Here is a 220,962-nt window from a genome sequence, read left to right as displayed (position 1 = left end):
TGGAAAAAACAGACAAGCTTTAGAGCATGCAAGCTGAAAAAGCGTTTTGAGCCTGAATGCTTATTTCTTTTTACCAGTTTGTCCTTATGTGCAATAAAGATGTCACCTCTTCCCTCAAACCTTGTCTTGCTTGCATCCCAAGACCTTCATGTCCAAAATTATACTAGCAGGATTTGACTTTCTAACTTGCTTTCCCATACTTAATATCGATGTTTGCATTTACCCACCTTTAAGGCATGCTGTATGTCCTGGACACTTAGTAGAGGATAGGAGAGTAAGGGTTTATTTGCTGTCCTCATTGTTTTTACTGTTGAATGATTATTTATCCATCAAGTCAGAATAAGCAGTCTTTTGTACTGGATCTTAATTTAGATTATGGATGTCCTAAGTACTAGAGTAATAATGTCATCGTTTGTTATTAGGTTTTAAGTAATAGGCATGAGTAAATAGGTAAGACAATATAAATATACAACTGAGCCTTAAATACAAGGCAATAAAATGAAATCTAAAAAAAGAAAACCCTTGGAGTTACTAACATTGGAAAGACTTCAAAAAGAATTTGTCTCTATTATTAAAGTGGGCCAAATCCTTCAGCTCCTCAGTGCCGAGGAAAGGTTTGTCCAAGGATTATAATGGACTACGCCATGATAAACGATGGCAGAAGGTGGTGACAAATGCAAAGTGTTGCTTATTCGAACAGGCAGAGACAGGATGGTAAGTGATGGATAGTGATCTAATGATTTATTTGCAGAAGATTTGAAAAACCTTCAAGCTCTAACTTAAATAGATGTATTTAACGTAAGCTGTACGTTGGGATGTTACTAAATAAGTTTGTGCAAAAATGGAGTCTGAAGAGTACTGTTAGGCTTGCTGAAGCAACTGGGACCTTTGCAGGAGCTCTCTGTTCAACCCTCCTCCCAGTGCTTTGATTTTGTCTTTAGGTCCTGCCAAAGCTGTTGGTAGAACAGGATTAGGGCTGCACTGGGTAAATCAAGTTGCAAATGGAGAAACTGGCATTATTATCACATCTTTATCATCATGCAGAGTAACATAATGTATTCAAAGAACAAGTTTTTTCCTTCATCAGTTTCCTGATGGAAGACCTGAGTCTCATTAGAAGAGGAATGGGTCAGGCTAACCTTTTCTGGTACTTTAGGATCATGGCCCTTGACCTCCCTCCAGTTTCTCCTAAATCCTAAGCTTTATTCTAGTGGCCTCCCCAAGCACTTGCACTGAGGAATGCAGAAAGTATACGTATTTTCTTAGAGACAAGGTTGGCCATCTCCAATTTTGGCATAACTTCTGTTTCCTGTGACAAATTTATAGAATCTTCAGAAAGAATTTGTTATAAATAAAAACATAAATACAAGCAGTAAACACTACTGTCTTCATATGTTTATGCAGACCGCTGCCATTGCTGTGAGGCTTGCTGCTCCCAGTTAGATGCAACAGACAGACTAAAAGTTGGAGTTGTCACTGATCTCACTGTGTAAGCGATGGAGTAGTGTAAGCTGAAACCAAAAATAAATTCATATGCTATCAAGGACAATTGGCAGCTTTCATGGGGGATTTCAAAACAGATGGGCAAAAAGACAGTGAAGGAGATGCTGCTTTTTTTCTTTCAAGGAATAAGTAAGGAAAGAACGCAATTGCCTTCCCCCTCCCCCCTTTTCTTTTTCCTCTCCTTTCTCTCCTTTAAATGTTGTCCCTTAGCTGTATGGTTACTGTTAAGGCAGTAAATGTGTTTATTTGCTTTTTTCGTAGAGGATTGTCAGGCTAGGTAAGTTACGGGATGCTCACAAGGTTTAGGAGACCTGGGTTTAATTCCTTCTTGCAGAAGACATCCTGTCTAACCTTAGGCAACTAGCTTATGGTTGTAGAATATTCCTTCCTTCCTTCCTCCCCCCCCCCCCCCCCCCCAACCCCCAAAATAGATAAAATGTTCAGACTGGAAAGTGTTCATTGCCTGTCAGGTCCATTATGCAGGTCTCCTTTCCTGGAGCGTGAGGACACCAGTGCACTATCACTGCACTGGGGTTTCCTCCCTTTCTGTTTCAAATGGAAGGTATAACAACTATGCCAGAGTTGAACCCTTTTATAATGTTGCCTGTACTTCTGCAGTAACATGGGGAAAGAAGAGTTGGCTTTGAGCCAACCTTTTCTTGTTTCGTTTAAGCTCTTGAAGGGGTGATGGGTGCAGCTATGTCTACCTGGCGTCTTCCAGGACAAAACTGGATTAAGGCAACTGGAAAGAAAGAGACAGCAGCCATAGCTGGGTGGGAGATGGGACCGCTCTGCCAGCAGAGGAGGGGAAGCAGACGGGGTGGAAGGAAGGACGAACCAGGGTAGCAGGGGAGAGGACTGACCTGCCCAAGGAAACAAGCCTTCAGGGAGAAGAAGACTCTGCCCTTGAAATATCAGAAACAACTAAGTCCTGTTATGCAAAAAAAAAAGCAACTTCTCCAAGGCTTTGAGCATGCCAATGCTCCTCAAATCCTTTTACTTTCCTAGGGGCTTACCACCAACCGGTGACAATGACATGCTCTTTACCCCCCAGACACGTGAAGGGTAACTAATGTCTTCTGCTCCCTTCAGAGTGGGAATCTGGAGGGGGTGTCATGAATGAGAAATGGAGAGAAATGGGTAGCAGGACAGTTTCTAAAGATAAGCGAGCTGTGAGGACAGGAGTGGGAACTCTGCTGCGTGGGCCAAAGAGGGGTACCACCACATATGGCTGAGAGGAGAACTGATTTGCCGTTCTCTCGCTCTTTGCTAAGATTAAAATCTCGGAGTCTTTCAGGAAAGTACTGCAGACCTCAGAGCAATGTCGAAGCTGCGATTCGGCTGTTTCAATCGGCATGGATTACAGAAGCAGCCTTCTACCTAAGCAAGTATTTTGGTATTGAATTAATTAGCAGTTCTCTTACCACAGCACTTTCACAGGAACTGCATCCCACACCTGCACCTCTTCACCTTTTTTGGCTGCAGCCCCAGTCAGTTAGTCAGCCAGGCTTGGAGTGTGCCAATACTGCTTACACTGGACCCAAGTCATTCCTGATGTAATCCACCATCTTTACAGAGTTATACCCACAATGACCTTGCCTAATTATCTCGCTGTGTTGCATAAATTGGTGCTAAATCAGACTTTGCAAACCGACTGATGCTGCACTAACATTTGAGGTAGACTTTGGTTTTAGTGGGCAATTAGTGACGTTCTCACAGCATGCTCACGTACTGCATAATAATATGAGAAGACAACATTACAGCTGTCATTCCCCTTTTGGTTTCATCGTTCCCTCTGGCTGTGCAAATGTTTTTGGTTTTACAAGTCAAAATAAAAGTATGGCTAATGGCCACTGCCTTCAGTTATGGCATAAATTTATGTAACCAATGTAGCCTGGCTCCAAAAGAAGGCATGAAACTGCTGAGGTGGAGCAACATGCAAGTTAGGGTGTCTGCTGAGCCAATATTATTTCATGAACTGAGTAGGCAAAAACTGCAGGATGCATAAGGGGCAACAAATAGCTTTCCAAGATGATGGGCAGTGCAAATTGCTAGCTTTTGTTTAACCCTAGGGTTACTGGTAGCCTCTCATTTCCATACGCACCCTTCATTCCTAAAGTTCTGCCTTCTGGACCGTTGTCCCTTCCCCGTGCCACTCTCTTGGCCCCAGAGGCAGGATCAGGCCGCCTGTGGGTATCAGACAGGCTGTGAGGCTCAGCTTCTGTATTTGCGTTCACAGCGCTACAACCAAACAATTCTGCATTTCTCAGATAACATTGTTCTGAGTGAAAACAACATCTAAGTATTATAGATAGGCCAGAAAACAACATCTAAGTATTATAGATAGGCCAGAACGAGAACCGTATCATTAAAGATTTTGTCATTTGTGATTAATTGTTGCAAGAACAGTTTCTCAGCTTCAGAGGATAAAGGCCTCTTAAAGAGGAGCATCAGCTGATCTAAAACTAGATAAAATTCACAGCACTACATTACATTCATCAGCAGAAATAGAAAGGTGATGGATACCACCATCACATCCAGGAAGAGAAGTACAAGCAATATAAAATCCCACACCTCAAGGGTTTCTCCCAGAACTAAGCAAACTTCCAGAAGTTTTCCAACCAGAGATTCATTTCTGTTGTGATCCTGCTTTCCTGACACAACACAGTTACTCCCAGGGCTTTCAAACAGCGGTACTTCAGATCTTGAGGGCTATGTAAGCCATGCAACGCTTTCTTCAGGAGCAGTGGGGTTATGAGCGTGGTCTGTTTTGCATAAACCTCTTGAGAGGTGCAGTCCAAACAAGAAACCAATTTGTTGGAATTCTTCCATCCAAACTGGTGTTCTAGAACTCATTTATTCATGTGAGAAATCTAATGAAAGTCAGTGGAGATGCAGAATGAGATCTCCTCAAACGGAGTTAATTTTTAGCATCTTTTAGAGTTGTGCAACTTTGCAGTACAACAAAAGGCAGGAGAGAAGAGGAACATGCTGGAAATGCCGTAGTAATGGGAATTCTGATGAATGTAGTTCAGCTGCTATAAATATACAACTTACTGTAAAAGATCTGCGAGGGAAAGTAATAAACAGCCAATCTGAGGAATTATTTTTTTTTTTAACATCCTCCAGAGCAGTTATTTGTGAAAGATGTACTTGTTATGTTCCACTTACATAAAAAATGCACGTAGGCAGGTTTCTGAGCCTCATGTACTCCTCGGTAGTTTGTGCTGAGGGCTTCTTTTTTGGTTTGGGGTTGTGGGCTTTGGGGTGGGGGGAGTGGGGTGTGTGTCTGGGTTTTTTTTTGTTTAGGCGGGGGGTTTTTTTGGTTGGATGGCTTTTTGTTTGTTTGGTGTTTTTTTTTTTTCCTGAATAGCTTCCTATTAAATGGTGTTGAAAACAGGAGGAATATAGCCTTTCCTTTCCATGGCAGCAGGGAAACCAGCAGACCCTCCTATTATCTCGATATACTTAAGTGTAGCACTAAGAACTGAGTAAACTCTCTACAGGAAGAAGATGAGAACTTATGTGTTATCCTATGGCTGGGGGGAAACACAGACAGACTATACTATAAAATTATTAGGTATAAGCAGAAAGAGAAGACTTCTATTCCTCTGTCACTATTAATTTACACAGCCAGCTAGAATTTTTTCTTCCACTCATCTTTTCTTCTGATTGCCTTCATATTCAAATTTAAATTAAAAAAAAAAAAAAAAAAAGAAAATTGGTCAGAAGTTCTCACCTTTAACTTACATGATCTTTTACTATCAGCATCTAGCAGTGTGTCATACAGCAACGGTGCTTCTACCATAAAGAAGCCTGCTGGCTGAAAGGTTTTAGAATGAAGCTTCGGTGATACATGGCTCATAAATCTGAGAAATTCAGAGTTCTGATTTACGCTTTAATTAAAGTATGTTTCATACATACATCAAAATTTGAATGCTTAACTAATATAAAGGTCAATGGAATGCATAAGCTCCTCTCTTCCTACATTTTTAATTTCCACATTTTGGTTTGCTCAGGCAAATGTGCATACAGAGCAATCAAGAAACCTAATCCAACAGTTTATAAGGAAAGCTATAGTGATGTGTCTTAATCTAAATTCAAATTACTTTCTTCTGGGGAAAAAATTATAGCTGTCAAAAACATTGCTTTACTAACTATAAGTTTATCACTTTCGTTACATAATCTCTGGGGAAATTAGATTATAGAGCCTGTTTCTGATTCTTTAGGCCTAGACACCAAACAATAAAAAATGCCTTGATTCATAACCTGTTACACTTGATTAAAAAAAAAAAAAGTCTAGAGCTGTATAAATAACAGTGACATTGACATAGCTTCATTTGCAAAGAAATTACATCCATAGCCCTACATTTATCTGTAAATGCTTATGAATGAGAACTTACTTATTTATAAATGCTAGGAAAAAATATTTGTAAGATTTAGACGTGAGATATGATTTATCTTAGGGAGTTTATCATTTCAATTATATACGATTAATACCAGTCATTATTTAAGACTTCTGGTTCATGAAAGGTTGTGCATATTGATTAGTTCTCTCTTATTTTTCAGTTAGACATTAAGAATGTTGTGCTTTGAATAGTTTTTTAAGGACTGCAGGTTTCCATCATGTAATTGCAAGCAATGGCACAGATCTGTTTCATATGGTAACACTTGGCTCCTACTTAGCTAAATACAGAATTCAGGATTTGCAGCGGTGGAATATTAATGTGACGGCTAAAAACTTTGGTAGTGAAGGTGAAAATTTAATTTTATAACTGTAGATGTTGTCTATGTCTACCTGGTATCTCCTTTGAAGACTGTACTAATATCAGTGTGCAGTGTTATCCTTGCAGTAGCTGCTTGGTTCAAGGCACCGGTTAAGTATCTCTGGTACAGGGAAGTTGTGCTCAGCAGGGACAGTGAGGGAAGGACACCATCCAGCCACAGCTTTCTATATTCCACATCCCAAGGCTGCTGGGATAAGGCAGTTTCTTGCCCACTCTAGGTCAAGTTGCCTAGGTGCTATGGCTCCAGAGGTTTGTTTCCTGCAATAGGGATGACCACAGAACAGAGATTTTCTGTGGAAACCACCTTTACTCATTAAATCTTAGGTTCCAGAGACTGCAAGTGCCACAAGGATGCAGCTACTGTGCTGGCTCTGTATTCCCTAGGGAACTGGGTCCTATTTGCAGACAAATTTGGTTCTATTTGTGTTTTATACCTACTAAAGCACCAGGCTAGTTTCCCGTTCCAATACCTTTGACCTTGTGCCTATCTAAATCCTGAATTTGAAACAAGTAGGGATGTCCACACAGGAGTATTTCAGCAATCTCTGGGAAGACTGGACAATGATGTGAGAGCATGGGGGTTTCTTTTAAATGCATGATGTAGAAATGTAAATAACTATAGTGTCCATGAATGCTTCCAGGCTTGTATCAGAGGAGGAAGCTGTTCTTTAGTCCCAGAAAGTCTTCAGTACAAGTACTAACAATCCAAGTTTTCCCAGTTTGACAATGTCCCTCAGTTCTCTCAATGTCAAATCATTCAATGCATTGCTAAAAATACTTTCCTTATGCACAAAGCCAGCCTACATGAAAGGCCAGCATTCTTTGAAGAGGAAAGCGTCGTAGCTGTCTGCGCTGATTGACTAGTCCAAAAAAGCATTCTGCAGATAGCTGTTCAACTTTTTGAATGGATTAGCTTTGGCTATGTTCACACCCTCTTTGTATTTTCCCCTTGTATGAACATAGAAGCATTAGGGTTCTTTTTTTTTTTTCTGTGGGTATGCTTGCTGCAAGCTAAATTTAACTTCGAAGCATAGACACCAGCAAATGGTGACTTTTAATTTTGCTTTTGAGGTCTATTTTGATCAAGGATATAAAAAGTTATGCTGATCTTGTTAGGGAAGTGGAGCAATGTGTGTGTCTTGGGAATAATCAAAGCTCCTACCTATTTGGGTAGCTCATTAGTACAATAGTAAAACCTGGCAAATAAATTAATCATTCAAATGTTGTTAGCTGATGTCTACATTTGTATAGTATTTGATCTGAGGCTAATAAAGGTCTGAATTAAAGAGTGCTTAACCTTTGGAAGCTTCCATTTTTCACTTGTAGTGAAAATCCTGTGATCTTTGGTACAGACGTGGCATTTTAGAGCACTGTAATATTGGATGACGTGCAAATATGTGACAGGCTGTCCATTTGTGAAGCAGCTGGAGTATAGGTTATGACAAGATACACTAAGTGGATGAGACAGATTGAAAGAGGAACTGAGGAGGATGAAATGGGGAACTAAGCAAGTGATGCTGCAGTTGTTCGTAGTCTCAAATAGCTTTTTTCGGTAGCAATTGTCTTACTTGGATGCTGCCGTAGCACTGTAAGGAGGGTGACAGAGTTTGAAAATGTCATGTTTCAAACAACTGAAATGTCCTAGATGGATAGATGGATGGGTGGATGAAATTCTCCTGAAATTTGTTGAAGTTTTTTGGCTATTTTTGGAAAGGCACATAAGCAGTATCTCCAAATGGCAAATGTTTGAATGTGCCTTAATTTGACCATAATGTAAATTTTTTTTTTTTTCTTTTTCACATATAGGCCAGAGCTGGGATAGAGGGAGAAAGAGAGATCAAAGTAGACTGCAGCCAAATGCAGCTGAGCAAAATGTAAAACTAATTTGCAAAAACCCAACACATTTTATGATCTGAACAAGAGAGATCAGTGCAGTGCTGGAAACTGTAATATGGTTCCTACATGGCAATGCCAACAGTACTGAGAGATTTGGTTCAGCAAATGACTTACATATGAGCCAGTCTAGGCAGTATATAGTTCAACTGATGACTATCCGCTTCTTTAAACATTTAGCTGAGTTGGTCTTTGTGCTTTCATACTCACTGTCTTTATTTAGTGACACTTTCAAATCGCAGTATTAAATGACTTTGCAATATTGTCTTCCTAAGTGTCTGCTGAGGACAACTACCTCTTCAGAAGTCTGTGGTATTGTCAGTATTCCTAAAGATAATCCTTATAGTCTAGAAGCTTGGTTTGGCTTGTTCCTATTGATTCAGTATTATGACTTGCTATCTTGATGATGTTTTCAGGCATGGTCCCACAACAGCCCATGGCTGCAGTAATGTCACAGGAAGAATTGCTAGCGTAAGGGTCCCCTAAGGCCAAAGGCAGAAGCCAAAGTAAGGGGGAGCCTCCTTCTATCTTTTTTTAACTGGCAATGCCTAATACACAGACTTTTCTCACTTACATTAGCCAGGCCCTGAATCACACAGCTACCATCACGGTCAATCCTGAAGCCAAAATAGTTGGAGATGTACGTACGGAACAGTATAGAAACATGAGAGCACCCTATAAAGCGCCAGCTGATCCCATAGAGATGCCCTTTAGAGTGTCCACATACGTCCTCTGTTCAAGGCAGAGATTCAGAGTTAAGAATAAACTTTGAAGACACAGGCAAGACCCTGGTGTTTCGGTAGGTGCTGACAGCTGTCCTGCACTGGGGACTGACTGCTGCATCCTCAAGGGAACACCAGACAGCCATTTGCTTCAAAATCTCTAGCCAGGTTCTCAGCCAGACAAAGAAGAGTCTTCGATAGCTGAGATGCTGAACATGCTGAAACCCAGCTGTGTTACCAAAGACTTTTATTTCTTCTTTAAAGATCCTTTCAAAAAATGCTGATGAATTAAAATGCTTTTGAAATCACAGAAGAAACTGCATTTACATCTCTTACTTGTATCTCTCACAAAAGAAACTGAAGTCGTTACTACAAAAGCTAGCACTTGTCTGCTAGTGATGGATGTGTATGAATGAGAAGTGAAAGTTCGTTTTATTCTTAACAGCCCAGTGCCACAGCCAGAGTTTCAGCCTCTTAATCAATCAATGTCAGAGAGTGTCACAGTCACTAAGTGCCACAGTTAGCACTGCACTACCCTATTACTCCCATTACTACTCCTGCTGTTAAATGGGCTCTGCTTCAGAATTTCTTTCATCAGAAGATGGGGTAGGAGTGTGTGAAAAACTGTTTTGCTGAAAATACTTGATGGCTTTGAGACGTCCAGATGTCTGCTGTCTTCTCAGCTGGCTTCAGTGGGCAGATGGCTAGGAAGTGAAAGTTTCTGCAGAGGAGGACGCAGTCAATAAGGTTGAAAGACAATAGATGAATTATGTGTAGGGAAGGGAAGAAAAGAAAAAAAAAGAGTAGGCTGAACTACACCATTGTGGGTGACTCGGGATACTACCTGAATCTCCCATTCTGGTGTAGTTTCTGTCACTATTACTGGAATTACTAAAGCAGGCCAGCTGGTATAGGGATGGGTGGTGCGACTGCTGTACCACTTTGCTGTTCTAACACTGCAGGTGTGTCATGGACAGGGTACAGGTTGCCCTTCCACAGTGCTTATCAGCTCTTGACCTTCAGTTTTGTTGTAGTCTCTAATGTGAGGACTGAAATTTAAATCGAGCCAAACAGATGCTTTTGTCATTTAACTTCATGCTGCAGTCTCACTGCATTGTTCCCACCCATACCTTAATTTTTTTCATCTTGGACTGATTGCCCAAAGGAATTAGGGAGAAGTGTTTTTTTAAAAAACACATTGCTTCTAGAAATAAGAAGACAATATTTTTAAAGGGCTTGCTGTCAAGTATGGTCTAGAATTTTTTTCTTTGAAGAATGTAAGGTTTATACGGTAGTCTTAAAAAAAACAGTTCCAGTGTGAAAAAGTTAATGGTGGAAAAATAATTTTCTACCTGACAAAGAAGCATAGTTTGCTACTCTGAACGAAAGACCAAGGGATCCAGCGAAAATCTGAGTCTATTCCCTCCTACACCAGGGCCTCTAGGAAAACATTAACCTGAAGCTTATGTATGGTTGTTGTGGCAGATGAAGGGTTTTCACCCTGCATAACACCTTTTCAGATGCAGCCACCATGCCAGCATTTCTTCCATCATCATGTCCAGTAGACATATAGCCGTGAAGGGGTGAGGAGGCCTTGCCTTCCTCCCTTAACCCCCAACTGTCAGCGCTGCTGTGATGCTCAGAGAGGAGCTTCAAGCTGGTAGCTTAAAAGGGTTGCACAGAGCCTGTGCCTCCCCTTCTTCCAGACAGCGACTGCAGAGCGTGCCTGGGATCTCTCCTGGAGATCCAATTCACCTGAACAGCCCCCAGGGCTCCGGAGGCTGAGCCTGGTGTCTCTGGGCCACACTCCCTCCTGCACGGAAGGCAAGTGGGCACTAGCGAGTGTAGTATCTGCACAGGCGCGTGGGGAGGACGAACTCACCAGTATGTACAATGAATTCTGAAATAAAGCTTTACACGTACCAGCTAAATGTTATTACTTTAAATACTTGGCTTTTTTTTTTTTTTTTTTTTTTTTTTTGCCTCTCCACTGTGCTTTGGAACTCATCATTAACCAAGCATGTAGCTGTGCTGTTTTGTAGTGGTTCATGACCACCACCTAGTGAACAGTTTCGTTTCACTGCTGCGTTCAGAAAGGCACAGTATTTGCAGGGTCGTTCAGATGGTCTCCCTTTACTGTGGGACTTTTCAAAATTCCCAGTCCTCAGAACAGAATTGCTTTGTTTTGCTGCATATGATCGTGATGAATTGTAAAGAAAAAAAATTCAGTCCTCCATGCAGCAGCAGTCCTATGTGCAGCAGCATTTTAGACTTATGAACTGCAAGGGCATACGTGTTGGGGTTTTTCATAATGTATCGGTAGATCTGTACATATCTCTGTAGAAATGTACTCTAAATAATATTTCCATCACAGCTGGTTTTTGTTCACAAGTGTTATTTTTTGTGTTTATCAGTCCTTTAGCCATTTGAATACAGATGGTGCAAAACCTGTGAGTGTTACTACAACAGAAATAATAAATACCAAACATGAATACATACTGCACCTTCTTGCATGTTTGCACGGTACTTCTGTGACTATCAGCATAAAACCCTCGGGGAATATCTGTACAGGCAATGTCTTAGTCCTTGGGTTTGTTTTGAGGTCCTTATCCCTCTGTGCATGTATTCACTCTTGGGTGCTGCTTTTGTTGTGAACCATTTAGCTCTTTCTGAGAAGGACTCTCTGTGCGGGCCTGGGGATATCTCACTGCAGGAATCCTCCCCAGTGTGTGGAGTGTGGGAGACCAGGCCAGGTCCAGCCTTCTCTGTCCTGTACAGTCCTTGCTACCCCAGAAAGACTTGTACCTTCAAATGCAAGGCACACAGCACACTTGGATTCATTCCAAAAAAACCCCTATCATCACCCTCGTGGCCTCCAAGAAGGGTATCATGTTGTTTCAAATACTTTGGAAAAAAATCTTCACAACAGAAACCAAGTCCACAAACAAACAAATTACAGTAACGTCCTATGACCGCATGATCGTCTTGAGAAGCCCAGAGAAGACTTGAACAAACACCTGGCCTAAAGCAGACTAGCCCTGAGCAGTGTGCATGAAAACACTCTGACCACTTCATTTTGGGACTAGGGGCCACTTCCAGACTGGATGCATTTAGCACTAAACATATGCTCATATCTCCTGCTTACATGTTTGTAGTCATTTCCATAGCTCTAAGTAGTATCAGGCACTGAGGATGGCTTTTGACTTCAAGTGGTGTGTTAACACCAGAAGCAGGTTAGCAAGGACTCTCTGTCTAGTAATCCTATAGGTATTGTTAGTGTTGAAAAATGGGAAGGGAAAGAGAGGAAAGCTATGATTTATTGTAGTGCCCTGCTAAAACAGAATTGACTTCAGCTGCTGCAAAGCTGACAAATCGATATGAAAGGCTTCTGAAATCAGACTTCAGTGAAAATATTTTATTAAGGTACTTTAGAACAGTTTGGAAAGACTAATACCCGCCCACCCCACCCCCCCCACCCCCGGCCTTAGAAACAAGTAGAAGATTATTTTTTTATTGGGATTAAATCTTCATTAACTAGGCAAGGTTATTAACCATCTCTAAAAGATGGTTAGAGACTCTCCTGGTCCTAAAGACTTGCAGATCTGTTTAGATGAGTCTGATGGGAAACTACCACCGAGATGAAATGATTTGCACAGGGCCACAGTGAATCAGTAGCAAAACAAGATATGAAAGCACGGTTTGTGAATTTGAAATCTTTATCAATTTAACTATGTTTCAAGGTAAATTACCTAATGGATGTATGAATTGGGCGTGGTTTAACTGCAGACATGCATTCCTGGACATTTCTTTCCAATGAAAAGTTATGCTGAAAGTATATTTTAAAGAGTGAGGATGGGCTGAGATACATGCCCCTCTGAGACATGAGGAAGCACAAGGCATGCTTATTTTCATGCTTACATGATGAGGAATTTATATTAACTCATTAAACAAGAGCCACCTAAATAATCTCATTGCTGAAAGATTTTACTGAGGGGAGTTTGGTTTCCTTAGGCCTGGGAGAAGATCAGACCAATACAGAACGCAGCTCAGCACTTTCAGCTCTGCTTCATGGTTTAGGCAGTTTAATCATGCCTTGGGACATTAGCCAACCAATCTGATTATTAAGTTACTTATTTATTCAAGACTTATTTTTAAAAATCCCAGGCAGATTAAAATTTGGCAAACATTGGCTGCTAGAGTGAGTGATGCACAGAGGATCATAAATGGAGCAAAATTAATCCAACTTCCTCTTGGAAACTTTTCAAATATGCATATTAAAACACACTTAAATCACAATGACTATAAAGTTCATGTTCACGAAAACACAATGCCTATTTACAGCCTATGTTCCCCATAAATCCATAGTTTACAAGGTATGTAAATCTTATGCAGGCCCACCCCCAAAGTAATTAAAAACTAAGAGAATTTGCTGTATGCCAGAAGCTACTCCATATTGCTCTGCAGGCCATTTCGCTAAAAGAAATCCTCCAAGAGAATCTGCACTGTTGGGTAGGATATAGACTTGTTCAGCCCTTAAGGAAGGACTGCTTTCCAAATGCTTCATTCACATGAGAGAGGTCAGTTTTTACATTTAGTAACTGCAGCACAGCTCTGCCTTGCCTTGCCTTGTTCCTCATGGGCCTTGAGGTGCCTCCAGATCCCTACTCCCTCCTCTGACTGCACAGAGCCCTCCTCTTCCAGCTTTTAAAATTATTCCGAAGAGTAGCTATCGGTTCATACTAAACATCCTTCCCCCTAACTTCTAGCATTCTTTGAGGTGGAATATATTTGTAGGTTTGGGAAAGAAAATGGAGAACAATGCAGTAGGCAAAGCTGCCTTTCTGCCTTGGGAGATCAGCTGCCCGTGTTCAGAGTCCCGTGTGAGAGCAGCTCCTCAGAGACAAGCGTATGTGACTCAGGGAGTTGTTGGTTACTCGGCTGTTATTGTAAAGGAAAAAAAAAATGAAGAAAATTTTCTGAAGAAAGGCCTCTTAGATTTCCATTTTTATTTGTAAACGTCTGTATTTGTACATTCTTATAATGTACAGATTCAAGGGATGCTTGTTTTTAAACATTTTTAAAAGCTCCTGGGCTGAGATCCAGAATGTCAAGCTTCTACCTACATGATTATTATTTCAGTGTTAAAAAATAAATATACCTGCATCAATCCTGAAAAAAACATTTAGAATATATATGTTGAGGTAGTTTGGATTAGACTGGGAAAATGTCCCAAATTTTGTAGGGTATTCTTGCCTACAAAGAATTAACATGTCAAAAAAATAAATAAAGGGCATGGTAGTATGTCTGAAGGAAATATCTTAGTGCATTGTACCCCTTTAAAAAGTCACAAACACTTACATGCTCCTTGTGATATCATTTCTCGCTTCTGCTCTATTGTACTTGTTTTTTCCCCTAAGCCTTAAGTGGGTCACCTGTGCAATTAATCCTACTATCTGCTATGGTAATTGCCTGGGTTATTTTGGGTTATTCGTGGGGGTGTACTTTGTTTTTTGGGGGGAAGGGTGGGTTGTTTTGGTGTGTTTGGTTGGGGGTTTTTTTTGTTTTGTTTTGAGGTGGGGGTTTTTTGTTTGGTTTGGTTTTGGTGGGTGGATTTTGTTGTGCTGTTTTGTTGTTGTTGGGGTGGGTTTTTTGGGGGAGTGTGTGTGTGTGTGTGTGTGTGTGTGTGTGTGTGAAATGCCCCAGAGACTGATTTCCTTACTTGAGGCGAGGATTTCTGTTGGTGATATTGAGACAGAATCACTATTGTTGTCATGGCAAGGTTGTTCTGATACCCCTCGGAGTGCTTTTTAGTATCTTTATTTTTATTCTTCCAGGCACAAGAACTTAATGCAAGTATAAACTACCACCTCGTAGTAGTTTTAAACCAAGTATTGAAAGTAGCATGACCACGCTTTTTTGAAGCCAGAGTTTTTCAAGTCGGATTTTGCTTTGTACCAAGTTCAGTGCTTTTGCTGGAGGGTGAAAGCACTTTACTGTGCTTGTCTATCTTAGGTTAAAATCTGTGATTTTTCTATTTAGACCCCCTTTTTTCTCGTTGTAGAGGCAGGCTGTGAGACCAGGCCAGGTGCACTGGCCAGGTGGGGTTTTTTTGTTTAATTACTTTTGAATCTCTTCACATTAGGACAAACTCCAGGAAGAGCAAGAGGCCTTTCTCCAAGGGACTGATGTCACTAGTGGCATAAACTGAGAGTGGTGTTCTTCTTCCACAAGCAAAGGGCAGGAGTGAAAGTGTTAGAGTAAGGAGACGGGCAGGAACTGGGCTAGAGAAAGCACCGAGGCTGAGACAGTGAGTAGCTTTAAGAATAATGTTCTTTTCTTTATAACTGCTCATCCTCTTTCTTATTCTATGTGAAAGCAGGTTCTTGTTGGCAATGTTTTTATTTCAAGAGTCCAAACACTGGGGCTCTGTAATTTTAAACACTGTATGGGCAGTTCAGTTAATTTTAAATTGCAATCAAAAGTGTGACTGCCACATATGCACCTAATCCTAAGCCAGCTTCAAATTGGGCAGCTTGAGCAGTCAGAGCAGGATGGAGCTCCATGCAGGTCAATCACATGTGTGTCTATTCACAAAGTCCTGGAAGGATTTTGGAGCCTGCAGAGAACTTCATGCTGTTTTGTACAGAGAAATCAGCTTGTTTGCGTTCTGCTTGTCACCGTGTAGTAGCATTTGCTGTGGAGATGGTTAGTACTGCAGACAGTCTAGTCTCTTGCAGGTAGGTTGTATCCTGATGCCTCCAATGGATTTGTTAGGGATAAAGGGGTTGTGCTACCTCATGAACTTTTTTCCTTGATCAGATTCTGCAGTGCAGTAAAAAGTTGATGTTTGAATCTCACATTCTGCAGTCTCTCAGGGTCTGTTTGACTGTATAACCTCAGGTATATTTTGTCTGAAGATATTTTGTGTGGGGAAAACGAACCCCTAAATTGCACAGTACTCTGAGCAGCATGAAGCTTGTGGTGTTCTGTGCACTTTGCGTGTACAAGCACCAGGAGATGAGCTCATAGGATTTAGGAATCTATCTATTCTGCAGAAGAGGAAAACATAATTTAGGCAAGAATTAGGGATAGGGAGCAAGGTAAAATACAGTTCAGTTAGGATCTGAATGAAATTCAAATACAGATATGTCATTAAGGTAATTTCCATCTTTCTGGTTGTTGCCCTTGCCTTTATTTCACACATCTATATGAGGAATAAAAGCAGGAGAGAGCTAGTGTGGCCAGCATGTAACAAGGAATAGGGTTTCTGCTAGAAATGCCTTTTGGGGTACTTGCGCTGTAGGTGCCATGTTTTGAAGACTTCCCAGTTCACATTACATGGAAGTCTGCACACTGAGTCAGGAGTTTGTGTCTAACCAAGCTCTTTTTTTGTGGCTCATTACTGAGGAAAAGGTGGGGGAAAGGTGGTGTGCCCTTTATAGCTGCAGAGATTTATTTTTAATATTTTTTTCTCCCTATAAAGACACTGCTCACCTTCCTATCAGTTGCATGGAAAAATGACTGGGCTTAGTCTGCTGATGACCGGCAGTTCTTATCTGGTCAAAACTATACCTGCTGGCAGAACTGGATCTCAGGGAACCCCTGCCAGCTGTGTATTGCAAATAGACGCTATGGATTTTAATGAGCAGTTCCATGCCCACAGAAATCAGATGTCTGGAAGTAACATTGCTGCTGCTGCTGCTGCCTCCACACATCAGTTCAGAAGACAGTCATTGACAAGGTGGTGGGCTTCTTCCAGCCCATAAACACACTTAATCCTGCAAGAAACATGTCTCTCAGTACACATCTTGCCAACATCACTAACTGGTGATGTAAAAGGAGGTTCTTGTATGTTGGTGATAAATGAATAACCTGCCATATAAAGCAGTCTAGTTCAAACTCAGAACCCGCTTTAAAAAATAATGAATTCATCAGCCACTTTCCAATATCAGATTTTCTAATCTCTAAGCCAGTCCTTGAACCTCTCCCTCTATGCAACCAGGAGAATAATAAACGTAATTAAAGCCATCATCTTTCAGTGTTCCTTTCTGCATTTATGTCACTTCATTTTTTTATAAAATATCAGTTCCTTCCTCCTTATTTCTCAAGAGGCTGCCAACCAGAATATCACATTTTACTGTAGTCAGTTTTAAGTACAAAATAAAGCATCTGTAAAAACAGTATTACCAAGTATGTGGCAGATCATGTTGGGAGGGGTGGGTGTAAAATAAAACTAACCCCTACATTAGTAATCTTGCTGTTACCAACAGCAGAGTAGCATGTTTTGTCATCTGTGCTAGCTGAATTGTTGTGGTGGTTGTGGAGGAAAAGTAAGAAGGGGCACCATTGTGCTTGGTGCTGCCCCTAAAGGGTTTCTTTGCTGAAGAAAAAATGATCTTTGCATGTTCCTTTATTCTTTATTATGTGGAAGGATATCATGAAAGGAAAGGGCAAATGCTTGTAACATAGGGCATAGCCTTAACAGCAGCCATTTTATGTAGTGTCTCTTTAAGGTATTAAATATGCCAGTTCTTTTTAAAGCTCAGTTAATTTCCATGGCATGAAAGTTCAAGTCACTAATTATTTTCAGCATCCTTTTTCCAGTGAATTGTACTTGAGACGCTTTTAAAGGCACTGGCTCTTTTCATAGAGATGTTGAGCACAGCTCCCTTGCAAGCAAGGCCTAGTCAGGATGTCTCAGGCACTGCCGCCTGCACCGTCCAGCACCTGTAGTGTCTCAAAAACATTCTTACAGTCTCTGAAAAATATGAAGTCCTTCTAACCAAGCAGAGCCCAGACCGCATTCTTTCCTCTGACTGGCATATCTTACTGCTCTGACTTCCAACGTGCTTGGAAAGTGAGCAGCAGCGCACAGGGCCAGGTATAACCTGCACCCAAGAGAGGAGGAGGAGGTGGGTAGTGGGAGAGAATCGCAGTTTCTGTGTTTCATTAGGGGTAAAATCTTCTGTATTCTTCTGCTTTTCCAAATAACTAGGATCATACAGTAAAGGAGAAGCACATGGCAGGGTTGTTTCCCTGTGAGCTGGAGGCATTGCCAGTTTCCTCTCAGTCCTGCAGGTCTCCCCAGGTTTGTTACCTATCTGCCCATCTCAGAGAGTTGAGACTTTCATTCAGCTCATCCTTGCAAACGCTTTAGGATCCTCTGGATGAAAGCGGGTGTGCCAAATAAATAGTACAATAACAAATCCAAAGGCACACATGTGGCCTAGACTTTCTAGGCCACACATTTAAAGAGCCCTCAGCTCAGCTTACAGTTTTGCAAAATGGCGATTACAGGTCTAAAGACCAGCCTTCCCTATTCACAGAGGAATTACATGTACCTGGTAGCAGCAACATCAGTCAACTAATACCTGCAAAACATGGGTCTGTTTTTAGAAAAATGGTTCTCTAATCAGTGATGGACACAGGTCTGTCTTATCTCAGTGGGTTATTTTCACCCATTGCCTGTTTATAGCCCTGGGTGACTGCAGACAAATCTTAATTTCAGAAGCGTGATGACTGCTGAATAGCCAATTCAGCTTTTTTTCTCATGAACTTTATGGAGGGTGGTAGGTCAGCAGCCACGGGAAGTCCAGAAATAGCTGGAAGGTGACTATGAGAGTTGTTTCACTGAAGTCAGTTGTCTTGTAGAGGAGCATCCCTTTGGAGCTTCTTCCAGGAAGATATACAGCAGAACTGAACTCTGGCTAATGATGGTGCAGGTTGTCCAATTACTTCTTAAAGAATCTGAGTAAAAATGAAACACAGGCACTAACTTTAAAAATGGCTAACTCAGCTCTGGCAGCTTCCCAGCTTAATAGTTGACACTGGTGAGTACAACTAACTCTCCCAGTGAATCTTTCCTACTCCTAGAGTAGGTTTGAGCTGTGCAGATGGCTTATTTACATGTACAGGTATTAGAGCTTATCGAGTATCTTCTTTTGTGCATTAGCTTATAATTTAGTTCAAACCAGGCTTTCTGTGATCTACCATTGCATCTTCTTTTAATATATAAACATCCTTTAAGATTAAGATGATATGCCTAGTGCTGCCTTCTGAGCTGTGTCTGAAGGGTGTCTGCATCAGAGGGTTAAATGAAAGTGATGGTGCTGCCCTTCAACTAAGTCATGTGAGGTTTCTGTCAGTTGTGAGTCCTCTAATTTCATTACTCAGCAAGCTACTGAAATTGATTTTTGTTCTCCAGCTGTTAGCAAGGGTAAAATTACATTTTTACCAGCTTTCTAGCTTTCAGCAAATTAATGTGAAGCCAATCAGGATTTTTCAGGGGGGAATAGGAAGCAGAACAATTAGCCAAGCCATAAAAAACTAACTTAAAGAAAAAAAGTTGCCAAAATACAAGGCCAATTCTCTCTTTAAAAATTTTATATCACTGTAGTTCCACTAATGTGAATTATTGAGGTAAATGAATATAAAAAAGGTCTTTGCTCCCTTTCTGTAGCATGGATTTTAAAATATTTTCTCCAATTAATAGGAATATTTTGCTTTGGGTTCTTATTAGGTGCACATTGCTTTAACCACTCACAGAATCTCTTCCAGATGATGCCCATGGACTTTCATTGCTTCAGGGATGCCCCCCATGCTTGAGAACTAAAACCAGTTTGGGACCTTCTTATGTAGAAACTGCAGACCTGTTACCCCAAATGGTACTGTGCCTTTTGTTAGATGGAGTTATTCACAGTCAGTCACAGTTTAGCTTTTGGGGTTTGGGACACTTGTAACTGTGAACACTTTAGTTGTGTGGGAAAATGCCCCTTTTGTGGGCATAATCTCCTGTTTTCCACTCCTCTGTGTGAAGGAAACTCCTCTATGTGAAGGAAAGCACCTGCCTGCTTTTTTCATCATCATATTTTGACTCACACTTTTTTTCCTCTGTGTAGACAGTCCTGAGGTGACGTCCGCTTCCTTCAGCCTCTCTGTACTATGGTCTGTGCTTTGGTCTCCTGTGAGCTGCCCATCCCCACAAGCTCTGGCACTGCCCTTCACCATCACTGCTCCATTTCCTCACATTGTTCATCAGGAAGATAGAGGAGTCATCCTGTCCCTCTTCCTCTTTCTAAGCACATCTAGTTTCCAGATGCACGTCTCTCTCCCAGGTGGTAGATTCTTATCTTGCTCAGATGCCAATCTTAACCGTTACTACTTGGGTCATTTCACTGTCATGAAGTACTTCAAGTGCAATCTTATCCCTGCTTCCAACGTCAAAACATCAGAGGAGCTGCCAGCATGTATTACTTTGCTTTTGCTCCTTCACCTGCCTCCTCTGCTCAGCAGTATCCAAGTACCCATCTCATTTTATCCCTGAAATGCCCCCCCCCTTTTTTTTTAATTCCTGCCTCCCCACCCTGCCCCCCCCCCCCTTTTTTTTTTCCTTCTCTGCTCCTTGGGGGACAGATGGTGCCATTTAGTTTTGGGCTTTCTTTGAAAACTTGTTTCTGCAAGTGTCCCTTTCCTCAGCTGTACTCTAGCAAAGAAGAAATAAAAAATAATTTCCTCAGCATCCCTGATGTAGCATATATCCCTGGGGGGAAATGTGCTTACCCTCATTTAAACAAATGAAAAAAAATGTTTTATTAGGATGGCAGGAGGGGGAGGTTAGGTGTCACAGTGCCCCAGCTGGGGAAAGGGACGCAACCTGCTCTTGAGTACCTGATACTTGGGATTTCAAGGCCCAAGAAGACAAGTTTCTTTTTTACCTGATGACCAACTCCATCTAAAGTCTGAGTGACAATTTCAGTCTTGCCAGAACACATTCAGCTAAGCCAGTCCAGAAATACTGAAAAGTATTTTTTGCCTTTGCTCCCAGACCTCTGCAGAGTTCAGAGGTGGCAAAAACATTGGTGTGGTCAGGACTCCTGGATGGAGAAATGTCCTTGGTAAGCCACTCATATCTAATAATGTTGCCACGTATGGGCAGTAACTTTTTCTTAAAACAATAATGCGTTTACAGCTAAAATAGTAACTGGCAATTTTTTGCTTTTTATGTACCAACAATGACATCTAGTGGTTTCTACTGTTATGGCATATAGCTGATACTTTCTGTATCTTCTGCAAAAGTCATAAAGTCCTCGCAGGGTTTTCTCAGTAAATCCCTACCAGTGATGAGGACAGGTAGCCTGCCTGCCATTCACATGACTCACCTTTTGTAGATTTTTAAGGGGAAGGAACAGAATATCGTATTTATCCGAAGTCTGTGATTTTAAACATTCAAAACATGCATTTTGCTGTAATAGGTTTTTGGGGGGAGTTTTGGTGTTTGTTTTGGCTCTTTTGATTGATTTTTTTTGTTTTGTTTGTGGTTTTTTTGTCGGTTTTGTTGGACACTTTCTGGGGTTTTCAACTTTTTTTGTGAGGAAACTGAGGCAAAATAGCCCCCCAGGATGGGGTTGGAGTTTGAAGGGCTGAAGAACCAGCACAGAAAAATGGCGGCGGGGTGTGAGAGGAGGGGGGCCTGGCCATGGCCAGGCTTGGGCTGGGCCTGCAGTCCCTCACGGGGCGAGGAGGAGGGCTGAGGAAGGGGTGAGGCAGATCCAGTGGGTGGGATGCGCTGGGCCGGTTGGTATGTTCGGTACCGTCCCCTGAATCCTTCCCGAAAGGCATGCCGGCGGGCGGCCCTGTGGAGAGGGGCAGCTGGTGCGGAGCAGGCGAGGCCTGGGCCCTCGGGGCAGGGCCGTGCTTTCCCCCTCGGGGTGGTGTGCGGGGTCCCCTCCTCGGTGGGGGGTGTCCCCCTCGGTGTGGGGTGTCGTCTGCTCCCCCCAAGTGTGGGGCAGTGGGTCCCCATCAGCGGGGCACGTCCCCCTCGGTGTGGGACAGGCCTCCTCCGGGCTGTTCAGCAAAGGGTCCCTGCCCAGCATGGGGCTGGGGTGGGGGGTACGAGACGTGGCAGGGGCTGGTACGGAGCTGTGGAGAGCGACTGAGGGAAGCCGGGATGCGACGTGAGAGGCCCCATCTGGAAGCACGTGAGGTAACGGCCAAATGTTGGTGGGTTGAGGAGGGGAAACGGGGGCCAGCACTGTGTGACGGGCAGGCCATGCTGAGCAGCGGGAGAGAGAGGGCTCTGGGCAGCCGAGAGCTTAAAGAAAAGGTGCTAAAAATTTATCTTCTGAATGGTTAAAAGAGATTCTAGGCTAACAGATATGAGGGAAGGTATGCCAGGGCATACCATCCTGCCCTGAGGGGAGTGGGCAAAGCCAGTGGGAGTCATATGCTGTCGCACCACCAAGCGCCTCAAAACCCCACCAAAATTAGTTGGATCTCTTCCCCTTGGCTTGGGCAACATCTGCCACGACACATTGACTTGGATTGAGGCATTTGGTATTTCTGGAGCACTTTTCAACCTTAGCCATGCTTTTAATGCTGTAGTGTTGATTATAGGTAGTGTAAATTTAGCATAAATGATTCTGGCCATATTGATGCTTGACTCGGAGGAATATGGCTGCACAGGTCTTGTCAGAATTGGGCTGTAATCTGGTACTTTCCATGCTGCGAGGCTGCTTGTATAATTGCTTCATCCTTTTCCTTGGGACAAGCATGTGCCAAGTACACCGCTGACCCTAGCACATAATTTTTTTACCAACAAATGAAAATAGTGAGGGGAAAAAGGAGATATTTCTAAAGGAAACTTTCACTATAAACTTAAAAATGAAATCCGCTGATTTGGGATAACTGATACATCCTGCTTCCCTAAAACTGTCACCTTGTTTTATGCGCAAGATGTGACCTGTGAGCATGCGTCACCAGAACAAGCCAGATTACATCTAGTCACGTCAGAGGTTTCAAAGTCACTCTGAGACAGGCAAACCCAGACAAGCTGCACAGTCTCGGTGACACCCAGCCAATTGCATGTACCCAATTCCTTCAGCGTTTATGCAATCTTTACTCGCTCAGATTCATACCAAGTAAAAAATCTGTCTGTTCAAAATGATACAAGTTCAAAGCTATTCCAGGTTTCAAATGGTTCAGATCATCAGATTCAGCAATAACTACACAAACAGAAGCTTGCTGGTACTGTTCAGTTCATTAATGCCTGCTATCTTAGTCTTACGAGTAGCTTATTGACCTGGGAGAGGTGCTGGGCTCTGTTCCCGACTGCCAGTGCCCTGCTGCATGAACCCACCCTGCCAGTGCCTGCCCTTCCCACTTAGTGCTTATTTTACAAAATGGTATTGTTAAGCCTGGGTTGGAGTGGGTGAATGATGACAGCTCAGACTCTTCAGGCCTTTTTTTCTCTGGATCTTTGCGGGAGGCAGAACTGGACCTGCTTCAAACCTTTTTATTCCCAGTACACCTAGCAGGGCAACAAATTCAGTTGTGTGGGCCAAGATAAAGAACGACTTCCAGCATCCTGGAGTCCACCCAAAGAACACCCATTCCTTGCTTTTTTATAATCAGAGGGTTCAGCAACTCTGGCAAGAAGCTGTAAGGAGAAAAGCAGTACCTCAGGTGGGTCAGTCCCAGGCCATTTCAGGTTGGACTAGTCAAAAGCAGTACCTTACAATCTGGCAAAAAAAAAAAGAGGGAAGTTCTGGTCCACCTGCTCCCAGCAATTTGCTCATTCAGTCGCACTCTCTTGGTTTGTCAAAATATTACTGTCCTGTTGCCTTTTACCAGAGTGAGAGTTGCAGGACCTGTTACATAAGGCAAATGGTTATCTCTTATGGATAAATGCAAGCTGAGTACACGAGGAACAAAACTCTAGACAAATATGGAACAAAATAGTTATATGATATGTAGAAACAATAGATACCATATTGTATAGTTACCATATTCCATGGTACTATATTCCATGGTATATAGTACCATAATTTATTTTGTGGCTGCAGGAGAAAGGCAGATCTCAGAGGCTAGGAAAAAAAGTGAACAGATCCTTAGAGCTGTGTGTGAAAAAGGGAAGGTTAGGAATGTACACTCTCAAGGTCAATCTAGTTTTGTCATGTTTTCCAAGATGACGCTCATTTAGAGAATTAAAGCTACTCATCATGCGAGGAAGCAACCTTCCCACAGTGGCTGTGTTCTCATTCAGAAAAGTGTAGTCCTCAAAAAGACTTTAAGTAGTTACAAAATTTAGCATGCATTAAAAGCAGCAAAGAAAATTCTTCACACAGGTAAAAGATTCATTATCCAAGAAGTAAAATGAAAACAGATTGTAAAAAATTCGGGTTGCAAAGTCTTTGTACAAGGTTAAGAGATGAAAACAGAGAAGTTAATCATACCGTTTCTTATAATGACTTATAGTGACCCACAGCAGCAGTGACAGTGAAGTTTGGGTGCCACTATGGCAGCTTTAAAGTGCTTTAGAGTGTTTCAGTTAAATGACAATTTAGCCTTCTACCTACCTACACTGTGTACACAGCTGTGATAATTATGTGCATGCTCCACATTCAGATCTTGTTAATGAGGAGCCACGAGCTGTCAGAGGTTGCTCCTAGGTAAGTGCAGTTGTGTTTAGATCAGGTGGAGATTTGCATGCATACAGCATTCAGCCAGTTATTCTGCTGACCTCACTCAGGTCAGCATCAGGGCCAGTACTAATTTTTTATTTATATTTGAAGATGCTGTTCAACGCCTAAAGACTCTAATTTCATTAACATAAAGCCACCACTCTGTGTGGCCATACTCTTATTTTAGGATCTCTGCTTACGAAGGAACCAAAAACTGACACTATCTTTAAAAGCAACTTCACAGTACCTGTGTAAAAGCAGTTCATAGGAAACCCACCATCTTAAGTCACCTACTATTTATATGCTGTATGTTCATTACACATAAACATGGCTAATTTACACATGGATAATATGTCCAAAGAATTTCTCTCATTCTGTTCAGACCAACTGATGAATGTGACCTCTGATCATAATTCATTTTCCAGGAGGACTTGAAACTGCGTTTTAACTTACCTAAGTAATTTCTCATTCTTCCTGAGGCACGTCATCAGAAGACTTCCTTCTTAATTATAAATATAGGAAAGGGTGTGAAAAGGACTTGGACATTGATATATATATGGGATTGTATGCTCCATTCAAGATCATTGTCTTTTGTATCATTAAAAATAAATCATAACCAGTTGTAAACAATTAATTCAATTTCCTTTATTGCATTAGTGTAATTTAATTTCTCTTTGCCGTACATTTCCATAATATTATTGTTTTACTCTCTCTTCATAATACAGTGGTTTAGCCCCTCCCCCAAGATCCCCTTCTGTTTTTTTTTCTCAGTGGAAATAACACACTGCAGACCATCCCCTTGTAAGCAGTAGCACTGGTATCTGTTTATTGCCAAAGCCTGCTTTACAGATGGGGCTTGCCCATTGTCACATTGTCCCTGGGTAAAAATACCGTTTCATTCGTTCTAGTCTGTGCTGGTTTTAATTTTGACTGATTTACTCTCTCTTAAAGGTTTTCTGTTCTACAGCTCATTCAGCCTGTAAGATGTGTTTAACATGAGCTGGTAGACAGTATCATCAGAACAGCAAGCATTTATCCCCTTGCTGAGGCTAGTTCCAAATTCGGGACACTGGGAGGGACAGAAGTGCCAGCAGAAGGCAGGGTGTATTTGACTTCCCTGACTACTTGTCTTATGAAACCAGATCTACTGGACTGTTGGAGACCTGCTGTGTCATGAGTGCTTCCTCCCTTTGCCCAGGTCCCAGCCACCACCCTTGGAAGCACATTCACTCAGCAGTGGAAGCTGCTGTCAAACACTCCTGCTGTGAATTCTCATCAGTTTTTCAGGGTAGCCTAATCTTCACTGGGGAAAGCTTGCAGAAGGGCAAATGGCAGTTAGAGAGCTGGTCCAAGTGGCTCCATTTATGCTTTTCAGAATATCTTTTAAAATTATTTTAAGAGTAATCTTCATCCTTCCCTTTCTTGTCCATGAACTCAGACCCCAAGGAGCTCCCCAAATGTTACTGCTGGACATAAGTGTGAACAGGAAGGCATACCCCACATGTATTTTTGAGAGAAACGTTACCTATTAAAGCTACAGACATTTCTGAGAAAAGTTAGTATTCTGAGAAATTCCACAGTTGCACTGAAATGAGGGGAAAAGATAAAACCACTGGGTTCAGCTCCATCATGGGATGTAAATCTCTACTGGAGAAGAAAGCATCTGGCTCTATGTTAATCCAGGATAGCTTCATGTGAGACAAATGAGCCCTTTTCCAGCTGTTCATCTGTGCAGGTTCACCTGCAGCAGTTGCATCCAGAATCTTTCTTTAAGTTTCCCTGTCTTGGTGACTCCTTTCACGCAGTTATGTCTCAAGTTCTCCAGACTGGACATGCTTATTTGCTTAGGTAGTAACTTAATTGCAGACAAATTATGAGCTTTGGGCACTGCATATCTTGGCCCAGTTTGTCTCTCAGAGGCATTGTAGTCTTTCACCTTCCATGCTCTGAGGCTTCCTGATGAGTGTTCTGTGTTACTTGGGTATCCTGAAGAGCCTACTGGGTACGAGAGATGTAAACACTTAGGTAGCAGATGGAAAATACCACTAGGAAACAATGGGAACCAAATGCTCCTGGGGAAGCTGGGTATATTGTTGCTGGGATGTTGCCCATTCCTTTTACTTAACCCTGAGCCATTTTCAGGGCTCCAGAGACCTGGCTAGGGGTATGAATAACTGATTTCCTAAGAGTGCTCTACATTGTAGGATTATATCTGACAGCAAAGATAGCAACCCCCTGTGTCATAAGGTCCAGATCTCAGGTAAGAGCACTTTTTTCTCCTTTTTGCTAAAAACTAAGGTACACGCTTCCTGTTGTTATTAAGAAAACATTCCCTTTGGACAGGACCAAGACTTCTGTGTGCTCCTGCAAAAATGGCTATCACTAGCTGAAATAGCAGCAAACCAACTCTGTCAGCCGATTGCAAAAGAACAGGAAGGGAGTTTTCTTGCAGATGTGGGACTTTAACATAGCTTTGCAGAAGCAAGGCTAATTTGCTTTATTTTAGCAACAATTATATTTCCCTAATTCAGTCTCTCTGTGTATATAAATATATATGTTACTCTAGTCACACACACATACTTGTGTGAAATACTGTTCAAAGGAGTGATTACTTTTCATTTAAATAATTGCTTTTTGTTGCCTGCTTGTGCTGCTTTGGCAGGTATTCTGTAAGGCTATGCGGCAGAGGCTTGTGAGTCAAAGTTTTATAATCAGCCTGCACATGCTGTGCAACACCAGCTAGTCAATCTGGCCTTTTGTGTGCGTCATTTAGTCCTCTCTTGAATACATAAACTGGAGATGAAAAACGTCACCTGTTATTCCTCAGTGACTCTGGAACTGTGATGTGTCTTTGTGATCTATCTTGTGATTAAGGCAAAGGGCTGCATTACAGTGCTATGGGAAAAGAAACCTTGACTAGAGATGCAGATAAATTCTCTCACTTTATCAGATAGGAATGCAGTTGGCTGTGATTATGCTCAGCCGGAAATAATCTAATATCTGAAAGCATGAGAGACACCTTTAAGTTGCCTATTTTAAAAAAAAAAAAAAGAAGAAGAGAGAGAGAAGCCCAGATCTAGGGTTTCTGCCCAAGAATAGTTTCTCTTTGATTGTAACTGAATAGGAAAATATTGTATCTTTCACTTAGGTGATTAAGACTGCTGAATCCATTGACATTTTTTTACATCTTAGATATCATCTCTTCTCCGCTCCCTTCCTCTGCTCAGTATATTTCAACCCAGATGTACGTGTGTAGTGCAGATAATGTTGACAATCACACTGAGGACTATGTCTTAGCTTGCACTGCCAGAGCAAAGTTGTAGGAGCTGTTTTCTGTGTACCCTTCACACACTGGGCATGGGTGCATGAAGTGTGTTTCTACTTCCTGAATGCAAAGTAGGAGTGAAGAGGTCGAGTAGGCAGGAAAGAGGTGATTTATAGTTCTGAAGAGATATGATGAGCCATCCATGACTCTTACCCAATCCTCGTCTGGTATATGTGAATATGATACCTCCTGGCATACATTAATGCCCCCCCCAACCTCTTCTAATGTCATTTATTCTGCCGCTGTTGCAATCAGCAAGGCAATAGGCCTTCCTCCCACCAGAAGGAAAAATCTAATCTTGCAGCCTTCTCCTCCCAAGGCCATAGTCAATGTCTCTCAGTGAATCAGCTGCCAAAGGATGTTCCTGCAAAAGTCTGCTCACACCCTATAACTTTTTTGTCTGTTAGCTAAATATAACATGGGTAATAATTTTACTGAAACAAGGTAAATGGACATAATTTTTTCTTTACAGAGTCTCTGCTTGGGATGCTGTATTGTATATGGCTTCAGAAAGGAGACATTTTTGTAAGGTGTGTGTCTTGACGCCATATTACACTATGTTGTTATACATTGGTTAAATCAATACAGTGGTGCAGTAAGTACTTTCATATCTATTGATCTATTTTGTTTAAAAAATATATTTCTAGGTACTTATATCTGGTGCTGTCTAGATCCATGTCACTCATTCCTACTTCAACATAAAGCTTACCATTCTCATATCTTGGGAGGACTTGAACTTGGGGGAAAAGAATTACTGATCTGGAATACAAAAAGTTTGCATACAGTTGATATAGAATAAAGATGGTGAAAAAAACATTTAATGAACTGCTCTTACATATGGCTCTTTGGCAGCTTCATTTGCACTGTGCTCACTAAACCATTTCTCTTTCTCTTACCTTATAAAGTAAGTTTCAATGTTCAGTGTCTTTATGCAGCTCCAAACAGCCATTAGATGTCTCAGCATCACCTGCCAGACATTTCCACCAATGTGCAATGCTGCAACAGAAAGTTCCTTCGGCTCAAGACTGAAGGCAAGCAACATTTGTTCTCAGAGGTTAGCCTTGCGTAGCTGAAACTGAGTGGTTTTGTGTTCCAAAAAATAATTTTTAGCTATGATTTAAATGATTTTGCAAACTATTTCTGCCCTAGAAAACAGCATTTATGCCAAGTGTTACAGCCAGCATGATTGCTATGTTCAAGAAAATATCATCTTAAATAGGAAACATGGCCTGAACAATTTATATGTTCTGTGGCACAGACAGGATCAGTCTTCCTGCAGAAATTCAAGACCTATAGGAATTTTTTTTTAAAGTTTTTTGCTCTGCAACCTGCTATTCAATGTCCTAAGGGATTTATCATGAAGTGAGAGATAGAGAATTCCCTCTTCTGTCTGCTTGCATTAACATCCTCAACTCCCACCTCGGAGGAGAATGCTTAAACTGCCAGACTAGTCTGGGCATGGGCAATCCTCACCACTCCTGCTCAACTCTGTAGTAAATAATTTTCGTTAGGCCAAATAGAGGGGAAGGAGTGAGCTTGACTCTTAGAGAAGTCATTTAGGAGGAGAGATTTCAGTTCCCTTTTCCCAGGACTAGTTCTGTCCTTTTACAGTGCTAAGTTGTGTGTCAAATATAGCAGGAGCCTTGGAAACAGAGTTCAGATCACAGGAGTCTTCCCTCACAGGTAAGTGCTCTAATCCCTATGCTATGTACTCATACTCCCTCGCTGTCTCAGTAAAGTTGTTGTTGAATAATGCTCTGGTTCCACCAGAAGGGAGGTGAATGAGACCACTCAGAATAAGGTGCCAGGGGGTAGTTAGGACATGATGCTGTGTGTGAGAAGCAGAGACTGGAGCAGAAGCACTGTTGGCATGAGTGGTCTAATCACTTGCATTTCCACCTCCACTTTCAACAAGTGCCATGTTCAGGTTTTTGAGAATAAAGGGGTAGGTGGTTTTATTTATAGGATATTCTGGTCTGTGTTTCTAAGTGGATACCATCATTTCAGTGCAAATCTTAGTGTTGTGGGAGAGCTGGGATTTAAGACGTGCTGAGATGAGTTTTTATTGCAGTTATCAGTAACGGTAAACCTAGCCTTAGAGAGACTCATCTGCAGTCTCTTGTTCTCATAGTGGCTAGTAAGAAACAACTTAACACCTGAACAGGCATTTAATTTTCATGGTACCTGCAAGACAGCTGTTTTTCTGCTCTTCAAACAGACCAAAGATCAGCCATCTTGGGTGTAGAGCTGTGTAGATAGGGGACTTACTAGCTCAGTCTTCATGCCATACTAGTACGCTTATACACCTTCTAGATGGAAGCTCACATTCAGCCAGCTCCAAAGTATTGAGGTTCTTAAAGATTGCTGTATTTCACTTCCCTAATGTTCACTTTAAAAAGAACAAAACCATATGTCTCTGTTTCTTCTAATTATTTCATGCACTTTCTTCTAGAGAAAAAGTTGTTCAGGTTTTTTTCTTCTCTCAGAATACAAGTGTAAACATCCCAGAAAGGGAGAATTTCCTTAAGAAAGTGTTCCTTAGTGTGTTATTAACTCTGGAGTACTTGCTGTGATGGAGGAATGAGAATTAATTGGCTGGTTGTGAGCTGAGAATGCTGGCAGTAGGAGATTCTTTGTCATGTCAGAGGTGATAAGCTTTGATATATTGCACACTGCTGCAACAAAGGATTTGGGGCAAAGAAATGGTGGTTTGCACAGTATTTTTAACGTCTGAACCAGTGAAATGGTTTTTACACGTGGACACTGCTTTCCTGGCTTGTGTAAATGTTTTCAACATGTACTAAAAAATACAAACATGACACTGCTATTGCTGAAGCTTCAGGATAACAGAAGAGTCCACAAATGCGAAAATTAAAGGGCTTATGTTAATTTGGCATATTCTCAATGTTGAAAGATTGTGTAGATCCTGCATCTCCTGGATAAGCACTGTCTTGTTCAGGCAGGCTGCCCATTTCTAGTTACATAACCACGTCCGCGGAACCGGCTGTAGGCTGGGTGAACTAATGCAAAAGGAATATGAACCCACCTAATCCCGCTTCTATCTTTCAAAACGTATCTGCTGATATAAACCCCTGTGCTCTGCTGGGAATGGAGTCCTGGGAATGCAGCGTGCTGCCCTCAGCCAGACCGGGGCCAGCAGGAGTGTCTGGTGGCTGCTTTCCTACAACTTAGGAGCCAGCCCAAGATGAAAAGAAACAGGAGGGTAGCACTGAGTAGCTTAAGGGGAGGGAGGCAAACTCTCTGGAGCAGTTGAGAAATGAGCCTTTGGTATAAAGGTTAACCAATCACAAAGAGGAGACATGAGCATCTTAAATCTTTAGCCAGACAGAGGCCCTGTACACAGGATTTGTACATGCCTGGAAAGCATGAAAGCCATGTGAGATGTACAAAGTGGTTGAGCAAAATATATGCTGTTTTTCTCTGTAGGCCATCATCACACAAAAGAATGTACTTGCATTCCTTTTTGATAATAAGTATCAGCTCTGAGACATTGAAGGGAAGCAAAAGTGCATGAAAGTCACATTTCTTCACTGCATAGTTTTAAATGAAAAGAAATGTAGATACAACTGTCGTAACATTGCAATAGTCTTCTCAGTGTTAGTATTCCTAGAAGACATAAAATTGAACTCTTTGGGATAACTACTGACTTGCCAACAAACCTAAACATGTTGTGACAATCCGCTACTGACCAGGCTGCAAACGGCTTGCCTCCTTCACCGTCCTTTCAGAAAGATGAGAGCCCTCAGCATAGTCTTTGGGCATATTTTAATAGACCACTTCAACTTGGGGAGGTGAGTAAACATTCCAGGCTGTAGTGTTAGCACATAGGTTGGTTAAAGTTCAGATAGGCTAGACATTATAGTAACAGGTACAAATATTTTTTCACAAAAATAAAACAAACTTTTTGATGAATGACATTAGCAAAAATTTGGAGTCTTGAACGTTAATTTGGCAAACGGATTGTGTGCACGGTTTCAGTTTTTGTTTCCAAAAACACAGATGCCACAAAGTAATAGCCTTGTTGAATGATACCATGGAAAACAGATAAATGCAGCCAAAGGTATCACTGTGGATTTATATTTTCTTAGCCTATTTCTAGATGCTTTGATATGAAATTTAAGTTCACTGAGATTCGTTGATGAGAAACCATTGAATTCTACTTCATCTATCAGATGATATGCAGTTAGCTGTGTTGGCGTAAAGAAGGGGTGGGGGAGTGTTCACCTAAAGAAGGTGCAATTCAAGAAGTGCTTTCTTAATTCTCCTTTTCCCCCCCTTGAGTTTTACGCAGTATCTTGCACATTTCCTTTCTGGTAAGAAGTAGATACGATGGAGAATGCACTCTCACTCAATTAGAGTGGAGACAGTGAACATGGTGCTGCCCTTTCCTCTCTGCAGTCAGAATCAAACTGAGAACACTTCCGTGTATTGATTTGCAGTGCTCTTTATGTTTAGGAGTAGCAAGATTTGACAAATTATTTGCTTCCCCCACTGGCTTTATCAGTAAAGCTGTCCTAGTCTGACTAAATGCCAGGCTGTTTTTCGTAATACCAAGTGATGGGAAATGAACCAGAGACATTCTGATTGAATGGGTGAGAAGATTCACTAACAAACTAAGGAAGAATAATCAGTACAGTAACTGGCACTTGCAGAATACTTATGGTTTGTGAAATCTGCACAGATTATAGTTTTTTACCATTATATTAAAAAAAAATCATTAAAGATCAGCACAGCTTTTAGGAAGTTTGTAATAATAATAATAATGGAAATTATTATTAACAATTACTAAAAATTATTAAAGATGGCTGTGATCTCCCTCTCCATGTTGACTTATGGTAAATTAAAGGAATAATTTTGTGGGTGGTTTTAACTAATTTTAGTAACATAAACATTAATTCCCTTTTTTCCTTCCCCTTTTCTGCACATCTGTGATTAAACATTAAATAGAGAATGTTTAAACATTCCCTTTGGAAAAAAGTGTGTCATGTGGTGGGACAGGAATGGGCAGCTGGTGCCCTGTTCTCCATTTCTTATTGTATATTGTATAATCATGGTTCCGGGCACAACAGAAGTTTACCCAAAACAACAATTGTGTCGGTACACAGGTACTGATGGCATTTCCTAATGGCTCACAAGGATCAATCAAAATGTTTTAATGTTCTCAGCTAGAGCAAAATGCTACCCTCCCTTTATAGTTAGTTGTGTGAGATCAGAGAAACTCCCTTTACTATTTCTGTTACTCTGGTGACACTGAGAGGAAAACTTAGCTCATGGATTTCAAGTCTTTGTGAAGTGAGCCTAACCAAGACTTCAACTGGACCAGTTCAGTGTGCTCTCATGGAAGAAATCTTGAATAATTTAATTCAGTTAATTGGAAGTGAAGTATTCAGAAATAGGAGGAGAAACAAGGACAGATTTTCACCTTTTTTTTTTTTTTTTTTTTAGTACTGTCTATCACTGTGGTGTTGGAGTACCCTCCATGTATCAACGGTTATGCTCCAGACTGTAAAGGTATATAGGAGTCAGACTCCTTTTTGGGTATCTGTTGCCATGCCTCTGTCATGCTTCATGTGTGCTTTGTGCTTCCTTATTCATATTAGATCAATTACAATTATAACTGTGAAATCAGTCTTGCCTCAGGTATCTGTTGTCTGTGCAAAAATTCTATTTTCACTTGTGCAATTGTGAACATATTTCATTAAGTTGTGACTTCTTGGGCAGGCAGGGGTGGCTAAGGATTAGTCATTTCCTTTTGAAGGGAAAAGCTGCGTTACAAACCAGAAATATGGTTTGGGGATTATCTATACTGTCTATTCAAAACATTCATTTGGTGCATGTATGTTTTTCATACAAGGAGCAGTAATGACAGCCTGTTTCATTAGAACAAGCTCTGGGCACAAGAATTTTTGTGTCTGTTTGCTTCTCAATGTTATGCTCATAACTTCATCCCATCTCCTCTTGCTGCATTTGAGCTGCAGGCCTCCATCTTGGCCCTTTGTTGTAGTCAGTTCAGTTTTTACCAACTAACTTCTAAAATCCAAAATGTGCAAGCAAATGTGGGAGCTGGGACCAGAACTTAGTGTAGCAATGCTTAGTCAATGACCCTAACCTCTCCAAACTGAGTATGCTAAGAAGAGCTCGTCCACCTGTGAATCTTGAATTATGAGCCTCTCAGTGTATCTTCCACAGACTGGACAGTGGCCGAATAGCCAGTTCTGTTGGGAAGGTGAGGGATATGGCCTTCAACCCCTCTCTGGTTGACAACTGAGCTTATATCTCCCACTTCTCAAAATCAGGCTACTGTAAAAATAACACCCACCACTGCTTATCAGAACTTTTACAGAAATTGGTACTTATTCTGTAAGGAACGCAGACTTGTCTCTGTGTGTTATGCATTCTTTACTAATACCTACTATCACAAGTCTCTTGCAGGACACAGGCAGTGAAACAGCTGAGATTTAGATCTTGGTTAGGTGAAGGTCTCAATGCACAGTTGATTCTGGGTGTGTGCAAGAGGTATAAACCTCCAGGGAGCTTTTATGTAAAAAAGTGCAGTAGCTGTGGAATTGAGGCAGCTGATATGCAGGGAAAAGGGATGGTTCGTAACTTTAGCCTTAGATACTAAAACTCCACTATGATATTTGCTTAAGCTTTGAATGGAAAGTGAGTGGCAGAAGCTGGAAGGAAAACCAGGGCATGGAGTCTCCACACTAAATCAGTTTGTTTTGTGCACTAAGTAAGAACACACAGATGTGGAGGGTGTCAAATGCCACCTGGTCAGTATAGTAACAGTTTGTATCCACATCCTACTTAAGTATTGATGTGGGCTGAATGCTACTATGGCATTTTATTTTTCACAGTGATGCACAGTATGAGCAATAAGCTCATAAGCTTCCAATGAAAGAGGCTCTTTTCCACCCCCATTATTTTGCAGAACAAAATTAGTACTCTCCTAGGCTTTGTCAAAGTGGAACAAAGGCCCTGTACTACTGGTGTAGAAATAACTGCCATTCATCTGCTTGCTGTGGCTGAGGGAATTATGCAAGCTTTTTTCTTTTTTAAACCCCTTCTCAGCAGGTAAAGTATCCATAATGGCAAGGAACAAACTAACATGGACTGCTCTCTTTGCATGTGCATTTTTTTTAATCATAAGAAATTGGGTATTTTGAGAATTAGAGATTTCATGGTGTTATAAAGACTTGAAAATGTGAATTAGAGGTTTAAAAAAATGACAGAGTATTTTAAGTCACCTATTTTTATTATTTAGAAACCAACTCATGGATTTATGACACAGGTTAATGCTGGGGACAGGGGAAGAAGGTTTGACTCTGATTTTTAAGCTGGTGCTATGGGCAGAAGCACTCTCTCCATATCCTGATAGATTTCTGGACTCAGAGGGACCGAACACACTGACCGATTAAGGGTCATAGCAGAGCTATACAGCAAAGCAGTATGGTTGCTGATTAAATGCAAACTGTCCATGGCTTAGTAAGAAAAATCACAGGTCTGGCTGTGAAACACTCTAGATACTTTGTTTTCTGAGGATCATAACAAATGGATTCCCACTACTAAGAGAGGGTCTCAGTTTACACTTAGAAGACAGTGGCTTTTCTGGTTTTCAAGAAAAGTTTAAAGGCTCAAAACCAGGAGTGATGTAAAAAGGGTTGAAGAGGTATTATTTTAAAATCTCATTGATTGTAACCTATTGCCTGAATTGGGGAAGCAGGAGACTGCAGGGCTGTTCCTCAGCCCTGGGTTTCTGAAATGGTATTCTGCCACTCTGTGATTTGCTGCCAAATTGTGGTATTACAATGCCAAAGCTGCTACAGTGTTGAGCAGTTTCCTTGCATTTTAGCTGTGACTGCAACTACAATTCTGTGCACCACTCTGTGACTGGTCCTACACAGTGCCGTGTTCCCAGCTCTTTCACATAGAAATATTTCTTCAGCCAGTAACCAACAGTAAGGGAAGATGTGTAGTATGGGACATATCCTTCCACACAGTTAGGATATAGAAGCAGGGAGAGGGGTAGGTGTGTGTGACAGAGGGAGACAGAAAACAGGGAAGGTTGTAACAAGGTAGAATTAGAAAGAACATTGCTGCAGGGGGAAAAATACATCAGAAGGTCAAACCACAGGTTGAAAAACAGCATCTGGGAGTGACAGAAGAAATCCTGAACAAACCCCACCTATATCAGGTAGAGTAGCCTCAGAGAGAAGAAAACAAGCAAGTCTTGGCTCTGTATGGTTTTACATGGCCAACAGATAGTAGACTAAGGGTAAACTGGGGGGAAACCCAATGCCCATGCAGAGTTCAGGAGTGTGAGACACTTGTTTCTGAGGACAGCTCTGCAGATATAGCCCCAGTGCTAAGAGCCAGGAGAGGAGGGCTTCCTTCACTCATCCTGCTAGTCTCTTCGGCTGATGAGAGTATTTACCATCCATGTGCTTGCAGCATAAAATCCACCAGGCAGGCACCACACCATGCAGTGATAATGGTCAGGCACGGGCCTTCACACTGGCCACAAAAAACTGCACCTCGTTAAAATCTAAGCTCTGTTTCTTTTCTCCAAGCCATACTTCTTGCGGGGGAAAATGAGAATTTCAGAAGAGGACAAAAATTGAATTATCATTCTAAGTAAAAATGTGCCAGTAATGCTTTTGAAATGTATTTATAGGGTATGCATCATGCATACAGAATCCCTTGCCACCCTGTCATCTGTGTTCTATGGATCGTGATGCCATAGCAAATAATACCAAGCACGTTCCCAAATATAGACTACAAGACATAGCCACTTTGGGAAAATGCACTTTTGCAATCACTTTGAAAGGGTTTAGGTGAGAATAGAAATTTCTTCCAATAGGAAGAGGTTGTGTTTTATAAGAATAAACCAAGACCAAAGGCTGTAGTTCCTTTGGCATCAACAATTTATTTACCGTATTACTAGGCATGTACATCTCCGATATAATTCAGAAAGATTTCATTAAAATTGGCCTTCTACATGAGGCTTGAAAATTACATGTTCAAAGTGATTTTACTTCTTAATAAGCTTAATAGGGGTTCAGAAGCATTTATCTTGGGAACTCTGTTTTATTAACAGTTTATTTCTTTATCAGACAAAAAATGGTCGCATTTTGTTCTCTTTTTAAAAACATGATAATTTCAGCATTTGAACTTTCCTGTTTCTTGCACCCATCAGTACGTTAGCAAGATAGAGGAATAGGTTAGTATGTTTTGGTTGGTGCTTTTTGTTTTGATCTGTCTTGACCTGTCCCGCTGTTAAACCACTGGAGGGCAGAATAGAGACAAAGGAAACCTGTTTTGAAAACGGGACTTTTGCGTGTTGCAGAGATGTATGCATACAGGACATTTATTTTCAATATTCTGCAGCTCCATTTCTAGTCATTCTGATGAAGGCCTTATGCAGTGAAATCTTCACACAAATAATTAGAGGAAAACTCCAGCTGTTTTGAATAAAAGTCAAAACTTTTGCCAATATTTAGCAAATTCTTTTGGTAAGTCTGATGGAATAAGCCTCCTTGAGCACTCAGGTTACATTGCAAAACATGCTGCAGAAGAAACAACTCCAAAATTTAAAAAAAGAAGTATCCTGTTGACAGCAGTATATGCGTAAGCTTCAGCTGAATGGTGTCATCACAGACAACTTTTGGTAGTCAAAAATAGGTGTCTGATTTGGAAATTCACTTTATTTTGGGAAAACATATAAGCTGGACAGATTCATCAATTTCTTTGTTTGCATAAGTAAAATGCTATTGTATATCTTGCTATAAATATCAACTTTTTCATATCTTTGATGCAATTGTTCCAATACCGCTGCAGGAACTCTATAGTCTCAATGTATTTGGTAGATCTTCTGTCTTGTTGTTTGAGTTATTTAGAAGGAAAAAGAGTTAGGTGCTGTGTTGAAGTGATCTTTGTGGCGTGGTTTTTGGTTTAGTTTTGGTTTTTGTGGTTTTTGTTTTGTTTTGGTTTGGTTTTTTTAAGGGAAATATATTCTGCTCAGTAGCAGTGACGTGATTAACAGCATTCAGCAAAACCTTGCTAGCACTCTGTCTGGCAACATAACATGGCACAAATTAGTGAATGTTCATATCACTGCAACGAGTTGGTTGGTAGTATAAATGAATATCCCTAACATATGTTATTGATCCCCCTCAAAAAGCACTCATAGAAAGAATAGCCTTCGATGAGTATGTACTAAACTTAGAAGTCCTTGTGGTGGAACAGGCAGGAGCGGTGGAGATGAAGTGGGTTAGGATTCAGAGAGCATGTTTTAGACTAGCGAAGTGCCACTAATTCAGTATTGTGTTTGTCACTCCTCAGGAAGGAAAGGCCAGTGCCCTGCATCTTGCTTTGCACGGGTCACAGGGATATCTGCATTTCTTGTGATGCATTATAGCTTCTTTTTTTGTTTTGTTTTGTTTTAATGACACAAATGCAGTACCTTCCATCATGACATACAAAACAGTCGATGCCAGTGGGCCTACAATGTACAACAGTGAGTAGAAAAGCTGTTGATATTAATATGCAGTGCCTCACCATCTTCATAGCAATCAATAAAACAACTGGTACGAGCAAGCACAACTCAGTTTAAAGTCCAGCTTCTGTACTTGCTCCCACGTTATTTTGATTGAAGTAGAAACAAGCTTAGGGTCAGCTAAGCAGTAAAGTGTTTGGGTAACAATGAGTGCATAATTCACCTATTTAAAAAAAAAAAAAAAAAGGAAAGAAAAAGAAAAAGAAAACAGATTTGTCTAGACTGGGAAAAGGGAATATAAGTGGTGTTAGAAGGTGCCTCAGCTGATGAGTTAAATAACATCTATTTAAATAGCACATACACTAGCAACAAAGATGGTCCTATTGGTGAGTACTTCCCTTGCTCACAGTGAGTAGTAAGGCTGACTGTGACTTCTGGCAGTTTTTTAAGACCTTGCCTAATTTATGTTCTAGGCAGTGTTGAAAATATGTGAGTTAAGTTTTGTGAACTGACTGATTTTAAAGTCCTACCTATTTTTCTGCCAGTTCTTCATGCAGAATAGGAACCCAGCAACCTCCATGAGATGGTTCCACTATTTCGTCCCACTTTGATCTAGGGCTTAATGCAGGTGAGGTGTCAAGTGGCTGGAAGACAGGTCATTCCTAGTAAAAATACATATCCTACCTGTATTGTATGATTTACTTGCCTCATTTTGATTATCTACAAATAGAAGCACTCCTTTATGTCACAGGACAGCTCTTAGAAAGGGTCTTACAAGATCTGTTTCTGTCTTGTAAAGGGAATCTGGAGCACACATGCCAGCCAAAGAGATAACATGAGGATATGCTTGCCTGATAGCTCAAATCAGCTGCAGAAACACCACAGCTGCCTGCACCTGGCTCCACGTTCCAGGATCTCCCAGGTGAAGGCCTGAGGCCTGGTCTATCTGGGTGCTCTCCCCAGGCACAAAGCAGCAACAGAGAAAGACAGCAGAAGGAAGCGCACATATTTTTGACTGTGAGTCCTCATTTCACTGTTGACTAGTCTTAAATTTGCATGACTAACCCTGTGTTAGCAGTTTATATTTTTGCCGTTTATTTCACATAAGGTGAAAGCCTATTTTTGTCAGCCAACTAATTCTGTGTTTCTGGAAATCCTGCTTCCATTATTAGCAACCTGACTGCTTTTTACAAACTATGAATACCAAGTGAATATAACAATGTATTTTCCTTGTGGTGAAGACAGCATTTAAAGTACAGAACAGCTATTAAAGGCAGTAAAAAGTGCAATTTTTATGTTTTTCAATTTTTATTATGGTAGACAGGTAGTTTCATGTTAGAGATAAGCCTATCTGTAAGTGACATAATTACTCTTTAATTAAGATAATTATAAAAACAGGAATGTAAATACTCAAGGTATAGTATGCCTCAACATTTTTTCTTTCACTTTATCCACAAACTTATCTTGCATACCTAAACCCTGTTTTTACTTGATGATTACAACAGCATATGCTCAAAACTGAAAAAAGAGTAAGCAATTAAACTGTACGTAGACTGTTAGGTTTAATAGCTGAGAAAGACTTTTTGTTGTCATTTTCCTCATTTCTTCAACATGTAACCTTTTAGCTCATTTTCTAAGGAGCTAGTGGGATTTTTCCATCAGTCTCTGATACTGAACTTATTCCCAGCCAGATTTGTTCAAGGGGCAATACTTTCAAAGTTCCTTCATGTTTCATAAAAATATCTGGTCAAATGTAAGAGATTTTACTAGTATTGGAAAAGGCAGTAGCAGAGGGTGAATGACCCAGCTGCAAGAAAAGTTTTGTATTTTGAAACCACAGAAAGTCCAGCCACGAACCAGCAATCAGGGGCAAATCAAACTGTATTAGGTCTGCTGCTGGCAGAGTAGGTAATTTGTTTCATCTATTCTGATGTCATATCAAAATATGAATTTCTTGTGTGTCTTCTTAATATATAAATCTAGTGATTTGACTAGCACACACAAAATGCAACAGCAAATTCATCATTCTATTCTGATGAAGGAAAAATTAAGAGAATAACCAACTCTTTACAGTCAGAGAGCCCATTATTTCTAGGCTAGTTCCTGTATCTAGTCCTATATAGTAATGAGCAAAAGTTATTACAGACTGATGGCAGTTTTGTGATTATTTTTTATATGTATATAAAAAGGGGGGCATGCATATGGAATTAATGTTCTAGAGGAATACTTCTTATACTCAACTACTGCCTAGTAAATCTGTGTGCATGTTTCCCCTACTTTTTGTCTCTTTATGGAAAGTTCTTTCTCTGATGTGTCTGTGTTGCAAAGGGGCCCATGTTGTTCCTCTTTGAGTCTCACAGTGCTGTTCCCTTTTAATAATAGTGATTTTTCTAACTGGGTCAGTTGTTTAATTTTCTTTGGTCCCCTTTATTCAGCTGTCTATGACATTGCAGAATCTGACATGGAAGATCAATCCCATGAGTCCAAAAAGCAACATTTCTGGCACAGTTGCTGAGATGCTGTAGGAAAGCATTTCCAAATACTTGGAAGCTATATTGCACATTCATAATGTTCTATTATCACAGTTTGTTGTCTCTATGATCTGCCTGTGCTTGTTTTAGACAAATATAGTAGTAGTGTGGGAGTTGCATGCTCTAGTGCCAGAATCTCTATTATGCACAATGGGTGTAGGAAATCCCTGTATCTCCTGCGCAAATGTGGCACTGTAAATGAAAGCTCTTTGGCCCTAAGAAAAATAAAACATGTTAAAGACACACACAGAAGGAAAAAAAAAAGGCAAAAGCAGCACACCTGGATTACTTTTCAGAGTGTCAGTGTCAATACATATTGCTGCACGTTACCTATTATGGAACAGTAGTGGCTGTTTTCTGCTATGCTAATCTACATGAATCTGAATGATATCTTCTTGATTTTGTAAGACAACAAATGAATCTGGAAAGGATGCTGAGTACCCTCAATGCCCATTGAAAAGGGGGACTATATCAAATTAGGGGAAGATAAGAGCACTAAATACCTTAAAAATCCAAAGTTATCTGATGGCTTGTTCAAACTGGGAAACTCAAAGTTAAGTCATGTTCAAAGTGTAAATTCCATGAGCAGAATTGGCACATGTACAGAATTAACACCTTTTTACTACTGAAACAGAGAATCAACGGGGCATTTGTTGCACTTTAGCAAGTGTAAAAAATATATTCATACCCATTAATTCAGTTTAATGCAGCTTACTTCTCTGTGTGTCCTCTAGGAACTCAGTTCCACTGGGAAGACCACTAAAGTCTTGTGAAATGGAGGTGCCAACTTCTAGTTCTGCCTTTGCTTTGTGCAGAGCTCAGAATGACTCAAGTCTCCTGGACAATCACTTGACCTCTTTGTCTCATTTCAGCATAGAACAGTAATTTTGGCCACTTCACACAGGTTAGAGATTGTAGCTGCTGATGGCTGCAAATATTTTAAGTGTCTTTGATTGATGATACAATAACCCAGTGAAAAATTGTAATGTCCTTTCTTGGAAAAAATATCAATTCAAATCCAGCACACAGTGTGATAGGTCTGTCTGTACAAAAACTTCAGAAACTGGTGCATGGCCATCCTGAGTGCTGTCTGTCCAACATCACTTGCAACATGATTAAAATCAGTAAAGACTTCCCTTGACTTCAGGGGTATTTGGATGAGGTTTTAGGATTACATTAACTCTTTTGGTTATTGATATGTTGGTTTACTGGAAAATTTTAAAATTAAAAAAGTTTGTTTAGAAAACCATTCTAGTACTATGTTTTGTCGTTACCAAAATGAGGATGTATTCCATATCTCCAGAGGGTCTGACTTGAAGAAGTTTCCAGTCTAATTACTGCTTTGCTGAGGGTAGGATGTTCTTGAACAAGTTATGATGATGAATTCATACTCATTCTCTGAGGCTTCTGGAGGCTTTTAACTTACTAATTTAATAATAAAGATGATCAGAAGCCATTTCATTAGAACAGTCTTTGTTTAGACTCCACACTAAGCAAACTGTTCATCAGAGCGAACTGGTCATCCTAACCTTTGTAAAGAGAATGAAAGAAATGTACATGTTTTACTTAATTCACAATGATCCCCACTGGTCCATTATTTGAGTTTGTCAGTTGTTTATATTTAACTCTTACTGTCAAAGAATTGCTATCTTTTAAATGGGAAGCATGTGGACTATAATTATAACCCAGTAGAATTTTGAAAGTGTAATTTCCGACTGACCAGCTAGCTTCATAGCCTGTCTAAAGAAGCCTGATCTCAGCTGTGATCTTGCCACTGAACAACAGAACTTCTGAAGAGCTGCCTCTTAAAAACTGCCATCCAGAAATACGGTCTCAAATTTCAATAATTTGAATTGTACAGCGTCTTTAATTGTTTTGCCAAATCACACTGTACTACAGAACATACTGCTTTCTATTTTAAAGATGAGTTAGTTTATGAATGTAATCTGTTATAATTTCATCTGCTTATTAAAAATAGCTACTTAAGTTCCCTTAGTTGCAGCAAAAAGTTTGAAAATTTGAAAGTGAATCTGCAGTCCTCAAGATTCAATATCCCAAAGGCAAATAGTAATCCATATATGTGTTTATATATACCTATATTTATATATAAAGAGAGAGAGAGATCTCTTTTAAGCCTATGTGATGAGTTTTTGGGGATTGACTCATGACTTTTGAAAGTGTGAGGGGTTGGCAATACCGCAAAAACAGCAAATTAATCATACCTGTTGAAAAGAATTTTTAGGTTTATAGCTAGGACAGTGCAAATACTTGTTAGTGCTTTACTTTGTTGTGAAATGGCAGGTTCATTTTCTCATGAGATCATGAGTGTTAAAATTTTCTGTTGCCATTGTCTTCAGTTCAAGTTGAGTTGGTATAGGATGCCATGCATAATCATATGGCATATCAGTCTGGCCCACAAGATAACACGTCACCACTGTATGTCAGTACTCTATCAGCATGCTGCTAGCTGAGATTTGGTCTCTGACATTCATTAAATACCATGACTTGTTAGTACGTGCCCAAGGTATGAATGAAGGAAAAGGGAATCTTTTCCAGATCAAGATAATCCTTTCAAATTCCAGCGACAGAATTCTTGAAAACCAAGTGCTGTTGCAAAAATAAAACATAATCTTTTTCTGGAAAACCTTTTTTTTTTAAAAAAAAAAAAAAAGCATGGGTGGAAGAGAGAACAGACTGTAAAATTTAAATCAAAGGACAGAATCTGAATACAAAGTACAACATTCAAAATTTTGAACAATATCAATTATGCAGTGTCCTAACCTGTATATTCCAGACTTTTACAGAAGAATGGGTCATATATAAAAGCAGACAGCCAATTCAAAACAAGTCCAAGTTGGCAGTGACAGAAAATTTTTATGTTTCAAAAGACATTTTAGTGATTTCTCTAAGGAAGGTCATTCTGGATGCTGTTTGCAGATCACAGATGTCCTAATATAACCATTACTATTATTACTAAATGGCCCTTTTACTGACACTGTTAACAAAGCAGCCAAGTGGAGAATGATTCCTGAGGAGTGACTGGTGGCCTCTGCAGTGTGGCACTTGCAGTTCAGTGTCAGGACAGCGGAAACTCAGCTTGGTAAACTTTACCTCTGCTGTTGTCCTTGATGTCCCTTCTGAGGGTAGAAGCCAAAAAAGCTTCACATTTCAAGGCTCTTATTACACCTTCCAAAGAATGGGCATATTTTTTGTAAGGTAGCCATTGTTTTCCCCTAAATGCTCTAAATCTATAAGCTGATGGCTTAGGAAGGTCTTGTGCCCATGGCACCCTTCTTGATATTTTTAGGGCTTGTTAAAGAAGTAAGTAGTCTCTGAAAACTAACACTTCAATCCTTTTTAAAACTACTATAGTATTTAAACTTCACTACATTATGAGCCTTTTATTTAATGAAACAAAACAAATAGTCCATGTTAGACACCTGCTAAGCTGGACATTAGTATTAGTACCACTGTTCTTTCTTCTCTGGACAGTTTTATACGTCTTGTGTTCCATGCAATTGACTCTGTCACAGTGCAGCCACCTTAACCCTTTGCTGCAGGTTCACTTTCAGTTCAACAGGATAATTGATCAGCAAGGGTACAGCAGGCAGGTGGGAATAGTCTGGAATTTGCCTGAAAGGAAAAAGGATTAAAGAAACCTGGGTGCATATGTTGGACTGTAGCTCCTTTCCTGTTTGTGGTGGTGATGTGATTGGTATCTAATTGCTGCAGGGTTACCTTTAAACAAAAAACCAAAACAGCCCAGTAACTCACTTTCTAACAATCTGGTTGGGATAATTTATTTTACTTCAACTGAATGTCTCTCCAGGTGTTGGTGGTAAATGTACATAACATCCTGTTTCTTGGTCAGTTTTTGCTTATGCTTCTACTTCTTCCAACTTTTATCTGGAATTGATCCTGCAATATGTGGCACAGTTTTATGGTCCTTCACTGCATCTTCTTCACAGTAAATAATAAGAATGCTAATCAGGATGTTTCCCAATGCATATCTGAAATAGATTACATTTACCATTTGTTATTGATCACAAAGTTTACCAAATGTATCACATCTAATGGTGATTCTGTGACATGGACTCTTGGATTCTATTCCCTGAGGAGTCCTGGTTCCCTTTGTGAAGGCGTGCAAGTTGTTTTCCTCCATATGCCTCAATTTTCTTGTTTATAAATTGGGATTCCATATGGGTCTCCTTTTATAAAGCTGTTATTCCATTGTTGTCAGCAATAGTAATATCCTGCAGAATAAAATATTGATTGCTAATTTCTATCAAATCTCTCCATATTGTATTTGTGGGGTAATGCATTTGCCTTTGTATCTTTTGCAATAGCATAGGAGGTGAGAGCCAGATCATGCCCTATACAGGCAAAAATTGCATGGGCCAGGAAACTTTGGAAATTGATAAATCCAAGGAAATGCTTTGAATTTCCTTATCAGAGGAGTGGCTTTGCCTTTGTCTCTCTGTACAGGGTGTGGCCCTGCTAATCTCTGAGTGCCTCAAATCCTGGAGGGAAAATACATGAATTACAGGTATTGCAGAAGGGATGTGAGGTTTAGGTAGAATTCAGGTCCTCATTCTCCACTTTGTTACTCCGCTTTTATGCCAGTATTGATTCCAATAATGGTGCGTCGGCACTGTAATGCTGATATAATAGTTTCCTTTCTGACTGCTGCTCCAGCTCTCAGTCTCAGTGGCATTACAGCTGGCAGCCAGTGACAGCTAGCTCCAAGCACCACCGCTCAGTGGGGGGGGAACAAGGAATTAATGCCAAGAGGCAAACATTGATTAATGTACTTGAGAATTAATCCATTTTTTTATGCCTGGTTGGGAAATGATTCAAATTATAACCCTTGTAGGTTGCATATTTAGTAATATGATAGGAAATACATGGAATGTAAAACAAAATTTAGGAGTATAAGTAATAAGTAAATTGACATGTTCTGCCACCTTTATGTAATCCCCTAAATACCATATGGATTAACAGTTCACAAGTTACATTCAAATGTTATAGAAGTTGTGGATGTAGTAGTGTGCAGCTTAATGAGATGTGATATACTGTTTGTGTGCTAAACTGGAATGCAAAAAAATACACTGGTTGAATTAAGCTATCCTCACACGTTTTAGGTACATAAGGCAGAGGTGGACAAATTACAGATAGCAAGTTGCAGCTTAGCACGCCCCAGCCCTCTCTCATCTGATCTTATCTGATGTGTCAGGAGGTGACAGGCTACATCAGGCCATACAGAGGTCAGGGCCTCACAAGAAGTCTCATAAGGTGGAGGGAAGGATAGGGACACACAAGTTGTTTATCAGGGGTGAGGGAAGCAGGACGCAGCTGGGGTATTTGCCTGTTGAAGTAGAGGGTGATCACAGACACAGATCACAGGTAAAGGCTACAAGTTTAATGACGTTCAGGCCATAGAGCCCATGGAGGATGAGACCCTGGTGTACGTATGCCTTGCAGGATGTGGACAAGCCTGACTGGAGAAGCAGAAAATACAGAAACCTGGGCTGGGATCTTGGCTTGCAGAGAGCTTGGAGTCTTGGATAGGAGAGCAGGAGGTAGAGTGCTTAGGACTGGGCCACACAAAGGTGGCTCCAGACCACATTAAAGTTCTGGAAAAGGACTGGTAATTTTATCTTTTCCTCTAGCCTTTTCCCCCTACACTGATAGGGGAAAATAATAAGAAAAATCCCACTTTTGCTAAAAGGCAGGAACTGATTCTAAATGTAGTTTCAGACTCTGCATGCATTGGGATCTATAGTTTTGTGCGTCTTGGGGATGAAAGGCTATGACTGGTTGAAGGGGTAGAACTGTAAAACCATTGATCTCCCCATGCCTTTTCAAAACTCCAGAGATTGCATTAGTATGTGACCACGAAGAAAAGAATAAGTATGAAGTTCCTAGTGGAACAATACTCACAAAATCGTTTAGCTAGCCTGGGCTTTTGTGAAAGTCTTTTGTGACCTGAGGCAAGCTCAAGATCCCTTTTATGTAAGCAGTGACCAGTCAAGTCCTACCTGACCCTGTGGTTGGAATTAATACAAAAGTGATTAAAAGTCTCCATTGTTCATCTTTCTGTCTCTCCCACCATACTGCTGAGTACATTTCCATCTCTCTGGAGTAATTAGCCTTGAATTTTGTTGTTTTAAAATACCCTTTTGTTCATTTTTTGCAAAAAATAATTATTGGGAATTCTTTTACTGTTTCAGTGTGTCACGCATTACTCCAGTAAATAACTTTAAAAAATCAAATATTGATTTATATGTTTGGCTTCCCTTTGTTCTATACAAGAGCAATGATTTCACTTAGCTATTATGATGGATAAAACTTCAGAGATAATTAAATACATTAAATCCCTAAGGGAAGACTTACTTCAGGTCTGAACTATTCAGACTTAAAAGCATTTGGAAAGTGTTAAACCCACTATCATTTCAATATTGTGACTTTAAAAAAATCAACAAACCCTCACTGAACAGATACAGTGCAAGTAACTGTTATTTGTTAAAGGCATTTTCCTTTATTCTAACAAAAAAATCACTAGACCAAGGCTATTTCTTTGACTAATTATATGTTTTATGCAACCTTTTAATATAACCACGTTAGTTGAATAAGAAGTCTGACTTAAGATACTTTTAAAAATTATGTACAACTGTAGCCAGGTGTTTAAGAGTCTTGTTTATTCATATCATTGGCACTGCCAGATTGACACTGCTGTGCTAAGACTAGTAAAGCCTGTTCATGTGCCTTTTTTCCCCCTGCCTGAAACCAGCCTTTCCCTTTTCAAATACATGCTTAATTAACATGGGCAAGAACAGAAAAATTGTTTAAAATTGCCGTCTTACTGGAACATAACAAGTTAATACTTCAAGACTTGTTAGATATTCAGGATTATTCCTTTGACAGCAGTATATTTAGTACACAAATGCTGAGAGCAGCACATATCTCCTGCATCTTCTACATTTGTTCTGGATGGACTCAGGACTTGCTGATCATATTAATGCAATTGTCACCTGGTTGTCACCCGAGCTAGTCAGGAGATATTGAACCAAGCAGTCCTAACTAGGAAACCCTAGAAAATCATTAACTGAAATTATTTGTGCTGTGAGTTATGTTTAAGTCAAAATACGATTTTTCTACATTTCTTTTTATGTAAAAATGTGTTTTTTCAACTTTTGCAGAAAAGCTGAAGTTGGAATAAGGAACAAAGCATCAAATTACCTGAAAAAGCAATATTAACATTCCACGTCAAAATCTAAGTCATCTTAAAAACTGTCATGCATCAAAACTGAAATAAAGGAGGTAAGAATGTATCTATGGTGCAAATGTCTTCCCTCAATCAGGCATTGTTGCCATGCAGTAGTGCCATATCCTGAGGGTCCCTGTTAGATTAGAGTCCATGACAGCAGAGCCATATCAAGCAATGACTGACTTTTTGGTCAATTTCTCCAGTCCGTGTTGATCAAGACTAAGGGGTTTATGTAGAAAGCCCAGTTCTGCCTTCAGGCTGGAATAGTAAGCTACCATAGGAGCTGGTGCAGGCTGTATGTGTTTGTAGGGACAGAGTTTGGCCACGAGTTTCTTAGATGAGATGAATCTAAGCTTTCTGAATGTATTATTGCTGGTTTTGCATCTGACCAAATATAGGGAGTATCAGGGGTGTGTTATACTGGTCCTTAAATTTTTTGGCTAAGATACAGCTGTGAACAGAAAGATTAGACCCTAAAATAAACAAAATAAGATTGTCAAAGCTTTTTTTTTTTTTTTTTTTTCTTTTACAAGAAAAGCAAGTGTTCATGCTGACTAGATTGATCCAGGAGGACCCAACCTATTTTATCTTGCTTTTGACAACAGATCTTGACAACCATTGGTCTGAGACAACCATTAACCATTTTAAAGCAACCCTTCAAATCACTGTTTGCTTAGTTGTAATTATGGTACAGTGCCATACAGTGCCAGCAGTCAAGGCAATCTTTACCTATGATTCTGTAAAAAGAATATGTGAATCAGAAGATTTATTAGCTAGAGAATGAATCCAGTAGATGATAATGTGGGAGACGTGGCATCTCTGTTTTGCCTGCTTTATGAATAAAATTCAGTATTTGTAAGTGTAATGAAAAAAAAGAAACCTTTTTAATATTAAAAGGGTTAATTCTTAACTCATTTCTCTTTCACAGACAAGACATATTTTCTGTAAGTCATAAATAACACATTTTAATAAACTGAGACTTTGATTACTTCATGTGGTCCAGCTTGCATTGTAATTTTGCAGAGACTGTTTGACACTGTTCCAACATCCAGTTTCTGTTGTGCATATTAAAAGATCTACATATTTCAGATGTGTACAGGTCTTCATGGTCCACTAGTGAACAGTGTTATTACTGAAAATATATTTGACTTTCTAGCAAAATAATTGACTTTTAACAGAAAGTGATTTTATTTTTTTAAAAACACTTCATTGTTTTCATGATTTACCTTTAATTTATGTTCCTGTACTATACAGTCATTTTTCTCAAACTGCACTAATTTTATAGTTCAAACAAGGCTTCCATTTCACCCTTGAGCCAGGATCCCTGATTTTTCTTTCAACTGGGAGTGCACAAGCCAAATTTTTGGAATCGGTTCAAGGTCAAATTCAGTTCCTTGGAGTTTTGTCTTGAATGTGAACTTCAACAAGGAATTAGAAAGTGTTACTTTTTCTTGGTGACAAATACTAGCCAATATGTTGGTGGTGGCATTAAAAGAGTAAGAGGGCTAATGCTGGCATTTGCTACATTGCTGGAAGGAGCTTTACTTTAACTGTTCCTAGGGACTAGAAACTAATTCAAGCAGCATCTAATTTGTCCTCTTTTAATTTACTTTTATTGATTATATCACTGGAACACCCATTTGGTAGAGAACATTTTTATGTTATCACAGATCATTCCCCCCCTGATCCCCAGAAAAAGGAATAAGGAATTAATATACTTACAAGGAGTTCAGCAGGTGCATGTTAAATTACTTGAAATTTTGTGTTTATGTCTATCTTGGAAAAAAATGTGTCTTATGTAATTGGAAAACTGCTTATCTCTATCTAATTAGGAGTACAAGAAATAGTGGCTATAAAATATTATGTGTAATTAAGTAAACTGTTCTAGAAGGTCAAAACTATCCAGTACTGCATATGAGTCAGAATTACTTTAAGGCTTGGCAGGGGGGTACAATCTCTTTACTTTCAGTCCAATGGGTGAGGGTCAAAAATCACTGACCTCTGACAAGTGCTCACTTAAATGAGTTAGTGCTTCCAGTCTACTTCCTCACCAAACATGTCTACATAGTATGAACCCGTATCACAAATTGTCCTGAATGGATCTTTTGCCAGCAATTCTGGAGAACAGAAAGGCTTACTGTGACAGGTTTTTCACAAATATAGGAGATTTCATAAGAGAAATTTTAATGTTTTCACTCACTTTAGGGGAACCTTTCATTAGGTAGCTGTAAACGTGCAAAAATGTAGAAGGCAACTATTTACTAAACTTTAGTTTCTACAGTAAGCTGTTTGGGCAGCCCGGAGCAATAGATGAGACCCTGCCCCACGTTTCAGCAGAATGAGCAGAAGAGAACTTATTCCAGAAAGCCTGAATGGTTTTCTCTGTTCACAACAAAATATTATGAACTTTTCTCCATATGTCTACTATTTCACTATCTTTTCATTAAACCAGATGACATGAAGAAACTTTGCGTTTCTGTCATTGTAGGTTTCTTGTAGCACTGGACAGTTTTCACACGGGTGACCTGCTCTCCCTCCCTTGAAAATTATTTTGCTGTATGAACAAATAGCATGATCGACTTTGTTTTCTACAGCACATCTACTAGTAGCTGCAGCCACCAGGTAAGCAGCTATTCAGAGCACATATGATACAACTGTGCCACTATTTTGACAGTGAAGTTCTGAAGTCCTGCAAAGGTCCTCATTAAAAACCATCCATTGCTGCTAAGATTGTAGCCATGCTTTCCTGTCTGTGGAATTCCTTTGTTCAGATCTGACAGTTCATCTTTAACCTTGATTATTTATGGTTTACTTGATTTTGGCTGAGCTGAGTTCAGGTCTGAGCAATTTTCAAGCGACTTTGTACATGATGAACACTTCACTAAACTTGCTACCAATGCCTTTGATCAATGTTCTCTTATAAAACTAATTATTCAAAACAAAACAGCCTACTGATGTAGCTCTTAGCTTGCTTTTGAACTGTCAGACTGGTGGATAGTGCATATTTTCTAATTGTAAATGATAATGGTATTTATTGCTCCTTATTATTGCTTTTACTGAATGGTCTGCTGTAATTTGGGGCTTTTCTGTTAACTTACCCAGATGTATTACTCACTTGTGCAGTGTCAATGAAATAGCTCCTGCACAGCAGCATAAATGGATAAAAAGACTGCTGAAGAATTTCCTATGAAAAAAGAATAAGCCATTCATACGAGCAACATACAAAAGAGCAGACCAAGGATGAGAATCATTTCAGTGTGGTTGCAGGAGTTACAGTAAAGCATTCTTAGATAGCTTCAGGGAAGAAAGGTGTTTGAAGGAAGAATTTAAATGAAAAGTCAGAAATCATCTGAGGCTTCAAGACTGGGGAGGTTGTCTCTGGGATGAGTGGTAGGATAGAAGAAGTGAAGACAAGAATAGGAAGAGACTGTAAAAAGCAAGTTATGGAGAGAGTATCAGTCTAGAGGAAGTAAGCCTTGAGCAACAAATCACTTGAGGCTGTGACAGTATCCATGTACTTTATTTTTTTCTTTTTCAGCTGTTGAATAGAAGCTGATTTTGTATCAAGCTTTGTAGGTTTATAAAGAGATCAGTTACTTCTTGTTTAAGTTCCATCAGAAGTTTATTGTCACACTTCAGTCTTCCCAAATCACAGCACAGAACCAGAGCAGGTAGAATAATGCAAAGCACCTTAAAGCTTCTTTTTGAGCCTGTGTGAACTACCCATAACACTGCCCACAGTGATATGTTATAGCTGAGACTTTGTGATATAATTCATTTAAATTTTCATTTTTTTTGTGAACTGCTGTCTCTTTTGATCAGAAAAAAAGAAATGCCAGAAAAGAGAGTCGCCAGAAAAGAAATCTTCCTACCAGCTTTCAAGTTCTACATGTCATACTATTTTTTATTCTTTACTGGTCATGTGGAAAGAGCTGTTCTTCCTGAGGCTTCCTTATTTTACTGTGTTTGAGGATTATCCTCTTATAGGCATTTCCTACTCAGAGTTAATTTTGGCCATTGTGTATTCCCTCAGGTTACTGTCTGCTGTAATTGGTGCTCCTATTGATTTCACTGGAGTCAGAAATCCAAATGTTGAAGGTGTACTAAACGGTTTGAGCAGCAAATATTACTATTTGATATTTTTAATAATTTTGTCCATGTTGTGACTTAGTTGAAAAAGGCAATGATTATGATTACTTTGCATTTGAGTTGTGTTAAAAACCTGTAATATCTGTCTTTATGTAACTTGTGTAAAAGTATTTCCAAGAGGCTTCCAATTTTACAATAGAAAATAATTAATTGAGCTACTTTGGCCTATCATGCCCCAGTATGATTTCGTCTGTTGTCCAAAATGGCAGCATTGACCTTTGTGTATACTTCCTTTAGTAATGCAAGCTTCTTAATGTAAAATGTACACAAACCCTGGCTGGACTGATGAAATTATTTAGTGTTTGCACATGACTATGTCCATAAAAACACGAGGAGTCATGTATGAGTCCCTCCATAAAAAAAAAAAAAAAAAAAAAAAAAGTTGGTTTAGGCTTGTATGAAATGACTAACTAGACTTCTGATACTAGAAGATGCAGCCTTCCATATCTAACAAGACACCTTGCTAGACAAGGTTTTAATCTAGTGGTTCTTCAGGTTCTGCTGGGTCTTTTGTCCCTTCTTCAGTAAGCTCATGAGACAAATCTGACTGGGAAAGCATGGAAAGGGCATCAACTGGAAACTTTCCTATGGGACTGAAGCCAAATATAGTAGGAGAAAACAGTGGTTCATGCATTTGTCAGTAAAGACTGACATGCGCATCCGAGAATGGAGTTTGTGTACGTTCTTTGGGGAGTGACAAATGGTGATGCTTGGTAAAATCCAACTACAGATTTTATGAGACTGTAACTGGGCCTTTAATATCTACTTCTTCATGGATTTGCTTGTTTCTTTCTTTTTTCTGGGAGTACGTAAAAGTCTATTACAAAATACTACCAGGCTTGTTTCCTCTTGCTATTGCAAAATGTTCGTAAAAAAGAATAGTACTCTCATTTGTACTTCATCCAAATACAGACACCTCATTACTGTTCAGATCTAAGTTTTCATTGTCTTTACTGTGTATGAACTGAATTCATCTGGTCTATCATCAAATATTTCAATTAAATTCTCAAGCTAGGAGTTTAGCTGCCTGAATCTTATGTATAGTTTGCAGTCCTCTTCCCTCTCAAAGTGCCTCTCTCTTCATGGACTGTAGAAGATAGCTTTAAAGCTTAGGTATTTCATTTAACCCGAGTCAACTGAATCTGGGCCTGACACCCACTGTGAAGGCAGTAAAACCATAGGTGCGGTCTGTTTCTTTCATTCTGATATCCCTCACACTGGAATAAAATTTTCTTTTTGTTTCAATGGAATAACTTCTTATTAATCCCTCTACAAATAAGAGTAGGAGCTGGTCTGCAAATGTTGAATTATTCATTGTATCTCTCCAGCAGGGCTTTCTAAGATACCCAGTATCTTTGATCTATGACATCATTAGTTGTGAAAGCTAAGTGGAGACATTCTACAACTGAAATGTAAATTCCCAGCTATGACCTGAAACATAAATTCCAATAATATTCCTCCTTCAGGTGATCTCTTATTTCATATAAAACCTAGTTTAACAAATGTTCACCACCCCCACTGCAGTCAGATTTGTGCAATTTGAAAGCAATGATGCACAACTAATTGCTGGTGCATTGTGCTCAGTTATAGCAGCTGTGAATGATTTCCAGAAGTTGATTATTCTTGGATGAATGATTTTCTTACCTCTAGTACATCCAGGATTGCTGAAGTATGATTTACTTTTACTGCTATGATAGACAACTAACCAAATGTTATGCCTCAGTGATACATCAGTCTGTGGTGGTGAAATTCATTTCACACATTGCAGTGGATATGTTCTCTGATGTTTTTTGACATTGATGTTTTATGTCTGCATGGTGTACATATTCACCAGGCCACATGATTTGGAAAAGCAAAGGCTAAAATGGAATTTAATACCTTTAAATTTGATCCAAAGTCTTCAAAGGGTTTCCAAAAAAAGAATTATGCATACTGGCAGGAGACAGTGTTTGCAGATGTAATACTCATACTCTTTTCAGTTGTAGAATATGCAAAAAATAAACAACACCAAATTCATTCTTCATGGCAGCCAGATAACTTCAGTGGACTTCTCAGAAGAGTGAAATTAACCCTAACTGTTCAAAGCAAGGTAACTATCAACATATCTGTCTGTAGGCTGGTCAATAGGGTTATCTGCTAAGATGTTCAGAAAGTATTAGTTCATCCAGCAACTTTAAGCAGTCTCTTATAGTTTTGACAAATTAACTGAATCTTTTGCATTCAAAGCCACTCACAGATATGAAGGCCAATTCTCAACATCCAGTCCTCAATGCTGAAATAAACAGGAGGGAAATTATTAAAGAGGTTTAAATGAGTAGAAGCTTAAATTTCTATTTCAAAGAATTGGGGAATGGATTTTCAAAGGCATTTGGGTAACTAGACACAATGAATGGTATGTATGGCCTGCCACTCAGCAGAAGGCAGCATTCTTCAATGTTTTCTGATGCTCCCATGGGAATAGAAGTTCTTGGAGGGCATTGTTGCAGCAAGACGGTGGCTGTGGCCTAAAAAGCACTATCAGTCTGTCTTAAAAGATGATGCAGCCAGAGTGGGACTTTCACAGAAGCTGGATGAGGCAGATGCCCAGTGCTTATCAAAGTCATGCATTTGAGATCCTAGGAAATACTTAGTGCAGACAATCGGGTGTCTAAATGGCATCATAAAACAATGCACTAAGTTTTACTTTTGGTAAAAGTCAATGGGATTTAGCTCCTCCAGTCTCAATTTGTTTTTTTTAAAGCAAGTTACCAAATTTTTGAAAAGTTAGTCCAGGGTGTATTGTTATCCATTAAGGTTGGAACTGCCAAGACCAGATCCTAATATGATTACTTAGACAAAACTATCACTGAAGTTCTGGAGTTTTGCCCAAATCAGGACTTCAGTGTTCAGCCCTTCAGCTTTTATGTCATCAGCAATCATAATGAGGTTATTCGTTCTCAGCTAAATAGTATCTAGCAAAAAGTCATCACACTTGTTTGACAGAACAAAATATGTTTTTGTGTTAAAATTGTGCTTCAAGATTACAAGCACTGTTTACACCCAGGAAATTGCTTCATTTGTAGCAATTTCCTTTTCTTTAATTCCATTTCCAATTCCCATTATGAAACTCCCAGGCATGTGGTATGGTCCAATAAATAGGTGGAGTAGGACCAAAAAGGAGGAAATACCTGCCCTTTTGTACATTTTACTCCCATTTAGAGAAGGAAAGTAAAAGAAACATATGCAGAAATTCCAAATGTAAGCAGTTAAAATAATTAGCAACAAGATTAGTACTTGATTAACACTTTTTAAAAAATTTTTCCGTACCTCCCTTCACAACCAGATGTAAATGGAACATAGTAGCTGACGTACTAATAGCCCTTCTGTGGAAATTCCAGTGCAGATTATGAAACTACATCCCTCGACTCTGCTACAGACAGAGGTGAGTATCACTATACCTGGCTTACAGAAAAGCTGAATGGCTGCAAACTTCTCTCTAAGCCATATGCAAGGTCAGTCATAGAGCCATAAGTAAATGCAAACCAGCTGGATCCCACCCCTTGTTTTGTTCTATTTACCCACTTCCTACTTTACAACAGAAAATGTCCTCAGCTGGACTGTGGGAGGCAGTTTTGTGTATAAGTCTGAGAGGGCCCTGTGGTTATCCAGACCTTGCTCCAGTGGGACACTGCTGGTATTGGCTTCACTCCTCCTTTCCCAGGCTACGACGGCAAATCAAGGGTGTTTCCCTCCTGCTACCATTGGCACAATGCTGCTGGCAATCTGCATGTTCCCAGATCTGGTGTGAGTTTGTTTAAATACCAGGTAGGGGTGTCAGAGTGCTGCCCTTGCTTTGTTTGGAGTGTGATTACATTAGCACAAGTATTATTAGCACAAGTGCCAGCAGCAACTGAAAAGGTGGCAACAAAGAGCATTGCTGGGCAGGGAGGAGCAGCATGTTTAACACAGGAGACAGGCACTGGCATGGAAGTGCAAGCGCCAGAGCAAACAAAAGAAAAAAGAAGTTGGTATATATTTTTCTTCCTTGATAACAGAACTGGCTTAAACAGAGAGGGGAATCAGAATGCTAGGAATTACATTCCTGAAGACAGCAGTTTAACGTAGTGGCATGATATCCCACCTCTCCCATACTCCAGCCCTTTCTTTCCAGTCTGCAGCTATTCTTTTATACTAGACTCCAGCTTTGCTTGTCCTTAGGAAAGGCTCCTGTTTCTATTGACAAATGTCTTCTGATGCAATGTCACTGTGAGTTTCATGTCCATGTTTATAACAGGGTGTGTAGCTCTTCAGTTTCCTACAAATAAAATGAGATATGATTGCAAATCTGAATGTGCTGAAGGAATGGGAACCTCTTTTTCATAGGCATATCATCTTCAATGTGTTTCCTTCTCAGCCTTCTTCAACTGCCCATCAGCTTCCCCGCAGCCCCCGCTGCAATCAAAAGGGTGTTTTCCCTTTGAGATCTCTTAGCAACTGTTATTACTATTATGTGAGGTCTGAGGTGGATACTGCTCTCAAGCACTGATGCAAACACCACAGTTCTATTCAGCCTTATAAATTTGACACAGTGTTTGCAATTAAGAGGTAACTAATGAAATTAGAAAACAAAAAAATTAAAGCACAGTCACACTGAATTAGAGTCTGACAGGAGACCAGTCAGTTCGGAAATGACATTTCAACGCACAGTGTTTTCCATCAATTTTTCACTAAATGGAGCTGAGTATATCCACCTCCTGCAAATAGAAAATTCAAGTGTTTTTTCCCACTTCTTGAAATTCACATAGACACTGTCAAATCCTAGGATACTTGTAGGAGGTTGACTTCAGAGATGTAGTGACTTCAGACACCAGTTTCTGTGACCAATTTGCATGAAAGTTGTGTGCCCGATTGTAGTGACAGTCTGGCTTCAGCTGCTCACCCTGGTGCACTACAAGCCCTGCTTGTCCTGGCAATGTTGCTGAAGCAATACAAGTCGATGAGGCCAGTTTCAGGCTACTACAATTCTACTTGTTGAGGTTTTCTTGTTCTCTACTCCCCAATCTCTTTATGGTCTAAAGAGGATGGAGAAGGTTGAGAGAATACTGCCGCAGAAGTACTTATCATCCTCAGTGCAAATGAACAAGTCCTTAGATGGAGACTTTCTGTCCATGTCCTGAGCTTAATCCATCTGTCCTGGATATGTTACCAAGAATGTGTTCTGATTGGCACATTTCTTGTGAGAAAATTGCCCAAATGATGTAATTTGCATCATACCCATTGCTTTATGCTCTTCTTTTCCTCTGTGAAAGAAAAGTTTCCCAAAAAAAACCCCAAAACCTGAAGCATTTTCACTTCAAAAAATACCAAAGATTTCTGTTTGTGCTACAAAATACAGCAGAATTGTATCAGCTGAAAAGTTAACCATGCATTGTTAAACTCAGAGAAATGATGTTTTTGATCAGTGTCAAGCACCTGGTGGTCCACCAGGTTTAACTTGATTTAGAGACACCAGGTTTTTTAGGTACTTTAATGCAAGGAGCTAATGCAGCCTAAGGTGTATCTGGCAGCCTGGACTCCCCAACCTAATAGGACTATGCTCATAAGCATTGGACTTGCCTGGGTGTGACTTTCTGTACCAGTTTACTGCAAAGCTCAAACTTACACCTTTCACTCAGTAGCAAAACACCTTTGCTGTTTTTCTGCTGTACCCCAATGCAGGTTTTGCCAGTAAGAAGTAAATCACAGGCAAATGTGCCATCAGCAAGTGAAAAAAGTAAGGCAGCTCTTCAACAGAATGAAAAATATCATTCCGGGGAACTTATAGGGTGTTATAAACAAATTTGAAAAGGTATCTAGTTTGTAAAATGTTCCTTGACCATTGCAAAAGTATATGGATAATAATGGATTTCTCCAAAAACAGATTCAAGACTAAATAAGATGTAATCAACAGCCAACAATATATTTCAAATGCCATGATACATTATCAGTCAGCCTAATCCCGTTTTATTAGACATGAACATGAAAACATACACAGCCAAACTATATGACTGCTACTGTGGTAATCCTATCAAGGACTTCATTGGTGTCAGTCTTGCACTTTAGTAAAAACATTTATGGCACTGGATACTAAAGCTTTGGGTAAATGAGCCTTGTCTAATTAATCTCATGACTGAACTGACTTTTGGAAATAAAAGTATGTCATTTACATATTTTATGTAGATTACACACATAAAGTAATAAGACTTTCTTCAAGCATTTCACTGGGTATTTGCAACTACAATAAACATAGTACAGAGAGTAATGTAAGTTCCTGCTCCGTCTTGGGAGCCATAGCAAAATGCTAAAACCTGAGCATGATGTTATGCCTCAGGAGCAGTATTGTGTTGTACTGTGTAAGAATGCTACACAATACAACACTGCTCAGGTGCAATATTGTGTAAGAAAGGAGAGCACCTAGTTACACTCCATATTCTGTTGTTATCATATAACCATTATTCTCCTCCTCTCGCTGAATTTTACTCTGCAACTCATGCCCTGCTACAAGCTATGTATAAGTGACAATAAAATGATAGATCTGAACACATCTTTTCCTTTAGAAAACACCCATGCATATTAATTCCTATCAATGCTTCTTCCAAAAATAATTGGCTCACTTAAATGTTAGGCATTCCTTGTAAATGTCAGATCTGGTACATTTACAGATGCCAGAATTTGAGCAGAAGTATAAAAGCAAAATAATGAAAATCTATTTTAAAAATGGTCACTTTTATGTTCTTTCAATTTCTCACAAAAATATGTAGCCTCCAAGACATGTTGTAGGGCTTTGAGGCCAATAGTGAGCAGCCTTGAGCTATGTATCAGTTTTGGGTTTACGACTAAATATTTCTTAATGCTTTCAACAAGAACCCCAGTGCTCTCATGTTAAGCAAAGAGCAACTGTTAATGAAGCCACTAGCATAGGTATAGGGAAAGAAAAAAAATACGCCTCTACACATCACATTTTATTATGCTCCCTCACTTATTTCTGTTGTTGCAAGAAAAACATTTCTGTTGGCCTTCTTAAATGAAAGGCAAGAGGATGTAAATAAAGCACCTGGAGAGGCCTGAAGGTGTGGTGGGTTCTTGGCACAGGTGCTGCTGAGTGCAGGTGGAAATTAGTGCTTCTTCTTTGCCTCAGCTGTGGTTCAAAATGGGGGTTTCCAGGGCTAGGCAGGTACCTTCTGTGCTTAGGGCAGGTTCTGCTCAGCAGCTTCATGTCTTCCTGTAGTCTAGTCATTGTGGTGGAGTAAACATGTTCTGCAGTTAGTTTCTCTCTGGTTTTGAGCTGCTGATGTGTGTTTTAGAGAAAGAGCTTTGACTGTCAGATATTCTTTTGGGTTACAAATAGTTGCTCACTTTCTCTGTGGTCTAGTCTACCCATATTTACCCATGGCTGTGGGTAAACCCAACTGTTGATTGACACACCTGAGCCTGTTGAGAATGAAAATATAGTGGAGGTATTGGATTATCTGGTATTATGGTGCTATTTTTCTAATTTTGTTAGCTATCTGTAGTTCTGGGAAGCTTTCTGCTCTGATTATGTGGAAAGCTCTGATTATACAACATACAATTCCTGTCCTTCAAGACGAAAAACAGCAGTTGTGAATTCACGGCTAAGACTCCAAGCAGGAGTGTGTTATGGTATGTTACATTGTGTGGGAATGGAGGGATGTCTCTGGACTGAGCCTTTTCTTATGATTGTGGTCTTGTGTCAAATAATGATGCTTAGGAAATAAGTGATATGAAGACTATAGTATTGTTCTTTGTTCATCTGCTATACGGTTGTGGAGACCTGCATAACTTCTGAAGTGCTATAGCCATAGAAGAGTTGATTTTCCATACTACCTTGCTTCTTTTTTGAGTGGTTTCTTTTTTTTGTTTGGTTGTTGCTTTGGAACTCTGGTCCTGGGTAATGCTGCCTCTTTTCCTGGTTTCCAGATATGTACTGTGTTTTTGGTGTTTGGGAAGTGATAAATCTACGTATGTCATGTGTTGTTTGGGATTTTCCTTTATTTATTTCTTTCTCTCTGAAGCGTAATTACTCTTAATGAGTGATCAGAGTGGTAACTGTTAAAAGAAAACTGAGCAGCCTCCCAGCATGATAGGGTAGCTCAGATAATTTTATCCTGCTCCTGCTTTTTCTTCTTCAGCATGGTTTGTGTGTAACTAGAGCTAGTCTGCAGTAACACTCTACTGCCTTCCCTGTACTGTGCTTTTGCTTTGCTGTCAGCTTTCTTTAAGGCATTATTTGCTAGTAAGAACAAGGCCTGCACAGAATAAGCAGGAAAGCAGTTAAAAGTGCTGGGTTGGTTTGTTTTCCTGGTATTGCTTGCTTGCTGTCTTCTCTCTGGTCCAGCAGCCTCATCTTTGATGTATAAAGCTATGTCCTTTCCTTTGAATTAACAGGGGTCTGTCTGCAATGTTTTTGCAATATTGATGTTGAACAACCACGGAGCAATTAAGTTTGGGTAGCCCTACAGTGGCATATAATCAGCACTTTGATGTGTCAGTGCTGCCCATGATAAATGCATGTTCTGCTTTCTCTAAATAATAAAGCTGATGTGTGTTGGCACTCATACTTACGTTCTTGTGCTTTGGTGTTATTAGCAGATTGTAAAGCCAGAGACTTCATCAGGTGTTGTTCTGCATCAGTTAATCCTGAAGAAGTTTATCAATCTTTGTATATATTCTTGCTAGATGTTTAAGGTCGTACGGATTTCCTGTAGTCATTCCCAAAACTTTTTATAAGGTGGAGATCTGTACTTTTTTTTTTTTTTTGATCTGGCTCTTGTATATGTTATACAAACATATGAAAGATTTGTTGTTTTAAAAGGAATTTCAGTGGAAAGCAGGATCAGAATTAAAAAAAACAAAAAAAACCCAAAAAAAACCCCAAAACAAACCAAAAATATCACAAAACTGCTCCATAGAGACTAATTTGGTAACTTTTTAAATTGGTTTCAATATAGATTTGAGTAGAATCCAGTGAAATCAGTGCAAGTCCTGTTGATTCAGAATAGCCTTGAATTAGACTGCAGGCTTCCCTTTTGTGCCATGTAGAAGTCGAATTAGTCCCAGCTTTTCTCGTGTTGCAGTTCTTTACTAGCCAAACTAGTTGTTCTCCCTGGTTAAACTTGTGTGTCATGTGTTTCATGAGCAATGTAAAAGATCCTCATTGCTGTTCTAAAAATAAAATATATTCAACAATCTTAATCCAGAAGTGCAAGACAACACAGGTCTCTTTCAGTAGTGGATTGTGGTAGGTATTGCTGAATCTAGTTCAAACAATTACTATTCATTTTTATGTCTGCAGGCTATGTAATAAACTGGAATATAGTTTTCACTCTGATCAGACACATGAGAAATATCTGTTTACTGTTGCATACCCTTAAGCATCCTTATTAATCCACATATTCATTCTGGCAAGTGCTCCTTACTTTCCACCATTATATTATGTACAGAGCTAAACCATGGCTTGTTATTTTGGTAGTCAAGCAGCACCTTATCAATGTGCAATTGAAGATGCACCTGAAGCCAGACACTGAGCCCAAATTCTGAGACTAGGTCATAGCATTCAGCCTGGAGTGTGGTGATGGGAAGAGCTGTGTTGGTTCTTAATCTCTTCAGAATTTGGGGGTTTGTTGTTGTTTTACTTTGTCAGGTTTTTTTAAAATAATTTCATGAGGAATAGAAGGAAATGGTGAAAGGAAAGATTTAATAGACACTTCAAAAAAATGGATTTATATTCCTAGTCCAAAATAATATTCTAATGTGTTTTTTCCTAAAGCTTTTGTCTTATGGATACAGAAAATGCAGCATACGTTTGTCCACCAATGAGGATCAGAGCCTTCTGTGGAGCAATAACACTGCTGCATCTTGTAGTCTACCATAGTGGGTTTTAAAAAGAACAGTTGGACAAGGTCAGGTCAAGGAAGTTGTTGTATTAATGTGAGTCAAAAGATGAGAGGGAAAAAGTCTTCTAAACAAAAAATTTCAAGGTTTGTATAGTTCTTTGGGAATGTATAGAAAAAATTAACTCCTTGATGAAATCTCATTGCATTTTTATCTTCCTAGATTAGCTTTACTAGTTTTCATTATGTATAGATCAATACAGTACAAAACTTGGCATGAAATTGCCAAGAAACGTGAGAGGTGATAGGCAGGCAGAAAGAGTAAAGGAAGCTCAAATCTTGCTTGTGGAGCTTAATTGTGCTATGAAAATGTAGCATTTCCTGCAAAGGAGGCATTCCTAGTAGAGTGACTGCTGCTGTGTTAGCTTTGACTTCTGCTTGGAGAAATGGAGACTGTAACTTCTGGCAATGGGAAGGAACTATTTGTAGATCACAGGGAGTAGAGGATTATCTACATTAAGGTCAAGGAAGTAGAACATAATTAATAGGACAGTCTAACTTTGGATGTGTGGACATAGAATTAAATAATGCTAATGAATCATGTAAAAAAACCCCTATTTTAAGAGCTCAGGAAAATAAAACTAAATAAATGTCTGAGTACCTAACATCAGTGGCTGTATTAAGAGACGTAGTGTCACTCAGGCCTTGCGTGTTTAACTGAAGCTGAAGACCTGGTGTGGTTTCAAAATCTATCATGAGAGAATCTTTCCATGTGTCTGTGCTTTATGGGTTTGCTTAGCCATAAATGGGTATAGAAATGCTTAATTCCTCCTTTAAAATCTGTAGTCTTGAATGTAGAGTAGTCTCCAAACTGTTACTTTTTTTTTTTTTTAAAGTCCTTATTAAATGTATAACTTTTTGGAAACGCTTTCCATCTGGTGCTGTTGTGTGTTGACCTAAAGCTGCTTTGCTTCAATGCAGGTAATCTGCAATCTTCTGACACTTGGCTAATGAAGGCTGACCTGGTTTTTAATCCTTGGTTGATGCCAGTGATGACTGGTCATGCCTGGTCACTGGCTTAACTGCACAGTCACAAGCTCAACTCAAAGCTGCCCTCAGCTGGGAGAAGAGAGCCTTTTTTTTTTTTTTTTTTTTTCTAAACAGCTGTGAGACTTTAAGGCCTCATCAACTGAGCTAGGAAAACAGCTGGGTAAAAAAATTTGTGAAGGGCAACATACTACTGCTCAGACTGCTTTGCTTTGTTCTGTTGTACCAAACCCATGCAGACAAAACTAGCTTCCACAAAAAACTGGGGAAGACTGAGTATTTCTAAATAATGCTTTATGTGAGTGTTTGTATGAAAGCTTAACACAAAGGAAAGTATATGTATGTACCAGGTTATCACATGTGCTCAAATAAGCTACCTTTCCAAAGCTAATACCTGTTCAGAGGGCATGTAATAAAGGAAGAGAGCAGGTAGGCTCCAGAATAGATCTTGCTAATTAGCTCTTTTCTTTTTTTTAAATATGAACTGTGAAAATTGGCTGTAGCACTCCCTATGATTATACCTTTACCTACTACAAATTTTGCTGATGTTTGGTTGAGAGAGAAATAGCAATTACGCAACATGCAGGTGCCCCGATAGCACTTGAAGGTATGTTGATGAAGTAAACAGCCCTGCAGGATCAATTTTCCTGTATTTCAAAGCAGAGCATGTATTCTCTAAATCTGCTGATGCTGAAAGATGCGTCTCTTCACATGTCCAAATCTCAGTGCCAAACAAGTACAGAGAATACCACTAAAGGAGTGACCTTGATATATATTTCACGGAGGTTGGGCTCTAATGTGTCATGCAAAGGTAAACAAACACTACAGCTTGATATAAGAAGTGCTCCATGCTCCTCATTAGTACAAGGATTTATACTGTTGTTAAGGTGAATATGAAGAGTTCTCATTAATGTTTTATCTGTGGATCTATGTGGAAACTGTAACAAAAGAGAGTACAGCATGGGAATGGGGGAAGGTAATGATATTCTCTGTGCTTCTTCTGTACTACATTTTTAACAGAGAATGCAGAACCATTTCAGGTCCAGTTTGTACCATTTAAATATTACACTGACTACCACATACTCATATGAAATACTTGCATAGTGAAATATTCCCTCCCTACAGAAAATTCATCTCTGCATTTTCAAATGTGACCCAAAAAGAACAGGGAGGCTACCTTCTGTTGTTCTTCCCATATCCCCTGAAAAAGTCCTGATCTGTTTCCTTATAATGCAGACTTCATTGGTTTATATCTAAAATCTCAGACACATTGTTATAGCATGCCACTCAAGATCTTTATGAATCTCTTGTACTGTGTGGCTATGTCCGTAAGAATTTCCACTTCCGGACTATACTATTATCTTCCTTCTCTTTGGTGTTGAAAATGCTTCAGTCTTGAAGACCATAATCACACCTAGCAAGTAACAAAGGTGAAATTCTGGTGTGACCAGAACTAAATGAATGCCTAAGGGACACTTCAACACACGGACCACAGCTAGATTCAATAGTTTCAAGTAAATATTTCAAACAAGAACTGACACCAGCAAAACCTTTAGAAGGGTCAAAAAAGAATAATTCCAAAGCTTTTAAGTTGAATTGTTGTAGTTTCTGTTCTGAAATAACATAATTCTGATTATATTTTTAATGGAATGATTAACACCCCCCCAAAACAGAGATCTTTTATCTCAAACAAATTCATTTCAACTTATTTTCCACTCTGTTTTTTTGGCCAGAAAAATGAAAAATAAAGCTATAGTTGAAATCTGGAGGGGTGGGGAGTGGGTTGGTTGTTGGTTTTTTTTTTCAAGCAATGCAAGTTCTGTCTTTGGATGAGATTTTACTTTAAAGACAGAAATTCAATTCAGATTTCAATTTAAATACCTGAAGGGACAGCTCTTTATTGCATGAAAGCATTCATTGCTTTTCCCAGACCACTGTTTCATTGCAGGTGGCAGGTAAACTTTCTCTTTTTGTTCTGTCCATAAACTACCTTGATTAACTTGTCTTCCATATTCAAAGATGTACAAGCAGGGCCTTGCTGCAAGGTATCACACAGCTTGGAAGCTGTGACAGGCCCATGTGGTATGTGGTAGAGTTTGGCTTGATCTCACTGTTCTAAGTCAGGTAGAAAATGAAGGAGATTTCAGGCCAAATCCATTTGGGGTGACTTAAACTAGTAATTGCAGTGTGAGAAGGAAGGACAGTGCATCCATGAGGTTGGTGGTGTGCACTCACTGACTCTGTCCACTATACAGCACTAGTTAATGAATTTAAATTGAATTTAAAATAGCCAAATTTAGTTTCAAGACAACTAGATATATTTTATAGGTGAAAAACAACTTAGAGAGTGAATGAGAAAATCCCTTCTTATATCTTCATTCTAAACATTGAAGGGTACTTCTGTAACTTAGTTGTAACAGCCTTGGATGTATCTCTGTTAAATTTAGGTCTCCAGATAGACTCTAGCACACATTTTCTGCCAAAATTTCACTTTGTATACCCAAGATTTTGAGTAGTTGCAGGAAAATTGTACCACAAAGAGACTATCTAACTGCACAATGGCAGATTTCCTTGGACTGGTGATGATGCAGGGAGAACTTTGCAGGTGGGGGGACAGAACACACAAACCCCAAACACACACACACACAGACACCTCCTAAATAAAACCAAAACCAAACCCTCCTCTTCAGATGGAGAGCAAGCTCTTCAGGAGGCTTCTTGTAGGAAACATTGAGCAAAAAGTGTTGTGAAAGCCCAGGGTCTGGCACACAACTGGCTTTTACCTAAATTGAATAGGTGAAATAGGGAAGGTGGGGCAAAGCATGCCTGGGGCCAGGCAAGCATGACAAGAAGCCTTTCTACAAAGGGAGTTAAGAGGTATAGGTGAAGGACTTCTTTCAACTGGAATAGCTTTGAGAAGATAATGTAGGTGCATTTGGAAAGAAATGGTAACTATATTTACTCAAGATCCCAAGCTGGCACATTTTGTGGAGGGTGGAAGGTATTCCCCTTTCTACTGAGATTTGTTAACACGAAAAATGACTGAGCTTGTGGATGAGTTTCGCTTGTGGGTCTGGAAGAATATAAACCGGGGGAAAAAAATGGTGAGTTACTATTTGGTTAACTGTGGAAAGCTAAGGAAAATTAGTGGATGTTTGTTCATTGGATTTCTCCTTTAGAAGTGGGGAATGTCTCTGAAGTTAAACTGACTGTCATGGGGAAGCACACAGTCTGACTTCTGCTTTTTGTTGAGGAATAATTTTGTTTGCCATGCTTGATGCAGCAAATCTGTATGAAAGTCTCATTCAAGTGAATCTTCACAAATACTTTTTTGGAAAAGAAAGTCTCTATTTTGGCAAATACACCACAGCTATCACAAGATACTTCTAATTGACATGGAACTGCCACCTCTGCCCCATCAGCTGCTATCCAAGTGGAAGAATGGGAAATTGAAGTGTTGGGAAGCTTAGAGGCAGCATCTCCAGTTAGCATTCATGCTTTAATGAAATTTTTGCTTCATGAACCAGTAAGATTTGTTCTCAAGCCATTAATGTTCATTCCCAAGATGATACTTCTGGTTTGCTGGTTTCTTTTTCACTCTTTTTTTTTTTTTTTTTTTTTTTTTTTTTTTTGCTTGCTTGCCTCCTAGGAGGTAAGCACCTAATCTGGGCTCAAAACCATGCTAATGTGGATGTGTTACTTCTGGATTGGCCATGGCTCATACCTGGCTAGGTCCAAACACAGGTCATTGTGAGTGCTCTGCACAGGCACGCAACTTCTGCTCTGTCATATTAATTTATCTGAAAAGGAGCACTGCAACAAAGATCTCTGAGTTTGAAAAGCAGTTCTTATATGGTTGTTGGGGGATGTGAGAGGAGAATGGTATTTGGAGTCGTCATGGCTCAGGGAAGCCAGGACTAGATTATTATTGTTATTAGGTCATGTGTATTGCAAATCTGGTGCAGACAATTTTTTTATTTTTTTTTAAAGTAAAACAATGAGCTACCGTCAAGGGCATTGATTGTGGGTTTTTGTCTCTTCCACCACCTCCACCCCCAGTATGGACTATTAATGGTTATGAAAAGTTAGAGTTCCTCTGTGTTTTGTTTTGCTTTTCCTTAAATGGGGATGTTCCATCTACTCTCTTCTCAAGCCTGATCAAGCTTTACATTTGATTCCAAATAGTCCAGGTTTTTAGTTTATAGAATTATGAATAAAGGCTTCATATGCCATTTAAGATACAGGTTCCTTCTCATTCAGAAGTGTTTGGCATTTACACTTCTTATTTAAACATGTTAAAGCGCTTCCATTACTAAATACTGCTTGAGGGAACCAAAGAGGAGAAGAAATTTGGCATAAATCCCAGTGCAATTTGGAAGCAAAGGACTGAGGATGCTCACTATCCTATAGAATGACAGCAATTAAAATTAATGAAAATCACTGCGTAACACCCACCACTTGACATATTTCCTCAGGTGGTTTTTGCAAGTCTCAGAGAGACCTGTGGCTTGGAGCTTTGAAGTTCCCCTGCCCCTCCTCAGTCTCACCTCTGCTTTCATAAATATAGATAGATAGTTGAACAAATATTCTGAAAGAAGTTCATTACTTAAGACTCTTCTGTCTTAAGTTACTTAAGTTCTGTCTTAAGATGACTTGTAAAATTGCAGTTTTGCACAGGTAGAAGTATCAGCATTTGAGGAACTGCTAAGCCCCGTGGCAGGGTTAAAGCCTTGTAGAGTCTGCAGGCTCCTATGGCTCAGCTGTATGCACACCTGGAGAGTTAGCAAGAGGACACAGCAGGGCTGGTAGAGGGTTGTAGTGTGAAGGGGAAAGATTTTAAAAAAAAAAAAAAAAACAACAAATTTTTTTGCACAAAGATAAAGCCATTTGGTGGCTGAATAAAAACAGGCTCTTGGTACTTCAAATGCGAGAATCTGTAGACATGATGATTTGAGAGGAACTACCTTAAGGTGGCATTGTCTATGGATGAATCCTTTGCTAATTATTTATACAATTTTAAATGTTAACTAAGTTGCTCAGAGCCAACAACCAGGAGTGAAAGTTCATCCCATAATCAAAAAGCTGGTTTTGCTGTTTTGTGCATTAGATGAATAAATTTGGTTTCTTTCTGTTGTGCATAGATTTTTCCCTAGTTCATTTACCAAGCATACCTTATTTTGAGGATCTTTCTCCCATCTGCAGCAAAGAAGTGTTTGGTGATACACTTGTGACCTTTCTATCTCTTTTTTATGGCTAAATACTGTGGGATAAGGTGTGCTGGCTTAGGAGCCTGGCATGGAAGGAGTCTTCTGGAATCAGTATTATCTAAATGTAAAAGTCAAATGGTGCTGTGTTTCATATTTCCTTTTTTCTTATTGTTTGTGACCAATAGCAGAACTCTAGTAAGTGATGGGACAAGAACCATATAGAAACAGTTATTTCTTCTTGCACTTTTAATCTTTTGGTTATTTCCTTTTTTCCCCTTAGATGTTATGATCTTGTAACAGAACAGCAAAAGGCAAGCTCACTATTTGACAAAACTTTGAGGAAGCAAGCCATTTTTTATGGGTTTTTTTGCCAGGTGAAACACCTGAAGAAACAGTCCTGAAGGAACCCTAATAAATTGTCTCTTATTGCTACCACACAGTGCTACCTACCTGGGGGTATGGATTCTCTTTCAGATGAAGGAAATGTCTTAAACTACCCCCCCCCACCCCCCCACCCCCCCCCCCGAAACAATTAGGAGAGAAATTTCTGATCTATTTGTAAGGATATTTTTTTTTGTTCCTGGGAAAAAAAAATTAGAAATCTGTATACCAGACAGAAGAGTTTTCACTAAAAGAATCTTTTGAATCAGCAAAACATCTAACTTACAAAATCTTGATGCTTTACAGCCTCAGTGTTTAGTGAACAGTCAAGACACTTTATTACCCTAAGGAAAGAGACAGAAGTTGTTTCTGTCTTGGTACTTCTTATTCTGAGTTATTCTTTGTTTTTTGTCATGTTGCAAATCAGCAATGAAGAAAACTCACTCAGCAAGCAGTAAAAACAGCAACAAATGTTTACCCCTTGGGATATGTGCTCTGGAGAGAATTCCCCACCCAAACCGAGTAGACACTTCAAGGTCTATGCATACAAGTTTAGCTTGACTTGGAATACAGGCAGTCAGCCAATCAAGAAATCAGACAATCCAGTTTTTTATTTGAGGTTAAAAAATTTTCTATCTAGCAGGTTAATAAGTTATCCATGAAGCTCAAGAAGTGTCAGAACTGCAGTTTGGAATATCTGATATTAAATCTCTAAAATAAACATTGAGAACTAGAGAAAAGAAATTGCTCTGCAAAAGAATTGAGTAATATTATGATTTCCCTCTTCCTCACCCTTTGAACACATTGCTTAATCTATGGTAAGACTGTAATTGCTGTCCTGAAGAAGGATATGCATGTAGATGCCTCTGGGTTCCACTATGTATTTTCTTTCTTGTGGCAATGAGTGGCCTTTCTGTCTTTATTAGTTGTCAATGTTTATTAATAACGTGAATTTGGGGTAAGATTCTTATGCTATTTAGATGAGAATGAATCCTGGTTCTAGTGAAGTTGATAGGAACTTTGTCACTGATTTAATGAAGCAATGCTTTTAGCTTGGCAATGTATGTTTTCTTACTATATACAATGAAAAAATTATTTAAGTATAACCCATCCAGCACTTTTCCCCAAAAACATCTGAGTTACAGGTCAGTTCCTTTGTACCTTTTCAATAATGGTTTTACAATCTGCTTAGAACAGGTTGAATAAGAACTTCTTCCAGCAGTTGCACATGGTTTTGCAAATATGGAGTTTGTGTTATAATTAATTGGGTGATATTATCCTCATTCAGGAGTTTTTGGAGAATGGTTAATTATTTATGTGGATGTTGACTAATGAAATATTGTTTATTTAGAAGACAGAAGGCGTCACACCTATGACAGCACTGTGAACACACTCTTAGACTGTAAACTCTTCAAGTTATGGACTCCTAGTTTTCATAGAAGTGAACAAACCATAGCCTAAGACATATGAATATGCCTTTTTCAGGGGCATATGTATGACTGACAAGTGCTTCCAGGAAAATCTGTAAATTGCTTTCTTTCCCAGAACTATTCAATAGTAAGTTTGCTTTTTCTTTAGTTAGTTCTGGAATTAAATTTTTCAGCTTCTATTCTTGTTCGTTAGCTTTTGTTTCTTCCTGTCTTGTCTTCTAGGTTTTATGACTACTTATTTATAGGTTTGTTTCTTCCAGGCGGTTAAATTGATCTTTAATTTTATTTCATGACCACAGAGGAAAACAGCACAAGCTCAAGCAAGTTGGGAGGCAGGCAGGTATTGTATGCACTTTCCTGAGGCTAAACAGACCTTTTCTTTAGTGTCTTGGCTGCTGAAGTGTGCTCTTCTAAGGAAGAGGATGTTGAAGGAAATCTAAGGAATTTGTTCTTTTATTAGATTAAATGGAATAAAGATATGTGGTCACTCAACCATATGTGGCCAGTGCAGAGTCCAGATAACTGCTGTTACCAGTCTCAAATGAGTCAGCCTAAGACTGTATGTGTGGGTGTGGAAAGAGCAGAAAAAACAAAATCTCTTGGTAGCAGAACAAATTATCACTGTGAGTCAGGGCTCTGGCCTCTGAAGTTGGTTTGGGATTGGAAATTAAGGTAGTTATAAAGACATTTTATGTCAGGACCTTTTATTCAAAAGACCAGCAAATTATAGCAATGGTGTTCGCATTCTACAGTTTCAAGCTCTTGAAGAGAAAAGCAAGGCTGACAAGCACCTGAACAATGCTTGGTGCTAATGAAACAGGAGCTGTCTTTACTTGCCAGGCAGCTGTTTTGTAGGTGCAGAGACGCAACGTTACTTTGGTTTTGCTAGTGATCCCAGTACTTTGGGGAATACGATTTGCCACTTTGTTCCTATGCCTTGAGCAATTGTCATTTTTTTCAAAGGGAAATTGCTTTACTACAGTTCTAATTTCCACTTTTAAAATACTGTTTTTCATCTCCACTTTCTCTTTACTTTTATGGGATGGAGCAAATCATTACTTTGAAAAGATGCAGCAGTTTCTCCACAGACAAGTGGGGCAATGCGTTTGACAGTGTGACAAGTCCCTCCTTCAGGTTGCTTGATGTGCTGGCAAGTGCCACACTGAATGGCTAAGATATGCAGTTATCCATAACAGGGGTGTGGAAAAATCCTAGTGCTCAACTCTGTAGATTAACATTCATGGAAGGTATGTGTATTTTGCATGTAAGAGGATAGCCCTTCATACTGCATTACGGAGTTCAGTCTTGGTCAGAAACTGCTGCAGCAGTGCTAGACTTCATTTTCTTTAATACTAGAATATGTAAAACAATATGTTGAGCACTTCTTTTGGAACTGAAATTTTCTTGTTTTCAGTAAATCATCCTCAACTACATTGAATTTTGGGAACTGACCTCTTGGTCAAATATGCTTATACTGATGTGGAGATCACATATAAACAAAATGTTCTCCGACCATACACAGACATTCAGTTCTGAATCTCAGTGGAGCAGGTGACTGGCTTAATGTTCCCACCATCAATTTCTACCAACACCTGGGAGGCACCTTCCCATCGTTATGCTGACACAAGGGGCTGTGCAAACTGTTCCTGTTCTGCTTTGGCAAAATCAACCCAGTCAAATAAATCTGCCTTGCTGGTGGTTTGGAGCCAGCCTAGCTGACCTTGCCTGCGTGAAGAGTTCATATGATCCTCTCCAGCTGGCAAAGATGGTGGGGACAGCAAACTGCACCACAATGGCAATAACAAGCAGTTTGGGGACAGATATATATATACAGCCAAACCATGTTTGCTGTGTGAACATCTGTCTTACTAACTGTACTGGCAGCGATTTGCTATAATAAGAACATGCTTCACAAGCAAATACGCTCTTTAGACAAAAGCACTCCTGTCCATCTACACTAAAGCAGTTCTGGTACGGCCAGATGAGTCATGTGTTAGGTATTCACAAGACTTATAAAGAGATGTAATTATTTTTATCCTATTGCCTTTACCTTTCCCCCAATGTGGTTGGGGTATGGCTTGATAATGACACCACAGTGGTGGCACAATCCTTATGGTAAATATGGTCAAAATGGTACAGAGTATACAGATTCTCACACTATGGGACAAAGTCCTCCTTTGTAATCACTTGAAAACTGATTTAGTTCTGTGCGCCCTAGACCTATGCACATACAGCACTTCAGGCAATATGTGAAATCATAAAGACCACCCTTTGAAATTCAAAAAAACATTTCACTTGGAGAAACCTCTAGTCTGTCCTTTTTGAAGATTAGCATAACTTTTGTGATGTGGTTTGTGTTTCATGTATGTTGTGTGACAGAACTTTGCATGGTGTGGAATCCTTGTGTTCGACAGATATTTCATGTACTCGTATTAATTGAATATTTGATCTCATTTTGTATTTCAAGAATAACTTACATGTGTATATGCAAAAAAAAAATTGTACTGCTGTTGAGGCAGCATAATTTAGTTTGCTAGTTGCTGTGGACATTGGATAAGGTGCATATTACTGTTTGAATTACATTCCTTTCTAATCTTTCTAATTAACTTTCTCCTACATCAAAAAGGGGCATCTGACCAACTTTCTACCCATCAGGCAGTAACCACTGGATTCTGTTTCCTTCACTTAGATTCTGTAAGATTCTCTGAAGCTCCAAAAAAAAAGGCCCCATCCCACACTGCCTACTGCTTGGCATTTTAGCCAATATTCATCTGAATTTAATGTAGACATAGAACAGTATGGAACAAAGTGTATCACTTTTGAATGGCCCAGTTACAGTCCTCAGTTTCCTCATCCTTCAAATCAAGTTGGGGTAAAATACACACACAGGCAAGAACTCTCAACGGCATATTAAATCTTGTAGAAAATTGTATTTCTAGGGAAGTAATGTACCTTTCTGTGTCAGTACTGAGCCATCACTGTTCTGTATATTGCAAATAGTGATAGACCTGATGCTGGTCTGAGTTAGGTAGCAGTAAAGACCACTCTCTTGGTTTGGTTGTTCTCATTAGCTAGATCTGGGCAGTTTCTTTGGGTGTTTCTAACCTGCCCTGCATCTTGCCCTGCTGCTTCATGTATACAGCTGAGGGGGCTGTGTTGTTCCTGTGGCCACTGACAAGTATTTTACGTGGAGCGGGAGCAGTCTTGGCTACAGTGACCATGAAACAGTGGAGTTCAAGATCCTTAGGGCAGCAAGGAGGGTGCACAGCAAGCTCACTACCCTGAACTTCAGGAGAGCAGACTTTGGCCTCTTCAGGGATCTGCTTGGTAGAGTACCATGGGATAAAGACCTGGAGGGAAGAGGGGCCCAAGAAAGCTGGTTAATGTTCAAGGGTCACCTCCACAAGCTCAGGAGCGACGCATCCTAGCAAAGAGGAAGTCAGGCAAAAATGCCAGGAGGCCTGCATGGATGAACAAGGAGCTCATGGATGAACTCCACGAGGAAGGAAGCCTACAGAGCGTGGAAGCAAGGACAGGTAGCCTGGGAGGAATACAGAGAAATTGTCTGAGCAGCCAGGGATCAGGTTAGAAAAGCCAAAGCCCTGATTGAATTAAATCTGGCCAGGGATGTCAAGGGCAATAAGAAAAGCCTCTATAAGTACATTGGTGATAAAAGGAAGATTAGGGCAAATGTGGGCCCTCTCCAGAAGGAAGCCGGAGACCTGGTTACCCAGGACATGGAGAAGGCTGAGGTACTCAGTGACTTTTTTGCTTCAGCCTTCACCAGCAAGTGCTCCAGCCACACTGCCCAAGATGCAGAAGGCAAAGGCAGGGACTGGGACATGAAGAACCACCCATTGTAGGAGAAGATCAGGCCTAAGACTAGCTAAGGAATCTGAAGGTTCACAAGTCTATGGGACATGATGAGATGCATCCATGGGTTCTGAGGGAACTGGTAGATGAAGTGGCTAAGACACTATCCATCATATTTGAGAAGTCATGGCAGTCCAAGGAAGTTCCCACTGACTGGAAAAAGGGAAACATAACCCCCATTTTTAAAAAGGCAAAAAAGGAAGACCTGGGGAACTATAGGCCAAGTCTCACCTCTGTGCCTGGCAAGATCAAGAAGCAGACCCTCCTGGAAAGTATGCTAAGGCACCTGGAAAATAAGGAGGTCATTGGTGACAGCCAGCATGGCTTCACTAAGGGCAAATTGTGCCTGACAAATTTGGTGGCCTTTTACAACGGGGTTACAGCGTTGGTGGATAAGGGGAGAGCAACTGACATCATCTACCTGGACTACTTACATTTGACGCTGTCCAGCATGACATCCTTGGCTCTCTAAATTGGAGACCCATGGATCTGATGGATGGACCACTCCATGGATAAGGAATTGGCTGGATGGTCACACTCAGAGTTGCGGTCAACAGCTCAATGTCCAAGTAGAGACCAGTGACCAGTGGCATTCCTCAGGAGTCAGTATTGGGACCGGTACTGTTTAACATCTTTGTTGGCAACATGGACAGTGGGATTGAGTGCACCCTCAGCAAGTTTGCTGATGACACCAAGCTGTGTGGAGCAGCCAACATGCTGGTGGGAAAGAATGGAATCCAGACGGGCCTTGACAGACTTCAAAGGTGGGTCTGTGCGAACTTCATGAGGTTCAACAAGGATAAGTGCAAGGTCCTGCACATGGATTGGGGCAATCCCAAGCACAAATACAGGCTGGACAGAGAATGGATTGAGAGTAGTCCTGAGGAGAAGGACTTGGGGCTGTTGACAAGAAGCTCAACATGACCCAGCAATATGCATTTGCAGCCCAGAAAGCCAACTGTATCCTGGGCGGCATCAAAAGAAACGTGACCAGCAGGTCAAAGGAGGTGAGTCTCCCCCTCTACTCTGCTCTCATGTGACCCCACCTGGACTACTGCATTCAGCTCTGGGGCCCCCAACATAAGAAGGACATGGACCTGTTGGAGCAAGTCCAGAGGAGGGCCATGAAGATGATCAGAGGGCTGGAGCACCTCTCCTACGAAGACAGGCTGAGGCAGTTGGGGTTGTTCAACCCAGAGAAGAGAAGGCTCCAGGGAGACCTTGTAGCCTATCTAACCTTCCAGCACCTAAAGGGGGCCTACAAAAAAGCTGGAGAGGGACTTTTTACAAGGGCATGTTGTGATAGGACAAGGGGTAATGGCTTTGAAGTGAAAGAGGGTAGACTTAGATTAGGTGTAAGGAAGAAGTTCTCCACTGTGAGGGTGGTGAGGCACTGGAACAGGTTGCCTAGAGAGGTTGTGGATGCCCCATCCCTGGAAGGGTTCAAGGCCAGGTTGGATGGGGCTTTGAGCAGCCTGGTCCAGTGGAAGGTGTCCCTGGTGATCTTTAAGGTCCCTTCCAACCCAAGCTATTCTATGATTCTATATCAGTAGACTGTGATCACAGCTTCCATTACATATTACCAGACACAGGAAAACATAAATATGTTTATTTCCTGTGCTGGAATGTCTTGTGGAATTAATATTGTGTATGACTTGGGCAAGGATTGTAGGAGCTCCTGTCACTTGCACGTTCTGCTGTGCTTTCTGTGGATTCTTTTGGGAGGGATTTATCATCCCAGAAGGACATCCTGAATTGTGGTGGATGAACCAAGTATGGCACTGTTCACTGAATCTTGCAACACTAGTGCTAGGAAACACCTGAAGAAAATGCTGTAAGACCAACTTAAAACAACTGAAAGAGGGAATACTTCTCTACACAGCAGGTAGTGACCTTCTGGAACTGGCTGCCCCAAGCAATGGTGGAGACAAAAACCATCAGCTGTTTTACAAAGGCAAAGACAAATTCATGGACAAGCCACTGGGGACATGGCAGGGATGTCTCCTTTAACAGCCTCAGTACAACAGCTGTGGATGTCAGGGATGTTCAAGGGGAATGGCCTGTAGAAAGTGGCTGGGCTTGCACATGTTGTCTAAGTAACGCTTCCTTTTGCCACAACTGGGGAGATAATACCAAACTAAAAAGGACATTGGCTGGACTCACCAGGCATTTCACACCACCTTTTAGGGGCTCTGACTGCCAATGAGTCTGAATTTCTGTGGTTTTGCCTGCCAGAGAGTGAAACTCTGTGACTAACAAGCACTGCAATATTACTTACATATTACAGGATCAGTCAAGCATGTGGCTAAACAGGACTTGTCTATATGCCTAAACACCAGGTGTTAACAGGTGCCAAACAGGGAGTTCACATTTAATTGTATAAGCTATAATAGAAACTTGCAAGTCAAGGGACAAGAGTGTTCCTGCTAACCCAACAGAATGACATGAATTTGACCAACATGAATTTGACTGGCAGTGAGCTGATTTGCTCAGATATCCCCTAACATGTAACTCTTCAGCGTAGGTACTAAAAATGGAGCTTTTCTAGCAAAGCAAGTTATTGCTCCTTTGGCCAGTTCAGGAGTCCTTGTTTATTTCAATTTTGAAAGCAGTTTTTGAAGATTATCTTAATGGGATTCAAATTTATGCTGGGGAATCTCATAAGCATCCCCTTTCCCTTGCCATAATAGCAGGAAAATCATAAAGGGCAACTTCTACATATAAACCATCTGATTTCAATAAAATAATTGGATGCACAAACTTGGGACTTAATATCAGTCTTATCTGATGTTTTTCCAAGTTGTGTACAATAATGAAGCGTGGGATAAATTGTATAAAATAGTCTGGGTTTGTTTTTTTTATTAATATTGCCCAAGTTAGAGAAATAAAGCTTACATAGTATTGACTCTGTCTTTCTGTCTTTCTGTCTTTCTGTCTTTCTGTCTTTCTGTCTTTCTGTCTTTCTGTCTTTCTGTCTTTCTGTCTTTCTGTCTTTCTGTCTTTCTGTCTTTCTGTCTTTCTGTCTGTCTTATCAAGTTTCAAGCATTTTTGAGGGTTTGGCAGGAGTCCCTAATCCCTGAAGCTCTAAATGATTTATCACCTCCCTGTACATGCATTGAGGTAATCATGTGCCAGCTGCACTGTGTGCTCTCCTGTGGCATTCTCGCTCGTCAATCCAAAACAGTATGTGCACAGGCAGAGGCACACCAATGCCTCCCCAGTCAGGACACTTTTCTCTGGGAAGTTTATTGCTCTAAAACCTGTATTTTTAGATTAATGTATTCAGGAAGTGTGTTTGTAAACACAATTTTATCACTATTTTGCTGCTTCCAGAGGAGATGGCTATAGACTGTTTCCTCCCAGGTTCTCTGTCTGGACCTTGTGATCCTTTACTTACCAGTAGCAGCTTTCAGCCTTTTCTGTATCATCACTCCATTTTATAATTATGGCAAAATCAGACCTTTCTTTTCCATTTAGCCATAAATTATGGTTTCCTGGATTTGACTTATTTTTTTAATTAATCTTCCTCCCATCTTTCCCCCCTTTCCAGATAGTCTTTTATCTGGCAGCTCTCCAGTGGAGGCACTGCCCCAAGTTGAAATTCTGCCTCAGTATTTCCTGGTCATGCCTCAGCTTATTACATGTCCATGGAGTCATTGGAGTCATTCTGCAAACAAATTAATTTCTCCTTATGTAGAAATTGTAGAACTCTTTCATTCTGTTCTTCTCCAAAGGATGTCAAAACAAATTTGTTTGAGTGGCTTTCAGGGCACTGTGTACAGAAGTGCCAGGTGCACCTACAGATATAATAGGAGCAAAAGAGGTTTGAAAAAATGAGACAGGAGAAGCAAACTGTTGTGGTGAAAAAAAAAGTTGTTTGCTCTCCTTGTACAAGTTGATTGAACTAAAAGGATGCTGTCACCCATACAGACAAAAGCCATGCCCCTTCCCCTGCAACTTGTTTTGGAGAATACTTTAAAAACCGCTATGTTAAGGGCATCTATCTGCCCCCGCTCCTTCACCTGGATATGTTGAAAAGTTATACCGTGTTTTCTTCCACGCCTCTTCTGCAGGCTTTAACAGCATATCTCAGCATGCTATTGCCTACCAGCTTTGGAGAATCTGCTTCTTGCCCTACAAATCTTCCATTACAGATATTAAGAGAACTGTGTATTTGTTTGGCTTGAAGTCCAGTTCATCACAGGGGATTTGGATGGTTATGAAGAAAAGTGGCATCCTGAGCATCCCTGTTCTCCCATGCCAGCAGATGACAATCTGTCACCAGCTAAAAATCTTCCTCGGGCATCTAGGAATAAAGCAGCAGATTTAGTCAGTTGCCAAGCAAAGTGCTTGCTGCATTTGCGTGAGGTTTTGTACTCCTCTGAGCAGGTTTCTTGCTGAAGAACACGTTGAGGTTTTGCTGGGTTTTTGGAAATTTCTTGGGTTTGGGTTGGGGTTTTTTCCAATATCACCTTGTATGTAGCTAATATTTTCTGACTTCAGAAGTATTAGCCTATGTTACACGGTATCATTTTTTCATGCTGCTGAACTCTGACCACATACCCAGCTCTGCATAAGACAACTATAGTTGAATTGGTCTGAAAAAGAAGTAGATATAACCAACAGAAGGTTTACTGGCATGAGGGAATTTGATTTAAAAATTAAAAGTTCCTTCTAGCATTGGTAGTTAACTCAAGTCTTTTATCAGCTGGATTAATTTTCTAGTCCACAGGAACTGTGAAGAGATCAAAAGTTTAATGACCAGTGGGGCCTGGATTGTAATGCATTATCTTGCTTCTCTTAAAAATATTGCAAAACCAGAAAATGTTTTTAACGTTATATGATGTACCATTAGTCAAAATGCAGACCTTAATAAACTTGCACTCTGCAGGATTGAGTGGTAGTGGCAAAGGAAACATTACACTGCTCATGGCAATGCACCCCCAGACTAAAAGCTTGCAAGAAATCCTGAAGCTGATAGCATTAGGATCTGTGCCAGACTCATTCTAGTTTCTGCTCCTAGGTCGCTTATGTTAACTTATATTGTTTCATCCTTTGGATATTGTAAACTTTTTTAGAATAGAAAATGAAAGAAAAGCAAAGGTTTGTATTAAAGTAAGTGTTCCACAGCATGTTGTTGGTACCTAACCATAGTTGATTGGCGATAGTTTGCATGAAGTTACAGTTTAAATGAGATAGTTTGAATGTGTGCTTGTAAATTACAGTTGTACTAGGTGTGTTTCTTTCATGATATTGTATACTCATGGGACCATGATCAAGATGCTCTTTTGAAAGCAAGTGAAAGGCAGGCATCTACATATACAAAACAGCTCAGACCAAGGCTTCCACTTTCTGCTGGAGTGACATTGTCTATATTACATCCTTTAGGAGATCACAAGGCTAATACTGGGACATGGTAACCAAAATTGTTGGTTCTCTTCCGTGTTCTGCTAATCATACGCTCTATGTAAGTCTTTCATCTCTCTGTGTGTCAGTTAATTCTTCTCTAACTTGTCTTCCTATGACAGGGAAATGGAGCACATAAACTGAATGTTCATAGATACTGCTTGTGAAAGATCCTGTAAGTTAGCTCTTCGGGGCAGAGACTGGGTCTTGGTTTGACTTTTATAATGCTGGGTGAGTTTTGTACTTCATACATTTTTAATAAGCAAAAGTGCAGCTTGTGGGAAGGATGTGCTGCCAATGCTGCACTTCGTTTATTTTTAGGAAGACATTTGTCTGCTCATTTACAGCTGTTGCAATCAGGGACAAATATTCCCAGTCAATGCACAAATTTTAAAAATGTTAATGTGTTGGTCTTGATTCTGATGTCATCTGGGCAGGTGCTGCTCTGAAATAGCTCTATTGAAGTTAAGGAGTAAGTCTGATCAAAGATGACATCAAAAGCAGTATAATCTATAAAGCAATTCTGCCTGCATGTAGAACATACTGGTTTCCAATAGAAGAAGAGAGCTTTATTGAATTGCATTAAATTGTTGTCAGTTTGTTAGCAGTATAACAAAACCTCATTTCTGGATTTTCTAAAGTGATGATGGGAGGGAAATGGATTGTAGTTCTAACAAGAAGAGTTGGCTTTGAAATGTTTGACGCAGATTTTGCTACAGGAATGTCCCAAAATACGGCTGAGATTCTTGCATTGTTAAGAATCAAAGCTTGGTTATGAGTTTTATTGTGGCAATAGTCTTTATGGCTGACTCCCTCTGCAGCTGGCACATTGAGGCAAGTTTACATGTTTTGAGTGCAAGGAGATTAAAATACTGATATAAGGGGTAAGATAGTATTGATTTGGCATTCTCGGGGTATGCAAAATAGTTATCCCTGAGGCATTGCGTGATGAGTGTGAATATGGCAACCTTCACCTGGTGGATTTTCTTGCTCTGTGCCTACACCCACTCTTGCACAATTACCTACTTAATACATTAGTCTTTCTCATCCTTTTGACCATTTGCATGAGAGTTGAGTGAACGTCTGAGTCGAAGCAGAACTGCAGATCTGGAGCATGGTGAGATCAGAATACGATGCTTCAGGCAATGTTTTTAGTTGTGAAAAACACACAGTTAAATAAGTCTTTTATAGTTTAATCTAAAAGATCAATATTCATTTGACAGTAAGCAGAAGGGGGGAGGAAGTAAAAATGCCCAGTATTAGTGCTAAGGTAGGGGAATGCTAACACTGCATATTGCCATCTAGTGGAGCTAGTTAAGTTTCAGTATGCCTGCTAACATGTCTGATTCAAAAAGGCTGATATAAAACCTGTTTGCATTCATTTCATTTTCTTTTTTACTTTCTCCACCTTTTCAGTGCAATGCTAATTGACTTCAGTTCTAATACAAAATTTGTAAGACAATGGAGACATCTTAGTTGTGTATTTGCTAATTTTTATTTTAATTTACAGCACACTAATTATATTGTTCTGTAAAGATTTCTGGTCTCTGTGAAATAGTATGTAGGTCTGTGCTTTTTTGTTTCTATGAGGAGTGGGAATCAGGAACACGCAGCAGTATCTGGATTAGTGTCCTTATCAACTTTGAATAAGAAAGGTTAAATGCTCTGGCTTTGTCTTTTATTTCTTCACAAAAATAGAAAACTAATTTCCTAAGCTGGAAGATGCACTGGGTGAACAGAACTCTGTTTGGATGAGGCGTTTGGAGATTTTTTCTTTGAGTTTTGTGGTTTTTGCTTGGACTTGTTTCGGTTTGGGTGTTGGGTTTTTGTTGCTGGGGGGGGTTAAGACTAATGAAGCAGAAAGGAACTTGCTCGCAATTTCTATGTTGTGTTGTCACAGAAAAGCTGAGATATCTTGTATTGTTAATGCATATTTCTTTTGGTTACTTGTTGACATTTAAGAAAGCCAGTTCTGTAACAAAGGTGTGGTAATTCTTGGGATAAGCCCCTGTTTCAAGGAAAGCAGGGGAGTTACCAATGGATATACTAAATTAATTTAAATTTTTTCATCCAGAACATTTGGTATTTCAGATCCAAATTGGCTCTTCTCTGATCCTGTCTACATTAAGAGGAACAGAGCAGGCAGTGACTGGTATTCCTTCCTTTCCACTCTTGCAGAAAGAGAACTATTATAGACAGAATAAATATGCAGCTTTGGGCTTTCATCCTATGACAGCAATGGATAGACTTTAGGGAATCTCTTTTATTTCATATATGTTGTACATTTTCTGTGTTCCAAGGTATAGGATGACATTGAGATGGCCATATGTTTTTGAGGACAGCCTTTGGACCAGCTTCTCTGGCAAGGAATGCTTTAAATAATAATAAGACAGTGGGAATGCTTTAGATAGTAGTACGACGGTGAACCATCAAAAAATAATTCCTATTCAAAAGTGTATTTAAAAATAAAGCTTGCCTCTATGCTTGAAAAAGCATACTTGCTGGAGATGCAGTCTTTATAGAAAAAGCCAAATCCACTAAGTACTGGATATGGTTGAACTTAGCAGTTCTAAGTGAATACTCGAAACAATTAAAATGTAAAATCAAGGAATAGAAACAAAAGTGCTTAATTGTGCCATCTACAGCCATGACACATTTAGGATCTGGCCCTTCTCCCTGTGATGCTTATGACAAAACATTCATTAACATTTCAAAGCTAGTTTTAAATTCCTGAACGACTTTTGTTCTTTTAAGGGTAGCTGCCTGCACACACAAAATTCCCGGTGACTGGTGGCAATAGTAAATTTCATAAATTCTTTCCAGGCAAGAAGATGTAGAAAAATAAATGTTCCTTAGAATAGGCCTTACTCTAACTTCCTGTTCCCTGGAGACCCTTATGAAAGTTAGCTGAGAAGCCTTGGTAACTTGTTAAACAGCTGTAAGCCTCAGCCGCAAATGCATTTGGTTGTCAACCTCTTTCTCTGGCTGGCAGATACTGCTATTGAGACATCATTTTCAGTTCATGGATTTGACGTAACCATTGCAACTTCCTTCCAGTCTACTCTCTGTTTGCAGCAGCTTAGTTGTACTGTGAGAAGGCCCTGTGCCAGGTCCTTTGTTCCAAATGAAGGATCTAAATCATTTAACGTTTCAAAAACATGCCTAGAAATCAATAGAGGGGATTAGAAAATCAAATCTATTCAAGTTCAGTGCAGAGCCATAAAGGTTGAAAAAAGTGTCAGAGTATTCTCTGAGTTAAACCTGGTGATGAAGGCTCAGAACAAACCTTAGTAAAAGCACAAAGTATGAGCCGGAGCCCATGCTGGCGTGAACCTGTTTTGTTCCAAGCTAGCTGAAGAATGCAGACTAACACCGGCTAAAACTTGGACAGAAAGGCTTGGCTTTCCAGCATGAGAGCCATGTTCCATTTATTAAGCTACAAACCCCAAAGTTAACCAAAATTGCACTTCCATGAAGGAAATAAAACCAAAAACCTCTCTCTAGAACTTCTAAATCTCAGGTAGCTCTGGATTTCAGCTTTCTCTTTACTCTCTATCTATTCCTCCAACATAAGTTTCTCATACCAGAAAAACAGGAGGGATGGTATTGAGAAAAGCAGAAAGCAAGCTCTCCGAGCATAAATTGGGACAGCTTACCAAAGAGAACTTGACAAATACACAAATGAGCCTGTTAATTTCCAGAACAGCAACACTGAAAACAAGCCTGTGCTGTAAATAGAGACCATTGTAAAGGGACTGCATGAAGCTGGGCAAACCTGTTAGTAGTGATAGAACTGAGCAAGTGAGGAACTTCTCTTAACAAGTTGGAACAAGTTACTATCGGCGTCCTCAAAGGAAAAATCAAACTTTGTTTCCAAATCTGAGCTCAGGTTTCTAAAACTGGGCGGGAGACTACTGAGAGGTGGGAATCGGAAGAGGGGAACAAGGATGGTTTTCTTTACTTGTACAATCTCTCAATTTGGATATGAGTTGATCAAAATCTATATTTATTATATTGCAATTAAAGCTGGTCAGAAATAAGACTTTTTCTTGTCCCCTAAAAGAATTTCTGAACGGGAGTTTGAAACAACTTGCAGATTTAAAATGAAGGAAGATGGATGCTCAGTTGGGACTTCCATTGGAAAAGTTTTCAGGAGCAGTTCTGCAGAGCTTTTCCACTCTTATACTTGGAGCTTGAACCTTTGTCTCCCACCTTCCAGTGAAACGTGTAATAATAGGGATGTCCTTGGAGATGAAAGGATTCTGCCAAGAACCCCTCTGGTTTTTTGGGGGTAAGCAAAGTAGTGGTGGTGTATGCTGGGTACTTTCTCACTGTTTTGTCTTAGGTATACTTCCAGAATACTACTTCTATTTTAGATCAAAGAAAAATGCGAACGCACACTAGAAATCCTTTTTGAGTTTTTTGCTGTGGTTTGGTGTTTTTTTCCTTCCTCCCCTTCAGTTACTGTGTGGTCATCCTTGACAGGCTTTTAATGCTCTGCCAAGTTCTCTGGGAGCTGCTGAGACCATCCTTCTAATGGATATATGATGTAATTATATTTCAGCATCCTCTAAATCAGTACCTTCTACTACCATGGTGCTCACATGTATGTGCAGTTGAAAGTGTTGCTTTGTGCATATGTATTTAATGAGGATGTGGCCCTAAACTATCACAGAGGGCCAAGAGAGCCAGCTATACAAGAGCTTTTGGTACCCAGAGCTGACTGTGTGGAACTACAAATGTTTTTCATTTGTCTCGTTAAATAATTTCTCCAAGGTAGTAAACAAAACTTCTTGTTTTCATTATTCTGCTACAGTACTAAGTGACCAGAAATGTGAAGAAAAATCAGGGTGGAAAAAAACCCCGACCTTCAGGATTTTAAAAGTTGGCCTTTTAACCCATATTTTCAACACCTAGCTTTAGCAAGGCTTTGGTGCAACAAAGGCTGATGACTGATCCTTGTGCTGTCTCACTGTGTGGTGCTGATCTCCGCCTACTCATCAGAAAGCTACTGCTTATAGAAAAGCAAAAAAAGCTCTACAGACTAGTTTGGTTTTGAAACTAGAAACATGCTCTTTTGACTCTCAGTTTACAAACTGCAGCTCAGCATTAATCACAGAGTTAAAGGGGGTATGTGGAACACTTAACACTACAAATTGCAAGTAAGAACTGGAAGCTGTATTTCTGTTGGAAGCATTACTGCATTTTCCTCATCTGAACTCATGGAGGTTTTTATGCAGAGATTGGCTGGAAAGCAGGAGTCAGGGGCATATACTAACTTGGGTTTGGATGCTTTCTAGTAGTATTTTATGTTGCTACATGTGCTTGAATCGCAATGTTTGGATTCCTAAAACTTGGGGAATCGGTGTTCTGGGCCTAGACTCAGTCTGCTTTCCTAGTTCTAAGTCAATTTACAGTTCAAAATTTACCCTTGTTTAGAAGTGGTTTTTAGAACATACACATGGGCAGCTGACTCGGATGCAAGAATACAAATATGTTATTATGAACAAACAGGGCATTTTCTTTGAGGATGTATTATCTTCACTAAGTCGCATTACTGTAGGAAAGAAGAAATCAGCTGGATACATGCTTGTTCAATATCCCCTCTGGCTGTTACTGAATGTAAATGCTCACCTGTAACAGAGTTGGTTCCACCTTTTATAAAATCCCCTGCTAACTTAATGCTGTAATCTGCATGCCTAAATAAATGTCATTAAGGTCACTGGTGATTTTTCTTGGACAAAGATCATAGAATACCCAGGTCTTAAATGGTAGCTTTAAGGAAATCATTTAAATGTTAGATGATGATGCTCTCTTTTACTCTGTACTTCATTCTGCAGTTAGTATGCTCAGAATAGCTTGGATTAATTTTGACCAGTTTGGGGTTTTTTATAGTCAGTATTTCAAGTGGGAACTGAAAAAAAAAAAAAATAGGTGTGGGTTTGGGATAAAATAAAGAGAGGAGAATTGTTTAAGCTAGAGGAAGAACAGATTTTTAACAGCTTTTAAAAAAAAAATAATCCATTTCCTGGAGTAGCAATTATGGAATGGACCACTAGAACATGACTCCAGGTGGAGAGAGTGACAGTGGATAAAGGAACCCAGAAAATTTTTAGCTTGATCAGTCCCTGAGAAGGTTGTAAGAAGCTTCTCTGCAAGAGCAGCAAGCCAGATTCTGTAATGCTGGGGGGTCCTTTGTCTTATGGCTTCGAATAGAAAAGTAAGTTGCAAACACCCATGTGTTAAACTCAGAACAACACTGTCACCTGCAAAGAACTGTTACCTACTGTTGTGGGCTAACCTGAGTCGGCAGCTAAGCACCTATAGTCAGTTGCTCACAGTTCTGCTGTATGTTTTTGTTTTCTTTTCAAAGCAGTTTCCTGTATTTTGGTCATATAGAATTACACACAATTTAAAGTCTAGGTTGAGCTGTTTGGGTATGTCGCAGTTTAAAGAAACACAGGACTTTAAAATACTAACCAAATACGTATCGCTTCTATACACTGTTTCTACACTACCTTTCCAATTTTGTGCTAACTTAGTAGAAAAAGACTCTTAATGATGTGAATTTGCAGCGATTTAAAAAAAAAAAAAATCCTGAGAATTGTCTCTTGTGATTAAAGAGGCAATAAATCAAACATGTAGGTAACTTTCTAAATCTTGGCTTTCTGTGTAAGTTCTTTGATCTTTAAATGCAGATGTTCAGCCTGTGCCACAGTAGAGTCCAGCATCAGCTGCCACCTGAGCCCGTGTCACCTTTTTTACCTAAGTTCAGTGCCCTGCACCCTCTGTCCTGAGCACCAGGGTGCTGCACCCGCACCAGCCTCCTGCAGCCCCTTCCCAATCTGGCTTGAGAAAACTGTGTGTTTACAGGGTTAGGGTTCTGTGTGACTTCTGTGGCTTCTTACTCTCTTTGAGCTGGTTTTGCCTCTTGAGGTGTAATAGCCTCTTTGATCTTAGGAAATCTGATTAGACCAGGGAAGCAGTTGTTAAATTTCAGTGGCCTCTATAGCTGAAAAACCTGTAAGGCATTTTAATCAAATAGCTCCCACTGACTCAAGTGCCTATTGTTGCTTATAACAAAATAATAGGAACAGAGTAGTGCTGAACATACATATTATGTTTTGCGCTGCACCAAAGTAAAATAAATGACACGTACTGTGTAAGCAGGTAATAACATCTCCCAAACAGAAGAGTTCCTGTGTTAATCACATTTGACTTCTCTAACTGGCTTGCTTCCTTCTCCCAACCAAGAAAGCAGGTTGCTGAAATTGTGACAAATGCTTGCACACTTTATGAAATAAAAATTGTATTCAATCTTTTTCCCCACTCCACTGTGCCAAGAATGCTTCAAATTAATTGTATGGCCATGTTCGTAGGCTTCCTCAATCTAAACTTTGAAATGGAATTCCATTTAAACTCATCTCTAATATGCGTCTTGTTCATGCTCTTTCCTTTGCACAGTATAATGGATTCTTTAAGCTTTGAAAGTGAGTTGTTGTGGCCTAAAGTAACAAATCAGTTTTGGAATGCATGCTGTCTGTTGTAAATGATTTGGGGGTAATAAATTTTCTGGTACAAAGCAATAGGCAGAGTTTTCATAATGTTGAACAGTTTAGACTTGTCTTGAAGGGAACAATGTCGCTAAAGCAATGCACTGGTTCCAACTATTTGTTATTACAAAAGACAATTATTTTTTTTTTCCTTAAGGTAGAATCCTCATCAGATTTCATGCTTTGCTGTAACTTGTTTTATTTCATATGTTAGACAAATAAAAATATTTGAGCATAGTTGTGTATCTGTTACATCTTTTAATGTAAACTTTTTTTTAGGCTGCTTAGGAAAGCTTATATGTGTTACCCTTTATACTAAAGGCCCATTAAAGTGGATTTGATTACTCTTAGAACTTTTGATAGACTACACTTGAACCTTGAAAACTGAAAATTAAGGCAACACTGCAGAAGCTGTATGTGTTACCTTAAATTTAGCATGATGGTTTTTTTCAGCACTCATTAGGTTCTCTCCTTGAAAAATACAGAGATGGTGATTTCTAGAACTCTCCCTTCCACAGACAAATATGGTAAACTAGCTGCTGGGTGCTCCAGGTGGCTCTCAAGTTAGAACTGGATTTTGGTAAGACTAGATGTGCAATACCTATCAGTAGGTAAGACTCTTCCACTTCCCCATGCCAGTATCTGTCTCATTGGTTCTGGGTGTTATGCAAGCTACATGAAGCCTGGAGTCTTCATCTGAGTATCCAATTCTAGTGACTGCAGTGCAGGAAAAATGAACCTTCTTAATATCCAGCATCCCATGAGAGTGGGTAACTTTCCTTTACCAACACTTTCCCTTCCCACACCCCTTTTCTTGCTGCAATACCACAGGGTACCAGCCTAGAGGGAGACAGTCAAGGTGCCTCTTTTTTACAAACAAGACAAAATGAGTTTAAAGTTCTCTTGTGTTAGAGAACATTGTTCTAGTGTTATTTCAGTGTTACTCTCACTTATCTACAGTCTTGGTCTTCTATTTTCCCTTCTGCATAAAAAACCTTAATGGGGTCGATGCCACAAAATGAAAAGTAGTAACTGTAAGCCAAATCCACTGGGAGAAAGCAAGCACTTGACACAAAAAAAACCAATTAATAGTAAGGAGTTGTTTAATGATACTTTAACAGGTGTTTACAAAGCCACTAAATTGTTGTTGAGAGAAAAGACTGTGATGAGCTGGTTTTTCTCTTTAAAGTGAAGAGAAATCCTAAGCTGAAAGGAAAATGGAAGTGGCAGCAAAAGGAGGCAAGGAACAATATGGGGCTAGTGAAAATAAAGTCAACTCTCTTTTTCCTGAAACCAATAGGAACAAAATTAATTCTTATCTTACTTTAGTCTGATACTACAGTGCTATTATGGAATCATTGACAATCTAGACAGGTAGGTCATAATTCCCAGCAGGAAAAATAGATGATGTGTTCATGTAGTGGGACAGTGGAGTACCTGCTCTTCTAACAGGAAACAGCAATGGTGCTAACAAGCAGGTATAACATAGTGTCTTTAGATGCTCGATATCCAAAAGCTTTCAAAGAGTTAAGCAGGGAAGTCTGTGAACTGTTATTGCTGGGGAAAGGGATGTAGTTTCCTGATTTCCACACCCTTCCCTGGGAAAACTGGGAAGTTCTGGAGTTACATCAGGACTTTATATTAAAAATAGACAAACTGAATGACGAAAGAAACTGTAGACCTGCTAGATGGAGCGTGTCATGCACAAAATACATGGTTTACATATTTGAATAGATGAATGTTTCTGTCAGCCAATCAATGTGGCTTCAAGGAAAATAACACCTAGTTTTAAGCTTAGTATGTTGTAACAAGCTTGTTAACCAGGTATTTAGTAGGAAATACCAGTTTGTTTTGGGTAGGGTGTTCCTGGGTTAAACTGGAACAATGGAAGGAATTTGTGCATTCAAGATGGATTAAAATCTGCTCAGATGAGACCTTTTGCTATAAAGCAGGAAGTAATCATTGAGTGAATGGGTTTCTAAAGTAATCTTACAAACTAGCATGAGTCAAGTCTAGTATTTTATCATTAATCTAGAAAGAAAAGGAATGACATTGAGAAACATTTGATGCAGAGGGTAGAGCTGGTTGCTGAGAGCCATCTGAGCCAATCTGAGACCAAGCCTCTAACTGTGAAAGTAACTAACAGTTTGCTGGCAGTAGCATTAGGTTCTCTATTAGAGACAATTTTAAAGAAAATATTGTTGTCTTGACACAGTGTATCCTGAACACTGAACACGAAACTGAAATTTGTGTGGGAAACTTGCTGATGAAATGGAATAGCAAGACCTCTGTTAGTCATGGTAGCAGTCATGCAACTGATGTCTTCTTCCTGGTGATAGCTGTGTATGCAAGTATTGCACTCGGTTAGGAAGACAACAGCAATAGCATAGACACGTTGAAGACTGACAGTAAAAGCACTTCAGCTGTAAAAGCTTTTTGTACAGCCATTGCGATCTGTAATGCACGTAGGGCTGCCCTCCCCTGAGCCAAGAGGTCACTGAACAGATAGGCAGGAGGTGTTGGTGAGTTACACAAGAGATGTTGTTTTTTTCTGTTTGTGAACAGTACTGAGATCACAAGTGGGGATGTGCTGGCTGCTCTCTGAAGTTGGTCTTAGTCTAGTTCTCAGGTGAACGGGACCCAGCTGGAGCTTGTCATTTAAGGGTTGCATAAGCAGGTCCTTAGCTGAGGATGGAGAAGGGGAGCTGGTTTTGTAGAGGTGGGAAAGCTCAGGAATATCTTCGTTAAAAGGATTTGACAATCTTCCCCTTTCCTAGTGCACTTCCCGGTGTGCACCTGTTTGTGGTCTGAAATGAGGATAGCTGAGTGACTACTCACCAAAGTGATCTTTCCCTTTATGATTAGTTTTGTTTTCTCCATGGCCTGTTATTCCTAGAAGTGAAAATAAGTGTCCCTGAGGGCGGTAGTAGTCAGTCTGAACAGGAGGTATGTGGCTGCTGTATGGTGCAGGTGAGGTTGTGTTGCACTAGGCCATGCCATGGGGAGGTGGGAGGCAAAACCCTCACAGATGTCTCTTCCTCACTTGCTGCCCTTCTCTCTTCTTCCCCCTTTTCTCCACTGTAGCTCCCAAAAGATGCTACTTCAGGAATGGGACACCCACATCTCATTTCTGAGAGATACAGATATGTCTTAGTGTGAAGGGAGAAGGGACTCTACCTAGTAAGAACATCACAGGTGTCTATATTTGCAGGGAATCAGATTTGCTGCCGGAGTTCTCTCTCTCTGGGCCCATATTTCTGTGTCCTTTAGTCCTTTTCCTCTCTTACAAACCAGGAGCTGTATGGCCACTCAGGAAATTAACTTGCTTATTGATCTTTCTGAGGGCCTAGGGATGTAATTCTGTCTTTATTACATCAGATTTTAGAAGATATTTTTGAACAGTGGCAAAAGCATAAAAGTCACAGGGGGGGAGAAAGCTCACACAAAAAAAAAAAAGAGAGGAAAACAGCAGCAATCTCTTATATCTCAGACCCAGGTTTGTGGAGATAATCAAATCAGTATGCATGCATGAGGAAGAGAAGGAAGATTTTAGCAGCCTGTGTACTTTAGGAACTTTATATCAGCAAACCTAATACTAGAATCAATTTACAAGCTTCAACTTTTCCTTATTTTAGCTCATAGGAAGAAGTACAGGTTTTATTGTGCAGTTTTTTATTTCCACAGCATATTTTCAGAACTACTAATCTTTGTCATCCCCCTTTGTAGCCTAAAACTTGGCTTGGCAGCTCATGAGATTTTCCATGAAATTGCTTAAGGTGTTCCCATAACAGCCTGCGCTAATTTTCATACAGCAAATGTTATCCATTCCACACAGTGGAATGTGTGACTTCTACAAACAGCTTCAGCAAAAGTGTACATTGAATCTACAATGGTTAAATCTAAAACAATTAAGATAGACCAATTGTGTTATATCATGAGAAAAATGAGTAATGCTGATATGTTCATTGTAATTTATGCTCTTGACTTTTTTCCGAAGTTTCCAGTATCTTGTAGTGAGAATTTCTAATATTTAAAGCAAGTGTTCATATATACTATAGACATATGATTTTGTGGGGACAACTTTGCTAGTATGCCATTAGAAGTAGCTATTTGTCAATTAAACTGGATTTGGTGAGTTAAAAATGAGAGCAGCAGTTCATTAAAAAAAAGTGAATGAGCGTTCTACTTGGACTTCCTACTGATTTCTAGGTAAACTCAGGTAATTGTTTAATCAGATAAAAAAATCAAGAAGTTAACACTGAATTTTCTTGAGGATTTTGTTTTCAAAACTTGTTCCAGGCTTCTTATAGTATCTTCTTCTATGTACAGGAACTGAAGTTAGATCTGGCTCAAAAAAAGGTAGCATCATAAAAATTTTCATCCTGTAGCTATTGAAATGTACTTTGACAAGACAGAAAGTGTTGATGAGGCTCACAAGAAATGAAAGAACAAGATGCAGTGCTGGTGATGAGTTGGGGGTTTTTTGTTGTTGGTTTTTTTTTTTTTTCCTTATTAAAGCACCAGCAAATATATGTACTATATTCCCAGTAGGTAAAAGATTCCAACCTTATTATAATGTAGCTTCAATCCAAAGCTGTCAGGTCTCAAGAGTGAGAAAAAGCAGAAGACAGTCTGTCACACTGACATTTCTGTTTCCACATTTTTTTATCACCAAGTAAAGAATGTATTTTTTCCATTTACACCTACCTGTAACTTTATGTAGCACAACCAACCTTTCATTCATTTAAAAGGAGTAGAGGTGTCATGCTAATGATATGTTCCTTTTTCTGCCTTTTGAAGAGCAATTTAAATTGTCTTCCTGAAGCATGTTTTGCATTAGTGATGCTAAAATGTGTGCATGTAAGTATTGTAAATGGATACAGTGTAGGAGTGAAGGTATTTCTTTCCTCAAGACTGAACAGTGATTTTTTTTTTTTTAAATTGAAATACAAATTGCCATGTCTGTTTAAATCTGAAGTGTGGGGTGTTCTTATTAGCACCTCTAGCCTGAAGTCTTTTCATATTCAAATGAATGTTAAGTGTTACTAGGATTACACATTAGTCGCATTTTAAAAGAATAGGCTGAAGAACTTGTTTCAGCTGTTTATTGTTCGTTTGAGAGTATATTAAGTATGCTCATTTTTAAACCATATTTCATCATCTTCTGATATTTTGGAAGAGAAATAGGACAAGGCAGATAAAATTTTAGCCTTTTGTTAGCTTATATTGATTATCCTGCATTTTGATTTTGCCTTTTTTCTAAACCAGCCAAATATTTAAATAATAGTTGAGCAGGAATGGCTACTTCATTTAAGGATTTCTTTTTATTATTATATTTTTTTAATGATACCATCCACTTGGCTTTAGAAAAGAGACTCTCTGCAAATACATATTTGATGCCTGACTGGTGTCTTTATAGATTTTTCTAAGAGTATGTTCACATACTAAACAAGTTTTTCTCTTCTCAAAATACACACAGTGCAGCTTTAGAAGACAATATTTTTAAACTGCATTCACATGTGATTTTGGAGGCCATCAACAGTGCTTGGACTAGCTATTTGTTTAAATGTTTTCAAGAAAGCTTTCAAATGTGCAATAGCTTCATTCATTACATTGTCATGTAGTCTACATACAGTTCAGAGAATGTTGTGGCTACAGAAGCTCCTAAAAATGTCAGATTGCTTAAAATTTTTGGATGAAGCATAGCATCATGAGCCCGTTATTTAAGGATCTTTGAATACCAAAACCTCTTCAGAGGTTTTAGGATTTAGAGCATTGAATGCGCAACAGTACAACATGTGGGCGTCAGACTGCTTCCAGAGCTGACATGAAGATCAACGTGCCTGTGATACAGGATGAGCTTTCATCCTCCCATATTACTGAATTGTTTTGTGCATCTGTAAAGTATCTAAACTGCTTGTGGAGACTTTAGGTGGCCAAACAAATTCCTGTTAACACTATGTTCCACTCCCATTTAGTTCCTTAATCTTTCTGAGATCAGCAGCTAGTACATTTTTTCCAGAGGCATGCTTTACCATGCAGAGGGCTTCCAACTGTATTTTCTTCCTACCTAAATTTCTTTAACATTCATCCATCTTTAATCTTCATATTTCAAAACTTGTGTATGTGTTAGCAATGTTTTAAAGGAACTGCTCTTCTTGCATTAGTGCTGAACTTGTACTCCCCACACTTTTGAAAAAGTAGCTCTGGCTTGTTAGTAGTGTTAATTATAAAGTAGCTAAAGAAAACTAGGTGAATTAGAAGGCAAACTTCATCAAATACAGTGATTTTCTTTTTACATGCAAGGTGGTTTTTTTCCAAATAAAGCAATATTAGGGTGAGGTGGCTGCTGTTTTCCTGTAGATGTTAGACAAAATTATATTGGAAATTAATTTGCCTGGTAGCAGACTGTTTCTTTGCCAATGTTTGAAATATTTCACCAACTACCTCTCAAGAAACCATAAAACATCATTTTACCATAATGATTCTGAGCCAAGATGGAGAATAGGGATATAAACCTTTGAAAATCAGCACACGCTATTACTATTTTCCTATAATGAGTTCTCAGTATTCCTTTTGGCCTGGGAAAATGTTTATCATTCATGGTAACATCCCACCAATGACTCCTCACCGCTCCCATCAGCTTTATGAACTTAGGCAGGTAGTTTTAACAGCTGCTGCTTTTTTTGTCCCACAACCCTGCTTAAGTTGCATGGTAGTAGTGCCCGTGTCCTGTCTTGTCTGGCCAGGGGGATAAGGAGCAGGAGAATGCTGGGGAGCCTGTACAATGGACTTGCTTGCAAAATGGAAAATCTGAGATGATAAAGATACAATAGTATTTTTCTAACAACCAGGTAATGTGTCTTGGGAAGACTGGGAGCAGAGTTGAAAGAGTTGGTAGACAAACTCCTGAATGGTGTGTGCACTTCGGGTAGTTTAAACAGGGCAATATAGATGACACTTTTGACACAGGGCATCACAAAAATGTGAGTTCCAGAGATGAGAATCTATCAGATAATGATCTTAAACTAATTGTTTGTTCCTACTACATCCCCTCCTGAAACTACTTAACACCAGCTTCTGGCTACTTTCAGAGACTGAATATTGTGCTACATGGAGTTATAGTGTGACAAAGTACAATCAGAAAGTAATAAGAGTATGAGGGGAGACAGATCTCTGCGTTAACAGTGCATGAACTGAGGGAACAGATTTGCAGCACAAATACAATGCTTTTCTAAGTCATTGGGAAAAATATCCCAATGAATGTTTTTTGATATTCTGAGAACAAATAAATGGTTTAAGTACTGAAAAATATGTCATTATCACTTTGCCAAGAGCATGTGCTTTAATATCACAAAACTGGTGGTAGTTGGACTTTTCACGTATATAAACATTTTGCTTCTTAAAGGAAGGGCAGCTTGTACGGAACACTGGAAGGAGAGAGTTAAAAAAAAAAAAAAAAAGGCCTATGGCTGGCAACAGCAACTGTGTGGCAACAGGAAAAATTCCTCCCTTAGCTAGCTGGCTTGTCACAGTGCGCTGCCTATAGAGAGCAAGAGCAGTGGTGCTGTATGCATTGTACACACAGAGCAGGTGATGTCAGAATGACTTATCTGATATTGCCTGGATCTCCTCCTTAATATGTTTTGAAAACCTTCCTTTTCTTCCCACTTTTTATGTTACGTAATAATCTTATGCAAAGATAAAGTCTGATCACTTACTGGCTACAGAAGCAGCAGAAAATGAGATAGAGGTGGCATTGTGATTCAGGACCAGCAATTTCAAGTAATGTGACAGCTCTGTTCTCAGCTAAAACTCTCAAATATGGAAAATAAGGAGACTGGAAAGGAGCTACAGGATTTACAGGACTGTTAAATCGAATAAAAAGGCTCCTTGGGATGCGAGGTCCTAGCACATCTTCTGATTTCACCAGGAATTGCAAAGAGCAGGTTTTGGAGAAGAGGGAGCAAGGAAAAAAAAGGAAAGGAGAAAAACTACCTCCTAATAATGATTTTAAAAGCAAGCCTTGGGTTCAAACCTTGGGCAGAGGTTCAAGTCAGTTCTTTATCTAAACCAGTTCACCTAATACTAGTTATCAGCTTTCTCTTCTCTTGTAGGCATGAGTTGCTATATAGCCAAAGGGAAGAATCTTCCCAGTTAAGAAATACCAAGGAACTTGCCTCAGCTAGCTACAGTAGTTGAAAGAATTTTTTCCTCTATTTCAGATTTCACTGTCACTTTTCACTGAAGCTTTTTTTTTAATATGCCTCTCAGTTTTTACGGGACCCTTTAGTCTTTCAGTTTTGGTCCCCTGAGGCTTTCAACTTTCCTAGTTCCTTCTTTGCAAGCAGGAGTCCCACAGCTTGTGCTTAGTGCTATACATATTCTGTGGAAAGGCATGTATCTTGAATGTTTTAGTGACTTTGCCAGTTATCTGTGCGCTGTGGTAAACTCTTACTGATATAATTCATGGGAAGTACTAAATAAAAAGGTTGCTATAGATTATTTTTTTTCCAGTACAGCACCCTGCCCTGAAAAAAACAATAGGAGTAAAATGAAGCATTTATAGCTAAACTAGCCATCTGTCCAAACACTGCTCAGCTTTTTGTCCAAAGGCTATTTTATGGAATTTGGTGTTGAGTGTTTGTCTGTGCACCTGTGGTTGCACACAAGAACACTTTTTCTTCCTTAGATAAATATTTATACAGGAGATACTTGCACTTAATACTGCTTATTTTTATTCTGTTTTAGTGAAAAGATTACTATTAAAATAGACCAGGACAGAAATATGATGCAGCTCATCTACACGTAACAGGTCCATCTGCTTCTTGAGACTTAACATGTTTCACTGATTATTCGCTGTAGAACTTCCTAATAGCAACAATCTAGAGGAGCTTGTAGCTTTAGGCTACTGGCACAATGTTACTGTGGGAGAGGGTTGGCCTCAGGGGACCTATGAAACTGCAAGGATTTTACCTCTTTCCTTTCTGGGGAGGTCAGGCATGCAGCAGCCCTTGCTCTTAGCCCTCATTCAGCACATTTGTTGCACTTGAACTACTTGATGGATTTGAATGAGCTTGAATTCTTGGAAGTCAAACACATTTCAGTCCAGATACCTTGTGATGTCGCACACCTCTGCAATCGCTTACCTGCTGGGCAATCCAAAAAGTGTACTGAAGTGGTGGGGCTGGGTTTAGGCTCTTGGATCCTTGCTGCAATGAGCTCTGCTGGGGTTTGCTCATCATCTTTGCTGTTCGCTCCAGCCATGCTGCAGTGAGACTGTATTGCCAGCAGTATTCCCGAGCTCTGACTAGGTGACTGCTCCTCACTGGTAATTCCTTCAACAATGCCACAGTGTAGAAAATTAGAAATTAAAAAAAAAAAAAAAAAAATATCTTTATTCCTTTGATTGTTTTAATTACAGAACTCTTACTAGATCCCTTCTAGGGATACAGAACACATCCTTAAAGCAAACAAGTTGCAGATGGAGTTTGGCCCACTTTGTTATGAGAGATGATTTAACAACAAAGTGAAATTTGGATAAATTTCAGTTCAGTGTTTTAAAATTGAATTGTTGAACTAAAAGAAAAGCTGTACTAGAAGAAACTTTAAATTCTATGGTCTGGTTTTTCACAGTTTAGAAAGTTCTGCCTCATTTGCAATTTCTCTTTAATATGATTTATCGGAACATAGGTGAATTTTCTTGCACTGCTTGCTTTATGAATTTGGTGATTGCCTGGTTCTGCAGAATTATTGAGTGTATTGCAAATAATTTAAGTCCTTTTTATTGTAGTGCAGTGTTAATTCTTGGAAATGCAAAACAAATTGTGTATCTAACAGTGTAATAATTATACTGGGAATAAAGCAACCTCTGTAATGTCATAAAGTATCAGTGCTTAATGATTATTTCTTTTATGTTCCATGAATTTCTCATTTTTGTTGCTGCTCAAGCCTATATGCAGTTTACTCCAAATATGTAACCTGCTATTCCCGTATAGTAGCCTGCCTATAAGCAATTCTTAATCATTCCTTTTCTCTTGCTGTTGTCTCCGAGTGCTCTTCCTGCAATGATTAGAAACCTTCTTCACCCTTTAAGAATGGCATATGGTCACAAACAATATATTCAGATGAAAGGGAAATACTTGACCAGCATGTCTTAGCAGCTCTTTGATCTTCCTGCAGAAGGCTGGTGCATCTTCCAGCCATCCTTTTTGGAAGGTGAACAAGTGAAGCATTGTCTTGTTGGGGCAGAGAGGTCTGCATACTTCACATAGAAAGGAAAACACTGATCACCTTCTGTATGGTGTGCTGGCTGGAAAATTTAGAAAATAAGATGTGCTAGGGGAAGAAAAAAAAAAAAAAAAAAGGCATGTTAGCCAAGCAGCTTGAAATTAATTGGCCAGCCAGTCCTAGCGTATGCGTGTGAGTGTGTAGAGTATTTGCATGCATATGTGTGTGTGCAAAAGTTATATAGATTTCTTTGACAAGAAAAACATTTTTCTTGAACTAGACTATCAAGAAACAGAACAGAGTGTAACTTGAGATGGCAACAAACAGCAAAATGATGGAAAAGCTTCAGCTCGAGGTGATATTTGGCTTTATTTTGGAAACATGCTATATGTACAAATTTAGATTTAGGTAACTAATTGAGAAATGTCATTTGAAGACACAGCAGAAGCTCCTAGGGGTGAGCCTGCCCAAAAGGCAAACATCTATGGGTTCAGATAATGCAGAATTCATGCTGTGATAACTTGTGTATTAAGTGATTCCAAAGTATTTTATGAACATTTGGGTGGTTTGTACGTTTAATATGTGTGATGGGTCAAGAAGGACATAGACATTGTTTCACCTGACAGTTGGGTGGTGTCAGCACTAAGATCTGGGGTCTTGTCAAAGCCTTCCAAAATTGAAAACCTTCAAATTATTGGACTTCAAATTTAAGCCTGAATGGTATGGTCAAGGTCATAGGGAAAGCTCATGGTAAGTGGGACATGAAACCTGGTTCCAGGATCCTCATCTAAAACACCAGTTTATATTGCTTTGAGAGAGACTTATAATTGTCGTACTTTAAAATTGCAACTGGCCAAATGCATGAACCAAACAGACCTGTCAAAACCACTTGCAGGCAGTTTGCCAACTTGCCTTTCTGTTGTCTCCTATAATATTGGAAAAAACATAGTTGCATTCCCTGTACAGACCCTAGACTGCAAGCTTCTTGGTCTTGCCTTATGTTCAAGGGAGGCAGAATTCTTGGGTTTTTCCCTTAAACCTACCATGCCTGTTTGATAGAGGCTGTCTAGTTTCTATACGTTGTGAAGTGCTGGTTACGCTGATAGTGAGCAAATAATAATTTTAGTGTAATGAATACATGTTGATAGACAGATAAATCTTTTTCTTGGATTTTTGCATACTTAAGAATCTGGCCTCGCTCCCATTCCATTGAGAGCATATAAGATGCCTGTAAGATTAGTCCCATATTAATGACTATAGAACATTATGTCATATAGAAGTATTACAAAAGATTGTGTCATATAGGTACTAAAAAACCCCACAGTTACCTTCCTAAGGCAGTGTTCAGAAAACCTGTTGGTTCAGCAGATCTTACACTAGCATAAACAACTTTTTCTGCTCTTTAAAATGTTTGCATTACTGAAATGCTGATTGATTTCTGCTATGCTACTGTCCAATGTATGACCTTCTGAAAATATTGTGTGATATTTTTTTCCCTCTACTTCTTTTGAAGTAGTTACAAAATGTAGAGATGAAACAAGATATTGTAAAATGCAATTTAGACAGATTCTGCCTGATCCACGGGTAATGAAAGGGACGCAGTTTATGGTCTCAGGGGAGACAGAAACATTTGGGCAGTATGTCTGATACAGTTTGTAAGCAATATCCAAAGCATCAAATACCCAAAAGCTAGTCAAGAATGACTCAGCCGATCAGTGGTTATTCCAGCTCAACACACAACGGATGTCCTAAAGCAAAGTGTTTTTGTATAAATGTATATGTTAACATTTTATGTGCACTTAGGCACACAAAAGAGAAGATTGATTTCTAGAAAGGCTTCAATGTATAGTTATATATAAGATTAGTATTCATGATGGATGTCTTCAGAATATTGATATCATGTTACTCTCTCCATCAATCATATCATTTTTGCAACTACTTTGAAAATGAAGGTCTACCAATTAAAATGACAAATAGGGGGTAAACAAGTGTTAGGGGAAGTTGCTGTAAAGCTGATCAGGTAAGAGCAACCGCCATTAAGTTTGGATCCGTTGCGCTGCTCCAGAACCAGGGTTTCTGCTGTATTGGCACCGTCCTGACTGCAAACACTTCCAGCAGGAAACTGCAGCCAGCATGTGAACTGGAAGTACAGGGACTCTTCTGTCGAGTTTAAGATACAACATCCATGAACTAAGCATCAAACAGCAGAAGTGGGGGACTTCATTGGTTGTAAACCTTTAGGCCACTATTTAAAATTCTTCAGAACATGTTTCGAAATACTAAGCCATTTCATTTTTGCAATAAATTCTCTCAAATCAAATCCTGCTTACTTCCTTTGTTGTGGAAATGATCAGAGACTGCCTTATTGGAGTCATCCAAACAGCTGCTAGCAACTGCCTATCATCTCTTGCAAAGTTGATATTAGCAAGAAATAATTGAATTTCATATTTTTTTACTACATAATTGCAGCAAAAAAAAACCCCCAATACCCTACCTTAGAAAGTGGGGGAGGGCAGAGAAGGGTGCATAATTGAAGAGACAATCCCTGCCTCACACATGTAGTGACAAGCTTTACGTGATTTTTATTGCAATAATTACTGTATCCTGCTGATCAAGAATAATTATCATCACCATAGCAACTTCATATGGAAAGAGTGATTGGGGGTGGGACAGAGTAGGATGGTTCCTTGAGAGTAGTGTTCAACATGCTCACTTGGTGTGTTTTTGTGTGTCTGTGTGCATCTTGAAATATTAATGTTCATCCTCCATGTTTGTTTTGGCTTCCATATCAAGTAAGGAAATGGGGGATGTTGCATATGCATGAAAGTCCAACTGTTGTGAATGTACTTGTACTCTAAATCACAGAATGACCTGTATTAGAGTTTGGAAGCACAGAGTCTGAAGCATGTGGGTTCATGGAATAGCATCTTTGCACATGCTGCCCTTCATCTCATTGAGGTAGACAAAATGACATTCCATGCATATTACCAATTAAGTGCGTGGGGGAGACTTAGCCGACTTTTTGCTTGCTGTGCATCTATACTAGATGCCTTGGTAATGACACACATGTATTTGGCCAGTGTTTGTTTTTTTGAAACCTTCTGTCCTCATGATTTCTTTCAACATTTGGTGTATGCTGATTTTTGCAATTCTTCTTTCAATAGCATTTCACCTACGATACTGTTCCAAAAGCACTTTTCAGACTATTTTAAAACGAAAAATAACATTTTGAGGAATACCAGGTCATCTGGACGTTTGTGATCTATTTTCAAAAACTAGTCTTTAGTTCTCTATTCTTGTCATATAACAGACAAACTGGCCATTTTAATGGTTTAAATTGATGATGAAAATAACTCATAAAGTTAACATTATGCTATATGAGTTCCTAAAGAGGACTTATGATGTTCTAAAACATCAATATATCTTCACTGAAGTTTCCAAATTCCTCAAATCAAGAGTTAAGGTAACACAGACCCAACATTATTGAGAAACTAGAAAAATAGATTTAAGATTTTGCAGCAAGATGCTAAGTCTTTCCAGTTCTGAGGACATAGTTGGATTAGTTCACTTTGGGCATTGTCAAAATAAATCCTTGTGAGGAAGGACTGAGAGGAAGACATTGTTTGGCATTCTGAAAATCTGAATTCCAATATTTTGTCCATATTGGTTCCAGGTTTCTGATGCTTCCTTAGTGACACCATATTGCATGGTGGAACGATTTGTTGTTGGTGGTGAAGGAGCTTTTTCCCTCTTGCTCTCCCTTTTTGTACCAAGATATACCTTCTCTTGGTCCCAAATTAAATTGAGGCAGTTATGATGCCATGGATGGTAAGTCTTATGAGTAGGTAATGAATGGTATCATCTTGCCAGTCTGCAAATGTGGACCGTTTGTAGATAACTCTTGTTAAGTAGGTTTGTCACTGCAATCTACTATACTTAGAGGAGTGACAACCCTGTCCTTCAGGGCTTCTGAGTCCTCTTCAAAGCATCTATTTGCGATGGTAGAGTATGAACAATGTACCTGCTGTGTTGAGGCGTGCTTGAAGGGATGAATTAGGGCAGCACTGCAGGAATTGCTTTACTTTTCTTTTCTGCCTTGTTTCTTCACTCTCTCAATCTTGTAAAGAAAGATGTTGTTTGAGGTACATATCTGCCCTGAGAGATCAAGTGTATCTTGTTTCAGGACTGACTTTCATAGCCTGTGTGAGGAAAGGCAGGATAGAGTATGTAACTCTTAGCCCAATAACTGGTAAGTGAAGGGAAGGTTTTGGAAGGATTTTTGGAACCAGTCACTTCCAGTAAGTCTGCAGTAAGAACAGACCGTGTGTTGGTGGTCCTTCTTTATTATGCTGCCATGAACCTGACTCTGAGCTCCCACACCTTAAGTACGTGGAAGACAGAGTATTTTTAGTCAGCCCATTGGAACATTGTGTTAGGTATTGACTTTTTGCCTTGTCTTAATTTGTGTACATCTGTGTACATATGGCCCAGTATTCTCCTTCTGCTTCTTCCGGTTCCTTGGCAATGCCTGTATCTATCAAAGGAGGAGCTCAGTTTACAGTGTTCTTTCACTGCTTGCATCATTTCTGTCTCCAGTCTCTCTGCTTTTCTAAGGGGAAGGCCCCTTTTCCCACTAAAGAAAGGGGAGGCGTTAGTGAGGACTCCTACAAGCTGAGAGTTGGACAGAGGACACAGGCACTGAGAGGGACATCCCCAGGAGTGGGAATGTGGTAAAGCTCAGATAAAAGTGAAGGGGCAGAGCTTATGTATCCATCATTTCTCAGCTTTTCATTCCTTTCCCCCAGTACGTTCTCTCTTTTTCCTACCTTCAGTTCTGAAGAAGCAACAGTCTAGGCAGTGAAGATTGCCAAAAAGATGGCAACACTCAAACCATTAGCCCTTTGGCACCTTGGGTCCACATGCAGTTTTACCGCTGACCAGCCCACCTCCCCATGCTCTGCTTCCAGACATTTATTTGCAAATGCTAGGGGTCTGATGGACATTCAGGATTCAGGCTTCTGGTTCTTTTTCTGGCATTCAGTTCCCTGGCCAAGAAATGACTGGTATGACTGATTGAAAATTATACTGCTCTCAATGCTTATTAAAATCTTTCATCTCCCACTCATTTAATTTGCATTGTACTGCTTCCAAGTTTGTGTGTGGCCTTTAGGGCACTTTTAAAGTACTGTTCTTAATCTATAAGCTCGATTTTTGGGGGGTAGAGCTGCCACATGAGTCCCTAGTGCTGCTAGAGCAGACAGCAAGTTGCAGTGTGCACCTCGGTGTCATCTGCAAGCTGTCAAGAGGAGGAGTTGGGCTGCGATGCTCACATCCTGCTCAGAAATGCTGTTTGCAGCCTGGAGGTGCCATTGGTAGGAAAGCAGGCTGCCTGCACCCCTCCTGCTGGGCAGCAGGGTCCTGAGCATCCTAGTGATGGCATGCTGCTGCTCTCGGTTAGCTAACTGTAAAAACTGAGTATTTATGGTAGTGCTCTTTTTTCCCCATTTTAAGCAGTAAGAAAGCTCTCAGGTTTCATTGTGATACAGGTTGCTATGAGATGTAAGTTTTGCCAGCTTGAAAAACTTGAGACAAACACAGTTTTCATCAGAAAATTTGAAAGCAGTTACTTCTTCTAAGAGCTGTTTTCCTGTCAAAATATAAACATGTAGCTACTGGGGAGCGCAAGACGAGCCTAGGGCTATTTTTTTCACGTTAAGGCTCTTATTTGTATACGAAACACTGCCCTATGGAAATTTAGATGCCCTTAACATAAAGTTCCATAAAGCCAAACAAGTGCTCCCTTCAGTTTTGATAAAGCAGTAGTTCTTGTACGTAAGACTGTTCTCTCTCCAGTCCAGGAAAACATCCATGAGGACAAAGTTAGGATCACTTCGTTTCTCTATTACAGGAGCATCTACTCTTTAATACATCAAGTCTGATGTAAAAGCGTTTATGCTCACCAATGCTGATATTGCATCACTGGAGCAGTCTATCATGCTGGGCTGGAGTAGTTTCTATGGCAAGTGAAGTTACTTAATCAAGTTTGGATGGCTTTGAAATGACTTGCAAAAACGCAGCCAGAAGTCATGAGCTCCAGGCAGACGTGACAGGGTGGAGTTCAGGGCCCGGGGGGAGCGAGAGGTCGGGTTATGAGATCAGAACAGGCCCTCCTGCTCTTTGCCTCCTAATCACAGGAAGCAGTTTCTAGTTTTAGCTACTGTGTCTCTGACAAATCATTAATGATTTTGCTTCTGTTTTTTGCAAGTAACGTGGTTATGAACTGATAGTTTTGAATTGAAATAACTCTTGGTTTTGCACTTTGTCTTGGTTTTCTATTTGTTGTTATAACTACTGGGCACTAGAATGACAGCAAGAAACGTTTACAGAGTGTGACCAAATATCACATAATTAAGCAATTTGACATTGGAATGCAGAAAACAAAATGTAACAGTAAAAGACTGGTCTAGATTTCATCTGCTCAAAGTAATAATAAAGACATCAGCAGGGAAATCAGTCATGCACATATATTATTTGTGTGCACTTAAGTTGGACAGATAGGATAATGGATGTGGTATACACCAGATGTTACATTTCCTGAAAATAGATATGTTAAAGGAGCTCACAAGTGGTTGTCAATGCCCCTTTCATTACCCCATCAGTCTAAATTTATCCAGTTGAAATAAACATCTTAGTTTGTCTGAACTTGGGCTTCACCTTTAAATTTTCTGTGCTACTTTTTTGTGCACAATAGTTAATAAACTCTGCCATGCTATGTTACAGTGTTTCTTAAATCCCCTAACAGATTAAAAAAGCAACTTTCTTGATGTCTCATTCTAAAACAAAAGCAACAGACAGGTAGGCATAGTGGTGTTAAAACATAGTCAAGGCCTGCATTTTCATAATAATTTTATCTTGTGTAACACAACATGCAGAAATAGCATTCTCAACTGTGTTTATGCCCAGTTTGCATGTGTAGTTAAGTCACTGCACAGAAATGGCTGTTACAAGTCAGTCATTTGTAGAAATTCCTACTGTAAATATACACGTATCTGTAGCAGTTAGATTTTCATAGGGTGTTTTGTTTTTCAGTGGAGCTTACACTGGAAAAATTCACAACGTCTTTGATGCTGTGTATTAGAACAAATCTCCTGCCAAGTTGTTTTTTTAGGTACCTTTTATGTTTTGTAAATCAAGTGCAGGCTTCTTAATGGAGTAGGGATAGAAGAGCAGCTGAAATGGGCTTTAGCATTGTCTGGCATGGTGTGTCACATCGTGTTCATGAGACTAGGTAGTCCCTTCCCATTCCAACTAAATGGGGCTACATCTGCCTCATACAGTTCAGTATAGTCATCACAGAACATGACATGATGTTAATGTGTTACCTTCTCTGGCTCTTTATATAAAACTAGTTCCTACATAGATAAGTTCTTAGAGACAAATGGACAAAAGGAGATAATCCTCCTTCCTAGAAGGAAGTGTAGAAGGGAAGTTCCCAGAAGGGACCAAGTTGTAGAGTAACAGGGCATTCAGATAAGTAAATTTTTGAAGAAACTTTGTCTTTTAGAGTCAATTAATAAAGAATTTGGTTTTAGTATTCTGTAATGTAGCACTGTTCGAGCAGTTGAAAGAGGCTTCTTTATGAAACTATACATAGGTTAACACACAAACAAAAATTTGGAATTGGATTTAGAGATAATTTCTTAAAAAGAAGCTAATAAATTCTACTGAAAGGACAGCCAGTCTTAAAGGTAAAAAGCACTCTGTAATGTCTGTGATAGTTACCAAGGTAGTAGTTGGCCATGCTTTTGCAGGCAATTAAAAAAAAAGAAAAATCCATGTAATTGAAGAAGAAGTAACAAGGTGCGCATACCTTCAGCGTTGCATGAAAATGGCTGCTCAGCAACCTAGAGTGTAGAGTGCTAGAAGGACACACTGGTGTTTACACAGTGAGTTGCCAAAAAAGATGGGTCTTAAACTATGTAGTTGCTTCTTTATATAATTTATTCTGTGAAAGTGAGTTTCAAGCATTCACAACTGAATGTACTTATTTCCTATGGTGACTATTACACCACTGAACATAGTGGGACCATATTAATTTTGATGAACACAAGGTCCCACCTCTAATGTAGAGACCCTTCCAGTCTTATCTGGGGGAGGGAAGGAATTTGTGTTTCTGTTGACCATTGTTTTCAACACCAGGAATCCTTTATTAAAAATGCCAGCCAAGAGGGGCAATAAGCTTAGGTTATTTGACCTTCTGAGCAATCGTCTTCTCAACTTAGCATTTAATCTGATAAGGAATAGCCTGCTGTTGACATCAGATTGATAGGGGATGCAGTACTTGGACATTATTTCCATGTGTTTGATGTCTAGATGACATTCAAACCTAGTCCAAGGAAAAAGATGCCTTTAGCAGCTGAATACTATTGATGTTGGTGTATTAGGGTTTTTTAGGATGCTGAGAAGTACTTCACTGAAATAAGGAATAGGATCTGAATAAAAGAGGACTCTGAAAAAGGAAGTACATTTAGGCTAGACAGAGTCTTTGGAGTGCATGGAATGCACTTGTCAGCAGTCATTTTTGTGCCAATAGGTTAGACAGGTGTTACTGTTTACATACTGATTTGTTCTGTTATTGAATAATTTCTGTAGTAACCAGGGCAACAGTTCTATCATGTGATAAATTCATTACTCCAAAGATACACATCTTCATAAAGGAACCTCCTGTCATCAGGTTACATAGATGCTTGGAAAATTTACAGCACTTCTTAGACAGGAGATAGGTCCAGTAAATAAACAAAATCGTCCCAGACTTAAAGCTTGGCCACAACCTGTGTGTAGTATAAGAAATAAGAAGTCTTCCCCTTGACTAGGCTGGGGTTTGGATCTAGTTTTAAGATCTGCTTAATAAAACCAAGCTCCTGAATTTCTTTTCTGCAGCTCCGATTCATGTATATCTGAACAGAAGCACCCAGACAAGATAAAACTTTGCATGGGATGGGCAGGATGAATGAGATGAAGATTTTTCTTTTAATCCATTATAAAGTGTGTGGTACAGTATGAGGGGAAAGACGGAGGGACTGATTTCTGGACTTTGGCTTCTCATGCTGATTTTTCATGGAATAAATTAACTCCGATACCAGTAAAAGTAACTTTGGTTACTTGCCCTTGAAGGATCTGATTATATGGAAGAATGGTGGCTTCTAGAGATGCATATTCAAGAGATTACAATCTCCTGAAAGTGCTGGAGATTTTAACTGTGATTTATTTCTACAGCAAAACCCTGAAGTTTGGCAAAAAGCTTTTCCTTGCTATTTTGATTGTTTTTAGAAGGGAAAGGAAAGCCAAAAACATGGCAGGAGAGCAGATTTGAGTATTAATAAAGATCAGTGTCTGTAGTTGGAATAAAATGGTCTTTGCAAGTCAGGGTGAAAAGGGCTGCAGCTGGAGAAGTTTATATGTCAGGAGATTTAATTTATCTTAATTCAAGGTGGCAATAAATGGTGGAGGTAGAACTGTCAAGTTAGGCAGGAAAGACCTATCAAAAGGGGTTGCAGGTCTTCAGCACTGCTGGATCTTTCAGTCATGGTGCAATGTCTTTCTATAAGTTCTGTTTGAAAGGCAAATGCAAGCTACTGGGCTCAGTGCAAGAATCGGTAAAAATCTGTAAGTCCTGCCTATTAAAGGGCCTTATTATATTACTGTACGCTCCTATTTATATTTTGTTCTGTAGCTTTTGTGTTGATGTGGGACCTGCCTAAAAGTGTGTGCTATGGCAGCTATAGCTGTGTCTGCAGATTCTTGTTAAATAACTTGCTGAAATACCATAGATAGATATCTCCCAGACAATTAAAACTTGATTTCAGTATATCAAAGCCAATTAGCTAACTACTTATATTAAAGAGATAAGCCTAAACTTTTTTTTCCTTTTTGCTATGTGTGATAATTCTGGAAATCAAAAGCTTTTATAAAATTAGTTGAAGGTCTTCATAACAATCAAAAGCAAGGACTTTTTGTAGCATGTACAAAGCATAGTATGATGGGATGCTGAAATTTTTGCAATAGGTATTTTCGCATACAGTAATACAGACAATGTTCTCTCCAAGTGAGGAAAAGGTAGGAAAGAGGAACACAAAAGCCAAAATCAAGAGATTCAAGATGCTAAATTCTATGCAAACTGTGAAGAAATACATCTTCAAAATCTTCAGAGCAAAAGAGTATGGGGAACCAGCTCTATAATTACTCCAATCAGATAGTATGCCAACAAAAAAGGAACAATTAGTGATGTTTCCCAGTCAGTAGATATTTCTCCTTAACCGAGAGATCTATTGCAGAGATATGTAATTAGGACCACGTAATAATAGGTTTGGTAACTCTATCCCTGTCAAAAAGGGAAGAAAATCCATCCTATTGATAATTGCAGGTTTCTCTGTGTCTCACTTCTTTCCATCCTCCTTTTCCCCTCATCAGATTCTTTAAACATGCCTGGCTTTTGGCTCACTATATTTTAGTTTGAGTCAGTGAACACATTTATAGGTGGCATTCAATGAGTTAAGAAAAGAAAAAGAGTCTTAGCCATATAATTCAGAGAGAGAAGTTCCTACCTTGTAAGGTTGGAATGAGTAGAAGCTTAAAAAAAACCACCCTGTGATAATTTCAAAAGTCCTGTTTGCTGTCTTTTAATTTTCAAATTTTTTTCTTTTTTTTTTTTATATAGACATTACTTTTTGAGAAACCAACTGTCACTATAGGAAACAATGTGATCTGATTGAATAAACACCCCATCCTAGCTGTTTGCCTGTGTGCTGTATAGGGAATGTTACTAGGAAACAGTACAAGGATTCAGACAGCAAGTTTTCTTATATAAAGAAATAAGATATAAAAATCCACTCTCTGATCTCTTGCCATCTTACCAAATGCTTTGGTTGAAGATGCAATACTACCAGTGAAGTATTCCTTCTGCAAAAATATAACAAGCTTTCAAGTGGAAGGACACTGGACCCAGTTGATGCATAGCCAAAGACTCCCTAATTTGCATGTAAATTGATGACATGATGGCAGATATTTCATTGCTTAAAAAAAGAAATCCTGAATGACAGATGACATTGAACATACAAGAAGAGTCTTGATGCCTGCCGTGAACAAATACACACAGAAGGAACCCTGTATGTGATTTTTACAGGCTAAATATCATAAAACCTGACAATTTTAGCAATCAAATTTGCTAATAAATAACCTATAAATGCTGGGGTAAAAGTGATGCAGGTCTTTCAAGCTGTTGACTTCAGTAAAGTTTGAGCATTATATCTAGGACTCTGTAATGGGATTTCAAAATTAAATCTCCAGGTTAAAAACACAAAAAGATGATACCAGTTCCTGGGCGAAGACCTTAACTGCTGTTCCCAGGAAGCATAACCCTTTTGCTGCACTAGATCTGATGACAGGGGTGAACTGCATGGCATCTCAAGTCATTCTTGAGATCAGCCAGACACACTATTGAAAAAATTTAATTAAGAAAAAAAATTTTGCTTTCTCACTGCAAAAATACCCCCCACACACAAAAAGTTACACAGCCTGGCACTAACTCTTATTCTTTTGGAGGAAATTGCTGTTGCTGCAGGTTGCAGAGTACTTGATGGGCATCAATTATAAGTAGGTAGGCTTACTGCTTGCTTATGTTGGAGTTCTTGGCACTAACTTGGTGTTGGTTCTTGCTTCTTGTTGGAGGAATTCTTCTGATGTTGCCCATGAGACACGGGCTTGAAATGCACCAGCTTCACGCTTGAATTCATCCAGTATTGATAGCGTGCAAGAGATGAAGTGTGATGAGTTGCGCGTGCCTTTTAGTGACACCTCTGCATGCACGTTGCCTGCAATCTCCACCTCCCCCCTAACTGCTCTTTTGGTGGCACCTTGTTTTAGTAGTTTGCAATAGTTGCCATTTTATTTGTTTCAATAATCCTGATCTCGTTAGTTCTCAGCTGAGACCCATGTACAACCTAGGTAGATAGTGCCATAACCTGGGTGGCAGGAGGTGCTCCCAGGTGTGAACCTGCTGCCCTAGATAGTGTTAATGGTCAGGGTGGGCTACTGGCCAAACTGTCTACTCTAATACTGGTGAAACAATGACTGTGCGCTTCTCCTGGCATTCATGGAAAAAGATGTCAGAGGAAGCCATTTGTTGTGCACAGGTTGTATCAGTGCTACAAATCACCTGAGCTGTGCTGCGGATTCTTGAGCACCATCTACTGGTGCTATTATTGGAATATTAATAGGTATTTGTGACAGCGTATGTTGTTTGGCTGCATCTAAAACTTTAACCATATGACATCTGCAGCTTTCCTAAGTAAAGCCAGGTTAGTGAAACAGAAATCTGCAGCTGTTTACATTGTAAACTAGAAATCTGACTTCATTACTTGAAAGAAAGACAGACCTTCCCTTGGTATTACTCTTACTAGTAGTTCCTTCCTTTCGCAGAAATAACATCTCACTTCTTTATGAGGATGACATGAAGCTGCCTTTAAATAAACAAATAAAAACCTCAAGCAATGTCACATGTAGAGCAAAAGTCAATTTTCACCTTTGCAGATCCACAGACAACTGGTAATGCAAGGGACCTCAGGAGGCCGTGTCCTCCAGTCTCTTCTTCCAGAGTAGGATTGATCTTCATTTTCAGTCTGACTGCGAGATCATGAACAAAACAAGGAAGCAATTTCATGCATGACCTACTGTGATTAGGAGCCAAAGCCAGCTGTTATAGCACCTACCAGTTCTGCCAGGCTGGCAGCTGGTAGGGTTGCCTGTTAGGTGCTGTAACCACATCGCATGTTAGTGCTACTTCCATAAAAGTCTTTCTGTAGCACTGATTGCAACACGTTGTAGATTCTGCGTTCTCCATTGTATTTATTCACATCATCTAGTCTATTTTACATCTGTTGTGCAATCTTTTTACTAAAGAGTAACAACTGACATTACATTTCTGCATATAGAAAACAGGTATGAGAGATACAGGATGATTTATTTGAAGGATATTATTGGCCAGTTATGACTTGCTTCTCTTTTTTTTTAATGTGCAGGTAATAACAATATGTAATGAGAAGGAATAGATACTTTCAGTCTTCTAATTTGCCATTGACTTGGGTTTAACCCAATATGTTCTTTCAACTAGAAGGGTCATCTGTCAACATCTGAAGTATTTTTTCACTTTACAGAACAAGCAAATGAGCAAGTCTGTTTCTAATGCTAATATAGGAGAGCTTGTTAAACAAAATGCAAGGTTATACTGGCATTAAAACAAAAATCAGCTTTCCAAAAACATAAAGAACAAGATAGACTTCCAACTACATGAAATCTTTTTCCTGGAAAGATCTATTACCAATAAAAGATTTTTACAGTAGCTTCTGAAATAAATTACTCAAAGTTAACAAAAATTGTGTTCAAGTTACACAAAGTGGCAGATAAAAATAGAGAGAAGGGATTTTTATTCACAAATTAATTTGCAGTTTGATTCTCTTAGCTTACCTTTACATTAGGAAACAGACTGTTAGGAGTCCAAAGCATGTAGCTGCCAGCTGTTTCCAGGAGGAGTATTAGACCTCCTGTTATATGACCCAGTAGCAAGGATTTTCCTTTGAGGGGGGCTCCATTCCCAGAGAAGTACGTGGTTGTGCTGGGCATCTTAAAAATATGATTTCTTGTAAGTATAATAATAGAGACTCAACTGTACTCTAATATCCAATAGCATGGTGATCATAGCTGCCTGAAAGCAGTTTAGGACTTCCTAAATTTGTTCAAATAAGTAAGCATCATCTTTCAGAAAATTACCTACAGAATTCAATATAGATTATTAGAAGACAGATCATATAAACAGTATAATAGTATACCTTTCATCCCCATAATCTTTGTCCCTCCGGTGTTCTTAGATAACTGACTCAAAACAACCATAACCTGACTCAAATCTTTTCAGAGAGAACCAGGATCTTTGTTCCTAGGGCTATTTCTTCCTTTTTTTCTTTCGTCACTAAAAAAAACGTAAGCCAAGAATATTATTCTTCTGAATTCCCAAACTTCTTGTTATGAATGTAATTCCTTCCATTACTACAAAGATAACAATCTATACTTGCTTTCCTACTGTCAGCAGTAATGCTCACCTCTGAAGTACTGCAGCCTGCAGAGATAAAATTTTGCCGTCTTGCTCCACAACTCATACTTTGTTTCTCCAAACAGGGAAATGGCTCATTTGAACATGCTGCACTTTCAAGCGTGTTCATTTTGGTATAGAATTTTTTCCTTCTGAATTATTTGTGATCTAACAAAAACAATCAGACTAGTGATTCTACTTGAAACCTCAGTTAAAGAATGATATATTGATCTTTACGTTTCTGTGTATATCCACACATTTAACTCATCTAAAAATTGGCCCTTTCTGCCCTCTAACTTTGGGATTACAGTTAGTAGGTTAATTCCAGTGGTGATTCTTGACTGGAGGGTCTTGCACTGACTGTGTCTCCTAACAGCTAGTCAGCTTAACAATGAAATTCTGGGAGTAACATTTGGCAATGCATACAGCATGAAAGGGAGTGGAAAGATCCAGCAGAGTTCAAAGAAAGAATAAAGTGGTTACAGCTCATTCAAGTTCAGATTGAACTGTTTGTCAGCTTCTGGTTACTGTTTGCTGTGTACTATCTTTTTCTTTTTCTTTTTCTTTTTCTTTTTCTTTTTCTTTTTCTTTTTCTTTTTTTTTCCCCCCTGTTTTGATGTAAAAGATGCATTACATGCAGAAAATAATGTGGAGGTATTTATAGAGAAGATGCTCTGATAAGAATCTAATCAGCAGTTTATGTCGTAATTTCCTTCAGCTCTTTTTTAAGCCTTACAAGTACACTACTCCAAGTAAAACATGCTGTGGTAAAGTTCTTTTCTGATGTACCATTATAATGTTTTGTTAATTGTAACACAATAAGGAAATCTTTTAGAAATCTATAGGACAATATATTATCTTGGAGTACTGGGGAAACACTTTTTAACACCCAGTCGGAGGAAGGTGTTTTTAATCTGTTTTCACATCTGATGTACAAGCAGAAACTGAGCTGATGTTGCTCTTGAAAATGGAGCATATGCATCAAATCTTACCTTGGCGTGAGGAAAAGCATCTTCCAACTGAAACGGACACTTCATGCTTGCCCAACTGAGTTTAGTTGGGCTGTAGAGTGTTCATGTTCATTGAAACTTTCTAGGGAGAAATAGAGGAGAAAAATGCTAACTTTACAGATAGAGAATACAAAGCAATGCTGAAAGCCTCAAGGCAGACAGTAGCTGTCAAAAGCCTGTAACCATGCTGGCTTTGGGGGTTTTCTGCTATTGCTTTTATGTAGGGTCTTCCACTTCCAAGTATACGTTTTTACTATTGATATCCTGAGACAAACTGTGGAAGGATGCTGATCCTTTTGTGACTGGAACTGATTTTTTGTGTGTATCAATAACATGTATATGGAATGACTTGCTATGCAATAAGAAACCCATCAGTGTGGGTGAGAGCTGTAGAGAAAGCTGCTGAGATAAAAGAAGAGTTTCTAGCCTGCAAAGTGTCACAGTTCAGGCACTTTTGTACTGTTGCTTCTGGGTATCGCACACTGATATTCACACCAGAAATGGCAGCCTGCTCGGTGAAACAACCCCAGATACTCTTGTCTTCTCTGAACTGCAGAGTCAATGTGCTTGCATTCATTATGGTAGAGTTAATGTTGCACGTGCATTGAGGCTCAAGAATTAGGCGTACTCCCTACTACTTCTCTACAAAAGAGGACCTGTAGCTACTGATAGTCTTCCCTACCTATTGATAGGCATTAGAAGATGCTGTCTTCTTTCCTGATCTCTGCATTAGCATCTTTTAAACTAATCTGTGCAGCTCCCAGAGGAACAAGACGTGCTGCTTGGGATACATATACCCAGAAGCTGGATTCTTGTTAAAACCTAGGTACACCTTATGTTGCACCTTACCTTATGACAATGAGTGCTTTTGTGTCAGCTCACCTTAGGGGTAGCTTTATTAGTAGATGGCCTTTAGGCATAAAAGAACAGTTACTTATAAACATAGATATGCAAAGAAGCTATAACAAGAAATAAGTTGCTTAGATCATGTTGGAATCTCCTTATAACCTTAAGTTGGAGTTCTTGTCATATGTCTGTCTATTGCTCCCCTACTAAAAACCAAAAACTTTCTCGCTATCCCAAGTTCAGTCTAGTCTTAGTCACTGCAGTTCAGTGAGATAGGACTTATTATTTCTACGCGCTTATTCTTCTCTGGGCCTTTGATTAACAGTTCCATTGTGTTTCTTAATTAACACATTCTTGAGTTCAGCCTGTGCATCTCTGCTAGTCTTTCGATATTCTTCTTGCAAAGTCCTATGCAGCAAATTATGCATCTGCGTGCATTACATGTTCCTCTTGTGCATTTTTATTGGGTGTTTTTCCTGCCAGTTTTCTGTAAAGATCAGTGCTGCTGTTGCACATGGCAAATTGGAGAAAATTGAGAAATGTCTCATATAGCTTCATTCTTGGCCTGATTCACATTGCAGTTAGACCCAGTCAAGTGGGAAGAGTCACATCCTAGTGCAGAAGGCTGGAGCTGTACAGCAGGACTGGAATTATCAGCAGTGAGTATCGGAGTCCTCTGTGGGGATTAGGCATGCTGGCAACCCTTGAGCTTTAACCAGCACCACCTGCCAAAGTGGGTTACCTGGCCTGGGTTCAGAGCACCACTTCACTTGAGCTAGAAAATCCTGTCTGCAGACAGTGTCAGATTAAGGTAATGCCTGCATACTTCATGGGACTAAAGCTACCGTGAGACCTTTATGAGAAATAGTGACCCGTGATCTGCCTGCGTGCGAGGCAGGAATATGCAGGACCACTGTCTACAAGGTACTCCAGGCCACTGAAGTTTGTAGATCACAACCCTTGTTGTGTAGTGGGCATTAACTGTTTGTAACCCAGAGTGGGGTCAGGAAGTAAACCCCAACCATTTGGCACCCAACTTTCTCATTTTAGTCAGAAGATGGTAGTTGGAGTGAGTTTACAGCTCTTTTCAGTAATAGAAATCTCCAGCCCTCCCACAGAGGTGAAAAAGAAGATGACTGATACCACCCTTGCTGCCCCAACATTTCTTAAAGGTGAAAGCATTTACTGCAAAGTGAACATAATTTTAGGTCCTCTCCCACTGCCTATATGCAACTACAAACAAAATAGCTACAAGTGAAATAATTAGCCACTGGTGTACTGCAGGTAGTCAGGTGCTAGATATGAAGTTTCGTCAATGCCAAACTCTTTGTTTACACACACAAAAAAGAAGATAAATAAAGACATATTTGCATGAATTTTAAACTGAACCTCTGAAACAATTAAGTGGAACTGAACAAGTTCATAAAACAAAGACTAATGACATGTCCCCCACACTGCTTGGCTGTGTGCCCCCATTGATTGACTTGTAGAATGTTACAGGCGTTAAGTTGGTATTTTTCATTAGTTGCGATGAAATATGAGAATCTCTTACCATTCCCTCTGTTCAGTTCTGCCTTATTCTTGTAACTAAAGCTACCCATTCATTACAAGAAATCATTATTTATTTGTGTGCAGGAAAGAATCAAGGCTATTTCGCAAATTCTAGTCCTCCCATAATAGCTTGATTCCTTTTACCATTCACCTTTTCAGTATATATTACTGAAGTTTGTCTTAACCATACAGGAAAGCATAATCATATAATAATGCTCTTGTAGGCAAGAGGAAAATGCCAGCCTTGTTTTCAACAGAAGTGTTTCATGAATTGCTTCTCACTCTGATTTTCTTCTCTGTGTGAATCAAACGTAGATTGTGTGCATCTACCAGTTACAGAGCTAGGTTTTAGTAAAGCCTGTTCTAGTGACCACCTTAAAATTTATTTAGAATAACATGAAACGATGCTGTGGATATAACCCTGAAGGCAACTACATGTGAAGTCATTTATCACCAAAAAAAATGTGAGGAATGTTGAAAATAAAGTTAACATTCATAGTCATATTTTCATGTAGTGCTAAAGGCATTTTTCTTTGTTCTCTAAGCATTTTCCTTTCTTTTTACTCTTCATTTGTTTGATACCAAAACTGCTAATGTGTCAAAAAGCAACTCAAAATTATTCCTCAAAATGTGAAAAACGTGTAAACTTAAGAATATAAAGAACCAGCCATCTTCCCATTTTCCCCTCACCTTCCCCCAGCCGGAGCTTTTGTTGCTGCCTCATGATACCTCAAAAACAAGCACTTATGCCAAGGTCTAAATTGGCAGAGCCCACTCTTGTTACTTGTCATGGTATAAACGCAGACAGTGGTGTGTGTACACAGTTTTGGCAGTCCAGAGCAGAGACATGATGGGACAGTAATGTAGCCTTAGTCTCAATACTGCGATAGCAGTCTGGTATCCGCAGTTGGCAGCCAACTCAGCAGTCTGTAGGGTTTCTTGTGGTGGTATTATTATTAGCGCAAATAATGGGAGAAGCCCTCCAGGGCAAGGAGGGGTTTGGTTTGTTGGGTTGGTTTTTTTTTAATGTGGTTCTGCTTACAAGAATTGCTGCTGTAAGTGGCTAATTGTTAATATGAACTATATTCTCCAAGTGTGTGCATGTGCCTAGTTGTGCATCGTAGCTTACTGATAAAACACTTCCTTTCCTTTAACCTCCCAAACCCTCTTAGCTGAATGGAGAAGAACTACATTTGAATCTACTTTCTGTATATAATTGCCAAGTATATTCTCAACTGTGTGTGTAGAGGTAGCATGGATCCAAGTGAAATCACTGGTAGGAGGTGGTGTAATATCAAGCTGAGTGCAGCATGAAAGAGAAGGAGGATGAAAAAAGCTTGAAACCTTGTGAAACTGCAGTGATTTGATTTGGAATGAGTGTGAAGAGTAATCACAGGCACCGAGCAATGGCTCTTCCAGCCAGACATAAGGTTTTAAAGTGAAGTTTCTGTCATGTGTACCCTGCTTGCTGTGTGGCTGGTGTGGAAAGATACTGCAGCCTAAGGCTGTATTGCAGCGGCTGAAGAATAGAAAATTGGTTGTGCAGCCGTGAAGGTGGACTTACAAATCAGAAAGCCTCGGGATTAAGATTCCGAAGGAGTAGAGTTTAATTACAACAAGCTCTCTCAAGCATTACTACACAACTTGCAGCAATGTACACAATACTAATATATGCTAACAGGCTGCTATACAAGTTGTTCTACCATTTGGCAATACAATTTTAGAAACACGTTTTACTGACTGCACTATCTCTTAAAGGGCCAGCTGCGAACAAACTGTGTGGCTCAGAGGACCTGCCGAGCAGCCTGTGGTGGTGTCTTGTCTGCAACTAGGGCTTTTAATCATTATGGTAATAGAGCTCACTAACAGGAGACACTGAAAAATGTTTAATTGTTTCTGTTTAGGATTACCTGGTATATCTGAAGAGTGCAAAAGCAGTAGCTGAAAAACTAGTGGCTTCTAGAAAGCTTAAACTGACTGTGTTCCAAGTCAAACACAATGAGTGGTAAACCCAATGGAATGTGAAAGAAATTCATACCTTAGTGAACCATAAACAGAATCACTGATGATAAAATTTAATCAAAATGTAACATTGCCTTCGGGATTCAGATCCAGTGTCTTTTGATGATTAGCAGGATTATCAAATGTAGATGCTCTGTTGAATACCATAATGTTGTAACGTTGCACTCTATGGAACATCAATGCCAGAAATAATTTAACACCTGTACATAAATCATTTTGCAATTATCTTTTGGGAATTATTTTATCTTAATCTTTTTATTTTGTTCCAAATAGAATTAGAGAGGAACACTGAAAGATGACACTAGGTGAAACAGAGGAAGGATAGGAGCACTGTCAGGTTATATAAACTAAGCTAAATGTCTGTTTTCCATTATTTAATTTTTAGATTGACATGCAGCTTTGGCTAAGGATTGTAAAACAGAATTGGTTTGTGTGTGTATGTGCATATAGTTAATTAAATGAAACTTTTAGCAACAGCAATATTGAAAATATATGTTCTGCACTCTTCAGCATTAAGGAGGAGGATATTAAGGGTGGAAAACCTTGAGCCTGTTGATCCTCCTTTCCCTAAAGCAAAACAGCCATTTAAGTTTGGGACTTAGAAAATTATCAGTCAGAAGTTACAAAAAACTATTCTCTGATCAGGGAACAGAAAAGAGACAAACTTAATTCTTCCTAACATTAAGAGGAGCTGGGGGTATAAAAACCCTGTGCAATAAGAGAAGGATAACCGCCCCGGGTAACCTTTCAAAGTGGTGCTGAGTGAGTCATTGATGTTAATGGAAACTTTGTGGCTAAATCCCCTATGTAGTCCTTTGAAAGCCTAACCCCCGTTTTTGGAACGATATAATGATGGACTGTATTTACAGAACTATATAAGATAGAAATAATTTATTACATTTCAGTGCACTATGATTATGTTTTAGTATTTGATCAGCTTTGTTTCAGCAGTGTTTTGAAAGTGAATTCTTGAAACCCTATTGCAAACCACTTTATTTTCTGCTCTGAATAATCACTTTGTAGTAAAATCTACAAGTGTTTAATAGTCACATTAATGATAAGAAAGCAAACTGTAAAAGCAACAATGTAGATGTCACTTTATATTAGGCCAAAAGAATGACAAAATGCCTCACTCAGAAAGTGTCAATAAATAGCAGGCCAAACTCTGCCCCGACATATTTTCATGCATGCTCGTACAAACACATGAAATACCAGCAACTAGCTTTTATATTTATATAAATGCTCTGTAAATTTCTGTACCTGTTTTTCATAGCAAGTGCAGAAGGGAAAGTAAGCAGGCAAAGCAGTAAGTAAGCAAAGGGAAAATAGGAAGTAAAAACTAAGCCTTGGTGATGATGACTGCCCTTTTAAAAGAAAAGCAAAAAATTTCTCTGGCCTATTTACTAATTTTCAAATAGTGAATGGGGAAGTTAAATTAGTTTTCTAAGAAATGCTGTGAGTTCTTTGAATGAGACATTCTCTCTGGAGATGAAGAGGAACAATCCTCAGTGGCTAGCACAGCCTTTATCTTAAGACTGTGTTTTCAGTTGTCAAAATTTGACTAAACTTAGAAATTCTCTAAGGTGGAAATAACTATGCAATTCTTGTGCCATTCAGTGATTTATGTTATTATTATTTCTTCCTAGAATATTTCCATACAAATGCCTCAGTCTTGTCTGAGAAGAAATATTTAATTTCTGCCCATGTGAAAATCTTAAATTGAGACATTTCAGCATGTCTGAGCTTTGAAGAGAGATTTTTGAAAGTGAAGGGGAAGAAAACTTTTGGTGTAAACATGTGCCAGGCTTGACAATATTGTGTTTAGAAAACACGCACTTAACATGTCTCTGTTGGGTCTATACAGAGTTCTAGCAAAGCCACACACTGAGCAATCAAATTTATTAAAATGCAGAATAGTTTGTTGAGTAAATATAAGCTATGCTATGGACTAAACAAGAAAAAATTCTGGTGTTTTGGTTTGGATTGTTGTTTTTTTTTAAAGTATGTTTCTCTATTGTTAAAATTGTAATAATAGACGTGCACAGGAAAACTGTTACAAATTGTAGCATATTAAATCTTCATTTCTGATTAATTTTCTAATTAAGCAATCTTAAGTTATGTTCTGTTTAACTAAGTCTTTCAGTAATTATTATGTAGTGGGTTTTATATGGACTGTTCTCAAAAGTCTGGAGAAATACTGAAGTTGTCTTTGCTTTTCTTTTCTGGAGAGCCTTATGGCAGTCATGGCAATTACAGCACTACAAAACATCACTTCTTCTCAAGGGCCTCCTGATGCCCTATGATGGATGTGTGCTGAAATAGTCAGCTTGTTCTTGTTCACCAGCTCAGTACTGTGCAGGTTTCAGCTGCTTGCCTTTGCAGCAATTGCTTTCAACTTATGTTTAGATACAAAGAGCTTCTATATCTTCAAACTTGGAGAAGGGTTTCAGTGCTTTAGACTAGCTGAAAAAGTAAGTTTTAATGAAGACCATTATACCTCCCCGCAAACGTTGCCTCGCTCACTCTCTTCACTACTAGTCAATGTATATGTAATGAAACATTAAAATTCAACCAAAATAATCAGAAGTGCAAAAAAACCCATATCTTTTATTAAAAAAAAAAAAAGTGGTGTTTTTGTTTAGGTTTTTTTTGTAGTTTGTTTTTAAGTGATGCAATAAGAATGTCGTAATTGCCAGAGCAGACTGAACAAGCGATGATCAGCCCATCTGTTAGTTGTCCCACAGCGAGCCTTTCCACAGCCTGCACAGGATCAGGAAACTGTAGACTGAAGCCTCTATTGAGCACTTGTCCTGAACTCTGGACAACTGCAAGGCTTGGATGCCTCATAGAAATACTGTGCCACTGAGAACTACAGATAGGGTGACTTCCTTATATAGAAAATTTAATGTATGTCTAGTTTACTTACAAGCTCTTTGCCTTCACCAAATAATACAGCATATGTGGCAATAAAATTCAATGTAAAAAGAGGGGAGAACGTAATAATATAGCTCATAATAGTGATAATCTCTGGTCAATTTTAGATTTTAAAATGAAGAGTAGAAGATCAACCTAACTACTATTAACATCTATGATCAGTGATGGAAACATTATACCACAAAAAGTGTAAGGTAGGAGTAGAGAAAAGCCTTTTTAATTTGAAATGGAGATTAAACAGAATACTGCTGAAGAGGCAAATGCTCTATACCCATGGGATTTCTTCACAACACTAGTGCACGAGTTAAGAGGTTGCTTCAAATTTTTCTATATTCCACTAGGATTTTGACAATTTCTTAGTTTACTACAAAATTGCCTATACTCGACTTCTAGCATGGGTTTCATTGTCAAGATTTGGTTTCCCCATCATCATTTACATTTTCACTAAGCTTTAGAGGCACTGTAGTATGGAAAAATGGTGGTTTAAGTTTGAAGGATGTCTGACTGACCTCTGAAACATCTTTGAACAGTACTTGAGGAAGGCAGTGAAGGGAGTTAAGAATAGAACTGAAATTCCCTGAATTCCATTCTTTTGCCTCTTTCTCAGGTCAGCCACTTTCGATGTACGTTTTCTCCAAGTGTTTGCATGACTTCAGTTTTAGGTACACAATTTAGGGCTCTGACAGAGGGGTTATGGCAATTCTTGCATTGCAGCATAAGGCAGTACCAATCCCAGCTCTACCCCTGCCCTATCCAGGAGGGACTCTTCTACCACTTCAGTTCACGGTCCAATGACTTGGTTTGAATGGATGATGAAGTAGACTTGATTTTAAAATGCCAGGTGAAACTGGAACATTGGAGGCAGTAGTACAAGTTCTCTTAATTATGGCACAGCAATAGTCAGTTTTGATGAACAGGTAGCAACAAATAGCTGAGGGCTTCTGTTGAGCTCACAGTTTGCAGAATTGTAGGCTTGATTCAAATTTCCTGTTGTTAAGGGTTCAGACGCTTTTCATGATGACTGCGGCTAGAACCATGTATGCTCCACCCACTGGAAAGAATTAAAGAGGGAGCAGGGCAGAGAACAAAAAAGAAAAGAAACCCCTCTTTATAACATACGTGAAATTTTAAAATTTAAAGCCAAATCTGAAAATGTTGATCTAATTGCCTGTCTAAAAAGTGGTCATAATACAATAATTCATAATACCGCTTCATGAAATATTCTATAAGTGATCACATAGTCTCCCAGGTAGCCATTGATGAGATGTTTGGGGTTTTTTATTAGGCTGAGATTTTTTTTTGCTCTGTTATTAGAACAAATTAAATTGTACAGAAAAATCATGTGAAGTTGTGACTATCCTGTTCCTGCTTTTATGCAGTTCTTGAAAGAAGTTCTGGTCACATAATGTCTAAGTTAGTTGCCAGGACTCCAGACAAATAATAGATTTTCTCTGTTTGGGCTAGTATGTGTCTGTTTTATTGCTTAATTATTTTTTCCAATTAAATAGCAGACAAACTCATACTGAAATAATATTATGAATCAATGCAGAAGGGTTTCAGCTAGTTAAGCTTGCAAGGTTTCAGCACCCGTTAAATTCTGTTATCAGTTTAAGAGTGTTTGGATCAGTGGTAGGTCAGTAGTGGTAGCAACTTCTTAAAGTACTCAATGAGGTTTCAGATGCCTTAAGGTTTGTTGGAAATGATAAGATGTCACCTTAAAGCTTTTCATAGTGATGATATTCCTGTAGCTGGTGATCTTTTGTTGAAATTGGCAGATAGTGACAATCTGGGGCTGCCATCTGAGAGGTTGTTATTCAAGGTTGGATATTTCAGTGTACTTATAACTGCAGCAATACTTCTGACAAATATCGAAGTTCAGAGTTGGGGAAAGTTTCTCAGCACTTATTTAGATTTCATTGACCTTAATTTACAAATTATTTGTATATATTTATACTATATATATGTGTATGTATTTAATATACAAATTATTCTTATTCTATAGATGGAAATTAAGGCATAGGAATATCACTTAATATTATTCTTGGAAGTTACTCTTTCTGAACAGAAGGAAGAGGTCACCTACCAAACCAAAAGCAGAACTCCCTGTGTCTGCATTTAGGTGTGTGCCTGAATGTATGTTCATGTGATGCACTTGGATTCAGCCAGCTATGTGTAGTTCAAGCTCATAGGCTTATGAAATGCAACAGTTTGCTCTTACACCGCTTTCTGCAATGTGACAAAAGGCAGCAGTGCTCCTCTTGAAATACCAGCCCTTCAAAGTGATGTACTTGGGCAGCACTGGAGTATGTTTATACTGATTTAGCAAGTATGTGAGGCAGCAGCATAGCAGTGAAGAGCTCTACAGGGAGCTCAAGTGTTGTACAGAGAGGAGATGGAGCGACCTTACTTCACAGTTCACCTTTATAGCATGCTGAACACTGAGCTGTCTTTTTAGACTTCCTAGAAAACCTGTTGGGGGCTTACCACATAGGAGGGACTTGTTTTGTGGCTGTTACTCTGCCCCTTGAGACAACTCTCCAAATTCTTCCCTTCTTTATTATAGAATAGTGTCTTTTGCCAACTCATCCCAGGTCCTCCAGCCTAAGATTTTTGGTGGGGATCTAGAAGGGGAAAGGGAAAAGATCATGTAAAATATTCACTGTATGAATTGAAATCTTTAAAACTAGTAATGATCCTCTCCCTGTGATACCTGGTATCTAAACAAAGTTATACCAGCGTGTACACAGGCTATGAAAAGTAGCTAGAAAATATCGCTATCTGGGCTTTGCTTTTTTATATGTATTCTGTTTGAAGGAAGTGGGTACATTAAGAGAACCACAGAAAGTTATACATAGTAGATAGGATATGTTAGGTTCTTGAATCATTAACACTAAAGACATTTTAAAGTGTTAGCTTCCAACTTAAGGAAAAGTTTAAGTAAACTGCATGTAAAATATCCCCGTGTTTATTCTAGAGTGAAGTGTTGCCTCACTTGACTCTGTAAAAATGCACTTCTTGAAACTGAAAGCTAAACTGAACTGGTTTAATTTATCATATCTGTGAAAGTGTATCATATTTCCTTCTTTCTTTCTCTTTTCCTAGGAGAAAACAGAAGGAAAAGCCTTGATTGTGACTTAAATAGCATGTATCCTTTAACTGTTGCACCAAATTGTTTCTTATGTGCTTAATGCATTTACTTTGAATCCAAAGCCTGGAGGTTTAACTTTGGATGCCTTGAAATGAAAGTACACTTTGGTGATGAAGAAGGCATTTGCCTTCAGGTTGGGAAAAACTTAAACTAACGTCATCTCAGCATGATTAGAGCTCGTATGTACTACTGACCTAGGGGCATGCATCAACAGGCAAAAGTCAGCAAAGACAATAAATTCATTCTCTTGCTTTGGAGAATGCAGTTATAACAAGGTGAAAATCCCTCCAACAAGAATAATAAAGGTCATAATTATTTTAGAACCCAAAGGATAAAAATATTTGGGAGTGTCATTACAGTACTTACAATATTCAGAGTATGGGGTATGTGCAATGACATAAAAAGAAATGATTTTTAATCAATACAAAATTAAAGGTCAGTCTTAGAAGTGAGGCCCAGTTTAAGGAAATTATACCATGTTTACTGGCTTGCAGAGTTTGCACTTCAATTAGCCAGTGTAAGTCTGAAGAATCAGGCTTTTAAAGTGCAGAATGCCTATCCTTGTGCCATTTATTAAAGCCAGTCAGTTCAGACTTACCAGCTTTTCAAGACGGGACCAGGTTTTTGTCTTGTGGTTGTGTAGCGTTAACATCTTGGCCCTCTGTCTCGCTCTGCTAATTAGCGAAGTAGTAACACTGTGCTATTTCCACAGTAGAATTGAATCCTTGTAATAATTTCTAGGCTTGATTCCGTTATCATACTGAAAACATGTTGATGTACTACTCTCATTTTTTTCTGTTCCTTCCCCTTTCTTTCTTTCTCAGTAGTTTCTAGTGAGCATTGGAACAGCTGGAGGCGGATGTCAATGCATCTCTTTCCTATCAGTAGGGTGAAGGTGACTCCTTGACTTTCAAATATCTACTGTACCAGCTATGCAGACTAGTGAGCTCCCATAGAAATACTGCACTTCATATGTAAACATACTCTGATTTTCCTGTATCTAGTTTCTGTAGGTGTATGTTGGCATATTTCCGATTTGTGTGCATAGGATGTGTGTAGATGTCCATCACGAACACTGAAGTGAAATGCACTTGTGTCCACAGAGAGGTTTCTAAAGAGTGCCCCTAGCACAGAAGTGGCCAGGAAACTTTGAGAATGAGGAGGGGTGGAGCACAGAGACTGACTCTGGTGGAGTTCAGGCACTGCAGACTCTGGACGCTTGCTAAAAACCCATTGCAGAGTTTGCGTAATTCACAGCAGTTCCCTCCGTCGCTGGGTCTGGGGCCAATGGGAGGTGTCAGTGGGTTCAGTGGGACCTTTTTTTTGTAACATAGGCTGCTCCTGCTTTCCTGAACTTGGCAACTAACAGGCATCGCGTCTGCAAGGCCTCGGGCTGCCTCTCTTGGCAGCGTTCTTGCCCATCGGTTACTTGAAGGGAGCTCCACTTTTCTCAGCTTGTCTCCTGCAAAACTCCCTCTAACCAGGGACGGCAACACTTGTCCCTAGCCAAACAGCGTTTAATCTCTTTAGGCTCTTTTAAGGGCATGATGTGATACAAACTCCTTAAGTCATTATACCGAACACTTTTAGCATATGTTTTGGGATTGAGAAGTGCTATTCAGAAACAATGCAATTCTTGCTGTTGCAGCTAAGGAATGACTGAATGATTTTGTGTATTAATAAACTAAAAGTTCTGTATAATGCCTTCAACACATGTATGTTTTTATGATCGGTGATTAGGAATTGGCCTTTTAATTTTAGGTGCTTCTATAAATGAGAACATACAGTTTATAACTTCTAAAACTTCCTTAAACACAATTTAAGGATGTCTTATCAACATCTTTACAATTAAGAAAACACATCACTCGTGATCCACTATTTAAAAACTCAGGAGCTGGCCTCTCTACCAGAAGAATAATGGGGATAATTATTTTATTATTTTTTTTTAGAAATTAATGTTAATGCAATGGTGTACATCCCTACCTTTCAACAAATTGGAATAGGCCAGCCTTCAAGTACATTTGAGTAAAGCGAGTAAAGCAACTAAAGAACATAGTCTAATGCTTTTTATTGTAAAATAAATACTTCTACAGTTTGTACTTTGCATGTGGAAAACTGACAGTGAAACTATAACAGTGGCAGCTTGAATAATGAAGGAATGATGACTCAGCGGAAAACTTCACAAGAAGCAACAAATGAAAACAATAATGCTGTTCCTTTCTAATCCAGACTTAAAATTCGCAAAAAAAGTGAACATTTGAGGCTTGAAAGCCTTTTTAAACTATTGTACTATTGCCCTAGCAATGTTGCCTTAGTGAATTTCCATTGAAAATATCTTTATATACTTCACTATTGAGAGCTAGATGGGCTGCAGTAAAAGGTTTCACCATACTTTGTCCTGGAGGATCAATGTGGAAAAACTGCATAACCCTGTTAATGTTGCTGAACACAAATTGGAGTGAGGTTAGTTGGCAGTCTGTCTGCTTCTTCCTTATCAGGCTCCTCTTCTGTTAACTCCAGAAGCAGAGGTATGGGCAGACGTGGTGCAGAGGCATCTCAGTAGAGAAGCCACCTAAAGGCTCGTTAGCTCCAGCACCAAATGCAGATTATGTGCTTTGCTGTGCTGGGTCAGTCTATGGACATGGGGATCTCCAGAGACCTCGCCAAGCTCCATTTCAAAGGGGAAAAAAAAGAAATACCAATTAGATGCTCTACAAATATTTTGTCTGGGTGAAAGCTAGGGTGACCTGTGCATGTTTGCACTTGTGGATTGCCTAGTTAGTGTTTACAAAGGCATAAGTGAGCTGAAGTTAATTAGTAGTAATTTAACATGAGCTCAAACTCAAGCCTAGCAATACCTTTGAAGTGATGAAAAGGGAATAAGTCTTGAAGCTTCTGTGAGGAAAAATATCACAAAAGGAGGAGGATCCAGAAGTTTGAGAGCTTAAAAATTCTCTGTAGAAGAAATATCTTCACTGTAGCAAATAATGCTCCCTTCAGAGAAAAATGCAACAGTAGCTGTACCATCCCCCAGTAACTGATAGTCTTGGGGTTAACTTAGTACATTTATGTATTATACTGTGGACAATTTTGTCATTAAAATCTCTCTTTGTCTTGTTACACAGCCAGCCTTAGCAGGACCGTGTGCTGAGCTCTGTTCTCCTGTGTGCTACACCAGAAAGTGTTGGTTTTTACATCTTTAGATCAGCGCTGTGGAAGTAGTTAGCTGTGAGAGCATCTGCCAAGCTACAGAGCTGTTCAAATGTCAGCTGGCTTCTTATCTGGCTAGGCTTCAGACACACTTGCTTCCAGGGTATATTAATTTCTAAAGTCAGCTTTTTGCCCTCCGTTTTGAGGTTGTATCCTTTGGAATTCCTGAACCCTTTCCAAAAATTTCAACCCCACCCCAGCCAGACCTATCTTTTAGGCTCCTCTCTCCATAAGGGGTTGTGAAGACCTGTCATAAACCGGGAGTGGGTTTTGTTTCCTCCTCATTTTGCTATGACACTACACTGATGATAGCCAGCTCCGTAAGATGGTGGTTTCCTGGGCTTTCTTACCAATGCTGTTAGGCTTGCTGTTACTGCAGGTATCTCTTTCTGCAGATATAGAAGACAGTCTTTTTCTTGCAGGTGCAATAGGTTGTCTAAATTTATATTAAATAGCTGTCTTTGAAGGATGCCTAACCTCTGTAGGAGACCATTTCAATTAAATCAGTATACCTCACCAAAATCCTGGGTGATTTGGTATCCTTTTCTGATGATCAGCTGTCCGGTGCTGCAGCTCGTTTACCAGTAGTGCTGTGTCCATGCTCTGCACTGAGGAGTTGCGTTTGTTTCAATAGGATATGTTTAGCTTTTGGTCTTACTGGCTGAAGGAAACTGTGTACAATTAACTTTGGTTAGACATGTAAAAATAAAAATATGCTTCTACTTTGCATTCACTGGGACTGCACGAGTGACCTACATCAAAGGCAGCTTATAGTACGTTTATTGGAACAGATCAAATAAATGTTTTCTTCTGCTAGCAAGAATGACCTGATGCAGAGCTTTCTCTTTCAGACATTTCCTATGTTTATAACTTATCCAAGAGTCTTTAAAATGTCCCCTATTATTTTTCCTTCAGTTTAGTGTTACGAGGAGCTCCCTCACCCAGTAGTTGTTCTTGGTCCCATGTGATGCAGGACCATCCTGTGGCACAGACCGCCCCTGCTGAGGGGCCACATTTCCTTGGAGTAACACTAGTGCAAGGCACGGAAATAATGACAACTACCTGTAAAATCTAGGTTGAAAATAAATCCCATAAATATGGAAGCTTTCTGTTACCTTTAACTAATAAAAGTGCATTGGGTAGAACCTGAGGTATAAATCCTCTTGATATACAATAGTGTCTTCTGTATTTCTTCAGAGTTTTTATTTGTGCATGGGGAAGATTAATGGTGTGTCTCTGTGAGGGTTAGGAACTGTAAATGAGCTGAAGAAATAAAGAGGGGAGTTGTGGAGAAAAGGTAGTTTTTGGTGGCCTCTTCCTGGTTCTACTGGGATAGCCCAACGTGCTCGTACATGGGACTTCCACTGATTATTCTGCCAACCTCTGCCATAGTTAAGTGTTTCTTGTCGTGGAGAAAATTATGCTCTGCCCCCATCTTAGCCAAATACAAAAAATTGCCAGCAGGTGGCATGCAAAGGGTGCTATTTCCAATGGATTTTTGCTCTGGTGGGGTTTTCCCTTAAAAGTAAAATAAAATAGAAATAGGAGCTTAAAAGATGGTGAAGTGAAAAATGCCACCTCTGCTGAAAGACTGGTGATTACTGCTCCACTGTGAATCAGAAAACTAGGACTTCCTTACTTCTCCCTCCAAAATAGTATTACAAAACATTTTTGCATTTTGGGATCTCATCGCAGAGCTCTGGAGCCAGCGTCTGTCTGTCCGTGAGGGGTCTGAACTGCACCATGCTGTCAGGGTGCTGGCCCTCGCCTTTTCAGTGCTTTGGGTATTGACAGCAGTGCTTGATTTCTGCATGATGGCTGGCGAGAATGACAGAAAATACAAGGCACTTTGTTTTGTGGTGCCATTCCAAATTTTTCTGTGACAACAGGTCAACAGGCTGGCCCACTGCCATTGGGAAACTACATTTGGATGAAAGAAATACTATTTTTTGTTTGTAGCCTTATTACAAATGTCTGGGTTTAAGAAACTTCTGCTTCTCCCACATTAGCGCTCTAGACAAATCTTGAACTACCTTTGTGGCAAGGCCTAACAAACGCTGTCACTTTGACCTAATCCACTTTTCTGCACAGCTGTGCTAAAGTCACCTTTAGTTTTATCACATTTTAATGCAAACAAGGCCGGAAGGGTGCTTGTTTGGATTGAAGAAGCTGTGACAATTCATCTGAATAGGAACTTCAGTAACTGGGAAGAAAAATGTGACAGGGAGCTTTATCACTGCATTGTACACAACAATCTGAAAATTATTGCTTCTTTAGGGGCCTATTCTCTTCTTGAGGCCTAGCACAGTCTATGCTAAGCAGCTAGACAGAACTTTGAATGGTTTGCCAGTCCTAAAGACAGATTTTAATTCTATTGTTTGTGGGTATCCCTGACTTTCCTAAGAGGATTCAAAGACAGACTGCAGAACAAGGCAGCTGACATAAGACTTTGGCCAATCTTTAAAATTCAAATAGCAAAGAAAGCTTTCCTTGGCGCTCTGAAATTGGTCAAACTCCAATGATGTTTGCTTTCAAAATTTGTCAAGTTCATTCAAAACTAAATGAACTTGCAAAACATGCTTTGTTAAGCCTTTTAAAAAAGTTTGCTTAACCACTAATTTCCTGTAACAGTGTGAATAAAGCAGGGAGGAAAGATCTTTTTTTTCTTTTTAAAACCTTGAAATTCCCATAGTAAGAGGAGCTTTTCAGAAATTATATATATAAACATTTACCAAATATGGGCAAATATTTATATAGGCACAGGTCATGTTTGTACTAATTATTTTTTTATACTTCAAGTAAATTCCAAGTGAAACCGGACAAGTGCTTGAATGTTAAAAAGCTTTATCACAGACTTCGATAAAGCCATGGCGAACTGAATATTCAAAGTATTTGCAGAACAGCGTTGAACAAATCCTTCTTGAGGCTACAGAGTAAAACGTAGGTACTGGGAAATGAGGGATTCGATCTCCTAGGAGACAGCGAACTGGGGCTCAGTGGGATCACAGAAGCTCGGAGCTGCTTGACTGGCTGACTCTGCTATCCCATAGCTGTGAGCTGAACTGGCAAAGCGGCACACAGTGTGAGGAGCCTACTGCAGCAGCAAAAATTGCCTCTCCAGGAGCTCACGTACCTGCCTGTCCGGCTGGAAAATATTAAGTGAAATTTGTTCAGGAGCTGCGCATCTTCAGCTTGTGGTGTGAAACATTTTAGACAGATATTAAAATACCACTTTGGCACAAATATTAGCAATACAATTGTACTTACCTAATACTAACTTCTTGCAGTTGGAAACACATTGGGGATGCTTTATAACAGTGTGGACAAATACATATAGTTGAGGTGTACCTCCCTCTTAATGCAAGCACATACAAGTAGACAGGAGGTCAAGGACCAAAAAGTCCGCTGTCCCCATGACAGCTCAGCACTTGCTGTGGAAAAGATTACTGAAAGATAAGATTTGTGCAGTCTTTTCTCTCCTCCCTCCCGCCCTTGGTTGCTAAGAACACAAACCATGGTGGATAGTGGCAGCACCAAAAAAACAAAAGTAATCTGGGAATTCTGCTGTCAAACATAAAGGGTGGCAACTGCCCAAGCTGTTTTTGGTGACCACATCTGCTTGAAAATAAACAGCTATCAGAATCTGTCACTTTCTTTAAAGAGAATCTGCACATTATGCAGTGTCTGGAAAATATTTCACTGTGAAAAGGTGATTTTTGTGGGTTTTTTTTAAGGAAATACGTATTTTGAACTTTTATAGTCTTTAATAACAGCAACACTTTACAGCAGCGTGATTATGCTGGCTGTTTTCAGAAGCCACGTGCATTCTGGGGTGCACAAGAGACAGCGTGCTGGTACCGAAGACCTTGGAGGACAGCTTCTGTTCTCATTGGGAACTACAGAGTGAAACCCAGCGGCTTCTTTTCTAGCAGAAACCTGCGGGGTTTATCGTGTGAGCTTGAGGACACAGCAGGGTGTTGCTGGAGAAAGGAGCCAAGTCCGCAGCTCCTGTTGAGCAGCTCAAGGCGTGCGGGCAGGCCGGGACCGCCGCTCGCTGCCTCCGCTGTGGACAGCTCCTCGCCGCGCTCCCGGCACTGGCGGGACGATTTCTGGCCCCGGCAAAAACTCCTCCATGCGTCGAGACAGAGTGTCTCCTACAGCAAGTGGTGCCTGTGGAGGGGCCAAGATCTCTAAGCTGCCACCCTTGGGCCAACTGGCACCCTGGCTGGAGCGTATATAATTAGTTTTATTAAGTGGCGGTATCGCGACACAACCTTGCATTAGAAATGGGCCGCTTCTGCCTGGGTCCTTTGAATTTTGCCCCGGTGATAGCTAAGCATGTTTGCCAAAGGAACCTGCTGCCCTGCAGAGGTCGCCTCTTTTCTTCAGGGAATTTCATGCACTTCGGCCCTACCTAGTACGTATGTTAAACCGCAAGGCTGTTTTCAATATATTTGAAACGCAATTAGAATTATCTCTAATTGTTGTGACTTCTATGCCAAGACTTGTCTGCAAGTGTTGCAATTGCTGCTTCATAAATACCTTCCAATTCTTTCCATTCTATCCTTTGCATCTTCTTACCACTTTCCCTATTATTTTCTCATCATCTTTCCGAAACAGCACATCCTTAAATTTCCACCTCTTCCACAAAGCCCTAAAAATCGCTTAAGCTGTCCACTATTTACTTGCATGTTACCTCAGGTATTTACTGAGTCACAAACATGAAGGAGAAATTGAAGACTGGGAACCTACAAAACCCTATCTCCTTACACAGAAATTTCAGGTTGTTCTCACCTTAGCACTGCCATCCATTTACAATCAGACACTTTCCAGGGAAGGAAAAAAAATGATCCTTCTCTTCCTCCTTCCATACCTGCCTGCCTCATGCTGACAGTAATTATACTGAGTGAGCTGGTAAATTCTTAGGCTTAGGTCTGCTCCTGTACTCTGTGAAACTCTAATGGATCTGGTTATACCCACAATAGCTCTACAGTCAAACCACTGTCACGGACTCCAGTGCAAGATAATTAACCACAAAGTGAGTTATATGTCCCAGGCTGAAAACATAATAAAAATCAAGGTCAGTTACCCTGTTGTAGGAGACTAGGAGGAGTCTTCTGTGTGGGAGTCCATATTAGGCTACCCACTCTCTTTAAGACTGCAGTTTTTAATATTTAGTAGAATTATATCTTTAAAAAGAAAGTTTTAAATCTGTTGACTTGTGAAGTAATGAGTGGTCTTCACACTAATTTTTAATCCACTATTTTAAAAAAATTATTTAGAGCCCATTGGAGCTAGACTGCAGAAAAAGAAAGAAAATTCTTCTAATTCATTACTAAACAGTATTCCAGCAAGTGGGACTTATTCCCAGGATTCTAGGGATGTAGAGGGAATTCTGGCAAATCTCGCTATTTATAGGAATCAGTTTTGAAGGACTATATCTTTGGGCAGTGCCAGAGCTGCTATTCTAGAAGGTCTTCCTTTCATTTCTTATAGGTAAGGCCCATGGATTTTGGCGAAAAGCAGGATTATAACAAAAGTCATGTCCAATGATATTTGAGATTTGAGGTAGATCAGATAAGAGAGGCATCTGTAGGTGTTGTACCAATAAGAAAATTCCATTTAATTAGAGATTATGATCTTTTTCTTTGTGTTTTGTTAGGGATTATGTTTTAGATTTCATTGCTTTAATAAAGGAAAAAAATAGCCACTGTTTACATAGTTACAATCTAATATATATAAACACATTACTTTTCAAATTGCTAGTCCTGTCTATAGGTCAGGTCATTATGCTCATGAAGACAAGTGATGGGATCTAAAATTCCCACTGGAATACCAGAAGCAATTATCTTGCTTGGGGTTGGGCAAAATAAATTTTTTGTTTAGAGGATGAAATAATCTCTTAGTCCTATGCTCTGTGCAATTACAAATTGATGTCCCAGAAACTCATCCTCTGAGTGTCGAAGAAGACCATCACTAGTTCCTGTCAGAAAGACTGTGTCAGCCACTGCTGTTTTAACAAAGAAAAATTCAAAAGCAGAAAGGCAGGTAATTTGAAGAACTGTAGCAACACTGGTTCTTGAAACACCTCTGCAGTGCTGCCATAAAACAATTCTTTCACCATTCCACCATCAGGATTGAGAGTGGCTGAAACCTTGTTAGCTTTTGACAAAGCATACGTGGTGCCTTTGTAATGTCTGTTTTGTGCTAGCTGGTGTGCGAGGCTCTGGCAAAATATGCTTTTCTGAGATACTGGCAATTTTGTATCATACCATGCACACTGTTGCATGCCTAGGATGTGCTCCAATTATCTGAATAATCTTTCTTTGGAAGATAACTATATTCGATAGCCTCTCAGTCATTGAACTTCCTACACACGTCTGACTGTGTATAGCTCTTGCTTCTAAACTACATTTTAGTTACAGGTTTTCTTTCTTTTTGTAGTCTTTATGCTCTTTCCTTTGTCATAGCTCTTTCCTCCAGCAGATTAAAATGAGGTATATCTTAGCTTCACTGGCTGTGGCTGGAGAGGAGCATGAACGAAAATTTGTAATTTTTGGCCATCTCTCTCCAGAAGCGCAGTTCTTAAGGGAGTCCTCTCAAATGAACTGCAGAGGTTGGCCTGTTTGAGACCAGCCACCAATCCAAGAGGCTGCTTATCTGAAACACATGATTTAAAGTAGTTATTGCTTGAACAAGTCAATAAACCCACATTAAGATAGCCCTGCTTATTAAGAGAAGCTGTCCATTATTTTTTTTGTCTGCTGCCTCGGTATACACAACCTGTGCTCTGCAGTTTCTAATTGTTCCTGGATTTGTACATCACACTTGGTGATGAGTTCTGCCACCAGCTATGCTTGAGCTGCTCCAGTCTCCCCACCTGGTGCCCTTGTACAAGTACAAATGGGGGCAAAACTTGGTTCTCCTGTTCAAGCTTGCATAGCAATGTCATTGGTAAGTGCAAGCGAGAAATAAAATCCCACTTGCTTTCTTGATTTTGTGAGCTGCCTTGAGGGAAGTATGGGGTTTTTCATTAAAATGGGGTGTGAGTTTTCTGTGCACTGGAACGCAATGTTTTTCAAAATAAGCATTACTCTATAGTATCATTCTGTCTGCGTATCTGGGGGTCCATTAAGCTTTTGAAGTTATTGGTGGAAACTGCATTGCAGAGCAGAGTAGAGATGGAGAACACATAGATGGTGGCAGAACCCCCAAATTTATAGACAGGGCAGTAAGAGGAATGAACATCATCGGGGTCATTAATCCATTATGTACAAACTCTGCAAGGACTAGTGAGCAGCACCCTAAACCTAAGGGAATATGTACAGTTAAAATGTCTCATGTCATAGGTCTTGTATGCTTTTATGAGTGTGTTAAAGATGCTATGAACAAAATGAAGCAGCCTGAACATAATAAAGTGAGCTAAGGAATCTAATAGAATAGCAAATTAGGAGAGGTTAAGAGGGAAAGAAAGAGTCTACTTTGGATTGCAGAGCTCACTACTGTGCCTGTTACTTCATTTTCAACTTTCTTCCTTCCCAGCAGATGAAGAACATAAGCAGTTTCATGGCTTGTGGTTACGCTTCTCTTACTGTTATTGGAATTGCTCCACTGTGAGTTTTATGCCATTGTCTTTTCATTGCTCACAGCCTATCTATCTCACTAATTCTGCTTTATCTCCAGCATGTCATTCCTTCGCTGCTATACTACCAGAAAGAGTTAGCAAATTCGCTTTGCTGATTGCTTCCTTTCCTCTGTCCAAGGTAGGTAGGTGTCTTCCCCCTTAAACTTTCCCAGTTGTCTGCTGAGACAGTCCCACCCCCCAGTCAGCCAGATCACGTCTCTCACTCACAGTCTACATGCTGGCTCTTGTTAGTTTTCCACCAGCAGGATCCAACATTACAGCCTTACTGTGCTGGCTTATCTGTTAAGCCCATGCTTTTTACTGTCTGAACCTCCTTATTTCATATTCTCCATATCTCCAAATGTATCAGCTGATTCTGTCTCTTCCTGCCCACTTTTGCACTGTTCATATTTTATATTTCCCCTGCTCCCTATCTCCTTGTCACAGCAGGAGTATACACTTTGCTCTGTCATTGTAAAGCAACCTACCTTCGACTTCCTTTTGCTCTGAAGTGCTTCCATTATACCACAGTTTTCTCCAGTGCTTCAATTTCAAGTTAGTAATGTAACAACTGAAGCGATCAACAAAACTCATCCTTTTGACTAAGCATCACCGTTGCTTTCCATCCACAACTTGACTGTTTCTTCAGCAAGCCCCTCTGCACCTGTCTGCTCTTGATTTGGGAAACATACTACATGCACAAGTGGCACAGCTCGTCTTCTTCTAGGACCTTCTTTCCGGCCCCTTCTATGGAGAGATCCGTAATAAAATGCTAATTTGAAGATAGGTCGGCAGGTAGCTGACTAAGAATATTTACACTGTTAATCGTAAATGTGGCATAAACATGTCTCTAGCTATTCAATTCAATCCTTCCATGCTCTTACACCAGACTTTGAGATTTTAAACTGTCCTGAGTGGAAACTATGACCACGAGTGTTTAGAAAAATGGGGCTGTTGGCTTATTCTATGGAGTTTTATTGTATGAAAGCAGATGGAAATAGATGCTTTGGTCCACTTTACTTTCAGCTTTAGTTCAGTTTGGGGCCACTGTGCTAGTCTGTCAGCTGTAGGATCTCATACTAAATGAAACTTTCTCTATCCGTGCTATAGGTTTCTCCCTGGAGAGTAAGGAAATAAACTCAGTAGCTGTTGGACTGTAGGACGTATTTTGCTCGTCTCTTGCATAGCTGCAAACTTCAGGGAAACAAGGGAATATTTTGAATAGAAATGAAACTGTGACTATGCATATTGTCTTCATTCCCTGTTTGACTTTTACAGATGAAAGTATGAAGCTGTTGTAGTTGGGATGATCCTGGATATTATTAGTGACAAATACTGCACTGCGACCAGCCCTGACAGCTAAATGGTAATCAAGGAGGTTTTGGGAAACATCTTTGCAGAAGTATTTGAGAAACCAAACATAAACTCTTTACTGAATTGGCCAGGGGTTCTTGTGGGAAACTTCCTTTTAATGATCTCTCTTCTGATGCTATTCTATAGTTCTGATGCTATTATGCACTCGCTTACTTCAACTCTGTATGCTTATGTTGAAAATAAGCAGCATGCCTTTCCCACAGTTTGGAAATTTAGTTCCAGATAGTACTTCTTACTCTCACATCATTGATTCATGGCCTGGGATCCATGGGCAAAAACTTTTCCATTTAATAAATGATGTAATTTAGTTATCTCAAAAAAAATTACACTCACGAAAAAAATTGATAGGTGCAAGTCACAGAGGGATAAATATAAACATTCATGTTGTTTTCTTTTATTTAATTTGCTTAATACTTTTTAGCATGGTTAAATCTCCTTAGCATTAGTTGGACATAACTAAACCATAGGTGAAGTGACAAGGTTAGCTTTTAAAACTCCATGTTTAGTGGTTTAACAAGTGTTTTACTAGACATACAATAGTTCAATCTCAGAAGGTCCTCATTTGTTCTTCAATTATCTGTTAGTTTAATTTTTTAAAGTACAGTTGTGATACATATGCTTCATTTAAGGATTAAAAAGAAAAGAATAGCATGTCTGTGACTTTTCTGAAGAAAAATTGAAGTTTTTATGGATACCATAAAAATTAAGTTGAAATTTCAAATAAATTCTGATGTTTCCATGTTTACATCCTTTCATTATGTTTCTCCATGTACTAAGAAATTGGAATGAAGCTGTTTTGCTCAAAATATTCTATCTTAATAGGAGCCATATTGTAACTGTCATGCCCATTACAACAAGCGATTAGATTTGCATTTCAAATGAAGGATTATTGTAGAGTTATTTTTTCTATATAAAATCTAGCAAATAAATGGAAAATTAATCTGATAAAGCCTAGTAAATAGGGCATGAAGAACTGGATAATCTTCATCTCTTTTGGACTGAATTGCTATAGCTACACTGTCTACGTGAAGAGGGCAAGTGAAACTTGTCATATTAACTTGTTCTTACTTTGGTTTTTTTCTTTTTATTTTTAACTTTTGAAAGCTCAGAGTAAAGCAGTATCTGGGGGGAGGCGGTCTTGTTTGAGGGTTGTCAGAGGGGTTTTTTCCTAGGATCTGTCTGTCTTTGGGCTGCGCACTTGTGTGGTAGTTGCATAGCGTAACCGGAGATTAATATTCTGGAAACCACAATTTATGATAGCTGCGATCGCACAAGTATCAGCTGACGATACTGTGTCACGTTTTATTTCAAAGAAGTAGCGGTAACAATGGCTTATAGTAATAACAGTAATGCTCCTTCCCCTGGGGGAAAGGCAGAGAATGCTATCTTGCCACATGATCTCATTTCTTTTAAGCTTTGCACTAACCGCTGACATATCACATAAATGCCTCCTTTATTACCTGCCAGTGATTGTCTTCTGTGTTGGGAATAGCCTCCGGAACCCACGTCCACATGCCAGCAAAGTGCTTCGCTTGCTCCATGTGAATTTGTCTCTGTCTGGCGCTCCGTGAGGCCCCTCTATACACCTGAGCATCCTGACTAACTCGGGTAGCCTAAATTACACTGCCTCTGAAAGGCCTTTGTTCAGGTGCCTCGGTGGAGCTGGGACTGGGAGTTGGCACAAGCTGGGGCTATGTTTCTGTATTTGCCAAGTAAGTAATTTGCCATTTTAGTTAGGGGTTGGGTTTTTTAAGTCGTGTCCAGCTAGTAATGTAGCCTGGCCACACATCTCTGCAAGGATTCTGGTTCTTATCTTTTCGGTTGCTTTTAAACAAAAGCAGCATTCAGTCACATCACTTCCCTTATCAGCTTGCTAGCAGATAAAATAGTTATTTTTCAAATTGCCTCCCCCTTTCCAGTTTTAAATAGAGCTATATAGATACTTTTCAGTCATTTTAATCTGTAGATACTTGCTTCACATAAACAAGAATACACATTCTACTTTATATGATTATTCATTAAAACTCCCTTTCCATTTGGACAAAGCACATTCTCTGTCTTTCATTATATTATGCTTTAATCTGTTCTGTCCAGCCCTGCTTAAATTAAGTGCAGGGGAGAAAGCAGCACACAAGTCAGTGTCACCATTTTTCCCCAGTGGTGAATTACAGTCTACTACACACACACCTGCTCAGGCTAGTATGCCACTGATGAAATTGGTAGATGGTACCTTTTACCTTCAGGTTTTTTCCTTTATTTTTCTGCAATGTACTGTTTTGAAAAGGCTGGTAATTATTAGGTACTCTGAGTACAGCAAAGGACTAAGCTCTTCAATAAATTTGCACTTTGCAGATAAATATTTTGATCAACGGTAATAAATATAGCAACCATAATAGCAAACTGCCGTGCCTGTTAGCTGTTCCTGTTTGCTGAGCTCTGGGCCATGCAGGTCCACGGCTTCCTCCCTAACACCACTCTTCCAGGTATCTCAAGACCCACAAGTCCTTCTCTCTGATGGTGCTCTTCCAGCCAAGCCTGGACTCAGATTCGCCAGAGTCCCTTAGCACAGCTTTCCAGGCCCTGGGAGATAAGATGATCATTCACCACAGGGTCTCAATTTCCATCCCCTTGGGGCTCCTACCAGCTTTGCCTCTGGCTTGTGTGCCACCCGCACAGGACCACGTCGATGCCTGTTGGTGGTTCGGGGTAATGCCTGCCAGACCCCAAGTCCCAGAGCTGTCTTGCAGGTATGTGATTTACGCACAAATTCTCACAGCTTTGCCAATAGAAGAGTGCAAAAGTTTCCAAATGTCACCTTATTTCTTCTTGCCTCACACACATACACATTGTAACTAACAAATAGGCCCTTTGCAAGCTGATTGCAAAATACTCTGTTAGCAGGACCGGAGCTCCACAGTCTTTTCTCCAGGCTGTAATTTTGGGTAAGCTATTTGGGCTCCAGATGACAAACCATGCAACCTAAACAGTGAGGTACCACTAAGAGAATACATTGTTCAAATGCTACTTTTTAACATTTGGGGACAACTCTTTCAAGGACTCAGTTTTCCCTCAAGGTTAATCCATTTTAACTCTCTCCATATAATCCCTTCCTGCTGAAATTAGGACCAAAGATGCACTTGCATGCTATAGTTTCAACTGCATAAATATCTACTTCACTTCTGTTGCCACTGCTCAAGCTGTCTAAACAACGGCCGTGAATGATGGTAACAACTAACATGGAATAGCCCTGGGAAAGTATAATAATGCAAACTTAGAATGGGGGCGAGGGAAATTGTCTTATTTTCTTTTCTTCAGAAACATGAACTTACTTCCCACATTTGTTTGCTTTAGTTTGCTGATTTGCCAGGTGCACGGATCCAGTAGGCCAGGGCGCACCCAAGACATTTGCCTGGATGGTTTTCTTTCCTTTTACATTACTCTTCAGATCCTGTTGCATAAATTAACACGTCATTTTCCCACATTTGGTAATGTAGGGTTAGTGGTTAAACATGGTTTCATTCTCTTTTGCGCTTGTGTTGAATCAACAGTGCACAGTGTTGGGTAGGAAGCGGGTCTCAAGTAAGATGAGTTTCATCAGAGAGTAACTGTGTTTTCATGTTCTGTTGTGTGTGAAATGATCTCTCTTTCTTACTGTTTGCTCACTGTGATGGTAGAGAGTTCTTAAATCTGCAATTTGTACTCTTGTTTGCTAGTTTCATAAATGTTTAAATAAAATGTTTGTATGCTCTTTGCAAATCTCAGTTTTGCACTGACCAGCTAGTAAGCTTTTTATTTGGTCCGAGTCATGTGAAGAGACAATACTACTAATTATCTCCACAGTACGGGAAATTGTTTTATCCTTCAGTCTGTGCAGAAATAGAGGTGAGCATAAATGACGAAGAATGGTACTTCCAAAGCTACCATCAGCAGGGCCAGCCATAGCAGGGAATTTTTGGTTCCATGATTAAAGAGAAGAGCCAAAAGTCAGGACTTCTGACTGGCGCACTAAACCACAACTTTATTCTTGGAAAAGAGACTAAAGCTCTCTTTGCTTTATCTAAAATTCTGTTAATTTGCACTCTGAAGTGCACATAAGGGGTAGCTGATTTTTATGCAGCTGACTTTCATTGTTTCAGTCCTTATTGGTACTTTGCACTTACAAATACTGTTAACTGACATAAGCATTGTCAGCATAACCATTTTAAATGATTGCAAAGCAGTCCTCCCTTAGCTGAGGAACGCATTCCTTCCCTGAGCATTGCAAGTGCCTTTGGTTGGCTCGCAGTGGAGGATGAAGAGCTGGAAGATTAGAGTGTCTGTCCCTTTTGCTTTCAAAACGAATTTTCATTCAGTAGTGGCTAAAGCTGGTGGACAGATGGCTTCAAAAAGCCCTTTAACTAATACGTGTTGCCAGCCCTACATCCTCTCCTCTGTTAAACATTTCATTCATTATGCAGTTTCAAGAAATGGTGAGAGCCAACTCTTTCTGCCAGTGTCACCCCTGCACGTAACTCCCCCTTCATTCCAAAGAGCTGTCAAGAGGCATTTTTCTTCGAAAGGGGTAGCAATCTAAGTCTTGCTACAATCAGCTTCTGAAGAGGAAGGGCCTTGCATTCAGCCATAGCACTAGCCATTGCTGAGATGGAATTAAAAAAGAGAAGAAATAAGAGGAGTGAAAATCTCAAAGGGTGTCAGGCAGCTATTTACCTCAAACAGCTTCGTTAGATGGAGTGTGTTGTACAGACTTTGTTTTACAGATCCAGCTCAGTGTGCACAAAGAGAGTGCCTCAGATGCTGCGTAGGTTACCAACAAGGGAAAAGAGAAATGAAAATAACACTGCAGCTTTTCCATTCTACAAGACCTTCTTAATGGCTTCGAGTAATTAGAGGCTGCAGAGCAAAAGTGGCTATTTTTCATTCCAAGTCCCATTTTAATTCAGCTCAAAGTCACCTGTTGGTAGAAGAGAAGAGGAGAAACAACCAACTGTTGGTTCTGCTTCTGTTAAAAGTGTCAGAATTGCTTCCCTTAAAAATGCAAGGAATGAGCGCTCCTCTGGGGACTGAGATCTTGGCCTCAGCAAACAGCTCAGCTGCCGAACTGAGGGCATGGCCGTGCCTGGGGGAGAGCATGCTGTACTCCAGCACGCTGCTTCACCAGGGCAAGTTCACGTGTGCTGTGGTGCGAGGCTTTCTGGATGCTCTAAATAGCTTGGATGTACCTACATTATATTTCACTTGATTGCAAAGTATTCAGGGAAACGAATTTAAGCTGAGGTGCCAAAAGATTTTTCTGGTCTCTTCAACTCTCAATAAGCATGTGGGCGGGACAACAAGAGGAGCTGTGGAAGGACCAAGTTCAGGGGAGAATCACTGTGTTCACCAAGCCTTTGTGCTGTTACACATAGGAAAGGAAAAGTTCTTGGGTTTACCCCAAGGAGGAGTGAGAACCATATTTCGTCTCATATGTTCCTTCTCCTTTCCCATATGCATACACCTGCCAGACTGGTATGGTTTGGACTTTCTTCATAACATGATGGCCCCACTTCCTTTCTTTTAACTGGCAGAGAAGCAGCTGGGGTGGGAAGAAAAAAACATACTCTGAGTTCTGAAATTCTCTTTTTTTCATCTGTTTGCCACTGATTTTTCTGTTAAATATAAAACATTTTTAGAGTAACTTCAGCCATTCAGGCTAAATGGAAGTTGAGAGAGGAAGAGGAAATACATTTCTCATTTCAAAGCACATCTCAAACTCCTTTAAATTCAACGAATTTAAGACATCCTAGTTTTCTGACTGCCTAGTATGAAGAGAAAGGATAGGAATTTTCCCTAATAATAATAAGATTTCCTTAAGTTGCAAGGATTTTTTAAAGTGTTTACAAACCTGAGTCTGTTAACAACTGCTCACATGAAGAGCTCTGAACAGTTTGATATCACTAGTGCACAGATTGTGGATACATGTGAACAGTAGTTCAGCAGATTAATTTTGACTCCTGTCATGACTTGCAATTAACTTCAATGAAATTTTGACATGTGGGCCTCTGCAGACAGAATGATTGTATTTTGTGGGGGACTTCTTTGCTTTGCCAGGTGTGAGCACTTCCCTTCTAGTAATCAGCATTTGGTCCTTGAGCACCAAATTCATGCTTCTGTAGGTTTCACGAAACATAGAACTTAGAGGCTTCATACATCACTCATTTTAGAGGAGATGTATATATATATTCTTCATTGACAAAATAAATTTATTCATCTTACATGGATGTTTTAATGGAAGTATGCAAAATATGACCAACCCTTTGTCCAAACAGAATGAACATTGATTAGTGTTTGTACGCTCAAGGATATAAATAGCCAAACTATCCAAACAACCTGTCCATAATGAAGAAGTGCAAGCCTGTCCAGAAGTGTTCTGATCAAACAAACTGTGAACATCAACGACAGCAATAGCAGGTTAGAATATAGCAGTGTGATTTGAACTGATCGGTCACCAAAGAGGCATTCTCTGCCCAATGCTCTAAGTAGGGAATCTACAGAATTTTGGGGAGACTCTGGGGGGCAGGGATGCCAGGAGACAAAATTCAGAGGGAAGCCAGAAAGGAGGGAGAACCTGAGATACTCCAAGGCGACCCCAACATCTTGTACTGTGATTTGGGGTGTTCTTTCCAGCATCAAGAGAACAGGGAGAACTCGAGGTAACTGCACCAGGACTGCTGGTACCACTACAGTGACCTGCCAGACTCTTTTCCTGAACCACATCACCTCTCCAATGGGAAAGGGAAGTAGTGTAATTCATAAAATTGTATGTATCTGTGATTAGAGTGTTTGGGTATCCAAACCCATTTAGTCTTCACACTTTAATTTGGTCTTAAATACTGACAAGGCAGAAGTGACAAACCAACAGAGTAATTCCATGGAGACTGTAAGTAGCACCTTGGACATATCTCAGATGCTGCTGTGATTTGACAGAGTTACCGATTGCTGGTTAAAGACTAGCAAAACCCATGAGAATGTGCTGTGGGGAAAATTTGAAGATATTTAAGGAATTTTTTTAAAAAAGGTAGCAACACGTACAACCCATGAAATTCAAGAAAGACTACTCTGTTTTGTCACAAACTCATTTTTTCTCTCTGCTGGAACTCAAAATTGTTAGTGTGATCCATGAAGTCAGAATGTACCCATTCGTCCTGTCTCTGGGAATTTTCTGAACTGCAAACCGGCTTAAGTCCGGGTGTGAGATGCAATATGGGGAACAAGCAGAAGGAGGTCGCTGTTATTGAAATGCATGTGGCCAGTGAGATCAAAAGCCGTTTTTAATGGTTTCACAAGTGACAGAGTGAATAGGGAGTGATGTGGCAAAGAAGCCATCGGAAGGGGCAGTTCGAAAGGACCCAGTCATTCCCTGTTCCTGGATTAAATCACAACAAATGAAAGACAATGAAATCCAAGAAAAGGCTGAAATGTTTAAATGTTGGAAGATAATCTGTTCTGAGCCAAATCCTGCATTTCAAAACACCCTTACAGAATCTGAATTTACTTTAGTTCACAACAGCATTAGTCAAGGACTTTATCTGTGTTTCAAAGGACAGCCTCAAAATTTGTGCTGAAATGGCTCGGAGAGCTCAGTTTCAGGACAGATGATAACTGTGACGTGACTATCTGTGCCAATTTGCTCTGCAAAAAATTGGGTTGGAAAATTCAAAGAGTTTCTTATGTTGTTTGAATATTTTGGCTGCTGTACTCAAACTCACAAGCACAGAAGGAGAGTTAAATGAAAGTTTTTTAGGCTTCGTTATGAGACTGTATTAAATACATAGGTCTACATCATCCCAGAGCACAGTCCAGATCACTGTTCTTTAATTAGGAGATGAGACTATGGTACATCTCTATGACAGGAATTAAGCAGTCTAGTACGAGTCTCTTGCCAACAATTACTAAGCCATGTTTCAGTGAACACAAGGGTCTTGCAGAATGAAAGCCCTGCACTTAGTCTTGATGTAGTCATGGTTCGTCAGGGCTCATCAGGCACAACCTAAGCCATTGTAGAGAATACTAATAATTTTCCAATGCAGTCTTACATTAGAGGTGCATTTCACTGTGGAGGGTGGGTTTTGTTTGTTTGTTTGTTTGTTTTCAGGGAGTGTCTTTCTACTGAAGAATTCTGTAACCTGAGTAAGTAGTCTAATAGGAGTCAGCTGATCATGGTTATGCTGTACTTGTCTCCACTCTTTCCACCTAGATGTACAGATCTTAATTTTACTTGCTTTGTAGCAAATTTTTCATTTCAAAACTGAAACATCCACCCTGCAAATCCTATTTGTAATGCTTTATAGCTTAGAGAATGAGACAATGTGCTCTAAATCATGAAATAATAGGCCCCCCACCAAATACAGACCTTAGTAGTATAATTATAATGTAATGATATTTGACCATGTGAATTCAGCTGTCCTGAATAATACATGCTTTGATGTCTCACATTGCAATGTAGTTTTTAACGCCATGTGTTTTGTAGGGATCTGGGGTTTGGGGATTTATTTTTCCATCATTGCATCATTAAATGTAGTGGAGCGTCACTTGATTGCATTCCATAATTGTTCAAACTTGTGTGTGATTTCAGTCCACTTAGTTGAGTTGAACAACTTGTGCTTTAATAACCAATTGTAAGAATGGACTACAGAGTTATTCCAAATAACCCACAGAAGAAAGGAATAAAAGTGTTTTCTCTCCTATGTTGATATGAATACTACTCTTGAAGGAAGAAAATTATCTCATTACATTAGAATCTAATAGGAGGAAGTGCTCAATGTAATACAGCGAGGTACATTATAATAGTTACTCCTGAAAGCTGAGGAATAATTTAAAGTACAATATACCTGTAAATATTCAGTCATTCAGTAAACCTACCAATCTTTGACTTTGTTAGTTAATGCTTTTTAATTGCCAAAGCAATCACTGAAGAAAGAGGGCATCAATCTAACGTAATTACCTTAAAATACTATGCTACTAATATCAATCCAAGAAGGTACCTTTCATACTGAGACTGCTATGGAAAGGAAATGGAGCTAGTCTAGAAAGAGTTCAAGGTGTTTCAGCATTCAAGAAGGTGGAAAAGGGAAGCAATGTGCACAGGAGAAGGAGCTGTTGGGGTCTGCCAGCAATTATGAATGCCAAGGCAAGGCCAAGGCCTGTACCTCAAGGATTGCTTCAGGATGGTACATAGTTGCAATATTGCTTCCAGCTGCATAAAATACAAAGGTTAGTGACATTACCTACACCACATAACGGAGTGGGATGCCATTGAATGAGTCTTGTACTATATGCAGTTCATGGAAGCCAGCAGATCTCTCCCTCTCTCTTTCTCTCTCTTTGCTGTGGTCTAGAAATGGAGTGACACTTGGCACTGAGCATTTGGGAAGACCCTCTGATTTTCTATTAATTGTTAGTTTTTAAGACCTCTCTATCTTACTTGTTGCTGTATCCTGCTCGTCACCTTTAGTGACTGGGAGAAAAAGGAAAGTGAGTTGGACAACTCCTCCGCAGTGGATGGTTCCTGCATTCATAAACTGCCACAGTTCTGCTCTTCCCATGTACTGTAGCATAGGACTAAAGATAGACTTTACCCCTTCTGGATCTTACTGCGCTTGAGTACCCTGTTTACTGGCAGCATAATCTGACCTAGCATGTTTAAAAGCAGAATGCTTTCCTGAACTATACTGAGTTGATGATAGATATTTCCAGGAAGTACAAAAAGGAGGAAAATCTTTTCCAGGAGAATCACTTGTTTAAGAGTGCACATGCTGCAGTGTAGGTGCATTGCTGTGTGGGTTTATATGTTGTTCTAGACATGTCAGGTGCTGACATCTCTATCATATGCTAGTGCCTTATTTTAGTAACAAGGAGAAGATGCTATCGTTTGCATGATCATAAATCTCACTGAAAGGATTAAAAGATATTTGGATGCTCAGACTTATTATGACATAGTGAAGTTGTAGTATTTCTTTATTTGAGATGTATAGGAACAATTACACATGTCGTAGAAATTATCTTAATTAATTGTCTCATTTAAGCAAGTATGAAATGCTAATATATGAAATTACTCAAACCCCATTCATCATTTCATACCGTATAAATCCAGTTCATAACCTTTGACAAGAAGCAAGTCAGACAACAGAACAGAATTTCAGCAGTCTTGTCCCTGGCAAACCAAAGACAAATCTTGGTAACAAAAGCAAGCTGGTTAACGATAAGCTTCTAATAATTAACATTCTTGAACAAACTATTGAGGAATAAGATGAATGAGCAGATCTGTAGCCAATTCAGTAATGACTTTTTGTTTATTTAACTACATCAGGTTTTAGAACATCTAAGACAATTTTGGCACATAATTGACTCAGATGCAATATATTGGAAACAAGGAGCAGATTGCCTTTACTAGGGTGAATTTACCTGGTTCTGTATAATCAAGCAGTGAATGGGGAGATGATACCAGTGAGAATAAAGAAATAAGAGTAAGGGGAAAGGAACTGGTGCATGAAAGATGGAGGTACTGGGATGGGAGGTAGAAAGGAATGGATAAGAATTACAGATGTAAATGAAATCTGTCTGCATAGATTGGTACCCATTCATTTTGTTCTCTGTTTTTCAGAGGAGAACCTTCCTTTCAGTAGCTTTTTTGCTTGTTAGACTCTTCTATGTGTCTTTAAACAAGGTAAATTATCTAGTACTTGTTTATCTTGAGAAGGAGTGAGAAGGTGTCTGCACCTTCTTTCCCTTCGGTAGCAGCAGACCAGAGTAAAGGGCAGCTCAAAATTATGTGCCATGTCGACTGAACTGTAAAAGAAAAACCTTGTTTAAAAAAAAAAAAAAAAAAAAAAAAAAAGTTGAAGTTTGGAACCCCCTAGTTTTTTCCATACTTTTCCATTTTGGGACTTCTGACATTGCCTGTATATATGTGTTTACACAGATTGATGGTATCCTGAAACACTGTTGTAACCTGACAACTGTGCATACAACAGTGCATGCATTTGATGTAAACTTTATCACTACATACTGCAGGTCCTGCTGTGCTATATCTCTGAAGCATGATAACTTCCTGCGATCTAGAGCCATGGATTCAACTCTGATGTGGAATAGGGTTTCTGTGATGAAGATGATACCATTCTTAATGTACAAGCTAAAGGGTGTACGACATACAGGGCTAAATTTACTACGGCTGCACACCACCTCTAGTAGTAAGACAAAAGTTTCATTGTCTGCTGAAATCCTGCATAGATTTTTAGACAGTTGTAGGTAAAAGTAGCTATAGATATGATATAGCCATATGAAGTAAAATTTAAGAGTTACTGAATATTTTGTTCTGGTATTGAATGTCCTTCTGAGAAGCAGAAAAATCTGTATAACACTTTCAACTTTTGCTTTTGGTTGAAACTAACCCTCCTTCAAAGGTGACTAAAAGCCCATGCAGGTATAAAGGTCTGGTCAGAAGTACACTTTGTGGACTCTACAAGGTTTGTTCTTAAGAGTACCATTTTTGAGGCAATATCCATAGAAAAAGTTGACTGAAATGTGAACAGCAGCAAGAACTCACGTGGATTAACCCCTTCATCCAGTTTCACATCTAGGGCTGAAGCAGAAGCAGTATATACCACCTATGGTGGCTGCCTTGCTCCATTCGTGAAAGGAAGTCTGGGAAGGAAGTCTCTGTTGCTGGGAAGGAGAGGAGATGAAGAAATTATGATTTGTTTTTCTTGTGAAAACAATGTATTGTAGATGTCCTTGAGATAACAGGAAATGGGCTTTTGGGAGTAGTACCAAGGAATGGTGTGTCCTAGGCTTTTACAGTGGAAAGTATTGCAAGTTTTGGTTTGGTCATCCACGTGTCCAGTATCCAGAAGAAAGTGTGGTATATTTGGTTCTGCAGCTTATTAAAATAAATGGGACATGGCTTTCTTTCTAGTAACCCAAACTCTGCACCCTCATTGCTTGCTTATTTGATTAGATTAATATAAAAAGATCAATTTTTATTCAATAAGAAAGAAAATTATATTTCTCAATGGAGGGAAGTGTGTTGGCTTTAAGAGTGGAAGAGCTACCCAAGGACCCTGTCCAAGTCTTTCCAGAAAAGTTAGGAGTTTTATTTCCTTGTTGACTCTATTGCTGCTTCTAGACTCTCAGGCAGTTTGGTCTGCAGCTTTCCCCAGGAGCTGAAATGCTGACTGTCACCACCTTGTGTCAGGTCTCAGGGAGGCTTTGTCACCACTAGGCATTCATTCTCCCTTCAAACCAACACAGAAGTAATGCATATATAATGTGCTTCCTGACACATGGTTGCTGGTTACTGCTCCGTGATGGATGCATTCCTAAGGGTGTTACTGCAGAGAGCTACTGCATGTTCCACTAATGCAGCTAGGAGCAGCTAGCGTGTTCATGCTAATGATTGATATCAATGAGTTTTCAAGGGTTGTGGCAAAGATTTCTTGGTGTTAGGTACTGGGTGTTGAAATGCGTGTGTATATGTGTGTGAAAAAATTGGATTCTGACTACAAAATGCAACTCTACTCAACTCCCCCAAAATACAAAAAAGCTGGGTTTCACAGATTTTCTTAGCAAGTGTCCTGGTTTCAGCTGGGATAGAATTCATTTTCTTTCTAGTAGCCGGTATGGTTGTGGTTTGGGTTCAGTATGAGAAGAATGTTGATAACACACTGATGTTTTCTGTTGTTGCAGGGCAGTGTTTAGACTAAGTCAAGGATTTTTCAGCTTCTCATGCCCAGCCAGCAAGAAGGCTGGAGGGGCACAAGGAGTTGGGAGGGGACAGAGCCAGGGCAGCTGACCCCAACTGGCCAAAGGGTATTCCATACCATGGGACGTAATGCCCAGTATATAAACTGGGGGGGAGTTGGCTGTGGGGGGGATCGCTGCTTGGGAACTAACTGGGCATCGATCAGCAGGTGGTGAGCAATTCCACTGTGCATCACTTGTTTTGTATATTCTAATTCTTTTATTATTATTGTTGTCATTCTATTATTGTTGTTATTATCATTATTAGTTTCTTCGTTTCTGTTCTGTTAAACTGTTCTTATCTCAACCCACAAGTTTTACCTTTCTTTTTCAATCCTTTCCCCCATCCCACTGTGGGGGGGCACAGTGAGTGAACGGCTGCTTGGTGCTTGGCTGCTGGCTGGGGTTGAACCAAGACAGTGAGGTAGCTGGCTCTCTGTTTTTGAAGATAAAAATCATGTCCCAGTCCCATTCTCTTGTTAGTGGTATTTATTTATCCAATAGTCCCACTGGAGGTGGTGAGCCAGACCAGATTTTATGTGGTGATTCTGTCCACAAATCCTTTCAGAGGATTTGAAAGTGATAGCAGCAATAATAGTTACTACAGAGTGCATCTAATTTTGAAAGCATTTTGCCAGAATACCTGTACTAATGCGGTGTTAATGTCTTCGTTGCTGCTGGTGTTTCAGAGCATTTGTAATGCACGGCCTGGCTTAAACAGAAGCTCAGTGCAGAAAACTGCTCACAAGAAAGAGCTTGTTGGCTAGATTTCCCCACAAGAAACTCCAAGGTGCCTTTGTAATGTAACCCTTTATTAATGATAGAAATTGAGTCAAAGGACCGTATTGCAAGCCACTGAGGTTAACCAATATGCCACTTAAATATAACTGTAGTTTGTGTTATCTGTAACTGAAGAAGGTCATGGGATCTATCGTTTGCAGTGGGAGTTTGCAGTGCCAACAAATTAGCATCAAAAGCTCTGGCTCGGCATACAGAACAGGGCAATAACTGCAGCCTCTGAAAACTTCTCTAGAGAGCTGCGAATGGAGAGGAACAAGCTCCCTCAAGCTTGTGATCTTACTGTCATTTATTACAACAGCCCCGCTCTTGTTGCCAGCCTTAATGTGCTTGAGAAACTGTCAGCTGAGCCTTAGGAAGCAAATGGCAGAGATGACAACGCCAAGGCGGCCAGGGAGAAACTGAACCCACATGAAGCGCGCATCTCGGAGGAGCCGCGCTGCGGCCGCTTGCGGAGGGGATGCAGCGCTGGGGGTGAGCAGACATCTCACCTCTTTTTGCTTTAAGGATGAGGAAGGCAACAATGGCATAAGCCCAGAAGAAAAAGGACTTCTGAGAGGGTAGGAAAGAAAACCAATTTACTTTGAGAGCAATGAATTTAAGTGCTTTTGCCCTTTCTTAACAAGACTGGCTAAGAAGGAGAAAAAAGGAAGAAAGCAAAGTCTCCTTCTTCTTCCCCTCCCCCTTGCAAAATCCTACATGCCCTTTTGGCAGAGATCCATCATTCACTTAATGTGTCCTGCTCAAATCAATTCATGTGTCAGGATTTGGAGAGCTAGAACAAAATTTGTTTGCTGATCCCATCCACAGATCACTCAAGAGGATTCATAAAGGTTAGTAAAAAAGCCCAACAAACCCACATTCAATTTGCTATGTAGTGTAATACATTAGAAAATGACAGATTCCAACAGGGAGGAGAAAAAGTCTGACTGTACAAACCAGTTGGTGAAAGTCCACAAGCCCCTTGAAGCACATGCAATTACACAAAAGGGGATTTGCCTCATTTGGCAATTGAAAAAAACCTGCCCTCTTTATAGTGAAAAACTGTGCACTGTTGAGCAAGAAGGTCGGGGCTGGAGGAGGCACCTGCCCCAGGGGCAGCTCCGTGGGGTGCGCGGGGGCAGCGCCACGGCCTGCGGAGGAGCCGCACGGCAGGACGGCGAGCGTGAGATGGAGCACGCATCCGCGTGACGGGAGGGGTTCCCTCGGCCGCCAGAGCTAGCTCCATCCACTGCTGTCTGCGGGGTTTGGGAGTGTTCCTATCTCCAGATTTCTTCTGGGGCGTGCGTGGAGGAGCTCTGCCATTACATACCCCCATCGGGGCAGGTTGGGAATTTTCTCCTCCAGCTGCTTGTGTTCACAGACCTTAGGCAACCTATGAAACGACTCGTTTTAGGATTCCCTGGGTCTGTCTGCACTGACATGTTCAGCTAACCCAGAGTAAAACTAAGAAACAAAGATTCAGTCCGAGTGTCCATAACTGTCTGGTAACGAGCACTTCTCAGGATACAGGCACGAGCTGACTTGGCCACAGCATGCTATTTTGTCTGCTGATGCGCTGAGAGGGTTCACTTTATGCTGTTGCAACACATACAAGTAGGACCTTGCTTTTTGAAATTATTCTTAATTAAAATACAATTAAATGCTTTAAATAGAAAGCAGCTTTCTCTAATCTCGCATTTGAATAAAAGGCATTGCTATAGAATTTAGTCAGCAGAGCGTTCAGGAACGTGTAAGCTCGACTAACAACACCCTTCTTGCTTTCCTAGGTTCACACAGTTGCGACTTCATACAGAACATTAGATTGGGAGAGTAGAATCATTCTAGCTGAAGATCACACCAACTACATTAACCTACTCATGGACTGATGAGCTATTTTATAGCCTCACTGTATGTAGTTCCTCTGGTAAACAGTGTGGGGCATGATGTCACACTTGCTTAAAGCAATTTGTTGAGTTGTAAATATCACTAATCAATTCCTGTGACTGAATCCTGTGACCTTGGGTGTAATCCATGACAGTGCTGACTTTAATGTATTTTCTAGCCTTAGCAGAAGTACTTTTAGCTGCCCTTTCCCATTAACTTCCCATCTCACTAATAAAATACTAAGAGAATTATATTCACCACTTCTGCCAATTTTAACCGGAAACAATTCTGACTAAGGAATATTAAATGGTGCACGTTGACAAATTTGATCTCCTCCTAGCTGTTGCTAGGATTGGCAGCCACCTCCTTGGCCTTTTCTTAAAGCCAGACATATTTTGCAGCCCAGGAGCTGCAAAGCCATCTTGACCATAATTTCAAACTTAAATTTAAGGAGGTTTTATTTATGCCTAAAGCAGCACAGAGTACGTGATCTCTGTCTGTGTGAAAGGTTTTATTGTGAGACTCCTCCAAGCTGAGAACTTCTTTCTTTGAGTCCAGAGCCTCCTTCCTGCCTCTCCTCCACTCCACCAAACTTGCACGCAGACACTTTTGAAAATGATTGGTATTTGTTTCCAATTGATCATCTCCTAAAGCAGAAAAAATACTTTACAGACTGATTATTTTTTTTAATAGGTTTCTGAAGGGCAGTTTTGGGGAGGATGATTGAGGACAGGACACAACTATCTGACAGGAAGGATATTTGCACTCAGAAGGTTTTTTTCCTAATGTCTGAAATGATTCCAGTGATACAGGCCCACATCCTATTAACTGAATTGCCTTCACACTATAGATCACGGGTCAAAAATCTGTGCGGAGAGGCTGACCTGGCCAGGTTTCTCTGACTCAGGGCTGCTGAGCTCTGACACTGTTGCAATGCCATGTATGTGCACCCTGTGTTTGAAGTAAGGGTGAGAGCTCAGGAGCAGAATGTGATCTGCCAAAATCTCTCTTGCTGTCTTTCTATAAGGACATGAGAAATCTCTGCATATTTCGTTTTCTTCCAGGCTTGTGATAGGTGTATAGGCGTAGCCAGTAACAGATACAGCCTTGTGGGACTCTACATTTCTGTAGTCCCCATGGAGATTTTACACTTGTAATTCTCAGTTCTGGGCTTTGACTGTCTTGCTGGCTACAGCAAAAATCCTCATTGCTTCACAACGTCTTGGTGAGAACCTGATGTTGCAAACTTGTCTTTCATCTTATTCTGTGCTGCTGCACTACCTTCAGCACCTCCAGGCCTCCCAGAATTTTAATTTCAAGTGCCTTGGCACCGTAGGTTTCAGCAGATGCATCAGTCCCGTTTTTGTGTTGTGAATGTGATGGGCAAATCTGCAGCTCTGAGGCTCGCTGTGCTGAGTGACGTGGGCATGTGGGTGGCAAGGAACTGCAAGCAAAGGCTGGCAAAGTTGTTGGAAAGTTTGTTCCCTAGAATCTGAACTTCAGATAAATAGTACATGCTGGCTGTAATTTAAATTCAATCAATATTCAGTTAAAAAATAAATAGAAAGCTTTTTAGATCAGTGAGGTAAGGGAATGTTGGTTCAAGGAAGTAATTACATATTATGTAGAAAAAGTCAATTTAAGTTCTCAATAATTTACTTAAGTGATTTACTTGACTGATGTGTTGTCTTGACCCAATAGGGCAGAGTAACAGACACTAAGTTATGGCATAGTTCCAGCAAAAACAGCCGTTGTTACTGTCCGACATAAATCATTAGCTACTGTCTTGTTCCAGGTGTACACAGGTGCTATTTAAAAAAAAAAAAAAGTGATAAATTTTATGTTTGTAAACATAACTCTGTCAAAACTAATCCTGTTTCTGGCAGATGAAGATGTTATCCGTACCTCTTGGTAAGGCACTATACATTTTCAGGAAATAAAGTTCCTAGTATATAATTAGCTGAAATTGGCAGTCCATGGGGTGGGAGGGATATGTGCTGGTTTTTAACTGGATAGCTGTGAAAGAAACTGCCCTCTTTGCCAATCCTGCACATACACACGGGGGAACAGCCGAAAGAAGGGCCGTTGGTGTGGGCTGTTGGTGACTGGGTGAGGATGGCACCCGTCAGCGCTGCTTTGCTGAGCAGATTGGCTCCGGGGCTGAGCCGGCATAACCGCCTCCGCTTCTCACTCCAGGCTCTGGGCTGTGATCAGATGTTAGTGGCTTTTTAAGGATGCTCTTTGGACTTTTCCCAGATTACATACCGTACATGTGGAAGATAGAGATTTCAATTTGTAGTCATGACGACGACACTGGCCAATACTGCTTTTCTCTTTGCTTGCTGTAACTGTGATACACAGAGTCCTTTTAAAAATTACCTTTTGTGCTGTACTCTTTCTTTAAAGTTGAGAGTGAACTTTAGCCTCTGAAAAGACGAAACCCCCAGTGAATCACTGGTGCATTGGGTAGGTGTGCTGAGCTGCTGAACTTAGTCTTGAACTGCATTAAGTCTAAAAGAACAGCACTGAGTCCCATATGCTCATTGCTCATTCCAGATATACGTGAGACCAACTGAAATCTGAATTTAATCAATTGGTCAGCTACACTAGAATGTCTGCTGGTATTCCTGGATAAAGTTGGGAAGGTATGATCCAACATGTTAAAAAGCTTCAAGCAACCCATGAGTCACCTGTTACACACCTGTTTCCCTGTTTTATATTTACTCTCTTGAGCGCTTATAGCAGCAGTGCTAGAGGTATGTCTCCTCTCGTGCTTCAGAAGTGCCTTCCCTGGGCAGCCAGGATAGGCAGTGCTCAGAGAAGCAGGCTCAGATGTGCACAGCAGGTATGGATTCCTGCAGCCATCAGTTTCTGAACACAGTCTTCCACTGGCACTTCAGAAGCTCTGATTATACTATGGACTAAAACAAAAAAAAAAAAAAAAAAAAAAAAAAACAACCAAAATGCAAAAAAAAAAAAAAACCAACTAAAAAAAAGCCCCAAACCACTTCCCAGTTGTACTCCCTTGAAAATTAATATTGCATTGGAATATAATTCAACTGGTGCTAATTCAGCACTAGCACTAGTATTCATGATCTCTCTTTCATTCCCACGGACTGAAGATTAACAGTGCTAGAAAGGATCTCTGGAAGAAGCAGAAAGCTCGAGACTGAGGAGGGAAAACAGACATATGGTAGTTGGACAGTATGGTGGTGGGCAGCAAAATATAGGTGCATTCTTCATTTAAAAATATGGTTTTGCAATCTTAATGTGAAAATGTCTATTGAAAATAATCAGACTGGGAGCATATACAACCCAGTAAGCCACTTTGGGGAGGCAACTATACCAAGTGTTTAGAATGTAGCAAAAATGGTAACCATTTTTTTGATGATTTTCCACATACATTCTTCCAGTAATCAGTAGCTTCAAATTTCTGGAGCTTGGTTATGTAACCAGATAATCAGATTAATATTCGGGACCTATTTACAGAAAAACAATACACCTATGATCTATTGTGGGCTGGTTTTAGATTTTGAACTTCAGTGGTAAATACAGTTGATAAACTACAGTTAAATTAACGTGATAGCCCTGAAATACTAGTAGTATTTTGTCTTTTACAGATGAGAATAGGTGTTGAAATTAGTTCTCAAAGAATTAACCTGAACTTCAGTCCTTTCAAATCTTCAGTCCTTTCAAATCTTCAGTCTCTTGATAAAGCCTATAAATACCACAGACAGGGCTTATGTCATTAATCTCTTAATGTTATAAACATTTAATGAAGTTAAATTTGAAGTACAACACATTATAAAATCGATCTGATCTTGCTGGGGAGACAAAGGGAAGAAAATTGTTTCAGTCATTTGGAAAACAAATTAAGAATTATATTCACTTAACTTTGAGGTGGATGAAAAATTATGACCAAGACAGATAGACCCATTCAAAGGAAAGCAGGGATCGGGAGCAGGGGAAACCTCTCTCTGTGTTAGATGCGTCCAACATATATTAACACCACCGTCAGTGGCAGGCAGCCCGACATGAATCACTTGGGAGATGACAAGCAGCGCTTTCCTAGAAATTGGAGGAATTTCACTCTAAACACTGCAGCTCGGACGCCTCTTCCACAAAGTAGCTACTTTAGCAGCTGGAGATTTCAGTGCTTTTGACCATATGTCTTCACTATGCCATCCACAGTTAACTTATTAGGGGGACGTTCACCTGCTCCCAGCGTCGCTCCTGTTCCCTCAGGCATGGCATGCCCTGTTTGGCTCTCAAACGCGATGTTGCATTCTTTGGCTGGAGAACAAAGCTATTCCTCCTACAAATGCCTGCAAATGCTTTCCTATAATTCGCTTTCTAAGGAATACGTTGGAGCGTGAGGTTCTCTCACCTTCTGCTGAAGTGGGAGCAAGGGACTTTACTGGCAGCCAAATCAGTTTCCTAGCATGGTTTAACAGCACCTAGCGTCTCCTCACAGTGTTAAGTGGGAAGAAAATAAATAAATAAAAATAAATGCAACCCTATTAGCAAAGGATTACTGTGTAAAGATCTAAGACAATGAACAGGAAAAGTGAAGGGGCAACGGACATGTTAAAATGCTGCAGACAACAAGCTGCTCAGAGGAAAGTGTATTTGTTCGTTCTTTTTAAAACTCGTTATTTATTTTCTCTATTCTTCAGGTCTAATGTCTCACTAATGAATTCCAGGGGGATTTTTGAATCATGGTGATATCATGGGTTAAACCCCTTCTCTACTTTTTGAATGTAAATTCTTTTTGACATTCTTACTCATTGCGGAGCATTGACTTCTTTCCTACAACAAAACCAAACGCTATTTGGTTTTGCATAGTTAACATTTTGCTAATGGGTAGCCAAGATTCTCTCAGCAGCTCAACAACATTTTCTAAAGCACACTGGCGTTGTTGTAGCAACTGGTGGCTGATCTGTGAATAAAGCAGATGTCATTGTGGAGGGATAAAGGGAGAATAATCTATCACTCGGCCACTACCACGCCTGCCCAAACAAGTCATCAAGATGACAACTTTGGTGTGTAGTCACTAATTAATGTCTCTGTATCACCTTATCTCATCTTGTTATTATATAAACCAATCTTATGTTATAAACTCTAAGACTTAGCCCCTCACTGTTGTCTTTCTCATGGAGGAAGCGCAGCTAGGATGTGCTGAGGCACTGACAGTTTGCCAGCTTCCTTTTAGACTTTGATTGATTTTGTACTTTTGTCCAAGCTGGTCTGGCCTAAATAAACACATATATTCTGGGAAGTTTTTTTTCTTTACCGTTTAATCTGAATTCAGCTCATGAGGCTTGCAACTAAAGATGGGCAAGCATCAAAATATTCTGACTGGTACCCCAGCTGAGTACAAAAGCAGAGACAGAAGCAGATAAATTGCCTTTCTAACTTCTCAGAAAGGCTTTAATCCTTTTATTATTATTTTTTTTTAGCTTCTATTCTAAATCTCACAATTTATACTTATTTTGTACAACTCATTGACCCAAGTGAGTCACCTCACATCTCCCTCTTTTGGTGGCAGAAAATACGATGCGGTTTAGCACTGTCCTATTAAACACTTTCCATTAGAATTTTTGCTAACTTTTTTGTATGCTTTCAGTGATGAAGCATCACAGCAACTTGCCCCTGCTTTACGGAGACCCTCAGACTTTGCACTGAGTTTCAGCTTGCCAGAGGCTATTAGTTCCCTCTGTGGAACTGCTGTCCACATCTTCTGACTTAAAAAGCCTACTCTCTGCTACCTCCTTTGCCTCACATCTTTGTTATTCATTTGACTTAAGGAGACAAAACATGAGACCAGGTTTCTATGATTTCCCTGGTGCATGACTCATACTTAATGTGGAGGCTATATTAATTACTGTGTGCTTAGTATTTAATGAGGTTGAGAAGGAGTCTCCTCACTTCAGCTACACAGAACACGCAGTGAACCTACTACATGCAGTGAATACATTTCCAAAACACTAAAATCTGGATATGTATTTTATAAAAGGAGGCAAATCAGTCATTGCTTGAGTTCCTTAAAATAGGATGGCAAAAGCTGAGAAATCTGGGCCGTAGTCCTAATTCGTTCACAGACTGCCTTTGTGCCCACTGGCCAACTCTCTTGTGCTTTGTGTCTCCTGATTTCCTGTCTGTTTGTGGGGATAATACTGGCTGATGAAGGCCAAGCTCAGTGCAGAACATTTGTACAACTTGACACCACAGCATTATAGAAGGCCAAACGGAATTATCCTGATTTTTTTTTTAAACATATGAAAAAACTTTTTTTTGTAATAACTTATATCTTCCTGAGTGATGGCATTATGGTCTAACACTACTACCGGTACTGTATCTTCTCTGTCCCCCTTTGTTAACTTGTTTCTCAAGATGCCAGGTATTTAATATCCTCTGTAGTTTAAAACAGTTCAGATAAATTTCAATCATTTCAAAAATAAGCTATATGTGGACAGATGTGATGCCCATAGCGCACATTTCCATGGGCCCACATGCAAAAGAAAAGTTCTTGGAAAGAAATTAAGTGCAAGAAACAACTCATAAAACAGGTTTCTTGTTGATTCAATGGAGTAGATGTTTGGATTTGGCTTGAGCCAAATGAAATTGCTCTATGAGCTGTGTACCAACTAGGCAGCCTTAGCTTTGGCTAAAATCTGTCCATTTAGCCAAGCCCTTTCTGTGTTCCCTGGTAGACTCAGTAGTGTGCCTTCCATGCACCGAGTTTTTCAGGGGTTTTCCTCCTTGTGTGTTTTTTCCTCTGTTTTCTAAAGCATTTCTGGGCAGCACCCTATCTATAATAGGCCATTGGTTTCTTTACCTTTCAAGTTTCTTTATCTGTCTCCTAGTTAGACTAGTTCTTGTCTAATGAACTGCTTTTCTCTGACCATACTAAAAAGCAGTCTGATGGAGTTCAGTAGAAAGTATTTTTCTTCAAGATACTGTTGCCATCACTTGGAGGATCTCTATGCTCCCCAGCTGATAATGAGTCAAAGTATGTGACAGTAAAATGCAACCCTTGGGACAATACCAGAAACCTCTCTAATGGATTTTGGTTTAATTTTCTAAACTCTATGGGGCCCAAAAATAAGTTTGGGGGTTTTTTTTGTAATCAAGGCATTATGGCCTCTTATTGTGTAAATAATAAAAGGTTTTCAGGGTAAAAGGAGAAATGGCATAAAGGATCCAGGAGAGAATCTGCCAAACTAATTTGTAAAATATTCTTAGGTAAAGCAGTGTTTGCTGACATCATGTGAGTGAAGCAAGCTCAATAACATTGAGAGAATAAGAAAAATTAGTGACTGGAAAAGGGTTGTGAACAATGAGTAAATGTGATTAATGGATAATATTAAGCACTATCTATAGGACTGTCCATGTGAAGTCCCACTTAAATTGGTAAGTCTGCCTGATGAAGAACAAAACTCAGCACCGCCTCTTTACAGGTTTTTGCTACAATTTCTTACGCAAGTTAACCTATTAGAGAACACTTCTTCCAGTCCACTCTCTTTAACTTTGTTTTAAAAAACCATCAGTGCAGCTTTCCCAATAATATTGAAAAGGTGAGTTAGGAGGACATGGTGTATTAGATGACTGGAGCAGTTCTGTATTTCTTGTATTAGTCTGAAAAATTAAAGGTACACTGAGAGAGGATGAATGGTTTTTTATGTTGAGTGTCCTCCTCCTCTGTTGTATTGTAGCCCCACATACAGACCAAAAATCAAGACACACAAGCCGTCAGTGACTGGGAATGGATCGGAGAGCTTATAAATACTCTATAGAGAGCTTAAACTCCAAGTGCTTGGAGAGAAGAAAATAAGAAGCACAAACATGTTGCAGGCAGGCATGCTTGTGAAAATCAGAAAGTAAAGCACTGCAGTAACAGAAAGTTGTGCATAATGTGCTGTTCCCAAGAAAAACTTCTGTACATTCTTATAAATTAGAGGTGCACAGGGTTTTCTACACCGGTAGTATTGGGTTTCTGATGTACTGCTAGTGAATTGTTTCTATTGGCAACCACAAAATCAACTGTGGATCTGGTATGATGTATGCCACATGTATTTGGGGGATATAGGGAAAGGATGTGAGCTAGCATAGGAAACACAAAAGCTAGGGTTAAGTTTTCTGTGCTCAGAGAGTTTGGCTATGTGTTAATAATCATAGGTAAGTGGTGCAATTTTGATACCATCCTCTTTACCACATTTGGGGGGGGGGGTTGCACATAAAATCCTCAAAACATTTCTCTAAGGTAAATATAATATCTTCTTCTCCCAGAGATATCAAACCTCTTTACAAAGCAGGCATCTTTCCTAACAAAAGCATGATACAGTGACTTTGCTAACAAAAATACAAGCAAGGAATTATATGAACCTGAGAGCACCAGTAGTAAATATATGGTGCTACACTGAGAAGTGAGATTTCTCTGCGACTTGTTTCTGACCTCCCAATTGCAAATTACATATGTGCTATTGATGAATCTGTGAGTATGTAATAACAACAAAATGGAAAAATCAGTGATTTCATAAGACTCCAAAGCATCAAGAGGAGCCTTTAGGGTTTTACAGCACCACCTCTGGACAAGAGAATCACAAAGTTCTGGTATCCTTCTTCAAACACTTGGAGTCCTTTAGATCCAAGTACATCTCTTCATCATTTTGACTTAATCATATGTTATGAATTGTTTGTTTCCATAGGTAGGAGTCCCTTAATTTTTGTTCAAGATTAAAAAGCCCACCTTTGAGGAATTATTAGTATGATTTTGACCAGAAGAACATCAATTATGTTAGCAAATGAGGTCACTTGCCATCATGACAACTATTCAAGATAACCATGAATTAAGAGAGAATGTTTTGGAATCTAGATGAGCTTCATCATCTGAAGTTCTGCTGTGTGATAAAATTCCTGTGCTTGGTTCAGTTTTGGCCAGTTTTGGAACATTCAAGCCTGACTCAGACTGCACCGCTGTTGGTTGACAGCAACAGTATCTGCCGTATTTGGCCAGCCCTGTCAGTCACTGAGTCTGCAGTTTAGTCCTTCTACCAACAACAGAGTTGGAAAGCTTCTTGTTCAGTTGACTTCTTGGGGTTACAAGTTGGGGGCAGGGGACTGTATTAGTTAATACACTCATTTTGACGTTCAGAGTGCATATTTCCTGATGTCTATTATAATGATAAATGTAAAAATGTCAGCAATACTTATGCTGAATCTTAATTTGCATATGTGCACCCTGACTGTAGTCTGCAATGTTTCTGTATTCAACAATTTGATTTTGAAGTGTGGTCAGTTAAAAACAGTTTTGTAATCCACAGGATAGTTCATTAAAAGCCTTGTGTAGTATGGTAGGTGTCCATTATTTTCCTTTTCTAAGTAACTATGTACCCTTACAATAACTTTACCAAATGAGCCACTTAAGAGTACATTTTAAGGATGTTTTCAGTTTAATTATCACTGTTGAAAGACATATCTCCATTAGATTTGTGCATACATGGCAAAGAAAACTTAATCATTGACTGATTCATGTTTTATGTAGGTACTTCGAGTATTCAAGCTAATTGTATTCAGGTTAGTTGTCCTTTTAAAAAGGCCGAGAGATAAAATCCTTAAAACTTGCTTAGGAATCCCAAGGCAGAACTGCTTCATTTCCATGAATCAGGGTTCTGCTATCAAATGAGGAAGTGAGATTTCATAAATAATAGCTTCCCAACTTGCAATTACGCTTGTTCTCTTATGCTTCCTACTCGTCTTACTCTTCCTGCTTCTTGAATGCATGTTTTCTTTAAAAGCCTCAGCTAGGTTATTAATGTGGACAGCAATCCAGTGCTTCCCTTGGTTAGCAGAGATGAAAAGATGTATTTTCTTTTGAGAGCTGTATTGTTCTGCAGTTGTGTGCATTTCACTCCCATTGTGTGGTTCTTCACCAAGTAAAAACAGAGCTCTTCTATCCCTGAGGACAAAGAACAAACTGTTGTCGGGAGAGGAATATCTACAAAATCATAAATCTTTCTCCTTGCCCTGTTTATTCTTCATGCCATTCAAGCCCACTTAGCAAATGACCAATTAACTCCAGACTCATGGCAGATTCTGATGGGCCAGATTTCTCCTATCTAAGATAACACAGCCAAATTTCCAAATACTTTCTAGCTGAATGCAGTGTTTGGTTTTTCCTTGCTCTTTAATTCATAGTTCCCAAACTGTTATTCCAATTATCAAACAAATTGACATTTTCCCTAATTAATGAACTGATCATCAGCAATATTGTAAAATATAGGGAAAATGTGTACCAAATTCATTTCATTGTGCATCCAGTTCTTTATTATTGTGAGTAAAACTGTTTAAAGATATTTGTCCTTCAATAATTAATCTGCTAGCTGTACATTGCACATCACTGCATACTGAAATATACAGGAAGCAGGAGTTTCACAGATTACTTTTCTATGGTAAAAACATGCTGCAAAAGTAATAATTTTTAAAATAATTCTAATCAGTGAAGAAAACACACTTTTGACTATGATATGGTATCCACTAAGTAAAAATCCAACACAAACTGGGGGGGAATTCCAATATTAAATGTTAGATCTGAATTATTTAACCATAATATAGTGTTGTAATTAACATCCATACTGTATGTACTCCATTGCATTTTATGTCTTATCAATTCTTGATGTGCAGAATTTAGAAGAACTAAAAGCAATGACTCAATTACCCCCCAAAATTGCTATATTGCTTTATATTGACAAGTCATAAGTTTGAAAGTAAATTATGTTAATCATTTTACTTTGATATCCCATGCTGGTGTCTGAATTGCATAAAAATTCTATTTTGTGTCAAGTGGCAGGTCTGCAAAGAAACTGTATATTTAACCCTAACTATACATTGCTAGGATCAGGTACTGCATGGGCTTGTGTTCTTACATAAATAACATATATATAAGAAGTGAGTTAAAAAAACCCACCATGCCACATTCAGACAAGTTCTAAAAGGTTAGGTTGTTATAGTGAAACTTCGCAACATCTTTTGTGATACTTGTGTTTACTTTCTCAGAAAACTTTCCCTGTTTTCACAGTCTTAGGTGGGAGCTTTGCCTCAGCAAGATCAATGGACACAAGATGTATCATCTGTATCATCTACTCCTTGTAATGCTTGCTGTTATCAACAGGAGTCAGTGAAATGCACTGCATGCTGGGTGGTGGTTTCTTTCCTTTAGCGATGCCCCTCTTAGCCTCATTAAAGGCGTGAGATCCTGTAGTCTGGAAGTAGGGAAGATTCTGGTCTGTCCCAGACAGAAAACATGCAGTATCATCAGTAGCGCTGGGCCATTTTTCTTACCCAATGAAAAACAACATTAAAATTAGATTATTTTTTTATCAGTCATAAATGAGTCAAGCAGGAGGAACAGAATGATTCTAACAACAGAGAAATATTTACCACTCAAATATCTGAAGAAATTAGCAGTGATAAAAAGGAAATCCCATAAAGGGAATGCAAAATGCCTTAGCTGGACTCTGAAAAACAAGTGAGTAGTATTTAAATTTGCCTAGAAGTTTTCCTGGATTTTTGAGCTCTGGCCTGTTGGGGGCAAAGAATAATGTAAAGGCCAAAAAGAGTTGGACAAAAAGTAAGCTTTGTATCCTATCTATGAGAATCAGACGATGTGTGTCATGCTAGTTTTTACAGTCATAGTCTACAGTCTTCCACTGATTAAAATCAAATTTGACAGTAACACAATATAGAGGTTTAACTGACAGCATACACAGCACATTTGCTAGTCATAACGCCACAGTTTAATGACTGACGCATGTGGGAAGCTAATTCAGATTTTTTTTTCTTGAATGGGATAAATGAGCATCCAGTTAATACCAATCATGAATTCAAGCCATGTGACAAAATTGATGCTACATACCCTGTTCTTGTTTTGCATATTCTGCAAATTGAGCTGCAGGAAAAGAGCCAGTTTGTACACACATCCGGAGAGAAAGTTCATTCTGCTTTCTGACACATCCACCAATTACAGCTGAATGTATCTAGCTTGCTGCTGTTGTGTCCACAAACTAATTACCCTTTCTCTGTTAAATAGCGTACGAATTACAAATTGTATGCCTGTTTTGAGAAAAAGTACAGGTTGAACAAGCAGACATAGTATAAATAAAATATTTATATAAAAATAGTCTCTTACAAAATATACTCTTTTATCCTATGGTTGATTTTTCCAAAAGAAGGAAGTTTGTCTGGATTTTCTTATTTTTAGACATATTCCAAACAGGACTTTATTAATGCTTCTTTCTTTAATTGAAAAAAAACAAACAAACAAAAAAAAAACACCACCAAAACTGGTAAAGATCTGTAACCCCTACCACTTGACTTTTGTTCCAGACAACTAGCAGCAAACAGGAGAAAACAAACAAACGAACAAAAAACAAAAACAAAAACAACAGTGTGTGTCTGTGTATGTACATATATATAAAGATGCTAGCTTTTGTACTTAAACATCTAGTATTGTAGAACATATCCTGCAAGTCCAACTAATAGAAATATCCTAGTTAAGAATAATATATACAGCTCCATTTTTCCTTGCTGTTTCTAAAAAATTATTCCACAAAGAAAGCCAGCTATCTACTTTAATTGCAGAATAGTTCCAAAAATGTTGGTAGAGTTCTTTTTAATTAAATAAATTAATATTAGTTTTATCTGAATAAATTGTTAAATATTGCTATTATTATGCCCAAGTGTCCCAAATCCCTGTGCTAAAATCTGCAGCACACACACACGGAAAAGGCAGATAAAGCATTGTCTACAGAAAATGTCAACAGTTCTACTCGCTGTAGCAAATGGTACGAAGTGGAAAGATGGGCAAGACCAGCAGAAGCTTTTCACAAGTGTGGAAGCCTAAATCTGTGTCATCCACACACTCACATGGGCAATTCACGACAGGGCACTGTCCATCCCATCCCGTGCAGAGCCCTTTTTTGAGGATTTCTCCCCTACCCCTCCCTGCTCCTTATACACTGAAGTTTTTGACCACCTTTTTGCCAAACCAGAAGTTAGTTGCCACGCTCAGAGATTTTTCTCTGACCGGTGTCTTTTCACAAGGCAGTCAATGCTTCTTGCTTTAGAGGTGCAGATTAACTGAGATGATCTTTTTCTCTGTTTTGTGTGTCAGGTGGCTTGGGGTGGGGTTTGTTTGTTTTTGTTTCTTGGCTGACTTTCATAAGAGTCTGAAATGTGTATCCACATAAGCAATGAAACATGAGAAGAAAAGAGAGGGCTCCATTCATCAGCATTTCTTCTGGGAGAGCAGGTCTTTCCTACAGTCTTGTGTAGGTACATTGAGTGCATGTGCAAATGTATTCATGGCCAGGGACATGCCAGCCTGCCCAGCCACGTACTCACTTACAGGTATATACTTCTGTTCTTTCACTGCATGTGTTGCATTTAACGTAGCAGCACCAATGAAATTTGCAGTTGCACTGCCACACTCTTGAGTACTGGTGCGTATTGTAACCTCGACCACAGCACATCAGATCGCAGCCGTTAGACTGCTGGGCTGTCTTGTTGCACATCCTTCCCTGCGTTCCCACACTGCCGGTGACAGGGTCTTCTTCACAATAATTGGGAGATTTTTCTATGTACACTAAATCTGTATCCATGGGTTTGCGATAGGAAAGAGGCTTCTTTATTTTGAGAAAGGTTGGACGCTTGTTACGACTTGCTCTCACTGGTTCGACTTGAACAGCTTCGTTGTATTTGTCCTTAAGGATGTAGCCCAGCTCCCGGAATTTAGGCAGAGTTGTCCAGCACGTTTTAGTGGTACAGGATCCCGACACCCCATGGCACTTGCACTCTAACTTCATGTTTTCTTCCAGAATCTGTATTTGGAAGAACAAAGAATGATGCATTAATACAGTCTAGGACCTCTTCAAAAAAACAGTGTTATTTGATGCATACTGAATGAATCCAGCGGTAGTTGCCACCAGACATAAAGCCACGTTCCCTCCAAAGCTGTGGGTTTTGCTTGCCTGGTGACACTGTTACCCCAGGTAGCAAGTGCTCACCAGTGTCAAATGATTTTTGCCTGCAAAGCTGATTCCCCATTTGCACTTCAAGTTAAGCGGGGAAGATAACTTTGCCTAATTTCATAGCCCACAGACAAAAGGTAAAATGGGACCCCCCTTAGCCACAGCTTTTCTTCACTTTCATTTGCAATATGATCGTACAGATCAGCTTCAGATTTGCCTGTTGTCGCAATTTTTGGCATATGGCAGTGAAATTAGGAACTGGCAGAAAATCACACCTTTACATGAAATGCCACATGCAGGATACTTTGAAAGTTCAACAATAGGTACTAGAACTTGATTTCTGTAAACAGAGGTTCAAAAATAAACTGCATTTCAGTTCTTGCACCTGAAGATGACATAAGCTGGTGCAATATGTGATTAAGCTGATAAAGTCTAAAGCTTATCCTCACATTAATCAACAATGTAGAGCAGATGATATTTTATTCATACAGGCATCATCTGTTCTAAATGTTTCAAGTTAATGCTCCAATTTGAAAATCTTATTATTTTGATACACCATAGTCTTAAGTTCTTTGCACTTTCTGGAGAGTTTGAAGTGTTTGGGCTCTTCTCACATGGATAACGGAGCATAAAAACCACCCCAGCTACTTTGCAAGAAAACTAGGTCTGTCTTAGAGCATAAAGGGTAAGAGTAAAGATGAGGAATTGGTTTCATGTTTTATCATCAGTTCTTGTTAAAAATTTTCTACCTCCTTAATACTGTAAAACCATCTCAAAGAGCTAAACATCAAGGCTTGCTCCACCCTGTCTCATGTTCTCTTCTTTGTAGGGGTCTCTCATGCTTATGCCTGAGTTGTCACTACTTTCCATTTGAAGGTAACAAGCTTCATCTTCCCTTCAACCTTCACATCCCTTGAAACTTTATCCCTGTATCTTCTCCCTCTTGCTGTTTGTTTGCCAACCCAGTCTTTACTAAATAAAATTGGAGACCAGCTTAGTCCTTGCTGTCTGTCCTGAGCCCTATAACTGACCCCCTTAGCAGCTACATTTGGTTAATGCTAGAAAACATACCTAATTCCAGCAATTAATCTCCCACTGGTCTTTGCTTGAAAGAGAACATAATAACTTTGATGACTAAATTCTGCCTAACCTGCCAGATACCAGCAGTGGAAAGCCCAGCCAGAGGGATTATTTGGCTTCAGGGAGTGGCCACATAATTTTTCCCCTGAGAAACCCCAGCTGATCTGTGCAGCCCCAAACCTAGGCAGCTTAGAAGGCTGGAGGGAGGTCAGTGACGTGGAAATGGAACTAAACCTTTGCTATAACCCCCCACTTCAGTTTTGGACTTTTGGAAAACTTGCCATGCTCACCATTTGCCTTTCCACCAGCTGCTGCTGAAGAAGGCAGCCTGCACTGAAGGAGCCAAGTCCGGCTCGAATGCTAGACATGTGTGCTGGGACTTCAAGTCTAAAAGCTCAGCATAAACTAGGGGTGGCAAGGAGAAAGAGCACATCTTAAGTTGTGCAGCCAGCAGATCATAAGTCGTGCACTAACACTGGTGAACATAGCTCAGTCCTGTTCTTGGCAGCCTTAAAACAAGTAATCTAAAGACTACACTTAGCAGCTTATTATTCTTGTACCTTTTGGTCTTGAGGCTGTTCCCGTGCCACCTAGGCACAGTAATTGCTGTTGCCTAACCTTAGGATAGTTTGTAGCTGCTGCTTTACTCATTGTTCTTCCTCTGCCCCTTTTCAACAAAGATTGGGATTTAAATGGCATTAAAGTAGCTTTATTTGTATTTTAGTCTGTAAGTGAAGTGTCAGCACTTGTGGTCTGAAGACTGGATTAAAACCCCTAGAAAGCACACGTCCAAGATTTTGACAGGTGAACTTAGCATATATTAGGTCACATTTTCTGCTACTTGTTTTAAATTAGTTTTTCATGCAAACTGTCTAATGACTGCCCTAAAACTCAGATGTGAGAAACTTTTATACTCAGATCTACATCTTAACTTGCACTTCTGCTCAAGCTTTGGCTTACATTTTGCATTATCTTGTTATCTTGAGTTTCTCTCTCAGCCACTGCATACTTCTTTTATTGCTCACTCATTCATAAGGTAGTACACTTAGAAGATAGATGAGGAGATGGAAAAGGAGTTAGAGCACAGAAACCGGAAAAATAACATAAATTCTTTTAGCCTCATTTGTACCTTTTTAAAAGCTCTCTTTTTTTAATTTGAAACTAGCCAGGGATACATTTCTCAGCCCTAATTCAATCACTGCTCTTGTTCAAGTGGCTGGCCTTATATCCTGGTACGATGTTCAAACTTGCAACAAAATATTTCTAACTCGTCTTCCATCAGGATCTGCCAAACTGACTTGAAACATTAATACAAAATGCATCATGGCTTAGTGTCATCTATCCAGGTAGGTCTTTTTTCCTGAAGTGTAGTTAAATAGCTTAAATTGCCTTTTGGTTTATTTCGTTAACATCCCATCTACAGCCAGCAATCTCTGAGAGTAGTTCCACTGGAAAGAGCTGAGCAAGCGGCTGGAGCAGTTCAGCACCCGGGCGGCCTCGTGTCACGCATTGGTGTCCTGCTCTGGGTGACACGATGCCAACCAGAACGAGCTTCTGCTTTTCTGGTCTCAGCCAAGGCTGGGCACAAGCAGTTAGGCTAAAAAGGTCTGGTTTTGTCTGAACATGAGAAGTTTGAACACTACTAGTTGAGCCCAAGTGCAAGGGGTCCTTCTCAGATGACCAAAAGTGCTTGGAGGGGGATGGGAGGGGGCAGAGGGATGAGAAAGAGTTTTGTCTTTTAATGCTGTGCCACATTTATTGTTCTCTCTTTTTTTTTCTTTTTTTTTTTTTTTTTTGGAGGTAGCACTTCCTAAGAGTTCCTGGCTAACCCTCCCTTTTCTCTACGCACTTGTTGGGGGTGCGTTTCCAATAGGCTGTGCTGAAATCGCTCCAATACATCTGCCTAATCTGGGACCACCATAGTCTGCAACTGAACTTCCCCTTCCAGTTCTGCCTCTCTACCTTTTGCTCACAAACCCTTTTGTTGGTTCTGTTCTTGTATATATATCCTCCTTGCTGGTGCTGTCTTTTAATGCGGTGTTTTGCAAATTCAGCCAGAGGTGAATTGACTCTATAGCCTTTAGAAAATAGGCTACTTGTAACTTGAACCATCCATCCTCAGCAAAAGCAAAAGCCTGCAATGGTGATTTGATAGTTTTATTGCACTGTGATATCAGGTGCTTGGACTATTTGTTTTGCATTAAAATATGCAGATGGTGGTATTTTAATACCGTTAGATTATTCTAGTAGCCTCTGATAAATTGGTGCCTTTATAAATTCAAGATGAGACTTGAAAAGAGAAGGAAGAAAGTAAAATAGGGGATTTTTGGGTAGGGACAGGAGGCTTCAGTCTTTCCCTTGGTTTCCGTGAGACAAAAGAAGTGCTCTACCCCTTAAAAACTTGGTCTATGTTAAAACCAGAAAGCGTTCTTGACCTCTCAAGGTCAGGATTTGTTTCTTTGAAGCTATAAGCCAGCAGCTCACAGTTTTTGCATTAGATTAAAACTTTATATATGTTACAGACTGACTTTTCCTAAAATGTAAGAGCCTGAAGGGCACAAAATTTAAATCCTAGCTCCTCTGTTTCTTACCAAATGACCATATCCAGCTCCGTCAGCCATGGAAAGTAAATCTGTATGCACCAGTGAATGCTCTGAACTGGATTAAATGCGAACAAAGAGCTGGAGTTCTTTTAGCTTTGTCCACTTTTTCTTTGAGCTCCTACAGTAAACTGTCAGTACTTGTTTTTCTCTCTCCCTCTCCCTCTTGCCATTAGCCTCTGGGAAATAGTTTGTGTGAAGAGAACTTGCGCTGGCTCTCTCTATTGATGTTATCTTCAGATACAGTACCTTTGGGCACTGCCATTAGGAACCTAACATGTTTTTTCTTCACCTCCAGTTTTGCAGAGAATGCATAGGGTGCGTCATGGAAGGGTGGCAAGCCGTAGCTCTGGAGAACCCCGCAGCCCAGGAGCTGCATGGGCTGGTACCAGCACTGTGGTCCTGCAGCGGGCAGGCTGGCTGCTCCTGGCTCCCTGGCTGGGAGCTGGCTAAGCCAACGGTCCTGGTTTCCAGTGAAACCAGCAGAAAGTGCTGCCTGGTGTGACTCGGTGCCGGAGCGGCATTTGCTTACGAGTGCTGTCGCCACTGCCCTGCAGCCATGCGGGAAGTGTGTCCTCGGGGTGCTGGGACAGGCGCTGTGGGTGTTCAGAACCACTGGTGACCCTCGTGCGGTGGGTTTTCTCAGCTCAGCATCTCTATTACCCGAGTTACTCGGCGGTGTGTACAGCCCTGGGTTTCCAGCATCTAAAGTTAGCTGACTTTCCAAATGCATCTGCCGGGGCAGTCTGGGACCCCACACCCCACTCACGTGGGGTCCACGTACTGCACAGCCCTGGGTTCAGTCACCAGAACTCTAAAGCACTCGATGCCAAAGCTGTCCTGAAGGACTTACAGCACGAAATAGTGACCGTTGCACCGCCGGTGCATTCTCCTTCACCAACAGGATTCCCATGGAAACGAAATCCTGCCTCACAGTCAATACGCTGCCAATCCCATAGTGCCTGAGGCCAGGGACCCTTTACTGCTTCATCAGAAATAACTCGGTCTCCAGACTACATGTGAAGCAGATGTAATTAGTGAGACAACAGACACCGATTCCTAGCCCACCGAGGCCATAATCACATCAGATCATCTGGGTCAGGAAATACCTGTCTCCTACAAGTGCCTGCACACATACCTTTACTATAGGTCAAAGAAAACACAACTATTGGCAAAACAAGAGTGAATTTTTCACTCCAGAGAACATGGCAAGGCCCGGATAGCGGTCACAATATTTCTGTGGGCTGGGGAGGCCAATGGACAGATGCAACCCTGCCCTTTTCAGCTTGTGGCAGATGAGGATTTACGATTTATATTACTTTCAGAGGCAATTGTAGCCATAAGGCAAAGCTCCTCAAGCTTCAGGAATGATGTTAGAGATACGGGTTTTGCTTTTGAAGAAGGATTCATTAAGTAAAGATATTGTTTTAAACTAATACAATAATGTCATCTCACATTTAGTCTTTCAACAAATGAACTTACTTGAGAACCAAATTATTCTAGAGCAACAGGCAGTGCAGTTTAGAGTGAGACTAGGCATTGAAAAGGGCAGTGGATGTATATGTAAGATTGATTTGACAAGCAGTGAAAGGACTATGTCTAATTAAAATTACTAGGAAATTACTCTGCCACTTGTTTTATTCAAGTGTGACAGTAATCTCAAAATGATGTTACTGTTTAAGTAACTTGTAGGACTGTCTTAACACCAGAGGTCTGAAAATTGAGGAAAGTAGAAATAATATTTGGTGCTTTTTGATCGGAAAACAAAAATGAGCATGAGAGAGTATAAAAGAAGAAACACTGCTGTTGAAGACAAACCCTGTGAAATCTTTAATATCTGAGAGAAACAGCATAATAAAAAAGTACCCAAATGCAAGTTTAAAGTTAGCAAAAGCATATTTAAACAGAAAATATTATTTCCCATCAGTGGATGTTCGCTAACTATATTAATATAGCTGTTGTAAAACCTGTTCTGTAGAAACATAACATATTTTGCATTGATATCCTATGGCAAACTAACTGTGGATGAGTTTGGAACTGATTGTGTCCCATATTAAGAGTGACTCATTCCAGACAGTCTTTCATATTTCAGTTGAACATATTATGAAGACACAGCACAGCCAAAAATTTTTTTTCTCATGTTTTTGATTAGTTAATCTGTGCAAAATAATAATATCTGGTGTCAGTATCAAACAAACCCGATATGCTGAAGACTGTGAGCCATGACTATCCCAGAAATACTACGACCCCTGGCAGGTTGAACCATTTTTCTGATAACAAGAAATTTTTTGTTTCAAATAAAAAAATGGCTGGGAAATCACCACAGCATGTGACCCACATCAATCAAATCACCATTGCACCTTCCTAGGAATAGGTGTTCTAAAGAAAATCAGGCAACATGCTGGTCTGAGGACTAACTATGAAGACAGCCAAGAGAATGCTGATAAATGACATAAAGCTAAAAACATCACAGATGGGTGGTATTTCCCTATATCACCATCTACCTTCAACAATGGATATCCTATTTTAAAGAGCAGAAACACTTTTTCCAGATTGTAACTCATTATACCCTTAAAAATGAAGACTTCAGAATGTTGCGCTCTCCTAAGTTTAACCTTTTGTGTACTGTTTCTGACTTTTTTCTATGCCGCCACAAAGCAGGAAGTTCCTTACATTTCTTATATGCACTTTATACAGTTTCATAATTATTTTTATACATTCTGTCCTGGAATATTAGTTGCCCTTTACTTTGGCTTTATAGAAAAGTTGACTGTATGCAGATATTATTTTTAAATGCAGCTTCTATTTCCACAATATATCAAACAAGTAATGAAAAAAATATTAGTTAGTCTTTCTGCATGGTCACAGTACTCATGCACTGTTGTCAGCACACACAAACTGAATGAGATGTTCTTCTCTTTCCCTGGGTAAGTTGTATTCTTTAAATTAGAGGACAGAAGACCTAATACCCCTCATTCAATGACTGGCACTGTGCAGAATAGCAGATGAACACAGAAGTCTGAGAGCAAGAGCAGTAAAAGATGAGAGGAATGCAGCAAAAAAATATTTTCTCCTGCATATTTTTCTTATACTTCTGATAACCTTCATGACTTGCCATGTACTAAATCAATTTATCACCACTTCTGGGACCAAAAAACAAAGAGCAGTAGAAAATAAATGTCACGGGATGCTTTCATAATTGTTATTTTTGAAGAATAGTTGGACATAGCTGTTTTTAAAAGGAGAGATTTAATGCAACAGATTCTCACACAACCTAATAATGCTCTTAAATTAAACCATAAGGCATGGCCCTTGCCTTTTTTCAAACTGTAGGAACTGCTATGTGAAACAAAACAAGGTGTCATCATACTTTAGCTTTCTGTCAGTGAGGAGTCCTTCTAAGAGAACACATTATATCCCACCGTAGCTGCTCCTAGGATAAACTTCTGCCAAAACCCTCTGTTTTGCAAAAGTAACTATGAAAGTGGATTTCATGTATGTGGCTTAGAGTCTGTATCTAGCTTGCTCATTCCTCAATATTTTTTCTCTGACAGCTCTGCAAATCTAATCATGGCCTGTGAAAGTCAAATAAGGTTCTTAAGTTTTTATTTATCTTCATCAAGATACTGCTTGCAGAGATAGTGGGCATGATGTGGCAACACCTGATGTTAATAGCTCAGCAAAATCTGATACGGATTTGAGAGGAATGATACATGCAGAAATCCACACTGCCACATCAGACGGTCCCTCCTTGGAGCAGGTCTCATGCCAGGTATTCTCTTCTCCCTCACCCCCTCCCTTTTCCATCATATCTGATAACAGCTGCGAGCTAGTCCGTGGGATTCCTTGCCTTTTTACATCTCTCATGAACACATTCCAGTTTTCCCCAGAGAGAAAGTACCTGCACCCTCGTCTCTCTCTCTCTGGTCATCAAAATGTAAATCGAAACCATTAATTCACAAGCTGGAACTGCGAGCTTCAGGTTGAGTTTCGCATACTCTTAAGGGACGTGGTGGGTGACAAAGTTTTCTGTGTAATATCAAATACAAAACCTTCTTACACACTCTTGCTCCTGTTAGCAGGAAGTCCTCTTATAAAAGTTTTTCTCAACTACAAATTACTAAACTAATGCTTAGGCAAGTTTTATATCAGGAAATAGACTGAAAGTAGCATGTTCCTACCGTCTATTGGCAAATAGCCTGTGAGATGGGGGCTTCTTGGTGTGGGACCTTCTGAGTTGCTAATGACAAAAGCTCAGTACTTGAAAGCAGGCTTGACAGTTTATTGAGGGTTACTGCTGTGATGACTTCTTGGTACATCTGTCTGCAAGACTGGTCTGACTTGCATTTTGGTTTTGTGGATTTTTCTATTTAAAAGCAAGGCAAATATTTTAACAGAAAAAAATGGAAATAATTTGAAAACATAACTGTCAATGTGTTTGATAAACTACTTGTTTTTAGAAAATAACTCTTGGGAGACCCATTATCACCTAGATTAGACTGGATCAATGCAGTGCCAAGTAAGTGTCATCATGTAGGAAGTTTAAAGACCAGTCATAAAAAGGAACTTGGAAAAAATAGTTCTGAAAAATATCTGGTTTCTTTTAATGTGCTTTCACCCACTATTATCGGAATATAGCTGAATTGTCTTAAAGACATTCAACAAGTTATTTTATATTCTATATTTGTTTAAGTGAAAGTGTGATTTCCTAGCCCCTTACTGAAAAGGGATTGTAAGGTTAAGGGAAAATTTATCTAGAATGGTTATTTGCTGCTGTCCAAGCAAAACTGATACTGTGGATATGATGGATTTTAGCTTGTGAAATACTGGATAGTCTGGTTGTCTGGCCTACCTGGGCACTTTGTACAATGAAGCTAAAATAGACTGGAAAGGGGGGTGGTGTTACAGAGTTATGGACAGAGTATCTAGTTCACCTTCCTGTCACTATGTAAGTTTTCTACAGTACATATCTTCCTCTCCAAAAAGATACTGGATAGCATGTTCACGCCAGAAGTGAATAAAAGATGATGATCAAGGAGTTTCGAAAATAAAGAAACAACATGGTGTTCACTGACACTAAGAGAATTTACAAAGAAAATGAGACAGCAATTTTTCTGGATTTGGACATGTTACCAACATAACATTTCTTCTTAGATCATATCTACCTTCCTTACATTCTGGTCACAAAGTAAAAATCCCTCCAAAATTCTGATTCGCCTAAAACAGGCCTCTCTCAAATAGTGATCTGTGCTGTATTTTGCCATGTATTAAAAAGATGACGAATGTCCATTGCTTAAAACGCCATTTTCCCTAATCCCTACTTCAGCCTAGGAGCCCAATGCTGCAGTCAATGTATGGATCAGAGTAATGAAGTCAATGAAATCTTAACTGAGTGATGTCTGCTGACCTCGACCTCTTCGAAGTCAATATAATTCTTCCAGCATCCTATGTCCAGTGTGTCTGGTTTTAGTTTTCATCTTGGGACAGTGATCTTCATCCATACTCGGGCCTTCTAGATGTCAATGCATCAAGCTGTCATTAAAATATAGGATGGAGTGTTTTGGTTTTTGTAAAAAGAAAGAAAGTAATTGTGCTTCTAGTTTATATTTTAGCATGCTGAATATCTGAAGAAATTGGAAGTGCTGCCAGATAAGATGAACCAAACTTATTTTTGCTCCTCAGTTTGGGAGCACAGTGAGTTAAAGTCTTGGGGGTTGGTTATTCAGGCAGGAATGTCACTGCTGCCTGTCACTTTGGGCTATGTCATGGAGCCTGAGTCATTCTTCATGTAAAAACTGTAAGGAAAACAGGAAATGACACAACTGGAATTCACCCTTGTCGCAGCTAATGTACACAGAGAGGAATGGTACAGGGTTGACTCATTCTCACTAAACTTCCATCTTCCGTGTAACTCTCCGCACTGGTAGTGAAGCACTCAAATGAAGTGGTGCTGGCATTGCATAGTAAAGAATTGGGAGCAACCAGGTAGAGAATTTTGACAAATGCTTAAGCTGTCAGGAGAAAAGTTTCCAAAGAGTGATAGAAACCAAAAGAACCGTCTTACTTGTTCCAGACAACTAATCAGAAAACACCTCTTGTGCTAAACTAATAAAGCCAGGTACTGGCAGGAGTACTACTTGCAAAATAATATCACTTCATATTGCTTCCAAACATTTTTAACCAATAGCCACACACAGTTAATTATAGGTTCATTTAGTTGCATACCAGACTATGAGAGTTAACCCTTAGGTACTCAGCAGATAATACGATGCAAGGCATATTTCTCATGCTGAAAAACTTATATAAATTTTGGTTCTCCAAGCCAGTAGTTTTAGTAAACAAGGGATGTTTTTCCTTTCTATCAAGCTTTTCAGGTGATTTCAAAGTACTTCTACATTCATTTTTCAGTACTGCCTTTATAAAAACGCAGTATTTCTTAGCTTAACTTCTTATTAACTCCTTTGGTCTAGAAAGAAGCACAAGGTATCTTCATGTTTGATTCACAGAGAGACAGCTTTAAGATTCAATCCTAATACTTAACATACTGTTCACAACTTGGTAAATGACCCTGAAGGTGTACCCATTGCCCACTCTGCTTACATACCCTTTATTCAGCAGGAAAGAGCACCTGAGCTGTCTCAAACTCACTTCCATTCCCTTCAGTCACGCTATTTTGCAGAGATAACATGACCTAGACCGTGGCAGAGACTACAAGCCCATTGCCAAGGATGGTTGTACCCTGGGTGGGATATCACCGTGCTGGCACATCAAGCAAGAGCTGCTCAGGAAAGTGATAGCTATTCTTGTCATTTTAAGAGAAATTTCCCATTACTCCTCCAGCTAATCAGCAGGCAATTATTTCAGTTATCATAAGGCAGAAACTTGATCACAATAACACATTGTGTTTTGTGAACGTATTTCCACACGCTTTGTGTTTACAATTCAAAATATTCACATTATCATAAAGTAACATGATTTTGGTGTTAATTGTAATATGCTTGTGAGAATAATTGTTCCACAAAGATGATTTTCAAATCAAGTTTTATACATTAGAATTTTCCCCCTCCAGTTGCAGTTGGGACAATAGATCCACACTTCCATGTTTTCAAATAGCTTCCACTTATCAGTGATAAGATCCTACCAGCAGAGCCTATCTCTGTAGCCTAGCAGCTGCCAAGATCAGCATGCCCGTATTCAGGCCAAGAATTTTAACAAGGATCTTCTGGCCTGTTGTCAATGAAAATTTCCTCCTATACAGAAGAAAGTGGAATTTCCTAATTTTATGCATAATGCCTAGTGCAGTCTAAGCAAACCTCTTTGGCTTTCTGTCTTGCTTACCCGGCTTATTAGGTTTTCTCCTTTTCATTCTAACAGGTATTTTAAGCAACAGTTGAAGTTTTTGTCTTACAGGCGAGCAATCACGTATTAACAGGAATTTGCTTTTGAGATTTACTGTATTGATGCATGCAATTCCCCTCAGTCAGCTCACCCTCCAAACCAGACATAGCTGTTGCTTTCTGTTAATCAATCTACCTGTTTACTACTTATAGGTGAGTTAAGTAGCAATATCCAACAATACCATTAATAGTTCCTCTTTATAAGCCCTGTATAAATGAGTCTTGATATCAAGATTGAAGTTTTTAACAAAGGGTTACCCAACTGCTCTAGGTCTTTAGTTCAGAAGGTCATGGGATGCCTGTAACAATAGCTTCTAATCACCAGTTTCACCAGTACATAAACCCATCAATAAAAGAAACCACGCATGTCTGCAGCACACATTTAATGTATTAATCAGATATTAAGTTTATAAATCTCTCTTTAAGAGGAACCTTAATATAAAGTATAATTCTGTTAAATAGAATTACAAAAAATCTTAATGCAAAGGTATTCCTTAGCATAGTTATTTAAATTTATAATGTCCTGGAAAATATTTTAAGACTTTGATTGCACCTTTTAGCCTAAATTTGCTCCAACTATAGCAAGGCAGACTTCTCAGGTTGATTTCCTGAGAAAAGAAAGTCTAAGTGCATGCTCACTTGGTCTCTGACTCCCTTCTGCCTTCCTGTCTTCTCATGTCCCATTGGTAACGGCTGCACCTTTTTAGTAATTTCAACCAAAGATGACAAAGGGTAGACATCTTGAAGAAACTTCTGTGAAATAAAAGACCACAGGGAGGATACAGATCCTCTAAATACTCCAGGTGGCAGTGTGAAGGCTAGTGTTGTTAGATCCCGGGCAATTCACAAACGAAGAGTTTGTCGTTGCCTGTAAGACATGCTTTTGCAGGAGAGCATCTCCACTGTTTCATTCTTTACGTTTCCTGGAGCTTTTCTTTTTTAGCTAAAGTCTTAATCCAAGCCTTTTGGACGTGTATTCTTGACTCCTTATTGAACTTCTTTATTTACATGCTAACTATTGTACCATCTCAATAGTTAATTGTTTTATGACTGCAGGATTTGTACCCAAAGATAACAGTGTGTGCTATGACTAAATCAAAATCTCATGTGGGAATTTCCCTGTAAGGGAATACATGGTTGTACTCGTAATAGTGTGTGGTCTTACATTTAGTTTAAGATCTAGTATGCTTAAGGCACGGCTAGTTTCCTTAGTGTAGGCCACCAGCTGATACTACCAAGAGAAGCCATTGCCAGAGCACTAGCAATAGATGATTAGATCTGATTTAGAGCCTGTGAATACTGACACTTTCCTTCTGTTTGTCCCAGAGGACCAAATGTAGTCCATTAGGTACATCTCACTTTTACATACCAGAAGGCTCAGGGTCATTTCAATAACCAGTTGTAATGCAAATTAATACTAGTGCCTTTTTGGCCCTAATTGGCCATGCAGAGCCGAACGTTCTCTCGGCAATTACCTGAAACCCTTATCCTTTAACAGATCCATTCTACATTCTTCCAGTATCAAAACATGCCTTGTTTGTGTCCTTGGACTAAAAGGTTGTTCTCCATTTAATTGATTTTTTAATTGTTTACTTCAAAAATACCTGGAAATTCTTTCCATTAAAGCAAGAGCCTGTTCCATTTGTACAGCAAATGCTGGCAATTATTGCTTTTGGTGAGTGTTCAGGGCTTCATGACTTCAGAGTTTTCTGCCACCAAGTGTCTAACAAAGCATTTGAACCAAACCTTGGTTTAACTTTCGTCTTTACCAAAACCTCTGTTATGTATTGTTCCAAATGTCTCTGCTTAGCCCAGGCAACTCAGTTCGTTACTGACTCATCATTGCAAGGCTCTTCAAATGTTCCTGGAGATACTTTCAGCTCAGACTCTAGAGGTTTAGGTTGTAACTGTAGAAGATTCCAGTTTCTGTCCCTGTTGACACAGCATGGTAGAGGACATTCAACCACACAAACCTCAAGTTACGTGATGAATGGGAATATTTTGTCAGAGATGCAATGAATGAGACTGCACAGTGCAAGATCTCCAGCATAATTCAGTGTAAAGCTTTATGTGTGGTATAAACACTGCCTGTTTATGTATTAAAAATGTTCTCAGTGAGTAGCCTGGCCTAACCGTTAGTTTCCTGCTAATTTGGCCAATACCTACCTGTCTTCTGTTGGGTTTTGCTAAAATTGCTGAAATATGGAGATGGAAGTGTCTAGTTTTATGCAAGGAAATCAGTCTTAAGTTTGGAAAACTACATTTGAAGTGTGATAAATGTCATCTGGGGAATACAGGAGAAGCAGAACTGTGCTCATCAGCTATTTCTGAAAATTTTGCAACAACTTAGGCCTAAATTTAGGTATGAAGCTCAAAAATTTTGGATTCTGATTTAATTTCTCAATAAAATATCAAAAAGCACAGGTTAATAGCAATAATACAAGGCAAACCAGCCATGCTCATAGGTCAGAGTTAAGGCTAATAGGTGCTATGTTTTCTCTTTCTTACAACTTTCATTACATGATCAGCGTAAGATGTACAATACCCAAACATAGCATAGCATAGCTCTGAAGGGATTATGCTTTGTGACAGCTGCATTTGTTTCAAATCAGTAATGTTTGTTTAGAAATGAGGGCTTTTTTTCTGCAACATGAGACGCTGAAGACTCTACCAAGGGTCCCATGCAAATGTGATGAAAACGCTGGGAGAACTGAATAATCTGCATGGCAACTATTTTCATCTAGATGATGTTCCCCTCTGAGTACTGACTGGCAAGTGTATGTCCTGTGGGAAATGTTGCTAACTGCCCAAAGAGAAAGACCGAATTAAATTAGAAAATGTCCAAAAATGTGTGACCCAGCCAGTAGCTTTTCTGAGCAAATTAATCATTAGAGCAAGCATCTGATTATTTCAGTTATAAAAGGTGCATGATATTAAATATGGAATTGGAGATCTTTGTTATTTATTAACAGACCCTGGCCCTCAGTCTCAGCTATCTTTGTCAGCAATATGACAGATTGTCAGCTCTAGTTATCCTATACATGAAATGCATGTTTTGCTCATAATGCCAGAATCCTCTAAAATTGCAACTGCAGGTAAGTGATAGCATTTATCATTCCCTAATCTTCAGTGTAAATCAGGAATTCAGTTTTCAACCACATAAGATATGGGAGGGAGTTGAAAGCCAAAATACAAGTAGGACCATGTATCACAATTTCTGATTAGCTGAAAGTGGAGGACAAGTGGAATGAAAATTCATTCTTGTGGATTACAGTTACTTGTGCAGTCCCATTCCCTCTCATAATTTAGACTAACATTAATGTTCCCTTTATCTTTACCCTGGGCTGTTGAGAAGATGCAGAGCTTGTCTGTCAAGTTTGGACTTGTTTTAAGACTATTATCTAAAAAAAGTAGGAAAGCCATAAAATAGAACTTTGATCCTTTCAAATGCAAACAAAATACTGTAAGAGTGCACAGAATGTATTTTTTTTTCACACCTAGGAAATTGCCCAGCAGAGTCTTGTTGTGCACTGCAAACACTCAGTAGGGATGGGGTTTTGGGGAGCACTCAGCTGTGTTCTGTGGTCCCACCAACCTCAGTGGGAGTTTTCCCGTTCAGTAACTTGGACTTCCTCCAAATTCAGTGCTTTCTGGAAATCCTGCTACCCCCCAGCAAACATGTGGTGATGAAGTTGCCAGGAAAGACTTTGTTGCACCTAATACTCCTCTTCTAATTGCATTGAACTACAGCTGTGGTGCCAGGCCTTCAGGCTGGAGCGCTGGGAGACAAGGGAGGTTCTCTCAGCAGGGGGGCATGAAGTGCAGGAACCGTAGGGTGGGACGGGACTGGGTTTACCTTGGATAACGTGCTATTAACTGGATGGACCCAGGTCTGTGGGTGGACACTCCTCTTTGCCTGTACCTTACAGCCATGTCAGGGAGATTTGTCAGAAGCGTTTTTTACATATTCCATCTCATCACAGCGAGGCACAAGTCACATGTGTAAACCTTCTCTTAAACCTTCTTCATCTGCCCAGTTTAATTGAGGCAAAATATTGTACAGCTTGATTAAGCAAGCCAGCTACCAGAACATTCTACATCGGCATACTTGGTGCACCTAACATCAGATTTTCTAGATGTTACGTGACATTTTAGCAGTGGAGACACATTTTTCATTTGTTAAGACTACCATTGCTTTGTGAGTGGAAGTGCTGTGTGTTGCTCTGGCTGAAGATTGTTTGTGTGGTGTTTTAGGCAGGGTTATCTCCATTACAGTTGTGCCACTGCTCTGCCCCGTTCTCTACTGCCAGGCTCCATGTTAACATGTCTGCCAACCTCATCTGTCAGGGGTCTAAACAGCTACAGCTGAAGTCTCTCAGAATTGCTATGGCCACTATCAACAAGGGGCACCTCCCTGCCAACAGACCAAGCTCCCCATCTTCCTATGGAAATGGACACATAGGAGGCCTTTTTCTGGTCTCTTATCGGCCAGACAAGAAACCTCGGAAAGGGCTCAGTGAGTTGTGTGTTGCAGGTGCAGCACAGGGCTAAGCGTTGTGCTCGTTGCTCTTACGTGCTCAACACATCTGTTGATGATGGAGGGCCAAGTGCAGGATTAGTAAGGGGAACTGGATGTAAATGAACAAGCTCTTGAGCAAGTGGGCATCACAACTAGTCCTGGGTATGCTTCTCTCTTCGGGATCCCTCACAGGAACTTGTAACTAGAAGTAGAAAGTTACTCCTGAAAAATGTTTTCCAACTTCAAGCCACTCTAAATCAGGAATGTACCACATCTTTGATTGTTTCACAAGTAGTTAGTATCTACCAGTGAAGAGGAAAGTAATTCATTAGCTTTGTATTTAAGGACCATCCCTAATATTAAGAACTAGAAGCTTCTGAATACAAAAATCAGGAACATTTCTGTGCCCATGCCAAAAAAAAAGAAGGGGAAAAACCATTGGAAAATGTTAAGTGCAATTGCAAGGGCAAGGTTCTGAACTCCGAGAAACATGTGGCTGTGCTGATGATACTATAAAATCACTTGATGGCTGGTGCCAGGAGTATCAGGGCAGCCTCATCCAGTTCTGCTCTGCTCGAAGCTGGTCTCCTAGACTCTCTGGAGTCTATGGTAATTTTCAGCAGCTCCAGACACAGGCAAACTCCATTCTGGTGCATGTGTGCCATTAGAGACGTTCCTTCTGATGGAGCTGAGAGACAGCTGAATACAGAAGTACATGTCTTTGGTTACTATTAGCCAATTGCGCTGTGTGCAGAGATTGCTTAGGGCCAGATTACAGCTGGTACATCTATGTGGGAAGGAATCTATGGGCCCCGTGTCCTTCTGGCACACCAACCGTACCCTGCTAGCACTGCACTTGCCAGGCAGTATGCATCTCTGACCATCTTCTGGAAATGGAGCTCCTGCTGGGGTCCCCCTGGAAGGTGGTGGTCTTCCTTGGGCAGGGCCACCCCAGTGGGGCTGCAAGCCCACAAGCTGCACTGCCTCTCCACTGCAGGCAGCCAAACTGAGACATGGGTGCAAGCAGGGATAGTGCCACGTTTTCCCATGCTTTAAGGCTTAGTTCAGACAAAACTAGTAAATCTCCAGAATTTCATGCCTATTCAGAAAAATTATAAATGTTAAATTGTTTGGCAGCCTCTTTTATTAGTCTTGTGTCTTTTCTAACAAAGAACTCAATGCTTACAACCTTTCAAGTGGTTCATCTGCAAGAGCTTGTGTTCTGTGCTGCTGCTTGTAGTCAGGCTAATAGGCTAGTTAAAGTAAAAGGTATCTTGAATGAAGTAGAAAGAGCTGTCTCCTCTAGAGGGTGGCTAAATTCTTGCAGTGGTGTGGTGATTGCGCACTATACTAGAACTGGAAGAACTGAGGTCAGAGATGCTAACAAGTAAAGGGGGTGAGTGTCGTAAGTGTAGGCTTTACAGAATAGCTTGGGAGAACTCCTGAACTCCATGCTTTCCAAATGCTGGTGTTTCATGTCAACGTTATTACAGTTTTCCCTAAAGGATAAACTACTAAGCACTTCAGTCTATTATGATCATTGCATGATCCACTTCAGAAACACCTTCTGGTTTCTCATAGCTTTGTCTGATATTTGCAGCAACTCTGTTAGGCACGTACTGCACTTCTCCTATGAGCCTCAGAGCTGAAAGGGAAAACTGAAACACTACTGATTCAGAGGATGAAGATACATTGCAAAGTTAGTGCACCTAGGTATGCCTCCAAAGAGAAACGCTGAATAAAAATCCACCTTGGTGTGCTCTTGAATTGCAAAAGCCTTCTAATGCAGCCTGTGCCCATGATTTATAACAATGACTCATAATATTGCATTATACTTAATATGATGTAACGCTGATGCAAGATGCCATTCGTGGAATTTCAATGTCACAGAAAAAAAGAGAGGGGAGAGCAATCTGGTCATGTACCTTGCCATGCTGTCAAAATGAAAAGTTTACAGCCAAAATATGTAGAGCCTTTCAGTACCTACTTCGCTATTTTTTAGCAGGATAACTTGGAAAATAACATTTTTATTTCCTGGAGCATAAATATCTCTCAGACATACGTTATTGTGTTACTTACAGTAATTTAATTAACTTTGTACTTGAGAAGACAAATTTGCTAACAGATAATTCAGTCTTGCAATTATAACCCCTCACACAGAAGTTTGCAGGGCAAATCAGGATTATGCCTTTAAATTAATTCAAGCTTTATCTCTCTTTTCTGACCCAGCTGTTATGAATTCTCCTCCTGTTCTCCCTGTACTGCTTGCTTCTTCCTGCAGTGAATCAGCATTTCAGGAAATACTAATTCAAAGAGGAAAGACACCCTAAACTCTGTTTCTGGAGGTCAGACGTAGCTGCTCTCCCATAGGTTCGACAAATGATGTGAGGCTTCTCAGGCTGCTTGGGGCCAGTTTTGTAGGGTGTATGCAACCCCTGGTTTGAACTCTGCCCCTTCCCTTCCAAGTAGCCTGGGAACTTTGAAGCTGTGCCTACGTGCTACAAAACTGAGTCCTGGTGGTTTGTCGCCAAGACAAAGAGAGAAACAGGGTTAGAGCCCTGTCCTTTAACAGTAAGGAAAACTGTTGCTTGCTCCGCCCCAGCAGCGGAGGCATCGTGGGTGCTCATTCTGCAGGAACCATCAGCATCGCTGGCGCTGGTCGGCAGTGGGGGAGCCGCTGGAAATGGAGAGGTTTCACAGAGGCTGATCTCGGGTGGGAGTGCTTCTCGCTGCATCCTGGGTGTGCACACGAGTATTTTTCAAGCCTTGCACTACCAAGGCTGTTGAGGAAAAGGAGCATGGGTGTCCTTCGTCTATGCCCTCCACATTTGACACAGTCAATTTTCGGTTACTTCTAGAAAGAGCCGACAGATAATGGTACTCTTGCTCTGAGTCATGTATTCAGTAGGTTCAGAAAGATCATTGTTGGCACCGCAGGAAGCAGAGAGACGGCTGCCTAGGTAAAACAAGACTGTGAGAAGGTGGAAAGTCTTGAACTGAGATCTCTGAAAAGTCTGGATCAGGCTTTTCCTGGTGGTTCTCTGTTGGTTTATACCGTGCAGTCCTACCTATTCTCAGTCTCCCTGGTCAGCCGAGCAGGCCTGCCTACTGCAGTGCAGTCTGTCATCTCCTGCTCACCAAGATGGAACAGATGAATTTACCAGTGATTCTTAAGAAGACAACTAGATAATAATATATGTATGATTTACTAGAGTGCACCCTGAATCACCTGCAGCTGGTGTCATCCTAAAGAAGGACCTTCTCACAGGTCATTCATGAGTGCCCAGGCAAGTGGGCACAGCACACAGTGCAGTTTCACATTGCAAGACCAGAGAAGTAGAGGGGACTGACTTTTGAACAGCATAGCAGTGCCTACAGGTGAAGATAACAAATCAATAAGAATTGAACATCTTCTTTATTTTTGGAAGCCCAGTAGGTGCCAGTCTGTCTCCTAGGTGCATAAGTATCATCAAAAACCTAGCCACAGGCAAGTAAAACTAGACAAGAATTTGTAGCCCAGAGGAAAGCCACCAAGAATAGATTGTGTGGAGGCTGATAAGATCCATATTGCTCCAAAATGGAGAGTACCACCTCAAAACAAGACAGTCTTTGTTGTGAAAGGGTTAGGTTGTGAGAGACCTAGCTTGCCAAATACCCGTAATGGCCTCCCTCTGCCAATTGTCTCTAAATACTGTGATCTTTCACATAAGAGCAAAGCCTGAAAGGAATCTCTCTAGCAAAAACATCATTTATTCATTCTCTACAGGATGGTGGAGTAACATGCCTCTTCTCAGTAATGTTACTCTTTCTCTCCCCTGAAGATTTCAAACAGAGATTTGTTCGAACAAAGATCAGTAATTTTGCTCTGTAAGAGATGCAGGAAGAAGCGTAGAAATATCTCTAGATCAGAACAGTTCCTGAGCCTGCTGGAGGAATGGCAGATCGCCAGAGATAGCACACACCACTGTTCTCCCAGATAACAATGCGTAGAGCTGAATCTTCCAGGCATAATCTTTTAGGACAGCAAATTGTGCACATACAGGTGAGACGCGCAAAGACCTCATGTCCTCAAGGGAAGGCTGCTCCCACAGGCCAGCTCCAGGACCATCGGCCCTCCTCCTCTACCCTAGGTCCATACCTGGGTGATAATGGAGACAAAAAATGCAACTTCTTTTTTTGTCTATGTCTTTGAGCTTTGCCTTGGAAAAAAATTCCTAGGCAGTAGCCATTTCCATCTATGTTTGCAGTCCTCTGTAGGCTGGTATGTCATTTCTTGGGACTCTTTTACTGCCAGCACCTATCAAATAAAAGCAGACCTTTCAAGGAAGTAGCTTTCCCACAAAGGTGAAACTCCTCTGCTATTTTTTATTTCAGTGGATTTGTGCTCATGTAACAGAGCAGACTGTGGGCCTTGGTGCTTTACCAGGCTTTTCAGTATGTGCCTTCATGCTACCAGAAGCCAAGTAATAAAGATCTCAGATCATTTGTTTAGCAAATATTAATGGTTAGTCCTTGAGTTATTCTCAGTGTTCATTTAGCTAGTATTTTGAAGTACCATGTTTGCACTAGACAGCCGGACGCAGGCATCGGGGTACTGGACAGAGTAAAACCATAATCTCACCTATAAAACTACTACAGTAGCAATAAATAAAAGGAGGGTTAGGCTTTTGTTTGGCGTGGAAATGACTTCTCTTCAATACAATCTGCTTGGCTCCAGCATAAGTGGAGATGTCTCAGAGCCTACAGGTAATTACCAGAACAAAAATAGTATCCACAAATTAACTGCTGTTCCTAACTTCCTTCTCCCATTTGCTTCTAAGTCACACTAACATAATGCTAAAATCAGTACTAAGGCACAGGAGTGCAAACAGTGGAGAAGGTAAGATAGAGAGCTAAGAAAGCAAGAAGATTTACATTCATTCCATAAGATGTGATCAGCAAAACGTATGGAAAGCAGCGCTGGACTGCACCTGCACGGGGCTGTATGGGGAGCACACGGACATCCCGGGCTGTTCCTAGCCGGTGTAAATCAGAGCCCCTCCACCGCTGAGACCGCTCTGAGGTCTCTGGGGAATGCCTGACCTGCAAGGATCTGAGGAGCACAGATCAGACTGGGTCTTGCATCTGCAACGGCTGCCACTGACAATCAGAAAACTGGCCGAGTGCAGCAAACGGTGAAGGCAGAAACGCAGGGCACTCGGTGCCCAGGATCCCAGGGAACGTGCGTGTGGGAAGCTGCTGAGCTCCCGTCTTCCCGCGCGCTGGTTCGGCAGTAGCTGCTTTCAGCTACCCAGTCCCAAAGAATGGGAAGGGGGCAGGAAGCTTGCTGTGCAAAATGAGAAACCAAATCCATATCACAGTGTGAGTCAGCCTGTGGTCTTTTTGCTAAAGTATTTTTCTCCTCGTAGAGGTAGTCCTCGCACAAAGAGCAAGGTTTAAACAGTTGGGTTGAAAATGATCCCTTTTCAAATGAGTGCGAAGTTCATGTCTGAACCTGACGAGAATCCCATTTACCCACACAGTAGCAGGTGAGCTTTTTATCATAAGTACCATTTGACTTTCCAGATAAAATGTTTGTTTGCTTTTTTCTTTTTACAGCTGTAAAGAGTAACATTTAGGCAAATGTTTGATGGACAGATGGTCCAACGAGCTTGTATAACTTGCAAAGGTGCCTACTTGTCTACTGTAAAATGAGGTTAGCATTAAAGCGTGCTGCAGTTCTCATGCACCGTACGTGATCTAAGCCCACCTCCAACCCTCGGCCAGAGCTGGCCGCGTCTGGGGGAGGGCAGAGGCACTTACCTTCCGCCCAGCCTCGTTGTTGTGCAGGTTCATGAGCGTCCTTGCATTTTGCTTAATCTCCCGGGCATCCACAAACACTTTGGCGAATCCTATTCCGTATCTGATGTCAGCAGAGCAGCCTCCCCATTTCCATCCTTCCTCTTTATGGTACTGTCCCTGTTTTTCTTTGTCACAACCACAGTCACTCAGGTTGCCCTGTGTACAGGCAGCCGTAATTGCATGTGCTACTCCAGCAGCAATGATGGCATACGTGAACGCTGCTTCTCTGCTACCTGAAATTAAAACAGTGCCGTAAATACGTTATACAACATGGTGACATTAGTTAGAAAAAGATAGGCAAGTTCCTGCGGTGCAAACATCAGAAGGCTATTATTAGAAGTGCTGTAAATCTGCAGGCATAAGCAGGTCTCTACTCTTCTAAGTATTGATTTTTGTGGATGTTCACTCTCTAAAATGATAGCTCTCCATGAGGTAGTAGGAGATAAAGTATTATTTAGGCAACTTCCTATATATATATATTTCCAGATAGTATCAGAAGTAGTCAAACTAAACTTTTAATAGCAAAAGGGTGGGGTGGCAAATGCTCTAGCTCAAAAAGAAAGAAAAAAAAATAGGTGGCATTGGGGGTGAGATTGCTAAAACATCCATATTCAACTTACTAAAAAATCAGAAACTTAATTCCACACTAAAAGATATTTTTACAGGAAAACCACCTCTGCTAGAAATCTTGTTCTGAAAATATTTTAGCTGAACTGGAACATTTTTTTCACATTCTAGGTGTCACAAAGTTTTTAACATGGACATTTGTGCAAACTCAATGAAATAAGTTTTGGGTTGAATTTCAAAATTTCTCACAGGATGGAAAAAAATCCTGGCCTGTTGTAGGTACCATGACAAAAGCAAAGCAAAGTAACAGCCTCACCAAAGGGCTTTGAGGAAGAGGTTAAGCCAGTATTATTTTGTGCAGTGTGGCTATAATGACAGGCTTCTCTTTGTCTGGGGGTGTTCTCACTTTAAATCTATGATTTAATTTATCTTCTCAAAGCTTTCTTGCATTCTGGTGTGTGGATTTCCCATGTGTAGATCCTATGGGATCTGCAAGGCTTTTGGAACCAGGGGCCCCACGAACACATAAGGAGGTTTGCAGAGGTTGTCCATCTATATCAAACAGCCCTTTAAAAATTCTTGGATCTCCCAAACTAAGAACTTACCCCTACTCTTACTTCTCCAGTGACAAAATGTACCCTTGCATCAATAGGATCAGAATCAGGCTCTTCATTAGGACAGGGCAGATGGGAAGATCAGCTTCCCTTGTCCAAACACCTGCCAGTGAAGTTCTGGCAGACCTCAACTGCTGGCAATAGTTTATTATACATGAAACAAGCACATTTCTGCTGTTTATTGGATTTCACAAAAAAATAATCACTAGGGAAAGAAATCTTACAAGCACTTCTTTGTCGGCTACATCCCTCTCACATATATGATCTAGATTTCTGTACTTGTCACTAGATGGTTCTTTTAATGAAAAATACTCACTTCCTTATGGCAAGGAAGTAAAATGGAAAACAAGATAACATAATCAAAATCTGTTAATAGGCAACTTCATGCCCTTTTATTAGCATAGGCAATATTCCCATTGATACTGCCATGCACTGTGTTTATTGAGGAACTTGTAGTCAAGTATCAGACTTCCTCAAAGGATTTCTTGGTTTTCCTTATTTAAAAAAAAAGAAAAATCATAAAATGTTGAATTGTTATGACTGTGGACTTTGCAGATGAGGCTTTCTAGAACTAGTGGCTTTTTATGAAGAGCTGAATGTTGGACAGAAATCCCAGGCTTTAGGTGTTTTTGGAGTTGTGCTCTCAGTGCCTCTGTGCAGCCACGTGGGGAGGCCAGAGGAGGCAGGTGGAAGTGGGGTCCCACTCCAGAGTGAATCCACGAGGACCAGCCAGGGCATCTTTCTAGTTCCTTCTCCAGTTTACCCTCAACAATATCCTCACTGTTTCAAGTACGACACTATGAAAAACACACTGATAAACAGGAGAAGGTACAATAAGAAGTCCCAGTTTCTCCGCTCAGAGGGGAGCAATGCATTACACCAGATTTCTGCTTCATGAAGCAGCAAATGAGACATCATCAAAAAAAAATATTTTGAGTTTAAATTTGCATGTCTGTTTTTCCTTTAGTTGGATGATTTCTGATCTAGCACAAGTGGTTTTCAAGATCTAGAATAAAAAACACTGGGAGATCATTTTTATCTGACACACTCATCATTGTAAAGACTAAGCAGTTCTTTTGCTTCTTAGAGGGGAGAAAAATGCAACGCAGGGAGTATAAAACTAGCACAAGCAGAATCAGAATCCAATGTCAAGCTTGATCATAAAATATGTTACACAAATTAAGTTATTTTATAAGTTTGTCTTGTTTGGGAGAAAAGTTTAGCAGCTTTTTAAAACTAAAAGTTAGGAGATTACAAGGTAAACAAAGCAAGCGTCTGGAGGAATTGATCCAGGTAGGACGTCCCTCGGTACTTGTGCAGTATTGATAAAATGGCACAGGCTTGTCACGTCTGCATCACACCGTCCCTGTTTCCCATAAATGATTCACTTTTTAAAGCTTCATTACCCTTGTCCAGCTCATAGAAATGTCAGCGTTACAGGGTAGGGGTAAGCTTAGTTCATTTTGAGCCTCTTCTGTGGCAGCGCTTTAGATACTAAAACAGTGTAATAGGGGGGTTGTAATCAAATGGGATAGCATGAGTACATGTACTTTCCTGCCACTTTTAAATAGTGAATACTACTCTACTTCTGATTTCAGCAGACAGTTGAAATGCCTGGAGGATCTCAGAGGGAAACACTGCTTTAACAAGGTACGCTCAGGCAGCTGCTCCTTGCAGGCAACGGTTTGTTTCCTCTGCGCTTCTGCTGCTGCTCTAGAGCAGGCTGACCAAGTACGTACTGCTCCACAGTCAGTCTAATCTCAAAATACGGGTTAGGTTGAAAGGCGTGACCCCATCACTTGTGGATTTCCAAAGATGAACAATTTGGAAAATGACCTGATACGATCCTCCTTTATTTTCTCTCTTGTCTACTTTTCAGCCTATGCTTTTTATGTGCATCTGACAGCCAACTTATACCTGTGCCTTACTTTCCCTCTGAAAATCTAGTAGTAAAAAATTCAGGATCTTAGCATTTGAAAAAGGTCAGCCTTTGACATCAACACAATACTGAGACTCTCTCGTATTGAAGCTGTAGGTGATGGTGACTGTAGCATCACAAAATACTTCATAGGTGGGAACAGCACTTCTGGTTCAGGAGGACAAAGAAAGTCAGCAAAGCAGTAGATGATGGTACGAAATACAGGGTAAAGAAAGAACAGAACTGGCAGCAATGCACCACACCATGTGAGACACGGAGCCCACTTTGGCTAATGACCAGAATAAGCAAAACACTTCTTTCCTAGCAAAAATAGATAGTTAATCAGTAGGCTGATAGCAACATCAAGGGTTTCATTCTTCCATATAACCGAACAGAGTGAGGAAAATCCTAATCTGCAGTCATTACCTTCTCTAGATGGCTAGAAAGATCAGGTGGTAGCTGGAAGAGTAAACTAGTATGTTTTCAGCAGTGACATCAGAAAAGACCTTTTGGAGAGAGTTTAAATAAAATGAACTCATTGGCATAACCTACTCAAACTGTCTCTTGAACAATTTTCTGACCCGTTTGCTAGGCATGTTGGGTGGAGACCCAGGAATTAAATCTTCTTGCAGTCAATTCCCACTGAATCCATCCTTAATCTGCAACTGGACTCAAATCTATGATTTTTTTTTAATATATATATATTTGGGAAAAAAAAAAGTAAAAATTTAATTTTAAAAATGCATATAATGAACAAATCAGTTGATCTTTGTGGGAGGATTGGTGCAAATCGTGATCCCAGATGCTGGGTCAACTTAAGAGGTTTTTGTAGAGGCTTTTCCAGCCAGTGACTTGCAAAGGTGCACATAAAACCACTTGTGATGAGTAAACTGGCAAAAAAAAGCATGACGGCTGCCTCCTGAGACCTACAGGAGTTCTGGAGAAAGGTGGAGAGTTAGCTACATGTGTACAAGAATTGTAAGCCGTCCTTTCAGCTCCCGAATGACACGTTCTTCTCATTGCCTCGAATAAGCGAAGGCTAAACACACGCCAGAGCTGAACTCCGAGCATTAGAAACTTCAGAAAAGGATCTGGCAGTCTGTCAGAGGTTGCTCTGGTCATTTACAAGGCCGGTGATCCAACAGGGCTGTCTATCCGTGGCAGCATTTCCAGGTATAACCGCTGTAATACCGTAAGGGATGTTCAAGCTCAGCGCGGATGCGCTGGGGCTGGTGGGGAGAGGGGAGGCAGCCCCCGCTCCCAGCCCCACCAGTGCCACCCACCAGCACCCGGCCTGGAATTGGGGTGTGGGCATCGATGTCTGCCTGGGTCTGCTCCCCCCATCCAGACCTGGGGCTGTCCTCGGTCTAAACAAGCGCTTCAGTGCTGTATGAACACAGGGGCTTTTCCTCATGTGTCGGACATAAGTATCTCCCTGCTCTTTCTATTTTTTCCAGAATTCAATAAGGCATGCAGTGTGTTGCGGTTCCATTTGCTTTGATGGCAGATAGCTTGGCATCCGTGGCTTCCAAGCTTTCTGCAGCTCCGCTCTGCTGATGCAAATTGTCCTCCAAAGCACCGGAGTCCTGTCTTTAGACCCTTCACCGGGTAGCACACGACAATCCCAAGCTGCCTTTAACGTTGTCTCTGAGCTCTGCAGAGTCAACCACCACCACAGAGTGTCAGATGTCATAAAGGGAAGCACGAAGATTATCACAGGTAAGTGCAAACATAAATATTACCAGCACGGGTGGCTGTCCTAACACTGAGCATAATTATATACAACTCATGTATATCTTGGAGCATTAATCCTGCAAGCGCTCACATGCACGTCTCTGCTTTTGTGTATAAATGTTCCTGAGACTGGGCTATGGCTGATCAGCAAGTAGCCTGCCTGTGTATCAGCTGCAAAGAGTGGTCTGCATTCTGGTTTTAATTGAGCTAACTGAAGTTTAATCTTAAAATGTGAACAGTTTGTAAAAAGCTTCATTCACACTGATTAGAAATGAGAACTTGGTTTTAAAAAGAAGCACAATACCTTGATGTTGCATAGGAAACAGGACCTAAGCCTGCAAGACACAGAGTGGATTTACTTGCAGGAAGTCGGGAGGTGCTCAGCAGTTCGGTACCTCTCAGGATCTAAGTATGTTTCTAAATAGCTTGGCCCGCCCTACCAGTCCACCTCATAAATTGACTAAGCTGTGAAATAAAAAAGACAAATTTCTATTTATCTCACTGGAAAACATGGGTTGTATTTTCTGCTATTTAAAGCCAAAGGGTCAGAGAGGGAGTTATCTGCAGTGACATGAGCTGAAATATGATTGTGAAAATATAAAGATGGAAAATACAACGTACCTTGCCAATTATGTGCCATAGCTAACATTAATTCACAATCTCTCTATAGAGGTCATAACTTACAGCTAGGAAAAATGAAGAACAGAACTCATCCTCTGCCTACTTAGGGGTGTGCCTTCTCCTTCCTTGGTAGACTACGTATGGCCTTGCAGGTTTCTTTATTTTTATCTTTCTTTAGCCTAGCATGTGTGATTAATAAAAATAGTAGCTAAAAAAAAAAAATCATTTAAGTATCCCCCTCCTATTTTTCTTCCCCCTTCTGTAATGGTTCAAAGTTTTGAGGGGTTTGGTGCCTTAAAATATTGTACTGACTTGAAATGAAAAAGACAGTTCCCTGTAAGCCAGTAGCATGTTCTTTGTGAAGATTAATACCAATAAATAAAATAAGTAGAGTTACTCTAAGAGGCATTTGAGACTTTGGGGGGTTTAGTCACTGCCCACTTTCACAAGCTAAAGTTTGTTTCATCAACATGTGAAATTCTTGGAGAGGAAGCACTCCAGGTACCGTGATTATTTTTGAAAATACCCTCTTGAAATTTAGAAAGTTACTACTCAAAGCATGTGCATTACCAAAACCACAGCTGGTATTTTGGAGTTCAAACAACAGTTTCCCCTTTTCAGATGACTCTGATCCCTCCACACCACTGCTTTTAGAAAATGCCACGTACTGACCCTGCGATAGAAGATAGCTCTTCTACCTTTCTGATGAAATGTAATCTTTTTGTTTCTCTGAGACATGTACTCACAAGACACATCTGAAGGCAGGTATGAAAACCTTCTGATGGGAATTCCAACTGCAGTGACCTTGGGGCAATGTTTTATCTTACTGTGACAGTCCCTGCTGAGAAAGATTGACTTTTTGGCATAAAACAGCATGCTGGGTTTTGGATGTTCAGGCCATATTTCAGCCTGGCCTCTGTTTTGCCTGCAAATAACTGTTCTCGTGCAAGATACTGACATTAAAAACTGCTTGTAAGGGCTGGAAACTTAGCACAGAAATGCAAATTCTAACCTTGCTTGAGTAGATAGCAAGACTCCTGTTAATTACAATATTTCTTTTCTGTATATCTCAGGGGGTTCACAACACCACTGGGTCAGAAAACAGAGTCTTTATCAACCTTTCTTCTAAGTATTGACCACACTGAATAGTGCAGCAGCGCTTAGAACCTAGTTTCCCCACAGACTTGTGCAGGTAATCTTCCATGCAATATAAAAACAGCAAGGATTTTCATGATGCTCTACCAGTGGTTATTTACTCAGTCTGTTATTTTGTAATTCAAGAATCAAGTTTTACTCTATTATTTTTCTTTTAATTCTACCAGACCAGTTAGGAGAATGAGCTAGATCTTGTTCTCTTTTGCATAGAGATAGTTCCTGATAGCTACTGGAACAAGCAAGTTAAAAGTTTGGCTTGTAAGATAGTTGTCATTTGTTTCAATAGGCAAGAGTGGGAATGTCCCCTCTTCCTTTACTTTACTTCCTCCCTTTGTTGAAACCGTAGAAGAAAAGTGTATTTTAATATATGGAAGCTAAATTACTGCTAAATTCAGTCCAATGGGCAGTGTAGAGTTAACAGTGTACTGCATAAAGGAAAGCTAACAGCCTCTCCTGTTTTAGTGTGTACATCTAGGTACGTCTGTAACGATCCCTGAGTCAAAGGCATTGTGCACAATGTACGTAGGTACTGAGTTGGCCCACTATGCTTATAAGTTTTAAGACCGGTTTGTTCATGTGGATTCTTGGTTTGATTTCAGCTTTCCTTATTCACATAAGTAATGTCAGATGGATGAAGGTATCGGCGTGATTATACTGAAACATTTTTCAGTGTAAAAGAAACCAAAGAATTGATGCATTTTAGAAAGACCAGGACGAAAACTTGGTTGAAACCAGTTTTACTGTAATGCTCTTCGGAGACCCACCACATGTCTTCATAGCCCTCGGCTGATTCCCTCTATCCTCTCCCATGCAGGGTCCATGACAGCTTCTGCAAGGTTGTAGTGCCTTTCTTTTCATAGATCTGCACTGAAATGAGTTTTCCATTTTGCTGTGTCACTTTGTAGAGATGCAGTCAAACAGTTTGTATTATCTTTATTTGGCAAGTCCCATTGAATAGTGGCAATGCTGCTCAGTTCTGACAAAAGGACGTAGTTTTTTGCTTTTGCCCTACAATGCCAATATGGCGCTGTCCTCCAGATACCATGAAATGTATGCATATCCTACGGCAGTTATTTGAGTTAGCTACTCCTTGGCTTGTGATTATCACAAACAGCAAAGTTACTGTTGACTACCTGTTCACCAGGCTGCACACTGCAAAATGGGCTACTGAGGCACCTGTTGAAAAGCCTTCGCCATAGCACTTGCTCTTTCTGTGACCCTTCAGAGCCCAAATCTGATTTTCAGAGTCTATCAAAGGCACGTCGGGTCGCTCAGATGTTTAGGCCTGAGACACATTTCACCTGAAGAGAGGTAGGCAGGAATTTTTTGGCCTGTCCTGCTTTAAAACCTTGGTTTTGATTGTGGCTGTCTTCAGGAACAGAACTGCTGACCACTGTAAACAAGTATGTTTGTTTTTAAAAGTGTCCATAATTGCAGCATTGCGTCATCTCCACGGTTATTTTAAAAATTCTCTTTGTGACTTTACATTATTAATAAAGTGTCTACAGAATTGTCTAGAAAAAAAATCCTTGTGTTGATCTTGATTGCGACTTTATCCGTTTCCTGTCTTAAATGGACTAAGTCCTCAGCTGGAGTAAACTGATGTCACTTTTACTCTGTTATTTTGCTTCATGTTATTGGCACTACTGTCACCAGCTCTCATGGAAAGATATCCACAGTATGTCAGTAGGGAAGAATCTCACTTTTGGAGGACAAACTAGGTAAAATGACACAAGAAACGGGGAGTATATGCTGTGCACTGGCTGGAAGCATGCTTTAACAAGCTGGAAGCTCAAGCCTGTGATCAGAAATACACCGTATGAAGCATGGATGAATTTAAATGGTTGCTTACTATAACTCTACAACTAAATTATCACTAGAAGACGGATTATATGTGAGTCTGTTAAAATACAGGTACACACATGCTACAGATCAGAACAGGAAAATTTTGTTTGATGCTTTCCTTCTACTGACTTCAAAGTGTTTCACCAAGGCCAGTATCCCTGTTGCCATTTTAAAAGCAGGAAAGGAGAAGCACAGAGGAGAGTGCCATGGTCCCTCAGCCACACGACGGCACAGCCACGAGGAGAACTTAGGCCTCCTGCATCACCTTGCAGTGTCAACAAGAGAATTTAAATAATCTGGGTACATTTGCATAACATTCATAAAGCAGATTACCCAGTAAAGGTGAAAGTAATGAAACCCGGTTTTGAAGAGATTTAGCTCGGTGTGCCATCAAAACCATGGCTTGGGAAATAGTTCACAAGAACCTGTGGTATCCAAGGGAACTTATTTGTATGGACTAACACACGCAAATCCTATTAGCATAAGAGTTACTTAAGCACATCCTCCCAAATTGATATTAGACTTCACTCGCTGCACGCGTTCGGCAGTGCAGTGGCAAGGCGAGCCACATTACTGTCATTCTGAAGTCATACCCTAATCATAGAGCGAGTACATCAGTGCCACTCCAGAGGCAGAGCGAAGCCTCTAATCGAGAAAGCGGAATGAGGTCATGTGTGGCCCACTGACTTTATTGCAAGCGGCAAGACAAAGGTGCCCCGTGTACTTCTGAAGTAGTAACTTTAAGGATGCAATTGGCCAAGAAATATAATCAGCCTTTGAATACTATAAAAGGTACTAATGTACTACAAAAGGTACTAATGTACAAAATACTAGGAATAGTATTTTGTAATACACCCCATGTCAAAGAACTGAGAATCTAGAGCTGTTGCTGCTAATTAAAAAAGCTACAAGGGTGCAGTATCTTTGCCCTAATGTTAACCGGGATCGTTCTTGTGCACAGTGACCTTAAAATACATCCTATAACACAGTCCTTCGTGTCACACATCTCTCTCTCCTGTTTAGGGTAAGGCACACAGGCCTGATCTCCTCCTGTCTGTGGGCACCAAATTTGACTTAGGGCTTTACGGCACAAAGGTTTTACCCTTTTTAACCAGAGCGAAATATTAGCCTTTATTTCTCTGAGTGGTAACCTAGAGCACACCCCAACACAGAGATATTAGGGAAAGAGAGAGAAACGTAGGGAACAGATGCTTTTTCCTTACAGCCGTGGAAAGATGAGCTGTGTCAGATATTCTAGGTTTCTATACATGCTGATAGGGAAGAAGCGGAAGAACGAGGAGACAACCTGAGCCGGAGTGGTTACATTATATTTCATGGTGTTTGAGAGCCTAAGTATTTTTATCCTTGAGACACCGTGCATGTCTTGTGTGCAAGTAAAATTCAACATTGCGGGTTTCAAACCTGCATAATTTTTATCCAAATTCATTTTCAAATATAAATGTATAACCTGTTTAAATTTGAAGTTTTTGGTTATTCTTTAAATGAGTTTTATAATCTGGATGCCATTCAACACTTGACTGTGTTCCGAAACCAGCGATGAATTTGCCCTATCCATCTTAGCCTCGTAATGGATAGATAGAACGTATTAAGAGTTATCACCTCAAAGACAGATCAAAGTCTACTTCCTTTAATATTGACTTTCTTTAAAAGGACCTAAATATAACCCGCTAGCTAAATAATTCAATTTTGGGAGGGGGGGAGGAACTGAGTGCATGTTTATACAATAGACCACAATAACTCTGCAGTTTTATGATTTGTTGGAGAAGAAGAAATCCTTCTCACATTTTCTGTTTAAGGAAATGTTACTCTTAGACTAAATGAGCCCAAACCTGTCAGCCATCCAAATGGACTCTTCACTGACATAAGTGGCAAACACTTGCATGGATCACTGACAGGAACAGCTCAGCTCAAGGAATAGAAACAATGAGCTAATCTGAATAAATGGTCCATTTTCAGATGTTTCACAATGTCGTGCAGGGTGGTTTTTACATTCCCTACTTGACTCACTCTGTTTGATTATCAAAGGTGTTGAAAGATTGGTAACTCACACGGGGCTTTCAAATTTAGTCGTCTTGTTCTCTTTCTGTTCTGTCCTTAAATATCTCTAAGTTTTGGAAAACACACACATTGGCGTGCACACGTGTGATAAAACATATGTTCAGTTAATGCCAGGCGTTCTCGGGAGTTCCAAAGCAGAGTGGCAAGGCTGTATCTCTGCGTTTCATGAGAATGCAAGGAATGAGGTACTAGGGACGTATCCTGTCCGTATATGACTAAACGGTGCCTGGAGCCAGTCCAGTCCGGAGGGTTTCCCAGCAAGCTAGAAGCCAGGGCACAGCTGCTCTATGACTGCTTGGGGCTCTTCTAGCTTCTGTTCTCAGTCACTTCTTCCGTTCTCTCCGTTAAATATCCATGTTTTCTATCATGCTAAGCATTGTTTGATGGGTTTTCAGGTTTTGCATCTACATTTTGGGTGGGGAGGAGGCACAAAGGCCTCAAGGCTGGAAACCATAGATCCCAACTTCAGCTTCTGGATGCGGACTGCCGTACTGTGAGTGATTAGCTTCCAATAATGGTTCTAAAAATGGCTATACCTGTATTTGGAAAACACTTTTCCTCAGTCTTTGCATCTGAAGTGCTGTGGAATCAACAAACACTGAGTAAGCTCCCCTACAACGTGTTTTGCAGCACAGGGTTAACCTCAGCTCTGTTTCCCCAGGTATTTGTGTTTGTCATCATAAATGCTGCTTTAGTTAAGAATTTTTATGTGTTTTGTACTGTTACGATAACTGGAAAAAAAATGGAAACTGGAAATGGGATCTTCTGCCTGTTGACGGGAACAGTTTTTGTAAATGCCCTGACATCTCAAACCAGAACACACCCGTTCTTTCTGGTGAGAGAGAGGGCACTATGTGGAGTAACTGTTCTATGTGGTGGAAATCTCTAACAATGAGACCGATTGCTGGACCTTAGTCCCAAGGGGTACGAACATCAGGCCAGTATCACCAGGTGCCTGCGCCCCAGAAGTGCCATTCTAAGCCCACTCAGCATTCGGTCTCTGACCGCTACCTGTAACCAGAACCAAACACCTTTTTCACATCCCCAAGTACACGAATAAGGCTGCTGTCCTGAGCGCACAGACGGAAAACCTTTCAGAAAGGATTTGTGGGAGCAGGACAGCGGTGGAAGCTAACGCACGGGGAATTGCTTTCCTGAACGCGGCAGGGGCCGCGGCGGGTGCCCTGCGAGGAGGAAGCGCGGATGCCAGTCACGTTGGTAACAGCAGCCACAGCATCCAGGCGAACTCGCTGAAGGCGACGGTCCTGCCCTGGCTGGCACGAGCTACGCCAGGTAGCCGGTCTTGCTCGGCGCCAACCCCGTAAGACTCCCCGTGCGCCCCCCCCTTTGGTGTCGTGCGGGTGGGGGGCCGGTCGGTAGCGAGCAGAGAGGCAACGTACCCACTTTCAGCTCCTTCCCGAAGACGGTCCTCTCTCCCAGGGCTGAGCAGTTCCAGCGCCCGTTGCGAAACTGGAACTGGCACTCGTTGATGCCCATCTGGGACCCTTCCCCGATGACGATAATAGCGTCGGGCCTGCTCTGGCAGATCGCCCGCTGCCGGGGGGCGAGACCCGGGATCTTGTTGCAGATGATGCTGGCTCCCAGGGCCACCACAGAGGAAAAACCCCTGCAACGACAAGACACCGGGGGCGGCTGGGGGGAGGCTGGTCCCGCAGGCGGCCGCAGCGCCGCGGGGGCCCGGCTTTGGCAGGTGCCCCCGGAAAACGCACGCCTTTCCCCCCCCGTCCCTTCCCTCTCCCCCTCGCCAGAGCCAAAGCAGAGATAAGGAACACGTGGGCTCCTGCCGAAACGGGACCCCACTTCCTCGTTCGTCAATTAAAGCGCATATGCAGCGGCGTTGCGTGTCCGGGCCACGCACGGCAACGGCCCGCCGGGGTTTTCCCTCTCCCGTCGAAGACTCGGAGGGGAGGGAAGGGGGAGAACCCGAGCTCTCTGCCCCGGGGCTGCGCCGCCTCCCCCGCAGCCGGGCGCACCTGGCCGGGCCGGGCCGGGCCGGGGATGCTGCGGGAGCGGAGAGCCGCCCGCCGCCCGCCCTCTTCCCCGCTCGCTGCGGGCGGCGGCGGCGGCGGCGGCTCCTCCGGCTGCAGCCGCCGAGGGATTTGCCGTGCGGGGAAGCGGAGGCCCGCCCGAGCTGCAGGCGGCGGCAGGTAGCTGCGGGAGCCGGGCGGGGGCGAGCGCTGCCGGGGGGGGATGGGGGGGGGGGGGCACCGCAGGTCCGGCGGCGGCGAAGGGCCGGCTGCCCCGGGGGGCGTGGTGGGGGTCCCCCCGGTGCCCCCCGGCGGCAGGGGCCGCCGCCCGGCCCTTCGCGGCTCCGGACATCGCCGGGGCCGCCACCTCGCCCCGCTGGAGGCTGCGCCCCCGAGGGTCGCTCCACGGTGCGGGGACAGCTCTACCTGTCCCTAAAGAAATCATCGTGATCACCCACCACCATCATCTTCTTTTTTTTTTTTTTTCTTTCTTTTTTTTTTTTTTTTTTTTTGAGCCTTCCCGAGTTAAATAGTAACAGGTCTGGGCAGGTTCGGCTGAGAGCGAGAGAGAGCGCAATTGTTATAAAAGAAAGACCTAAAAAAAAAAAAAAAAAGTTACTTACCCGATCTTGATGTACACGATCCCCAGGCTCAGGAAGATGTGGAAGATCCAGCGCCTTGCTTTCCTGTTCATATTCCTGGCTTGCCGTGCCTCAGCCCAACGTGCGAAACGATGCCTGCCACGCTCCCGGCCCGGGGCCGTTTCTGGCGGAGCCGCCGCCGCGGGTCACGGCAGCGCAGCCGAGAGGGGCAGCCTCCGCCGCGCCCCGCGCCGCCCGCCGCTGCGCGCTGGCGAGCCCCCGCGGGCACTCACCATGTCCCTCTCCCGGGGCTCCCCGCTCCGGCTGTCCGGCGGCCCCTCTCGCTGGCTTTTCCCTCGCTCCCGGGTCGGTACGCCTGTCACACGGAGCGCTCTATTGCCGGCAACGGATGGGCTTGCGGGATCCTCCCGAGCGCCAGCGGCTGCGGGCGCTCCCCCCAGGTTCAATGTTGGCTATCTCCCTCTCTCTCCCCCGTTTGTTGGTTGTTTTTTTTCTTTTCTTTTCCTTTTTTTTTTTCTTTTTCCTCCCTTTCTCTCTTCTTCAGCTACTTGGGCGTGTTCTCCAAAGGAGGGAGTTGTCCAGCCGGAGGGGGGGGGGGGGGGGGGGAAGAAAGGCGGGGGAGGTGGGAAGAAGGGGAACCAGAACTGGCAGGCGGATCACCTGCCTGCAAGGAGGCTCCCAGCGATCCTCCTGGGGCCGAGAGCGCGGCTCCTCCTGCGGGCACGGCCCGGGGGAAAGCGGCAGGGGCTCCGGGGGGTCTCACCGGGGGGCGCCCCCGGGGCTGGCCCCGGCCCGCCGGGCGGCATGGGGCCGTGGCGCTCGGCCCGCACCCCGCGCTGCTCCGCGCCGCCCGGCACCGGGGACTCGGGGCGGGGGGGTTGGGGGGGGAGGGGGGGGCTGAAGTTTTGACTCCGCGATCGCCGCCCGTTCGCCGGGGCTGCCGAGCACCTGAGGCTGGTTTTATGCGTTCGCCCCGGCCCCCCCCCCCGCCCCCCCCCCGCGCTCCTCCCCTCGCTCTGCCTCCCCGCCTGTACCGTGCTGCTGCTCTCCCGCCCGGTTTCCCGGCCGGGATGAACCAGGGCGAGCCCCGGGCAGCCCAACAGCATCCCCGGCGGCGCGGCCGGGGGCCGCCGCTCTGCCCCGCACCGGGGCGGCTTAGGCGGTAGCGGCAGGTACGGAGGGGCGGCCGCCCCCCACCCACCCGCGGGCAAAGAGAAAGCCCCGTGTAGCCCGAACGCCCCGCCCGTGTACCCGCAGTGCCCTCTCCGCTTTTTTTTTTTTTTTTTTTTTTTTAATTGATCCTTCTAACGACAAAAAGAGGGACGCTCAGCCGCTCGCAGCCGGGCCCCCTGCGTGGCAGCGGGCTCACGGCAGGTGTCTGCGGGGCTTGGTCGCGCCGGGTCCGAGCCCACGGGGGAAGCCGCGGCTGCCGGGGCGCTCCGCGGAGCCAGAGCCGCCTTCCTGCCGCGGGGGCGGCCCGGCCCAGAGGAGTATCCCGGCTTCTCGTTGCGGGAATTGACACGGATATGGTGACTATTTTATTATCCACTTAAAATATTTCAAACAGGGAGGTTACCTAAAATGATAACAGGGGTGTGGTGCGGGAATTGTTCTGCCGATAGGGTGCTTCTGCAAACTAAACGGCGGCGGCGGGACCTCAGGACCCCTCCTGGAAGCCGGTCTGAAGCCCCTCCGGCGGGGCAGCCAGCGGAGCGGCTGCCCGACCCCGCCGGCTCCCCCGCACGGCCCCGCCGCTCCCCCGTACCGCTCCAGAAGTGTGTGTGTGTGTGTGGGGGGGGGGGGGGGGTGTCCGAGCGGGGGCAGGCGGCAGCCCCGCCGAGGCTGCCTGTCCCTGCTGAGTGCCCGGGGCAGGCAGGGGGCTCCCCCGCCGCCCCCCCCCACCCCCCCTCCATCGCTCAGGGTTTCCCGGTCCAGCAGATGCTTTCGCATCGCCTTTACGCCCGGCAGCCTCCCACGGCGGGCCGCGCCGTCCTTCCCACGGGCAGCCGGAGCCAGCCACCGGCCGGCCGGCCCCAGGCCCTGCGTGGAGAACGACACGAAATTTGGGGAGGGGGGTCGGGGGCGGTGAAGCGGCGCCCCGAGCGCCGCGGGCTGAGCCCTCCCCGGCCGCAAACTCTTTCCCCGAGCGCCCCCTGGCGGCCGCGGCGGGGGCAGCACCCGGCACCTGCGGGGCGGTGGGAGCCGCTGCCCCGCGGGTTTTGCAGCCTCGAGTGGAATAAAGCGGGCGCGCAGCCCTTGGAGCGCGCCCAGGCCAGAGCGCGCAGCCTATCCGCACGAATATAAGGCAGCGTATTTTAATGGGAAGTAAACTCAAGGCTTCGCGCGCGTCCTCTTTCGGAGGGAGGGTAAAGGAAAGCGCTGGTAAGAGAGAGGCAGAAAGGCGTTATTCCAATTCGGGTTTGTCTGTCATCGCCTTAGACCGGCCAGAAACATACTGTGTTGGTGCTAAAAGCGAGCCCAGCCCCAGCTATCCTGCTGGGACGGGCACCTCGCGCTGGGCACCGGCACCGCTGCGGCTGCGTGCGCGGGACAGCGATGGGCACAGGCTGTGACACCCGGAGGATTTTGGAGAACTGGCACACGCTGCGCACACCGCGCTCCTACAGCAGCACAGAGCCGCTCGCCTAGCTCCTGTGAGGTGTACGGGCCAGTGGTTTAGGCAAGGTGGGGTGGTCCTGCGTGAAGCAGCAGCATAACCTAAGTTTTATCAGTTCTGTAAGGAAATGTGGATGTGCTCAGCGCGCTGCCCTCTTTGCACATCAAGCAGAAGTTTTCCAAGTGTCAGAACGTGCCCCGTCATTTCAGCCAGTCACTAAAGCATGTATTTTGCCTGTGCAGATTTGTGAATGAAGGTTTTTATTTTTCGGTCTGTATATAGCTCAGCACAATGATGTCCTGATCCACCACGTGGGTTCCTAAGGGCTAAGGCCGTCCAAAACAGCCACCAAAATACTGCAGGTGAGCAATAGAGCTGCTGCTGAAGAGGACTCGGGGACACGGGGTGGAGGTGGGGGTTGTTGCTTTTTTTGCTCCTCTTAGGACAATTGGTCGTGCTGGTTCAATAGTCCTTGAGAAGAAATGGGCGCAAAAAGTCTCAGGAGTCTCATCCAGAAACTAAACCTGCTTTCCAAAGAACAAATCTACCCCCAGAGTGAACCTCTGAACACTAAAATAATGGAGAGGGCATTTTAAATTTGCTTCAGAGTTTCGGTCCGTGTTGCCCGCTATGGTGATCTGGCACGTAATCATGGTCTATGAGCTCTTTAGGCTTCATTTGTGCTTTTTTTTTTTTTTTTTTTTCTGATGCTGAAGCTAGAGATATTTTGCCTAATTCAACCTCAGCAAGTCATCCGTTTAAACACAGCACGGGGGGGGGTGGGATAGGTCAAGGCTGAGCAAATTGTTTTCTCAGGGTTCAGTAAGAGCGGAAAATGGCAAAGCCTCCTAAGAAAATGAAGATAAATAATTTACTGGACCAATCAATGACTTTCTCTTACCCTGCTCCTAAAAAAATTGTGACCTAGATACATGTGAACCTGTGTGCATGTGTGCGTGCGCATGTGAAGCATACATAAAATAACATTCCTGTGCAGATTACAGAAGGGTGGTTTGTCTTGTTTGGCAAACTTTCTCAAACATTTTAATCACCGTTTAAAATGTTGTAGACCTTAAATGGTCCTTCCAGCCATGTGGTCTTTCCAGTGGTCTATAGTAAGTAATCTTTACCTACCACCTGTTTTACAGTGCATATATATCCAGCTTCCTTTTTTTACACTATGTATTTGTTACTTTCTAATCTGCTGCATAATAAATTCAATATGAGGCATTATGATAAATTATTCTGTTTCTCTTAACAGAGAAACAACAATCGGTTTTAGGCAAATTGGCAAATTAATGCAAAACTTGGAACAACGATTAGAAATTAATGACAGAAAAGTAGGAATCGGGAGATCGCCCGTGGCAATAGAAACGAACTCGAAACTGTGGTTTTAAAAGGGTTATAGAGAAATCCCAGAGCTCCTGGTTCATAAGAAGATGTCTGCAGCTCTCTGGCTGGATTCTTCACTTGGAAGAACTCTGTGGTCTCTTTGCAGGAACTCACGAGGCAGCTCTCGCTACTCCGTGAAGCGCAGTGGTCCGCGTCGTCAGAAAGGGGCAGGCACAGTGGTCTGACCCTGCAAGAGAGAGTCCGAGGCAGCCGGGGGAGTCAGGCTCACCCTGCTCCTGGGAATGCCCCCGCTGTGTGGTCAGCAGCCCTTCGAGCAGACATCGCGCAGCCTGGCCGGACCGGGATGCAGCCCTTGCTTGGCGCGGGCTGGCAGACGGCCCGGGATGCCCCGCCGGGCATTCACAGTGGCGCTCCGGGGAATGTGGGGGGCCAGGGCGAGGCAGAGGGTCTCCTCCACCAGCCTGAAATTACAGGTCCAATGCACGAGTCTTGTGTGCGTGTCCTGGGAGAGAAGAGCCGGCCCACCCCACCGCCCAGCCTGCAGGCCAGCGGACGCCGTCTTTTGCCCACAGCGGACGAGGAGAACCCTTGAGAGACTGTTTCATCCCAGGCTGTGGCAGAAGGAGGGCTGGTGCGTGGCAGTTTCTGACTTGTAGCCCGCTCTGGGCCATGGCGCTTGCCTGTCTCTCCTGAGATGCTCACTGCTGTGAGGAAACTTACCCTCAAGCAGAGCGAACGGTTTTATTCCAGATATGATCTGTTCGCTCTCACCTTTTACTACCCATGTCTTTATTTAGCAGCAGCAGCTTTCTTCTGAACAAAGAGTAGGCCCAAGCTACACCCTTGAGCCATCCATCACTTGTTGCCACAATGGTGTTTCTATTGTTAATTGTTTGTCAGGGTTGCTTTGGGGGGTTAGGCAGTGCAATGATTTAGTACGCTGGCTAATCAGCTCTGAAAATGTACTCTCAAAATAAATTGGATCAAAAAAAGAAGCTTGAAAAGTCTGTTGGTCTCAATACAGTCCTTCTGCACTCCCCTCACAAAACCACAACTGGATCCCATAGTTCCCTCCAGTTCAAGAGAGTCGCTGCTGCTTCTCCTTTTCGTAGGAGATGCACTCCTACGAAACTGCTGGTTTCTGCACTGGCATGGGTTAGCGAAGCAAGTAAGGAAGTTTGCACAGTGCCTGTCTGCTCAGCGTGTGGTGATGGCCAAGGTTATTAATGTCTCATTTTTCATAAGCATAAAGAAATACAAGAAACGTACCCACGTAAGATGAAAAAGAAAGGTTGTCTGTCTTTTTTGTTGGTTTTTGGTTTTTTTTTTTAAGATGGCCTCTGATAACATGAATTCACAAGGGAGAGCGTGGTTAAAAGCCCATTTTGTAACTAGATCCTAGATGCACATACCATCAATACTCCAACTCTGGCTCCCTTTTATCAGACTAATCATAGCCGCACTGTTTTGTTGTCAAAACATCTCCTGTAGAAGTCAGACTAGAGGGTCCTTTCAGCAGCAAAAAATGTGAGGTTAATATACCGATGCTCCCTGTATTAAGAATCTCCTACCTCCTAAAAGGGTGCTTAAAAAAATACAATAAATAAACAACATTCGCAAAGCCAGTTAATTTCCTGGGCTCTTCTTGGCCCACTCCTGCAATACAGCATCTCATCCACAACCACAGTGACTTCTCAGTTTACAGATGTATTCATGGGACTGCAAAATGAGCAATAAATAGCCCTCTTCAGGGTTCCTCTCTGCAAGGAGTAAATTACGTGAGGAGCTGCGGTGGGTCAGAGCTCAGGAAGGGCGAGCGCCGCCTTCCCCGCCTGACCGTGCCGCCGGAGCGGGACAGGTTTCCAGAGCAAGCCTTGTCTGGGTTTGCACCCTCGCGGCAATAAAAAGGCGACACGTGCCTCGTCGTGGTCAATCGCCTTGTGATCAGTTGGCTTAGTGATGTGAACGGGTATCTGGCAAGCTCAGGGCAGGGGTCTGAGACACCCGGAGGAGGTTTACCCGCTTTGAGAGGGAAGCTCAGACCCCCAGGTCTGCTCCAGGTGGGCCCCAGCCAAGCCAGGCAGGTGGTGACCTCAGCAATTAGTGCAAGCCAGCAGGCAGAAGTAGTTTAGGCAAGCACATGTATCGGGGAGCTAATTACCTGCAACTTCATCTCATTAGTAACCGATGGGCTCGGAGTGTTTTAGGAGCTAGATGAGGAGGGAGATGGATGACCAGCAATTGGCAGAGGATCTGGGGAAAGGAAAGAGTTGCTGTGGGTGATTTGGAGAAACAGACCTCATTTGTCAGTCACTCTGAGCCAAGTCCATGAATCCCACTAGTCTGCACCTCCTATGCCCTCAAGCAATGTGCAAGTGTCACCAGGTGCCCACTGAACATCACGTAGAGACCTCCAGTTCTACAATGGCTCATTTTTTTCTCTTTTCACCTTTTGTCCTCTGACTGGTATAAACACAGCTATTTGTTCACAGGGATGCTGCTCACCCAGGGTTTTTTTTTTCTTTTTTTCTTTTTTTTTTTTTTTTCCTGCACAGTTTCTTTGGGAGACTTTTCTGATTCTTCCCCATAACAAGTTTACTTGTTATAAACACACTGGGGAATATGTTGCATTTGGAAAAAAATAATATTCCTTAGTTATCACAACATGTACTTAGGCAAATACTATTTTTGCCTTTTTTTGGGGGGGAACCCACACCAAAAAAAACAAGCCCTGACATTTCCTTTATGCATTTATTAATGGACACAGAGGTGAAAAGATGAACTGTCAAAGCAGATTATTTGTTGCCAGAGAAAGGTCTTAAACACCATGGATCTGATCCAGCAAATATGACACAGTCTTCCAGGGAGCGTAAGAACCAGAGAGCGACAGATGCTGTTAAAAGAAGGTATTTCCAAAGCCATCAGATTCTCCCCAAGCCGACAGAGAGATGGAGTAGGCAATAGCACGCATGGAGGAAAGAGAGCTGCACTGCAAAACGGGATGTGAAACGTGCATCTTTGCTAGCCGTGGCCGGCTGGTCTTGAATACAAGAAGTCCTGCTGGTGTATCTTCTGGTGACAAAACCTGCTGGGTACCAGCGACTTGCCACAGAACGTGCTGAACTCTTGACAGTTGCTCGCAGCACTGGGGCGGTGAGTGGGAAGGACAAAGCAGAGCTGTGCTCGACGCCGGTGGCTGCGACGTGAGCTCTTTGTCGGACAAACTGACCGTGAGCGTGGTGATGTGCAAAGCAGATAGCTTGTGTGGCTGGGTGGAGAACAGCAGCGTGGACAACAAGGGTGTTGTCTATTCCCCGAATGTGTGCAGGGCGGAGTCACAAAATTGTGTATGGGAAGGGGTAACAAATAGCATGAGGAAATCATGTGGAGATCAGGGGAAGCGAACTCCTGTTCATGGCAGGAAGGAGAGAAAGGGTGGAGAAAGTGGAATGGTGGGGAGGAAGGCACAGGAAGACACAGGTCTACTTTTTGTTCTGATGAAGATTGACCTTGGACTAACACATATTTACAAATATCACAATCAGCAGAAGTAATTTTGAGACTATTACTACTATTGATAAGATTAATATCACTAAAATTACAGCTAGAGTTAAAAGGATAGAACTCCAAACCTGCCTTTGCCTTTTTCCAAAATGAAGCTTCCCTTTTTTCCTCTATACAAAGATTTGAGACGCACTTTTACAAGGCTGATGTCACAGTGTCACTAGAAATGCATAAGGCCACAGTAATGCCATGGTGTGAGGGTTAGCAGCAAGGCACATAGACTTTATGAAATATTGTCTTTTTTTTTTCCCTTCCATTTTAGCCATTGCCTAAACTGTAACCATAAAACTGGTCTTAAAATAGCACAGCAGCTAAAAAAAAAAAAAAAAAAAAAAAAGGAAAAGTACTGAACTAGATTTTGGTTTCCAGCCAAGTTTGTTCAAACGGCCTTTGCTACTAGGAGAGCTTTGGGGGAATTCTGTGAACCCTAGGAAAGGGTATTGTATTGCAGATATCAGGGCTCTTATAAATAATTTCCTATCTGCTTGCAAAGCCAGGAACTTTTCCCTATCTACCTACACAGAGATATATTTTGTGTCAAGATGTAAGGCAAAATAGGCTTGCAGTCAATATTTAGTTTAAAATTATGTAAACAATATTAACTGATCTGTCAAAAATGCGTTCATGGAAAACACTTGACTAAGATAATTCATGGTTTTGGAAAGGTTGCTTGTACAGACACTTAAAGCACATCTGTTTACCATGGGCCTGGTAATGTCTTCAGAGTGAGCCACACAGCCCTCCAGTCATACATTTCCAAGCAGCAGTTGTGGAGTTAATAAATTAAAGGTGTTAAACATATAGCTATAGACTGTTGGGGGTCCAGCAATACAGAAGACAATGGGATCGAGTCCTAGCATGTACTTTGTACAGTTGAGAAGATGTAACATGGAGGCAAATCAGTACCAGGCCACAAGGTCTAGGGATTGTCTGGGGAGGGGGGGGGTGTCTGGGCCAGGGATTTGGTGGTTGTGGGGTGTTCTGGCCTTGCTGGCTTCAGCCGAGTTTGCTGACTTAAGCCAGATGAACAGACTCGGCATTAGGAAACGAAAGTTTCTTTACGCTGCATTGGCAGCGCTGCCCTGCCCTCCTGCCGCAGCTCTTGTGCGGCCACCCCGATGCCACCGAGGCTGGAACTAGAGGTGAGGTCACAGCTCTGACGGCCAGGTGGGGACACTCAGCAGTTCAATTATCGGTTCCAGCGTCCGCCTGCCAAAATTGTTAATTTTTCTAATAAGCTTCATGTGTTGGTCCAAGACCGTCATATAGGCACAGAGGATAAGCCAGAGAGATACGTGGTGTCTGCTCTCTGAGCTAGGAGGGACTTTCAGACATAAACATGGACTTGTGGTTCAGGTTAAAATGGCTTTCCAGCCATGTTCTAGCTGGTCTGGTTTGACCGAGTGCTCTTGTCAGTAAGGGAGTTTGCTGTGCTGCTCACCAGAAGGGAAAGGCAGAAAAGACAGCAAGAAATTCAGTCTTTACTGGAGTATTCCTGAGAAGCATTGGGAGCCATGGCCACGGGGTACATAAGTGCACACACAAAGCCTTTAGACATCTTGGAAGTCTGTGCTCCTGGGAAATTATTTTCTTGTGGACCAGAGAGTAAGGGCCATTTGGAAGGTGTCAGCATTGTACTCGAACTGAGCAGAGGGCACAGACTGAAAGGATCCCTGGGCGGATTTGTATGTTTGATAATGCAGGCGTGGTAGGAGAAGACACTGATAATTCCATCATCCACAAATCGTTGTGCTTTGCAAGCCAGGGCTTCTTGATAATGATGTAGACCTATCTATTCAGTAGGTTGCCCTTCTGCAGTATCATCTACAAATCCAGAAGAAAGAGGTTCCCATCTCCAAAAAACATTATTATGTATGTAGAAAATGAGGGTGGAAGACACGAGAGGGAAAAGGAAACCATGCTCATCAGCCTGGTGAGCAGCTGCTGTGGCTGCAGAAGAGTGAAGTGCTTTTGCAAGTGTTCACAGGGAGATCTAAGGGGGAATTCAGCACCCAGGAAGAAGAAAGATGCTTCCTTGGAAATACAATAGTGAGGGATAAAGACCATTGTAGTGGACCAGCTATAAAGCAGCTTCTTATTAGTGAACGACAGTATGTTGTGAAGGGCCTTGAAAGCAAAGTCAAGTGACTTATGCCTGATGCTAAAGAGGAGGTGTCAGAAGAGGGATGCAAAAGGAGAAGTATATGTCAAAATGCCAATGACAAACTAACTCTGCAGCAGAGTGCTGGATTGCTGTGAGGAAAGCAAGAGTAAAACGGGCAGTCTAATCACGATGTCAGACGGTGAGTGTTCAACTGAGGGGACTGTTGGGAAAGGCTGTCAGTTCTCAGAAACCAATGTGGGAAAACATCAAGAGAATTAAACCTCATTTGAAGGAGAGGATTCATAAACTGGGCATTAGGAGAGAGATCAGAGGCCATGATGAGTTGCGGGGTGACTGACACACGTAGTTATACTGTCAGTAATGAAGGAAAGTGGGGTTATATGGAGGCACAGGCAGGAGCTTTGCCTTAGCCAGGAAGAACCTGAGTTAAAAGCAGATTTAAATAAGAGACGACCTGACAGAAAGGTCTTTTATTTTTATTATTTACTTTCTATTTGGATGGAAGGGACAGCTCTGGAGCTGAGCAGTAAAACAGGAGGTATCTCTGCAGAGGTGGGCACTGAGTTTGTGCATGGACGTGAGTCTGGGTATTTTGTTTTGTTTGGTGGGTGTTTTTCTCCTGGAAATGAGATGGTAGGAGAAAAGAAACCAAGACCTGTTCAAGGCTGGTGAAGACGACTACTTGGCAAACGTGCTGAATGAGTGAAGAAAGGCAGAGGATGAGGAGTGCTGAATCCAGAGAACAAGATCTCAAGAAGACTGTCATCAACAGTGCTAAAAGTAAATGAAGAAAGTTAAAGAGGAAGAGTCTGAATGAAATCTTGGTAAGAAGAAGATATGAGAGACCTTGACCAGAGAAGTTTTAGTAAGATGTGAGGGGCAGAAACTGTTGGAGGATACTATAAACACCAATGAGTTATAGGATGGAACAGTGTCTGGAAGGACAAGAGGGAAATCAAGGACCTTCTGGTACATCTTAAAGAAAGGGGATGCTGAAGGATGTCAGTGAAGAGGAAATTGCAGAATTCCAGGTTAAATGAGGAGACTTAAGGATAATTAGAATTAAAAGTGATGAAAGAAACTGAGATGGCATGTACATGCTGTTGGAAGGGAGAACAGACCAGTGCCCTACCACAGAGTTGAGGAAAACCAGCCAGCTCATATTTCCTGGGAGAACAGGGGAGCCAGGAGAAGAAAGTGGTTGAGAAGTAAGAAGTTGCATCAGCCAGAGTTGCAGATACACTTCTTCAGGTTCAGCTGGATCTTAAGCTGCTTAGTTGGTATGAAGAGGTAGAGAGAATGAATTTGCTGCTGTGTTAATAGCTTCGGGGGAGAGGGGGGAGAGTAAAATGAAGTCAGTAGGCCAGAGTCTGGGAAGGCAGTCTAGACTGGACTGAAATGAAGCTTGAAAGCAAATGAGCAATTTTCAAATTGAGAGAAGGACAGGGAGGAGAGGTCTGCAAACAAAGGAGGAAAGAAAAACTAATTGAATTATCTGGATGAGCAGTGACCACAGGGGTAATTTGCACAGTGGAGAGGTGAGGAAGAGCAGCGCTAGGTGAAAAACAGAGCAGATGATTAACTATTTCAGAGTGACTGAGTCAAACAAGAGCTGCAGATCAACTGCCAATGCACGAAACTGGTTGGGTTGTCACGTCAGAACCCGACACAACCAAGAGTGGATGTGGGAATCTGGGAGGAGGAGAAAGAGCTTTGGAAGCAGCATGAACAGGCAGGATCCCCAACCATTTGCACCTTGTCTGCTCCTGATCCAGGACGCTCAGAGAAAGGAAGATGCCCAGAAGAGGAAGAGAGCACAGGTGAGGTCCTGAGAGCTGGAGGAGCCGTGGGTGCCTGGGACAAGCATTCCTAGCCCAAAAACAGCCGGCGGGGGAGAGAAGGGGGGGAAGAAATGTAGTGGTGGCACTGAAAAGCAGGTGGAGGTGAGGGGGTCAGTGCAGCTGGGTGGAGAGGGTGGTATGCCGGGAGGACAGGGACTCGATCCAGAGCTGTTAAAGGAAGGGATGAGGAGCATGGTGGGAAGAGGATAGGCTTGGCATGGAAAATGGGAGGGCATAAGGAAGATAACAGGGCCAGATGCAGCTACGAACAAAGGGTGAGGTCAGAGCAATGGCCGGGTGGCAGACGGACACATGTACAAAAACAGAAAACAACAGGCAGCTCCTGCCTGTGGTTTCTAGGTACGCTGTTTGGCTGCCTGCAATCAGGAGTGATTGATTACAGAATTAGGCTTGTGCTATTTTGGCCCTGTGACTTCAGATGCTGTAATCTAAGACCACTGTGTGCTTATCCTTGCAGCAAGGATAACTCTTTAGGCATAGGGATGCTTTTGGGGGGGACATGTCAGAAAGCTTTTCCCCAAACTGCGTTTGTAATCCTGCCACTCCTCTCATCAATCATCAAGCTAATATAAAACTGGCAGCGTGCTTCCTGTTAGAGTGTTGTGAATTTTCAAAGGCAAAGTGCGCTATTGTTTAATAGCCAATTATTCACTGGCATTGATAAACAGGCTGCTCGCGATTACTGCAGCAATTACTCACTCTCCTAATTTAGACATGAGGAAAAATTAATTCAAGCTTCCAGTTGATCATTTATATCTGTGGCTTTTGTAATACACATCACAGTGCACTGAAAACAACTCCACCAGAAAGGAAACTGATCTGTTCAGATTGATAACGTGTTTTACTCTCATTCTGTCACTAAGTGAGGCATGACTGAGTCCAAGCTGAAGGGCTGTGGCTGAAGATGGTTTTTTTATGCTTTGGGGACATAAAAATATGAAAATCATTTTGTTAAACCTTAAATTAAAAACAGAGGGGAGGGGTGTTACTGTGGTCAGAAGGGAACTCCATGTACAGCTAAACAAGCAAATAAAGTAGTAGGATGTTTAAGTAATTTGACCTCACCTTACCCCCAGACCACCCTTTAAGTGCTGATGGACCCATCTCCAGACAACAGACATCCAAGACGTTCAGGGAAGGCTTGCGGGGAGCAAGGAGAGGATGCTGGCTGTCTAGTTCAGAAGGAAGTTGTGGCAGAAGTATATAAAACCGTTAACAGTTTTAGTAATGGTAAGTTGCAGCCACCATATTTACTCTTTCTCATAGCTCAGGAGCAGTGAGATGGAAAGGCATCCACATAACACTGGAACAGGGAAATGCTTTTATTTATTTTAGTATTAAAATTATTCCACAAATTGGCTTTCTGTTGCAAAGGGCGCAAGAATTTTGTGGTAACTGTAAGCCCGAGCCCTTAATACCCGAGTGGAAGAGCAGTGCCGGAGAAGTACCTTCTCCAGGTTTTCTCTCTTCCTCGGCGGTGCGGTTTCGCTTTCCGTGGCTATCTCCTCGACTGCTGCTGGCAGCCATTCAGCTGGTCTCGGAGAAGAGCAGGAAGAGCCTCTCCTCAGCGTGGGCTGGTGTGAGTTTGACAGCACATTCCTCGTAAGCACAGATTGCGGGCAAGGTAGAACCTCTTCTGCGTCTGGTGGGGAACGTGCAGGGGCAGATGAGGCCTCGTGCTCTGTATGCAGCAACCTTTGCCTCCGAAGCAGAGTACAGGTTGCCCATGGTTTCGCCTTCCAAATTCCGGTTTATTTACCCCAAAGGGTATCACTGCAATCAGCTTTTCTGTTCAGATGCAGTGCAGAGCTTGAGTGACCCCAGATGGTTTTTTTTGCGCCAGCCCTCGCCCCGAGACGTGCCTGCCAGGCAATGTTTGCAGAAGCAATGCCGCTGCTTTTGCCAGCCCAGGAGGCGGATGAGGGCGAAGCACAGACAAGGGCTGTGGCAGCTCTGATTCGAGGCAGACTGGAGGGAGAGAACTGGTTGAAAAACTGAACGGCAGCAAAATATTGTCTCCTCTGGGAGATCAGCTCTCTTTGACAACACGGTAGCTAGGAACTTTTAGCTCAGGTAGCCGAGGCTGAACACAAGGTTGACTCATTAACAAAAATTTGAATATTGTTTCACTTGGGAGACAAAATTAGGCTTTACTTTTTCCTCCTTCAGTGCAGCAAATGTTTGATTAGCAGCAGATCGTTATTACCAATGGTTTGCCTGGGCAGGCTCCCCGCGCTGGGGCTCTGCAGTGGCTGGAGGTGCTGTCTCCTGTCTCCCTCACTGCCACCACGGCTCCAACTGTATCTGGGATGCTTGAAGCTTCTCTGAGCAGTTCAAGTGCCACGCAAGCAGAGCTATCCCACTCCTTCGGGAGGCACCGATGCTCCTATGCCTGAGCCAAGCCGCAGGGTGGGCACACTGGCAGGCCTAGGCTGGGGAAGGAGGGGAACACGGCTCTGGGGACGTGCTATGGCCAGGAGGGGCTGCCTCCGGGGACAGGGAATAGGCATAGCCCTACAGCGACTGTTAAGGGAGTTGCTGGCTGCAAACCCTCCGTCTGCACATCACAGTCATATTTGGTACAACCATGGGAAGCGTGTACCGGAGACTGCAGCACCCCGAGATTCCTGGCTTTGGCGATTGCTCCAGGTGTGAAGCAATCACAAAGCACTGACCATTACGTTATAACTGAGCTGATCAGAGGAAAGAAAAGAAACTATCATTTGGAGTTCATCTTATCTGAGACTATCATGCTCAGGAACTGTGTAATTCAGTTGCCCTGCTTAGCCAAAAGCTAAAGAGTTTCTAAAGTTTATTTCCTGTCTTTATAGCAACTGTCTGTCCCTTTATTTATTTTCACTGAAAGCTACTGGTATGCTAAAAATAATTTTTGGAGCAATTCTTGTGGCAGATTGTATAACAATTGCAGGCTGAAGTCAGAGCAGTTGGGAAGTGAAGGATGCCTCCTTGGCCAATCTCTTCTTAAGAACTTCCATAATTTTTATTTTTATGTTTTGTGCTAAGGCATTTTCTGTTCCTCGCAGTTGAGAAGAGCTGACGGCTCGCATTGTTGTTACCTTGAAAGGGCAGTTATCACAGTTAATCCACCCTCCAAGGTTTTTCCTCAGGATAATTATTGTTTCGGTGATTCATCTTGCAGACCCTGCCCTTCCTTATTCGCACAAAATATCCTACTCCCTGCAATATTTCTGGGTCAGGCTCGTGCCACACATGTGATTTCCTCTTGGGCACGCAGACAAGACAAGATGGATTTAAAGGTCAGCCATCGCTGAGCTGGCCAACCTCGGTGCGCTATGCAGGCGGCTCCATGTGTCACCTATGGGACATTATCAGATGGGTGAAGGTTTGCGGGGCTGCACAGGAGCGGGGTGGTAAGGTAGAGTTCACTCGCGTATCGCGTGGGGCGAGGGGAACGGTGCCTCTGTTGTTATGCTGGAAAATTTCACTGCTCCTGTCTTCAGTGGAAAACATTATCACCAGCACATCCTGGCATATAATTTTGCCTCATTTATTATTGTCTAGCATTGGCTTAATGCTTATGGTGCATTTCTAAGGTACTTAGAGAGGGTTGTGGTTTTTCAAGGAAACATAACTCATGGGGGACAGGGGAGGGAGAATCCTGAAAGTTTTTGGCACAAATTGAGTCAAATTTTACTGAACATGAAAAATATAACCTGTGCAAGCTTTAACATGAGTTCTGCATGGTCCAGAGGCTATGGGGAAGGGAATATGCCCAACAGGCAGGATTACCACTCAGGAGACCCGGGCTCTGCTCTTCATGCCAACCTGCTTGTCAGGGTCTGCTCATACATCCCGTGCTTCCCAGGTTGGGTGCAAACCACCACGTTTTGTAGCAGGCAGATGTTGCCCAACACTTGTAGCTATCTAATCTCAGGTTCCTTCTCAGGATACAGAAGCTGGGTGAAACCCAGTGATACCACCAAAAAGGCAGATCAGAAATGTGGTTGGGGTTTGTTTGGGGGGGGTGGTGTCCTTGGCGTTTGTGCTACAGAGATGGGCTCACAGCTCATCAGCTTGCTCGGTGACCCTCCCCGATGGTGTGCCATAGCAGAAGTGAGGGAGGACTGTCAAGGGGAGCGACCAAAAGCCCTACCAGGTGGTTCCATCGTGCTGCCCTTTGCAAGACCTCCAGCACCAGCTGTTTCACAGCAATCTGGGGCCAGTGCTTGCCCTTGCTGCTTGAGCTGGGAAGCACCACGACACCCTCCAGTGCAGGAGCGGACTCAGGGTGCCCCCGGCTTCGCTGCCTCCCCCCGGCTTCGCTGCCTCCCCCCACCCCGTGCTGAAACAGCCACCCTGTGGCTCCACAATACTGCTGGCTGCAAGATCACTGTAAAATTCAGCCACCATGTCTCTCATCTCAGAGGTATAGCACCCTAATTAGTGAGATTGGTAAGTCAGCTTCAGGTCCGTAACTTCCAGGTAGGATGGGAAATGCTTATTAGCAGAGGAATTTTATGCAATGCTGCTTTTAGCTAAGACCAGCAAAACCCGATGGCAGTTTCGTGGCAAGCTGCTACCACCAAATTCACTCGTTTTTACTTGAGGTGCTTTGGAGGAAATCAAAGTCTTGAGTAAAGCCCCTCTAGGGACAGAGGAAATAAGAGAGAAAAATCGTAAGCTTCGAACTTCATTTCTTTGTACGCTGAGCATGAAAGATGAAAGCGGCAACAGTTGCAACCGGACCTGCCACCCTTTCAAGGGTAGCGAGTGAGTTGTAGGCGGTTCGCAATACATCAATGTGCTTGCTAATGCACCAAGGAACTGTGCTTTTACTAAACCTATCCCTTCTGCTTTTGTGACCTGGCCGGCTGAGCCGGCCCTTTGCTCGCCCCGGAGAGCTCTGTACGCCCTGAGCACCTGCAAAGTCATCGCGCTCCTGGGAGTGGGACACTTGCTGCTGGGCGTCTCTGGCAGCACAAAGCTGTGCCCGCAGTGGTTGCCGTCAGCATGTGCCTGTTGCACCTCCTTTAGCCAAATTCATCCAGTGAATTGGATTGCGTTTTACCAAAATCACCCAGTGAATTGGCAGTGTATTTTAATGTCACCACATCAGTATACTCACGCAGCAGAATACTTTTCCTGTACACAGGTGGAGCACGATACCTGTCTACAAACATGGGTGTATAACTTTCGGTATCAAGAAATGACAACCAGTGCACCTTGTGTTGACACACACACAGTGAAAACCTGCACAAGTACCAGCCAAAACAGGTTGGTAACGCATTCCTCAGGGAGTGAGTACAGCTGTCCTGCAGCCACTACCAGCCAGCAAATCGTGGGAGGTACAAAAAAAACCCCAAACTGTTGCCTGAGGTGCTGTACCTAGTGACCAGCGGCCAGTTTATGGGATCTTTATGGGACAGAAGTGTGGTTCCTTCTGACTGATGTTACTATTTTCAATACCAAATTAATTTTGTACATAATGGTATTCTTACTACCCTTCATTGCACGGTATACAGTTATGACCTCTTTCATTTAAAAAAAAAAAAAAAAAGGAGTATATAGTGATTCTTATTCTCATGTTTCCTTGAAAAAGTTAACATCAACAATGACCACAATGATTTGTTTTGAAAATCTTCCCACAATCCTACACTTACATTTACAGTTTCTTTGAATGTGTAACACCAATGGTTCAAAGAACTGGGGCTTTAGTGACAGAACAGAGGTTCAATCTCTTACTGCTTCCTTGACAGCAAAATGTGTTAAATACTTTGATTTGGCTTCAGTGTGTCTAAAATCCTTTTTTTTTTGGGGGGGGGGCACAAGATTTCTGGAACAACACTTCAGGGACCAGTTCCCTGGGCAAGTAAGGCTGCTTTCAATGCTCAAAGTATCAAAATCAGTTTTGTTTGCTTGTACAGTGCTAAAATGAAATCACTCACGTTGTATAGGTACATCTTGTGTAGAGTTGCTGAGGTTTTTACTACTGTACAATGAAAATACCCAAGTAGTGTCTGTGATAGTAGGCTTGTGACTGGACAGACACACAAACCACCCAAGCAATAACAGATCCAGTAAATATTGTGCCCAGTAAAAAGTCTAAAAATCTGAGGGAAAGGAACTGGAGGGGTACCTTCACCATGGTTTAGGCTTAGGCAGTAAACAGTTTTGTTTGGTTACCTGTCTCATGGTAGGTAACAGTTTTCAAAATGCTTAGTTGGAATTAATTGAGTTTTGATGAAGTTCTCAAAGATGCATATTAAAAGAAGCTACCTATCAATTTTATGTTAGGTATCAGATACAACACCTGAATTTAGGATGCAAATCCATATTGCTGTTTCTTTTAAAAGCTTTCCTGACCATAAGCGGAAATGTGGAAACTCAACGAATCACCTCTGGAAAAATGGCATTTGTGCATTATATTCTCAGAAGACTAAAAATAGAACTCTGTTTGTTTTCCTTTATGAAGTGCCTAACTGTAACACTCCCTTACCAACCCTAAAAAAGAGTTTACATAAAAGATGGCGATGTAAAACCTCATCTCATTAGCATATCTCATTACGTCATCTATGGTGGTGAAGAAATGGCATAATTTTTGAAGTCTTTTTCCCATCTTCCCTGACCATGAACCAATTTGAGAAAATATTTAGGTGTGTATATGCACACCAATCTGTTACCTACCTATTAATATTGCAACTCTGTTTCTTGAGCCTACAGTAAAATCTCAATTGTTAATCATCCATAACATAACAGTTTAAGGCGGAAACTTTCACACATGCAGTCATTTAATAATACTTAGTAATATGCTGTCTAAAGGGCATGGTATTTTTCCGGGTGTACTGAGCTCCACATCTTTAAACACTTTGCTGAACAGAGCTTGTGGAGAATCAAAGCTTTCGGTTCTATTTAATTATGTTTTCTCTTCTAACTCTTATTTTATTGTAGGCAAAATAGTTGTCATGGCTTATCTGTCCAACAATGAACATGTTCAATGCTAGAAAGTTAACGTCTGTTACTTGTACTGCATCTACTGATGGCACACGTACAGCCTGGATTGGGAAAGAGGTGAAAAATACGTGAGTTCATATATTTTTCTCTTCTCTTAAAAATGAAATTTAAGGCTCAAATCTATCCTGCAATACTTACGCCCTCAATATTTATGCCCTCTGTTTTTTACAGAATCCTACTCCACTTAGGAAATAACTATTGTGATCTGAGAATGTTAACTTTCAGCAGATAGTATTTCACACACTAAACTCTTTCCAATTCAGATATAGTGAACTCTGCTAGAAACACAGATGGCATGGGATAGTTGTATAAAAGCACATAAAGGTACCACTCAGTTTTTCTAATGTCTTCATATAATGAAATAGTCTCTCTCCTATATAGAAATCTCTAGATATTTGGGTTGCTGATCACCATTTTTTTTTTCAGTTAGGGCCTAATTTAAAACACTGTAGAAAAAAACAGTGCATCATGGATGTACAAATATTTCATTGCATCTTGATCTGTCTCAAAATAAAGACAGAAAGAAACAAAGAAATGTGGCAGTTTGTATGACGATTCACTTCTTTCTTGTGCTGTTGAAGGCCCTGCACAGGAGAGGTCTAGTAGTAATCTAGGCACAGAATTTGTACTGAATCTAGAAGCAGCATTTGATTATTTTCTGTTGCCAATTTTGATGGAGGAAACCGTCTGGATTAGAGAAGGACTACACAGTGATCAACCCAATACTGCTATCCACCAAGTGAAACACTGTGTTCAGTATCAAATTTGCTGATGAGCACTTAGGATTTTTTAATTTTTGTTTTTGGAAATCAGTTCCTGAACACTGGCATTCACACTAGTCACCCTAAAAATAAGAAACACTATTCAAGACCAGCTCAGATTTGGCTACTGTCACAGCTGCATACAAATGCAGTTTCAACATACCTGGGATAACTGACTGTTGAGTCAACAGTGAAATGAATTGCCAGAGAAGGTAGAAAGCTTTGTCTACAGCTGTGCTACATGTGGATCCAGAAATGGACTCTGAATTTCACAGGACCACAGTGCTGCTCTAAAAACCAAAGGAAAGGGAGTAGAGGGAGATTGGGGAGGGCATTTTACCTTCTGTATTTTAAGAAAAGTTGACAGGAAAACTCCTGTGTTGCCCAGACTTGAAATACAACAATCTGCAGTCACTGAATGAGATTTGAAGGGCAAGCAATACAGCAGATACTTTTTCTTTAACAAGGTAATCTTTGGAAGGAACTTCTTGGCTTCGTTTCAGAATTTCTGAAACACAATGGAGCGTGCTGAGTCATGGCAATCCAGTGGGGACACAGGTCCAACCAGGGTTGAAATGCAAAACAGAAATCAGGTATTTTATTAAGAGTAAAAACTTCATCACACAACTGAGAAATATTTTTTAAATGTCTTTGAAAATTTCCAGTACCTAAAAGGAGCCTACAAGAAAGCCGAGAGGGACTTTTTACAAGGGCGTGTAGTGATAGGACAAGGGGTAATGGCTTTGAACGGAAAGAGGGTAGGTTTAGATTAGCTGTAAGGAAGAAGTTCTCCACTGTGAGGGTAGTGAGGCACTGGAACAGGTTTTCCAGAGAGGCTGTGGTTGCCCCATCCCTGGAAGGGTTCAAGGCCAGGTTGGATGGGGCTTTGAGCAGCCTGGTCCGGTGGAAGGTGTCCCTGTCCAGGGTGGGGGGGCTGGAACTGGATGATCTTTAAGGCCCCTTCCAACCCAAACCATTCTGTGGTTCTATGATTCATATGATCTAATTCACTTCAATATGAATAAACTAACAATATTGTAGTAATTAACTCTGTATTAATTAGATGGTTACTAACTGGCATCTTACTATTCTTGGTTAGAGTAAGCAGACATGGTCAAGCTCCTTAAAGGAAACGTCACTTCTGAAAATCATCGCAGTCTTGTACCACAGGCGAGCAACGATTGTCCACTGAGCGATCAGGCCTGGCAGGGTGACTCTGGAAAACAGCTTGCTGCATTTTCCACATCACCACCTTCATGCAGCTTGGCTACCCACTCAATAAACAACAAGCCTTTCCTAGCTGTGAGTAGATTTTTTAAAAAAATACTAATATTTATTAATCTCTTATCTAATAATTATCTCAATATGTTGATTCACAAAATAATGAATTAGCTGTTCACCTTACTTCAATCACTTGTGTAAAAAAATGTACTTGGGCTGAAAGTGAAATCCTGCCCTGAGATTAAGGGTAGGATTTCCATTGACTTCAGCTGAAATAAGGTTTAAACATGTCTGTTCCCATCAAAGGACAGCTTTCCAGAGCTGCTTGTTGGTGATTCATCCATTTAAAAGATTTCCACAATAGTGTTTCACACACTTCATTGCAAATTTTTGTGACAGCTGAAATTTTTTAACAGCATCCTAACAAGAATCATATTTCCCGCATTTGCATCCTTCGGATACTCATATACTCTAGTTATTTCACACTATTTATCTATTCATTACTTATTATCATGCCTAATGCTTCAACTGTTTTCCTTTAGTTTTTCTCCATTAGTCTGATTAGGTTTGACCTACCTCTTTCACCTGTTATAGCACAAGAAATATCATATATGAATCAGTGCTAAACTGTTGTATCAGAATGGCATCTCCAGTGTTACTGTACAGTAAGTACAGAAGTGGGATGGTGCAGAGCAGGGAACAGTAGAAATACTGTTCTATTCACCACTGCCACCACTGGAATAGACACCAGTCAGATGTGTTGACTTTGCTTATTTGCACTGCAGTGGTAATGTTCACTGCTGGCTCTCCTGTACTCTCCACAGTAGCTGCATTTAACTTGAAACAGGAACAGAAAAAGGAAATACACTGCATTTGTTCAAAACCGAGGAAAATTTTCTTTGTGCTGTCTGTCCATCTATTGATTTCTGCAGCTATGCATCACCTCTTTCATTACAGCATGTACTGTAAGGCAACTGGGGCAGTATATGCCAGCTGATGAAGAAATGATCAGGATGGTATTACATCAGTCTCTAAAAACAGCTTCAAGTCTTACTTTCTTGTAAAGTAAGTATCGAGGAAAGTCTTTGACTGTGCTTGTTTTGCCATAAGGTATGCTTTAGTTTTATGTACCAGGTCCTAATAGCATCAGTCACAGCTTAACTGAGGAGAATGTTAGTCCCAAGCATTAGCTCTTTTGACATTTGTACAAATTTACTTTTGCAGGAGCTGGGAAGTTCAAACTACACCTCTCTCTTTCTCTTCCCTATCCCTCTTCATTTTAGGGAGCTACTGCAGGAGGAGCCACTTACACACTAAAGATTCTAGATATGAATCAGGTTTCATATGCGACAGCATTTTGGGATACTGGGATTGATTTACTACTCCTTACTACTTTCACCTAGCAATTTATGGGTAGTTGTTGTGAGTACTG

The 220,962-nt window shown here is 40.9% G+C and overlaps 1 protein-coding gene and 1 long non-coding RNA gene across 5 annotated transcripts; one reads left to right on the top strand and one right to left on the bottom strand.

The window, feature by feature from the left end:
• The first annotated feature begins 39,012 nt into the window (after positions 1 to 39,012).
• LOC126049539 (uncharacterized) lies at positions 39,013 to 193,985 on the top strand. Of its 3 annotated transcripts, XR_007509240.1 has the most exons (5): positions 39,013 to 39,224; positions 47,938 to 48,058; positions 50,494 to 50,627; positions 190,468 to 190,729; positions 191,987 to 193,985. It is a non-coding gene; the product is annotated as an uncharacterized LOC126049539 (long non-coding RNA). The 3 variants fall into 3 exon arrangements; XR_007509241.1 differs by lacking the exons at positions 39,013 to 39,224; positions 47,938 to 48,058; positions 50,494 to 50,627 and adding exons at positions 185,475 to 185,598; positions 188,694 to 188,742; XR_007509239.1 differs by lacking the exons at positions 39,013 to 39,224; positions 47,938 to 48,058; positions 50,494 to 50,627 and adding exons at positions 185,475 to 185,598; positions 188,691 to 188,742.
• WNT7A (Wnt family member 7A) lies at positions 161,837 to 199,165 on the bottom strand. Of its 2 annotated transcripts, XR_007509235.1 has the most exons (5): positions 199,056 to 199,165; positions 197,845 to 198,071; positions 185,873 to 186,144; positions 163,372 to 164,324; positions 161,837 to 162,558 (listed from the first exon to the last, which is right to left on the bottom strand). XR_007509235.1 is itself a non-coding variant. In XM_049826047.1 (4 exons), exons 1-4 carry the CDS (start codon positions 199,124 to 199,126, stop codon positions 163,845 to 163,847), a joined length of 1,050 nt encoding a protein of 349 aa, XP_049682004.1. In that variant the 5' UTR covers positions 199,127 to 199,165; the 3' UTR covers positions 162,822 to 163,844. The 2 variants fall into 2 exon arrangements, 1 of the variants encoding a protein (XP_049682004.1); XM_049826047.1 differs by lacking the exon at positions 161,837 to 162,558 and having other exon boundaries at positions 162,822 to 164,324.
• Between the last annotated feature and the right edge of the window lie 21,797 nt (positions 199,166 to 220,962).

The sequence above is a fragment of the Accipiter gentilis genome, chromosome 23, assembly GCF_929443795.1.
Source record: "Accipiter gentilis chromosome 23, bAccGen1.1, whole genome shotgun sequence".
NCBI lineage: Eukaryota > Metazoa > Chordata > Aves > Accipitriformes > Accipitridae > Astur > Astur gentilis.
This window is presented reverse-complemented; position numbering and strand designations above follow the sequence as displayed.

Bases quoted from the DNA above. Each gene is read 5' to 3' on its own strand.
- WNT7A (XM_049826047.1), bottom strand. From the start codon at position 199,126: ATGAACAGGAAAGCAAGGCGCTGGATCTTCCACATCTTCCTGAGCCTG. The intron at 198,072-199,055 runs GTAAGTAACTTT...TTGTCGTTGCAG, and splicing joins ATCGTGTACATCAAGATCGG to GGGTTTTTCCTCTGTGGTGG. The intron at 164,325-185,872 runs GTAAGTGCCTCT...TTCCAAATACAG, and splicing joins ACAACGAGGCTGGGCGGAAG to ATTCTGGAAGAAAACATGAA.